The sequence below is a fragment of the Nerophis lumbriciformis genome, linkage group LG19, assembly GCF_033978685.3.
Source record: "Nerophis lumbriciformis linkage group LG19, RoL_Nlum_v2.1, whole genome shotgun sequence".
Lineage (NCBI taxonomy): Eukaryota > Metazoa > Chordata > Actinopteri > Syngnathiformes > Syngnathidae > Nerophis > Nerophis lumbriciformis.
In genome coordinates, this window is record NC_084566.2 from 27,865,538 (window position 1) to 28,153,895 (window position 288,358).

At 40.2% G+C, this 288,358-nt stretch overlaps 5 protein-coding genes, 1 long non-coding RNA gene and 1 other non-coding gene across 14 annotated transcripts in view; 3 read left to right on the forward strand and 4 right to left on the reverse strand.

Annotated features, from left to right (window-relative positions):
• The window catches only part of LOC133618574 (uncharacterized), a 23,530-nt gene extending 21,231 nt beyond the window's left edge, over window positions 1-2,299 (forward strand). For 2 of the 3 annotated variants that reach the window (XM_061979066.2, XM_061979067.2), the window contains exon 11: window positions 730-2,299. The gene's annotated coding sequence lies outside the window, so the exon portion shown is untranslated. The remainder of the gene's footprint in view (window positions 1-729) is intronic. The other variant, XM_061979065.2, reaches the window with a different exon arrangement.
• A 62,883-nt stretch (window positions 2,300-65,182) lies between these two features.
• On the reverse strand, window positions 65,183-133,712 carry LOC133618573 (rho GTPase-activating protein 12-like). 4 transcript variants are annotated; one of them, XM_061979060.2, is made up of 18 exons: window positions 133,275-133,712; window positions 128,862-129,834; window positions 84,499-84,768; window positions 83,795-84,001; window positions 82,383-82,463; window positions 82,144-82,272; window positions 81,025-81,099; window positions 78,951-79,012; window positions 78,790-78,871; window positions 76,645-76,746; window positions 76,468-76,566; window positions 73,627-73,729; window positions 72,781-72,900; window positions 70,837-70,935; window positions 70,670-70,747; window positions 70,463-70,597; window positions 70,100-70,205; window positions 65,183-65,995 (listed from the first exon to the last, which is right to left on the reverse strand). In XM_061979060.2, the coding sequence occupies exons 2-18, from the start codon at window positions 129,756-129,758 to the stop codon at window positions 65,821-65,823; spliced, it is 2,820 nt and encodes a 939-aa protein (XP_061835044.1). In that variant the 5' UTR covers window positions 129,759-129,834; window positions 133,275-133,712; the 3' UTR covers window positions 65,183-65,820. The 4 variants fall into 4 exon arrangements, with proteins under 4 accessions (XP_061835044.1, XP_061835046.1, XP_061835045.1 ...); XM_061979062.2 differs by lacking the exon at window positions 83,795-84,001 and having other exon boundaries at window positions 133,275-133,711; XM_061979061.2 differs by lacking the exon at window positions 81,025-81,099 and having other exon boundaries at window positions 133,275-133,711.
• An 827-nt stretch (window positions 133,713-134,539) lies between these two features.
• Window positions 134,540-174,807, reverse strand: LOC133618572 (kinesin-1 heavy chain). Of its 3 annotated transcripts, none has more exons than XM_061979058.2 (26): window positions 174,440-174,806; window positions 154,831-154,918; window positions 154,688-154,761; window positions 153,275-153,379; window positions 152,981-153,029; window positions 151,501-151,556; window positions 151,323-151,410; window positions 151,133-151,257; window positions 150,958-151,062; window positions 149,096-149,241; window positions 148,859-149,007; window positions 148,593-148,780; window positions 143,857-143,925; window positions 141,950-142,156; window positions 141,705-141,848; window positions 141,397-141,582; window positions 141,200-141,317; window positions 140,397-140,452; window positions 140,189-140,298; window positions 140,015-140,116; window positions 139,870-139,930; window positions 139,717-139,788; window positions 139,445-139,549; window positions 139,152-139,368; window positions 138,891-139,026; window positions 134,540-136,954 (listed from the first exon to the last, which is right to left on the reverse strand). In XM_061979058.2, exons 1-26 carry the CDS (start codon window positions 174,563-174,565, stop codon window positions 136,951-136,953), a joined length of 2,886 nt encoding a protein of 961 aa, XP_061835042.1. In that variant the 5' UTR covers window positions 174,566-174,806; the 3' UTR covers window positions 134,540-136,950. The 3 variants fall into 3 exon arrangements, with proteins under 3 accessions (XP_061835042.1, XP_061835043.1, XP_061835041.1); XM_061979059.2 differs by having other exon boundaries at window positions 141,397-141,579; window positions 174,440-174,805; XM_061979057.2 differs by having other exon boundaries at window positions 148,593-149,007; window positions 174,440-174,807.
• A 6,648-nt stretch (window positions 174,808-181,455) lies between these two features.
• Window positions 181,456-197,812, reverse strand: pold3 (polymerase (DNA-directed), delta 3, accessory subunit). The gene is made up of 12 exons (XM_061979056.2): window positions 197,466-197,812; window positions 196,924-196,979; window positions 192,746-192,845; window positions 192,642-192,681; window positions 192,433-192,565; window positions 192,058-192,310; window positions 190,792-190,858; window positions 190,544-190,709; window positions 188,948-189,051; window positions 182,874-182,953; window positions 182,706-182,787; window positions 181,456-182,592 (listed from the first exon to the last, which is right to left on the reverse strand). The coding sequence occupies exons 1-12, from the start codon at window positions 197,538-197,540 to the stop codon at window positions 182,387-182,389; spliced, it is 1,362 nt and encodes a 453-aa protein (XP_061835040.1). The 5' UTR covers window positions 197,541-197,812; the 3' UTR covers window positions 181,456-182,386.
• Window positions 197,813-212,122: 14,310 nt separating this feature from the next.
• Window positions 212,123-212,241, forward strand: LOC133619065 (5S ribosomal RNA). Its single transcript, XR_009817392.1, has one exon. It is a non-coding gene; the product is annotated as a 5S ribosomal RNA (ribosomal RNA).
• Window positions 212,242-244,186: 31,945 nt separating this feature from the next.
• Window positions 244,187-245,045, reverse strand: LOC133619011 (uncharacterized). Its single transcript, XR_009817378.1, has 3 exons — window positions 244,946-245,045; window positions 244,491-244,750; window positions 244,187-244,383 (listed from the first exon to the last, which is right to left on the reverse strand). It is a non-coding gene; the product is annotated as an uncharacterized lncRNA (long non-coding RNA).
• Window positions 245,046-270,637: 25,592 nt separating this feature from the next.
• The window catches only part of LOC133618568 (contactin-associated protein-like 4), a 274,944-nt gene continuing 257,223 nt past the window's right edge, over window positions 270,638-288,358 (forward strand). Inside the window, exon 1 of the mRNA XM_061979051.1 lies at window positions 270,638-270,699. The gene's annotated coding sequence lies outside the window, so the exon portion shown is untranslated. The remainder of the gene's footprint in view (window positions 270,700-288,358) is intronic.

Genomic DNA, 288,358 nt, shown 5'->3' on the forward strand with positions numbered 1-288,358 from the left:
TGCCACGCCGCATTAACGCAGTAATTGAGGCAAAAGGAGCTCCAACCAAGTATTGAGTATTGTACATGCTCATATTTTTCATTGTCATACTTTTCAGTTGGCCAACATTTCTAAAAATCCCTTTTTTGTATTAGCCTTAAGTAATATTCTAATTTTGTGACACACGGAATTTTGGATTTTCATTTGTTGCCACTTCAAATCATCAAAATTAAATGAAATAAACATTTGAATGCATCAGTCTGTGTGCAATGAATAAATATAATGTACAAGTTACACCTTTTGAATGCAATTACTGAAATAAATAAAAAATAAATAAATTTACTGGCTTTTACCTGTAGTTGTGTCTCAAAAGCATAAAGATAGGAATTTTTTTTTTTTTTTTTTTTTTAAATGTGTTGCATGGGCAGGACGTGCACTGAAATCAGGATCGAGCCCTGAGGGACACCACAGGACATTATTTATATGGTGCTGGGATACCTATGATTTCAGCCTTTCAAAGCCTTTTGGACAACCAATTTTTGACCTTGGTATTTGTCAAATCGTAGTTACGGCCCTGCCCTACTACACCTGTGTAAAGTTGTGTCCTTTGAAGTTAGAAGTCAAACGATCATGGTGATGCTGATAAGGCTAATCAATAAGACAAAGTTTTAACTTCCAGCGTTTATAAGATCCTTGCTAAACTTTGACACATTTCATAGAGAACTTTCTAACAGCATGCTTTTGTCTCAGTGATGGTGGTGATGATCTTTGAGGACGACCACGTTGGACTTCCCAGACACGACCAACTGTTTTATTGTAAAACTGTGACTAAAAGTACTCTGCTGCTAACTTCAAGTATGTTAATGCTTATCTCTGTGAGGTTAACGTTAGATTAGCTGTAAATGTCATGCTTTCTGTTGACACTTGTGTAGTTTGACACATTTCATGGGGACAAGTTGTAGCAGATGGATGGATGGATGGATGTTTTCAAGAAATAAACTCACTTAGCTGCTTTGATCAAATATCATTTGTTTCCATTTTCCATCGCTACAGGAACCACGTGTGTCTCACATGTCCTGTAATACACAAATAATTGATAGAATGGAAAAAGCAGCAACAGATGGGAGACTGTGGAGTAGAACAGTCTACGCTAACATTGGCACACAACGGAAACTGTCGCTTATTAAGGGCTGTTGATTTGGGAAACAAACTATATCTCTTGCTGAGAATTGATTAGATTTTTAAAGCTTTCAGACTTATTGATTGCAGCTAATAGAGAATTGAACCCCTTGTTTTTTCCCTTGGCCTCAGTCTGGACCCCCTCTCAAGGGGCCCAGGCTTAGACGGATTTTTTTTCTCCCCCCCCATTGTCTACCTGTATCTCACCTTTTTTGTAAGGGGCGCCGGAAGTTGGCAGACCAGTCAGCGATCCTGTTCTGTCTCCCTGTAATGTTTGTCAGATCTTGAATGGGATTGTGCTGAAAATTTTAATTTCCCCTCAGAGATTAATGAAGTATTTCTGATTTCTGATTCTGATTCTATTTTACACAATTATTGGGACTTGTCAGCACATAACAGTTAATATCAAAAGGGGCTGTTTGCAACCTTCACACTTTGACCTTTCCAAAGTGTATTGAGCAGTACAGCCTGCCCTTGTATGCACACAATGACACTCGCACATTAGCTTTGTGTGTTGTTCACTAATGATAGTGATTTAGCTATCATTGAAAGTATATTCTGTCATAACAAGAAAATTCTTAGTTGCCTCGCTGGGACTCTTCTTGTATATGTAGGTGCTCCCTGTGGGTACGAGCCTGAAGGCCAGATTGATTCCTCTAGCCAGCGAGCAATTTTTATTCAAAATAAGTAGTAACTGTGAAAAATATACTTTTGAGAAATGTGTTCTGTTAAACTACTAATGCTACTAATGTTGTTAAAGTCATCTCACGGTGGGCTAATTAATGGCGAACAGCCCCTTTTAATTGTATGTATTTTTTGGTCGGATTTAAATATATTTATTTAAAAAATAGGGCTGTCAAAATTAACAAGTTAATTCATGTGATTTATCATTTTAAAAAATTAAAATAATTGTGCACACACTTAGATTATTCATGCAGTTTATTTTGACTTTACAAGCTATTTGACCTTGACTGCTATAAGGTCAGTGATTAGTACAAAGATGAGTGCAGAGACTCTGACAGGTGTGCTCGCTGGATAATTTCACTCCAAAATACAGGCTGAAAGAACTTCAGATAAAATTGTTACCAAGTTTTGTGCGAATAAACATGCATTTAAGGAAAACGTTTCAAAACGTTCCTGGATGACATTCTGACAATAAAACGGCATTTGTGTACAAATATTGGAGTCTTTTCTTCAGCAAATTTAATTTATGCAAGTATTCACCTGTAATTAATCACGATTAATCTAAATTCCAAAATGTGATGACTGATTAAATAAATAATTTGACAGCCCTAAAAAGATATACATACGTATAGTAATTGTATTTCTTTACTTTAATATATTCACATTATATAAATACATGCATTTATTTGTTCATTAAAAATACTTGGAAATACATTTATTTCTTTAAATATATACTTTTTATTTATTTATATATATTTTTGATTAAGAACCCGCTGGTAAATTTAAGTATAAAAGTATTGGGACACCTGTATCAGGTGAAAAGTGAAGCATCATGAAGTAAGAGAGTTGTCCCAGTACTTTTGACCAGATCTGTACCTGTACGGGAGGGTTCTTGCAGAGTTGCCAACATCCAGCAGGGGGCAGTGTTGCAACGTGAAAGTGACAGCCCAGCTTGTCCCTAAACAGGAGAAACAATCACACTTAATGTTTGTACAATTCAAGGTTTTGTTTTGCTTGTTTTTAAGAAAACATTGACACAAGGTAGCAGATATTATTGTCAAAGGATAATTTAGTTAATCATTTCCAAGCAATATTCTTAAACCAGGAGTGTCCAGAGCGATGCCCGCAGGCCATTTGAGGCTTGCAGCTTGTTTATTGGCTTTCTAAAAACATAATTTAACAAGAAAACTAAAAAAAACAACAGCAAAAGCTGCAAAAAGAGCAAAAATACATAATATGATGGGAAAGTAAATGTTGACAGTTTTAATATCATGCATGGCTCTTTAGATACACTGTAAAAAAAAATAATCAGTAGATTTTACAGTAAAAAACGGGCAGGACAGAATTTTACTGTAAAAATCCAAGTGGCGCAGCTTCTATTTACAGTATTGCATTGTAAATTTTCTGGTAAAAAAAAAAAGCAGCTCAGCAGAATTTTATGGTAAAAAATAATGTTACTCTTTTTCTATTTCCTGTAATTTGGCATAAAATATCAGCGTATGTTTTCCTACATTTTATTTTGAAATCTAGAGATTTCTTTTTAACAGCGTAAATACAGTAGATCTTTGCCATTTGCAGGGTTGACATTGCAGGACAAGGCAAAATGTGCAAATAATGGATGCACCTGTAAAAATGTTGCATCCATGATGAGGTTAGTTGATGTTTTGCCATCCAGAGAAAAACAAACAAACGTGGCTGCAGCAGCAGCAGCAGCAGCAGCGTGGAGGCGTGGCCTCGTCAGCAGATTACAAGCACGTGTTGAATATTTATGTGTGAAAATGTTTATCAGCGCCACGCAGACATGTGACTTACAGTAGTGCGGGATTAGGGCTTGACAGGCGAGTCAATACTGAGGTTGTTTGGACTTCCTACATGCTTTTGTTTTACGGATGAGTCGGCCCTGCGAGCCTGTCCGCCTTTGTCTGGAGCTAATCAAGCGCCCGTCCGCTCGCCGCTCAGCAATCAAATTGGCAACGATTGCGGCGAGGCCGTGAAAACACAGCGGCCGCTTGTCTCGCCACACAGGCCCCGCTCATCAAGGTTAGACGAGGCGCCGGCAATCGGGCGAAGACGACGGGCGTGCGTGGTCAGCGGTGCTTCACGTCGTCCTTGCCAGAGACAACAACCGCCACACGCGTGTTTTATCAGTGCGGACACAGCCGCTTCTTAACGGCGCCGCAATGTGCCGGCTGTGAAGTGTCACGGCAAACCTTATCTGGCGGCGGCACAGGCTGGCAGAAAGTGGCGCTAAAAGAGGATTTGTAAGAGTTACACTGGGCAAGGAGACATCTGCAAGTACGGCCGCACTTTGGAGTCGCAACATTGAGCCATGAAACTGAGCATGATAACAAACATGTTATTAAACATTGTCTGCGCTCTTGTGGTACCCTCCTTTTCCTCTTTTTGTCTTTTGGATCGGGTCTCTTTGGGGATGCGCAACAAGGGGAGGTCTGCGTTATCATGTTTAGCTACTCCAGTGATAATGATACTTTTTGCACTGTGGAGGGACATTAGCCGCTACATTGCTTTGAGGACGCGTTTGTTCTCTTGTCACTGTCAAATTTTCAGAACACAGCTAGAATGTGTCATCATTAGAGATGTCCGATAATATCGGATGCTTTAAAATGTAATATCGGAAATGATCGGTATCGGTTTTGTTATTATTATTAGGGACGGCGTGGCGCAGTGGAAGAATGGCCGTGCGCGACCCGAGGGTCCCTGGTTCAATCCCCACCTAGTACCAACCTTGTCATGTCCTGAGCAAGACACTTCACCCTTGCTCCTGATGGGTGCTGGTTAGCGCCTTGCATGGCAGCTCCCTCCATCAGTGTGTGAATGGGTAAATGTGGAAGTAGTGTCAAAGCGCTTTGAGTACCTTGAAGGTAGAAAAGCGCTATACAAGTACAACCCATTTATCATTTATTATCTGTATCATTTTTATTTTGTTTTATTTTTTTATTAATCAACATAAAAAACACAAGATACACTCACAATTAGTGCACCAACCCAAAAAACCTCCCTCCCCCATTTACACAAAAGGGTTGTTTCTTTCTGTTATTAATATTCTGGTTCCTACATTATATATCAATATATATCAATACAGTCTGCAAGGGATACAGTCCGTAAGCACACATGATTGTGCGGTCCACTAATAGTACTAACCTTTAACAGTTAATTTTACTCATTTTCATTCATTACTAGTTTCTATATAACTGTTTTTATATTGTTTTACTTTCTTTTTTTATTCAAGAAAATGTTTTTAATTTATTTATCTTATTTTATTTTATTAATTTTTAAAAAAAGGACCTTATCTTCACCATACCTGGTTGTCCAAATTAGGCATAATAATGTGTTAATTCCACGACTGTATATATCGGTATCGGTTGATATCGGTATCGGTAATTAACAGTTGGACAATATCGGAATATCGGATATCGGCAAAAAAGCCATTATCGGACATCCCTAGTCATCATCATGCATTATCACGATATAAAGATAGTATTAAAATCTATATAATTTATATCGTATATGGCGGGCGTGCGTTTCCCACCTAGGCCTTCAGTGATGTCTGTCTTCAATGATTACCTCTCAAAATACCATCATTGATGTCACCACATGACCATTTCTGGAGAAATACTATACAGAAACACATATATGCACTACTGGGCATTGAATGACCACATCAACATAGTACAAAACGGGTTATTTTCTGGTGCATTTAAAAATCAATAAACCCGCATCAGCAATTACAACATATCTTATGTGGTACTGTCAAAATTAAAACTGCAAAAACATATTAAACCTAACAAAAAAAATAAAACAAATGTCTGAACTCACAATTTGTAGAACCCATTCGAGCTTCCGGGGTTGGCCGACATGGTCTCACAAGATGTAGTTTCTCTTTAAATATTCTATTTGAAAATGGCCTTGGGCAGCTTGGTGGAAGAGGGGTTAGTGCGTCTGCCTCACAATACGAAGGTCCTGGGTTCGATCCTGCGCTCAGGGTCTTTCTGTGTGGAGTTTGCATGTTCTCCCCGTGACTGCGTGGGTTTCCTCCGGGTACTCCGGCTTCCTCCCACCTCCAAAGACATGCACCTGGGGATAGGTTGATTGGCAACACTAAATTGGCCCTAGTGTGTGAATGTGAGTGTGAATGTTGTCTGTCTATCTGTTTTGGCCCTGCGATGAGGTGGCGACTTGTCCAGGGTGTACCCCGCCTTTCGCCCGATTGTAGCTGAGATAGGCTCCAGCGCCCCCTGCAACCCCGAAGGGAATAAGCGGTAGAAAATGGATGGATGGATGGATGGAAAATGGCCTTGCAAATATATGTGTTGTCTTGTCTAATCATAAAAGATGCAGACGAGGCGTGTTGGTTGAGTTCAAAGTTTACTCCACAGCGTGCTCATCAATAACGTCCAGCTACATTCAACCTGACCGGGACTACTGCACATTCTCTTCACTACTGTGGCATGCTGGGTAATGGAGTTCCTATGTTACCTAGCTCATAACATCACAATATATATCTGCCTTAGGCCATCTAGAAGGCCTTACTGACAACAACTTGTGATCTGATTGGCTAAATGTTTGTGTCCGTTCATTTACAGTGCACAGACGCCTGCATTATTGATTCTGAAGGCTCCTGGCAGACTTGGTACAGCATGGCAACAAAAGCTAGCTGTATTCTGATTGGATAAAAACTCTATAACCCAAAAACAACAGCACTGGAAGGAGCATAATACGACATGAAGAGAATATTAATAATTTTAGATATTTAGGGAAATTAAATAAAAAATTACTTTTATCTTTAATTATGATCATGATTTCTGGTTATGTTAGGTCAGCAGAAAAGGCCTTGCTGGTCCTGACGGCACACCACTGGTTTATTTTGTCTATTGCGCAAATCTTTGTGTGGACTGAACTGTACTGGGAGATATGTAATTGACAATGGAAACCAACAGTGTATGCCAACAAAGCGTCTCAAGTAGAGATGTCCGATAATGGCTTTTTTGCCGATATCCGATATTCCAATATTGTCCAACTCTTAATTACCGATTCCAATATCAACCGATACCGATATATACAGTCGTGGAATTAACACATTATTATGCCTAATTTTGTTGTGACGCCCCGCTGGATGCATTAAACAATGTAACAAGGTTTTCCAAAATAAATCAACTCAAGTTATGGGAAAAAAATGCCAACATGGCACTGCCATATTTATTATTGAAGTCACAAAGTGCATTATTTTTTTTAACATGCCTCAAAACAGCAGCTTGGAATTTGGGACATGCTCTCCCTGAGAGAGCATGAGGAGGTTGAGGTGGGCGGGGTTGGGGTGGGGGGCGTAAGGGGTAGCGGGGGGTGTATATTGTAGCGTCCCGGAAGAGTTAGTGCTGCAAGGGGTTCTGGGTAATTGTTCTGTTGTGTTACGGTGCGGATGTTCTCCCGAAATGTGTTTGTCATTCTTGTTTGGTGTGGGTTCACAGTGTGGCGCATATTTGTAACAGTGTTAAAGTTGTTTATACAGCCACCCTCAGTGTGACCTGTATGGTTGTTGACCAAGTATGCTTGCATTCACTTGTGTGTGTGAAAAGCCGTAGATATTATGTGATTGGACCGTCACGCAAAGGCAGTGCCTTTAAGGTTTATTGGCACTCTGTACTTCTCCCTACGTCCGTGTACACAGCGGCGTTTTAAAAAGTCATAAATGTTACTTTTTGAAACCGATACCAATAATTTCCGATATTACACTTTAAAGCATTTATCGGCCGATAATATCGGCGGTCATATATTATCGGACATCTCTAGTCTCAAGCTAATAAAAGACAATAATCCATGCTAATATTGCTAATGCACTTCAGGAATAAAGTTTGTTGGAACAAACCAACATGATCACTGAACTTCAAAGTAAATAAAAAGATTTTAAAAAATCAATTGAGTTGAGAGAATGAAGCCTTGACCCAAAAGCTTTCGAGGGATTTGGAGCCCAGGGATCTAATCTGGCACTGAGCAGGACAGCACTGTGGGGTCCTTCAGGAGAAAGCGTCAATCAGAAGCTACTGTACAACAATTCAACTCTTTTCTCTCAGACGTAAAGACCAAACCATCTGGTCCAGTGACCCATGTAAGCCAGGTTTCACAACACACACACACACACACACACACACACACACACACACACACACACACACACACACACGTTCCCGCAAGGAGCGCACACACACATACAAGGAATATTTAGTCTCCACACTCCAAGCGCCTTTGTCCTGGTTTGTGTTTGCCACAAGAGATCCTTTCCGCATTTAATGACTCCATTTTCACGCTGATGAAATCCCAAGGCAACAATGACAAAGAAAATGATTGAGACAGCATTTCAAGCCAAGAACAAGTCTCTCTCTGCCTCTATTTGCATAGAACATGTGTCACATTGTTGATGCTGGCTGGCACTTTAGTGTTGTCAATCAATGTTTATGCATATTTTTCATTTGGCCAATAAGACTAAAATAATTCCAATATGCTCAGATGTTACAAACAGCCATTTTCGACCGCTTGTGGTCGTAGGGGTGCTGGAGCCTATCCCAGCTGCACTTAGGCGGAAGGCGGTGTACACCCTGGACAAGTCGCCACCTCATAGCAGGGCCAACACAGATAGACAGACAACATTCACACTCACATTACACACTAGGGCCAATATAGTGTTGCCAATCAACCTATCCCCAGGTGCATGTCTTTGGAGGTGGGAGGAAGTACCCGGAGGGAACCCACGCAGTCACGGGGAGAACATGCAAACACCACACAGAAAGACCCCGAGTCCTAAAATCGAACCCAGGACCTTCTTAATGTGAGGCACGAGCACGAACCACTGTTGCGACTGCCGTGTTCTCATAAGGAGGACAAGCAGAAAGCGTCAGGAGCGGCGTTCAAGTAGGAATAAATATTAATTCCAAATACAAAAACAAAAAAATGTACAAAAGATTTACGTGTCGAGGACGCGGGAAGATGGGAACGCTTCACAAGGGAATTAGCGGAGGAGCAGCTGTCAACATTACAGTTGTACAGGACGACAACACCAAGGCAAGATGTCGCATTGATCCAGCAACTGAAGGCTGCGACACACCAGAATACAAAGGGGAGTGATTAGTGGCAGTATGAGGCGGGGACGCTAATCAATAAGCCGAAGGCAGGTGCAAACAATTAGTGTCCATGGCAACCAAAAGTAAAGGAAAGCGGTTGGAGAACAGAAACAGACTTACACAAGAAAAAAAGCTACTAAACATAAATCAAGACATGACCCGAGCCACAGGTGATGACAAACCTCTGCACCACCGTTACACTGCAAAAACTGAAATCTAAGTAAGATTAAATATCTCAAATAAGGGTGATATTTGCTTATTTTCTGTCTGATAAGATCATTTTTCTCACTAAGCAGATTTTATGTTAGAGTGTTTTACTTGTTTTAAGGGTTTTGGTCGTAAATGATCTCAGTAAGATATTACAGCTTGTTGCTGAGATGTTATGACCTATATTGAGTAAAACATGCTTGAAACTAGAATATCAACTGATGCAAAGCTGTGTCATCAACACTCACAAGTATAAAACTACTTTTTTAAAGTAATAATTTCTTACTTCAAGCATGAAAAAAAAAATCATGATGCCGAGCGCATATCATTATGTCAAGATAATGGCACTTGCATTTACTTAATTTAAGAATATTTTTCAACATTTTGAGCAAAAATGTCTCTTTTTTTTTTCTACCAAGAAAAGTGCACTTATTAGTGAGAATATACTTATTTTAAGGTATTTTTGGGTTCATTGAGGTTAGCTAATTTGACTTGTTTTGGAAAGTCTTGACAAGTCGAATTTTCTTGTTCTATTGGCAGATAATTTTGCTTAGTTCAAAAAAAATACCCCTCATTTTATTATTTTTTTCTTGTTTTTGAACACTGACTTTTTGCAGTGTATAAACATTCAAAAAAAAACTTTGTTTTACAAGCATCAACCTTTTTCTCTTTCCTTGTCTCCCCTTTTTTGTCATTGTGTTTTGGGAATAAGCTCGAGTCTGCACTTTGGACACTTTGTGCTTGTTGGATGGTTTTAGTTAAAGTTAAAGTTAAATTACCACTGATAGTCACACACACACACACACTAGGTGTGGTGAAATTTGTCCTCTGCATTTGACCCATCCCCTTGTTCACCCCCTGGAAGGTGAGGGGAGCAGTGAGCAGCAGCGGTGGCCATGCTCGGGAATCATTGTTGGTGATTCAACCCCCAATTCCAACCCTTGATGCTGAGTGCCAAAGAGGGAGGTAATAGGTCCCATTTTTATAGTCTTTGGTATGACTCGGTCGGGGTTTGAACTCACTTTTTGATGGAAGGTGTGGCCTATATAACAAAGTGTGTACAGGTGGTCCTCATTTGAAGACGTTCCTTGTTACTAGGGTGGGCTGGGTTGGGGGCATGGAAGAGAACGATCCGATTCTCACGGATTTGCCCAAATTTTAAATGCTGATTCCTGTTTTCAATACTCAGTCCGCCGACCGGAATAATTAGCTGCCACAGCTAGCAGCTAACTGTATCTCCATACGTCGTGTGGAATCGCGCCATTAAGTCCTTTCAAGTATTATTATCACTGGAAGAAATGGTTAAACATGTTGCACACAGATGTAAGGAATTGTTCCCTCTTGTTTTTAATTAATGTTGTATGTCTTTCTTACATTTCATCTTTTTATTCCAGTATTCATCTTTTTATTCCAGTATTTGATATGTACTTTCTGTGTACAGCGTGACTGACTTAAGCGTGTCTTAGATTTACATGAAACTTACATCGCCGTCAAAAGGAAAGAGAAGTCGTGCGAAGACGAAAGAGGTCCCGCTTCTTTTCCTCACACAACATCAGGACAAAGACGACGTTTGACTGAGTAGGATGAAGTCAAACATTGGAAGAAGTCTGGAAATAAACGGCAGAGGGTTTGGAGGAAAAAGTGGCAACACCACCAGGGAATGTTTGAGGGTAGAAATGAAAGAGAAATGGATCTCCGGCAGGCAGTAAAGAAAGGAAGAAGAGTTCTTCTGTGCAGCAAACTGACAACACTTATTACTGAGTAGAAGTCATGTTGTGTTTATTTCCATGAGGCCTGTCTCCTTCCACAGCACTTTCCTGAGTGCATTTCTTCCACACAATTGAATCCTTTTTGTGCCTCTGCACATAAACGCACGGACATTGTCGCCATCCTTGTCCTTCAGCTCAGACACCTCCTAAAAGTCAGCTATGTGCAAGCACACATTTGTACGGTTTGCCTGGACTGTTTGTTGTGTAACTTGTACCTTCACTACTCCTGTTCAAAGTAGGGCTGTAAAAGTTAAGCCAAGACATTTCCTTTAAGGACACTCATTTTTTTGACATGCAATTAACATGAGTGTCAAACCTCGGCTGAGTCATACCAAAAACTAGTGTATAAGGCTTATACACTACTGCCTTGTATGTCAGATGCATGTCTACACATACTTGCCAACCCTCCCGGGACAAATTTTCTCCCAAAAATCTCCCGAAATTCAGGCGGACCTGAGTGACGTGTCGACAGCCTGTTTTCACGGCCGCTTTCCCACAATATAAACAGTGTGCCTGCCCAATCACGTTATAACTGTAGAATGATCGAGGGCGAGTTCTTGGTTTCTAATGTGGGTTTATTGTTAGGCAGTTTCATTAACGTCCTCCCAGCGCGGTAACAACAGACAACAACAGCAGTCACGTTTTCGTCTACTGTAAAGCAGTTCGTCTGCCGTAAACAGCAATGTTGTGACACTCTTAAACAGGACAATACAGCCATCTACTGTACATGCATATGTGACAATAACATCTACGGCTTTTAGAGAGTGCAGTGCACAACTGCGCACACAACAAGGAGATGAAGCAGAATGCATCATCAGAGAGGGTGTTCAGCATGGTTAGAAAAATAGTGACAGAGAATAGAACAAGGATGGACAATTCAACCCTTAACTCAACAATGAGTAGATGAGTGTTATGTGTGTGTATATGTGTAAATAAATGAACACTGAAATTCAAGTATTTCTCTTATATTATATACACACACACACACACACACACACACACACACACACACACACAATTATAAAAAAAATATACATATATATATATATATATATATATATATATATATATATATATATATATATATATATATAGCTAGAATTCACTGAAAGTCAAGTATTTATATATATATATATATATATATATATATATATATATATATATATATATATATATATGTATATATATATATATATATATATATATATGAATGAAATACTTGACTTGGTGAATTCTAGCTGTAAATATACTCCTCCCCTCTAAACCACGTCCCTAACCACGCCCCCCAATCACGCCCCCCCCACACACCTCCCGAAATCGGAGGTCTCAAGGTTGGCAAGTATGTGTCTACATAGCTTATACACTTCTGCCTTGTATGTCAGATGCAAGCTTATACTATAAGCTATGGTGTTTTGTCAGTCAGGGCCTAGTCTTTGCCTTTAAGCTAAAGCTAGTCTTTAGTTGCGCCCTAAAACATCACTTCCTGCTACCTGGGGAGGAAGCAAAATAAAAAAGCTCTGCTCTTGTTACCAGAGTTTTGACTGAAATAGGAGTTTTCCAGACCACCGATTGTGATCACAGCCACAAAACAGCTTACATAACAGATTACAACATATTTGATCTGAACGCTGCTTGCCGAGGGGCACAGAATCGCTATAATAAGCAAATTGAATCTTACTATTATGTTGGATCCACTATGGACTGGACTCTCACAATATTATGTCAGACCCAGTCGACATCCATTGCATTCGGTCTCCCCTAGGGGGGGGGGGGGGGGGGGGGGGGGTTACCCACATATGTGGTCCTCTCCAAGGTTTCTCATAGTCATCACTTGTGATTTAGGGCTATATAAATAAACATTGATTGATTGATAAACATTGAAGCTGCCGTTCAAAGCGGTTGCTTAGCAACTTAAAGTTATACAATCATCAAACCAAGAAAATGTTGGCAAACTTTAAGCGTGTTTTATGACACATAGGATCTCTAAATAAACATTTAGAGATCTCTAGCACCAAGTTCCTGGAGGTGCAGATCACTGACAATATAACCTGGTCCCTACACACCGGAGCTCTTGTAAAAAGAGCTCAGCAGCGCATGCACTTTTTGCGTCGGATGAAAAGAGCACAGCTCCCTCCCCTCATTCTACAGAGGGACTATAGAGAGCCTACTGACCAACTGCATCTCTGTCCGGACTGGAGCCTGCAGTGCCTCAGACTGGAAGTCTCTCCAGAGAGTGGTGAGGACGGCAGAAAAGATTATCAGGACTCCTCTTCCTCCTATAAGCCAGGGCTCAGAAAATCTGCAAAGACTCCTCCCACCCCCCCCAAGGACTGTTTTCACTGCTGGACTCTAGAAAGAGGTTCCGCAGCCTCCGAAGCAGAACCTCCAGGTTCTGTAACAGCTTCTTCCCTCAGGCCGTAAGACTCTTGAACGCATCATAATTATCATAACTATCCTCTCAATTCCCCCCAAAATGGATTAACTCGCTGGAATAAAGAGACAACATACATCCATAAACGTGGATGCATATGAAAAAGTGCAAAATATTTTTCTGTACAGTAATCTATTTATTTATATCTGCACCTTATTGCTTTTTAATCCTGCACTACCATGAGCTAATGCAACGACATTTCGTTCTTATCTGTACTGTAAAGTTCAAATTTGAATGACAATAAAAAGGAAGTCTAAGTCTGTAACCTTTCAAGAAACGGATGATCTTAGAAGTGATTTGGTGAAAAATCTTAGAATGTTAATCGGAATATTAGATTATGTTAAATCATCTCTTGGAAACAGGCAAGCTGCAGCAAGAACTGATAATAGGGCTACACAATCAAAGATGGAACAACTAATTAAAAAAAAGGCATGTCTTGAAGACATGAAAAGGTTTGGCGCAGAGGTGAAGATTCTCAGAGAAAAACACCACAGCAGTGAGGAAAGAGATGACAGTCTTGCAGGAGGACACCACAGCAGTAAGGCATGAGGTGACAGTACTACAAAGAGAAACTGTCACCTCCTTATTAACAATAAACAGCAGCGAGACAGGAAATAGAAGTCCTGCAAGAGAAGAATGCAGCATTGCGCCAACAGTTGCTAGAAAAATGACACCAAGCTGGAGAATATCAAAGAGGATTTTACGCGACAGAATGATATAATCATTGCAGGGCTGCACATTACTCCTTGATCCCATACTCAAGCTGTTGACAACACAGAACCAGACCACACGGTCTGCTTCAACAGAGTGAAAAGTAGTCAACTTTCTGCAATCAAAGGAACTTAATGTCGACGCGTGCATCTCACTGAGTGGAAGAAACAACACCACTACGCCGGTGAAGCTTGTCAACAGAAAATCCAAATTGGCACTCCTGAAATAGGGAAACAAGCTGAAGGGTACAAATGTGTAAATGAACGAGCGCCTCACTAAATGCAATTCAGACATCGCCAAGAAAGCACGTGACTTGAGGAAGCCGGGGAAAATTCAGGGAACATGGAGCGCCAACTGCAAAATTGACATCAAGCTGAATGGAGGTCCAGAAGCAAGAGCACTTGTTGACAAAGACATCAAGGATGGAGACAAATATTAAATATTAGAGGTCACAGCGCTTTGACAACAACAAAAATATAGTCTGACAGAAAACAAACATCAACATTCAACATCAAAGCTACTAAGTTCCAAAAGACCGTTGAACAAGAAGACCTGGATTTGAACATTCATTTAGGACGGGGGTCGGCAACCCGCGGCTCTAGCGCCGCCCTAGTGGCTCTCTGGAGCGTTTTCAAAAATGTATGAAAAATGGAAAAAGATGAGGGGAAAAAAAAAATTTTTGTGTTAATATGGTTTTTGTAGGAGGACAAACATGACACAAACCTCCCTAATTGTTATAAAGCACACTGTTTATATTAAACATGCTTCACTGATTCGAGTATTTGGGGAGCGCCGTTTTGTCCTACTAATTTTGGCGGTCCTTGAATTCACCGTAGTTTGTTTACATGTACAACCTTCTCCGACTTTCTAGGACGTGTTTTATGCCACTTCTTTTTCTGTCTCATTTTGTCCACCAAACTTTTAACGTTGTGCATGAATGCACAAAGGTGAGTTTTGTTGATGTTATTGACTTGTGTGGAGTGCTAATCAGACATATTTGGTCACTGCAAGCTAATCGATGCTAACATGCTATTTAGGCTAGCTATATGTACATATTGCATCATTATGTCTCATTTGTAGGTATATTTGAGGTCATTTAGTTTCCTTTAAGTCAATTTATATCTCGTTACACACTATCTGTATGTAATATGGCTTTTAATTTTTTGCGGCTCCAGACAGATTTGTTTTTGTAATTTTGGTCCAATATGGCTCTTTCAACATTTTGGGTTGCCGACCCCTGATTTAGGAACACAAAAGATGGCTGAACAGGAAAATATGAAACTGAAAACCTTTTGCATCATAGATCATAAAAGTCTGGGATTGGAAAACGATATGGATCCAGATACAATTTTGAGATATCTGGGCTCATTTACTGTAACACACCTCAAACATCACCAGGAGGCATCTGCGGACGAGCAGGCGGTACTGAGCAGGCTTTTAGAGAAGGTTGATGAAGCTTCAGCATCAAGAGGGAAGATCTGCTATCAGGCGGCTGCAGAAGGAGAACACAGACACACACACACACACCCACCCACACATACACACACGCACACACTGAGGGCTTGAAGTTAATTATGCACACTGTCCATCCGTCCATGTGCTGTGACCACATTGGCCACATCTACTGCAGGCTGGCCAGGTAACATTCAGATTAGCCGTGCACGAGCACACACAGCAGCAAAGTTAGAGCAAACTATATGCAGCACTTTGTGTTTGAAGCAATAAAACAAAGCAGCACGGGAGGTCAACAAAGAAAAATACTAGCTTTTTATCTTCCTGCTGCAGGTAATTCTCCTCAGCCAAACAAACACATTTATAGTTCTACCACGTGAATTTCATTCTCTGCTGCTCCCGGTGCAAAGTTGCTGCGTTGTCAAAGATGGAAAGGTCAAACAGAAACTTGTTTATAAAAATGTATAATTCAAATAAATGACTGATGAATATTTTATTAATCTTCAAGGGTTGAAATGAGTTTATGATTATTAGCATTTTGATTAATAAGCAGCTATCAATGTTCTTTGCATTTGTGGACATGATAACATCATGCACTACATGTAAAAAAAATAACATTCTGTAATTACATTTGATACATTTTGTAGGTTAAAGATGCTAAAAGCAATCCATCTGAACAAAAACATTTGTCGAAGTGAAAAGATCATCAAGTGAAAACTACAAAGATATGGGGTGCCCAATGTAAAAGTTCAGTCACTTTACTAGCAGATACATGTCAGAATAATTGTATTTAAGTTATCACAAAACTTTGTGTAACATTGAGTTCAGCTCGCCCTGCGAGCAGACAAAAGCTGCCTTTGATCCTACCAAGCAAAAGGCTTGTAAAACTCCACTGTGTACGATGGGAGAAGCCAGGAGGGGGTCAGTTTCTTTGATGTATTGTAATCCACAGAAAGATTGTGTCTTGACCCGAGAATTACAAAGCGGAGAGGAATCAGGACCAGACTCCCCTCCAGGCGACCTTTTCTTTGAACTGTTTTGTTATCAAAGGCGATGGCTGTTTACCACCCCCCTCCCTTAGAAACAGCTGTTGCCATGTAATCAGGGAAAGTCCAAATAAAAGAGGCGGCGTACAATCTTTCATCAGAGCGTGATGACACTGTAGAAGGGTACAGGTGTACGCGTTTCTCCTCAATTGAGCCATGTTTAATTCTGTCTGTTTAATTCCTTGCTTCTTGTCTTGTTTAATAGATGTCATCAGTGTTTGAACCTGACAATACATTTCTCAAATTTAACTCACTTTTCTCAGGTTTTTCTTCCGTTGTCGTCACGTCGTCACCCTTTTGCTTTTGAAGTCGCGAGTGCTAAAAACACGGAAAAGGTTTCCCTTTTAAATTGTTTGTCTAAAAAGGCGAGAGTGGCACGAAAACATTCCAATTTGGGTTTGTTACCTGAGAGCAACAGGGGTGGCCAGACTACCGCTGGCCGGAGAGCGACTGCAATAGCGGCGGGCCCGGAGAGCGGCTTTTGCAGTGAGGTAGGCTAGCGAGCTAGCTATACTATGGTATATAATTTATTTATTTACTGTTCTGTTACAGAGAACAAGGAAATCTCCAAAAAGTATTCCCGGGCGCGGCCACTGCTGCTGCTCACTGCTCCCCTAACCTCCCAGGGGGTGTTCAACGGTGATGGGTCACATACAGAGAATCATTTCGCCACACCTAGTGTGTGTGTGACAATGGTACTTTAACTGAAATGGGATACAATTGCTGTGGTATGAAAAGGGGTAGTATTAAATAAACTCAGTTTCTTCCTACTCCTTTTCGGTCGTGCTGTCATGAAACAACTGGAAACATACTCAGTGGCCTGGTTAGAGTGTCCGCTTTGAGATCGGTAGGTTGTGAGTTCAAACCCGGCTGAGTCATACCAAAGACTACAAAAATGGGACCCATTACCTCCTGCAATCAAGGTTTGGAATTGGGGTTTAATTCACCAAAAATGATTCCTGGGCGCGGCCACCGCTGCTGCCCACTGCTCCCCTCACCTCCCAGGGGGTGATCAAGGGTGATGGGTCAAATGCAGGGAATAATTTCGCCACACCTAGTGTGTGTGTGTGACAATCATTGGTACTTTAACTTTAATATGTGATGCATTACATTGTATCGTATGCATGTTCGAAATAAAACTGAAACTGAAACGGAACTGAATGGAGAGGGATGGCAGCAGTGACGCTAGCACTTGGCTAAAAAAAACCATCAGCGAGACCCGGTGAGTGAGCGGCGGCAGCATGATCAGCCAGGCGGGTGCAAGGAGAGGCCCTGCAGGTAGCGAGCAGCAGCATAGAGGCTAACACGGAGGTACGGGACACTCAGATGACCACCACCAAGACCAGCATAGGCCCAAAGAAGGCACTAGCAGCTGAGGAGAGTGAGGAGATCAGACGAGCATTAGAGGATCTGACAGGGGAGATGTCAGCGGTGAAAAAACAACAGCAAACTATCATGCAACTGGTGTAGGAGGTGAAGTACCTGCGGGTACAAAATAACGAAAAAGACGGACAAATAAGGGATTTAAAAGACAGCATGGCGGAGCGGGAACAGTACTTCAGGATAAATGATGTTATTGTGACAGGACTACACATTAAGCCCGGCCGGAGGTCGCCGACGGTGGAGGAGAACCGGGAGAATTAGATATCAGCTCCACAGAGCAACAGGTTGCCACATTTATGCAACCAAAAGTTGTGGAATTGGACCTTCAAAACATCAAAGCTTGTCATCCACTCTGCGGTAAAAAAAGAAGGACCTCCATCTGCAATAATAATAAGGGTCTAGTGTTGTAACGAGACCAATATTTTGGTACCGGTGCTAAAATTATTTCAGTACTTTTCTAAAGTAGGGGGTGGGGGGGGGGATGTCGTACCGAAAATGATTCATTAGTATCGCGGTACTATACTAATACTGGTATACCGTACAACCCTATAAGGGTCGTTACCAGAAAACACAAATCAGCACTACTAAAACAAGGAAGGAAGTTAAAAGGAACAAACGTGTATATAAATGAAAATTTAACAAAAGCAAACGTCCACATAGCTAGGAAACAAACACGCCAAGATACAACGAACTGTAAAATATTCATCAAATGATATGGTTCACCGGAAGAAGCTAAAGTAACTGTCATTCGGAAAATAGAGGAACTGGATAGGTATCAATTACTACAAGCAAAATTTTTGATTGATTGTACAGATATGGTGTTGTTTCTGCTGGGCAAGTATGCCTGACGCGCCTCCTACAGCGCCTTGAGTCAGCTGCAGGGTCATCAGCCGGGGACCACCGCTCATTGGAGTTTCGCTCTCTTTAACCCCGGAACGCCTCCTGGTGGCGGAGCGGTGGCAGGGACGTCTCCCTGCCACCCCCTGCAGCTGACCCATCTTATTGCCTCGACCCCCAGTACTTATCCCTCCTCCTCAGCCACAACCAGAAGCTTCCCTTTTCTGCTTCCTCAGCAAGGGCCTTAGTTTCCCTTTGGAGCTTAGCCCCAGTCGTTCCCACATCTCGGAGCAGCCTTATAGTTGATGTGCCGACGAAGCCCCGGCAGCCTACTTCCACAGGGTAGATGGTAGTGGACCAGCCTGCCTCTCTACACTCAGCAGCCAGATCTGCATACTTGGCTGCTTTGCGCTCGTAGGCAGCCTGGATTCCCTCCTCCCAGGGGATGGTGAGCTCGATCAGTATGGCAGACTTGGTAACAGCAGACCATAGCACGATGTCTGGGCGGAGTGAAGTGGTGGTGATTTCACGGGGGAACTGGAGCTGTTTGCCGATGTCAGCCCTCATACTCCAGTCCCTTGCCAGAGAGAGGAAACTGCGGGGGCCTCGTCGGCTGGTGTGTCCTTTGCCTTCCCCTGGCCTCACAAACATGACAGGAAGTTGCTTGGCTATGGGCTGGCTGTTGGCCTCTTGTCTACTGCTCTCCAAGACTTCGGCCAGTTTCCTCAGGACTTGATCATGCCGCCATCTGTAGCGACCCTGTGTCAGCGCGATCTTGCAGCCTGATAGCAAGTGCTGCAGGCTGGCGTTGGGAGCACCACACAGGGGACAGCTCTCCTCCTGGCCAAACCACTGGTGGAGGTTTCTAGGGCATGGTAAGGTGTCATAGGTTGCCCTGAGTAGGAAGCTGAGTCTGGCTTGTGGCATCTTCCATAGGTCGGCCCAGCTGATGGGTCTGCTGCTGGTACCTTCCCAAGTGGTCCATCTTCCTTGGCGACCTTGAGACACGGCCTTGATGGTATATTGCTCCTGGTTTGCCCTTGAGACCTCCTCCACAACCATGGCTCTGCGTTCCCTCTTTGTGGCCTTGGACCAGAGGCGTGGAGAATCACCCCAGCCAAGCCCCGCTCTCCCTACTTGCACCCTGCCAACTATCTCTTGGTGTTGGAGCCTGCCAATGGCCTTGGCGACCTCTGGCCCTGCTTGCCACTTCCGGCCTGTTCGGGTGGGTACACGTGCGTTCCTCACTGTAGGATCTGAGGATTCTTCAAGCTCAAGAACCAGTCTGGCCTTCTCTTGCTTATAGCCCAGGGTAATGGACTGGATCGGCAGATGCAGCGAAGTTGCCCCAAATAAGCCAGTGTCGGAGAAGCAACGCGGTAGGCCCAGCCACTTTCTGATGTAGGAGTTGGCTAGTCTGTCCAACCCGTTGACTGTTGAGGATGGAATCTCGCACATCTTCAGTGGCCACATAACCCTTTGGTACAGTGTGAAGTTGTAACACCACAACTTGTACTTTCCGGGGAGCTGGCTCTTGTTGATACTCGCTAGGCCTTCTGAGAGTTGTTTCCGTGCTGCCTTGCCTGCGTGCTTGTCCGACAGGTCCGCATTATACTGCCTCCCCAGGCTTTGGATGGACTGGTTGACCAGTAGAGGGATTTGCTCACCTCCTGCAACAAAGATGGTTTTGTCGCTCCTGGTGCCTTTGCGCAAGGAGAGGCTTCGTGACTTGGAGGGTTTTATCTTCATCCGTGCCCATGTCACTAGCTCATCCAGCCTCTTCAGACACCTTCTCGTGCATGGGGCTGTTTGCAGCACCACAGTGACATCGTCCATGTAGCTTCGGAGTGGTGGAAGCCTCTGCCCTGTCTGCAGCCTCATTCCTCCTACAGTCTGGCGGGCTCCTCGGAGGATGATTTCAAAAGCTGCGACAAAGAGGACTGGGGAGATGGAACACCCCATGGCGATGCCTACTTCCAGACGCTGCCATCCTGTTGTAAAATCCTGGAGGCTGAAACACATCTGGAAGTCCCTGAAGTAGCTGGTTACCAGGTTGATGATGGAAACAGGGACGTGGAAGAACTCCAATGCAAACTGTATGAGTTTGTGCGGGACAGAACCATAAGCGTTGGCAAGGTCAAGCCACACCACGTGGAGGTCGCTCTTCTCCTGCTTGGCCCTCTGGATCTGTGCCCAAATCATTGAAGAATGCTCCACGCATCCTGGAAAACCTGGTACTCCTGCTTTCTGGCAGCTGGTGTCAATATAGCCGTTCTCCGTGAGGTAAGAACAATCATGACACACAAAGACAGGAACCAAAGGACATGGAATTAGAAACATTTAGCTCCATAGACCATGGAAATACAGGATGACAGAGATCCAGACACATTTTTCCCCTCCACTTTAAGCATGATTGTCAATACTATACAAATGGTCAATTATTAATTTTACCTAGGCTGTAGAAGTCTATATGCAAATTTCCACAATGTGAAGCATTTTTTGGAACAATTCAACGAGCCCTTGCTTGTATCAGAAACATGGATCGATGCTAACAAAGGAAGCGATTTTGACCTGGAGGAAGAATATGAACTGAATTATTGGAATTATTGGTCATTATAGGCATCTGTCATGTTTCCTTTTTCTGCAGTCACAAAGATGTAGGAATGTCTTTACACTTGGAGAGAGACTTATCGCTCATGTTTAAATTCAGATTTAAGATTTACATTTAGATTCAAGATTTAGGTTTGGATTTAATAATTAGCGCTCACATTTCGATTTAAGATTTAGATTTAACATTTAGGTTTAGATTTAACATTTAACGCTCACATTTAGTTTTAACATTTAGCACTCACATTTAGATTTAGACTCAATATTGAGTTTTAATATTTAGGTTTAAATTCAACACTTAAATTTAGATTAAACATTTAGGTTTAGATTTAACATTTAGATCTAACAATTAGTGCTTACATTCAGATTTAAGATTTATATTTAGGATTTACATTTAGATTCAAGATTTAAGTTTAGATTTAAAAATTATCCATCCATCCATTTTCTACCGCTTATTCCCTTCGGGGTCGCGGGGGGCGCTGGAGCCTATCTCAGCACTCACAATTAGATTTAAGATTTATATTTCACATTTAGGTTTAGATTTAACATTTAACGCTCACACTTAGTTTTAACATTTAGCACTCACATTTAGATTTAGACTCAACATTGACTTTAACATTTAGCACTCACATTTAGATTTAGACTCAATATTGACTTTAACATTTAGCACTCACATTTAGATTTAGACTCAACATTGAGTTTTAACATTTAGGTTTAAATTTAACATTTATATTTAACATTTAGGTTTAGATTTAACATTTAGATTTAGCGCTCACATTTAGTTTTTAGCCCTCACATTTAGATTTAGACTCAACATTTAGATTTAACATTTAGGTTTAAATCTAACATTTAGATGTAGATTAAACATTTAGGTTTAGATTTAACATGTAGGTTTAAATTTAACATATAGATTTAGATTCAACATTTAGATTTAGACTTAAGATTTAGATGTAATATTTATATTTAGATGTAATATTTAGGTTTAGATTTCATATTTAGATTGAACATATAGATTTATATTTAAGATGTAGGTTTAGATATAACATTTAGTTTTAGATTTAAATTTTACATTTAGATATAATATTTAGAGTTAAATGTAATGAAAACGAGCTAAACGTGAGAAAACCAAATTAGATCTGAGAAATATATCTTCTAAAGAAGTGTGACTGAACTTTTACATTCTGCACCCTGTACAAAGAGGTGAGAAGAAACGTATTGATTTGACCTTTAAATATTCCTGTCTGAAGGTGTCAATCAAAGTGAGCATTATTATTGTTATCTTGCTAAATAAAGGCAGAACGTTGGCACAAGCCATGTGGTGTGGTGTACCTAATGAAGTGTCCAGAGAGTGTGTTTCCTGAATTGACCTGCAAGTTAAAAGCTGCAGCAAGAATGACTAAAAGCCTGCTTGAGGCAGGAAAAATAAAACCAGTGTTTGTAGACAAAATACTCAGTATGAGTTTTTTTTCTTTTTACTCCCCCCTCCAGTTTCAACATGTCACTTTGTGTGTGCAAATCATTTCTCAGGCAGGATCACGTTGCTGCAGAATTTCAAAGAGGCGGTCAAGGACGAGGTAACTATGTTTACTCCAATAGCTTGCACGCTGTCTGCTCTTTGACTTTAGGCAAGTTGAAACATAAAACTTATTCATTTTAGTAACCTTTGAAGAATTATCATAAGAGCAAAGATGTCTGCTGACCTCCACAAAGGAAGTGAACAACTACTCAACTTTAACCCAGATCAAAAACTCCTTGTAGAGAAACGATTAAGGATTTTCGTAGTGAAGTCTAAATTTGTTATATTTTGCGCATAGTCAACGATCAGTCGAATCTATGGCGTTTTTTTAAAGAGCGAAATGAACAGATGACATGTAGAACTGTATACTGACTCATGGTCACTCGGTGTCAGTACGTCACATGGATGTAGATCAGACCTGGGCAAATTAAGGCATTCCCAAATAATTTTCTAGATCTTTAAGATGGAAACTGTAGCTGCCATTATGATGTGCACTGATGTTTTCAAATGGCCTTAGGTCTTGAACTATACAAAATATTTCAATGGTTGGAATCTGCGCTTTTGCATGATATAGTAGTTACTATGGCAATCTAAGTCAGAGCAGCTCAGACGAGGCACCAAGCAGTGTGGGTGGGGAGCGTTTCCACAGAGTGTTTCCAGAGCATCCAGCCTGAAATGCGGGTGTCAGGGACAGACAGGGAAGGAGATTTTTATAACAAAGTTCTAAAGCTTAGTGATAAATCAGATGTATCAGATTGTAGATGGGTTTATTTTTTACCCTTCGCGTTCATATTTTGCTGTGTTCGTTGCATTTTGCTTGATTGTAAAATATGTTGATCGAGAGGGGGTGTGACAATCAAATGGTGTCAATATTCAGTGTTTTATCGTTCATAGTTAATATTGTAAATCCCACATTCTCTATTTTCATGTACATTCTGGGTGTCTCATTCAGTAAAAAATTTAAAATTCCATTCCGTTTTTTAAGGTGGTCTGGTCTGTCATAACTAGAGATGTCCAATAATATTGGTCTGCCGATATAATTGGCCGATAAATGCTTTAAAATGTAATATCGGAAATTATCGGTATCCAAATTATCGGCATAGTTTGTTTTTTTTAAAGTAAAATTTATGACTTTTTAAAATGCCGCTGTGTACACGGACGTAGGGAGAGGTGCAGAGCGCCAATAAACCTTAAAGGCATTGTCTTTGCGTGCCGGCCCAGTCACATAATATCTACGGCTTTTCACACACACAAGTGGATGCGAGGCATACTTGGTCAACAGCCATACAGGTCACACTGAGGGTGGCCGTATAAACTACTTTAACACTGTTACAAATATGCGCCACACTGTAAACCCACACCAAACAAGAATGACAAACACATTTCGGGAGAACATCCGCACCGTAACACAACATAAACAAATACCCAGAACCCCTTGCAGCACTAACTCTTCCGGGACGTTACACCCTACACCAGGGGTCGGCAACCCGCGGCTCCGGAGCCGCATGCGGCTCTTTGATCACTCTGATGCGGCTCAGCTGCATACTTGCCGACCCTCCCGATTTTCCCGGGAGATTTCCGGATTTCGGTGCCTCTCGCAGAAAACTCCCGGGATTAATATTCTCCGATTTTCACCCTAACAATATTAATAAGGGCGTGCCATGTTGGTACAGCATTTAGCGCCCTCTACAATCTGTACAAACAGTGTGCCAGCCCAGCCTTTTGTTGTATGCATCTTCTACTTGCACACGCAAGTGAAAGCAATGCATACTTGCTCAACAGCCACACAGGTTACACTGACGGTGGCCATATAAAACAACTTTAACACTCTTACTAATAATGCGCCCCACTCTTTGAACCAAAACCAAACAAGAATGACAAACACATTTCGGGAGAACATCTGCACCTTAACACAACAGAACAAATACCCAGAATCCCATGCAGCCCTCTGCCGAGCTCTAGACAGCACCGACACTCAACAACAACAACACATCATTTGCAGACTATAATTACTGGTTTGCAAAAAATATTTATAACCCAAATAGGTGAAATTAGATAATCTCCCACGGCATACCAGACTGTATCTCACGGCACACGAGCCGCGGCACAGTGGTTGAAAAACACTGGACTAAGGTATTCAGATGATACAGTCTAGCTGCTATTAGCTGCCAACTAGAGGGCCCATCGCAGGCTGGAAAAGAGCAAGCTAGTCGCTAGCTGGCAACTAGAGCGCTAATCACTAGCCATATAAATGCTAACATGAATATTATGATCGAGAATAATTATTTATTAATGTTTTTTTTAGCACTTCCTTGCAGTGCCTCTACGGACCCCATGAGGTTCACAGAATCTATGTTAATATTTGTATTGTTTCTAGTCAGAAACTTCATTATTTGCGATTTAGCTATATCTTAAAAATTATACATATTGCAGAAGAACAGGAAGAAGCATTTCTGTTGTTTTGCTGTGTTTCAGTATATCAAGCTTAATGGTCAGAAAGTATGTGGACGAATATAAGGGTTTCAGTGTTTCCCCCAGGCGGACAGGGACTAGACTACAGACTGTGGTGAAGTAGGCCGGCTTCGTCGCGTGATACGACATATATCTCTATATTTTTTACGGAAAGTAAAAACAAAACAGTCCTAGTTACCTGAGATACTAAGTATGTCATTGTTTTGACTTAGTAAATATTGACTTACTAAGACAAAATAATGACTAAGTCAAATTAATGAGTTTGAAAAAAAGAGTTAAAAGTGGGGCCACATGCTGACATATGTTCAACTCATCATGCTTAATTTATTACAGCATTTGGGAAGCCTGTAGTTGATTTTTATTATGCAAATGTTATATTTTTATCAACATTTGACAGCAGGTACCCTGCCATTCAAAACTAGGCTGCTACATTACTAATGATTAATGTAACTATAGCTGAAAAAATAGTACAATAGCAATAGGAGAGACTATTCATCCCTGAACACCATGGCATACTTGCCAACCCTCCCGAATTTTCCGGGAGACTCCCGAAATTCAGCGCCTCTCCCGAAAACCTCCCGGGACAAATATTCTCCCGAAAATCTCCCGATTTTCAGCCGGAGCTGGAGGCCACGCCCCCTCCAGCTCCATGCGGACCTGAGTGAGGACAGCCTTTTTTCACAACGAGAGGACAACAGGGTGACAAGAAATAAATCATCCAGACGAGAGATAAATTGTATTATTATGTTTATCTTACCTAAAAATAAATATATTTATTAATTTAAAAAAAAAAAAACTAAATACATTTTTACTATATTTTGCTAAAAACATCAAAATGAATTGTAATTTTTATTTGTATTTTTTCTGACTCCTTATTACATCCAGGCATTAGAATTATACATTAAAATAAACATATTTGAAATAATTCATTTTTAATTATCATAATAATTAATTTAAAATGACCATATTTAAGTATTAAAATAATTGCTTGTTTATCAACAACTTTAGCATTTTATTCATTACATTTTGAAGCTCTCAGAAGCCAAGTTATGTGATATTCCTTAAGATTTATTCATGCAAGTTTGAAGTATCAATTATCTCAACACAGTTTTGTTTGCATATTTTCAGGATGTAGATATATATATATAAATAAAATACTTGACTTGTTGAATTCCAGCTGTCAATATACTCCTCCCCTCTTAACCACGCCCCCAACCACGCCCTGACCCACCCCCGACCACGCCCCCATCCCCCACCTCCCGAAATCGGAGGTCTCAAGGTTGGCAAGTATGCCATGGAGTTCATGTAGGCTTTACGATGCAGTTACATTATTATATCAACTATCAGAGACAGAAACTCTTCATTTAACATAATGTCCTTTTTTGCTGCTTCAACACAGCTCAATCAACACAGAAAAAGGTAAAGTGAAATAACTTTGTTATTGTAGGTCAATAATGCTTAGCAACAAAGCGCTGCGGGAAACCCTGGTTTTTTTTGGTCATATTTACAAAGTAGGCACTCACTTTTTTGTTCACACTCTTGTCAGACAGCAAGAGGGAATGGAAATTCAACAGAAGTCTGGTGGATACATTGTGGTCGTCTACGATTCTAGTTATTTCGTCATTCACGTGGGGTTTTTCCACCACATTAAAAAACAAACAAACATCCTACCCACAACAAAAAGGACGATTGGATGCATCAAAAACAGGTAAAGGGAAATTGCACGTGGAGGTAATTAATAATAATAATTAAAACAAACTCAACATTTAATGAGAGCGAAGCTTTGTTCAGACTTCACGTGTGTCAACAATGGCAGGTCACACGAGCGGAGAAAGGGAACAAGAGGAGCATGGCGGCCCTCTCCTCAGATGGAAAAATAAATGTGGCTGCTATGAATCATTTAGCGGCGCTGGAAAGGCAACAAATTGAGTGCGACTTGAAGAAAAACAAGGCAGGGGTGAAGCAAGAACATGAAGACCCCCGCAGAGCAGCAAATCGGGAGATGGGCAAATAACGACTGAGAGCAAGCTTGGCCGAATTTCACGTGGAGGCGGAAAGGATGGACGGCGTGCCGCAGCGTAAATGACAGATGTTAGCCGTGGAAGCACCCTGATAGCGAGCGTCATGGAGACATTCTCAACGACATTGGCTGCTGGCCTAATGTGGGGATAATTTAAGGTGATCATTTCATCATCATCATCTCACCTGGCATGAAGCCCAACTCATTAATACCTTGAACTAACAAACATGATTTCCTTTTATGAAAATGACCCCATGGAGCTAACGTTATGGCTGGCAAGTGACTAATTTAGTAGAAAAAATATTGCAATCAATGAGAAAAAAAGGCGAATGGTTTAGTCAAGACCAGTGATGGGTAGCAACAAGCTAAGCTACGTAGCTTAACTACATTTCCCAGTAGCTTAGCTACTTTTTAACAAGTAGCTTTTCCTGTAGCTTAGTTACTTTTAGACCCATGTAGCGAGGTAGCTTACATCAAAGCTACAAGCTACAAAGAGAGAAAATGGAATGCGAATCCAGGCCACAAAGAATTATGGAGAAAATACAATGACCTGGATGAATGAAAGCATCCATACATACGGACAAAATCCATGATCATTGGTCGGTGTTCATATGATGAGTCACAATTGGCTAAGGTTGGGCGAAACATTACGGACTGGCCAAACAGAGGCAAGATAAAGCAGGTCATCAAAACCAGGAAAAGAAATCATAACAGTCACGCACTCATGGAAACATGACGACAAAAGAGTCAGAGACAGAGGGACGCTTCAAGCTGACCAATCAGAAAAAAAAGAAACATACTTCAAAATGGCAGAGGGATTCTCTCCCGCAGAATAGATTTAGTGACGAAGATGCAGGAAACCCACAATAATGCGTGTCCTTGGCCATATTTAGACAAATGTATGCGAATAAAAAAATTAACCTGTCAACGTGTTTATTACCATACTTTGATTTTGCTGAAGAAAATAGCTTCTACTGTCCAGACAGTGTATGCTCTGCTTTTGGTGTCTCACTAAGCCCGGGAGAAATAAATAACTGGTTGACGTGTTAATTATCATACTTTAATACTGCTATCAGAGAAGTAACTAAGCTGCTTTAGTCAAGACTAGAGATGTCCGATAATATCGGACTGCCGATAAATGCTTCAAAATGTAATATTGGAAATTATCGGTATCGGTTTCAAAAAGTAATATTTATGACTTTTCAAAACGCCGCTGTGTACACGGACGTAGGGAGAAGTACAAAGCGCCAATAAACCTTAAAAGCACTGCCTTTGCGTGCCGGCCCAATCACATAATATCTGCAGCTTTTCACACACACAAGTGAAGACATGCATACTTGGTCAACAACTATACAGGTCACACTGAGGGTGGCCGTATAAACAACTTTAACACTGTTACAAATATGCGCCACACTGTGAACCCACACCAAACAAGAATGACAAACACATTTCGGGAGAACATCCGCACCGTAACACAACATAAAAACAGAACAAATACCCAGAACCCCTTGCCCCCCAACCCCGCCCACCTCAACCTCTGCATGCTCTCTCAGGGAGAGCATGTCCCAAATTCCAAGCTGCTGTTTTGAGGCATGTTAAAAAAAATTAATGCACTTTGTGACTTCAATAATAAATATGGCAGTGCCATGTTGGCATTTTTTTCCATAACTTGAGTTGATTTATTTTGGAAAACCTTGTTACATTGTTTAATGCATCCAGCGGGGCATCACAACAAAATTAGGCATGATAATGTGTTAATTCCACGACTGTATATATCGGTATCGGTTGATATCGGAATCGGTAATTAAGAGTTGGACAATATCAGAATATCAGATATCGTCAAAAAAGCTATTATCGGACATCTCCATTATACTTTGATTTAGCAGAAAATAAGCTTCTTTAGTCAAGACAATGCATGATATGCTGTTTGGCATGTCTCATTAAAACTCAGGAAGAAGTGCACTTTCTAAAAAGAAAAAGGTGAGATTAGACCTAAACTCATAGATGTCACTATGCGTGTGTCATGTGGTCAGCATCATGATGCCAGCCTGTAGTGATCAGCGTATTTTTCTAAAATTAAAAATCAGGAGTTTTTTTTGGTTGCTTTTGAGTTTGACATCAATTAAAAATAAACAACACTTACAAGCCCAACAGTTCATTAGTATTTGCTGATTATATTAAAAAGTGACGATATACGATTTAATTGGTATCCCGTCGTAAAGTGCTCAGTTGAGAGTAGAGAAGTTGTGCAGGAGTTTAAAAGTTATCAGTTTCAGCGCCTCAGGTTGAGAGAACCTTGACTTTAGCTGCTTCTTTAATGGTAGATAAATGCTCTAATCTCCATTGGAAACATAATCTGTGGGGAAAAGTACTAATATGTGATAAAGACACTGGAAATATCCGATGAGGACAATGATGATGACAATGATGAGGGAATAGCAGTCAACGTTCATATCAGTTATCACAGCTAAGCTACAATTCATTCAACATTGATTTTCCAGCATCATTCCTGACACACGCGCTTTCTTATCAGGCAGCTTCTGAGCTGTGGGGAAGAGCAAAAGCCTCAACTATTAATTAACTTTTTTTCATTTGTGGCCTTGCGTCCCTAACAGTGGCAAGTCAAAGTTAAATCTTGTGGAGAAGCGGGGACGTTTGGATTTGATGCTTGATTGACCGCATCTACGGCGTTCACACTTTGTCTTTCAAATGGACTTGCTACGTTAATTATATTCTCATTTTCCCGCGTTACAGATGAGAGTTGGGACGAATGTGCTGACATAGCTTAAAATGAATTAATTGTCACTTAATATTACAAAAAAAATCTTTATTAGGAAAAACAAAAGCTGTAATAAAGATGGTATGAAATTATTCATTAAAGGCTTTAAAACTTTAGGAGTTATTTTTGTAAAAATGTTCTCGCAAACAACACACAAGATGGTATTTTGAATACAGTTCATTATTTTATTAATTGTTCTTGTATGTTGCCAATGCCATTGTATTATAGTTTAATATTTCCAAGGATCATGTGTTATAGTACTACTATAACTTTACAAAATCTTATTAATTCAAAATAAATTCTTGAGATTGATTCATTTCGTCTTCACCTGCTCCTTTTTACTTTTTTTTATTTATAAAAGAACATTTTGTGTGGACATAGACTGTACATCTATGTGGAGGGGGGGGCGTGGCCTGCAGGCCTGACGCGGAACGGGGTGTGCCAGGATCGGCCTCGAAGACAGCGACAGGTGCGTAGATGGCCCAGGTGGGCCTTGTTATCGAATCACCTGTCGCCTTTATTAGCAGCAGCCGGATGAGACACTTAGTTGGAGTTGGAGTGGGAGCCAGAGAGAGAGAGAGACACAAAATCCGAAAAATAAATTTTGCTGGAAAGCAAAAGGCTTGCAGAATTGATGAAAATAAAACAGTGTTATACCCTGAATTCCGGGCTCTCCTGGCAGTGTGTGGTGGTCCGAAGAACCCACTAGGGGGAAACCTCTACAATCTATTTTTATGTATAAGCATGTAATCTACCAATTTACCAATATTTGTCCATGTTTTTTACATATTCTTCTGATATTCATACTTACTCAATAAGTAGGTATTATACTATGTATAACTTTGATCTACTACTATGTTGAACATCTGCTAAGCAATGTTTGTTTACACAGAGGACCCGAACTAATCCACAACTGCACTTTATTCTTTAAAAAAAAACACTTGAAGGCTAGTGGTCTGGAGTGAATTATGATGAGTATGTTTGTCGTATATGATATGTATTGTATTGAAGGGTTTCCCCCGGTTCGCCAATAAAGTTGTGGCGGTGGGGGGCATGGTCAATGATGTCATCATAAAATTTGCAAAGCTGATGCAAATATTTTCTCTAAAAAGGCTAAAAATTCTGTACATGCATGTATTTCAAAATCTCATCTGTTATTAGTAAATAGTATTACGGGACGGCGTGGTGCCATTGGGAGAGTGGCTGTGCCAGCAACCTGAGGGTTCCTGGTTCAATCCCCACCTTCTACCAACCTCGTCACGTCCATTGTGTCCTTGAGCAAGACACTTCACCCTTCCTCCTGATGGGTCGTGGTTAGGGCCTTGCATGGCAGCTCCCGCCATCAGTGTGTGAATGTGTGTGTGAATGAGTGAATGTGGAAATAGAGTCAAAGCGCTTTGAGTACCTTGAAGGTAGAAAAGCGCTACACAAGTATAACACATGTATTAACATGGATATATTATTTCTTATATAGTTTTTCTTTATTTTTCAGTCGTTGCTGCTGATTTGTACAATGTAAGGGGCTGCACTTATTTGACAATTTTTCAAGTTTCTAAAAACTTATTCAATCTTTTTTTTTTTTTTTTATTAAAAACGACTAGCAACAAATCTAGCATCTTTTTCTAGCGTTATTGGAGACTGTACTCGTGTTTATTGACTTTTTCCTTCCGTCACTCCATGTCACTATATATATATATATATATATATATATATATATATATATATATATATATATATATATATATATATATATATATATTGTAAATGGTAAATGGGTTATACTTGTACAGTGCTTTTCTACCTTCAAGGTACTCAAAGCGCTTTGACACTATTTCCACATTCACCCATTCACACACACATTCACACACTCATGGCGGGAGCTGCCATTTAAGGCCCTAACCACGACTGATCAGGAGCAAGGGTGAAGTGTCTTGCTCAAGGACACAACGGACATAACGAGGTTGGTAGAAGGTGGGGATCGAACCAGGAACCCTCAGGTTGCTGGCACGGCCACTCTCCCAATTGCGCCACACCGTTCCCTACGATATACAGTATATATATATATATATATGCATGTGTATATATATATATATATATATATATATACTGGAATCCTATGTAACTTTTGTACCAGTGTTAACTAAGCAGCATGGGGTAATCAGTATTGTCTTCTTTCTCGCTGAAAAAGGTACGTAGTTTCCTGCTAATTAATTTAGCTGCATCCTTGAATACAACACCACAATGTTCAGTGTGAACTCTCACTAGTACTATCTTTTCAGCCAAGGTATGTCTTGCCATATACGTCAGCAAGGTAGTGATAGAAAATATCATGACGAGGTATGTTAGTCATAAGATAAAACATAAGACATTTTCTGTTGACGCCACCAGCAGGAATGTTTGTAGCAGCGTTCTTGCTGAGTTGTGACCTCGAAGAGCCAAGCGAGGCGGTTATTGTTTTTTTTTGTTTTTTTATTATTTTCTTTACAGTTTTTTTTCCACCGAGCTATGAAATGAATAAAGGACAAGGAGGGAGTGAAAGCAGCCTGCACGCTGCACCAGCAGCCTACCTCATCACTTCAACACCAAGACAATTCATGCCTCTTCAGACGATCTTTTCTTCTGATTTGACGGTGTAGCAGTCATCATCATCACATCACCTGTCGTTTGTGATCATGCTCAATGAGAGTGGGCGTGAGTCATGGAATCACAGCGAGGAGAGGCTAAGTGCTTCCTCAAAAGCCAATCACGCTGCATATTTGCCTCCATCGCTGGCGCTAACAGCCTGAGGCGGCACAATGGACCGCGTGTGTTCACCCACACGCTGAGAATGCAAATACATGCAAATTACTCTTGTTGCTGGGCAGATTCTTGGCAAGTGTTATTTTCCTGTGATAACACTGTCCTAGCTCTTTATGATTACTAATCATTTAAACACTTAGTAAGTTGGTATTTATTTTTGTGCATTAGTCACATCCACTGAATGTTAAAAAGGTTGAGTTTATGTCAGAGAAAGCTTGAGACCCTGCAGGCTAACTTTCTGCACTTTTAACACACACGCTTCATGATTTGGTCTATGGGCCGGCTGCTCCCCCTTAATCGGACTTTAACACTCGGCGAGCACAATTTCACACGTTTGGACTTTTTCTCCTCGGCTCGTTTGACTTTTCACACACAGTTTTTTTGTGTAATTGTCAATTTGAAATATTGCTCAAATCAATTTTACAAACTATTACTTTTGGCTCCAAAGAAGTCATTTTGTGCGTTTCAAGATAACCCAGTAAAAGTTTCTGTCAGCCGACTAGTTCTTTAATGACTTCCTTTGTGCCGGCTTTAATGACTTAGCACTCTATCTGCGTGTTTGAAGAAGCTTATCTTCATTGCCAATGAGACATTATAAACTCTGTCCTTTTTGATGAACCTTCAGGAAAGAGCAGCAGACGAAACAAGGTGGAAGGAGCCTCTTCACAAGGCAAATACTGTATGTGGTCTGACCGCCATGTTTGAGTTTATAAAACCACTGAAACTAAGAAAACACAAACATTTGAAGACTTATTGACGGCAAGCTAGCAGCTAACTTGCCAGCTTTGACCGCAACAAATGAGAGGGTGCAGACCTCCACCAAAACCATTTGTCACATCAATAAGTCAACGATGGCCGTCTAGGATTCTAAAGCGAGCTTGGATTAGGGATGGGTACCTTTCACATTTTAAATCAATAAAGTACCAATTCCCTTCGATCCATTTTCTCCGGTACCTGGGAATCAACACCAGTACTCAACCAATTGTCTGTCCTTTCGTGTGTGTTCAAATGTGTTAACAGATGTTCATTCGTTTACATTTAGACTGTGCCATGCTGTCCATGTTACATGTTCTGGTGCCTCCTGCTGGCGTTGTGTCTCCCTTGTGCCTTTTCTGTTTTTTTTTCAGTTGCCAGGGTTTCCAGGATAAGGCGGGAGTGACGAGGACAGCTGTTTTCAATCACCCTCTGCCTACATAGTCTCATCTCACGCACCTGTTGGTGGTGATCTTTTTACGTTGTTTCTTCATGTTTCTCCACGCCAGCTCAACTCGCTTCCAGTCGTCCTATCCATTGGGTTTATTTGGGTCTTCTCGATTCTGTAAGTTTTTGTATTTTGAGTGCTCAGTCCTCCTGTTTTTCCCTTGTGTTCTACTTTTGTTTGTTACATTTTTAATTTGTTTAATTTACTTTTTTTGTGTCACTGGCTGTCTTCCACCAGCGGCATTGTCTTTTGTTTTTTTCCCTCCAAGCCTAGCATACTTTGGAGGCTTCATGATCCTGACCCTTCCAGCCTTGATCATATTATTTTGTTATCATTTGCTTTTTGGTGAAATTAAATACACTCTTTTGTAAATCCGCCTCTCCGGTACTTTGGGGATTCTCCTCTGGAGTAAAAGCTTAACAAAAGATCCCGCCAGAATAAGTCTGGATCCCACAGAGATGGAACCCCTCAAGAACACCATTCACAAGCAGGCCCTTAGACTCCATCAACAGCAGAAGCAACTCGCCATGCTTGGTGCAGGTGTCAACAGTTTGAAAATATTTCACTTTCCGTTGTCCTGCTAAGCCCTGCTCCCGCTGCCAACCCGACGTCCAGTGTGCTTACCTTCAGCACCGCCACTGACACCTCGGCTCTTTGTCCTGCCTTGTCTCGTCCTGAGCGATTCTCCGGAGACTCAGGTGATGCCGAGCAAGCCTGTGTCATATCCGCCCTTTCCCATCTCGTGGGCAATGCGGTGACATGGGCCACTGCAGAATGGGCCCAACAATCTCCTGTGTATAACTCTTTCCAAGCTTTTTCTCAAGCCTTAAAAATACATGTTAGAGGCTGGGAGGCTGCCCGCTCCCTCCTTCGTCTGCAGCAGGAGCATATGGTGTCGAATTATGCCATCCAGTTCTACATTCTTTCCGCCAAATGCGATTGGAACCCTGCCGCACAACTTGGCGCCTTCAAGCAGGGGCTCGACGACCACATCCGATGACGCATGGTATCAATCGGCATCCCATCGACATATATATTTCTTGCGCACTTGATGGGAAAATGCATCTTTAGACGATATGATTTGCCTGAGCGTCTAGGAGACACAGAGAATAACAAGCGGTAGAAAATGGATTATAAAGGACAGATTTATTGAAATAATAATTAAAAAAAAATAAAAATAAATAAATATATATATATATATATATATATATATATATATATATATATATATATATACATATATATATATATATATTATTTTTTTTAACTTGGGATTTCCCGAGGGAAGGAATTTGGACGCTGGCGGGCCGTATCCGGCCCGCGGGTCGTAGTTTGGGGACCCCTGCTGTAATGTGCTTAATGTTAACATACTATTAGCATGACTACCATGTGGCTATACTTAATGTATTTGCTAATGCTATGCTAAAAACTGACTTCCTTTCCGTCCTTAAATGTGTCATCTCCGGCTTAGGAACAGCATTGTCAAATTCAGACTAAGAAACTGACATAAATTTCAGTTTTTTTTGAGAGAGTTATTGATTGATTGATTTAGACTTTTATTAGTAGATTGCACAGTACAGTACATATTCCGTACAATTGACCACTAAATGTAACACCCGAATAAGTTTTTCAACTTGTCATCGTCCACGTTAATTCATGGTATAAATACAAACCCCGTTTCCATATGAGTTGGGAAATTGTGTGAGATGTAAATATAAACGGAATACAATGATTTGCAAATAATTTTCAACCCATATTCAGTTGAATGTGCTACAAAGACAACATATTTGATGTTCAAACTGATAAACATTTTTTTTTTGCAAATAATCATTAACTTTAGAATTTGATGCCAGCAACACGTGACAAAGAAGTTGGGAAAGGTGGCAATAAATACTGATAAAGTTGAGGAATGCTCATCAAACACTTATTTTGAACATCCCACAGGTGTGCAGGCTAATTGGGAACAGGTGGGTGCCATGATTGGGTATAAAAACAGCTTCCCAAAAAATGCTCAGTCTTTCACAAGAAACGATGGGGCGAGGTACACCCCTTTGTCCACAACTGCGTGAGCTAATAGTCAAACCGTTTAAGAACAACGTTTCTCAAAGTGCAATTGCAAGAAATTTAGGGATTTCAACATCTACGGTCCATAATATCATCAAAAGGTTCAGAGAATCTGGAAAAATCCCTCCACGTAAGCGGCAACATTGAATGACCGTGACCTTCGATCCCTCAGACGGCACTGTATCAAAAACCGACATCAATCTCTAAAGGATATCACCACATGGGCTCAGGAACACTTCAGAAAACCACTGTCACTAAATACAGTTTGTCGCTACATCTGTAAGTGCAAGTTAAAGCTCAACTATGCAAAGCGAAAGCCATTAATCAACAACATCCAGAAACGCAGCTGGCTTCTCTGGGCCCGAGATCATCTAAGATGGACTCATGCAAAGTGGAAAAGTGTTCTGTGGTCTGACGAGTCCACATTTCAAATTGTTTTTGGAAATATTCGACATCGTGTCATCTGGACCAAAGGGGAAGCGAACCATCCAGACTGTTATCGACGCAAAGTTGAAAAGCCAGCATCTGTGATGGTATGGGGGTGCATTAGTGCCCAAGGCATGGGTAACTTACACATCTGTGAAGGCACCATTAATGCTGAAAGGTACATGCAGGTTTTGGAACAACATATGCTGCCATCTAAGCGCAGTCTTTTTCATGGACGCCCCTGCTTATTTCAACAAGACAATGCCAAGCCACATTCAGCACGTTTTACAACAGCGTGGCTTCGTAAAAAAAGAGTGTGGGTACTTTCCTGGTTCGCCTGCAGTCCAGACCTGTCTCCCATCGAAAATGTGTGGCGCATTATGAAGCGTAAAATACGACAGCGGAAACCCCGGACTGTTGAACAACTGAAGCTCTACATAAAACAAGAATGGGAAAAAATTCCGCTTTCAAAGCTTCATCAATTAGTTTCTTGTCTTTGATTTGCAAATCATTGTATTCCGTTTATATTTACATCTAACACAATTTCCCAACTCATATGGAAACAGAGTTTGTATACTATCAGCATAATACAGTCATCACAAGTTAATCATCAGAGTATATAAATTGAATTATTTACATTATTTACAATCCGGGGGGTGGGAAGTGGAGGGGTTTGGGGAGGGGGGGTTAGGTTTGGTTGATATCAGCACTTCAGTCATCAACAATTATATCATCTGAGAAATGGACATTGAAACAGTGTAGGTCTGACTTCGTAGGATATGTACAGCGAGCAGTGAACATTGTGAGCTCAGAAAGCATAAGAACAAGTATATACATTTGATTATTTACAATCCGGGGAGGTGGGATGTGGTGGGGGGGATGGTGTTAGTCTAGGGTTGTAGTTGCCTGGAGGTGTTCTTATATATAACGAACAAGTGGCACTGATGGAGTGGAATGACAATTTTTGATAAAAACATGTGTGAATGTGAGTGTGAATGTTGTCTGTCTATCTGTGTTGGCCCTGTGATGAGGTGGTGACTTGTCCAGGGTGTACGCCGCCTTCCGCCCGATTGTAGCTGAGATAGGCTCGAGCGCCCCCCGCGACCCCGAAGGGAATAAGCGGTAGAAAATGGATGGATGGATGGATGGATGGATGTATGACTTGATGTTCTCGACTTTCTACCACTACGGATTGCTCCTCCTTTAAGCTAGTCCCTCCCCTTCTGTTAAATAGCCAAGTTGGCGACTCAATTGAGACAGAGCATGTGTCTCTTTGTGTTGCATTACCACCACCTACAGGATTGGGATGGAACATATCTGTACAGTATTTTCAATTCAACGTGTTTAAGAGAGTTTGGCCTTGGGAGCGAACGGCGCTGTGCTCAGCGTTGTTATTAAGTTGGAGGTATCCTCGTGGCTGCTGATGCATTCTGATGATTGCGTGCAGCTCATAAATCAGTGTAGCCGTACGTCTTTGAACAAGGTGGCTTAGTGTTTCATGTCAGGTTGCTGATGAAGCCGCAGATATACGCCGAGCTACGACGTGGTCAAGTTGACCTCATAGATCACGCCAGCGCACTCACAGATACGACCACCTCATATTTCAATGCTACCTCCAGATATACGCAAGAGAAAGAAAGGAGTGAGCAGGCACAGACGACAAGGCAAACACGGAAGATTGAACAACGAAAACAATTTGGCATCTCACGGTTTTGTAAATATTGCAGTGTGTCCGTTTCAAAATGCTACCAACAATGTGACGGTATCAAACAAAAACTTGGAGTACTGCCGTCAGTGTAGTTTATATATTTTAAATATCTATTGAATTGTATTCATAGTTTGGCCTAAAAATAGAATATTGGTTGATTGATGGTTGACATTTACTATTTAAGCATCTGAGGATATAAAAGAGTTGACTTCCTGTTAGGAGTGTCCCAATACTTGATTGCATAGTCCAGTGTTTTTCAACCACTGTGCCGCGGCACACTAGCGTGCCATGAGATACAGTCTGGTGTGCCGTGGGAGATTATGTCATTTCACATTATTGGGTTAAAAGTTGGTACATTTTAAGTCTACTTTATACCTTTTGTTTTCACCCTCTTTTTGTGCCTTGTGTGCACGATCCTTTGCATCCTATCCTTTCCATTCTTTGTACCTGAGCTACTATATGGAACATTTTCCCTTGTGGATAATTTAAAGTTTGTGTAAGTCTAAGTCCAAAAATATTTTTTGCAAACCAATCCATCCATCTATTTTCTACCGCTTGTCCCTTTTGGGGTGCTGGAGCCTATCTCAGCTGCATTCGGGCGGTAGGCGGGGTACACCCTGGACAAGTCGCCACCTCATCGCAGGGCCAACACAGATAAACAACATTCACACTCACATTCACACACTAGGGCCAATTTAGTGTTGCCAATCAAAACCAGTAATTATAATACACAAATAATGTGCCGTTGTTGAGTGTCTGTGCTGTCTAGAGCTCGGCAGAGTAACCATGTTATACTCTTCCATATCAGTAGGTGGCAGCAGGTAGCTAATTGCTCTGTAGATGTCGGGAACATGGTTTGTCGTGATCACAATATGCAACCGACAGCGTGGACAACATGTAAAAAGGTATCTAATTTTTAAACCAAAAATAGACAAAAGGTGAGTGCCCCTAAGAAAAGGCATTGAAGCTTAGGGAAGGCTATGCAGAACGAAACTAAAACTGAACTGGCTACAAAGTAAACAAAGACAGAATGCTGGATGACAGCAAAGATTTACAGCGTGTGGAGCAGATCCACATCCTTACATGACATGACAATCAACAATGTCCATACAAAGAAGGATAAAAACAACTTAAATAGTCTTGATTGCTAAAACAAAGCGGGTTCGGGGAATAGCGCTCAAGGAAGACATGAAACTGCTACAGGAAAATACTAACAAAACAGGAAACGCCACCAAAATAGGAGCGCAAGACAAGAACTAAAACACTACGCACAGGAAAACAAAAAAAACTCAAAATAAGTCACACCGTGATGTGACATGTCGTGACAGTACACCTACTTTGAGACAAGAGCTGTAGTGATGCACGGTTGGGTATGGTTTAAATTCAAATCTATCAACTGCGAGAACGACTTTTCACTGTCAATATTGGCTACTGAGTTTCATTTTGTAATGTCTTCTGCTGGTGGTGTGCCTCTGGACTTTTTTAATGAAAAAAATGTGCCTTGGCTCAAAAAAGGTTGAAAAACACTGGCATAGTCAATAGAGTCCTGACTAGTACTGACTTAAACTGTGACAGGATAGCACAAAGCTGTGCTCCGTGGACTTTGTCACTCTCTTGTTTTGGTTTCAGCATCCTTGTCATGCTGCTGACGCCTCCACCTAAACATTCTGTTTCCCCTCTTTTTTCTTTTCTTTGTCTCCGAGGCAAGAAAAGATGAGGTGGGAGGGAAAACACGGGGAGGCTCTCAGCTGTCGCACATTTGAGTCACATAAAAGCCAAAAACCATCGTACAAAGACAAAAAAACAGCGACATGTCGCCTTTGCGCAGACGTGTTTTTCTCCCAGAGATCACACGGAATAACTTGTGCTCGTTCTGACACTTTTTGCAAGATGTTGACTACCGTACATGGAACCCCCCTGCTGGCATTCCTGGTGCCGCTTTGATTCCAGTCGTATAACTTCATGACATGAAAGACTGTCCTCACATGAAAAACCCAATAAAACTGTTGAGAATTATGGCTTGGCGCTAGCAGCGTGTAGTCAATATTTTTGATTCATCAACGGGCATCATTTAAGTTTGGAAAATAATCATAACTTGATGACTCATTTACATTGTAAACTCCAGCAACGATACTCAGGTTCATGTTATTTAGCATGTCGCCAGTGTCCACTATAAATGTGTTAAACATCACTCTGTTTGAAATATTTCAATATTACTACACTGGTGTCCCCACAATGCACTGCATCGGCTTTGAAAAGTCCATTACAGGAACTTTTAGCGGAGCACAGTTAATTCACAAATTAAAATTATTATTGGATTAATATGATAATAACATCTGTTTTGAGTGACTCAATTATATTATTTCATTGATTTAATAACTAAATAATAAAAATAGATGTGTTGTATATGTTTTTATAAGTTTTGTTATCAGATTTTGCTCGTTATATATAGTACTATATATACAGTATGTCATGATCCGTTGCCCGGATCATGTTTTGTTTAGTTAAAGATGACCTTAGTTCGGTTTCAGCACCCCTGGGTTTGGTGTTCTTGGTTGCCATGGGTGCTGATTAGTTTCACCTGCCTCTGATTAGTGTTCGGGACGCTCACCTGCTCCCGGGCACTAATCAGAGAGCTACTTATTCCTGCTTTTCGCCACACTCAGTCTGGCTGTCTTGTTTACGCTATTCAACAAGTTATGTGTGTTTTCCGTTTGATTCCTGAGCTAAGCTTTGCCATTCGTTTGCTTGTTTTCCTATAAGCTATTTCCTTAGCTTCCCGAGCAATCGTCACACTTTTCTTGTGTTTGTTTGTATTTTCCTGTATTTTTGGATTTTGACTGATTTATGGTAAATCAATCATTGTCTTACCTGCACACTGCCTCCGGAGTTCTGCCTGCATCCTGGGAAAACTATCCGCGCAATAACATGCGACCCTGACGAGACAATATAGTACCAAATTCATTACTTTTATAGACACCAACCAAATTCCGTGGGTACTATTGGGTACCGATTCACATAAAATCAAACGGTACCATATTTTGATATCTTTGTTGCATGTGATGTCAATTACAGTTGCAGACTCGGCACAGGCTCAAACATTTGGTGGGGAAACAAGCACTGAAGCAGCACTCAGAGCAGACTCGGCTGGACTTCCTCGAGGTAATGTAATTTTTGTTGTTGTAAATTGGAAAGCATTCAATTGTAAAAGTAAGGCTACACTTTTTAAAATGATGATTGGATATGTAATTTACTGATTAGCATTAGCGATTTTACATGGTGTTTTTAACACTTAATTTGGTAATGGAAACTACATCTAAGATGCACGTTACTATCAAACAGCTGGTGTGTAATACGAACAATACTTGCAGTAAAAACACTTTGGAGTACTCAAAAGAAAAGACTGGCACAATCAGCCTAATGGCAAAGACTACTTCCTGACTGAGGCAACACACCGTAGCCTATATTCTACCGCCATCTAACATCTTGGAATTGCAGCTGCATGCAAAGTCTACTATACAATACTTGCAAATGATACTTAGAAGTGTAAGAAAACAATTGAACAGCTCACTTTTAAATTTTACATTGAAAATATATATTTTTATTATTAAACAATTAACATTTATTCATAAATGAACACACTCAAAAGTACAAAAAAAATGGTTACCGTAGAGTACCAGTATCCGATCCAATGTATTGGGAATTGTTACAGTACCGGTTCAAATGTGAAAGGTGCCCATCCCAAGTTATGTCTAATATTTCAGGTTTAAACATTAGTCTAATTGCTATTATTTTATGTGCATTTTCCCTGTCTATCATTTACAATCATTATGAGGGACAAGAACACACACGTCTTTTTTGTTGTTGTAAGATTTTAAAGATGATAAAAAATGCTTGCAAAATGCCACTAATGGGGGTCATTGTTGTAGACTTCAAAGGCTCTAAAACAACTTCAAAACCCTCCATCAACGTTTTGTCACTCAGTGTAAGTCTATATGTAATGTAGTAATAACAATATGTAATATGTACAATTCTTAGGTTATTTAAAGCATTACCAGAACTGATTTTCTTAGCACATTTATTTCCGCTTCTATAGTAGCAAGCAAATGTTTGTGTGTTCTAATCGTGGCAGACTTCGTAACATACAACTAAAATGGCTATTTATGGACAAATGAGGATCTTTTTTAAGCTGAATAGACGAACAGAGGATGAACTGCTGCTTATAGAAGCGAGCACAAAGAAGAAGGTGAAATGATGAAGCAGATGGTAGCCGAGAGAGTGAGGTCGGTGTGACTTTGACGCTGCAAATGTGGAACTTGGAGCCAAGCTATTTCGACATAAATGGAGTGCTTACCCAAATACACAGAAAAAAACGTCCCAGGCCAACTGCACCAAACAGACAACTGTCCATCAAGTGAGTCACACTTTATATTGATTGTGATACACGCAGCACGTCATGCATGTTATGACAACGACATACGCTGTCAAGCTAGCTGTGTACAAACAAAACATGAAATACTGTAATATGATTGTTCATGTTTTTCAGTCAGTACCGATTGGTGTTCTATCACATTGTGTTGTGTATTATAAACTCAAAAGCCATTCGAGTACTGACGTAGACGCAAGCTTATCTCTTGCCGTAGCTTGCTTTTATGGCTAATACCGTAGCATGTCGATGTGTTAGTACGCTAGAAAAAGAGTTCCTCAGTGTTCGCTACAGCTTGGTTATTATGCGAGTTACGGAATGTAAATGAAGTATTGATGGTTTTTGAATGAATTTTAAAGTGATTTAGTGGTAGAATTGATTGATCCCATTAGCTGCATTGCTCGCTACCTCGAACGAGGCAATTTTTACATGTTAGAATGCAAAAAAAAACAACTTTTGCCTTCTTGTGAACAATTTCAAAATTCCAAAAAAGCGCAGTTCTTCATAAATGCTCCGTGTGCTTCTAATTTCCCACCAAGGACAAATTAAGTTTTTTTTATAAATAGAAAGTGACTAAATTACTGAATATTATTATTACATCAATTTAGGTATGGTTCATTGCCTGTTAAGAGTTGAGTTGTGTGATTCTGCTCACTTAAAACAAAGATGAAAGCATAAAAGCGTAAATTCCTTGGTGGAGGTATCATAAAGCGATTGAGACGCTGCACACATTGCACATCAACAAGATGCCAGGAGAGTTTTGTGGTGTTGTGGAAGCAAAGAGAAGAGCGTTTGTCTTCAAGATGAGAGAGTCTGATCCTCCGTGGGAGACTGAAGCACACATGAAAGATGCAGCAGGAGTCAGACGCTGTCTTCCTGCACTCATTCAGTTATTAGAAAGAAAGGAACGACTTCATTTTGACATTCACACTGCAGCCTCGCACAGCGTTTACTCTGCAAGCATTTTTTGTACTTGAATTGTCAGAGAGGAGAAGTCTAGCAAAGCTTCTAGCCATTATGGACAACACCTCCCACCCACTACACTCGGACCTTTTGGAGAGAATGAGCACGTTCAGTGGAAGGCTCAGACTACCAAAATGCAACACGGAACGGCACAGGAGGTCCTTCATACCGACAGCCATCAGACTGTATAATGCATATGTTCCTTGACTGCACTTAAATGTGACGGCCCTGAGATCGGTAGGTTGTGAGTTCAAACCCCGGCCGAGTAATACCAAAGACTATAAAAATGGGACCCATTATCTCCCTGCTTGACACAGAGCATCAAGGGTTGGAATTGGGGGTTAAATCACCAAAATGATTCCCGGGCACGGCCACCGCTGCTGCTCACTGCTCCCCACACCACCCAGGGGGTGATCAAGGGTGATGGGTCAAATGTAGATAATTTCACCACACCTAGTGTGTGTGTGACAATCATTAGTACTTTAACTTTAACAACATTAACTACCATTTCTGCGCATGAGACCGAGGCCACAACAACCATCATCCGGCCGGGCCACTTCATTAGGGACACCATCTTATGACAGCCAAAATAAAAATGATACCTTTACAAAGATAATAACGCTCAGTTTTGATGTATGAACGAAATGATAATGGCTTGTAGGATATCGAATTTATACCTCAGCCTGCCTCCACTGTACTCCTGTGCGGTCAACTCTTCCTGCATTATTGATGTGCATATACATAATACATATTAAATATGTTTTGACATTTATCACGTAAACATGAAATAATGTTTCATCTATAATGTGCAAATGTGTCCTTCACATTCATCTAAGCTAACTCTAGCTGCTTTCAAGCCCTAATGAGCTAGTTAGCCTCATTAAGGAACCCTCAGCTCGTTAGCGCCGTCATGTGATGATGATGATGATTCCCAGAGGAGCCTCACGTGTACACGTGTGCCTCAGCTATAATACTCACATTCTCTGGCTTTTCCCCATATTTCAGGTAAGCTTAGTGACGTATTCATGTTTACTTGCATTGCAGTTGAACTAACCTCTCAGGGGAATCGGACCTGCGATCCTTGAGTCTCAAGCCGCATCCACTCCTTGATGGTGACATGTACTTTTTTTTGCAGCGAGAGCAAAGACAAGCAATGCTATTGCTATACTGCTTCCAGCCACTGGGGACTGCTGTGATGTATTTGTATTTCAGTGAGGAGACCCTTGTTATTAGGTGCAAAAAACTATTTTCATGTATAACTATGTTTAAAGACAAAACTTAGTGTCATTAGTAGAGATGTCCGATAATAACGGATAAATGCTTTAAAATGTAATATCAAAAATTATCGGTATCTGTTTCAAAAAGTAAAATGTATGACTTTTTAAAACGCCGCTGTACGGAGTGGTACACGGACGTAGGGAGAAGTACAGAGCAGTTGCCAACACTCACAATTTTCCCGGGAGACTCCCGAATTTCAGTGCCCCCCATCTCCCGGGGCAACCATTCTCCCGTATTTCTCCCGATTTCCACCCAGACAACAATATTGGGGGCGTGCCTTAAAGGCACTGCCTTTGCGTGCCGGCCCAGTCACATAATATCTACGGCTTTTCACACACACAGTGAATGCAATGCATACTTGGTCAACAGCCATACAGGTCACACTGAGGGTGGCCGTATAAACAACTTTAACAATGTTACAAATATGCGCCACACTGTGAACCCACACCAAACAAGAATGACAAACACATTTCGGGAGAACATCCGCACCGTAACACAACATAAACACAACAGAACAATTACCCAGAACCCCTTGCAGCACTAACTCTTCCGGGACGCTACAATATACAACCCCCCACCTCAACCCCGCCCACCTCAATCTCATGCTCTCTCAGGGAGAGCATGTCCCAAATTCCAAGCTGCTGTTTTGAGGCATGTTAAAAGAAATAATACACTTTGTGACTTCAATAATAAATATGGCAGTGCCATGTTGGCATTTTTTTCCATAACTTGAGTTGATATTTTTTTGGAAACCTTGTTACATTGTTTAATGCATCCAGCGGGGTATCACAACCAAATTAGGCATAATAATGTGTTAATTCCACGACAGTATATATCGGAATCGGTAATTAAGAGTTGGACAATATCGCAATATCGGATATCGGCAAAAAAGCCATTATCGGACATCCATCCATCCATCCATTTTCTACCGCTTATTCCCTTTGGGGTCGCGGGGGGCGCTGGAGCCTATCTCAGCTACAATCGGGCGGAAGGCGGGGTACACCCTGGACAAGTCGCCACCTCATCGCAGGGCCAACACAGATAGACAGACAACATTCACACTCACATCCACACACTAGGGCCAATTTAGTGTTGCCAATCAACTTATCCCCAGGTGCATGTCTTTGTAGGTGGGAGGAAGCCGGAGTACACGGAGGGAACCCACGGAGGGAACCCACGCAGTCACGGGGAGAACATGCAAACTCCACACAGAAAGATCCCGAGCCCGGGATTGAACCCAAGACTACTCAGGACCTTCGTATTGTGAGGCAGATGCACTAACCCCTCTTCCACCGTGAAGCCCCATTATCGGACATCTCTAGTCATTAGTATTAACATATAACCTTTAAGGAAATGTTTTTGCTTTGATTTATTTCTACAATGGCCACACTTTGAGACGGAGCATGTCAAGTCCAACTCTTGTCGACTATTTAAATTGTTAGCTTCCTTCGTAGTGAGCCAACAATAGCAAATCAAGAGGGGAGTGTTATCTCAGCTGGAACTAATCAATTTCTTTCCGCAAATGTTGACCCGAAATTGGAGAAGAACACGTTCACTAAGGTGGTCTGTGCGCTCTCTGAACAAGTTGTATACACACAGAAAAATAATGAACTACAGCCGGCCAATCACAGCCGCAAGAGGGTTTGGAGAGGGAGGAGCATAATTCAGGCTCTGGATACTGAACAGGAAACTGAAGCTGACAAAATAAATAAATGATAAATGATAAATGGGTTGTACTTGTATAGCGCTTTTCTACCTTCAAGGTACTCAAAGCGCTTTGACACTACTTCCACATTTACCCATTCACACACACATTCACACACTGATGGAGGGAGCTGCCGTGCAAGGCGCTAACCAGCACCCATCAGGAGCAAGGGTGAAGTGTCTTGCTCAGGACACAACGGACATGACGAGGTTGGTACTAGGTGGGGATTGAACCAGGGACCCTCGGGTTGCGCATGGCCACTCTGCCACTGCGCCATGCATCCCTGGAGAGCAGCAGAGTGTACAAACGTACTGAAGTGTGAATATGCGTGATGAGTTCGAGAAATGTTGGCAGGTCTGCATCAGGAAATTAAATGCTTCAATAGTCACACTGTGTAGACTTAGGGCCTGATTTACTAAAGGTTTGCGTGTACTATAACACGTGCAAACTTGATAGCACACGCGAAGCTGATCTACTAAACGTGAGCAAAGTGGATTGTGTCTTTTAGGTGAGCAGAATAAGATGTGTAATCCCTTTAGCGTCTCTGTCTTCATTAAGATGTAAAATATACGCTGACCATCAAAGCTCCCACAATACTGGGAGGAGAAAACACAAATACATTATACAATACGCGTAATGTAATTTATCAACACTCGCCACCGTTTTGCGAGCACTATTTAGCATTTTATTATTTCGCACGTGTGTAAAGTACGTGCAAACTGACACACACACGGCCGTGGGAAAGGCAATGGACAGAGAATCCTTCCTCATACGTGTTTGTGTCAACAAATATGGACTGTCAGAACATAAATAGTAGGCATGAAATCCATTCAGCAACATCCTTTTATAATTGTATAGCTGCATGCTGGGTGACTTAAAGAGGAATTGCACTATTTTTTTTAGAATTTTGCCTATTCACATTTCTTATGAGAGACAAGAACACATGTTTTTTTGTTTATTTTAGCATTTTAATTTGTAATAATCGGCTCGCTCTAGGTGGCTATCAATGCTGCAATTAGGAGCAATCCATTCTGCCTCTAAATCGCTCTAAAAATGCATCCAAAAACCACCAACAATACTTCATTCATGTGCTGTAACCTGTATAACAACCAAACTGTAGCGACATGGTTATTGTCAGAGCGAACACTGAGGAACTCCTTTTCTAGCGTAGTAACACATCGCCTTGCGACATGCTACAGCATTAGCTAGCTTCTGCGTCAGCAGCCGAATGGCTTTAGAGTTTATAATACACAACACAATGCGATAGGACACCAATCTGTACTGACTGAAAAATATGAACAATGCATCCCTTGTCGTTGGTCGGAATTGAGTTTGTGTGTGCGTGCGAGTGCGAGTGCGTGTGCGTGTGCGTGTGTGTGTGAGAGAAGGTGCCTCCAATATATTTGTAATCACTGTATGTATCACTCATTATGTATTATTCCAACTGTTTGTTCTTTGGTGTAACATGCTAAGTTAATAAGTGTACTTTTGTATTTATTTCCCAATATTTCTATGCAATAACTCAGACATGTTAACACTAGCAAGCAGTAAAGAATATGGAGTGATTTTCGGTCCAAAACATGTTTTGATGTATTCATTATTGACATAATTATTGCCACTTTATGTTGTATGTAAGATTTCCAGTTAATTTTATCATCTATTATTACACCCAAAATGTGGTTTATTTTACTATTTCAATGTTGTGTATTTGTCTTTCTCTTCTACTCTTACTGAATTGCATTATTTAAGTTTCACTGAGATTAAAAGATAGTATGTTTGTGTCAAACCATCTCTTTAATTTGATTATTTCTTCTGTTATTATTTGTGTTAGCTTTTATGTGTTCTGTCCTAAACAAAACACAGATGATGTGTCGTGTGTTTACTTGGCACAAGACGTAATCGGTGGCTCTCCATTGTTGACGGCGAACCTTCACTTCCCATACTTGTCTTTTTTCCGGGTTGTGGGGAAAGCGATGTAAAATCTTTCCACTATTCTCGCGGGTGGAGCAGCCCCAAGCTGAACAAAAAGGGCATTTATACTTGTTAGAAAACTAACAGACACATTGCATCCGCTCATAGTTAGTAGCAGTAATGGCGCCCTGTAGTTAATGAGTGCCAATCATTGAGGACATCGACTTAAAGGCCTACTGAAATGAATTTTTTTTATTTAAACGGGGATAGCAGATCCATTCTATGTGTCATACTTGATCATTTCGCGATATTGCCATATTTTTGCTGAAAGGATTTAGTATAGAACAACGACGATAAAGTTCGCAACTTTTGGTCGCTGATAAAAAAAAAGCCTTGCCTGTACCGGAAGTAGCGTGACGTCACAAGTTGAAAGTCTCCTCACATTTCCCCATTGTTTACACCAGCAGCGAGAGCGATTCGGACTGAGAAAGCGACGATTACCCCATCAATTTGAGCCAGGATGAAAGATTTGTGGATGAGGAACGTGAGAGTGAAGGATTACAGTGCAGTGCAGTACGTATCTTTTTTCGCTCTGACCGTAACTTAGGTACAAGGGCTCATTGGATTCCACACTCTCTCCTTTTGCTATTGTGGAACACAGATTTGTATTTTAAACCACCTCAGATACTATATCCTCTTGAAAATGAGAGTAGAGAACGCGAAATGGACATTCACAATGACTTTTATCCCCACGACAATACATCGGTGAAGCACTTTAGCTACGGAGCTAACGTGATAGCATCGGGCTTAACTGCAGATAGAAACAAAAGAAATAAACCCCTGACTGGAAGGATAGACAGAAAATCAACAATACTATTAAACCATGGACCTGTAACTACACGGTTAATGCTTTCCAGCCTGGCGAAGCTTAACAATGCTGTTGCTAACGACGCCATTGAATCTAACTTAGCTACGGACCTCGACAGAGCTATGATAAAAACATTAACTCTCCCCCTACGCCAACCCTCATCTGCTCATCAACACCGAAGCTCACCTGCGTTCCAGCGATCGACGGAGCGACGCAGGACTTCACTCGATCATCGATGCGGTTGGCGGCTAGCGTCGGATAGCGCGTCTGCTATCCAAGTCAAAGTCCTCCTGGTTGTGTTGCTGTAGCCAGACGCTAATACATCGATCGCATCTACAGCTTTCTTCTTTGCAGTCTCCATTGTTCATTAAACAAATTGCAAAAGATTCACCAACACAGATGTCCGGAATACTGTGGAATTTTGCGATGAAAACTGAGCTTTTTGTATTGGGTACAATGGCGTCCCAATACTTCCGTTTCAACCATCGACGTCACACGCATACGTCATCATACCTAGACGTTTTCAACCGGAAGTTTTGCAGGAAATTTAAAATTGCACTTTATAAGTTAACCCGGCCGTATTGGCATGTATTGCAATGTTAAGATTTCATCATTGATATATAAACTATCAGACTGCGTGGTCAGTAGTAGTGGGTTTCAGTAGGCCTTTAAAGGAGTTGGCTATACTCTATACACGACTCTGGACTAAACTTACCTCCTGCGCCACCTGGTGGTGATGGTGCATGTTCAACTCCGTAAGGTTGACGCCATTGTACTTTAGGCTCTCTGTAAAAACTATGGAAGTTTCCTCCAATAGGCCACCCAGGAGGTACATTACAACAAGTAATCCTAGGCACAAGCACACTAAAGTGTTACATTATTCAAAGGTCAGCACTTTCATCTTCGTGAAAGAGTTTGTTTTTTTTACATTAAATGTCATTAGACTGTACAAATGAAGTCATGAATTTAAAGCGAGGCAGTGTGTGTGTCACGTGCAGACAAAGTGAGTCATCAGCAGATAAAGTGTGTTGTTGTGATGGTGATGAGAAAGTGCCGAGTGAGCTAAAGAAAGGTCCTCATTAAACAAGTACCAGACGCTCTTTAGGGAGACAAGAGCGAGGACAAACAGAGTGTGTCGTGTAGTGACGACAACAGGAGACACACTTTATAACCAATAGGACGAGTGCTTTTGGGACTCTTGCACAAGAGCAAGAGTCCCAAACGTTTCAAACTGAGTTTGTGGGCGGAGTCACAAGGAGAAGAAAAGACCAACAGAGTGATGATGATGTGAGGAAGGACGAACTTTGTTATCTTTGCAAAACAAAAGCAGAACCAAAAGCAAACACCAGATCTTCTCCATCTCTGCTTTAATGGACGACTCTCATTCCTCCCCCAGGCGAGCTGACGCAGGCTTTACTGGCGCCGCCATTACTCTCACGCCTTCTCCTTAGCGCCCCTGGAAGAGTCTGGAAGGTTTCTAGCACAAAGCTGCATCTAAACACTCTACTTCCACATTTCACCAGCTTTATACTTGTGGGGGTTTCAGAAGTTATTTTATTATTCGCTGCCTCTCTCACGTTGTCCACACTGACTGCAGAAGCTTCACTTCACTGTGCGTCCAATCAAGCGTGAGATTGGATTCCGAGCTCGACAAGAAAGGGGGGTGGGGGTGGTCGAGGCCTAAGGACCAGCGAGCATCTCAGACTGACTGACAGCTTCTCTCATCCTCAGCAAAATAAGACCAGACCAGACATTCTGCCACAAAAAATGATCTTTGGACACAGAGGTTAGGACGGAGGTCAGATTATCCTGCATTAGTGAGGGAAGAAAGCTGGGATAGGTCTGATCCAGGAAGAAGTATCACAAAGAAGTGACATGGACACCTCACTCACTACTAGACCATGAAGGAAAAAACTACAGTGGGTTGCCATAATTAGCAAAAAGATTGGATGCCTACTTTTTAAACTGTCAGCCCTAAAATATACCTCACACATGTATTAAACAACATTTTGTATAGGTACAGTACTCACCACCAAGAGACGATGATGAAAGATGATGGATAGAACAGATGCAAAGCAGCAGATGGCAGTAGATCTTTCTGCATTAGTAGACCTCATACTGGTCTGCCAGAGAATAAAAAGATGCAGCAGAAAGGGTCAGTGTTGTCAATTTAGCAATTGTGTTATCGTAATCAGACATTCAACATTGTCTTATTTGTACATTGCGCCACAGGTCAACGAAGTACAAGGCTTGGTCCCCAAAATGGCCTCTGCGCCACACTTTGGACAACTTGGCTTTTGTAGCTCGTCTTCAGGGTTGAGCGTGTGACGGGATGTTAGGGCTGGGCAATTATATGCTCGAGATCGATGATCATGATACATTTCCGGTTGATCACGGTGATCAGCTGTTGGCATATTAACTCAAACATGGTGACAATCAGAGTCGATCGACCTTTGCTCAACTTCCGGTTGTACGTTGCCACGGAAATAAACAGAATGAACAAACTTTGAGCTAAACGCGCAGCTGAGGACACAGCTGATCTGTTTTGTTAGTAAAGATGATGCACATTTGCAAGTAGCAATGATTTTAACAGCTTATGTAGCATCATCATTTGAAAATGGTAATGTTTACACTTTAAAATGCCTCCATTATCCCAGACGTGACACTTTATTTGAGGTCTTCATCACTGCACTAACACTAAAGTAGTTCATATATTGCTACAGTTTCTTTGTTCATATTTAGATGGCTGATGGTGAGGATGTGTTCTGCTGACCTCGACTGCAGATGCTGTGGATCGGTGGAGGGAATACTTCAAAGACCTCCTCAATCCCACCAACACGTCTTCCTATGAGGAAGCAGTGCCTTGGGGATCTGTGGGGGGCTCTCCTATTTCTGGGGCTGAGGTTGCTGAGGTAGTTAAAAAGCTCCTCGATGGCAAGGCCCCGGGGGTGGATGAGATTCGCCCGGAGTTCCTTAAGGCTCTGGATGCTGTGGGGCTGTCTTGGTTGACAAGACTCTGCAGCATCGCGTGGACATCGGGGGCGGTACCTCTGGATTGGCAGACCGGGGTGGTGGTTCCTCTCTTTAAGAAGGGGAACCGGAGGGTGTGTTCCAACTGTCGGGGATCACACTCCTCAGCCTTCCCGGTAAGGTCTATTCAGGTGTACTGGAGAGGAGGCTACGCCGGATAGTCGAACCTGGGATTCAGAAGGAACAGTGTGGTTTTCGTCCTGGTCGTGGAACTGAGGACCAGCTCTATACTCTCAGCAGGGTCCTTGAGGCTGCATGGGAGTTTGCCCAACCAGTCTACATGTGCTTTGTGGACTTGGAGAAGGCATTCGACCATGTCCCTCGGAAAGTCCTGTGGGGAGTGCTCAGAGAGTATGGGGTATCGGACTGTCTGATTGTGGCGTTCCGCTCCCTGTACGATCAGTGTCAGAGCTTGGTCCGCATTGCCGGCAGTAAGTCGGACACGTTTCCAGTGAGGGTTGGACTCCGCCAAGGCTGCCCTTTGTCACCGATTCTGTTCATAACTTTTATGGACAGAATTTCTAGGCGCAGTCAAGGCGTTGAGGGGATCCGGTTTGGTGGCTGCAGGATTAGGTCTCTGCTTTTTGCAGATGATGTGGTCCTGATGGCTTCATCTGGCCAGGATCTTCAGCTCTCACTAGATCGGTTCGCAGCCGAGTGTGAAGCGACTGGGATGAGAATCAGCACCTCCAAGTCCGAGTTCATGGTTCTCGCCCGGAAAAGGGTGGAGTGCTATCTCCGGGTTGGGGTGGAGACCCTGCCCCAAGTGGAGGAGTTCAAGCATCTCAGAGTCTTGTTCACGAGTGAGGTAAGAGTGGATCGTGAGATCGACAGGCGGATCGGTGCGGTGTCTTCAGTAATGCGGACGCTGCATCGATCCGTTGTGGTGAAGAAGGAGCTGAGCCGGAAGGCAAAGCTCTCAATTTACCGGTCGATCTACGTTCCCATCCTCACCTATGGTCATGAGCTTTGGGTTATGACCGAAAGGACAAGATCACGGGTACAAGCGGCCGAAATGAGTTTCCTCTGCCGGGTGGCGGGGCTCTCCCTTAGAGATAGGGTGAGAAGCTCTGCCTTTTGGTTCGGGACCCTCTGGGACTGTGTGACAAGGGGTGGCACTTTCGTGACATATGATTAAGCTTACTAGTTTCTTGTTATCTTGCCTCTGATTGGCCAGTCTGTAATATTTTGCCCTAACCTTAGCCAATTGTGACTCATCATACAAACACCAACTAATTTTTAATTTTCCTGAGGGAACTCTTCTGAAGGAATCAATGAAGTACCATCTATCTATCTAATCATCGTGGATTTTTTCCGTATGTATGGATGTTCTCATTCATCCAGGTCATTGTATTTTCTCCATATTTTTGGGGGGGGCCTGGATTCCCAGTCCATTTTGTCGCTTTGTAGCTTTGATGTAAGCTACCTGTGAGGAAATAACTTATTTTTAATGCTGACTCGAGACAATTTGTAATTAAACTAAAAAATAACACAAATGTTTTTCTTCCACGCTGCTTGAGCCTTTGCTAAAGGTCAACATCGGGCCACACACACACACACACACACACACACACACACACACACACACACACACACACACACACACACACACACACACACACACACACACACACACACACACACACACACATCTTAAAATGAGTTAACATAGCTAGAGTTAAACACTTTCTCCCATCAGTGTTTTGACACGGAAAGGTCATGCGATTTTTCCAACGTCTTTTTTTCTACAAATGGGAAAAAAATGGTGCCGCTTCGGCCCGTCAAGCTAAATGTCAGCAGTCATCTGTTGTTCCGAAAGCTCCGCCCCTCCTGGTTATTAGCTACTCCAGCCGGTGAATTAGTTAGCAGTAACGAGGCCTTCGTACTGTTTGTGGGGAAATTAGCTCAAGCGCTAACAACGCTAATCAATCAGCCGTGTAGCGCTTCAATGCCTGCAGGTTCAAAGGGTTAATGAGCTATTCAAGATTCAAAATCATTTAAAACAATGGAGATAAGATTTTAAATAGCTCTTTCTTTTAATCTTTTTTTCTGTCAGGTTTGTATTTCTCCTCCAAGGCACCAAACAGCGCGGGTCGTTACACTCATTTATAAGACTAATTAGCTGCTAATATCGCCGTTTATTTGCTGCAGAAATGATTGCAGACTGACCCTGCAAAGGCAAAAAAAAAGTGTCATCTGTTTGGTTTTCGTGCTAATGAACAAAAAGTGAAATGAAAGCTGACAGTTATTTGCCACTCAACAGTTCAAGGTGTTAATTGTGATGTAATGAATGCAGAGTGACGAGCTCGCCGACTTTCCAATCAACTCTTGTAAAAAAAATATATATAACAGGCGCCAAGTTCTATTAGGTCTTATAATAAAAGCCAATAAGGCTCCAAATTGTCCTTTTTAAAGTCAAACCTTAAACTTTTAAAGTCACTGCAGCATAGTGCTTGCGATAATCGTATGCTAAGCTAACGTGACTAATTGGTATGGAGGGTTAGCAGTAAGCAGATTATCATGTCAGTTGGACTATAAACTATAGGCTAATTTGAGTGACTTGGTGGCATACAATAAATGAATATAAAAAGTAAAATATAATTAAAAACTATTTGAATAGATAGCTAATAAAACAAACAATTTCTACCATAGAAAATAATGTACCGGTACACACAAAATGATCTGTTCCAAGATCAAACTGTGTCCACGATAAACCCTTCATTAACTGCACGGGCAACGTTTTATTTCTTAACTGTCAGTTGAATGTTCAACCTTTTTTTGTGTGACATAAAAGGCGTTTTTGCTGAATTCTTTATTGTACAACTACAGGGGCAGTTGATTTAAAGGCCTACTGAAATGCGATTTTCTTATTTAAACGGGGATAGCAGGTCCATTCTATGTGTCATATTTGATCATTTTGCGATATTGCCATATTTTTGCTGAAAGGATTTAGTAGAGAACATCGACGATAAAGTTTGCAACTTTTGGTCGCTGATAAAAAAGCCTTGCCTGTACCGGAAGTAGCAGACGATATGCGCGTGACGTCACAGGTTGTGGAGCTCCTCACATCCGCACATTGTTTACAATCATGGCCACCAGCAGCGAGAGCGATTCGAACCGAGAAAGCGACGATTTCCCCATTAATTTGAGCGAGGATGAAAGATTCGTGGATGAGGAAAGTGAGAGTGAAGGACTAGAGGGCAGTGGGAGCGATTCAGATAGGGAAGATGCTGTGAGAGGCGGGTGGGACCTGATATTCAGCTGGGAATGACTAAAACAGTAAATAAACACAATACTCTATTAGCCACAACACAACCAGGCTTATATTTAATATGCCACAAATTAATACCGCATAACAAACACCTCCCCCCTCCCGTCCATATAACCCGCCAATACAACACAAACACCTGCACAACACACTCAATCCCACAGCCCAAAGTACCGTTCACCTCCCCAAAGTTCATACAGCACATATATTTCCCCAAAGTCCCCAAAGTTACGTACGTGACACGCACATAGCGGCACGCACGTACGGGCAAGCGATCAAATGTTTGGAAGCGTACTCACGGTACCGTGTCTGCGTATCCAACTCAAAGTCCTCCTGGTAAGAGTCTCTGTTGTCCCAGTTCTCCACAGGCCAATTGTAAAGATTGACTGTCGTCTTTCGGGAATGTAAACAATGAAACACCGGCCGTGTTTGTGTTGCTGTAGTCGGCCGCAATACACCGCTTCCCTCCTACAGCTTTCTTCTTTGCTGTCTCCATTGTTCATTGAACAAATTGCAAAAGATTCACCAACACAGATGTCCAGAATACGGTGGAATTTTTCGATGAAAACAGACGACTTAATAGCTGGCCACCATGCTGTCTCAAAATGTCCTCTACAATCCACGACGTCATGCGCTGACGTCATCATACCGAGACGTTTTCAGCAGGATATGTCGCGCGAAATTTAAAATTGCACTTTAGTAAACTAACCCGGCCGTATTGGCATGTGTTGCAATGTTAAGATTTCATCATTGATGTATAAACTATCAGACTGCGTGGTCGGTAGTAGTGGGTTTCAGTAGGCCTTTAAGAGATTCTGCTGTCATCTGTTTGCAAGATGCCGACCTTGATGTGTCGTTTTTATGTAAACATTGTCATTAATCAAGCAAATGCAGCACTAATGACCATTTCTAATGGAGTCAACACTCTGCCTCTACTTCCTGCTGAGCTCCTCTCATCCTACGTTCTTTCCATCATGGCCTCCTGCTCTCATCACGCCATTATTCCCTCACTATGATCCTCTCCTGTGGGGGGAAGGATCATGGCAACTGGGGGTTAGACCGCAGAGAAGGTTAGAGAACATGGAGTCACAGCAGGACATCAAGCATGACATAAAAACAATACATAACCCCAGTAGAAATGTATGATCTTGCAATATTTACAGTACATTTATTCACGCTAATAAAGGATGTTTTAAGGATGTCCACTTAAGAATATTATCTGTTGTGTAAAACAGAATCAGAACTTTATTGGCCAAGTATGTTTAACACTCATTGGAAAGTTTTCCTTTATCTTAGTTCCATTTAGATCAGCGGTGTCAAACCTACGGCCCGCGAACAGGTTTTATCCGCCCCGCGTGATGAGTTTGCCAAGTATTAAAATGAGCTGCATTTTTTTTCGAAATGAAAGAAACTGCTGTTCTAAATGTGTCCACTGGATGTCACAATAGCAATTCTGTTAGGACTAGCAAGAGGTACAAAGTAAAGCGTGGCTGGGGATCCTCTCCCTCGACCAACATGAACCTTAAAACCTGCCGTTTTATGTCTTCTGCTTCGAACACACCCTTACTCCCCCATAATGTCTCTGTCAAAAATGACAAAACTTGACCCTTTTGAATAGTTTTTACCTCCATTTCTTACGGTTTGTTGAGTTAGCACTGGATTGATACGTGGACATGACAAAGGAGGTATTTGATACATAGAAGAGTTTACATGTTGTGTTTTGAAACTGCACCAATTTCCTCAGAATTTTCAACAAACTTGAAGTGTTTTGTCCAGAGGATTATTTGTGATTTGTACGTTTTCAGAATGTGTTTGTTCTATTTTGGGCCAAAGTAAAACAAAGAAAACAACCTGGAGTTGTTTTTATTTTGAAGTTATCATGCCTTTTGTGTGGTATTGATGAGATTTAAAGGAGTATTGTTATTCCGATGTTGATGTGATAAAACCTCTTTCTTGTTTGGAAGATACACACAATTGTAACTGTTATTTCTTTGTGCACATAATAAATATGTAAAATGTGTTTGGATGTATTCATTTATGGAAAATTGTTTTTAAATGTAATATTGCCTGACAAAAAGTGATTCAACGTAATATTTTGATATTTACACATTGCATATTTACATGTGCGTATTTTACTAGAATACCCTAATGAGCATTACATATATCAAATTCAAGTACCGTATTTTTCGGATTATAAATCGCAGTTTTTTTCATAGTGCGATTTATACTCTGGAGCGATTTATGTGTGAAATTATTAACACATTACCGTAAAATATAAAAGAGGAAGCGCCGCATTGTCTACCTTTGGAGTTGGCAGAGTTGTTTAGAAGCGACACAGAGGAATGTTCCCCTAGTGTCCAAGTAACTCTAAATTAAGTCTTTGTTACTTAGAATATGTTCCCCTAGTGTCCAAAAAACTCTAAATTAAGTCTTTCTTACTTAGAATATGTTGCCCTAGTGTCCAAATAACTCTAAATTAAGTCTTTGTTACTTATAATATGTTCCCCTAGTGTCCAAATAACTCTAAATTAAGTCTTTGTTACTTAGAATATGTTCCCCTAGTGTCCAAAAAACTCTAAATTAAGTCTTTGTTACTTAGAGTAAGTTCCCCTAGTGTCCAAATAACTCTAGATTAAGTCTGTTACTTAGAATATGTTCCCCTCGTGTCCAAAAAACTCTAAATTAAGTCTTTGTTACTTAGAATGTTCCTCTAGTGTCCAAAAAACTCTAAATTAAGTCTTTGTTACTTATAATATGTTCCCCATACTAAAGTGTTACCAAAAACATAACTTTGTCTTGAATCTGAAAAAAACAACATTTTATTTTTCACTAAAGAAGGGTTCGGTGAATGCGCATATGAAACTGGTGGGGTTCGGTACCTCCAACAAGGTTAAGAACCACTGAACTAGTATACCATCCATAAGTGCAGATTCCAACCATTGAAAGACTTAGTATAGTTGAAGACTTACAGTCATTAGAAAACATCACTGCACATCATAATGGCAGCTACACTTTCCATCTTAAAGATCTAAAAAAATAATTTGGGAATGTCCGGCGGGCCAGATTGAAAAGCTCAACGGGCCTTAATTTGCACAGGTTCTGCCCTAAAATGTGTCGAAATATCGACATGGTGATTGAGGATGGAAGACGCTGTTGTAAGAGGGGTTGTACTTACTGCATCGTGGCGTGTAGGACGGAATTAGGAATTTATTCTGAAAATTGGAGCCCATTTAGATTTCACCTGTCCGTAGGGTGACCAGGTGTCCGGATTTAGGCCGGACAGTCCGGATTTTTAATGCCCTGTCCGGCGTCCGGCGCAGCTTCAAGCCGGACACGTATTTGTCCTCCTTTTTGAGGCACTAGGCTTGAAGAGCAGAGTTTTTTCATCTTTGCTGGGCTGCAGCGCGATAGCCAATCAAAGACCGTAAAAAATGCCCCCAACGCAGTAACGTATCAAATGATTGGCTAAGAGCTGTGTCGGATACAAATCTGCTTATCATTGGTTAAAAAAGTAAACAAGGGTCCATGTGCTCCTGCGACATGACATTGACAGAAAGTTAGCATCATGCCAAAACGCAAGACCTCGTTTAATTCTGAATGGATAAAAGAGCACGAATTTATAACGAAAAGCAGCCGAGACTCATTCCATGGCTTCTGCACACTTTGTCGATGTGATGTCGACGTAAGTAGTCAGGGGAAAGCTGCAATTGAACGGCATGTGGGTACGGATAAACATAAAAGTAATAAACATGCGGCAGGTACCTCTTCAATGAGGACATTTTTTCATGAAGTTTCGTCGCCCCTGGATGACAAGATAACTGCTGCGGAGCTGTGCAAGGTGTACCATGCTGTAAAGCAGTGGTTCTCAAATGGTACCCTGGGGGTATGTAATGTAATGTAAGTTCATAAACTGAACATCAAATTAAGTAGGCTATTCCATTCATTACCATAAAGCCAGAGTTTCCCCCATGCCATGATGGTTTGACCCTCACTAAAATGTCTGTCAAAAAGAAATGTGAAAAGAAATGCAACAATGCAATATTCAGTGTTGACAGCTAGATTTTTTGTGGACATGTTCCATAAATATTGATGTTAAAGATTTCTTTTTTTGTGAAGAAATGTTTAGAATTAAGTTCCTGAATCCAGGTGGATCTCTATTACAATCCCCAAAGAGGGCACTTTAAGTTGATGATTACTTCTATGTGTAGAAATCTTTATTTATAATTGAATCACTTGTTTATTTTTCAACAAGTTTTTAGTTATTTTACATATTTTTTTCCAAATAGTTTAAGAAAGACCACTACAAATGAGCAATATTTTGCACTGTTATACAATTTAATAAATCAGAAACTGATGACATAGTGCTGTATTTTACTTCTTTATCTCTTTTTTTCAACCAAAAATGCTTTGCTCTGATTAGGGGGCACTTGAATTAAAAAAATGTCCACAGGGGGTACATCACTGAAAAAAGGGTTGAGAACCACTGCTGTAAAGCATCACCAGTCCTACAGAAGTTTAGACTGCGGCATGAAAGTGGACCGGGAGATTTTCAGTGACTATCCCACAGCTAAAGGGATGGCCTGTGGCCGAACAAAAGCCAAGGCATTGTGCGAGAACGTCATCGCTCACTATTCGGTACAGGAACATACCAACTACATAAAAGAAAACAACCTACCCTTTTCCGTGGCAACCGACGCCTCAAATAAAGGAACAAACAAGTGTTTCCCCATTGTGGTAAGGTATTTTCACTTTGATGAAGGCATCCAACATGTCCTGTTGGATTTTTATAGTGACAGCAACGAAACGTCAGAAGCCATAACAAACCAGCTGCTGGCAAAACTTGAGATGTCTGGCTTAGAGGTGAAAAACATGTCTGCATATGCAGCAGACAATGCCAGTGTCAATTGTGGCAAACATAACAGTGTATCAGAAGCTGAAACTGAGCCAAAAAGATGTGCTCCCTGCAAACTGTTTGGCCCATATTCTGCATAACGCAACCAGATATGCAGCAAGCAGCCTTGATGTTGATGTGGAAAAATTTTTGTGGCATTTTTTTTAAATTATATATGTTAACTACATTTAAGTCCACACATGTTATGCTTTGTGGCACTCTGCACTTGAAAAGATTCATCTCAGTGGTCACTTTTTGAACACCACAATGTATTGAATAAATACAAATACTGTTAACAAACACTTGACTTTAATATTTTTTCCTATTCAGCCACACAAACATCATCTTTAAACCACTCAAAATTGTACTATAAATAAGAGTATACCAGAGTCCTAGGTACACCATAGTAATTTATTGATATGCCGCATAATGTCCTCCTTTTTGGTATCATGGAAATGGTCACCCTACCTGTCCGGCTGATTAGCTGATTAGCTAGCGTGGCTAACAGCTAGCAAAATGGCGGCGCTCGGAGGAATAAACCTTCTCCTTTTTTTGTTTTGATCATTTCTTAGATGCATTAATGCTATTAATAACAATATAGAACAATTCCACACTGCTTGAAGTGGCAAAAAATTACGGAGCTCCTAAAGCAGCACACTTTTCAGCAGGCGAGCTACTTTTTAAATGACCGAGTCGAAGGGATCTACCTCATTCATATATATAATTTATATTTATTTATTTATGAAAGATATGTTTTTTTAACAACTTAAAGGTGTTTAATGATAACATAAGCATGTTTAACACATATAGATTAATTTCTTTCAATGAAGACAAGAATATAAGTTGGTGTATTACCTGATTCTGATGACTTGCATTGATTGGAATCAGACAGTAGTGCTGACAACGTCCACATTTTTTTAATGGAGGAGAGAAAAAGTCCTCCTTTCTGTCCTATACCACTTGAAAGTGGTTGGTTTTTGCCATCGTATTTGTCCGGCTTCCATACTCCTTTTTATACACTTTACATGAAATGCATTGGCGGCAAACTCCGTGGCTTGCGAGCTTGTGCACGCCAGCTTTCTGAGACTCTTATTTAGATAGCGCAGGCCGGATAGAGCAGCGCTTTTATTGTGAAGACAGGAACTATGTGGTCAGTCTTTAGGCTTTTGACAGGAGGTATGGTTGAAATAAAAACTGTTTCTCGCCTCCCTGACTGTCTTTTTTTCCCCTTCACACTGAGCTCGCAGCAGCCAGCGTCATTTCACAAGACCCTCGGGTGCCGTGAATGTCAATCAAGTGACGGAAGTGACGTCATAGTGAAGATTTGCTCATTTTTAAGGACTATTTTTTCAATGCCTAGTTGGCGATCGACCTGTAGCTCGCGATGACGTAATGGGAACCCCTGCCCTAAAGGGACATGGAGGGAAAACATGTTTTGTGACATCTCGCAAAAGGTTTTTTTTCCTATATTCATGACAAATTTGTGCTTTGTTTTAAATATGTGCTATTTGGATTTACGCTGTATGAAAAAAAATTGAAAAGGAATTTTACCTTCGCAACCTCATTATACCATTGGCTAAGTTTTATATTCATAAATGTAGGTTTTTCAATACCCGACCTGTTTTATGTGCTTTTAAAAAATAATTAGAACTCTACCTTAAAACACTCTCTAACAACCAAAAAGCTGTGAAAGTTCCAAATTTAAATTATTTACTGAACTTGTGTGAGCCTATGGCTTTGCACTTTGAGATATATATATATATATATATATATATAGCTATACCGCCCCACAATAAATAAATAAATAAATATATATATATATATATATATATATATATATATATATATATATATATATATATATATATATATATATATATATATATATATATATATATATTTATTGTGGGGCGGTATAGCTTGGTTGGTAGAGCGGCCGTGCCAGCAACTTGAGGGTTGCAGGTTCGATCCCCGCTTCCGCCATCCTAGTCACTGCTGTTGTGTCCTTGGCCAAAAGACACTTTACCCACCTGCTCCCAGTGCCACCCACACTGGTTTAGATGTACGTAACTTAGATATTGGGTTTCACTATGTAAAGCGCTTTGAGTCACTAGAGAAAAGCGCTATATAAAAATCATTCACTTCACTTCACACTTCATATATATATATATATATGTTGCTTTCTTTTTTAGTTACTTTATTGAGTTTACAACCCCCTGCCGCTGTTTTGTACTGTTTTTGATTATTATTAGCATTTCTCAATTGTTTGTAAATGTTGCAATTTATAAATAAAGGTTTATAAAATAAAAATAAAAATATATATATGTATTTTTTCTATGTCAGTGAACCGGCAGTAAAACAGACACGGCGATGGTGAACCAGACAAAGCGATGGAGGAGCCTACCCATCATCCGTGGGAGAAGTTTATTGATTTCTATTTTAGTATTGGACTAACATATAAAGACATCAAATCGTATTATGGTCCCACAACAGAGCACAGATGATGGGTAGGCTATCGCTCCTTCATGAATTTTTTTACCATGAATTGATTTACGTGGACCCCGACTTAAACACGTTGAAAAACTTATTCGGGTGTTACCATTTAGTGGTCAATTGTACAGAATATGTATTGTACTGTGCAATCTACTAATAAAAGTTCCAATCTATCAATCAATCAATTCATCGCTGTGTCTGTTTTACTGCCGGTTCACGGACATAGGAAAAACCATAGACATCTTCTAAGGGTACGCAGCATCGAGCTCTACTGCCTACTGGCGCCGACGAGACGCGGGGCCGCCATCTTGGAGTGGTGATCCGCTCCATCCATCCATCCATTTTCTACCGCTTATTCCCTTTGGGGTCGCGGGGGGCGCTGGAGCCTATCTCAGCTACAATCGGGCGGAAGGCGGGGTACACCCTGGACAAGTCGCCACCTCATCGCAGGGCCAACACAGATAGACAGACAACATTCACACTCACATTCACACACTAGGGACCATTTAGTGTTGCCAATCAACTTATCCCCAGGTGTATGTCTTTGGAGGTGGGAGGAAGCCGGAGTACCCGGAGGGAACCCACGCAGTCACGGGGAGAACATGCAAACTCCACACAGAAAGATCCCGATCCCGGGATTGAACCCAAGACTACTCAGGACCTTCGTATTGTGAGGCAGATGCACTAACCCCTCTTCCACCGCTCCACTCAGTGCAATTCATTTGGCAGGAGCAATGAACTGTCAGTGCATTTAATTCATCTAACCTCACTGAATACCACTGATTTTCACGCGTTTTTTTGTCATATGTGTAGCTATGATAAAGGACACATGTTTTGGCGTGTTTTATTATTCATAGTTTGCTTAACAGTAATAGAATATTCTTATACGCTATAAGTGACCAGACGTCCGAGATCAAAACTGGGAATATTATCCCAGAGAAGGGGGAAAAAAACGGTCAGCTATTTTTAAATTCAAGAAACAATATGATTAGGTTATATATACATGCATATATCCTACATAAACAATATATGAATACCTTAGATATCTATATATCTTAGGGACCTATAGACTGTATATCTGTTGCTGCAACAGCAGAGAGTTTATTCTGTCTTGACACTTTGTATTGATATTTTGTATTACATTCTTCCCTTAAATGATAATGTTTACAGTGATTGTTTTATATGTATTTTGTATGCATGTCGCTTTGGATAAAATCGTCTGCCAAATACTTAAACATAAGTATATATAAACACCTGAAAGTCTTTATATATCAGCTAAAACCACCAATCTGTTTCACTGGATTCATAATAAAAACAAATTATGTATTACAATCTTTATCTTCATTTATTTCAACTTCATGTTATTCAAGTATGACATTTTAAAATTGTATTAATTTCATTGACAAGCAATTCTATTATGGTCATACTCTTGTTGAAAAAAGATTTCAGTACTATTGAAGATCTTTGCTTTTTCTCAACTCTGTGGTAATATTCTTTTCACAAAATACAACCAATAGTATGTTAATGTTAAATCTTACTAGTGAAAAGTAATCCCCCGATTCCCATTTTCAACAGTCCGCTCATTTGAGCAGGAAAACGCTAAACACATCTTTGTTTTCTACCTGTCAACGGTCAGTTTAGGCTGCTCGCCGGCTCCTCATCACCACTTCAAGATGGCGGCCGAATTTCTCGCGTCACAGCACCCAATGCTGCGTCTATTATAAGATGTCTATGGGAAAAACACCTTTTGCGAGATCCCTCAAAAAGTATCGCGAGATCTTGCAAAACATCCATGTCCTTTAGGGGCTTTGTAAAAAATGCCTAAAGAGGAACCAAAAAAATAAAATTGTCTTTTGGGGACGCCCAAGAGACATTGTTCTACTTGACCAACAGGGGGCAGCGTGACATGTCAACAGGAAGGCAGCAACAAAAACATCAATCATGTGTTAGTGATTAAAATGAGTCATTAGATGTTTTTAATCCAGTTTGATGAAGCCAGCAGCACATTGTGGTGTGCAATTAATAATGATGACGCAATCATATGTTGACCTGACAGCTAAAACGTTGACGGCCGAGCGTAAGGATCTCTCTTGTCCTATTATTATTAACATTAAAACTGTTATGTACTCTTATTTAATCTCTGTACAGTATCACTTTGGAAGCCACTCAGCTCCATCACACACACACATAAACTGTACAAATAACTCAGAAAAGAACACTCAACCACTCAAAACCTTTTCGGTAAAATGGAGGAGTGTTGCAGGCATCCCATAATAATCCGGTAGTGTGGGATTCAACAATAAAATAAAGACACATGATGACAGTTAAATAAACAAGTCCCTTCTTGGTAAAGTTTAAAGCCAAGTAGCGAGTGACACCCTCATGAACGTGCAGAACTTTTCTGTTTGTCTCAGCAGGTTTTTGGTCCTTTAAGAATCCAGTGTTGGGACAGGAAGACACCAAAACAGTGCAAATAATCCTTTTCGTCACGGCTAGGTTTTGGTTCTCGAGATGTTCTAAAGGAGAGAGGCTCGGGTGACCCGGGTGACCACCGGTCGCTTCAGAGGAAAAAAGCCCAGGCCGTCTACTTGCCAAATATTTTCTCATACTCCAGGAGAATTAGCTCTACTATCTGGTTCTGGTAGACCATGTGGACTGCTATGTTCCAGGTCTCCGTCTCAGGCCGCAGCAGTGTGGGTCCAAACACGATAGCGATGCTCTGGTTGGTCATGCGGTTCTCCTCGCCGTGGTTGATCACCCTGAAGGGAGACAACAGACGCGTGAGACTGGAAGAAAGGGGGACTAAGCCACAGTTTGACACTTAGACTTAGACAAACTTTATTGATCCACAAGGGAAATTGTTCCACACAGTAGCTCAGTTAGAAAGGATGGAAATGGTAAAGATGGAAAGGATAATGCACACAAGCGCTCAAAAAGAGGGCAAAAATAAAAGATATAAAGTACACTAAAAATGTACTATAGTAGCAATATAAAATATAATATATGTAATATTTACATATTATATATGCAGTATATAATATATACTGATATATTATATTATATTTTTATATAATATATACAATATATAACAAATCCCAATTACCATGTACAATATTATACGGTATGTGTAACAGCGGCAGCAAAAAAAAGGGCAGCATAAAATAAAGAGTAGATCCAGCAGAAAATATACATTAAAAACAAAGAGAGGTAGCTAACATAGAAGCGGCAAGGTAACAGACAGATTACAACTGAATAACTTCTGGTGAATTAAAATGTTCTATTATGTTGTTGTTGTTTGAGTCCACACATCATTCCAATAAGTGTTTGTTTTGATGTCTGTGTGGTGCAGTAGGTAAGGTTGCATTGTTACTGTTATCCATGTCATGAGTGAGGAGTGTCTGTGGTGACCTCCTGTGCTGTTCCTACTCTAATTGAGTATTTGCAAAGCTAATAGTTACAAATAAAGAGCACTTCCTTCAGCAATTTGAAGTTTATGTCCGATTAATCCCTGAGAGTCTTAAAGGGCTCATATTTTGCAAAAAACACTTTTCTTAGCTGTTCGCAATTTTTTTGTGTTTTTTTGGGATACCCATAAGTCCCCAAATGTTTTATTCAAACCATGGAGGCATGGTAGAGACAATGTTCCCTTAGTCCAAACGAGCCATTTGGAATGAGAGACAATTGTGACGTAGTTTGCCATTGTAGAGGTTTATTGAAAGATGCCCCGCGCGAGTCCATCAGTTTTATTTTTCGTAGCACCATTCTTTGGAGTCCAAAAAAAAAAATGTCCAAAGTGCAACCCAAGAACCTAAAATGTTCTGTTATTGGTTGTATTAACCAGCACAGGTCAAACCTGCCTCAGTCCAAGGGCAATGTACAGAAGGATTTACCCAAAACTAACTTTACTGCAGAGACAGTTCCAACAATTTTTGGCAAAGGTGGATACAATGAAGTCAAATAACAGTAAATTGACAAATGTAACAATATGTTGGCCTGTAGCATTGTAGCTAAACCAGGCTAAATGTAGATGAGATAAACAGCTATGCATAATACAATACTCTTGTGTGGATGTGCATAATTGTTTCAAATAGAGAGACCGACATAATAACATGTAGCCTGTACATTTATAGTTGTATGGGCTGAAATCTGTTGAAAGACAAAATTAATAAATTAACAATTGAGATGTTTTCATCTCCTCAGTTCTGATAGTTTCTTCTTTTTTGCTTTCCTCTCGCTGCGAGTCAGACTGAGGCTCGTTCATGTACGGTCGGATGCTAAAATCCCTCGCTGTTGCCATCTGTAATAAAAAGTCCTGTATAGTTCTAACTTATGATATGTGTTGGTATAAAAACATACCGCCAAAACTACAAACATTGCTGACGCGGCAGAGACACAGTCGCAGTGGCTGTATGGGACTAGGCATGAAGGTCATTTGCATGTAAAAAAAGACGTCCTCCAAAACATCTCGTTTTCAAGAAACAGTTAAAGGCGGTTTGAGATGGTCTAAAAAGCTCCATTTATACAAGATTTTGACCAAAGAACCACCATTATATTTTATATAGAACAGAGGTTCTCCACCTTTTTGACCTCGGGTCCCAACTAGAGATGTCCGATAATGGCTTTTTTGCCAATATCCGATATTCCAATATTGTCCAACTCTTAATTACAGATTCCGATATCAACCGATACCGATATATACAGTCGTTGAACTAACACATTATTATGCCTAATTTTGTTGTGATGGCACGCTGGATGCATTAAACAATGTAACAAGGTTTTCCAAAATAAATCAACTCAAGTTATGGAAAAAAATGCCAACATGGCACTGCCATATTTATTATTGAAGTCACAAAGTGCATTATTTTTTTTAACATGCCTCAAAACAGCAGCTTGGAATTTGCCACTCCCTGAGAGAGCATGAGGAGGTTGAAGTGGGCGGAGTTGGGGGGGGTACCGGGGGTGTATATTGTAGCGTCCCGGAAGAGTTAGTGCTGCAAGGGGTTATGGGTATTTGTTCTGTTGTGTTTATGTTGTGTAACGGTGTGGATGTTCTCCCGAAATGTGTTTGTCATTCTTGTTTGGTGTGGGTTCACAGTGTGGCGCATATTTGTAACAGTGTTAAAGTTGTTTATACGGCCACCCTTAGTGGGACCTGGTATGCCTTGCATTCAATTGTGTGTGAAAAGCCGTAGATATTATGTGACTGGGCCGGCACGCAAAGGCAGTGCCTTTAAGGTTTATTGCTGCTCTGTACTTCTCCCTACGTCCGTGTACACAGCGGCGTTTTAAAAAGTCATACATTTTACTTTTTGAAACCGATAATTTTGAAACCGATACCGATAATTTCCGATATTACATTTTAAAGCATTTATCGGCCGATAATACCGGCAGTCCGATATTATCGGACATCCCTAGTCCCAACCATTCCACTGCAGAGGGCCCGGGGCCCACTCAAATATTAACACTTTATTAGTAATCTTACTCTTAATTGCAATCGTTTTCAATAATTATATCTAACCTACTTGCACTCCATGGAGGTGAGTGTTTGTCAAGTGCACGGTAAACATGAATTCCCTTTTTCTCTCAATGACAGCATCTCTACACGACACACTTAACACATTTAGATTCTGTTTTTAACAAAGGTTGATTCTATCCGCGATTCCGATGACACACGAGTCTATGATTCTGTGTACCTCCGCATACCGCGTAACCGGAAATGGGGCGCTAAGAGTTCGACTCCGATCGATTGTTTCGCCGTGTCTTTTTTTATGCTTTGCAGCAGCACCTGAATGAGTATTATAGCGCGTGTGTCATAATTACGGCTGAATACAAAAAAAAGTACCAATAACAGCATCATTATTCCGGAATTTTAACAGCCCGCTTAGGAACTGGTATATAAAAATACTAATACTCGGTATACATCCTTAGTAGTCACACGAAGGGCTTTTGACCAATCAGAGAGAGTATGACCAGATAATCTCCTTAATGATTGGTCAAAAGCCCCTCACGTGATTACAAGGCGCCTTGTTTGCTACCAACTTTGAAACCGAGTTGGCCACACTTTCTCTACACACGGCTCTGAAGAACAGGACCCGACCCTATGGTTAAGAAATACTGCTGTAGACCACAATAATTGTTTTAAAATGTGGACTAAAAAAAAAATCACAATTAGCACCTTTGTGCTTGCACGAATCCTTCCTGCTGTCTTTTTATTCTCTGGCAGACCAAATGTGTATGGGATGTGTTAAGAAGTGGAGTTACCACTAGGAGTGTCCTGATAAAACCTTTTCCCCTTTAATATGATACCAATATTGCAGACTTAAGTATATCAATCAGATACGATATCAGCACAAATCATACTTACTTGCAGTATTTATTTTGTAGTCAGTCACTGCAGGTTTCAACAAGTTGAATTTAAGACTTTTTAAGAGCATAAAGAATACAATGTAAGACCCATTTTATGTCTATACTGGCAATAAAGTAAAAAGATATGAAGGAAAATTGTTTCGGTTCAATTACAGCAGAGGGAAAGAAATCCAAAACATAAAATGGGGGTCAATTTGATACATTTTGTGCATTAAAGCTGCTAAAACCAATCCAACCTACGTTCATTTTACTGTATTTTATAAGCTTTATATCATACGTGATAAAGCAAATTAGTGTAATATCCAATAATACTCGTAACTAATAACCAATTATGTTGTAAAACTATAATTGTTTATTTAAATGATTACCAAACTATTAAACTAGTTTTTTAAATCTATATTTATTTAGTTAATCATCTTTTATTTACAAGGGTAAATAATTCCACAAAAAAGACTTTTGATGACTGAGGTGTTTTCAAACAACAAAGATTTCCTTACTTTCTCAGGTGTTTGAAGAGGGCCTGCATGGTGTCGTGGTTAGGCTCGGGGAGCTGTCGGACCAGTTCTTTGATAGCATGGACCCTTTGCTTGTAGTCTGGGAGCTCTGCAGGGAAGATAATAAAATCAGGCAGACAGCGATGTTACGCTGTGTAAAATAATTGCATAAAGTGTGATACTGATTGCATTTATGCTGCCTGTTCTCCACAACAGGCTCACTTTAATGCAACAGCGTGCAAATAGCAACTAAACTGACAAATAAGATTTCCATGTGATGCTTCTTATCGTTTTTCAAGAAAAACATTTGGAGCCACATATGCAGCATGAGTCAAATGAGCCATTTGAGGAGGTAAAAAGACGCACTGATGGAGCTGACAAAATCGTGGAAGAGGGTGTAAGTGAAGAGCGGCTCAGGAAGCTCTCTAAAGAACATCTTTAAAGCTCCAGTGGTCACATGGATGTCCTCCCACTTGCTGTCGTCCAGGTTCACCTTCTCATCTGCACAGGACAGTAAGAGGAAGTGTCATAAGGTGACGTCACTTCTGCGGTAAAGAAGCTCAGCATTCGCACCGTGATTGACAGCATAGCGCAGCTTCTGTATCAGCGCCAGGTTTCCGCTGACTCTGTAGAGGCCGTCCACGCACAGGCCTGCAGGGCGTGACGGGAAGACAAAAAGATTTCAAACATCAAAGGGTGGAAATACCTTGTGGGGCATTCACCTGCAGCTTAGAACCCACTTTCGTTCTCTACATTGTCGATGCACAGCCTGACAAAAGTCGGAACCGTGCTGTTCTCCCTCTGGCACAGACTGAGCAGGCTGCAGCCAAACACCTGATCTGTGCACACAAACACACAACATTGGAGGAGAAACACAAGAGCTCATTGTCGTTCAACACATGATCCACAAGTTTAGCATCATGGGAACTAAACATGTTATATTCTGTTTTTTTTAATCAAACACTTGAACAGTTTTCATGTTGTTTTTCAAACACTTTTTAATCCAATAAAAAGCCACAACCATTCAAAGTCAAACGATGTGATATGATAGAGCACAAAGAGTAGAACGTGTGAGTTTAAAAAAATAAAATAAAATTAATTAATGTGAAAGATGTGCGATGTTACATATATGTTATATTGTTTATAATAAATGCATTCTTACTACTATTTTGTATAGTATAAGTACTTTAAATAAAAACAAATAACTTATTTATGTTCCTATGTGTCACTTAGGGATTGACTGGGTTAAATTAAGCACAAAGCATGGGACACTTTTTCACACATTTAAAGTGACACAATTTAATTGACACTAAAAAGCTTGGCATCGGAGAATGATCAAAGTGATTTCTAGAAATTTCTACCAATATTTTAACTTCCATATGAATATTTCTTACTTTTAAGTTTGTGGATGCATTGTTTAAAAAGAGCTTAGAAAGAAAGGAGAGCATAAAGGGTTCAAGTGCATGTGAGAGAAGAAAAAAGCTCATATATATACTGCGGGTATATACTATATATATACTACCGTATTTTTCAGACTATAAGTCGCAGTTTTTTTCATAGTGCGACTTTTACTCAGGAGCGACTTATGTGTGAAATTATTAACACATTTCCGTAAAATATCAAATAATATTATTTAGCTCATTCACGTAAGAGACTAGACGTATAAGATTTCATGGGATTTAGCGATTAGGAGTGACAGATTGTTTGGTAAACGTATAGCATGTTCTATATGTTATAGTGATTTGAATGACTCTTACCATAATATGTTACGTTAACATACCAGGCACGTTCTCAGTTGGTTATTTATGCCTCATTAAACATACACTTATTCAGCCTGTTGTTCACTATTCTTTATTTATTTTAAATTGCCTTTCAAATGTCTATTCTTGGTGTTGGGTTTTATCAAATAAATGTCCCCCAAAAATGCGACTTATACTCCAGTGTGACTTACAGTATATATGTTTTTTTCCTTCTTTACTATGCATTTCCGGCCGGTGCGACTTATACTCCGAAAAATACGGTGTATATATATATATATATATATATATATATATATATATATATATATATATTCTGCGATGAGGTGGCGACTTGTCCAGGGTGTACCCCGCCTTCCGCCCGATTGTAGCTGAGATAGGCTCCAGCGCCCCCCGCGACCCCAAAGGGAATAAGCGGTAGAAAATGGATGGATGGATATATATATATATATATTTTGGCTTATTACATAACCAATTACACTTTTACTCTTTAGTATTGTGGACAAACGAGCCAACTGCATGAATTTTAAATAAAGCAGGAGAAAATTGCCTGATTGCAAAAATATATATTTTTTTAACTGAGTTCCACAGAACTTTGTAGAGTGGTTGTTCAAGGTGGTTAAGTTTTTGGTGCAGATCCAGATAAAGGTGTGGATGGAGGAATTTATTTTCACTTCTAGTTGTTGCAGTCTGCTTGTATTGGGGTCACAGAGGAACACTAACACATTTTTAAATCGAATCAGTTTTGGCTTAGTGTTGGTCTGCAAACCTCATAAGGTACATGTATAAACACCTACCGTACATATTTGTGGCGCATATACCATCCATCCATTTTCTACTGCTTGCCCCTTTCGGGGTCGCGGGAGGTGCTGGAGCCTATCTCAAGTTACACCAAACTACTTGAATTGACTATAATTGCCCAGGTACCTTTAATGTAGCCTTTGTCTCTTACAGCCTGCAGTGTGGGTCTGCGGGTCAGAAACTTCTTCAGCTTGTGTTTGGTCTTCTTGTTGTCGGCGCCATCGACGCTGGCTGACGTCTTCATGGCTGCACAGGACAAGAAGACAGAAAAACGCTCATTGCCTTGATGGCCGTGCAGGCAACAATCACGCTGACAAAGCGATATAACACAATGTTTCGCTGATATAAATCATACAGAGGCGTATTTTCACTGCACTTTCAGGGCTGCCTTTGTCGTGGTGATGATCTTTACCATGTGTTGCCTACATAACAGGATAACATACTTTCCACATGCTTCCTACATGTTTGCTAGATGCTCTTTGTATGTTACCCAAGTGCATCATATATGTTTCTTGCTCCTACATGCTCCTTACAGGTGTTCTATATGCTTTTTACTTGCTTCCTACATGTTTCCTGCATATTTCTTACATGCTTTGTACATGTTTCTTAAAATATTCCTATATGCTTCTTACATTATGACTACATGCTCTTTACGTGCTTCCTACATGTTTTGTATATGCCTCTGACATGCTTCCTACATGTACTTTACATGCATAATACATGTTTTACAATATTCCTATATGCTCCATATATTAATACTATATGCTCCTTATATGCTTCCGACATGCTTCGTACATACTTCCTACATGTTTCTTACATGCTTGCTGCATGCTCCTTAAATGCTTCTTACATGCTCCTAACATGCTTCCTACATATTTCTTACATGCTCCTAACATGCTTTCTATGTGTTTCTAACATGCTTTGCACATGCCTTCCTACATTCTTTCTACTTGTTTATGATCCATACGGTACCTCTGGTTTTCATGGTGTCTCTGTTCTCTTTTTCTCCGTCATGCTTCTCTGCACCAGGTGACTCGGGCATGTCTTCTTCTATGGCTTCATCAGACTCACACGCCTAAAAACAGATAACGATCACATAATAACTTACCTTCAAGAAGTTCTATTCAATTTTAACTCTTCTTCCTACAAATGTAGAAAGTTACTGCAAGAAAAGTGCTGAGCGAGCGAGATTTCCTATTTGATGAATGTGATGTTTGTTTATAAGATTGTATTAGAAATTAGAATACATGTTATCAGTCTATGCAGATGACCTCCTCCTATATACAGTGTATGTCTCGGACATCTCCGTCTCGGTTCCGGCTGCCTTCAGTACTCTCTGGGCTTTTGGACATGTGTCTGGTTGCAAGTTGAAATGATTCGTATAAATTTTGCTGCTAAGAAATATCTCTGCACAGTTTTCCCTTTGAAAATACCTCGCAAATTTACATATACTTGGGCGTCCAGGTCACACATACGCTTGCAGAGCTTTATAAAGCCAACTTTCTTCCACTGTTGTCCAGAATCCAGGGAGATTTTGATCGCTGTTCCTTACTTAATTTATCTACAGTGGCTCTTGTCAACTCTGTTAAAATGAATGTTCTTCTGCGATTTTCCTATTTGTTCTAGTGTATACCACTTCTTCTCCCTCAGTCCTTCTTTCGCAAATTAGATAGTCAAATTTTAGACTTTATTTGGAATAAAAAGACTCACAGGTTACATAAACAATATTTACAGAGACCCAAATCGTCGGGGGGGATTAGCACTACCAAACTTTAGATTTTACTACTAGGCCACCGACATTAGAATTCTTAAATATTGGCTGAGAAATGAAGCATTTCATCTCCCTCCATTATGGCTGGTTATGCAGGCTAACTAAACTAAACCAGTATCTCTTAGGGCTCTGGTTTACTTTCCCATCCACTCTTCTACTTCTGCTTTTATGAAAAATTAGATGATAAAACCCTCATTCAGAATTTGGGTTCAGTCCAAGTGCTATTTTGGTTTACAGACTATTTCTAGTCATGCACCCATCACTGCTAATCATGCTTTCCCTCTCTCTTTCTTGTTGATAGTGCCTTTCTAAGAGGGTCAAGTCTGGAGATCAACAACATTTAAGAATTATACATTATCAGTATTGTTGCCCCTTTCCAGCAACTTTCTGATAAATGTTCACTGCCTAATCAACATTTTTATAGATATCTACGGATCCGCAGTTTTGTTTGTAATACTTTTCCCATGTTTCCAACTGACACAGTTTTAGATGCTTTTTTACACCACTTCCGACTTTAAAAGGATCAATTACATGTATTTTCAATACTATTTTTCATTTACGCCCTGAGTCTCTGAATTCAATTAAATCATTTTGGGAGGATGACTTAGAAGTGACCCTATCTGAGGAGACCAGGACAGAGATTTTAAGCAGAGCTCATAAGTCTTCTATTTGTGCTAGACACAACCTTATTTAATGCAAGTTAATACATCGTACCTATTATACCAAGGTCCGGCTGGCTAAGATGTATGATGGAATATCAGTATTATGTACCGTATTTTCCGCAGTATAAGGCGCACCTAAAAACCTACAATTTTCTCAAACGCTGACAGTGCGCCTTATAATCTGGTGCGCCTTATATATGGACCAATATTGAGCCACAACAGGTCTCGCAACTACGGGATGCATAACGTAACCCCAGCCTCTACTGTAGCGTCTATTCTATGCGCCTTATAATGCGGTGCGCCTTATAATGCGGTGCGCCTTATATATGATCAAAGTTTTTAAAAAGCCGATTAATTGAAGGTGCGCCTTATAATCTGATGCGCCTTATAGTGCGGAAAATACGGTAATCAGTGTCAACAGTCTCCAGCTAACTTAATACATTTGTCTTGGCTTTGCCCATCCCTGTGCAATTATTGGACTGAAATTTTTAATAAATTGTCTCTGGTAATTGGAGAAAAGATCGAACTAAATCCTTCAAGCAAACTATTTGGGGTAGCCTGTATGTCATCTTCTCTTGGCAAATCCAAAAAGATTTTGGTAGCATTAAGTACTTTGTTGCCGAGAAGACTCATTGTGCTAAATTGGAAGGCTGCAGTGCCTCCCTGCACCACCCGCTGAATTAGACATATTCTTTTTTTCATTAAATTGGAGAAAATTAGGTTGACATTGAGCGGTTCTGTGAAATTTCAGGAAAGATGGGGTGGTTTCCTAAAATATGTAAAAGAGACTGATCTCAAATTTAACCCTGATTGGCTTCCTCCCACTTCGAAAGACATGCACCTGGGGATAGGTTGATTGGCAACACTAAATTGGCCCTAGTGTGTGGATGTGAGTGTGAATGTTGTCTGTCTATCTGTGTTGGCCCTGCGATGAGGTGGCGACTTGTCCAGGGTGTACCCTGCCTTCCTCCCGATTGTAGCTGAGATAGGCTCCAGCGCCCCCCGCGACCCCAAAGGGAATAAGCGGTAGAAAATGAATGGATGAAAAGTAATTGAAATTTAGATAATTAATGAGCCTTTTGACTGCTTTTGTGTATTGCTGCACCGTGTTGGGGACATTAAGGAGTGCAGTTGTCTGTGGCTTCATGACAATATTAGCCTTTACTTATTTGACTGATGCATGTTTTTTTTTCTAGTTTATTGTCTTTATTTTTTTAATTATATAATTATTGTGAGTTACATGTTTAATGGGAGAAAAAAAGAACATTTGACATGCGTTTCTGGACTGTAGACGTCAAAAGCCAATAAACAACTATCAGTGTTAGTGCATAGAAGTGTATATGTATGAAGTGTATATGTATTAAGAGGGGGGTTTCTTACAGGGCTGCTGACGGTGTCCCGCAGCGCTCGGTACCACTCGTTGACAATGACGTCATTTTCAGAATGGATCAGCAGCTCCGTGCCTTGACGGGTCTTCAGCTGCAGATGCATATTAGTAAATGACTCTTAAATGGCTGATAGTTGCGGTGATATTGAAGCTTAGTAGGTTTTTCAAACCTCGATAACGTGTTTCTTGCTGGACTTGTCCCTAGAGGCCCATTCCACAGAGCTGCCCTTCAGGTCCACCGTCAACTCTGGTTTGGACTGACCACCACCAAACTGCACACAAAAGAAAGATGGTGGACTATCAGACACAAAACACCCTAAAAGGATCTCCATTGATTAATGAAATGTTAACACCACAGTGGAAGTCATCTCTCTCTCTCTCTCCCTCTCAGAAAATCATTATTTATAATTTGTGGCAACACTGACTAACAGGTCTGGAATGTAACCCCTGCTATAATTGAGAGAACACAGGTAATAAAAAGTGGCCTCTCAAGTTGATGTCATCATACACAGTCAAGCACTTTGGTTGACATACTGTAAGATACAAGGGCCACGTCCGTTTATGTTGACATGTGTTGTAAATTTGTTAAATTCTTCATGATCACAACAGCAACATAACTACTGTCTAATAATAATAATGGTTCTATCATAATAATAATAAAACCATTTTAAAGCGGGCTCCAAAGGCTCTAATTTAGCTGCTGACATAAGCGATTACATATTGCGTCGTTGCCAGTTGTATTATTTTCTCAAAACTATTACCGGTACTAATTTACTGTTAACATCTGGTTACTTTCTGTTGTAACATGGTTTTATCTACATTTATATTACAATGTACAAAGTACTTATTCTTCTGTTGTTTGGATACTATACATTTTTAGTTTTGGGCGATACTACAAATTTAGGTTTCCGATCCAATACCAAGAAGTTACAGAGGCTGTATTGGAAATACCAATGCTGATACTGATGCTTTAGAATTTTCAAGATCTTGAATGATTATATTTTTGATCACAATTAAAATCAGACAAAAACAGTATATCGGTCCAACAATATCAATTATATATTCCCTTTTATTACATACAATATTTTGAATTGAAGTCAATAGTTCAAAATAAACAAAACTACGCTTTGCACTGATTTAAATCATTTAGATTTTGGCCTTAATACCCTCCTGTGTCCAGAAACTTATTTCCTGAGTTTGTAAACATAACAAAAACGACAAATAACAATTTTGTGGTTACAAAAAATATTGATTTAATCACTGGATTATCGACCATATACTGCTGCTATACTTGGAATCGTTACTGTCGATATTTGTATCGATCCATACACTCCTGTTTCCATTCAAGAGCTCTATCGTGCTGTTAGCATGGCTTATTGTATCCTCCTGTAGTGGAGCATGTTTAGCTTTGCACTGTGTTGGGACATTAGCCACTGGTGCACTTGCGAGAAGGCTACGTTGTGTTGAGGATGCGGCCGTCAGCTTGTCGCTGTCAAATTTTGCGGGACAAAGCTTGCAATGTATCATCAACATGCATTATCACGATATGACGACAATATTAAAAGTTCTATCATAAGCCAAATTTCTATCATTAAACATAGTCTATATCGCGCAACCATACTTCCTGTCCAGTGCAAAGTAAGATATAAAAAAAGCATGGCAGTATTAACCTGGATCCTACCACTGCTACTTAAAAATACACTAATTTAATTTTCTTTTTGATTGTTAATCACCAGAAGAAAGATCGGTGCATGTATCAACATCTAATTGTCATTGTAGTCAAAACATACAATGTAATTAGCACAACAGCTCTGTTAAATAATAGTAGAAAATGTCATGTAAAAAGTAAAAACACAAAAATAAATTAAAAACATCAACAAACAAAAACTTTATCATTGCCCATTTTCCTTATGTCTCTGGACAAAGTCACAAGGGAATGTGCTAGCAATAGACAGTTAGGATTATGTTGACAACAATTCATGTCGATGTGAGTCAGCCAGAGTGACGGGAGCCAAGATAGTCGTGTTTCACTGTATTATAAATTTATTTTTGTTGTAAAATGTCTTTTAAAAACAATGAATGGAAAAAAATGTATACATTTTATTAAATTTTAAAAAAGTGAGACCATTTTGTGTCCCATGGTAGGTACTATCACAATAGAACATGACAGAATGAAAATGTGTTGTGACCTGCAACCGCGCTGGGAGAAGGAGTATAAAACATATGTATCCCCAGGTTGCACCAGTACGATGCAATTAAATGGAGACAGCTAACAAGACACTGGCAGTAAAACTGTGAATGTTTGAGTGACGCACCCAGCTTGTCCCGCCTCCCTGGCCTTTGGCAAAGAGTAAGGTGGACCCTTGCAGAACCGTCCAAGAGGAAGTCCAGTTCTTCCTGCAACAGACAACCCGGAAGTCAATTATTCCAGAGGAGTGATTTTATCGTGCAAAAAAACCTTCCAAGTTTCACCCACCGAACTTTTTTGCCGTTCTCTGTAATCTTTGTCATGTTCAGCACGCCGCATTTCTCTGAGGGCTACAGAGAGGAGGAAACAGAAGACTTTAGTAGAGAAAAAAGAGAGCAGGTTAGACATGCATCACAGCAACAAGCATTGATCATCACAGCAGGATGACTGCAGTGAAGCCTGCACTTAAACACCAGCAGCAATGCCACCTCCCAAACGAGCACAACACAGCAAGCCTCAGATAAAAGCTTTGCACTTTGATCCCCATTTCCCAAAGCGGCATACGCGAAAAAGAGGGAAGCAGACACGTTAAAGTCAGCACAAATTCCACTCACTGAGTATCAGACAAATTCAAAGAAAAACCCAAGTAAGTGATTTGAGCACAAAAGATGAACCCAACTGTTGAGTTGATTGTGATTCCGATGTTAATGCTACAAAAATGCTACAGTGAAGTATATTTCGTAGGTGAAGTTCACATTCGAAAAGAAGTGCAGATGTCTGGAATCTTGAAATTGATATGACAGCTTGTGGAGGCTCGATATAGCACAGCGGCTGGTTTTTCCTTTCATTTGTCATCTCGGTACATCCCAGTACAAACGCCCAGCAAGTCACTGAAAGTTCCTTGCTGAGAAAAGGCTCATTGTGTGATTCAAAGCAGCCTACAACAAACAAAGTTTCCACCTGGGTTTGTTCCTCAGAAAGACCTACTTCTGCAGTCTCAGTAATAGTCCACCTTAAGTGGATTTCCAAACCAATGTGGGAACCTTGCAAGAGGTTGGAATAGGGGTGTCCAAACCTTTTCCAGTAAAGGCTATCGTACATACATACAAATTAAAGGGGGGGCACTTTGACAGATTCTATACACTAAGGATGCTAAAACCCATTCAGTGTAGACCAGTATATTCTAAATCCACTGCTTCAGATGAGGGAGCTAGTACTCCCTGGGTGTATTTATATACTGTATATGTAAAAACAAAAGACAAATAAATACAATTATATATATATATATATATATATATTAAAAAATTATACATACACACATACAGTATATACATACAAAGTACATACACATCCATCCATCCATCCATCCATCCATCCATTTCTACCGCTTGTCCTTATCGGGGTAGCGGGGGGTGCTGGAGCCTACTTCAGCTTCATTCGGGCGGAAGGCGGGGTACACCCTGCACAAGTCTCCACCTCATCGCAGAGTATATACACATATATACATATGCAAGCATATATCCATACATGTGTGGGTGTGTGTGTGTACGTGTATATATATATATATATATATATATATATATATATATATATATATATATATATAAATCTCCTGATGATTGAGGGAACCCCTCATGAAACAGGCCTGTAGAGATGAAGTAGTCTTGTGATTTTTTCCCCTACACATACATATATATATATATATATATATATATATATATATATATATATATATATATATATATATATATATATATATATGCATATATATATAAATATATATATATATATATATTTATACATTCATATGTATTTATAAACATATGTATATAATATATATATACACAGTACGGCGTGGCGCGGTTGGGAGAGTAGCCGTGTCAGCAACCTGAGGGTTCCTGGTTTGATCCTAAGCTTCTACCAACCTCGTCACGTCCGTTGTGTCCTTGAGCAAGACACTTCACCCTTGCTCCTGATGGGTCATGGGTTAGCGCCTTGCATGGCAGCTCCCGCCATCAGTGTGTGGAATGTGTGTGTGAATGGGTGAATGTGGAAATAGTGTCAAAGCGCTTTGAGTACCTTGAAGGTAGAAAAGCGTTATACTATATAGCTATATTATATTATTGCGGTAAATGTTATGTGTAAAATGAAGTAACAGGAATGTTTAGGATAAACAAACTTACTGTGATTTCACACAAACATCATTCTAAAATGTTATAATCATATGTATTACTACATATTTGTGCAATACACAGAGGACTAACAAAAAAACAAAATGGCCCATTGGCCCGATTTTGGACACCCCTAGGATAAACCATGCTGCTTGATACTGCTGAGGAGCCTGTTGTGGGGGGTTACTAACAGAGTTTGGGCGCTTAGGAGAAGAAGAGCTGGAGTCTGAGTCGGATGAGGGGGACTTGGGGCTCAGAGGTGTGTCCTAGTGAGGAGACGAGAACACAAGCGATCACACGGGTTAATAACAACCAATTAAAGGAGAGGGTGGGAAGGTAGTCAGTGATGGTGGTTAAGATCGTATAACAAGTGTCTTTTTATAACCATTATTCAAGGAATGCTCATGGTCAGCATGCTACAATTTCTAACTTTATTTCTTAAGCATTGTCTATCTACAATGGGACTGTATATGTACCTCCCTTTATATAAAAAAAACATTATACAATACAATAGTACCTCAATATATGAGCTTACGGTAATTTAATTAGCTTAAATGACAGTTCTTAACTCAAAACACTCGTATCTCAAATCAACGTATCCCATTGAAGAGAATTGAAATCAATGTAATCTGTACATCGCTTTTCTTTAAAACAGCACAATTTGTAACATGCCTATTAAAAAGAACAACAAACTCTTAAGACGAGAAATATTATATAAAAAACAATACAATAGACTGTAATAACTGCAGTGGTTTTGTAAAGTAATGTTATAATGTTTTTCATTGGACTTTCATTGAAGCATTTCAACCACATAAACTGTTGTATAAATGTATGGCTCTATAATCTCTGAATATAAAGTTTCTTGGTAAAATGTAAAAAAACTTTAAATAAATACATTTGTCATTTTATCACAGTTGGGTTTTTTTTTTAGTTCACATTTGACTTAAGTCGCCTGCGGGGCTGTGATCTCCAGGTGGGATATGTCCTACTTCCTCAAATGCAGCAAATCCACATTGTTTAAGACAGAGTTTTTGTGAAAAATCAGAAGAGTGCTGCCTACCCTACTTGTACGGGTAGGCAGAGTTTGTCCGGAATCGCCCGAATTGGAAGAGGCGCTGCAAAGCAACCAATCTACACCTGAATTCTCTGTCTTTTTCTTAATAAACACGTTTACTGAACAGAAGCAACTCCAACACAACACATCAGACTTGTGATCACGCAACATGATAAGTAAATGGTCAGTAAACACGGTGGTATTATTTAAAAACACAGAACACATATCTCGTATCAAATTGACCGAAGTGAGGCACCTTGTCGTTGGGTTCTTGGACGTAGGTGCTGTGTCTCCAGTTGGTCAAGACGATGGGCTCGACTGGTCTTCTGTCTAGACTGCGGGTCTTTGTGGTATCTCCTAATGGCTGTGACGGGGAATGGTTGTACTGGAGGGAGAGATGGAGAGTCAAGTGAACTGGAATGCATGGTTGAATCTTTGCTTAATGCTTTTGAATGAAGTGAACACAGTAAATTGAGTTGTATGAGTAAACCTTACCTTTGGGAGCTCCCACTCCGACCTGGAGCCGTCTGCGTTGTAGTAATACGGGCGACCTTGGTCATCAACGTGCTTTAACCACTGGTGGGGGACACAGTATGAAGAATTAGAGTCTCACATGATGTGTTAGACTTCATGGTCACATGCTGTGTTGTACATGAGGCAGGGTTTTTTCAGCATACAGCTCATTTTTTTATTGACCACTGGACTTGATGTGTTTCATGTAGAGATGTCCGATAATGGCTTTTTTGCCGATATTCCGATATTGTCCAACTCTTAATTACCGATTCCGATATCAACCAATACCGATATATACAGTCGTGGAATTAACACATTATTATGCCTAATTTTGTTGTGATGCCCCGCTGGATGCATTAAACAATGTAACAAGGTTTTCCAAAATAAATCAACTCAAGTTATGGAACAAAATGCCAACATGGCACTGCCATATTTATTATTGAAGTCACAAAGTGCATTATTTTGTTTAACATGCCTCAAAACAGCAGCTTGGAATTTGGGACATGAGGAGGTTGGTGGGGTGTATATTGTAGCGTCCCAGAAGAGTTTGTGCTGCAAGGGGTTCTGGGTATTTATTCTGTTGTGTTTATGTCGTGTTACGGTGCGGATGTTCTCCCAAAATGTGTTTGTCATTCTTGTTTGGTGTGGGTTCACAGTGTGGCGCATATTTGTAACAGTGTTAAACTTGTTTATACGGCCACCCTTAGTGTGACCTGTATGGCTGTTGACCAAGTATGCTTTGCATTCACTTGTGTGTGTGAAAAGCTGTAGGTATTATGTGATTGGGCCGGCACGCAAAGGCAGTGCCTTTAAGGTTTATTGGCGCTCTGTGCTTCTCCCTACGTCCGTGTACCACTCCGTACAGCGCCGTTTTAAAAAGCCATAAATTGTACTCTTTGAAACCAATACCGATAAATTCCGATATTACATTTTAAAGCATTTATCGGCCGATAATATCGGCAGCCCGATATTATCAGACATCTCTAGTTTCATGTATTCATAAGTATTTCATACATTATTGGGGTAGAATAGGTTTGGACACCCCATTTTTAAAAGAGCATGAAAACTAATCGCTTGCAGTTATTTCTGTTACAAACACAATCAAAATGTCCACACACTTATTAACTTCAGAAATAGGATGGCAACATTAATGTACAACTGTAGGGGGTAAACAGAATGGGGGCTAAATTGGGACTTGAGGGACATTTTCGGCCCGCAGTTAATTTTTCTATTAGCATATACTTAAAATGAATTGATTATTAATGAGATAGCTAATTAGACAATACAGTAATTTGCTTTGGACACTCCTACCGTAAGGGAAATTATGCCAAATGTAGCTCTATCATTGCGACACACAGTAAAGAGGGCGCTGAAGAGCTTAATGCAGCAGGTACCTTCTCATTAGTATAGTCGCTTACGTACAGCGTGTGGCCGTACCCATCCATCTCCTCCGACCAACCGTGGGGCGGGGAGCCATACTGACTGTCTGACTGGCTAGAGTAGGCGCTGAAGCAGGTGTCCTCTGACGACAGAGGCTCCAGGCGGCCGATGGAGAGTGACAGGTAGGGAAAGAAAGATGGCGATAGCGACAGAGGAGTGCTCTAGCGTGTGTGGAGGGGGAAACAGAGAAAAAAGAAAGGAGAAGTCACCTTTCACCAGCAAAGAAGCAAAGTCCTCAGGCAATTAAAACAGCAGAAATGCCCAAACACAAAATTAAAAGACATTTGCAGCAAAGTCAGAAATGATCTAATAATTCAGGATGTCAGATTAATTGTCAGATCTGGCCTGGAGGGGGCACTGTGGCACAGACAGTCAAGAGACTTGCTGATGATTCACTCATGTGGTGTGTCAAGTGCATGAAAATGAGAATAAAACGCAAAACTGACCAAATACGCACTGCTTTCTTTCTTTCTTTTTTTTTTTCCGCAAGTTTTGCTTCTTTATGATTCACAACATGAGATGCATTCTCAGGGCACGTCTCAGCTGATGTAGAATGCTTACAATGTTAAAAATCACTTTTTCTAAACACTACGTACTGTGTCACATGAGGGCAGAAGGTGTGTGATGAGTGTGTATGTGGAGTCTGCCCCAAACCAACCTCAGTGCTCTCCCCCGTGCTGGTGTTCTCTCCTCGTGAGCTCCCCATGCCGGCGTCCCTAGCCCGGGGGGGCTTCCAGGTCCTCTCCTGGGTGTAGCGGTTGTAGTAAAAGTGTCTGCCGTTCTGGTCTCTGTACATCTCCCAGTCACCCAGCACCTGTAGGGGGGAGCCAGAGGGCAGCGGGGGCATAGTGGACTGGGTGATCTTCAGCTCCTGCAGGTTACTGTAGACAGGCGACTCGGGACGGCTGCGGCCCGACGAAGAAATCGCCTGATGGGAAAGAGGAGGATGCAGAGTGGATTAAAGGCCCTGTTGTAAAACAGGTGGGTCCAAACGTTTTCCACAACATGCTGAAATATCCTAAGATTCTCATTGTCATCCCATTGGGTTTAGTTTTTCCTTGCCCTGATGTGGGATCTGAGTCGAGGATGTCATTGTGGCTTGTGCAGCCCTTTGAGACACTCGTGATTTAGGGCTATATAAATAAACATTGATTGATTGATTGATTGATTGATTGATTGAAGATGCAGTGGACATTTTTACATTTCTGATTTAGCCAAACATTTTTTTTTATATATGACTCTTTTATATGGCTTTTTATATATGACTCTAGCCAGCTAGCCATGATGCGCCGGAAAGTGTGAACAAGTCAGTTAGTGTAGGCTGCACTCTCGCCTCTTCTCGGCCTGCTAGCGTGGTTAGCTCTAAGCAGCACTCTAACCACAGTGCGCCAGGGAGTGGCCGAGCTAGTGGTTTTATACGGAAATCTAAAAAAAAATACCACTTTGGCTATAAAAACAGCGGAATTCTGCTAAACGGCAGACATCTGGGATGCCTGATTTGTATCAATCTGCCCACTGCTGTTTACATTTAAGAGCTTCCCGATTACTGTGTACTGTAGCATATTTAGCTATTCATCGTCCTGCAGTGAAGATACTTGTAAGAATCATAGTATATGTGCTGCCATGGAAGCGAGAAATAGTGATTTAGAGGTACCTTCACACTGGGGAGGGACGTTAGCTGCTAGCGAGCTAGTGAAGATTCAGCAGTGCATTGAAGATGCGTTCATTCACTTGTCAAATTTTCAGGACACCGCTTGAATGTGTCATCAACATCTATTGTCACGATTATAGCGATAGAATAAAAAACTGTATCGTTGGACAAATTGATATCATTTACATTGTATATCGTCTATATCGCCCAACCCTAACTTCAACTTACGGGGGAACTGCACCTTTAAAAAAAATGTTTACAATCATTATGAAAGACATGAATGACGATGGATGAATTTTTTTAACGCGTTCTAAAGATAAAATAAACGTAAATAAAAGTCCACTTTCAGCAGAGCCATTTAATGGGAGCTCCACTATTTCGCCCTTAAAATTCTATATACAACCATTCAAAAACCGCCAACAATACTACATTTACATTTTGTGGCTTGAATATTACCCAAGTATTAGTGATATTGTTATTATAAGTGCTAACATAGACAAACTATTTATAGCGGCGCCGTGATCACTAGCGTTTGTCACTATGTTTACATCATCGAGTGGTCTGCTGCTTCCTCACTTCCTTGCTCCCTGTAAGTTTATTCTAGATCATAAATCGCACATCTCACCTGGACAGAAGAAGTCTGATTAGGTATTCACACAATTTGGTACACTTTGACAGCCATTTAGGACCCGAAAATGGCCAGATTGACACAAAAAGTCGCTTGGTCCCCCCACCCCGTTTGTCGTGAGGATTATGAGACATTCGTCATCTAAATGGGAATATATGAACATCCCAGCAGTCGGCATCATTAATGACAACAGATTTTGCACATTAAGTGATGTTTTTGTTGATGTTTGTTGGCTCTCATAAAGTCTGCAGTGAGTAATAATCAGTGATGAAGAAAAAAAAGCCAATTAATGAGCAAAACACCTAAATATTAAATGTTATTATGAATGTGCCCGTTACTACATAACATATATACTTACATCATGTATATGAAACCTCAATGGAGGTATTTGGATGTTTTTTTAAGGGCTTTGGAGGCGGAATTGCCCAGAGTTTAAAGGCTCCTTTGTAAGCAAACTTTTGATCACTTTTATTTAATATTTAGAATGCAAAAAAACAAAACAAAAAAGCATCCATCGTCATGTCTCTCATGATTGTAAAACGTTAGCCAAGATTCCAAAAAAGTGCTGTTCCCCTTTAAAGGCAGCATAAGTCCATTCTAGACAGTTATAATAAATGTGTTTTTCATACCTACTATTGTTCTCTAAGTAGTTAAGCCTTTTCTAACATTCCACACTACAAAATACTAAAGATTGCAATATCAGTAACATATTGGAAGTGAAAAAGCTCTATCGGGACACCCTTATTAGTTCAATCAAATGGAGCAGTACAATACTCTGAATTGCCCATGAGATGTTTACCATACAATCCCTATCTGGGCTTTGAGCATAGACCATATGAGGCAAAGGTCGAGACAGAAACCAGGCGATGCATGTGTTGTGTGAGGTGAGGAGGATAGAGGAAGGAAGTCAGTGATGTTGTATAACAGAGGCAAGAAGGTGCTGTAGAAATGAAGAAGTGAAACTGGCAATCCGGACAACTTCTCCAAGCACGTCCTTGGAGCTGAGTGGGCACAATAAAAACACACGACAACGAAATATAAACTAGCACATTACATTTGCTTAACCTGAAAAATGTGCTATAATATGGTTGAGTTAAGACAAATAGAATGTGTGTGGACAAGGGTTGGGCGATTTGGTTAAAAATCCATATTGTGATATATATTGCAGCCTCATGTAATAATGACATATATCACAATATATTATTACCGTATTTATTTTAATTTTATTTTTTTATGATTTTTTTTATTAAATCAACATAAAAAACACAAGATACACTTACAACCAGTGCACCAACCCAAAAAACCTCCCTCCCCCATCCACACTCACATATATTATTTGGTATGTAAATGATAACAGAAACATTTCAAAAACATATTACAAAGGCTTCTAATTTATCTGCTGACGTAAGCGGTAACATATTGTGTCGTCAAAACTATTATTAATCTACTTGTTAATTAACTGTTAATATCTGGTTCTTTCAGATATTCTTTTGTTGTTTGGATACTTTACATTAATTCGGTGCAATACTAAAATGTTGGGTGTCCAGTAGGATTGCTGATTTAGAAGTGGCTTTGCTGCACTCTGAAGGGACATTAGCCACTAGTGAGGACGCTAAATTGCGTTGAGAACATGTTCGTTCGCTTGTCATTGTCAAATTTGTGAGACACAGCTAAAATGCGCCATCAACATGCATTATCACGATATAACGATAGTATGGAAGTTCTATCATTGGCCAAATTTAAATTATTTATAGAGATGTCCGATAATGGCTTTTTTGCTGATATCCGATATTGTCCAACTCATAATTACCGATTCCGATATCAACCGATACCGATATATACAGTCGTGGAATCAACACATGATTATGCCTGATTTTGTTGTGATGCCCCGCTGGATGCATTAAACAATGTAACAAGGTTTTCCAAAATAAATCAACTCAAGTTATGGGGAAAAAATGCCAACATGGCACTGCCATATTTAATATTGAAGTCACAAAATGCATTCTTTTTTTTAACATGCCTTAAAACAGCAGCTTGGAATTTGGGACATGCTCTCCCTGAGAAAGCATGAGGAGGTTGAGGTGGGGGGTAGAGGGTAGCGGGGGGTGTATATTGTAGCATCTCGGAAGAGTTAGCGCTGCAAGGGGTTCTGGGTATTTGTTCTGTTGTGTTTATATTGTGTTACGGTGCGGATGTTCTCCCGAAATGTGTTTGTCATTCTTGTTTGGTGTGGGTTTACAGTGTGGCGCATATTTGTAACAGTGTTAAAGTTGTTTATACGGCCACCCTCAGTGTGACCTGTATGGCTGTTGACCAAGTATGCCTTGCATTCACTTGTGTGTGTGAAAAGCCGTAGGTATTATGTGACTGGCCCGGCACGCAAAGGCAGTGCCTCTAAGGTTTATTGGCGCTCTGTATTTCTCCCTACGTCCGTGTACACAGCGGCGTTTTAAAAAGTCATAAATTTTACTTTTTGAAACTGATACCGATAATTTTGAAACCGATACCGATAATTTCCACATTTTAAAGCATTTATCGGCGATCCGATATTATCGAACATCTCTAATTATTTATATTGTATATCATCTATATCGTGCAACGCTATAGTGTGAACTTACATAGCCTAATACAATGAGGCCATTTCTAAAAAAAAGTTGAAAAGGAGCAGAGCCCTATGGTGTTTTCCGTTAACCTTGGAAGTGCAAAGTCGGAATTGGGAATGACGTCACAGCTGAGTTATGAGCCTTCCAGTTACGAAGTCGGAAATCAAGATAGTCTTATTTAAATTTCTGACGAGGAACTCGGAAATTTCGACTTCCCAGTACAAATGCAAGGCACCATTAGTACAACACATGATTTCAGATGTAGTTAAGGTGACGGTCTCAAAAGGGTGTGTCAATATTGCTTACCATCAGTAGCTACTTTTCAAAATGTTGCAACAGGTGACGCAGGTGGCAAATTTGGAAATACTTCAGCTGTGCTCAGTCTAACCAAAGTAACATGACAGTTAGTTGCGCCAGCGTGTTGCCACTAATGATGGCACATCTCCTCACGGAACCAAGTCGGCGGGCTACATGTCATGATTGTTTCATGCTGGCATTACAACAGCGCCACAGGGAGGGGGTGGTGGTGGGAAGTCATTAATAATAGTGGTGTCCCGCGGCTTTTTTATTGCAGCAGGATCAATTGTGCTGAAATATGCAGAAGGCCTGCAAACAGCTGGAGGTTGGAGACTTGAAATATTAAGTGGACAGGGAGAAATATGGGAGAAGTCAGTAGCTCAATACAGTGTGGCGACAAAAGAGAGGAAAGCCTGGAAGTCTCAAGTAATGCAGAATGATTACAAACAGGACAATTTACCTCTGGTGGTGGGAAAGTTGCAAAGTCGTCTTCGTGCATGGAGATTGCACGAAAAATACTCCTCAATCGGACCCCTGCCATTGTACCGCAATTGACTCCAGTACACGCGGTATTTTACAGGCTCCTTTTCTCGCCATGCAGAGTGAACATGAGATTTAGTGAGTGGACGAGTCAAAAGAGGAAGTCGCGCCAGTCAATCAACTGTTAAGACAGCAGGAAGCTGCGATCTTATTACAACGACATCAACAAAACCACATCCTTCTCTCAAGGTCGTTTTGAAATACAAAATTGACAATTCCCCAAAAGCCCTGCATATTTAAAACAAGGAGGGCTTCCCTTGAATTAGCATCGCCGACAGCAGCAATAAAGTCATGGCTAAATAACCTCTTATGTAACTAAAGGCTACACTGGCTCATAAAAATTGCATGGCGAGTCTCTGAACTTCATTACAGGATCAGTATATTAGCGCACAGCTGCTGGTGGACATCTGCTGCTAACAGGCTGACCACCTCATCAATACTGAGCTGCAAAAGCACACAGTCGCAGAGGGACATTAAGACTGTGACCTCTGGCTCTGACAAAGCACCGCTCGTTGAAAGCGTGCGGGGCCATAAGGTAAGGTTGCGAAGAAGACACTTTACATGTCTTTATGCACTACGCAGCGCTGATGTGGGAGGAATCATCAACAAGGTTTTAATGGCGCAAAAGTCTGTTTCCTTTGCAGCAGCGGCCCTAAGGAATGGCTTTACATCCTTACAATGACAGCCAGCCAGAGGATATAATTTCCAATCTCAGTACAAGTTAGACTACACTTCCCTGAGCAGCACTTGTCAGGTTGATGTAATACCTACGTGATGATTGCCATGAGGAAGTCATTTGACAGATATCGCTCTGCGGTGTCAGCTGAGGTTGATCGGGGTTAGGAGGTTTGACATGTAATAATATGTGCAAGGACTGACCATCACAAAGCTAGTTTACTTACTAGACTGCTAATTCATATGACACTTCAGTTTAAGAGAGGGGTCTCTGACATTTGTCCACCCAGGGTTGCAGACAGAAATTCGTTTTTTAAACACACTTTGATACATTATGCATTAAAGATGTTAACACTAATTTAGTGCAGGTCAATATAAGCTAAAGGGGTAATTTTGTGATCCATCCATTTTCTACCGCTTGTCCCTTTTGGGGTCGCGGGGGTGCTGGTGCCTATCTCAGCTACAATCGGGCGGAAGGCGGGGTACACCCTGGACAAGTCGCCACCTCATCGCAGGGCCAACACAGACAGACAGACAACATTCACACTCACATTCACACACTAGGGCCAATTTAGTGTTGCCTTATGATTTTTTTCTACATTTAAAACACTTCCTTTTGGTCTACATAACATGTAATGCTGGTGCTTTGGTCTAAATTTCTGACTGTCTCTTCAAAATGCACCATTTTGTAGGCAGTCTTACTTATATGCCAAAGTCCTCCTCCAGGCCAAGCTCCCTTTGAGTGCCAACCGTCAGCCATGTTGTAAATTTCAGTGTTTCCATTTCGTGTCTACTGACAGATATAAGTTAGAACTATACGCTACTTTTTTTAAATGATTAGAAATGGCAAAAGCAGAGGATTTTAGGATGCATGTGCATGTACGAGCCAGTCTTCCCCACAACAAGAGGACAGAGAAGAAAATGAACTTAATGACTACAACTTTGCACTACAATTGGATAAAAATGTCAGACTCACGCAAACCTCTTCAAGTAAACCTTTACTATATATGGAGATATCCTCTGACCTAACAAAGGCAAAACACCTCACCAAAGTCTCATTTTCCAAATGACTCGTTTGAAGCAAGTTTGGAAGAAAGCAAGATTGTTTTATAAATGTCTCCTCCATGCCTCCTTGGGTTGATTTAAAAAAAATGTATGGACTTACAAAAAAAACAGATACCAACAGTTAGGAAAAGTTGATTTTGCATACTGTAATAGGACTTTCGTTCTCAAATGGGGTGCGAGAATCAGAAGGTGGTATTTAATAAATGTATGAACAGCAAATAATGTTGATGCTAGATTTAGTACAAGAAAAACAGAATGTTAAAAACAACTCAGAAAAAAACATTAAAAGTCATAAAATAATTTTGTATTTTCATTTAAGAACACATATTTACTATATCCCAAAAGAGGTCACTTCAAGTTGCTAAATATTTTATGCACACAAAGTGGTTCTCCTAATTAAGTTGTTTGTACTCTTATTTCCACTTGCTTTAAACACGACCACTGTAGCGGAGCACTGTTTTGGACAGTAATAAATCAGTATCTGATTATTATTGGATGAAAAATATATTCCCAAGGATGCACTTCACTGAAAAAGTTCAAAGTTTAAAAGGTGCCATATGTAATAATTTCATGACAAGTCATCATTACATGGCCCTCATATGTCAAAAGGCATTAATAAATCATGTTCTTTTCGAATACCTTTATAACTGATAACGGTACTTCAGCTGGGATATGCTCATTTCAAAATTAGATTTACAGCCCCGAAATATTGTTATTGTTTTCATTTCGTTGCCCCGTCCTCTACCGTTTGACCAATTACAAAGTCCGTGAGTGTGTCACACCCAGGTTGCCAGTTACGCACCGCCCTCTTCGTCGAGCTAATGCCACTGGTAAAGTTACCCAACATGTCATACCTTAGTAAATCTAAAAGGCGTCGTTGCGATTCTCAACTTATTCATGACAAAGCCAGGAACAAAACAAGGATTTGTATCGGGGATGCCTTTGAAAGATGGAAACGATTGCAAACCTGCGTTCCGGGCCAGAACGTAGCGACCTGTTTAGTACAGTAAGCCGACTCATCTAGCTCTATGCAACCTCTCTCTCTCTCTGTGTTTTCTCCCCCTCTGTGTTCATTTGTCTCGTGTCCCCTTGTCGCCTCGCTACTAGCCCTCTCAGTGGCCTAGTAGCCCTCTCAGTTGCCTAGTGGTTAGAGTGTCCGCCCTGAGGTCGGTAGGTTGTGAGTTCAAACCCCGGCCGAGTCATACCAAAGACTATAAAAATGGGACCCATTACCTCCCTGCTTGGCAGTCAGCATCAAGGGTTGGTATTGGGGGTTAAATCACCAAAAATGATTCCCGCTGCTGCCCACTGCTCCCCTCACCTCCCAGGGGGTGAACAAGGGGATGGGTCAAATACAAAGGACAAATTGCACTACACCTAGTGTGTGTGACAATCATTGGTACTTTAACTTTAACTTTCCAGTAGCATTCCTTCGTTCCCGCGTCACAAGCTGTGTGTCTCGTCTCCCCGTATTCCCTCTGGTTCCCTGGCTGCCTCTTGGATCTCGACCTCCCGCCTGGACACAGACTTTTGACGCCTCGCTATAGCTCCCGACTTCCTGCCTGTCTCTGGACCTTCGAGCCTGCCTTGCCTCTCATGGACTTCCGCCTCTCGCTCAACACTCCCGGTAACACTCCTCAGTTAATCGCTACACATAGTCACACCATACACATTTGGATTAGTTTACACACTTCATTTCTTATTATATATATATTAATAAATATAGAGTTAAACAACATCCCTGCTGGCTTTGCCCTCTTCTTCCCCAGTACCGTAACAATTTATGCAAAACGCCATGAGGCAATAAAAACAACTTTCCGGGACGAAAATACGCCGTGTCGCAGTTTGGACAGCCCTTGTTTAAGTAGTGTTTACAATAGTCCACTATTAAATCCACAACGGGACTGCATGCTTTCTAGAACACACTGACTAGTGAAGCCACAATCTCGCATGACGCAGCAGCAATAAAACCGGCTTGAGGGTACACCGCACTCAAGCAAGCAAATTAGCAACCAGCTCAGTCTGCAGCTTAGCATGCTCCTAATTTCCTATTTTGGACCATAGTGGGAGTTAGTGTGTAGAAGAGAATAGACGTGCAGAGTTGCTGGCAGTCTCGAATAAAGCAGCATGGTGATATCTGTAGTGCCTGGGGGTCTACAGTGGAATAACAATCAGGTGGTCCGGTGTTCACCTGCAGATAAATCACAGCTGACACTGTGATAGGCAGCATGGCAGGAAGGCAGCAGACCTTCAGGCATCAAAGCTAATATTGGAAAAGGAATTGCTGGAGATGCTTTAAAAGGTGACAGTCTATATTTAGAGTGAGTTGCAGCGGGATTTGAACACTTATTATGTCTGACTAAGTAACATCCCTGTGCAGACTACCGGTAGATTATGCTTCATTAGGAGTTACTGTACTTAAGGTGGCAGTTGCTCAGTCTGTGCCTGCAGACAAAGAGGATGTAATATTGGTGATGGTTTCTAAAGAAACAGCATTTCACATTTTGAATGCTATTAATGTACCCTTGTGTAAATGACTACAATGTTACATTACAGCAGTGGGGGTGCAATGCCAGGGGGGACGCGTGTCACTTTTTTTGCCGTACCAGAATATGATGAAGCGTATGTAGCCCTTGGTTTCACAGTAACCACGATGGGAGATGAGGAAAGACCAGCGGTGTGTTGTTTCCTTTATTATTAATAAGCTTACAATATTATGCATAGGTAAATATATAACAATTGTATAGACGCATTGTACACACACAGTGGAGGGGGTGGGGGGTATTTTCTTGAGGACAATACAACTTATTTGTTCTGGGGCCTACATTTTCAGAAAGCTTAAAAAAACTGGGGGCAGGACGTCCTCCTTCACTATAATGCTTATTTTGTATGTAATGTCAATGCAAGGCTCTGACATACCTTCACATTTGTTTAAATTGCTATTCTAGTCATAAATAAAGTCAGTCATGAATTAAAACACAACAAATACATTTACACTAGTCAAAGATTCATACAGTATGACTGAAGTCATGCTTCAACCAATCAATTGAGTTCCGCATGTTGGTGTTTGAATGTGGCTTGTGTGTGGAGGCGGCTGCATGAAAAACTGTAAGTATGCTTTATTATTATTCCTATTCAATAAATGTCAGAAAAGAACCTAGCTCCAGCCAACCACTGCAATTAGTAGCCCAGACGGAAGGTTGCAAAGTCGTGGTGCAACATAAATTAATGATTTCCATACCAATCACAACTTTTCCACAAGACAAGATTAAGACTGTTGTAGAGCATGCGACCACATGTGTGAGTTTTGAGTGTCAGCCGTTTTGATGCTGCTCCTTCTTTACTAAAGGGCACCAGAAATATTCCCCGCAGGCTGGGATCTGAGGATTCAGAGTAACTAATCAAACTGTAAAACCTCATTTTGGTTGTGTTGACATTTAAGAGCAGAGAAAATCCGTGAACGCAAAGGATTTCAGAGTGACTTGAGGCCATATTGCCGGTGTTCTCCTTGTGACAACTGCTGAATTCCATTCTTAAAAAGTCATAGCAATGTTGAGCGTTGTGTGCACACTGAGCGCTGTAGTGATGTTCATAAATGTCCAATTGCTTCAGGGAACACGGAGAAGAATGACTAACCTTCCTAAATTCCTTCTACCTGATTGCTAACAGCTAATAAGGCTAATTCTACATTGCTGTGGTATGCAGTGAGTGTTTGATAAAGAAATATCTGTTTCTCAGCTGTGGTCTGTGTGGGCTGTGGCGGTATATAGTTGTAATACACTTTTCCACCACTTGTGGCAGTAACACCTCTGTTACCTGGCTGAATGACACATGACAAGATCATACAATCAGAACAAGTCTGAAGCTAAAGTGATGAAGTTTAAGCACAAAAACAATGACAAATGTGGTGCCAAACTTCTACAAAATGCTTTTTCTTTTATATTTGATTAGTATTTGTTTTTGTAATGAGCCTGGCTTAAGCCTTGTTTGGCATGTTGTTATATGTGCTGGTTTATGTAATTGCATGGATTCAAAATGACGTCATGTCCGGCTCATTGAATACGCGTGGTGGTCAAGCCAGAGTCTGTTCTCAATGGGTACTATAGGCCCCATTTAGCCTTTCTCGAAGAAAATGCCGTATGCTTGCATTGTTTTCAGCTGCACAAACCGTTTAAAATCACAAAAAGAATAAACGTTTCTTCAGAGTTCCTCGAGAGGTAATCAAGATTGGCAGAGATTGCAAGATTTTATAAAAAAAGACGACAAAAGTACCACACATTCCAGTCCAAGGGAGCAGAGCCGAACATTGCACGAGTTTGCTGTTATCACTCCGTTAAAGGTTTGTTTGACATACTTTTAACGTTTAGTGTTTTCCATTTAAGTATTATCTTCATATTATTTGTATTTCTTAGGACCCATTTTTGCTGTGAGTGTTCCGAAAAGCACCAAGTCGGCAAGTCTAAATAAAAGAAATCAAACGTGAGCAAAACCTAAAGAGTTAAGCTTTTACCAAAGGCAACGATAACAACAAGGGCAGGCAACAAACATGACTGTAGACACAAAGTTAAATCATGAAATGCAACCATACCCATGCAAAAACAATGCACGATTTTACCCAGTAGTCTTGATACCAATTTCCTTGACCCAGCCACACACACAAAGAAGTTGTAGACCTCTGTGATTTTCCAAGTTTTCATCTGTTTTGTGGTGTAAAATGATGTCTGGAGCGCTCGATATTTCGATATGTTTGGAAACTCCACCGACGAATAATCCATTATCACTCGACAAATCTTTTTTTAAATAAAGTATAGGGATCTATTCCATTGCATAGTTGAATGTTTTGCTCGTATCTGCTTTTTCCAGGAATATATAGGCCCCTTGTGTACTCAGATAGTGCGCGCGCTGCTTGCTGTAGAACAGCCATCTTAACTTGGTTGACCACCACTGGTCTTCTTTTCCGGGAAGAAATCACTTGTCGGAATACAAGCTATACCCAATCTCGAGGGATTGACCGTTTCTAGGCATTTTTAACGTTTTGAAATATTGCAGAAAAACCCTTGGGTGTGGTTCCAGATTGTGAATGCCATTGGAATACAGCAAACATATGCTAATGCAACTAAAATGACCACCCCTTTGTTATACTTGTATAATTAAAGCAGAGCACAGAAGACACACACTGGCAGACCTTCAAAACCAGTCACACAAATGGAGGCAAACATCAAACAAATCAACCACAAAGTCTTGATTTAAAAAAAATGTATGCCTATACAGTCTTTTTCTTTTACGTACATCAAATGTAATGCTTTTCAATGCCATTTAAGACCTTAATTTTCGCAAAAAAACATTTAATGACTTTCAATGTTGGAAACCCTAATATTGTCATATTGTTATGGGATACAGTATGTCCTTCCAGTGATATAGCTCAACCAAGAAAATTCACCAATAGACAATTTGATGCGATCTAGAATAATCTTGTGATCAACGGTATCAAAGGCAGCGCTTAGATCAAGCAGTAACAATATAGATGACATATGGACAGCCATAGTTAGTAACAAATCATTAGTCACTTTTGCGAGGGCCGTCTTAAGTAGAGTGATTTGCCCTAAAACCCAACTGAAAAAGTTTAAAAAGATTGTTAGATACTAAGTGTTAATTTTTTTCAGAATTTTACACTATAACATTGAACATAATGTTTGACCCAGACTTACTCAGTGGCCTAGTGGTTAGAGTGTCCGCCCTGAGATCGGTAGGTTGTGAGTTCAAACCGCGGCCGAGTCATACCCAAGACTATAAAAAAAAATGGGACCCATTACCTCCCTGCTTGACAGCATCAAGGGTTGGAATTGGGGGTTAAATTACCAAAAATGATTCCTGGGCGCAGCCACCGCTGCTGCTCACTGCTCCTCTCACCTCCCAGGGGGTGATCAAGGGTGATGGGTCAAATGCAGAGAATAATTTCGCCACACCTAGTGTGTGTGACAATCATTGGTACTTTTAACTTTAACAATTACTCAAAAATAAATAGTAAAAACACACTGGCTGTCACCGGCACATGTCAAAGCATGAAAACAAATTTCAGGCTCTAATCAAGTCATGAGTCATTATTAAGTATGTGCTTACAATTTGATGTAGTGCTTGTATTTGTTTTATATATCAATAAATAACAAATATTGTTAAATTATTCATCCTACTAGATTAGTATCTGGCAGAGCCATACGGGACAGGTGGGAATGTGCGCTCGTCCATACCAAGTGTACATCTGCTCCACCACTACTGTTGTCTAACAGACTCCCAACCTTGAAACAACAGTTTGTTTCCTTATATCAGAACAGCATCGCTGTTAAACTGCTGGCACAGCTGGCACAGCTGGCACAGCTGAATAGGCCGACACCCGGCCCAGCATGTTGGTGGGTGGGAACTGGGGAACACACATGGGTCCTTTGCAGTAAAATGTTTTGGACGGCCATTGAAGGAGATGAATCTAAATGGTCATTAAGACGGCAAAAGGGCGATAGACCGAGTAGTGCTGCTGTGACTGACACACATTAGTACAAATTAAAGACTGTGGGGAGCGGCCATCGACAAAGTCCACTTTATTTGTTCATGACTGCCTACGGGCCACAAAACAAATACCGTATTTTCCGCACCATAAGGCGCCCTGGGTTATAAGCCGCGCCTTCAATGAACGGCATATTTCAAAACTTTGTCCACCTATAAGCCGCCCCGTGTTGTAAGCCGCATCTAACTGCGCTAAAGGAATGTCAAAAAAACAGTCAAATAGGTCAGTCAAACTTTAATAATATATTAAAACCAGCGTGATGTGGGCGCGCATGGAATCGTATATCAACATGGACAGAGCTGCGTGAAAAAATCCACCCGGCCTCTTCGCGTAAACTTAAACTTACCTTAACCACTCGCTCATCTTTTCTTCATCCATCCCTTCGAGTTAGCTTTTATGATGACGCCGGCTGGAAAGGTCTCTTTTGGCAAGGTCTTCCTTTTGAATATCACCATGGGTGGAAGTTTCTGGCCATTAGCATGGCAAGCTAGAACCACAGTGAAGGATGACTTCTCATTCCCTGTGGTGCGAATATTCACCGTACGTGCTCCCGTTGTATCCACAGTGCGGTTCACAGGAATATCTGTTGCTGTGAAATAGTAATCCGTGTGCGGATGGAGAGATTGCGTCTTTTCATGAACCGGATCCCTGACGCTTAGTAGGAGCCATTTTGTGGTCTTTACAGATGTAAACACACAAAGGAAATGAAACGTACCGGTACGGTAATATCCGCGCGCTTTTTCTTCTTCTACGCGGGCGGGTGGTTGCTTACAGTAGAAGAAGAAGCGCTTCCTGTTCTATGGGGGCGGGTGCTTACCTTGGCGGTTGCTTGCGTAGAAGAAGAAGCGCTTCCTGTTCTACCGGGAAAAAAGATGGCGGCTGTTTACCGTAGTTGCGAGATCGAAACTTTATGAAAATGAATCGTAATATTAATCCATATATAAAGCGCACCGGGTTATAAGGCGCACTGTCAGCTTTTGAGAAAATGTGTGGTTTTTAGGTGCGCCTTATAGTGCGGAAAATACGGTAGTAGCAGAGACTTTAGAAAGGACGACAATGTGGCCTTGAAACCAAAATGCATCTTTTACACGTCAGTCCTTTTGTTATAGGATTACATAACAATACATAACTGGTGCATGGGCCAAGAGGGAGACATTACATTTTGGTAAAGACGCAGGTAGATTTTGTTTTTGAGAGTTAATATGGTATTAAAGAATCATCCACCCACAAGAGTCATGGCAAAGGAATCAGCACAGGACAGTGAATATGCTCAGTGACCATAGGAATGTTCCATTAGCAAAAACAGACGTGGTGTCATATATCCTGACAAGATCAAGTCATGGATCATAAAACCCCGGACAGCCAACAAGTGGGCACTTGGTAAATGTGAGTCACCCATGACACACAACTAGCCTTCTCCCTGGCAACGGAAATCATCGCAAGAGCCCAAAATTGTGTTATTTCTGTAAATGAGCTAAACAGCTTACATTAGAAGGAAACTATGCTATACAGTGACCCGTTTAGCAAGCCAGCTTTTCCTATTACGACAAAAGAGGTTCTGTGTATCTACAAGACAAAGCTAGTGAAAGCAACAGGTGGTGCTCTCATGCCTTTCAGCCGATCAGACGGTTGAACAAAATGGTAATATTTTAGTGTGTTTCAAACATTCTTAACAAAGTTACACTGAAGTGCTTTACACTTCCACAATTCAACTTATCTGAAAAGGAGTCGGAAGAAGCAGCGCTTATCTAATCCTTTCTCCAGTTCCATGGTTTAGTAATTACTGATAGATCGTTCACATCCTGTGTATAGTGATACCTGAGTTTTCGTTAGTAATACATTCTAAAAGCAGTGTTTGGTCATAGGATAACCGAGACAGGGCCCCAAAACTAGAGCAACATTTTGGCGAAAGATTAATCAACAAATGGGGTGTTATAAAACCGAAGTGCCACTGTCACTGATTACCAATTTCCTCTAGCAGTAAAATAAAATGATAAATATGTAGGGACGTATATTGTTAAGATTTTATCTATACGATACTATTATCAAGATCGGTATTTACCGGATTGACAAACTGATCCAGAAAGCCGACCAAACTATCGGCACGCAGTTGGAGGCGTTTTGTGTCAGTGAGGGATAGGAGGACACTGGACAAACTGCTGGCCATCATGGACAATCCTGCCCACCCACTCCACCAGACAATTGAGGGACAGCGGAGTTCATACACCAACAGGCTCCTTCAGCTTCGTTCCCACAGTGTTCGATTCAAGAACTCCTTCATTCGGCACTCCATCCAGCTGTATAATCACTCGGCATACAACAACAGATGATATCTGTCTATTTATTACCTGACACCTTCTATGTTACCTACTTCTCTTTGTTTTTAATGTCTATTTTCTGCTGGATTTACTCTCTATTTTACGCTGCAGCTGTCACATACACTGTAATATTGTACATGGTAATTGTTATATATTGTATATATGATATAGCCATAATATAATATCAGTATATATGATATACTGTACATATATTATGCAAATATTACGTATATATGTTATATTTTATATCGCTATATTTAGTCTATTTATACCTGCATTGTCCTTTCCATCCTTACACTTTCCATCATTGTAACTGAGCTACTGTGTGGAACAATTTCCCTTGTGGATCATTAAAGTTTGTCTAAGTCTAAGTCTAAGTCTATCGGTACTCTTATCGGTACTCTATGTAATTTGTGGGGAAAAAATGGTGGAAAAAAATGCATTTTAATTAACATTTATATTAGCACAAGAGGTTGAACAGGTCCAACATGATGTACTGTAACATCTCAGAGCAGGAAAGTCTTTTATCGACAGCTGTTTTTTTAAAGTCTTAAACAAGTCAACTATGTGTGCAGTGCAAGGTGAAATGCAGTTGTCATCTTCTTGTAAAGACCACACAGATCCAATAACTTTGTTTCTATTCATTACCATTACACTCAGCTGGAAATAATACTGTGCAAAACACAGACCTTATATATCATATTAAATATATCATATAAATCAATACAATCAATTAGCATGTTATGTGCGTGTGCATTTTGTAACAATAGGAAATGTTTTTTCTGTTTATGTTGCACACAAACGTACGTATATGAGTGACGGAACAGAAGCCATACTGAGTGTTAACAGCTACCAATGTATGCGTGTGTGTAGTGTGTATTATATTAAATAAAAAGAGTCAGTGAGCAAGTGTAATGCTCAATTGTCCAGTTTGTAATCAAGAGAGAGAATGAACTGAAACACATTTAAGCAAGACGTCTTTTAATGACACGCAAACGCAGCGCAATGGAGTGAAGTCATACGGCAACCAGAGACCTGTCAGTCACTGTGAATGCTATCTTGCTTAAAAGCGACTTTCTGGGTAAATGTATTACCTAAATGTTTAATGAGTGGAATAATATTGGCCTGTGGATTAATGGATCGCTAAGAGGACAGTTGATAAAATGCGGGCTTGGTTCGTGAGTAAGGTGAGTTCACTTCAAACTGACACAACTTGCGTGACTTTGAGGGGAAAAATATTGTTGTATTACAAACTTTTGTGTGGTGTTGCGCCCTTATTTGTCATTATTCAAAGCTGATGTTAATGTGTTGCAGTGGCAGCTGAACTGAATGTGACAGCGTGTCATAATAATGTCGGTCAGCTGGGACAACACATACCGAAAGCAGTATCGTTAGTCCAGAATTTTCACCGTCCTCATGTACCAACCTAATTAGGAACTGGTGCCAAAAAATACCAGTACTTCGTATACATTCCTATAAAGATGTGTAATAGTAAAGTTAATAGAAAATCTACTCAATAATAAATAAATAAATAAATGATAAATGGGTTGTACTTGTATAGCGCTTTTCTACCTTCAAGGTACTCAAAGCGCTTTGACACTACTTCCACATTTACCCATTCACACACACATTCACACACACTGATGGAGGGAGCTGCCATGCAAGGCGCTAACCAGCACCCATCAGGAGCAAGGGTGAAGTGTCTTGCTCAGGACACAACGGACATGACGAGGTTGGTACTAGGTGGGTGATTGAACCAGGGACCCTTGGGTTGCGCACGGCCACTCTTCCACTGCGCCACGCCGTCCCAATAATAAATAATAAATAAATAGAAGAAAGTGTGGAATGATAATGAGGTGATTATGACAGCATTAACAAAACAGACTAGATAAAACATCTTACACGAAATATGAATATAAATGCACTTCCCTAGCTGACACAACTGAAAGTTAATCAGAAACAAAACTACTTTGCATACTGAACCATTCAATGAGAAAAAAATGTGACAAAAGTTGTTGAAGATGAATTGTTCACAATACAAAATGGAATCAGGATAATATTTGGCATCTTACAACAGATTATGGAGACCTTGTGCTGAGAGGCATCCATACACATTACAATGGATAGGCCAATAATTGGAGAGAAAATGACATCGTGATTAGGACTGCTCGCAGCGTAATTACACTCGACAACGTGCCCAAAACACTGAAACGTTCTCTGTGCACAAGGTCAACAGCAGTGTGAAGTGGCTGTGAGTGATTAGAAAATGCTTCATGGTAACATGGACGGTTAAGAAGACCCATCATTATATGCTCTGTGTTAGCTTGGAAGTGCCTGTGTTGATTAGCCTGACCTTAGTATCGCTTCCAGTCTTAAAGTGCTGATGTTAGTTAGTCCCTCAATTTGACATGTAATGTCATTTTAGAATCAACACTATATGTATTTAATACGTTACTTAAGCATACTAAACAATAGGGCTGTGATTGGATTCTTAGGGGTAACAATTCGATTCATAATCGATTTTCGATTTAAAACTATTCTCGATTCAAAATGTATACTTTTTAATCACATTCGATGCCAGTTCTATGATTAACTACATTCCTCCATAAAATAGATAAACAGCGATACATTTATATATTACTTAAAATAAATATGGTCTTGTTTGATAAGATGTTATCCAGACATTTATTAAAGTCAAATACAAATAAGGCATCAAGAGCAGATACCACACTTCTCTTTTCCAAAGTAAATCTTTACAGCAGATATGGGCATCTACACCCACAATATGATTTTCGTGTGTGGCTGGACAGGACAGATTTACAATATTATAAAAATATTCTTTGATTTTATTTTTACATTAAGAATCATTACAAATAAGAATCACTTTCATTTGAAAATCTTTATTTTTTTTTACATCCCTGCTAAACAAGCAGCAGAATGCAGACCTCTGCCAGGCCCTATCTTCCAATAGTAACGAATCCTTTAAAAAAATCCTAATCATCTGAAAATTAAAAGAAATTCCCATGTCTGTGCTTGTTTGTTTTCTTGGACTGTCATATCCAAAAAGACAGCAACAGTGTGCGATCTTTGCATCAGTCTCAGAACATGTGTGCGTTTGTTCTATAGCGGAATGAAATATACGGAAAAACCCTCTTGTCTCACTTTGTCTCTCTCTGTGGGTGAGACGTTGATGTTCGATCACCCAAAAATGTAATCACTTATACTACATTTATGCTAACTAACAAACTAATTAACTTACTAACTGATGGACAAACAAATCCTGCTGAATACATCAGTGACGTGCGGTGAGGTTCATGGCTGGTGAGGCACTGACTTTATCACAGTCAGATTTACAAACATATGAACCCTAAAGAGTATCTTATTCACCATTTGATTGGCAGCAGTTAACGGGTTATGTTTAAAAGCTCATACCAGCATTCTTCCCTGCTTGGCACTGAGCATCAAGGGTTGGAATTGGGGGTTGAATCACCAAAAATTATTCCCGGGCGCGGCGCCGCTGCTGCCTACTGCTGCCCTCACCTCCCAGGGGGTGATCAAGGGGAAGGGTCAAATGCAGAGGACACATTTCACCACACATAGTGTGTGTGACAATCATTGGTACTTTAACTTAACTTTACACATATAAACTGTAGCACACAAATAAGCACATTTAATTAAAAAAAACGTTATTATGGTCTTACCTTTACTTATAAATGAAGTCTATGCATAGCTCCTTTTGAACAAAAGCATCGATAACTTGTTTATAGAAGTCTTCCTTATCTTTCTTCAGTTTTAAAAGTCTCTCTGTCTCGATGGAGATCTTCCTTTAATTATTACCTCCTGCTTCAATTGAAAGTCCAGTTTAGAAAACTGTTTTATTTTACATATGTAATCCTCCATGTTAATAGTCCAGGCAAGAGGAAAAAATGAACGATCGCTGCTAACTGTTGCTGCTTGTTGTCACTTCTTCTGCAGCCGAGTAGTCGCAGAAATGCTCCCTGGGATCACTACCGCCCTCTACCACCAGGAGGCGGGATTACTGCGAGCCTCACACAGTGCGTCTTCGCAGCCGTTTTATGATTGCTCAGCACAAGAAATACGTTACATACATACAGTTGTTGACAAAATACACTGTACATTATATACCTCAGCTAACTAAACCATGGAAATGTATAATATAATTCATATAGCAATACGGTCTCACTGCACAGCAGGCCAGCAGTTAGCCGAGTCATTGCGCAATCCATGGTGAGGCTCAACTCAGTGACGTGCCTCAACTGGCTGCTGGCTCACCGCAAGTCTCTTCTCAGTATTTGAACGGCAAATGTGAAAATTCAGCGATTTTGAATAAAAAATAATCTAAAACTGGTGAAGTTAAATGGAAAATAACTTTATAGTATAATCACTGGACACATATAACAATTTAATTATTTTTTTTTCTTTTTAAATTTTTTTTCTTTCCATGATGGCACGTGAGGCCCAGCCTCACCTGCCTCCCCTGACTGCACGTCACTGGAATACATTACCCGCTGGCTTAGGTTTTCAAAATAAATAAATACAATTTCTGGCTCATATTCGATTAAAGGCAGTTATCCTGTAAAAAAAAGCCAACAGAATAGTTAGTTTATTATTTTAATAGCTCGATTTTACATTTGTATTTAAATTATTTTTGAATATCCAAAATGATCCAATACTTTAACATGTCAATCAAGTTTTTTTTATCATATATTTTTCTTTTTAATATGGCCCTAATCATCCTTTGCAATGTTGTGTTGCAGGCCTTGCATAATTAGTTGATATTTTTTTCAATATGCTGCGGACCAACAAAAAACGAGCTGACTTCAACTTTAGAAGTCTTATTATAAGTGCCTTAATTTTAATAAATACTTGCAGTTGACCTCCCTCTAACAGCTTGAATAACAAGGTGGTAATGTTTTGTTTTTTACATCCACAGTGGAAGCAAGTTGTATTTATTTTCATCAAACTGCTGCAGGCCTCAACAGTGCACCTTTTTTATGAGAGTAGGAGGGTCAAGTGCAGGAATCAGGAAGTCATTTTTATCTAAAATCATACATTATCTACTGACTCTTTGTGCTATACTAAACATAATATTGCACACATGGTTTAGTGGGATCCTGCTCATGTTCTCACATAAGGTTACCATAGCTTTCAGTATGAAACTACACGCACAATAATAAACATATCAACAGTATAAATCAAAACTGAGCATTACTATCTTTCCAAGGGGCGCATTTATAATATAACTCTTGTATCGGAACGCCTCCTGACGCTTTTAATCTACCAGCTCGCGCTATGGCAATGAATTTTGAGCTGAGAAGTTCTGGCAGATATTACTTTAGTACAAAGCACACTAGGTTAATGTGTTGGCAGAAGAAAACACCACTGCTGCTCCTCTCGTGCAGTCTGGCAACAATTTGATAATAGAGGCAAAAAAAAAAAGACACCACTTTTCTTCAAACGTGTTCTGACTTGACGTGAAAAGAGAATTTGCCCATAAAGCAGTGAGTGCCTGGGTTTGTCTGGGTGCTGCAGGCAACTACTTAGTGAGGGAACACAGAAGGGAGAATAACCTTCTTAAAGACAACCATCAACACAAACAACATGGAAAGATCCATCTGATAAGTGTTGGTTTTCCATTTAAGCTGTCCATCAGGATTAGGAAGTGGCAAAAGAAAAACGTGAGATTTGTTTGTGATTTTCACCACATTATAACAATCTTTTCACCATCAGTTGATTGGATACAGCATTTTGGTAAAACCTAGTTGTATAATGTCCAGGGTTTCCCCTTAATCTTGTTGATTGTGACGGCAACATATTAGCCATCAAACCTTAAAAATTAGGTTGTTTTTTTAACGGGAAAACAAAATAAAGTAATATAATATATTGTAGCGTCCAGAAGACACACACACGCTCTTTTTAGCTTTTATTGCCAATTGTATGCCAACAACGGGCCCAATTCCAAACAATATTTCGTCCGTGCACACACGTCTCCGTACTTCACTTCAAGACAACACTGCTGACGTGGTGTGCTCACCATAACACACTAACATACAAATTAACACCAGCAGGTACAGACAGTCTGAATGGATATATATATAGTAGGGCTGGGCGATATGGCCTTTTTTTAACATCTCAATATTTTTAGGCCATGTCACGATGCACGATATATATCTCGATATTTTGCCTTAGCCTTGAATAAACACTTGATGCATATAATCACAGCAGTATGATGATTCTATGTGTCTACATTAAAACATTCTTGTTCATACTGCATTAATATATGCTCATTTTAAACTTTCATGCAGAGAGGGAAATCACAACTAAGTCAATTGACCAAAACTGTATTTATTAAACAGTTATTAAGTAGTGGCACAAACATTCATGTCATTTCAAAACAGAAAGTGCAAGATTGTCAGAGACATTTTAAAACAAGCTATGAGTGCACTTTTGTGCATGATGTCACTAAGATGACATATCAAAACAACACTAAATTAAAGTGCACTTTTTGTACAGAACGCCACTACAATAGTTTAAAACAAATAAAGTGCACTTTAGTGCATGATGTCACACAAGATATTTCAATAACTGTCAAATAAAAATGAGCTGCATAATAGGAAATCAAATAGTGTATGTCCTTCGCTATGTGGTAGGTTCCTGCGGACATTATCTCCTTCTGTTGTTGACTATTTTTTTCATACGGTGTTGATGTGGAAATGGTTGCCTCTGCATTTTGTGGGTGTGGCACCGAACGGAGATGTTGACATGCGGAGTAACCACTCTTCATTCTCTAGCGGGTGACTTTTCAAATGATGCTACATATTAGCAGTAATGCTACTTTTTGTAGCAACGCTTTTGCCCCACACTTGACAAATTACGGTTGTCTGTTCAACATATTCCCACTTGAAGCCAAACCACCGCCAGACGATGGACCCCCTGCTGTTTTTCTTGGGAGTTAATTCTTCCTTCCTTTTTTTACCAGATTCGCACATACTTTCTCTCATATTACCACTCGCACCACAGCTAACGTTACCCATGCCGCTACCTCTCTGCTCCGCGAGGGCGTGTACGTATGTGACGTATTAAAGAAGGTGCGCTTGTTTTTTGTCTCTGTGAGAAAGAGAGACAACAAAGAGTGAGAAAAGCCTGTAGTGTAATGCCCGCAGCTAAAAGCAACTGCGTGAGAACGTATACTCGAATTACACAATATAGTCATTTTCTATATTGCACAGAGACAAACCTGCGATGAGAGGTTATAACTTGTGCATTATTGACTAGTGATGCACCGAAAATCCGACTGCCGAAAATAGACGTACTTTGATCCCCGGAACAGCACTGCCAAAACCTAATGTGATAACGTAAGCAATACACACACGGTTGTCTGAATGTGAGGCAGCATGTCCGCGATGTGGACGTACTATAATGTATCCAAGATATACCCGCGGGCAGCAATCTTCAAAATTTAAGACGATACTGGGGGCTTTTAAGGAGAGAAAGGCTCCCAGCATGGCCGCGCTTTTTGTCGCAGACATGGAGCGACAGAAGTAAAGAGTCTCTAAACACAAGTACAGTCTACAATTACACCAGATATAGATGCTAGATTTGTTGCCAGACGTTTTTAACAAAGAAAGAGTAACCAAAATAATTGGAGAAATCGCTAGAAGAAAAAAATCTCAACAAAGTACATTGTACAATAATCCGCAACAATTGAAAAAAAGGAAAATTATACTATGTAAGAAAAAAACATGTTAATACTAAAATTAATAACATTTGTTTTAAATGCATGTATAGTTTTTTTTGCCTTATTAAAAAGAAAAAATATAGCAAATAATGTGATGACATCATATTGACCATGCCCCTAGCCACGCCTCCAACCCCACAGGTATGGTATGGTATCAATTTATTTCAAACTTATCTTGGCAATTGAGGGGAAACCCTAATGTCAAACTCCCAAATGATAGAAAGTGTATATATCCAACTGCTTTGTTTGGAGTGGAAAAAGCTTTTTCCATTTTAAAGTTCCAGCCCTTCCTTCATTCACTGCAACTGAACCAGTCTTTCTGGTATGGACTGTGTGCATCATTTACTCAACAACACCACAAACCTGCTGGGATGAAACCAGTCCAACAAGCCCAGAAGAGGCCCAGTCACATCTTCCATGTAGCCGCGGTGGAACATGACGCAGCTAATGTGGAGCGACATGTGGCGGTTTCAAACTCACCATGAGTCACCAGAAGGAATGGGAAGAAAATTACAGCAAAATAATCGCACCTGGGATGGAATGGTCTAAGTGGTGCAGAACAAACATGAAGTCAGAGTGGCTTTAACCACACAGCAAGAAAATGTGACATTAAACATAGGTGAGATGACTACAGTATATTAATGCACTTTTTTCTAATAGTATGTTCCTTCACAAGGAACACCTCAGAACATTCTGCTACATTTTGGAACTAGCTAAATACTTTTCATTTGGTAATATTGAAAACAAGTATTATATTCTGAAAAAATGTTTGACTTTTGAAGATGCTCAAAAAATATGTTTTTCCCCCACTAAAATGTATGTACTGTATGTGCATTAAAAGGTGCAGTATAGTGACACTGTTAATAATTAGGAAGTCACAGTTACACAGTCACACTTTTCGAATGTGACAAATTACACTGCACACAAACACACACACGCATTCACGCACGTGCACACGCAGGGCTGGACGATTATGACAAAAACAATAACCACTGTTACTTTGATTGATAATGAAATCACGATTAATAACACGATTATTAATTAATATAAATGAGTAATGAATAAACAAGTAAAAAATACAAACAATAAATCTAAATAACAGCAATATGAAAATATAAAATTCTCTTTTGATTTTTCTGAATTACGTTGTTTACCTTTTACACTAGTTTGACCACTATAGAGTGTGTGCTTTTTGTATCATAAATAAAATAATGAAATATTTGTTTACTAAATGCAAAAATCATTAAATTTTTTGGTGCAATACCTCTTTGGAAAATGTTGACTAGCATTTTAAGTCAAAGCATAATACTTGTTTAAATGTATCAATAAGTGCTTTAAGTAGATTATGATTATTATAAGGTATTTTTTTGAAACCTTTATTTTTGTTGTTGACGAGAATGGAGACAACCTGAGGTCGTTTAAACAAAAAAAAAGAGAGGGTCTTAAGTTCCGACTGCTGTCCTGTTTGTACATTAATCTTACATTGATGATGTTGTTCACAACAACACAAGCTGATGAGATGTGGTGTGGGTGTATGGATTGTTTTTGCTTGCTTTAGCTTCGTAGTTTAGTTGATGTTTCGTCATTGTTTAGTTGAGGACATGGCGGTTGAATGTTTCGGGGATGAATGATCAGTCCCGGACACGTTATTCTCCCAAACAATAGTTCCTTCTCCTTACAAAGACAGCAGTTGACTCACATTTATGTCAGTTTCCATGAGATTCTGCTTTTAACAACGGATTTTCTTTTATTGGCCAACTCTGTGATTCCTTCTGCGGTTACGTTAATGCAAAAAAAAATAACTTTTTGTGTTGAGTTTAACGATTATTGATTAAGCATACTAGCGCTCAACGTTCCCTCTAAAGGTGCGCACTGCTCAAGAGTCCTCTGCGCACGGCAAATCTATGCCACGCACAAAATCAAATACAAAAATAAGCGCATAACAATTTTCGACACACGGACACGACAGAGAAAACAGTTTTCGTCATCATTGTTCAAATATTGTAACGTCTGTCGAGACGCTTTGAGGACATGAATTCCATCGATCACTTTACTGAGCAAAACTCTTTATTGTTGGCCATAAACACATCGCCAAAAACATTAGTAAAAAAAATTGATATCTAGCAAAAGTGGTCATTTTCTGCAGTACAAACCAGACCAAAAGCAACTTTGTTATATCAACAGCAGCCGCTCGCTCTTTCTCACTTGCGTCAACACATGCACATATGGCACTTAGCCAGTGATGCGTTTACAGCCACACAAAAAGTCGGACAACTCCAACATCACACATAAAGTGTAATTCCAGGTCGTTACACTATGATTTACCAATCAAATGTGTGCTTATTCTAGTGTCATTTATTAGGAATCTTAATTTATAAATATTAATCATGAAATGCTGTTAGTATATTAAAAAAATACTAATAAAAATATATTTTTTACAAACAGGAAGTTGCAGGAATGTACACATGATCCCCCTTGTGCAACATGTGAATGTTTTAATGGGAACTAAATGCAATGTCTGAAAGGGGTACAAACTATTTCCAAAGCAGGACCTCCACCCAGACAAACAATACAAGTACACAGTTCATGCAAAATATATTTTGTTATTGTCATTGTAAGTGGGCCTAAACACTTATATTAGAAAATAATCTCATGGAAATGACTGCTGTCATTTGATTACAATAATAAGAGAATGTTGTCTGTCTATCTATGTTGGCCCTGCGATGAGGTGGGGACTTGTCCAGGGTGTACACCGCCTTCCGCCCGAATGCAGCTGAGATAGGCTCCAGCACCCCCTGCGATCCCGAAAGGGACAAGCTATAGAAAATGGATGGATGGATGGAGATTGAACTTGTTATTTAGTCAGGTTTGGGACAGGTGTGCTACTGGTGTAGCCACAGTGTGCACGTCTGATGTTGCTCACATGGGCTCCACTGAATGCTCAGGGAGTTTTTGCATTTGCTCACACACATGAAAAATTAGAGGGAACATTGCTAGCGCTGTGTCAAAAAAAAATTAGCAACCATAGGCCAACCGCGGGAACCTTGAGAGGAACTTTCCAATATACCTAGGTAAATAAAGTATCCCCTGTGTTTCCACCAAAAACTCCCCAGGAACTTTACAGGGGCGGGCTGTGCTGTCACAGTTGGGGGTTTTCTAAAACTTTGTATTTGAATATTGAGCCACCATTATTACAGTATGCGGGGACACCTTGTTTTTTTCTTATTTCTTGTGTATTTTTCGACTCGCAGGTACTTCTGTGGGGCATCTGTGTGCTGAAGAACGCTGATTAGTGGAACTATCTCGCAGTGTCTTTACTCAGCCGTAGTATTTAAACAAATGTGCAGTTTAATACTGTTTATTATTCTTTATAAACTTAATTTCAATACGTGAAGCTATGAGAAGTGGACAAACTCTTTTAAACGTATTTACAGAGGAATATGAAGTATTTGGCCGCATTTCAAAGTGGCAAAGCGAGATGCTCACTGGGACTCGGACGTCGTATTTTGAACACAAATGTAAAATGAAGAAGTAGTGGAATGAAGATAAATCGCATCAAAGATTTACTATTTACTTTGTTACATGCTGTACAATTAGTCAGTGACAAGCTTTTTGTGTAGTTATTCATCTAGTGAATCGAATAAAAACGCTAACAGGCTAACGTTAAATCTAATGCGTTTGAAGTACATTGTCGCCGTGAGATAAACACTGACATATATTCTTTACATATTGTTATTTACACCTGAAATGGACTATATTAAATTGCCTGACTCTCATGAATTGAATTAACTGAGGGGATGACTTTTTGACTGTTGGACACTGAAGACAAAACCCTAACTTGTTATTTAAAATCCGGTACACTTTGTTTTTAAATTATATCGTTTTGTATAATATTACTTTGTATTTTCTTTAGTAAAATAAATATGATCTAATACTGTTTATTTACATGGTATCTGTGTAGAAATATACTAAACCACTCCATACGTCATCAGCCTGATTTGTATAAACTATTGCAGGGTTTCCCCTAATCGTGGTGGTGTGCCACGGCAAAATATTAGCAGCCACACCTTAAATATGAGTTGGTTTTTTTTAGATGAAATCAAAGTAACGTAATATAAATGTATTGTAGCGTCTAAAAGAAGACACACAAAGTATTTTTAGCTTTTATTGCTAATCTTATGCTAACACCAGGCCCAATTCCAACAAGTATTTCCTTCATGCACACACGTCCGATTCTGTACTTAACTCGGAAAACACGAAAACACTTCATTATTCTCTGCCAACACGGTGTGTTCAAGACCATGGGAAGAATGAACATCCTAACACAAACATACACTTTCACACCAGCAGGTAGTTACAGTATGAACAGATATATATATATATATATATATATATATATATATATATATATATATATATATATATAAAACCCAAAACCAGTGAAGTTGGCATGTTGTGTAAATCGTAAATAAAAACAGAATACAATGATTTGCAAAACCTTTTCAACTTATATTCAATTGAATACACTGCAAAGACAAGATATTTAACGTTCGAACTGAGAAACTAAATTTTTTTTTGCAAATAATCAACTTAGAATTTAATGGCAGCAACACATTGCAAAAAAGTCGGCACAGGGGCATTTTTACCACTGTCTTTCATCGCCTTTCTTTTTAACCCCCCATTCAGCAAAAATGTCAGCACGAATATTGGACATACATTCCTTGCACTCATTGACAGGCACTTTCCCAAAAAACACGTACTCAGGAAGATATTCAACAGGAACACAGCTGCATGATGAATATCCAGCAAACCATTGACACACACAAAAAGATACCGAGCACACCCAGACAGACAGCCGACATCACTAACGACCCCAACCCCACAGGTAACTGCAATTGCAGACAAAGGCTTAACTGCCCACTTAGCGGAGACTGTTTGAAAGCATCAGTCGTCTATCAAGCCAACGTCACCTGTAAAGACAACTCAAACACAGAGACATATATCGGGCTCACAGAAAATACCTTCAAAACCCGTTATAACAATCACAGCATCATTCCGTAGGCCCCAACTCAGCAACTCCACAGAGCTGGGCAAATACATATGGACTCTTAAAGACAATACAATTGATTACTCTATTACATGGCAAATTGTTGCATCTAGCTCACCATACAACAGTGCAACTAAAAGATGTAACCTTTGCCTTAAAGATTTTTTTTAAATTATATACCACCCCAGCATGTCCACATTAAACAAACGCAACGAACTGGTCTCATCAGGTCGGCACAGAGGCAGGGCACTACTGTGTATCACCTTCAGCATTTGCCACACCCCCATGTAATGTACCCTATACATATGTGACAACCACAGACTCTTCAATAAACTCCCCTGAAGAGCAGGGAAACCCGTGAAACAGACCTAAAGGGATGAAATAGCCTCCGTGTGTTTTTTCCTGACCTAAGGAATATTCTGCTCTACTCCGGTATTGAACGCTGTTTAACGGATAAACCACAGCAAACTTGGCTACAAGACATTTTGATCACCGGAACAGTGCTGCCGAAACTGGATGTGATGATCTGAGCTATACATACGCGGTTGTCTTGAGCAAAGGCAGCATGTCCACGTAGGGCTGGGCGATATATCGACATACTCGATATATCGCGGGTTTGTCTCTGTGCGATATTGAAAATGACTTTATCGTGATATTTGAGTATACGTTCTCAGGCAGTTGCTTTTAGCTGCGGGCATTACACTACAGGCGTTTCTCACTCTTTGTTGTCTCTCCTTCTCACAGAGACTTATCCAAGCGCACCTTGTTACATACGTCACATACGTATACGCTAGAGATGCGCGGATAGGCCATTATTTCATCCGCAACCGCATCACAAAAGTCGTCATCCACCCGCCATCCACCCGCCATCCACCCGAACTAACATTTTATCAAATCCACACCCGCCCGCCACCCGCCCGTAGTTATATATCTAATATAGACGATGCAAGGCATTAGTGAGGTTAGAAAGCTTTTGCCTGTTAAAGAAAGGAGACTGATCCAATGCAGCAGAGACATTCAACGCGTGCCACGCATTAATATCTCTTGGCCACGCATTAGTGGCTAAGAGATATTAATGTGTGATAATATTATTTATCATTATTATAGTATTATTGTCATTTTCATTAAGAAAGTGTTGACTATTGTTGCCAATGCCCTCAGATCAGGAGTGCGTTCCTCACACTTTGTGTGCGCAGTTGCAGCAAGCAGAACGATGCTTTTAAGAAGTTAAAAAAATGTTTTAGAAAGACTAGGCCTATATTTTCGTTAGGTAAAAAAAAAATTCTGAATTTATTTCAATGAATATTAACTTGTTAACGTTATAATGCTCAAATAGGGACGAGGGCGGGGTGCACAGTGAAACAGTGAACAATTTTGCGACAAAGATGAACCTTTATTGATTGATCTGCAGCCATGACAAAATATCAGACAATCTCCATTGTCAACGACAGGCAGGAAAATAAAGATAAACACATAGCCTATGCTGTAGGCATAGGCATAGGCTCATACGTTTTTAAGTTGAAATAAAAAAATTAATAAAAAATGTGCCTCATAAGCCTTAGGCTGTCAATCACGCGCACAAACTTAAATTATACAATAACATATGTATGTCATCCCTATTCAAACAAAAATGAATAAAATAAATAATAATAATAAATTATAAATGATACATGGGCTATACTTGTATAGCGCTTTTCTACCTTCAAGGTACTCAAAGCGCTTTGACAGTATTTCCACATTTACCCATTCACACACACATTCACACGCTGATGGCGGGAGCTGCCATGCAAGGCGCTAACCAGCAGCCATCAGGAGCAAGGGGTGAAGTGTCTTGCTCAAGGACACAACGGACGTGACTAGGATGGTAGAAGGTGGGGATTGAACCCCAGTAACCAGCAACCCTCCGATTGCTGGCACGGCCACTCTACCAACTTCGCCAATTACCTGCAACTTATTGGCCAAGGCAAATAGCTGGTCTTTTTTCCCCTGGTCTTTAGTATTCCCTTTTTTAGTTTGTCGTGTACCACGTTTGCTGCCGGCATTGCCATCTTTTTTTTTTTTTCTGTTGTGTTGTGTTGTGCTGCAGTGCCTGATGAATAATTGCCTGTTTCAAAGAGTGCTGCTCGTTTTTCATATGTGGGTAACAACAATTAACTATGTATATATATTTCCGAATTGGTTCAACCGCCACCCGCCCGATCTATTTAAAATCTATTTTTTTCGTCATGTCACCCGCCCGACCCGCGGATTATCCGCGGACTCCGCGGTTGTGTCCGCAAACCGCGCATCTCTAGTATACGCCCTCGCAGAGAGGTAGCGACCTGGGTAACGTTAGCTGTGGTGCGAGTGGTAATACGAGAGAAAGAAGGTGCGAATCTGGTAACAAATGAAGGAAGAATTCATTCCCAAGAAAAACAGCACGGGGTCCATCGTCTGGCGGTGGTTTGGCTTCAAGTGGGAATATGTTGAACAGACAACTGTAATTTGTCAAGTGTGGGGCAAAAGCGTTGCTACAAAAAGTAGCATTACTGCTAATTTGTAGCATCATTTGAAAAGTCACCCGCTAGAGAATGAAGAGTGCTTGAAACTCTGCATGTCAACATCTCCGTTCGGCGCCACACTAACAAAATGCCTAGGCAACCATTTCCACATCAACACCGTATGAAAAAAATAGTCAACAACAGAAAGAGATAACGTCCGCAGGAACCTACCACATAGCGAAGGATTTGATTTCCTATTATGCAGCTCATTTTTAGACTAGACTAGACTTCTTTTTTATTGTCATTCAAATTTGAACTTTACTGTACAGATACGAACGAAATTTTGTTGCATTAGCTCATAGTAGTGCAGGATAAAAAAGCAATAAGGTGCATATATAAATAAATAAATAGGTTACTGTACAGATAAATATATTGCACTTTTTCATATGCATCCACGTTTATGGATGTATGTTATATTGTCTTTTTTATTTCAGCGAGTTAATCCATTTTGGGGGGAGTTGAGGGGACAATTATGATGCGTTCAAGAGTCTTACGGCCTAAGGGAAGAAGCTGTTACAGAACCTGGAGGTTTTATTTGACACTTATTGAAATATCTTGTGTGACATCATGCACAAAAGTGCACTTTATTTGTTTTAAACTATTGTAGTGGCATTCTGTACAAAAAGTGCACTTTAATTTAGTGTTGTTTTGATATGTCATCTTAGTGACATCATGCACAAAAGTGCACTAACGGCTTGTTTTAAAATGTCTCTGACAATCTTGCACTTTCTGTTTTGAAATGACATGAATATTTGTGTCACTACTTAATAACTGTTTAATAAATACAGTTTTGGTGAATTGACTTAGTTGTGATTTCGCTCTCTGCATGAAAGTTCAAAATGAGCATATATTAATGCAGTATGAACATCCATCCATCCATCCATTTTCTACCGCTTGTCCCGTTCGGGGTCGCTGGTGGTCGCTGGAGCATATCTCACAAGCATGTTTTAATGTAGACACATAGAATCATCATACGGGTGTGATTATATGCATCAAGTGTTCATTCAATGCTAAGGCAAAATATTGAGATATATATCGTGTATCGTGACATGACCTAAAAATATCGAGATATTAATAAAAGGCCATATTGCCCAGCCCTATGTGTAACATGTTTATCCTCGTCCTCCAAAGATAATAATACTGCTGTAATGGAGGGGATTATTATTAGTTTAGGGAGTGACACCACACTCTGTATGGAGAAACACAATTACAAACACTCGCCGCTTGTCAGCCGAAGTGTTTGGCAACTAAAGGCATTAATTGGCAATGGTCGATCACATACTTTTTCACGAAAATCGTACGATACTTATCGGTGGCCGATCAATCAGCACATCCCTCCTAATCATTTAAAGGCAATTATAATGATACATGCTATTCTTTTAAATATCTTTAATGTGCAGTTTTATTTTAATTATTGTTGACTACCCAAATCAAGGCTAACCCTTTTGTAGCATTTTAAACAGCATTTTGTCGTAACTTTTTAAAAGTTTGGTTAAATAAAACAAGTGCATATTTGGAGCAAATAAAAAGCATGTACAAGATGTTATGTCCTTGCAGCACAGCTGCTCAAACAAATGAATCAAACAATGAAGCTGCCATTAATGTAATGACGCACAGTCAGCACTTTAGCCAGCCTCATCACTTCTAGCATTATTGAGTTTCTTCCTTCTGCCTACTGACAATAAGGCTTCAATACAAATAAATAATATTTCTGATCATGGATGATGAATAGATCATAAACACAAAGACATGTGTTTGTGTATGGCTGCTTCTCTGACTGGGATTAGGAATATCTCTCCAACATATTCTGGCATGACTAACGAGATTCCGCAAAAGGATTACAGTGTAAACTCTAATCCATGGGTGTACGTACTTTTTCCACCGAGGACATTTTTCATTTTGTAAACAGGCTAAAAACAACCCATGTACATATGCTAAGAAGTTATTTATATTTAAAGAAAAAAAAAGCCTGCATGCCAGCTTGGTGTTATTGATGGCAAAGCTCAAATACTGTAATGTTAACAGTATTAATATTTTTAATTTTTTTACAATATTATGCTTGTTTGCTCTTTTCCACAAACTTTTACATGTTGTTTTTTTTGTTTAGTAGTATTGTTAGAATGTGGCGTGGGTCAATAAAAGAAACAAACAGTGGTACCTTGGTTTAAAAACAAAAAACGCTGCGAGCACTTTTCAACACACATATTCTAATAGAATGTGCAAATGACAATTCTGCGTAACAATGCGCCTCACATAAAAGACATTATGCCAAGCAAGTTGACCTCAGTTCAGTGAACATTAAAGCGTTTTTTTTTCTTCTTTGTGTAAATTGACCAAAGAAGTCTCAGCATTAGAGAAGGTGGTAAGAAGCGAAGAAGAAGAATTAAAAACAAGAAGTAACATTAAGTAAGAAGACTCATTCAAAGCCGTCTACTCAAAATTGATGTTTATACTAAACACTGCTTCACTTCTTTTTACACTTGTATGCTACTTGAGAATCTTAAACTGTGACTTAAAACACTACCTTTATGCTTAAAAGTTTTACGATGGCCACATTTTGACCCTGAAACATCCATCCAGTCATCCATTTTTGACTGCTTGTCCCTTTAGGGGTCGTGGGGGTGCTGGAGCCTATCCCAGCTGCACTCGGGCAGAAGGCGGGGTACACCCTGGACAAGTCGCCACGTCATCGCAGGGCCAACATAGATAGACAGATCATTTATTTTTACATTGTGTTTCTGTCAACTCCTTGGTTTTAAAGTATCATTTATAACTGAATTACTGTTTCCTACAAATTATATAAATGTTAGTATTAAACATATTTCTTTCACTGTTAAAAATTGTTAACCTGGTACATGTTCAACACGAAGTAGGTGTAGGAGTAAATACATCCCGCTTCTTCCTACACCTTTTCGGACATGTTGAACTATGCTAGTGTGAACATGTGATGTACTTTAATGTAGAAGAGCCAAACTATTACATTACAAATGTGTCCTACGGTAGGGCTGGGCAATTAATCAAATGTTGATTTCAATATCAACTTCTCACAATAATATAATAATTGAAAAAAAAAAACGATTATGGGCTGCGCAACGGGCATGCAAATTCCGGAGCTTGTGACGATGAAATGAATGAATGCAAACTGAGCACTGTAGCGAGTACGGACAGGAGTCCTATGTGGGCTCTGTACTGCGGATGTCGTTGTGGCTTGTGCAACCCTTTGAGACACTTGTGATTTAGGGCTATATAAATAAACATTGATTGATTGATTGATTGATTGAGTCCAAGGAGAAGTGTCAATAGATGGAGCTAATTGTTTTAATGACGATCAGACTTTGTTTTTTCAGTTCCGTTTCAGTTTATTTCGAACATGCATACCAGACAATGTAATGCATCGCAAATTTCTATTTGTTTCATTATAGCACGTCCGAAAAGGCCCCGTCCTGAACCAATAATGTAGAGACGGCTCTTTAAAACAGCAACTAAACTAAGAAGCTTAAACTAGCAAGAACAATCTATACACCAACAACACATCTCATCTGCTTTTGTTGTTGTGAACAACATTGATGTAATAACAATGTACAAACAGCAGTCTTAACTTGAGATCCTCGCTCTTTTTTTACAGCCTCAAACTGTCTCCCTACTCAGGCTGAGAACAACAGCACATCACACATATTCCCTTCACAATAATAGCGCGGTGCGTCACATCCGGTCTGACTGCGCTAACAAAATTAAAAAAAATTTTTAAGTACTTTACACAAGCGTAATGTACTTAAATCACTTCCTGATAAAATTACAGATGTATTATGTTTTGACGTAAAATACTGGCCAAAATCGTCCAAATATGTATTGCACCAATAAATGAATTGCATTTAATAAAAAAATATTTTTTTACATTTTATTTGACACAAAAATACACACTCTATGTTGGTAAAATAAGTATAAAAAGCAAAAAGCGAAATTAAAAACAATTTTATTGTATTTTTATAATGCTTTTGTTATTCAAATGTATTGTTATTAATGTTATTATTATTTTACTTGTTGTGGTTTATTTGTTACTAATTGATATAGCTTTTCAAAACTATGGTTAAAGTTGAATTTTGGTGGTACAATAAATACACTTTTTTTTTCAAATTAATGAATAATTGTGGTATTAATCGTGATAACAATATTAATCGAAAAAATTGTGATTATTATTTTTGCCATAATCGTCCAACCCAGACGATTACAGAGTAAAGAACATTTTTCTAACAAATCAGAAGTATAGTTGAGCTTCTAAGAAGAGAGTGTGTTGGACCTTTAGGTTTCACTGCATATCATTTCAAGCTCAACAGTTTCCCATGACACCAACAAGCTACATGTCTGGATTGATTGACCTGCATCACTAATGCCGCTTACATCAGTCGACATTATCACCTGCGAGAGACCCGCTTTTTGACTTTGACCACAAGAGACGTCAAAGCGGTAAAAAAAAAAAATCATGAAGCCAAGAGGCTATCCTACCGTGTGGCTGTCATCGGGGTACATGATGCTTGCTGTGTCTTGAAGTCTTGACCATGCAATGAGCCACAGTAACTCTGTCTGACTGACATCCTCTAAAAACAACACACACTCTTATTCATTTACACTACTCTTACATAAACAGAGAGAGAGAGACAGAGAGAGAGAGAAAGAGAGCGAGAGAGAGAGAGAGAATGAGAGCAAAACTGCTGACCTGTCCTCGTGTCATGCCATAATGCACTGACATAACAACATGCATACACACTAACACAAACACACTAAGACGCACGCACAAACACGCAATACACACACACAGACGCACATGCACGCACACACACACATCCAATTTAAACTCTAGTAGGGATTAAGAAGGAAAGCTCTATAAAGTGAAGAACTGTGCGTGTAGCCCTCCTCCACACACACACACACACACACACACACACACACACACACACAAATTCCCATAGTTCTTTGTGTTTAATCAAAGAAACAGCGCACAGCAAGGGTTTACGCGGGATGATCCACCATAATCACAACACAGAATATCTATTATTTTGAGCTTTGCCGGCTTCTTTAAAACGGATGCCTTGCTGTTTGTACAAACATGCCTGCAATGGTGCATATTCACATGATGACTGCAATCATGTTTTTATTCTACAAGCCAATACAGTGAGCGGCACCTTAATTTGTATTCGTAATCCATTTCAAAAGGTCTGACAAAGACCGAACCGTACAAAAACAGAATCAATATACGATAGATTTAGTCCTTGTCACGGGTATCACTGCTTTTAAAGTTATGGTACTCCCTTACGCCAAAGTAATGTCTGATCACTGCTTTTTATATTTTAGACCCATTGTCAACATTTTGTTAATAACAAATGCTATAGCAGCCGTAACAATAATGCTGCTACACCTACGACTCTCTCCGGCATACTGCCCTCGTTACCAAATATGTAGGCTCTATTGACAGCCTCACTAACAACGCCTAAAAAGGCCCCTAAGAGACGTACTCCTTGGTTTACGAAAGAAACCAGAGCTCTTAAACAATCATGTAGAAAGTAGAAACGCAAATGGCATGCGACTAAGCATGGTTAAATAACCTATAAAGACACTCTTACCTTAGCTAAAACAAATTATTACTTTAATGTTATTTGTCTCAATAAAAATTACACTGTAGCATCGCTAACCTAACCAGGGTCTTCTCCCAGTAGCTCCACTTGCTCGGCTGATGAATTTATGCAATTCTTTACTAAAAAATTTAGCTCATTAGAAAGGAGATTAAAGACACCACGTCCCAGCTCCAACTGGATCCCATTAACATACATATGTGACGGATATACAAAAACTGGAGCCAAAATTGTGGCCACTTTTTGTCAAAAAACGAAACATACGAAAAGTGGGGTGAACAAAAACCAAGGTACAACAATACTAGATGTAGAACAAAAAGGTGTGAATCTTGGGCCACTTCAGCATTTGATTACGATTCAGTGGCTAAGATTTGATTATAAATCAATTTACTGTATACATCTTGAATTACTATATTGTAGGGCTGCAGGAACCGACATCAAGGTTTTAATTACTGCGATAACAAAACCACAAGAGGCAGTTTTTTTCGCTGCCGTCACAGCTTTTGAGTGACAGACGTGTATGTATACTTTATGTGAGCCTTTTTAAAGAAACAAATATACTATATATATATATATATATATATATTTTAGGGATGTCCCGATCCAGGTTTTTGCACTTCCGATCCGATACCGATATTGTTTTTGCATTTCTGATCTGATACCGATACTGACCGACACCGATACTGACCGATACTGGCCTATCCGAGCATGTATTAAAGTTTAAAGTTATTTAGCCTACTTAGTTGTCAGAATCATGTTGAAAAGGGTTTTAGTACTCTTGATAACAACTAGCCAGCTGAATTAGGGGAGTTTGAATAATACACAATGGTTGGTAACAAGAAACTGACCTGTTTATTCAAGGGTAAACACAAAATAGACAAAATTATACATGACAAACAGAAATGGCATCATTGAACTAGGGCTGGGCGATATGGCCTTTTTTTAATATTGTGATATTTTAAGGCCATATTGCGATACACAATATATATCTCGATATTTTGCCTTAGCCTTGAATGAACACTTGATGCATATAATCACAGCAGTATGATGATTCTATGTGTTTTGATTGATTGATTGAGACTTTTATTAGTAGGTTGCACAGTGAAGTACATATTCCGTACAATTGACCACTAAATGGTAACACCCGAATAAGTTTTTCAACTTGTTTGAGTCGGGGTCCACTTAAATTGATTCATGATACAGATATATACTATCAGATATATACTATCATCATAATACAGTCATCACACAAGATAATCACATTGAATTATTTACATTATTTATAATCCAGGGTGTGGAGGGGGGCGCCGGATGTAAGTGTCAAAAAGACAGCCAAAAGAGTTTGATATGAGAATAAATCTAAAGTTAAAATATAGGGTAGAAATGCACCCATTTGCAGGAAATGTAGTCTTGATTTTCAAAATGTTCTTTCAAGGCTTGCATGTCTACATTAAAACATTCTTCTTCATACTGCATTAATATATGCTACTTTTAAACTTTCATGCAGAGAAGGAAATCACAACTAAAAAAATCACTAATTTTTTCATACGGTGTTGATGTGGAAATTTTTGCCTGCCTCGGCATTTTGATGGTGTGGACGTGTGGCACCGAATGGAGATAAGCGTCTCGACAGACGTCACAATATTTGAACAATGATGACGAAAACTGTTGTCTCTGTCGTGTCCGTGTGTCGAAAATTGTTATGCGCTTATTTTTTTATTTGATTTTGTGCGTGGCATAGATTTACCGTGCGCAGAGGACGCTTGAGCAGGCGCGCACCTTAGCGGCTGCGCTAGCATCACAGCTAATGTTAGCCATGCCGCTACCTCGCTCTCTGCTGGGAGAGGACGTATACGTATGTGACGTATGACGTGACAGTATGTGACGTGTGTAAGAAGGTGCGCTCGCCGTCTGTGAGAGGGAGACACAGGAAAGAGTGAGAAGAGCCTGTCGTGTAATGCCAGCAGCTAAAAGCAACTGCGTGAGAATTGTGGATGTGTTGAAGGTGTGCTGGAAAATGCGGAACGGAAATAACGGAGCAGCAGAAAAGTGGAATGTATTATTTAAATAGGTGCGTTGGAAAACACGGACCAGAGTTTTTTTTTAAAACTGGATCTGGATCGGCATTTTCCCATGCCTTGCCGATACGCAATTTTTGGCAAATATCGGCAGCCGATCCAAATATCGGATCGGGACATCCCTAATATATATATATATATATATATATATATATATATATATATATATATACATATACAGCTCTGGTAATGGGTACATTCGCACCCATCTGCACAAATGTACTTTAAAATGTAACAATCAAAATAAATATGACTTTTTTTTGTTTACTCGGGCATGCATATATAATATGCATTAGTTTGACCATTCAATCAACGATAACAAAAAGAAGGTGCTTGGAAATAGCATAAAAATGCCCCAAAAACTTGGAAAAACGCGATTCATAGCGTTACTTTTTGGTGTAACCATCATGAGCGTTCTGTTCAGGTATATTTCCTTTATATTTGGATAATTCATCATATTTATGTATTACTAAATTTAAATAGGTATTGATCAATCTTCAAGCTGTGTGTATTTGATTTCAGTTTGCTTTTGACATCTTATTTAGAATTGTAGTTGAAACTTTTACAACCTTGTGTTGCGCTCATGATGGCGTAACCAAACTAGATTTCATTAAACGATCTTATTTTGAATATTTACTCCCTTTTTTACATTTAGTATATTTAAATATTCATTTATAAACATTGAATACATTTCAAATATCAATAAAATGCAATTGCCTTCATCTTATAGGGTAATGTTTAGTTACACCAAGTCATGAGCGTAACACTAAGCTTCATCACTTTGACTTGTGATATCTCTAATTCTGGTGGTGTTTTATGCTTTTTTCTTTTTGGAACATGTACTATACATATAATACAATAAAGTCCCATATACAATTATGTTTCTAGCAATACTTTAATTTTGCCTTTGAAAGTAACACTCCAATGTCCATTAGTGGAGCTGTACACATATATATAACAAATATACAAATGTACTCATATTTGCAAATTATTCGATGATGTCATAACCACGTCCCTGGCCACGCCCGCTACAGGTATCTTGGCTGTCTAGGAGCAACCCTGTACTTTATTTAACATCATTATTTAGACGTTTGTCTATCGATCCGTGAATCGTCCAGATTCTAATCAGGATACATCGGAGAATTGATCATTTTTGCATACAATGCAACACTTGGTTGTTTGTTTGCAACCAGTCAAGCAACTACAAGCTGAAAAGAAACAAAATAAGAATACAAATATATATTTCTAAATAAGCCTGTTGGGGCGGGCTAACATAATTCCTTAGACTAACACACATAGCATAGCAATGCTGATCACCTGACACGAGTACACAATGACAAACTTGTGCATTTCCCCCAGCAATGCTTAGCACTAAACAGCATATCATGCACGGCCGAGACTACAGAAGCTTGAGTGCATGACAGCAACATCAAAGTACGACTATCCACACACATTGAGCGTACATGTGACTTTAAAACAGCCACTCAACTTTTTCATTCCTTCCATAATTTATCATCTGATACAAGACACAGCGTTGCTATATGTCTTCATATATTTCTCCTCATTTTGGGTCAAAAATCAATCAAGCCGTTCAATACTAGGCTCAGAGTAGAACACATCTTTTGAGTCACAGTCACAGCTGAAGCCGACCCGAGGGTCCAGAACCCGGGGGACACCTGCCGGTCCCAACACAAGAACGACAACATAAAACTACGATATAAGTGTTAGCAAAAACTATGTAAATGTAGGCTCATTTATTATTTCGCAAAGTTTAATTTACATCATTTCAGAGCTCGCATCTTTCCTTTTTCATGTCAACACCTTACTACATGATGAGCTACTTTTCGCAGCACTGAGTCGCATCAGTAAAAGTAGACTTGGACGGATGGACCAGAAAAGAGAGAAGAGCAGGTGAATTTTTATGAAGAAAAACAAGCAGAGACAGTGAAGGAGTGTGCCAGCTGCTTTGATTACATGTCATGGTGTGTATGCATGTGCATGAAAAGTGTGTGTTGCAGGCTGAGATTCTGTGAGAACTAAAGCGCCTTCAGGGCTGCTTCATAATGTCAGCAATGAGCAGACATCTTGACAGAGCATTTTTCTTTCCCCCAGTAAACGATGGCACGCCTGAAAGGAGATGTCAGTGAGTTTCGACTCCTTAAAGAACAAATAATTTACAACAAACTCTACAAAACGATTCAACACGAATACTGATGTATTCCAGACCAGCCTACTGTGGGGGTGCAGGAGGATGGCAGACATGTCTAGAGACTCAGGCCATGTCTATACTCAGGCGTTTAACCCCTTAAACGAATAATTGTTTAGTCAACGCCCCTCTGTTGTATTTCCCTTCCTGGTTCGATGACCAGCCCTATCTTGCCTCTGATTGCCTGTCCCTAATGTTTTGCACTAATCTTAACCAATCGTGACTCATCATAGTAAACAACCAATCGATCATGGATGTTCTTATATGTGCAAGCGCGTCTTGGAAGGAGGAAGGGGAGGGGTTTAGTAGCCCATGGAGTGTCGACAGGGGGTGGGAAGCGGGGGAGAACAAGGAACACAACAAATAAGCGGTGTTTGGTCATTTTAACGTGAAATAAATTATATCGATATTATATTTTCTTAATTCATATCTTGTTTAAAAATATATCGATATATCTTACAAGCTCAATATATCGCCCAGCCGTAATTATGTTTTGACAAACCACTTCTTTTTGCCGCTATTTTAGACTTTACGATACTGGTTCAATGGATCAGGAAATACACTGACCAAATTGCATGCCAGTGAAACCATCCCACACAATACTGCTCATCCAATCAAATGTGTGCATTCCAAGCGGTAAACATGGCAACTCGAAATGCAGAGAATGACAAAAGAGAAGCAAAGCGCGTAAAAAGGAAGTTTGAGTGCTATCCACTAGAATAAGAAGTGATAGAAAGGGTGGGGAGGACGACAGAGACGAGTGAGAGGCCCAGACAATAGCCGCGGTGGACCAGTAGAGCATACTTGCCAACCCTCCCGGATTTTCCGGGAGACTCCCGAAATTCAGCGCTTCTCCCGAAAACCTCCCGGGACAAATTTTCTCCCGAAAATCTCCCAAAATTCAGGCGGAGCTGGAGGCCACGCCGCCTCCAGCTCCATCCGGACCTGAGTGACGTGTTGACAGCCTGTTCACACGTCCACTTTCCCACAATATAAACAGCTAATGATGGAGGGCGAGTTATTGGTTTCTTATGTGGGTTTATTGTTAGGCAGTTTCATTAACGTCCTCCCAGCGCGGAAGCAACACACAACAACAGCAGTCAAGTTTTCGTCTACCGTAAAGCAGTTCGTCTGCCGTAAACAGCAATGTTGTGACACTTTTAAACAGGACAATACTGCCATCTACTGTACATGCATATGTGACCCACCCATAATGTGTCACATTTTTGTGTTGATTTTTTTTTTTTTTTTTGTGGTTTGAATTCGTTTTTGGAGTTGTCATTACACATTTATCAGTATTCACATTGGTCAGTAGGGGGCAGTAGGGCGTTTCTTCCCAATTGAATGCTATCACCTGCAGACCGGAAGTGTCTTGTCATTCTGATGAGCGCGACCAGTCTGTGAATAATTGAAACGTCCTGTGTGCTTTTTCCTCCTGTATAACAGGCTAGTTTTGGTAAATCAACTCACTGAATAATATCCATGTGATCTTTATAAGTTTAAGTACACATTCTGATGGTGCAGCCTAACTCTAAAGTGTTTGTGAGTTGTAGTTTGTATTTGTGAATGAATCCAGTGCACAGCTGCAGTAATCAATACAAAAAGGCGACGTGAGTACGCAATGTTTATATAGGAACTTCTGATCCTAATTCAGACTCCCAAATTAGAGCTCCCGTTTTCTTATTGATTTTATAATGTATATTTGTATAATGTGTGTGTTCTGAAATAGTGACAGAGAATAGAACAAGGATGGACAATTCAACCCTTAACTCAACAATGAGTAGATGAGTGTTATGTGTGTGTATATGTGTAAATAAATGAACACTGAAATTCAAGTATTTCTTTTATTTATATAATATATATATATATATATATATATATATATATCCATCCATCCATTTTCTACCGCTTATTCCCTTTGGGGTCGCGGGGGGCGCTGGAGCCTATCTCAGCTACAATTGGGCGGAAGGCGGGGTACACCCTGGACAAGTCGCCACCTCATCGCAGGGCCAACACAGATAGACAGACAACATTCACACACTAGGGCCAATTTAGTGTTGCCAATCAACCTATCCCCAGGTCCATGTTTTTGGAGGTGGGAGGAAGCCGGAGTACCCGGAGGGAACCCACGCAGTCACGGGGAGAACATGCAAACTCCACACAGAAAGATCCCGAGCCCGGGATTGAACCCAAGACTACTCAGGACCTTCGTATTGTGAGGCAGATGCACTAACCCCTCTGCCACCGTGCTGCCTGTATATATATATATATATATATATATATATATATATATATATATATATATATATATATATATATATATATATATATATATATATATATATATATAATAAAATATATATAATAAAATATATATATATATATAGCTAGAATTCACTGAAAGTCAAGTATTTCTTATATATATATATATCTTAACCACGCCCCCAGCCCCACCCCTGACCACGCCCCCCACTCCCCCACCCCCCACCTCCCGAAATCGGAGGTCTCAAGGTTGGCAAGTATGGAGTAGAGAAAAGGAAAAGCGAGCGACAGGTTGAAACAACAGAGTAATAAATACCCATGGTGCTCCATAAGAAGAGGAACGTGGACAGCAATAATAATGCTTTCAACCCAAAATGTATAATGTATGTTAATTATTTCCTTTAAAAGCACAAAACTAATTTGTCTCATGTTCAGAAATGGTGGCTCTATCAAAACATGGCATGACACAAACCACAAAGTTTGTGTTTTTGGGGACGGGGCAGGGGCTTCCTGGACCGTCACGTCAGGAAATGTTTTGTATCTGGACCTACTTGAACATTAGTTGACGACCCCTGCTTTGATAAATTGTTGTTTGTTTTTGTTTTTTTGGTTGAAAGGGAGAAAGGGAGAAAGGGAGAAAATCAGGACAAAAACAGTCCGATTGTCTCTACGGGTACGTATCGCTTTATTCAGCACTTCTCCTTTACGAGATCATCCATCCACCTTAAAGGTGTGGCGTATCAAGATGATGATTAAACAGCATGATGTGCAGTTTTATCACACAGCAGAGGGACAAGCGGTAGAAGAAGGATGGTTGGACAAGTCACATAAACCTGCAGGTTGCGGCAAAACATGTTTGCCTACTTAGGCCTTTTAATTGCTGTTTACATGGTATTTCACATCCTATACTACATTTCTAAGGATGGAAGGAAGTCTATTGTGACGAGAGTGCAATGGTTCCCAGATAAAATTTAAATGGTAATAAAAATGCACATGTCCACCTTGAAATTACCTTTCCTGTGTGGGACGCTAAGATTAGAAGACTAGTGTTTACACAGGGGAGTGAAACAATGTTTTGTGCATTATTGTAATTTTCTGAAGTCAAACCAGGTCACCTTCTAAACGCTGGCTTTAAAAGTAAACGTATGAAGTTGTTAAAAGTTTACCTGCAGTTGTTCAGTAGAACTGCTGCTGAGTTCTTCTCCAGACTCCGAGTCATTGGTACGGCGTTCCTCTCCCGCCGAGTCGCAGTGAGGGCTATCCACGTCCAGCGGGACTCGGACCAGGTCTGGAGATCTGGCGCGGGTGAGGGGTGGAGTGTTACCACCCTGGATAGGTGGATGGCCACCAGGCAGGACAAGGATTCCCGCTAGGGCTCGTTCGGGCGCTGTGGGGGTGCTTGGGGCATGCTGGTGGTGGTTACTGTCCCGCCGCTGGATGGGTGGGGTGGATGGCATGAACGAGGCAGAATGAGTAGAAGGTGAGCGTCCAGGTTTGGAATGAGTAGAAGGTGAGCGTCCAGAGTTAGAATGAGTAGACGGTGAGCGTCCAGGGTTGGAATGAGTAGACGGTGAGCGTCCAGGGTTGGAATGAGTAGACGGTGAGCGTCCAGGGTTGGAATGAGTAGACGGTGAGCGTCCAGGTTTGGAATGAGTAGACGGTGAGCGTCCAGGTTTGGAATGAGTAGAAGGTGGCCACGCAGGGTTGGCCTCTGGCATGTTCAGGTTCTCTGTGGAGGAGCTTTGGATATCCAGATCCAAGTTGGCTGGTTTGACCCGGACAGTGCTCTGAGGGGGGGTGTTGCCGGTGGAAACGGGGTGATGTGGGAGCTGTTTGGGAGGAGGCATGAGGGCCTTGCGGACCTCCCTAACATATTGAGCGGGCACATAAATTGCTTTAGTCCCCTCCTCTCGACGCACTTTCCACCAGTCTTCATTACTCTTCTCCACTAGCATGAAGCATTCACCCTGGTGGATGGAGATAGTGCGATCCTTGGACGTGTACTCATAGTCGTACTCCACCTCGATGTACACCTGGCCTGGGGCGATGGGCAGCTCGGCCATGACGCCTCTTGCCGTCCACCAGCTAGTTAATTAGCACTGGAGGAGGACCTTTGTTGGCATTGCCTCCACAGTGAAGCTAACGAGAGACAAAAACAAAGCAACAATGTGTTGAATTAGCTCAAGAATAATTTAAAAACGATGATTAATATGGAAGTTAATATGGACATTTATGCAACATAGAAAAGTTGCACACGTGTCTGTCCTGGCTACTCAGTACAACAATAGCCAAAGTGTTTTATCTTAAAGTGAAGTAATGAAGGTTAACTTTTTACACATACAACTGACAGTTTAAAAAAGTGACTTAAAACATTGCCTGTACAGTTAATAAAGGTCCTATGATTGTTAGTTCTACCCTGGAGCTGATTATTGCCATTTATATTCTTGCCTATGAAAATAAAAACGTATTTAAAAGGTCAAGCAGCATCCAATGGAGCTGCCACTGTATGACGTGGTCGTGTTGTTAAGTCATCAGAATGCTTCTTCCTCTGTCTTACACAACAACAACAACAACAATAATACACGGTATAAACACAAAGAGCCACTGTTTCCAAAGCCTAATACGGCCATAACCCAATAAGAGGAAGCCAATGAGGAGGCACAATGTAAGGACGAGTAAATCCTCTTCAAGGGCTGTGTGGTCTCCATGTGAGATTAGAGTGGAGGAGGGAAAGATGCAAATGCTGCAATAAGTGTGATTTATTCAAAGGTATCCTCCCCCTCAACATATGGACAAGTCACTGCAAAGTAAGATTCATGGAATCCCTCACATACTTTCATGCTGAAATCACACACACACACACACACACACACACACACACACACACACACACACACACACACACACACACACACACACACACACACACACACACACACACACACACACACACACACACACACACACACACACACACACACACACACACACGTGCACTTTGTACAGTAGTGACACAATGAACACTGGAATGTTAAGGGCTGCTCATATACGTCCTGAACTTTCAACACAAACGTGCACTAACTAGAGTACAAAAGTTTGGACACACCTTCTCATTCAATACGTTTTCTTTATTTTCATGACTATTTACATTGTAGATTGTCACTGAAGGCATCAAAACTATGAATGAACACATGTGGAGTTATGTACTTAACAAAAAAAGGTGAAATAACTGAAAACATGTTTTATACTCTAGTTTCTTCAAAATAGCCACCCTTTGCTCTGATTACTTTTTCGCACACTTTTGGAATTCTCTCGATGAGCTTCAAGAGGTAGTCACCTGAAATGGTATTCACTTCACAGGTGTCATAGTTTTGATGCCCTCAGTGACAATCTACAATGTAAATAGTCGTGAAAATAAAGAAAACACATTGAAATGAGAAGGCGTGTCCAAACTTTTGGTCTGTTCCATACATCAGGCTGTGTTGGTGAAAATTAATTACAGGATGCATGCAAGTTTTTAAAATGTAATTTGACACCTTCCCACCTGCACATGACTAAATTTTACCCTGCCTTATGCACTGCTTAAATAATCCTGTACCTGCCCCATGTACAAGGATTGTCCGAAAATGTGACAGGTCCTTTATTGACCTTAAATATGACAAGTCTCAATTTTGCATTTTGGAAAGAGTTCTAGATTGAAGCAGAAGTTAAAACACTTTTTTTTAACCGACATCTTTTCTGTCACTGGGTGAACTTGAAATGTTATTAATTGTCAAGGCTTGGAACTGCTGGGTCTGAATTGTTCAATGATGGTCTATGCATTGGTTGAGGAACTTTCTGGACACTTGACTTATACCTTATCCGGAATATTAAAAAGAGAAACCTCCCAGTCGTAACATAAAACCAAATCTGAGCTACAAAAAACCTTTAAACATGACAAAAGGAGAAGGTAAAGAAATAACTTCATTATAACATGTTTAAAAACAGGACAAATGTGATCTTAGGGAACAATTACATTTTAAACTTTCGCCCAGGGTGTACCATGCCTTTCGCCAGAGTGCATCTGGGATAGACTCCAGCACCCCGAGAGGGACAAGCAGTAGAAAATTGGTGGATGGGTGGATGCATAGGCACCGATCTACATTTCTGCCAGTGGGTACTCGGACGGGCTGTAAATCTGACACTACTTTTCTGAGCATGCGCGGTTTTTGCTTGGTGGTGAGAAAGAATTTGCCATCAATCCCACGTGGGTGCTCGGGCCCCGAAGCACCCATGGGATCTGCGCCTATGGATGTAGCCTATACTGTACGCACGCACAACACTAAAACCTTGTAGCGTGAGTGGAATTCCAATAATTAATTCAACAATTTAATGTATGAGCAGCGAGTGATGCCTACGCGCATGCGCGGGATGTGGGGCAGGGCGGAAGTTACCAAATAAAGGACGAACAACTACAAGAGACCTTCTCCGCTTTATTTATTTCATTTAAAGTACAAGTGTACACAACATGGTGTCAGAATTCGCCGAACTCGTTGTCTGCATACACATGCTGCAGACAATCAAATGAAGATTTTCTCGAAGGTTTGAGCAAAGTTTAAAAAAAAAATAATAATAATGAAAGAAAGAATATGTGAAATGTGAATGATGATATATGTTAATTGAGTCAGTCAGAGAGAGTTTTTTAGTTAAAACAAATTTACCTAATGCATACCACTGTTTATATGTTTTATGTGGGGCAAACAATTGGTTAAAGGGGGAGATGTAATGTATGGGCAGTGAGCGATGCCTGTGCGCATGCGCGGGATGTGGGGCAGGGCGGAAGTTACCAAATAAAGGACGAACAACTACAAGCGACCTTCTCCGCTTTATTGATTTAATTTAAAGTACAAGCGTATAAAACAAACAATGTACAAACATGAGTCAGTTTAAGAAACGCAAAAAAATAAAAACTGAAAATTAAATAAATAACTTCTGCTTCTTCCTATACTCCTTTTCGGACATGATTGACTGTGTAGCTGTAAACATACAATGTATTTCAAGGTAGTATTGCTGGACATGTAACTATCACTAGTATTATTAAATGTCTCGTTACATATTAATTACATTGATTTCCTTGATTAAACACATTCTCCACAGAAGCGCAGGTGTACCTAATGAAGTGGCCGGCAAGTGTATTAGTTTTAATGAATAGTTTTGTTGAATAAAGTCTTAAAAACTAATTCGTTATATTTACGTTCTGGTATTATTCTAGTTGTATAGTCAGGTGAATAAAAAACAAGTTAGTCTGAGAGCGTCAATAAAATAGTTTGTTAGTGTATCGCTATTTCTGTATGGATCGACTTCACACTTCCTGAAGGACTCCTTTGTTTATTTTTCCGCCACATGGATAACTTTAGTACTTTATTACGTCCGTACAAGTGTGCTTCAAATCACATCCGGGTATTTGACTAAAAATATCAAACTAAACTTTTTTAGTTGCTAATACGACGTAAAAATAATGTGTGGCAAGCTAGCTAAGTTAGTTAGCATGGAAGCTAAATGTATCATAGCGTCGAATTTGTCCTGTCAAAACCGCTCACCTTAAGCCTCGCTTTCCCGGTAATTCTCCCGACAGCCCAGCGATAAAAGGCACTTGTTGGTCGCTGGAGGAAGTTTTAAAATCCAGTGAAGTTTTCGAAGGACAGTGTGTAGAGTTGTAGACGGATTGACTCGGAGCAGCCGCTTCCTGTCTGCCAGTGGGATCCCGAGTAGACTTCGCTCCTGTCCGGAAAACTTCGGAAACTTACCTTCCCCGAGCAAAGATCGTCTATGTGGGAACGTACACACTGAAGCCTTTTTCGGGATCTCTCGCTCGTCGACGCCGGTTTCACGCACAACTACTGCGACCGTTCAGCAAATTAAAGTTTGAATTTCATTTTCATCTTGTAATTTGAAACCTATCCCAACTGATTCGTTCGTAATGCCTTTAGATGCGTCGTAAGTATTTTGGAGATCTCGGCGGCAATACTTCGGGCGCGTCAGGTGTTTTCTATGCAAACAAAGATTGCGCCCCCGAGCCTTTAAGACGCTGAACTACAACAACATTGCAATCAAGCTAATACTCACCAATTTAAATATACTACAGTCAATATATGATTATCAATTTATGATATACTATTAACCACTGGGCCACACAAACAGTATATACAGAGAGGTCAACAAGTAGTGCCATGTAGTTCTGGGCTGATTCCTCACTTTTCTTATCATGAGTGATGCCCCACGATGAGATCTTATATGGAGCCCCAGTCCGAGGTGGATTAACAGTCATGTTTAGCCTCTTCCATTCTCTAACATTTGCTGCAACAGTTGATCTATTCTCACCAAGCTGCTTCCCAATTGTCCCATAGCCTTTTCCAGCTTTGTGGAGCTCTACAATTTTGTCTCTGGTCTCTTTTGACAGCTCTTTGGTCTTGCCCATGGTAGCAGTTGGACCTTGACTGACTGTGGGTTGCACGGGTGACTTTAATGAGCTCAAAGGGGTGGTGAGTGGGTTATTAGTTGTGGGGTTAATTTAAGGTGGAATTTTTTTTTAAGGTAGACTGACAGCTCGTTGAGTCATAATTCTTGCTGATTCTCATGTGTGAAAATACTTCTGGACCCCAGTAACATACAAATAAAACATTAAAAAATCATGCAATGTGATTTCCGGATTTTTCTCTTTAGAGAAATACATCTATGATGAACATTTCAGACCTCTCTCTAATGTCCAAGTGGGAGAACTTGCAAAATTGCAGGGTGTGCAAATACTTGTGGACCTCACTGTACCTTAAAAACTTTCATTACCAAAGAAGCACAGAGGTCAATGTATTTATTCATAATTATTTTAATCACACATACATTTTTACATCATGCAGTCAATCCAAAACTGTGATCTCTTTCAACAATCCAGTCTCCATCCATGTCAGAGCTAGTTATTTGTGCCCCAATTAGCCAGGAATGATCCAGTACCTTTGTCCACTCATGGATCCCCCTCAAAAAAAACACCTGCCCTTTAAAATGTGACCAACTATTACACAGTAATAAAAAAGTGGCAAACACCGTATTTTCTTTAATTTAGAACAAATGCAAAATTAGGAGCCACATATATTATGTTTTACTTTTTAACTATGTTTCCATTTGATATCCAGTTGTAGTGGGAGGTCAAAGAAAAGATCAACATTTTGAGGTCCGTGCTTCAAATATTTTTTACTATTCTAGACTATTATGAAGCTTACAGGGAATAAACCACCTTGGATGACATCCAGACACTGTCCTGTCTCAGACTTAGGGGCGTGAGTACAGCCTGCATCTCAGCGAAGCAACACTTTTAATAAAAAACATATGGAGTGCTTTTATTTAGTGAGCAAGTGCTGTTAACCCAAATGTCTTTCTTCAAGCTGGATGAATATATTTCATGTTGACATGTCAGGCCGATTCATAGCACTGCTGTTGTATGGTGAAAATCTTTTAGTGCAGTGTTTTTTCCTTAAATAACAAGCTCATGTTTTATCTGTGCATAAATATCATAATTATGAAAGAGGGTGTGGTCACCCGTGATCTGATATACAGTGTATTTTACAGTATATATTGCACTTGTACATGGTGTTAGCGTTCTCATGCAGGGTTACAATCACAAATATGGTCTGAGCCAATGCACTGGGGCTTTACTAGGTACAAAAAAAACTAAATGTGTTGGTTTAAAAAAGAGGGGACAGAATAACGTAAACAAAGAACCATAATTATAAAGTCCTACACTGCTGATTTGTTAAATATAAACACTTCCTCAGGCAACAACAGATTGTTGTGCAATTCTTAACCCTGCTTTTCTGACTTGCTGATCAGCAACAAAGGGTTTGGATCCTGGACAAGAGTCCCCCTCCGAGCGCAATTTATCAATCTAGAAGTACGGAAAGCGATACAGTACATCAAGCCCAGTAAAAACTCAACCCAAAGGGGCATATAGACAGAGACGCCACATTTATTAATGAGGGTAAGGACGCGGCAAATAATGAACCCTTGAAGTTGATTTTGGATCAAGAACATTTTCCACCCACCTGGGACAGGACAAGTGTGGCGTGTTGGTGAGTACACCCCAAGTCTACGACTGTATTTGCAGATATAAATAGCGTCCACCAGTGAGAGGCAAAAAGAGCACAAGTAGCATCACAGGCTTTCTAAAAAGTGTTGACTGGATCATTCTCTTCCTTCCTACATTTGCTCTTCACATCGTTCCCACGACCATAACGAGTACAGCTTTAACTTAACCATAACAACAATTGGCCTCCACAGGTATTGAGTTAAATACATCTACAGTACACCGTTGCACAACTTGGCTTTGTTTTTTTAGGCCCACCTCCTTAGCCACCACCACCATCCAGTTGTGCGACCAGGAGAGCGTGTGCAATAGTGCAGATTTAACATCTGTATGACTGAACACGACAGTAGTGTTTGATGCCATCTAGCCATTTCCATGTTTTCTGAGTGTGTGTGTGTATAAAAAAAATAATTATATATATATATATATATATATATATATATATATATATATATATATATATTTACTGTCCCCCTTAAAGAAGTATGTCAAATCTACCGTGAGAAGTGTGCTGCTAATTTTCAAATGTACAGAGGTTGGCCTATAAAGGTTGAGTTAGGTCTCGCGATAGGATAGGGTCTATTTTTGGTCTTTCTTTGTGTAATGTTCAGGTCTTGCTACCGTTACATTCAGCTCGGGGCAGTGCAAAACTACTCGCACGACGATGACAGTCATGTGCAAAAAAAACCTAAACTAAACAAAAAAAAAAAAAAGAATTTAAAAACAAAAAAAGGAAAGCTACACATTCAAGTCGCGTGCAGTTTCGCTCGCCAAGGCTGCGCTCAAGACTGTTTGGTTGGTTGAGTGGACACAATTATTAACTTCTGTAAACTCACCATCTTTTTGTTATTATGGAAGGACGTGATGCATCGTGATGAGAGAAAGGTGCTTGGGAGGTGGTGGGGTTTAAGCAGGGAGTGAATGCTTAGAGCTGTACAGCCAGGAATATTTATATGTATATATATTTATAAATCAGAGACTTCTTGGTGGCTCGGAGGCAGAAACGAGGAGCCTGTCTGCTGTAAAGGAATGACAGGTTTGACAGGTTGGCGGCTGGGATGGCAGGGTCTCTCGGGAGATGGGGGAGGCGCGGTTGGTTGCTATTGGCTTCTTCTGCGGTGTCCTCATTTCCTGCTCGCTCTTCAGCTGTACACACAAATTCAAACATTTCACCCATCGAGGTCAAGACAGGTTACAAACAATTAACGGGAAAATATATAAGATTGATTAGCATTAATATAATTTAAGGCTATGTTTTGTATTGGTTCTTTCAAGTAAATAATTATGTCATTTGTTTGTCACGTGTGGAGGAGCAATCGCATTATTTAAATGAAATATATTTATTTTGACTGTGGATTATGGCTTTCGCTTGTCAAAGTTTGTCAAATGTAAATGTGGAGGAGCGATTGCAAGACCGTCGGCCACATTGTGCACGTGTTTTATCTATATACTCGATATATCGCGGGTTTGTCTCTGTGCGATATAGAAAATGACTATATCGTGATATTCGAGTATACATTCTCACGCACTTGCTTTTAGCTGCGGCCATTACACTACAGGCTATTCTCACTCTTTCTTGTCTCTCCTTCTCACAGAGACTTAAAACAAGCGCACCTTCTTTCATACGTCACATACGTATACGCCCTCGCGGAGCAGAGATGTAGCGGCATGAGTAACGTTAGCTGTGGTGCGAGTGGTAATACGAGAGAAAGAAGGTGCAAATCTGGTAACAAATGAAGGAATAATTAATTCCCAAGAAAAACAGCAGGGGGTCCATCGTCTGGCGGTGGTTTGGCTTCAAGTGGGAAGATGTCGAACAGACAACTGTAATTTGTCAAGTGTGGGGCAAAAGCGTTGCTACAAAAAGTAGCCATCCATCCATCTTCTTCCACTTATCCGAGGTCGGGTCGCGGGGGCAGCAGCCTAAGCAGGGAAGCCCAGACTTCCCTCTCCCCAGCCACTTCGTCCAGCTCTTCCTGTGGGACCCCGAGGCGTTCCCAGGCCAGCCGGGAGACATAGTCTTCCCAACGTGTCCTGGGTCTTCCCCGCGGCCTCCTACCGGTCGGACGTGCCCTAAACACCTCCCTAGGGAGGCGTTCGGGTGGCATCCTGACCAGATGCCCGAACCACCTCATCTGGCTCCTCTCGATGTGGAGGAGCAGCGGCTTTACTTTGAGCTCCCCCCGGATGGCAGAGCTTCTCACCCTATCTCTAAGGGAGAGCCCCGCCACCCGGCGGAGGAAACTGTAGCATCATTTGAAAAGTCACCTGCTAGAGAATGAGGACTGCTTGAAACTCCGCATGTCAACATCTCCGTTCGGTGCCACACCAAAAAAATGCAGAGGCAACCATTTCCACATCAACACCGTATGAAAAAAATAGTCAACAACAGAAGGAGATAACGTCTGCAGTAACCTACCACATAGCGAAGGACATACACTATTTGATTTCCTATTATGCAGCTTATTTTTATTTGACAGTTATTGAAATATCTTGTGTGACATCATGCACAAAAGTGCACTTTATTTGTTTTAAACTATTGTAGTGGCGTTCTGTACAAAAAGTGCACTTTAATTTAGTGTTGTTTTGATATGTCATCTTAGTGACATCATGCACAAAAGTGAACTTATAGCTTGTTTTAAAATGTCTCTGACAATCTTGCACTTTCTGTTTTGAAATGACATGAATGTTTGTGCCACTGCTTAATAACTGTTTAATAAATACAGTTTTGGTCAATTGACTTAGTTGTGATTTCCCTCTCAGCATGAAAGTTTAACATGAGCATATATTAATGCAGTATGAACAAGAATGTTTTAATGTAGACACATAGAATCATCATACTGCTGTGATTATATGCATCAAGTGTTCATTCAAGGCTAAGGCAAAATATCGAGATATATATCGTGACATGGTCTAAAAATATTGAGATATTAAAAAAAGGCCATATCGCCCAGCCCTAAGCCCAACTCCCTGCAATCCATAAATACACTACTCACGTGCATTGTGGAGAAGCAATTCCTGTTGTTTATTCTGCGTGTACAACCAGATTACATAAAGAAGAACAAATCAAGCATTCACATACTTCTTGTCGGTCTTGGGGGTGCCGCCGCCCCTGATGGACACAGTCTGGCTGTTCTGGTAGAAGCCTCCTCCACTGCGGTTGATGTTCGGGTGAGTGGGGGACGCCACCGGCTGCTGCCCAGGCCGGATGGGCTTGGCTGAGGAGGAGGCGGGAGAAGATGACAAGATTTTTGCGAGCACTTTTGAGTTTTATGTTAATAAGCGTGAGCAAGAATTTGTGGTGACAAACATGCTAGTTGTTGTTCTCAAATCCAACACTCACCAATCTGGGCCGAGTGTCCCCTCCTGGCCATGTTCTTGGCCCTAACGGCCTCCTTGATGCGGTCCACCTCCTGCTGGTACCGCTTGCGGTCGCGGGCGGCGTTCTCCTTGGCCTCCTTCAGTGCAGACTCCAGGGCCTTGACCCGCTCAGCCGTAGCACGTAGGCGCTTTTCCAGTTTAGGAAGCTCACACCGAAGGTCTGCATTATCACGCACCAGCTGCCGCCACGTACGTAAATATGTTAATGGTTAAAATCGCAGCAGTGCGTGGATGTGTGGCGTTTAACACGCTTACCTGTTTGTGAACCTTGGTGAGCTGCTCAAGATTGTTCTCAAGAAAGGAAATTTTCTGCTTTTGTGCCGCGCTGCCCCCAGTGTCGTCAGAGTCCATTTCGGCACTCTGCACAGCACAAAGGCAAGACATTTGCATTGGAATACAAGCACACGCACACAGGATCACAGTAGAGTCATTGAAATGTGTTGCTGCCTTTTGGCTAAATGAATTATTCACACTGCAACTCAGACTCTACCTGTCTGGACAAAGACATATTGAACATAATGGTTCACCTTTTTCACTCGAGTGGCCAAGTCCTGGACGAAAAGCTTCCTCAGGTTATGCAGGGTCTGCAGTTCCTTGGCCTTAAATAAAGATGGACAAGTAAAATAATTAGAACAAAATTAGGTGTGCTTCTGTATTTCAGCCTAACAAAAAGTACTAACCACTGTCTCCTCCAGACCTTTCAGGTCCTGCCTGGCCTGCTCCCGCCTGTCCTGCATCACCCTGCGTGGAGAGAACACATCACGGTTATGGTGTAGGAGATGACATGATTGGCAGGTGGTTCAGTTTGTGTACGCTGTTACGTACGTGAGCTCGTGCAGTTTGCGACTCTTGTCCTGGTCGGTGGATTTGAGCTTCTCGTGCTCCACTCTCAGCCTCTCCTGTTCCAGCATGATCTTCTGGTTCAAACTGGAAAGGGAAATGAAGCATGAATAAATATGCCGATACTGCGGTAGGAGTGATGGCCTCTGTCGGTCTTACTCCTGTAGCTCGGTGATGAGCTTCTCTTTGTTGTCCAGCTCATCTCTCAGGCTGCTGATTTGCTTCTGGTGCGCCTCACGGTGAGAGTGGATCTGCTTATCCACAGCTTCCTTTGGTGGCGCACACAAACAGACATGGACAAATGTTACTTTTTGAGATATTTGAGGGGATGGAGCTGGCGATGCTTAACAGGACCTGACCAACACACCTTGACTTCAGTGGCAGTCTGGATCTCGTTCTCCTTCTCCATAGCATGGACTTTCTCTGGAAACCCAAAAAGTGATTTGTCATTGTTTAGCAATAAATAAAAACCTAACTTTGCAGCTTTGTCATATTAATAATTAGCGATAATAATAATCAATACATCTGTTGTGATGGTTGATGAATCCCATTTTGAAGCAAATCAGGCAAAATATATTATTGCACAAATTATTGCACTAACGCATTATTTTTGCGTCTTTGTTCAGCTTTAATGTTGTAAGCTTCAGGTTTGATTATATTATTTGCCAACTTGCCAGCTTTTTTGAATTAAGGTACAACGATTTGTCGACAAATATCTACAATAAAATTTGTCCACAACAGTCGGTGACGCCATCGCTCATGTTTTCCCAGACGGAAGCGAGTCAGCACAGCCACTCGCAACAACATCGCACGTAAAAACATGTAAAGTGTGGAAACACTTCAACCTAATCTTGTTAAAGACATAACCTTGCTCATTTTGCATACCTCTTGTGATATGGGAGCATTTAAAGCGGAGGCATGATGTCTGACCTTTGGAGGAAGGGATCTCAACTCGGTAAGATAGTTAGATCATTACCTTCCTAGCTAGTGAAGAGTGGGACAAAGTTGTGTGAAAAATAGATTTTATTATCATTAAATGTGAATTTAAAAGCAGATGGCAAAATTTGAGCTACAGAATAGGTTTATGCTTCATAACCAGCAAGTCCTAATTAAGATAATCGATGACAGTCGCTGCCCAAGTCATCACTGCAGCATATTTGTCTAACATACCCTGAGCGCTGAGTTTGACCAGCTCCTCATTGAGAGAATCCACGTTCTCCTCCAACTGCCTCTTCTTCTGCTCCACATTCTGCAGGTACTCAGTCAGGGACTTGATTTTAGCCTCGTGCTGCAAACAGATGACATTTTTGTCATTAAGTTGCAGGTTCTCAATTGCAGATGGGTCAATGGTTTTGAGTGGTGCAGACCTGCGAGATACGGAGCTGGCAGGTGGCCAGCTCCTTCTCGTTTTCGTCGATTTTCTTGTTGCTCTCCGACTGGGTGCCCTCCAACTGCTTGCAGCGTTTCACCATGGTCTTCACCTCTGACTTCATTTTGCTGATGTACAAGCGCGCCACTGTAAACTCCTCGTCGATCATTCCGCCCTCGTGCTGCTTACAGAGGAGGGAAGAGCACAGCGAGATGTGAGGAAGAGGAAGGTGGGAAGATCAGTGCTTCAAAAGGATGTCTGACTTGGCCTCAGCCAACCTGGTGTTGCTCTCCAGGGCAGCTTTACCTTGATATCATTGCTCCCTACAGCAATGCCAATTTCAGCTAAATCTTTAAGCAGAGACGACATCATTTCAGTGACCCGCTTCTTCTGGTGGTTGGACATCTCCTTCAGCTTCTGCAGTTCGGAGTCCAAAGATGACAAGATGGACTGCCGAAAAAAGAAAGATGTGAGTAAGATAACTTAGGATGTTGTATTCTTCCAATTGTAGGATTCCCAAGAACAAAGTCAAGGATAAAGGATGCCCTCACCGACTTCTGGCTCAGCTCCTCGCTGATCACTTCAAACTCCTTAGTCTTGTCCTCCACCTCCTGACTTTTTTGGTCATAATTGACGGCCAGCTCCTCCAGGGCCTGCAGTACCTCTTTTACCTCCTCCTTGGAGGCCTCGTTTTCTGCCTGCAGACGGTTCAGCTCAGACTGGAGGTTTTCGTGATCACGGCGGGAGGAGACCAGGAGCTGCCCAAAGAGAAATTTGGTAAAAAAGACTTTCGTGGATTGGATCACTGTTTCTTAACCGTTGGGGCAAGGCCCATTATTGGGCCACAAGCAGCCCTATCTTAGCTGTGGGCCGTATGGGCCGCAACAATACTTAGTTAAATATTAATTTTTCCACCACTAGTTGTAGTAAAGACAATCTCAAACAAACAGAAGTATTCTGGAGATAAAGCTATAGAAAAGTTTCTTAACCGCAAAGATTATGACTAAAATGATGAAACTGTATTTTCACTTGCACTTTAATTTTGTTGACAGTTAAGTTAAGAAACATACTAATTATTGATTTTGTTCATTTCAGCACAACATAATTGCATGTAAATTATTTTTTATTCATTTATGTACCCCGCCTACCGCTCGAATGCAGCTGAGATAGGCTCCAGCACCCCCCGCGACCCCGAACGGGACAAGCAGTAGAAAATGGATGGATGGATTCAGTTATTTATGAGTCTCTTCTTATCCAGTATATTTAGTTATTACATATGTATATACATATATACATACATATATACATATACAGTATATACATATACACATATACATATTAGGGCTGCAACAACTAATCGATTAAATCGGTTAAAATCGATTATAAAAATAGTTGTCGATTAATTTAGTCATCGATTCGTTGGATCTATGCTATGCGCAAGCGCAGAGGCAATTATTATTTAAAAAAATATATTTTTATAAACCTTTATTTATAAACTGCAACATGTACAAACAGCTGAGAAACAATAATCAAAATAAGTATGGTGCCAGTATGCTGTTTTTTTTCAATAAAATACTGGAAAGGATAGATATGTAGTTTGTCTCTATTATCCGATTATTAATCGAAGTAATAATCGACAGATTAATCGATTATCAATTTAATCGTTATTTGCAGCTCTAATACATATACACATATACATACACATACATACATACATACATACATATATATATATATATATATATATATATATATATATATATATATATATATACATATATATACATATATATATATATATATATACATATATATACATGTACATATATACATACAGTACATACATATATATATATATATATATATATATATATATATACATACATACATACATACATATATATATACACATATATATATACATACATATATATATACATATACATAAATACATATATATACATAAATACATATATATACATACATATGTATACATACATACATATATATATATATACACACATACATTTATATATATACATACATACATAGTTTAATGTTGATTAACGTGGGCAGAATTATTATAGTGTTCCCAATGTTAAAAGGATAAAGCAATTGTTTACAAATTTGGTAAATAACCAAAAAATGTATACTTTGTTGTTTTCTTACTGTACCGAAAATGAACCGAACCGTGACCTCTAAACCAAGGTACGTACCGAACCGAAATGTTTGTGTACCGTTACACCCCTACAAAATACATATCAAAATACTAATCAAATTGATTAATCACTGAATCATTTCAGCCCTAAGTACAATCAATTCCATTTAAAAAATTTTTTTGTTTGTTTTATTCGGAGACAACTCCTCAATTTACTTAGTCAAAATACTTCACAGTTGGTATGACTTCCAACTCAAGACATTTTTCGCTCTCCCTGCTAATAAAAGGTCCAGCACTCACCTCCTCCTGATCCAGCATCTGCTGCTTCAGCTTCTCGGCCAGCTGGCTCTGCTGGTTGATCTCTTCATCCTAAAAGTAGCAGACGTGCACCAGCATTAGTATTCACAGCGTGCCTCATTGTAGACAAAGTCATGGTGCGAGGTGAAAGACAGTTGAGAAATTAACATTCTAGAACAAGTATTTTATCCAGTAGAGATGGCAAATAACTCCCTCTAAACAAGAAAAGGAACTCTAGCAGGTATCTTAACCTTTGAGTCGACTTAATTAAAAACTACTTTATGCCTCTTAAGTGATAAATATTGGACACACTCAAAAAAGTGTTTTAATATTTTTTTTTCTTAAACTTTCAACACTTTAATCAAACAAAGTTTACTTACATAGCCCTTAATCACAAATGTCTCAAACAACTCACAAGCCACGACAACATCCTCATCCACATCAGGGCAAGAAAAAACTTAACCCATTGGGAACATGAAACCTTGGAAGGGACCGCAGATGTTCTTCCAAAAACTCACACTATCCCGTTTAGCCAAAAAACGGACGCATTCCAAAAATTCTTGTTAAGTCATATAAAATATATTTAAAAAAAGCAACTTAACACTTTAGACCTATCTATAGATAACATTTTTATATATCTAATTTTTTTTAAAAATATTTTATGTTCTTTTTGTAACAAAAAAAAGTATAATTTGTAACACTGATTTTTGTGCATTATTATTTTTGGAACATTGACTGCATTTAAAATTTTTTTATTTTTTATTTTTATATTTTATGTTCTTTTTGTAACAAAAAAAAGTATAATTCGTAACACTGATTTTTGTGCATTATTATTTTTGGAACATTGACTGCATTTAAAAAAAAAAAGGACAAACTCATAAAAGTGTCATATGTCATATATGATTTTAAAAAACCCCAACAACTTTTAAATGCTTTAAAGCTTTCAGCAGCTTCACACCTATCCACATTTTTTGTATGACTTGTTTTTTCTTCTTCTTTTTTTGCAAAACAAACTCCTTATTATGAGAAAAACAAAATATGCAACATTTTCAAAAATATTGTTTCAAAGTGGATAATTTGAAATTCGATTTCGACCGGGGGCAGTGGTTAGCGCTCGTGCCTCACTGCGAGAAGGTCCCGGGTTCTTTCTGTGGCCCTAGTGTGTGAATGCTTGTCTGTCTTTCTGTGTTGGCCCTGCAATGAAGTGGCGACTTGTACCCAGCCTTTCGCCAGAGTGCAGCTGGGATAGGCTCCAGCTCCCCCTTCAACTCTGAGAGAGACAAGCGGTAGAAAATGGATGGAAAATATCATCACTTATTTTTGCTGAAACTAAATGTTTGTTTGAACGTTAATAACATTGAAGACTATGTGCATTTAAACTGCATTATTTTCCAAAGTGGGGTCGGGTCGCAGGAGTGGCTGCTGGTTGCAGGAGCTCTGCGCTCTTGTTTATCCTCCTTTTGTGTTCTTGGTGTTTTCCCTCTAGTTTTCCTGTGTTTTTTTGCCTTTAGGTCCTGGCATCTTGGGAAATGCGCAACAAGTGGTGGCACTTTCGTGACTTCTGCAGTGCATTTTGGTGCCTTTTCATTAACTTTTGGATCTGCCTATCCACGTTTATGTGGAGACCGGAGAAGTTACGGACAGAGACAGGGCTGCGGTGCTTGAACATTCCTTAATTGAGGACTATCAACTAGAATATTTTATAAAATAATACACACTTTACTTAGATCTGCCAGAAAATGTCCTACACCTATGTGATTGGTTTTAGAAAGTATCTTGACTAGAGGTGGGGGAAATAATCGATTTTTAGATGCAACGCAATTCGGACATGGACTATTATAGAATCGATTAGTAAACGTCAATAATCGATAATCAATTTCCATCCATCCATTTCCTACCGCTTGTCCCTTTTGGGGTCGATAATCGATTTATTTATTGTAAATAAAGTAATACAGACATTTCTAAAATTTGGCTCACTGCAGCAGGCCAAGATCCGACCAGCTCCTTATTTTAAAAGGCACTTCTGGTCCAGTTTTGCACACATTTCCATTAACTTAATAAATGGGAGAATTAATTGAACAGTTTCTAATTCCAAGTGAATTGTTTTTGTTTTTTTAAGTTACATATGATAAACGCTTATTTAGTGAAACAAATAGACATGTAAAACTGCATCAATATACATAAAATTAAAGATGCATCAATAATCGATTTTAATGGAATCGTAACTCCTGAATCGCAATCAAATCGTGAGGTGGTCAAAGCTTCCCACCTCTAGTCAAAATCGCCAATAAAAAAGTAACTCTGGACTTCCTGCCCACTGTCTTTACTTTCTGCTAACAGTAACAATCTACATTGTATGTTATTAATGTGTTAAACTAATCTTAACATTGGAAGGAAAGCTCAAGAGCTGGCTGTTGTTTCAATGTGACGTCTCACAGCTATCGTGGATTGAAAAATATGTATTTTTGTCGGGAGGACAACTTTTCATGGTGTTGGACCTGGTATTTCCATTATGTACCCTTTTCCTGCTCGTATTTTCCCAGTTGTGGCTCATCAGTAAATAAGAGAGCAGCCACATTTTCCCACTCCTCAAAAATGAGCCCGGATGCATGCGTGTTAATAAAATGTGTGCCGTTAAAGGAACTTACAATTAATGCGTTATCGCGTTAACTTTGACAGCCCTAGTTTTATATGTTTTGTGGACTTTTTGCAGCGCTGCAAGCACATAATTTCCCTGTTGTGGGATGATTAAAGTCTATCGTATCGTTTAACCACATAATCTGTCGTCATGTAGGGGTTTAGTGGTGCCATTGCACATATACACACTGATGATGAACACAAAATGTCTTCAAAACTACATTTACACACCTCTCCGTAGCACTAACAACCCACCACGATCATTGTTTTTTACATTTAAGTCGTCTGTTGGCAGATTTTTCAAATTAAATTACTGTATTTTTCGGAATATAAGTCGCAGTTTTTTTTCATAGTTTGTTATACTCAGGAGCGACTTATGTGTCAAATTATTAACACATTACCGTAAAATATCAAATAATATTATTTAGCTCATTCACGTAAGAGACTAGACGTATAAGATTTCATGGGATTTAGCGATTAGGAGTGACAGATTGTTTGGTAAACGTATAGCATCTTCTATATGTTATAGTTATTTGAATGACTCTTACCATAATATGTTACGTTAACATACCAGGCACGTTCTCAGTTGGTTATTTATGCGTCATATAACGTACACTTATTCAGCCTGTTGTTCACTATTCTTTATTTATTTTAAATTGCCTTTCAAATGTCTATTCTTGGTGTTGGGTTTTATCAAATAAATTTCCCCCAAAAAATGTGACTTATACTCCAGTGCGACTTATATATGTTTTTTTCCTTCTTTATTATGCATTTTCGGCCGGTGCGACTTATACCCCGGAGCTACTTATAGTCCAAAAAATACGGTATACCATGCAAAACACTATGTGAATGAATAATATGCCTCTCGCATTAGCTAGTGGTTGATAAGTGTAATTTCATACAAAACAATTTTTCCGAGTATTTCGAAGGGAGATGCTTAGATCTATTCAGTATTTGTGGTGAAAGCATTATAACATGTTAGGTTTTCCGATTCAATTGTGGTGAAAAGGAGCTAAGCCAAAAGGCAAAGTTCTCAATTTACCGGTCGATCTACATTTCCATCCTCACCTATGGCCATGAACCTTAAGTTTTGAACGAAAGGACAAGATTATGAGTAAAAGCGGGCAAAATTAGTTTCCTTTGGCGGTTGGCGGGGCTCTTTCTTTGACATAAGGTGAGAAGCTCTATCATTAGGGAGGAGCTCAAAGTAAAGCCGTTTCCCCTCCACATTGAGAAGAGCCAGATGAGGTGGTTCTGGCATCTGGTTAAGTTGCCCCCAGGGCGCCTCCCCCGGGAGGCGTTTAAGGCATGTCCGACCAGTAGGAGGCCACAGGGAAGACCCAGCACACGTTGGGGAGACTATCTCTCCCGGGTGGCCTGGGAATGCCTCAGGATCCTCCGGGAGGAGCTGGACGAAGTGGCTGGGGAGAGGGAAGTCTGGGCTTCTCTGCTTAGGCTGCTGCTCCCACGACACAACCTCGGATAAGCGAAGAAGATGGATGGATGGATGGAGGCTCTCATTATATAGAAAAATGTGTTACAATAGAAGTCAATGGGTGGCCAAAATGGGCAAAGGGGCTAAGTGTAAAATCAATGAATAGGGATGTAAAAGTATTATAGACACTGCGGTATTTCGGTTTCGAAGTCTTCACAATATTGCCGTAATGTGTGACCGTATTAAATGAAAACTTGGTGAGTGTAGTTTTATTCTGGCGCTTTAGAGTTGTTCGGATCCAAAAATAAAATCAGTCTCCCAGAATCCTCCGTGCAGCGCAGTACCGCCAAGATGGGGGCGTGGAATGCGGCAAGCAGGAAGTGAAGTTTGTTTGTACTCGTAGTAGATAAGAGGATTTTTTTTGACATTTCCTAAATATGTCATCAAAATCTGTCTATAACTATTCGAGTTATGTTGCAAACAAGCTTGGCAAAAACATAACCTCTTCGGTTGAGATAAGAAAGTCCTCGTTCTGCAAAGCGCGCCACTTTAATCTTGAGCGTTTCCAAGGCGACACAGAGCCAGCCGGTAACGCCGCACCACACAGAGGGAAATTACAAAAAAAAAAAAACAGTAACCTCTGACTGCCCTTCTTATTCTTCCTCACCTTATCGTCTAGCTGCTTGTAGAGTTTGGACAACTCGGCCTCACATTTGTCTTTCTCCACGTCGGTGAGACGGATGCCGGGAACGTTGGGTGTGGACGCCGGCTTGTCATTGATGATGTTGTCCAACGCCAGCACCTCCTCCTTGGCCTTCTCCTTGTCAAACTGCTCTTCCACCGGCACACTCTCCCCTGGGAGGATGTGAATACCCATATAAGTAGTCAGAAGAAATGTCATTATAACCAACGATAAGTCCGGAAGAAGCTCACCATTCCTCCAGCGGTTGAGCTCATTTTCCAGCCAGGTGACTGTGTTCCTAAGGGTCTTGTTCTTCTCTTTCTCCCGCTCATACTTCTGCTTCCACTGTTCTGCTGTCAACTCTACGTTCACAGTGACAGTGTTCTTGATGGTCTTTGCTCTGCACAGATAATCACACAATATTTGACTAAATACGTCTCCACTGTGATCAGATACAACTTATTTTAGGGAGTGTTTTTCTTGCCAACCTTTGTCCAAACATTAGGGTAGATTTGGTCTCAGACTCATTGTAAGAGGAAGGCGAGCAGCAGATGACGATAGTGGTTCGACAGTTACCACCCAGCGAGTCCTGAAGGATACGGGTCATCTTGCTGTCTCGGTAAGGGATGTAGGCCTGGCCAACACACAAAGCCACGTGTCAATGACAGGCTGATCTTGCACTCGTCTTCACATGGAACAGGGGTGTCAAACTTGTTTTCATTGAGGGCTATAATCACAGTTATGGCTGCCCTCTGAAGTTGCTTTAAACAGTGACTAATACGAATATAAATGTATAAGGTTTCCCCTCATAATATTATTACATAACTGCTAATGCGTTTGATTTTTGTTTTTACGAACACTCAAAAAAATTTGTAGATGGATGACATTTATAGTGTTTTTTTTTTACATCATATTACCGGTACTGTGTGTAAAAACGGACTAAAAGTGAGCGTTTTTTTTTTTTTTTTTTTACATTATATTAGTGTAAATGGAGAAAGAGTACCACTGTTTTTTATTTTTACTGTGTCAACTGAGGTGTCAGTTTTTCTTTACCATAAAATCTATGGTTGTTTTTAAAATGTATTATTGGAAATGGAAAAACGGTACGACAGTTTTTTACCGTGAAATATTGGCAGAATTTTACAATAAAAAACAGTGGTACTACTTTCCCATTAACAGTAATATGCTATAAACACCATAGATTTTATGGTAAAAAAAACCTGTCAGTTTAGTCGCCAGAATTTTACCGTAAAATCTACTGTTATTTTTACAGTGTACAATTTGTTGGTTAACTTGCTCTGAAATCATAAGTCAAGCAGATATTTAAGTGTTTTTTAAATTTTTTTGGAATGTCTGATATGTTTGTTGATAATGTTGATAATATTAAGGTTTAGTAGATATGTGATTGCATGTACCGTATTTTTCGGACTATAAGTCGCAGTTTTTTTCATAGTTTGGCCGGTCTCCAGTGCGACTTATACAGTAATGTTTTTTTCCTTTTTTATTATGCATTTTCGGCAGGTGCGACTTATACTCCAAAAAATACGGTAGTAAATGTGTTTTTTACTGTTAAAATGGGAAAAAAATTGTTAGAAAGGATAAAAGTACTTTATTGATGCATTCTACTTCGAGGCTTTCGCATGCCATATAAAATGATGTGGTCTGGCCGCCTGGGCCTTGAGTTTGACACCTGTGACATCGACACTTAAATTGTGTGCCAATAAATCACATGTTCAACCACAGAAGTGAGGCCCTTGCTAGCTAAATGTTTTTCACGTTCATGATAATTAGTGTCAAGAGTTGAGCGGATCTTTTTATTCCGCCGACCTCACTAATGCACCCGCCCAAATAATTGGCTCATATTTGCTGAGGCAGCAGAACAGCTGCGGGGCCAGGACGAGGTGAAGGACTGCAAGAAAACAACAACCATGCTGAGGTAGACAAAAGTAGACCCAAGCACCGGTTTTAAATGAGCTTTTCTTCAGTCCATACCAAAGTGTGCACATGTTAAATGGTCTAGCTGCACAGCACAATTGATGTCCATACACCAACACTGCTACGTTTGATAAGCGTACACATGCTTGTTTGTTTTAGAGGACCACACCAGAGGCTGGTTGCCACTGGGTGTATACGAAACACACCAAACATTGATCAACGTGAAAAGTGTGAAATTGCAGCCCCAGCCCCAAAGAAACATTGCTGTAAGATCAGTTATCTTTATAGTCTGATGGACCAGTGGATGTATGAATGGTGCTGCTTCACCAGACAAACACCTGGAGGGACATGACTATCAATCTTTGAGAGTTTATCACAAACACTTCCTGTGAGGGGATGAAGTTGAGGTACTGACCGTTCCTTCAGCCAGGGCCGAGATGACATTACCGAGGGACGACAGTGACTTATTGATGTTCTTTGCTTCGTCCAGAAGGGCTCCCTCTGCTCCTGTTTTACTGACCTGACCATCACAAACTCATGTTAGGGCAACACGGCAAAGAGGTCATTGAATGTCTTCTTCTCCTACGTACCTTTTCACTTCCAGCCAGATCCACCAGGTAGAGCTTGCCGCTGAGCTTATGCTCTGTTTGAGTGTTCTCTTGCTTGACGTTGATCAGGAAGATACTGTGACTCCTGGAACTGTGCTCATTCATGTCTGAGGACAGGAGGCATTCATCTCAGCACCTTCATGCAGCATCTAGTGGTAGACTGATGTCTTACTTGTGACTGCTACATGTCTGTTGGATTTGCCTTCATCAATGGTGTCCATGACCTCATCTGGACTGCAGACAAAGCGCTCAGTGCAGCCCTGTACTCACAAGGAAGCATCAGAGGCCATTAGTGGCATATTCTTAATGGATTCAGCAGGTGTGACACATGCCTCAATGTTAAGTCTCACCTTGACATAAGGTACTCTGTTTTTGTCTTCATGCACTGACAGATTGGTCTTTGACACTGGAAAAAAAAACACAAACACGTATCAATAACTTCCACATCATCACTTGGCTTTTCTTGAATCACTACATTTCTTATCTTAAGTGTACTGTGCACTAGGGAAGATGTTCGAAACCGGTTCTCCGATTGTTCGATAAGAAAAGAACCGATTCCATGGATTCGAATCCCTTTTTGAAAACCGGTTCCCGTTATCGAAGCCACTATACCGTATTTTCGCGACCATAGGGCGCACCATATTAAAAGGCGGCGTGTCAGTTACGGGTGCTATTTCTGTATTTAACGCATAAATAAGGCGCAGCATATTTTTGGGCGCAGGCATGGTTAAACATACGCTAGCTTAAAACATACGCAATCTTAAAACATACGCTAGCATGCATGGGTGCTGTTTTAAAAAGGCAGCAGGAGCAAAGCTGAGTTGGGTTGTACTTTATTGAAGTATTTATCAATGTACTCACATTATTTTTTGATCAATCCCCATCCACAAATCCATCAAAGTCCTCATATTCTGTGTCTGAAATGAACAGCTGGGCAAGTTCTCCATCAAACACGCCAGATTCCCTCTCTTCATTTTCAAAGTCAGTCTCGTTGTGTATTAGCATAGCAAGCTCGCACAACAGTAAAAGCAGACTTTTCTTGCCCCGTTGTGCGTATCGATTCGCTACCGTGCTGGTCCCCTTCTTCTCCACAGTGTGCTTCAACGGGATGTCGAAAGTGAGCGGCAACTCGTCCATGTTGGTGATGTGTTTGTCGGCAATTTTTTTTTTATTTACAACGCACATAGCAGCACTATATACTCACTGGGGGCGTGCCTTTAGCGTCCTCTCTCACCTGAAACCTTCACCCTATAACGGCCACATGCTGTCCTCAGTCACGTCCGCTTTTCCTCCATATAAACAGCTTGCCGGCCCACTCATATAACATCTATGGCTTTTGGAACTCAGTGCACACACAACAACCTATTAAGTTAAAGTTAAAGTACCAATAATTGTCACACACACACTAGGTGTGGTGAAATTTGTCCTCTGCATTTGACCCATCCCCTTGTTCACTCCCTGGGAGGTGAGGGGAGCAGTGGGCAGCAGCGGTGGCCGCGCCCGGGAATCATTTTTGGTGATTTAACCCCCAATTCCAACCCCTTGATGCTCAAGCAGGGAGGTAATGGGTCCCATTTTTATAGTCTTTGGTATGACTCTGGATTCGATAAGAGATTCGATAAGGAATCGGTTCGATAAGAGGATTCGATAATATGCTCAAACTCGATAATTTCTTAACAAACATCATCCCTACTGTGCACTTACTTTGTGTTTGCTTAAAATAAGAAAACAGAAAAACCGCTACGTTTTGCAAGTGCATGAATTTTTTTTCCAAACTGGAGTAGAATTGTCCGAAACGCGTGGAACACTCTTCCACGGGCAGCCACTTACCATCCAAAAGGTCCCGGATTTTGTCTAAGTAAATTTCAAAATAGGACACCTGTAAACAGAGGGGCAGAAAAAAAACATAATTTTCAGCAAATGTAGAAATATGTATAACAGATTATTAAAATAATCTAATCTATTACTAACAATAATTACGATACATTATTCAAATATGGTGATGTTACACAAAAAACAAAAACATCTTATTTCACTGCATTGTGCATCAATAGACAATGAAAAAGATGTACCGTAATTTAACAATTACATTGTAGTGATTTTCCGTAGCTTAACTGGACCTACTTTGATATGAAACTCCAGGTTTTCATCCATGGAATAGATGTAGTTGAAAATGTCTTGAACTATCCTGGGAATAATGCCCATTGCGTCTGTGTCGTGGAGATTCCCCTGAAAATAGAAAACATTTAAACCAGGGGTGTCAAACTCAAATACAGAGTGGGCCAAAATTTAAAACTGAACAAAGCCGCGGGCCAAGGTTGAACAAATTAACCTTTTAATAGGGACCCAAACAAGTTTTGCATTGAATATTGAACAAGCAAGGCTTGTATAACTTTATAGTGACATGCAGAATCGAGTTTCAAATAATAACAATAATAATTAAAAAATATCAATGGCATATCAAATACAATTTAAATAAAAAATTGAATGCCTCTTTTCTATTTGCAGCCTTCTGAGGTAAATATCAACATTAACTTTTTCCACAGGCTAATAAATTAGAAAATGAAATAACAATGAATAAACCAACCATTCAGGACTTTAAACTGCTCAGTTTGCAACACACTGATCTAATGTGATGTGCCCAAGCCAGATACCTGCCATCTTTTCTTGGATGCTAGTTCATTAATGTCGGGGCTCAGGCTTTGAGCTGAGGCATCTTTCATTATCGAACAAAGTTGTTCATCAGTCATTATACCTCGTAGTCCACCCGGACCACAGTCTTGGGGCGTGCTTTAAAGGCACTGCGTTCATCGTCCTCCACGAGCTGTCGTCACGTCTGCGTATCATTTATTCCAACAACGTGCCGGCCCGATCACAAAATATGTGCGACTTCAGCACGCACACACACGTTAATGCAATGCATACTTGGCCAACAGCGATACAGGTTACACTGACGGTGCCCGTATAAATAACTTTAACATTGTTAGAAATATGCGCCACACTGTGAATCCACACCAAACAAGAATGACAAACACATTTTGGGAGAACATCCGCACAGTAACACAACAAAACAAATACCCAGAATCCCATGCAGCCCTAACTCTTCCGGGCTGCAATATACACCCCCGCTACCACCAAACCCCCACCCCCTCCGTGCGTCAGTTGAGGCGGGCGGCCAAGTATGCGTTGCATTCACGTGTGTGTGCGTGCTGAAGCCGCACATATGTGACTGGGCCAGCATTCGCTGGACTGGGTGAAGAGTGGAAGTGACGATTTTTGGGAGGGGCACTGAAATTTGAGAGTCTCCCAGGAGGGTTGGCAAGTATGAGAATTAACGGTGAATGCGGTGTTACCGCGGCACTGCCGCTGAATATAATCGGCGGGCCAGCTCTAGTGTTAATTTTGATATCGCCTCAAGGGCCAAGTGAAATTACACGGCGGGCCAAATTTGGCCCGCGGGCCAGAGTTTGACACCCATGATTTAAACTTCTAACATCGCCTAAAAGTGCATTTATATTTGCGCGTCTTCATTCTCACCTCCATGGTGTGTGTCTTTCCAGAGGATGTCTGGCCATAGGCGAAAATTGTTCCATTGTATCCTTCCAGAACATCTGCAGGACAACACAATACATTAAAATGTGGGCTTCAACAGAAGTGTGATAACTATTAAAAATGTTCACCTTTTACAATCCTTTGGGCACAGGCATTGTAGACTTGCTCTTGTGTCGTGCTGGACTGAAAGACTCGGTCAAACGCGTACGGTTTGCTCTGCAAGAGAAAGAGAGAGGACCACAACAAATGAAATGTTTTGGAAAACTCAATCAAGACCTTACATTGTTTGAGGGGAAAACACATGTGGCAAAGATCAAGATAATTGGATCAGGATAATTTGACTTTTATGCAGACTGTGTTGAATGAAGTGTGTATGGTATATTGTTTTGTATGCTTTCACATGCCGCTTTTCTTCATTCTGTAATATTTCTATCCATTTATTGTAGGTGACTGACCCTCATCTGCTGGACTTTAGACTTTTGTCTCCTGAAAGCTATACATTCAAGTCTTAAAGGCTCTCAAGTAAAATTGAGTTTTTGGAGTGTTGCTGAAGTGGTATTCTATAGGACAGCCACGTTTGCTGTCTTCAAGAAATATACGGCTGTAAACAGATGCATGCCAAGGTGATGGATGACTTCATGGAATTTTATGGTCAGATAGCAGGGTTCCCAGTGAGGTTTAAAAAAAAGTAGGAGTTGAAAAATATCAGCTTGGGTTCAAGGGTGCGCTTCTAGGGATTCAGGGGCATTATCCCATGAAATTGAATAATTTTTAAGATACTTTGGAAAGCAATTCCTACATAAAAATGATGTTAAAATACAAGAAAACTTACCAATGGTTTCTATCTATTAGATGCTATAAACAGAAAACCACACCTCTTTTACATGACTGTACAACATCATCAATTGTTTGTTTTTGTGGGGAAAATATATTTACCATATCAATAGAAACCATTCCAAAATGTACACCATCTATAGTTTATTTGATTAATTCAATGTTTTGACTGGTTTGAGATAGGGATTTGCACTTCCGATCCGATACCGATATTGTTTTTGCATTTCCGATCCGATACCGATACTGACCGATACCGATACATCCGAGCATGTATTAAAGTTTCAAGTTATTTAGCCTACTTAGTTGTCAGAATCATATTGAAAAGGGTTTTAGTACTCTTGATAACAACTAGCCAGCTGAATTAGGGGAGTTTGAATAATACACAATGGTTGGTAACAAGAAACTGACCTGTTTATTCAAGGATAAACACAAAATAGACAAAATTATACATGACAAACAGAAATGGCATCATTGAACTAGGGCTGGGCGATATGGACTTTTTTTAATATTGCGATACACAATATATATCTCGATATTTTGCCTTAGCCTTGAATGAACACTTGATGCATATAATCACAGCAGTATGATGATTCTATGTGTTTTGATTGATTGATTGAGACTTTTATTAGTAGGTTGCACAGTGAAGTACATATTCCGTACAATTGACCACTAAATGGTAACACCCCAATAAGTTTTTCAACTTGTTTAAGTCGGGGTTGATTCATGATACAGATATATACTATCAGATATATACTATCATCATAATACAGTCATCACACAAGATAATCACATTGAATTATTTACATTATTTATAATCCAGGGTGTGGAGGGGGGCGCCGGATGTAAGTGTCAGAGTTTGATATGAGAATAAATCTAAAGTTAAAATATAGGGTAGAAATGCACCCATTTGCAGGAAATGTAGTCTTGATTTTCAAAATTTTCTTTCAAGGCTTGCATGTCTACATTAAAACATTCTTCTTCATACTGCATTAATATATGCTACTTTTAAACTTTCATGCAGAGAAGGAAATCACAACTAAAAAAATCACTAATTTTTTCATACGGTGTTGATGTGGAAATTTTTGCCTCAGCATTTTGATGGTGTGGGCGTGTGGCACCGGATGGAGATAAGCGTCTCGACAGACGTCACAATATTTGAACAATGATGACGAAAACTGTTTTCTCTGTCGTGTCCGTGCAGGGGCGCCGCTAGGGATTTTGGGCCCCATGAAAAGAATCTTTACAGGGCCCCCAACACAGCGGCAACATTTTTTTATGCTATTTTACATACAATTATGCATTTTAATGGTATTTTTGACTATCATTACCATATTTTTGAAAGAAGAACAGCATCACAGTTGACATGTACAGTAGGGGAAGAACTGAGCACTCTGAATACAATGGAATTCATTTTGAGTCATTTATTTGCTGCACCACTGATTCTTAAATTGGAAATAAACTCTTATTGAATAAGAACAGCTTGATAAATGTTTGACTGGATTGATTATTTAACTAATATAGCAGTAAAATGTAAAAATCCAGAGTTTTCTTGAGCTGACATGGTGAGAAAAGTGAGCTAGCTTATTACCACAGACAGGGACAAAGTTAATATGCATAACTTTCCACCACAACTAACAAACCCACCTTTTTTTTTGAAATATTGGGTGACATATTGTCGACCCTTCAACTCCTTCTCCTCTCTTATTTTCTTTTCCTTTCTTTTTTGGCTGCCTGATTTTTGAGGCATACTGCTGTCTCCTCTGCTTTGCCCGCTGTGGCGCTGTCTGTGACAAATCGCCGGTGCGCTACCTGCAGCTGATCCAGTCGGACTGAACCATTTTACATATATAGAGGGAGGGGAGGGAGGGGAGGGAGGGCCCTGCAGGGGTTGATGCTTCCAAAACAAATAAAGGTATTGTTACCAGGACATGGAAAATAAAACATATGTGATTATATGTTAGTTAATAACTTAGTGTCATTATTTTTCTGTATTATAATTTCATCATCATTAGGGGCCTCTCTGGGCCCCCCTCCATCATGGACCCCTAGAATCCGTCTCCTTTACCCCCCCTTTTCGGCGCCCGTGTCCGTGTGTCGAAAATTGTTATGCGCTTATTTTTTTATTAGATTTTGTGCGTGGCATAGATTTGCTATGCGCAGAGGACGTTTAAACAGTGCGCAATTGCACAGGCGAGCACCTTAGAGGGAGCGTTGCTCGCACGGCTGCGCTAGCATCACAGCTAACGTTAGCCATGCTGCTACCTTTCTGCTCGGGGAGGACGTATACGTATGTGACGTATGACGTGACGTGTGTAAGAAGGTGCGCTCGCTGTCTGTGAGAGGGAGACACAGGAAAGAGTGAGAAGAGCCTGTCGTGTAATGCCAGCAGCTAAAAGCAACTGCGTGAGATTCCACAGACCTGTGGATGTGTTGAAGGTGTGCTGGAAAATGCGGAACGGAAATTACGGCGCAGCAGAAAAGTGGAATGTATTATTTAAATAAGTGCGTTGGAAACACGGACCGGAGTTTTTTTTTAAACTGGATCTGGATCGGCATTTTACCATGCCTTGCCGATACGCAATTTTTGGCAAATATCGGCAGCCGATCCGATCCAAATATCGGATCGGGACATCCCTAGTTTGAGAGAATCTCTTCACTACATCACTATAAAGCATTTCATGAATACATGAGATGTGAGGGCTACATTTAATAACAAATATTGTAACTGTAAAAACTCAAATATATTGTTGAGCTAGTGAGTCACTAAGTAAAGTAATCGATGTAAGATTGCGTTCATGGTACCTTCTGTAAGTTTTTTTGTTCAATTATAACATGAAGCTTTTTATTACATTTCTTTATAAATTCATGAATATACTGTAATGGCGGCGGCAATATGAAGGAAACAGAATGACTGTGCACGAATCAGCTTTTTATTTGTTTTCACAAAACTAGCACTGTATAGCTAACAGGCAGGATTGCACACACTTACAAAAACAGCTCCTCGAACACTTCCTTGTTTCTTCTTCACTCCCAGACTAGGTCTAACACTGCGGTAAGCCCGCCACCTCCCTCTGCAGCCCACACTCGGTAATTACAGTTAACTACACAAAGTTCCCATTGCTACAACACTTTCCCCCCCATCTACTGACTACTTTCATCCTCTTTACCGCCTCAATAGTTAAACTATACACATGGCTCAAACTCAAAATGTTTTGAATCATAAAAAGCATTCACTTTGATTTTTCATCTCTTTCACACGCAAGCTAGCTTAGCCTAGCTTTGATATCTCCAAAACATCGCCACTCTGACGCCGTCATAAACGTGAGTATGGCTTTATGTAACGATTGCACAATTCTCTTAGAGAGGTGTCCCTGCTTGAGGGACTTGTCCACATTAAAGTACCAATGATTGTCACACACACACTAGGTGTGGTGAAATTTGTCCTCTGCATTTGACCCATCCCCTTGTTCACCCCCTGGGAGTTGAGGGGAGCAGTGGGCAGCAGCGGTGGCCGCGCCCGGGAATAATTTTTGGTGATTTAACCCCCAATTCCAACCCCTTGATGCTGAGTGCCAAGCAGGGAGGTAATGGGTCCCATTTTTATAGTCTTTGGTATGACTCGGCTGGGGTTTGAACTCTCAACCTACCGATCTCAGGGCGGACACTGAGTAGAAAATACAAAAGAAATACATTTAGACAGTAAGGACATGCCAGTTAGCACAGGCTGCACTGGGAGTACTGCGTGGCTAGTGCAGCTAGCTTTGACTCAACCACGGATTTCCACTGAATGCGAAACGGTCGCGGACCGGCACACGCGCACCGGCGGACTCTTTCCGTTTTTATTCAAGTCAATGTGTCAATTTCCACCGCCCGTGGAACGTCACCGGCATGTTGTTGCCGTTCCGCATTCCAGCACTAATTATACGCAGAGCTTTTACTTTTTCCGGACGCCGAAACAAATCTGTTCAATTTAGCTCAAATCTGCTAGTGCTGAATAGGAAGTTATGCACAAAAACAAAATAAAGTATCCGGTTTACTTTCAAAATAAAATACTCCTTCAAGGCGGATCGTATTTTACGCTTTAAAAGTTCCTAATGGACGACAACGGACATTAAGTCCACTTGTCAAAGGTTTTCAGACTTCATTTCATCTTGTTGACACAAACGGATGAGGACATGCTGATTCTGGAGGTCCAAAATTAAAGAATTATAATAATAATAATAATAATAACTGGGATTTATATAGCGCTTTTCTAAGTACCCAAAGTCGCTTTACATGTAGAACCCATCATTCGTTCACACCTGGTGGTGGTAAGCTACTTTCATAGCCACAGCTGCCCTGGGGTAGACTGACGGAAGCGTGCCTGCAATTTTGCGCCAACGGCCCCTCCGACCACCACCTGTCATTCATCATTCAATTCACCGGTGTGAGTGGCACCGGGGACAAAGGGTGAAGTGTCCCGCCCAAGGACACAACGGCAGCGATTTTTGGATGGTAAGAGGCGGGGAGCGAACCTGCAACCCTCGGATTTCTGGCACGGTTGCTCTACCCAATACGCCATGCCGCCCTCAATTATGCACAGGCCACCTACTCAGTGGCCTAGTGGTTAGAGTGACCGCCCTGAGATCAGTAGGTTGTGAGTTCAAACCCCGGCCGAGTCATATCAAAGACTATAAAAATGGGACACATTACCTCCCTGCTTGGCACTCAGCATCAAGGGTTGGAATTGGGGGTTAAATCACCAAAAATGATTACCGGGCGCGGCACCGCTGCTGCTCACTGCTCGCTCACTTCCCAGGGGGTGATCAAGGGGATGGGTCAAATGCAGAGGACACATTTCACCACACCTAGTGTGTGTGTGACAATCATTGGTAGTTTAACTTTTAACTTTTAGGGCAGCTAATGGGGATATGGAAGCCTGTGTCAAATATCAGCTGATACAGAAACATGGAAAGCAAGGGAGTGGTTGTTGTGACACGCTCACCAGGGATGTTGTTACTGTTATATTGTTGCTCGATGCAAAAAATAAAGTGTTGTTTTCAAGGCAGGACCGAGTTGATTTGCTTCTGCTTCTCTAGGTCAGAATAAACTTTTTGTGGTTGGCTTTATTACTAATTCCCTTAACACATGATTAAGCCCAGCTTCGCGACATGTCGTAAAAGTCTGCGCTGTTTTGCTGCATGACGTAACCGCAACAGACTGCCGGTGGAATTCCCAGACGGCAGAGGGCGGCCCCCTCCCGTGCTGAAGCCTGTCTGCGGCTGTTTTGCATTTAGTGGAAATCTGGTGTAAGCGACCAGCTAGCCACGGTGCGCCGGAAAACTTGAACAAGTCAGGTAATGTAGGCTGTACTCGGCCTGCTAGCCTGGCTTGCTCTAAGCAGCCAGCTATTAACCACGGTGCGCCGGAGAGCGGCCGTGTTAGCGGTTTTATATGGAAATTGAAAAAAAAAAACCACTCTGGTTAGAAAAATAGCGGAATTCCGCTAAATAGCAGACATCTGGGATGCCTGGTCTTTGTAGGTTTGGACTCCATGTTGTCTCCATCAAGCTGGGTGTGACTTAAATGCCAAACAGGCAGTATGTAAAGCACCAGGTTTAATGGCATAATTTTATGTCAACTCTGGGTAAACATATAGTGTCAAAGTCACCGTGCTGCCTGACAGGAACATGAAGAGCAGCCACACTTGGCTCATATCAGTATTTATTGCTCATCATTACTATCGCAAACATGTACCTGTTCTGACACGCAAAACCATTCAAAATGTTTAGACCACATAACAGATGGTGACTGGGAAAATAACAAAATTATCTGTCTTGTTAGAAAGCATCTTCTAACCATTAATGCAACTCATAAGTGCACAATTTTGGCCACATTAATAATATATAATGTAGGGACTATGCAAGTATTTGGCAACCATACCATGATTTTTCAATCCTAAAAATGTACAAAAATAGAATGTTGGTGCAGATCATTTTTGGTAGTTTACCTTTATCCAGATTCTCACCAAAATACTAGGTTTCTTTGTTGGACATTGCCACTGCAAAGTCATGTGGAAGTTTTTTTTGTACTTAATATCAGGCAGTGTTTCCGCACATGGACTGCAATCTATTTGTGGCGATTAGTTGTGGGCATACACACATACAGTCGTGGTCAAAAGTTTACATTCATAAAGGACATAATGTCATGGCTGTCTTGAGTTTCCAATAATTTCTACAACTCTTATTTTTTTGTGATAGAGTGATTGGAGCACATACTTGCTGGTCACAAAAAACATTCACGAAGTTTGGTTCTTTTATGAATTTATTAGGGGTCTACTGAAAATGTGACCAAATCTGCTGGGTCAAAAGTATACATACAGCAACACACATGATCAATTATGGTGATGTAGAAAAGTTTCAATCAAATCAAATTAGCTTCATGGCATGGCCTCTTAACTTCATGTGAGTGATTATGATTGACGACACCTGTTGACTTCTCTGAGCCCATTTAAATAGGGCTCATGTGATGCAGTCATTAGACTCGGGTTACAAACGCGACAATGGGAAAGTCAAAGGAACTCAGCACAGAACTGAAAAAACGAATCATTGACTTGAACAAGTCAGGAAAGTCACTTGGAGCCATTTCAAAGCAGCTTAAAGTCCCAAGAGCAACTGTGTAGACAATTGTTCGTAAGTATAAAGTGCATGGCAAGCTATCACCTGCTGCTGAGAGAAAATTGGTCAGGATGATCAAGAGTCAACCTAGAACCACCAAAAAGCAGGTCTGCAATGAATTGGAAGCTGCTGGAACACAGGTGTCAGTGTCCACAGTCAAGCGTGTTTTGCATCTCCATGGACTGAGAGGCTACCATGCAAGAAGAAAGCCTGTGCTTCAGAAGCGACACCTTAAGGCTTGTCTAAAGTTTGCTGTTGATCACATGGACAAAGATAAGACCTTCTGGAGGAAAGTTCTTTGGTCAGATGAAACAAAAATTGAGCTGTTTGGCCACAATACCCAGCAATATGTTTGGAGGAGAAAAGGTGAGGCCTTTTAATCCCAGGAACACCAGGCCTGCCGTCAAGCATGGTGGTGGTAGTATTATGCTCTGGGCCTGTTTTGCTGCCAATGGGACTGGTGCTTTACAGAGAGTAAATGGGACAATGAAAAAGGAGGATTACCTCCAAATTCTTCAGGGCAACCTAAAATCATCAACCCAGAGGTTGGGGCTTGGGCTCAGTTGGGTGTTCCAACAGGACAATGACCCTAAACACACGTCAAAAGTGGTAAAAGAATGGCTAAATCAGGCTAGAATTATGGTTTTAGAATGGCCTTCCCAAAGTTCTGACTTAAACGTGTGGACAATGCTGAAGAAACAAGTCCATGTCAGAAAACCAACAAATTTAGCTGAACTGCACCAATTTAGTCAAGAGGAGTGGTCAAAATTTCAACCAGAAGCTTGTCAGAAGCTTGTGGATGGCTACCAAAAGCGCCTTATTGCAGTGAAACTTGCCAAGGGACATGTAACAAAATATTAACATTTCTGTATGTATACTTTTGACCCAGCAGTTTTGGTCACATTTTCAGTAGACCCATAATAAATTCATAAAAGAACCAAACTTCATGAAAGTTTTTTGTGACCAACAAGTATGTGCTTTAATCACTCTATCACAAAAAAATAAGAATGTGGGAAATTATTGGAAACTCAAGACAGCCATGACATTATGTCCTTCACAAGTGTATGTAAACTTTTGACCACGACTGTATATCCTGACCACTTATGGTTGGTAGAGCCGCCGTGCCAGCAACCTGAGGATTCCTAGTTCGATCCCCAGTCACGTCCTTGAGCAAGACACTTCACCCTTGCTCCTGATGGATCATGGTTAGGTCCTTGCATGGCAGCTCCCGTCATCAGTGTGTGATTGTGTGTGTGAATGGGTGAATGTAGAAATAGTGTCAAAGCGCTTTGAGTACCTACAAGGTAGAAAAGCGCTATACAAGTATAACCCATTTACAATAAACCATGCATGGATTTTAGCACGTAATGACTACTATAGGTAACATAAGCGAGCTGGTGGTGTTCTTGTTATAATTTTTGTTTGAAAAATGTAACAGAGCAAGTTGCAAACAGCTGTGCCCTTTTGAAAATGTGTATTTCTTTGTCGTTCTTATATTCTTTTTTTTTTTTAAATGTTGTATTGAATTAATTTGCTGGTGGTATGGTATGATATGATTATAAAAACAGATATATTTATTTATGTTGGAAATGCATCTGAACTTAAATAAAACTGTTACAAGGGCATGCCATACACAGTTCTGATAAAATAGCATTTTTGTAACAACATAAATAACACCAAAATAAATTAGTAGAATACTATTGAAAACTAGTACCAAAAGACCAATAGAAGTGCTGATTTTAACACAAACAAAACATTTCTGACCGCAACCGATGTGCCTGCTATTGCTAGTCTGATGATTAGTAATGGAAGCAGAAAATACAGCTGCAATCCTAGTCTGGTGACCAGCAATAATAGCTTGTTTCTTATTCTTCAGGGTCAATTTTGCATTCTCCTTTGCCTACATAATATCCCGTCAGAACCAGCATGTATGCGCAGACGCCGTCTTAGTGTAACAAAACAGCGACCGCCATTTAAAAGTGTTGTAACATTCCAAGGAAGGCACAGACAGATTCTCAGTATGTCTTTCTTTATTAAAAAAAAACGCAGCGCTCCACTCCAACAAGTTCAAACTTTGTTTTATTATCTGGGCAAGTCGCAAACAACCTTTAACCCTCAAATTACACCTCACTTCTCATCCATGTCTTTGAAGTCCCACCACCAAGTTAAAAGCAATTGCAGCCCCGTAGCCAACCGCTACAAAGCCAACAAAGTATGTTCACTTGTTTCAATAAAGCACGTCCTCAAAACATTAAAACACTATCAACATGAATGAGCACACCATCGAGCAGTGGAAACATGGGTTTATTTTCTATCAAGTTCGTATCTATAGTTGTTAAAATAAAATCTGCGGTGACTGGCTATTTGTTTTGCTCGCAATTAAGCTAGCATGTCGCGAGAGCAGCGATGCTGTGTGCACGTGATAACGTCTGCACGAAGCTGATGCCCCAGTTAATAGAGGGATGGTATAAAGCATTATCTCTCCGCTTCCCGATGGCTTTGTTATGATACCATTCAAACATGAGTCACGTTGCACATTGAGAGAAATCTCAGTGAACTTTGTTGCGAGGCAATACACAAGGTGACACATCAGCAGCTCACATCCAAGCATAGTGAATGGCTTCACCTGGACGCACGAGCAGATAACTTCCTGTTTCTCTTTTTTTTTTACGAGAGCACAGGGAAGAAAGGACACAGTATCAAACTGACTTTGAGGACTGAAACATTTTCGTAAGGAGCAGCTGTTTCACTGTGCAGCCCGTGTGTGTGCGCCTCGCCCTTACTACAACTCCCACACAGACAACACAAACACTCTTCAGTACATATGACACCATGGCTAATGTTTGACCCTAGGGCTGAAACTAACGACGAGTCAACGACTATCCCTACGATTAGTCGACCAGTAGGATTATAAAGCTTCCACACATTTATTGGCCACAATTTTCCAATTGACTTTTACATGCAATTTAAGTTTTCACACACACACACACACACACACACACACACACACACACACACACACACACACACACACACACACACACACACACACACACACACACACACACACACACACACACACACACACACACACACACACACACACACACAGACACAGACACACACACAGAGAGACTGTTTCTACAAACACGTAAAAGAATGGGCCGCTATCAGCTCAGTGATGCCACCTGTGCAACAAATCCAGTCGTCAAATGTCCTCGCTCCTAAATATTCCAAATATACTTTTGATCCAGCAGATTTGGTCAAATTTTCAGTAGACCCATAATAAATTAATGAAAGAACCAAACTTTATGAATGTTTTTTGTGACAAACAAGTATGAGCTCCAATCACTCTATCACAAAAAAATAAGAGTTGTAGAAATTATTGGAAACTCAAGACAGCCATGACATTATGTTCTTTACAAGTGTATGTAAACTTTTGACCACGACTGTATACACACACACACACACACACACACACACACACACACACACACACACACACACACACACACACACACACACACACACACACACACACACACACACACACACACATATATATATACGTACATATATACATATTAATAATGTGACAGAAGAGGAAATAATCAAAATTGTAAAGAAATGTAAATCCAAGACCTCAACTGACATTCATGGAATTGCTATGAAAGTGATAAAAAAATAGTTATTGAAGAAATCTCAGAACCATTGACGTATATAACAATCTATCATTTCAAACTGGCACATTCTCAGATGAAATGAAAATAGCAAAAGCTGGAGACAAACACCTATTTACAAATTACAGACCTGTTTCTTTACTTTCACAATTCTAGAAAATGATTGAAAAATTATTCAACAACAGATTGGACAAATTCATTAACAAAAGTGGAACACTCGTAGAGAACCAATACAGATACAAAGATAACATTTCTACATCAATGGAAATAATTAAAATCAAGGAAGAGATCACCAATGCAATAGATGGTAAAGAATGTGCAGCAGTAGTCTTAATGGATCTAACTAAAGCACTTGACGCTATTCATCATATTTTGATCAATAAATTGGAGCAATATGGCATCAGAGGGCTAGTCTTAAACTGGGTAAGAAGATGCTTAACCAATAGAAAGCATTACATAAAAATGGGTGAACATATGTCAACAGCTAAATGTATCTTACGGTCAATATTTGGACCAACATTGTTCAATCTTTATATAAACGACATTTGTAAAGTTACAAAAGACTTAAAAGTTAGTATTTGCAGACGACACGACTGCGTTTTTTTCAGGAGGGAACACACAAAAGCTAATACAAATATTAAGAGAAGAAATTAACAAATAAAAAAATGGTTTGACAAAAACAGACTATCTTTGAATCTCAGTAAAACTAAAATATTGATATTTGGTAAGAGTAGAAGAGAAAGTCAAACAAATACAAATAGACAGTAGACATTGAAAGAGTAAAATACATCACATTATTGGGAGTAATAATAGATGGAGAAATCTTGTATAAAAAAAAATTGTGGCAAGAAATATTTGTATAATGAATAAAGCAAGATATGTACTTAACTAAAAATTACTTAATATGCTCTACTGCTTGCTAGTGTTACCATAGCTGAGTAATTGTGCAGAATTATGGAGAAATAACTAGAGATACACTTCATTCCCTAACGGTGTTACAAAAAAAGATCAGTTAGAGTAATACATAATGTGGGATATATACAACATACATACCCTTTATTTATTAAATCCGAACTATTAAAATTTAATGATTTGGTAAATTTGCAAACAGCTAAAATTGTGTACCTAACAACTATAACCTGCTACCCAAGAATGTACAACAATCCTTCTCAACAAAAGAGGACAAATATAACCTGAGAGAAAAATGTAATTTAAAACATTTGTATGCACGTACAACATTTAAAACCTTTAGCATTTCAGTATGTTGAATTAAATTATGGAATGGATTAAGCAAAGAACTCAAACAATATGATCCAGTTTAAGAAACTGTTCAAACTACAAGTGTTTACAAAGTACAAAGAAGAAGAATTATGATAAATCTCTTGAACCTATCGAAAAGGATATATCATTAATTTCATTAAGTGAATCATAACTGACTTAACTATTTATGAAGAGAGGTCATGATTTGTTTTTTTGGCTGACACTGGGGATCTTGGGCTCAAAAAGGCTGGTGACCACTGCTGTAGAGGAACTTATTTTGCATCAGGCACAGTAGAAGTGAAAGGAGTGCATAAGGAGGATATTAGGATACTATCGCTCCTTTGATCGTCAATAGTGGAAGCTGCAATATAGTCTGCTGACCAGCAATAGGTTGTTGTTTTTTTCTTCACTGTCATTTTTACTCTCTCCTTTCCCTGCTTACTATTTAGTAAGGGCCAGCATGTACAGTACGTGAAAGGCCGTCTGAGCATAACAAAATTGCGACCAACATTCAAAGTATTTTTAATCACCGCCAACGGAGTACGTTTACTAATTTCATTACAGCACATCCCTTAAACGTTAAAACGCCATCGACATGAACGAGCACAACATCAAGCAGTGGAAATGTGGGTTTATTTACTATCAAGTTTGTATCTTTAGTTGCTGAAATTACATCTGCAGTGACTGGCTAGTTGTTTGACTAGCAGCTAAACTAGCATGTTACGACAGCAGCGATACTGTGCACGTGATCATGTATGCGCTGAGCAAATGCGCAGTGGGTTGATATAGCGCTTGTATGGTCTGCTGACAATGTTTCTTTTCCCAAACTCTTATTATAATATGATCCACTTTGTATGGATTTCTTTTAGGAGCTAAATTATCATTTAGGGTTGAAATCAGTACTCGCACGCGCGCGTGCTCCCTTTTTATTCTTTCTGGTCGCACAATTTATTTTTAGGCGCATATGTGAGTGAAATGCTTGTACTGTACAGCCCTGTACCCCAAAATGCTGCCTGCATTCATGCTATGAAATCCCACGAAACGTTTCCAACAGCAAAGAAGCTACCACAAAGAAAAGCTGTTGGTCGTTTTCATTGCTGCAGCATCCAATAAGAGCAAACAGCCTGCCAGAGATGACCGTAAGACCAAAGCGATATGCAATTTCCTCATTGATATTAAATTGCACTGGTCAGAGCTAGCAAACATTAGCCTTGGGGTTCTCAGTGTTAGAGGCGACTCGCCCACTCAGGTGGGCATGGAGGAGGTAGACACCCAGCTGCTCTTCTTTATATGAGTTCTACACCATATGTCCAGACATTTTAAACCCTAATCATATCAGAGATAACAGATAAAACAATATAGCCAAATTAGTGATACACTTGACCGCAGCGATATCAGCGATGCAGAAGACCCCGCCCACCACCATCACTAAAGACACTGGGACCTCTCGGCAGCAGACCCTCTGGAGCAACAATTTGTACTTCTTAACTGCCACTATTTGGGGGATTTATGTTTACTAGCAAAATACAACGTGATCGCCACACTCCTGCACATACTGATGAATGGAAATCAGGACATAAGATTCATTACTTATTTATGATTGTGATATTACCTCTAACTTAGTGGTGTCATACTTGGTTAGGACAAATCTACAGGTACGGTTTGTCATAGTATATATTATATACTGTATATATAATATGTGAATATTACATATGTTATATTCATATTGGTACTTCGGTACATTTTTAGTCTACTTCAAACCTGAATTATCCTTTCCATCCTTACACTTTCCATCCTTTGTAACTGAGCTACTGTGTGGAACAATTTGTGTGGACAAATAAAGTTTGTCTAATCTAATCTAATATCCACCTTATTTTGAGTATGTCTTACCTCTAGGGGTGCATAAACTAGAGGCAAATATAGATTTAAAATATAATTGATATATATTAGCAATAGGTATTGGCCTTGAGAAGCAGGAAATGGTAGTGGCTTGCATCCCTATGTACTATCGTTATACCGCACACAGCATTACACTCACGTCACACTGAGGAACAAAAAACAAAAAACAGCTGTTTGTATTTCTTAGCTTTCTTGCCTAAAGTGACGATCCATTAGAATAATTTCGTTGAAGAACAGGAAAAAATAATAAGTGTTGAGACTTACTCGAAAGTATGTTAAGTTTTTGCGTCACATTTTCCTGCAGAAAGCCTTCCCTAGTGGTAAAGACACGCAGTCGTACTGTACATCCTGGACTTTTTCATTAGTGGAGTCAGAAATGGCTCAAAATAAAGATGACTCCATGTCTGCAGCTGTGATTAGTCAAGGAGCTGCTTTAGCAGCAGGCCTGTATTGCGGTCGTGAATGGACACTAATACAAAGTGTTGAATTTGTTTAGGTCAGATCGCCAATGTACACACCATTTGCTCCAACCACAAAGTGCACTGGCATTTTTACACTCAGGCCGGCAGCATTTGGGCTAGGCCGGGCCGGGTCTGATGGTCACAGACTGCAAGTGTCCTATGAAGTCAGATGCCTGAAGTCAATTTCCAACAGTACTTTTTACTGCTTTGATTCACCTGCTATATTATATTTCAATACCAAGAGGCTTTGATTCACTTTGACACACATTTAAAGTGTGAAGCACCATGAGGATTGCTTTTTATGATGCTGTGTTTTTAAAAAGGTGAGAACCAAAGGTGAGAACTAAAAGTCCATAAAAACATTCAGGAAACCTAATGTTTAACCATAATTTTTTATAGAACTACTAAAAAGGTTCAAGTATGGGGGCGGCATGGCGTGGTGGGTAGAGCAGCCGTGCCAGACACTTGAGGGTTGCAGGTTCGCTCCCCACCTCTTGCCATCCAAATCACTGCCGTTGTGTCCTTGGGCAGGACATTTCATCCTTGCCCCAGTGGCGCTCAAACTGGTGAATGAATTAATTCGGAGGGGCCGTAGGCGCAAACTGGCAGCCACACTTCCGTCAGTCTACACCAGGGCAGCTGTGGCTACAAATGTAGCTTACCACCAGGTGTGAATGTGGAGTGAATGAATGCTGGGTTCTCACTTCTTTGTGAAGCGCTTTGAGTGTCTAGAAAAGCGCTATATAAATCTAATCCATTATCATTATTATGTCATGGTTAAAAAAATATTGTGTCTACTTAAACCTGGCGTCTGCCTCAAAGACTGAAAACCTGGGTTTGATTCTCTGTTGTGGAGTTTACATGTTCTCCCTGTGTTTGCTTGGATTTTTTACCGGTACTCCGGCTTCCTCCAATACCCAAAATCTTGAATGTTTTGCTACCTGAACAATCATCTCTATAGGTGTGAATGGTTGTTTGTATATACAGTACGTGTCATGTGATTGACTGGTGACCAATCTGGAATGTCGTTCCATGGCGATGCCGATAACACTCAGCTCTATGTGAGACTGGACGCGGATTTATCCTTCGCCCCTGCTGCTATCACCTCCTGCCTGTAGGAGATGGAGTCGTGGGTGTCACAGAATTTTCCCCAGCTAAACAGCACCAAAACCGAAGAATCGGCAACCCCCGCCAACTCTGTTCCCTTTCTGTGAGTTACATCTGTTTCTCTGGCCATGCCACACTCGCTTCCTCCTGTGTTACCAACTTGGGTGTCAAAATTGACCACCACCTCCCTTTTGATTCGAATGTCCAACACCTATCCGAAACTGTTTACTTTCATCTGAGAATTATCGCCTTTTGTCTCTTTTGGGCGGTCATGCGCTTCGGGATCCCGGGCAGAAGCCTTCAAAAGTTTCAACACATTCAGAACAGTGCTGCCAGGGTCCTGACAAGGAGTTTGATCACATAACCTTGATTCTCCATAAACTCCATTGGCTCCCGATAAATCTCCGTATTGAATAAACTCTGCCTTCTCACTCACCAATGCTTCCATGGAAATGCTCCACAATACTTGATAAGAGCTGCTCACCATACAGTAATGCGGACGCTGTATTGATCCGTTGTGGTGAAGAAGGAGCTGAGCCGAAAGGCAAAGCTCTCAATTTACCGGTCGATCTACGTTCCCCTCCTCACCTACGGTCATGAGCTTTGGGTTATGACTGAAAGGACAAGATCACGGGTAAAAGCGGCCGAAATGAGTTTCCTCCGCCGGGTGGCGGGGCTCTCCCTTAGAGATAGGGTGAGAAGCTCTGTCATCCGGGGGGAGCTCAAAGTAAAGCCGCTGCTCCTCCACATCGAGAGGAGCCAGATGAGGTGGTTCGGGTATCTGGTCAGGATGCCACCCGAACGCCTCCCTAGGGAGGTGTTTCGGGCACGTCCGACTGGTAGGAGGCCACGGGGAAGACCCAGGACACGTTGGGAAGACTATCTCTTCCGGCTGGCCTGGGAACGCCTCGGGATCCCCCAGGAGGAGCTGGACCAAGTGGCTGGGGAGAGGGAAGTCTGGGCTTCCCTGCTTAGGCTGCTGCTCCCGCGACCCGACCTCGGATAAGCGGAAGAAGATGGATGGATGATATTCGAGTATGCGTTCTCCCGCGGTTGCTTTTAGCTGCGGGCATTACACTGCATGAGTTTCTCAATCTTTCCTGTCTCTCCTTCTCACAGAGACTAAAACAAGTGCACCTTCTTACATACGTCACATACGGTCACGTGTGCAACGTCACATGCTCCCAGACAGGTAGCGACATGGTAACGTTAGCTGTGATGCTAACAGCTAACGATGTGGTTTGAGTGGTAATACGAGAGAAAGAAGGTGCGCATCTGGTAACAAATGGAGGAATAAATAATTCCCAAGAAAAACAGCACAGGGTCCATCGTCTGACGGTGGTTTGGCTTCAAGCGGGAAGATGTCTTTACATGTCAATATCTCCGTTCGGTGCCACACCAACTAAATGCCGAAGCAACTATTTCCACATCAACACCGTAGGACATATACTATTTGATATGCAGCTCATTTTTATGTGACACATATTATAATAAATAAATGATAAATGGGTTGTACTTGTATAGCGCTTTTCTACCTTCAAGGTACTCAAAGCGCTTTGACACTACTTCCACATTTACCCATTCACACACTGATGGAGGGAGCTGCCATGCAAGGCGCTAACCAGCACCCATCAGGAGCAAGGGTGAAGTGTCTTGCTCAGGACACAACGGACATGACGAGGTTGGTACTAGGTGGGGATTGAACCACGCCGTATTGAAATATCTTGTGTGTCATCATGCACAAAAGTGCACTTATAGCTTTTTTTAAAATGTCTCTGACAATCTTGCACTTTCTGTTTTGAAATGACATGAATGTTTGTGCCACTGCTTAATAACTGTTTAATAAACACAGTTTTGGTAAATTGACTTAGTTGTGATTTCCCTCTCTGCATGAAAGTTTAAAATGAGCATATATTAATGCAGTATGAACAAGAATGTTTTAATGTAGACACATAGAATCATCATACTGCTGTGATTATATGCATCAAATGTTAATTCAAGGCTGAGGCAAAATATCGAGATATATACCCTGTATCGTGAAATGGCCTAAAAATATCGAGATATTACAAAAAGGCCATATAGCCCAGCCCTAGGTTACAGTGTAAATATATTTACTCATTCTGTTTCGCGCACTGTTGGAGTCAACATGTGCATACACATGTACCGTATTTTTCGGACTATAAGTCGCAGTTTTTTTCATAGTTTGGCCGGGGGTGCGACTTATACTCAGGAGCGACTTATGTGTGAAATTATTAACACATTACCGTAAAATATCAAATAATATTATTTCGCCCATTCACGTAAGAGACTAGACGTATAAGATTTCATGGGATTTAGCGATTAGGAGTGACAGATTGTTTGGTAAACGTATAGCATGTTATTTGAATGACTCTTACCATAATATGTTACGTTAACATACCAGGCACGTTCTCAGTTGGTTATTTATGCCTCATATAACGTACACTTATTCAGCCTGTTGTTCACTATTCTTTATTTATTTTAAATTGCCTTTCAAATGTCTATTCTTGGTGTTGGGTTTTATCAAATAAATTTCCCCCAAAAATGCGACTTATACTCCAGTGCGACTTATATATGTTTTTTTCCTTCTTTATTATGCATTTTCGGCAGGTGACTCTTATACTCCGGTGCGACTTACTCCGAAAAATACGGTACATAGTGTCATGTACACAGTGTATATACACCCCCCGCCCCCCTATTTTGTGTATATATTGTTTTTCAAATCACCTGACATGTATACTGTGTATATGTACATCATTTATCCATTTTTGTAACGTAATTTTTATATACATGTTACAGGTTATATGTCTTAATATTGAATGTATCAAATGTGATGAATATTTAATGGACCACAATGGAAACAAGCCTTTTGGCTTTTTGTGCCATCCATTTGCCTTTTTAAAAGCATTACATGGACTCAATTCTTTAAGATGTCAATAAACTTCTCAATCAATCAATCTCACTTTGTGTTGTCATTGATGACTACTAATTCATCATATGACCAAAACAGCAAGTGTAAGCAAAGGCAGTGACATTATTATGCCTGACAACATAGTTTGTCTTTGAGGCTGACCAATGGCAACGTGGTTGTAAATTAGATGTAAAATATATGATTGACTTTGACAGGGCACCCATGTCAAAGACGCTATAAGAGACGTCACAGTTAATATTATCCTCATTTTGTCATCATCAGTGGATTATTCCCATTACAACACGAGCATTCCAGTGTAGACATGTGATTAAATGAAAAGATGTTGTTGTTTGTGGCTAAATTAAACATTGGTTAAATAACAATCAAGACAGGTCAGCTAGCCAAGGCCGCTAAGATAGTGGCTAGCCCAGTTAGCCACAGTCAAATCAAACTTCACCCACATCTTCAAATTAGTATCTGTACTTTAACATATTAGCAATCATATAGTAGTTAATACATGTTTTGAAGTGTGTTGCACCATAACACATAGTATGTATGCGGTGCCAGAATCCCAGGCTTTGTTGAGTGACAGCTCGCTAGCCGTGGCCGGGCTACCGGCGATGGCTAACGTTTGGTGACACAAATTAAGATCTAAACTAAGGTTTTATGCACCACCGTCGACGAGGATATGGAATTATAAACACAATACAGTCCACTTGCAGTTTATGAAGCGCCATTGGCCTACTCCTGAAGGCCAAATTGAGAGGGTCAAGCCTCACTAACGACAGCTAACAAGCTAAAGGTGCTAACTACCGTAGCCACAAGACAATCAAAAATGGCGTACTGCTGACTGAGCCCCGGGGGCCGCAATCAAATAGGTAACACGTCGTAATGGATGACATCTTACTCACCGAGATGACAACGGTTTCTTCCCCTTGGAACTTGGGAATATATCGGTCTCCTCTGGTCACCTCGGAGCTGTTGAGCGGCCTAAAACGGCACATCACTTTGATGGTGCACTCCGCCGGGTCGGCCATCTTCCACCGTTCACGTCGGGGTCGGGATTTAACGCTGAAAATTCAAGTGTATCCTGGCTGCCGGAGGGCGGCCGTGGGCGGCGAAAAGCGAGGCCGAGCCCCTCGGTGGAGACGTGAGCTCGCGGAAAGGGCGATAGCGTGTCGGGCCTCGGAGACAAAAAAGCTTGTTTTTGCTCTCATTCAGTCTGCTGCTGTTAGGACGCCATGACACCGGGGATGAGCCTCCTGGCCGCCACCTAGCCCCGCCCAACCCTGTGGATGTGGAGCGCGGTGACGTCATTCAACGCCTGTGTTGTGGTCTGGTAACATAAACATACATGATATTAAAGTTAAAGTTAAAGTACCAATGATTGTCACACACACACTAAGTGTGGTGAAATTTTCATCCAACATTCTTTCAAATAAACTCCCATTGCACCCTAATAATTGGAGATGTCCGATAATATCGGCCCGCCGATATTATCGGCGATAAATGCTTTAGAATGTAATAGCGGAAATCATCGGTATCGTTTTTTTAATTATAGGTATCGGTTCATTTTTATAAATTTTTTATACATTTTTTATTTTTTTTATTAAATCAACATAAAAAACACAAAATACACTTACAATTAGTACACCAACCCCAAAAACCTCCCTCCCTCATTCACACAAAAGGGTTGTTTCTTTCTGTTATTAATATTCTGGTTCCTACATTATATATCAATATATATCAATACAGTCTGCAAGGGATACAGTCCGTAAGCACACATGATTGTGCGTGCTGCTGGTCCACTAATAGTACTAACCTTTAACAGTTCATTTTACTCATTTTCATTAATTACTATTTTCTATGTAACTGTTTTTATATTGTTTTACTTTCTTTTTTATTCAAGAAAATGTTTTAAATTTATTTATCTTATTTTATTTGTATTTATTTTTTTAAAAAAGGACCTTATCTTCACCATACCTTGTTGTCCAAATTAGGCATAATAATGTGTTAATTCCACGACTGTATATATTGGTATCGGTTGATATCGGTATCAGTTGATATCGGTATCGGTATTTAAGGGTTTGGTCAATATCGGAATATCGGATATCGGCAAGAAGCCATTATCGGACATCCCTACTAATAATGGATAAGAGCCACAACATTAGACACACCTGCACAATAGGAAAACCTATACAATAACAATAGAGAGAATATGTTCATTGTTGTTGTGGTTGTAATTTGCTGCGGTGTACCGCTACACTGATTTTAAAAAAATATTTTGACTCTAGTAGCTAAATAAAAAAAACAGTCTTCAATATAATCAGGTGCAATTAATTAAAAGTGACATCATTCAATGCCTGTGTTGTGGTCTGGTAACATAAACATAAATGATATTAAATATCCAACATTCTTTTAAATAAACTCCCAGTGCACCCTAATAATGGATAAGAGTCACAGCATTAGATACACCTGCACAATAGGAATACCTATACAATAACAACAGAGAGAATCCCGGGCGCGGCCACTGCTGCTGCTCACTGCTCCCCCTACCTCCCAGGGGGTGATCAAGGGTGATGGGTCAAATGCAGAGAATAATTTCGCCACACCTCGCGTGTGTGTGACAATCATTGGTACTTTAACTTAATATGTTCATTATTGTTGTGGTTGTAATTTGCTGTGGTGTACCGCTACACTGAGTTGTTTTAATATGTTGACTCGAGGAGCTAAATAAAAGAAACAGCCCTCAATATAATGGGGTGCAATTAGTTAAAAGTGACGTCACTCAATGCCTGTGTTGTGGTCTGGTAACATAAACATAAATTATATAAATCATCCAACATTCTTTCAAATAAACTCCCAGTGCACCCTAATCATGGATAAGTGCCCACAACATTAGATACACCTGCACAACAGGAAGACCTAAACAATAACAATAGAGAGAATATGTTCATTATTTTTGTGGTTGTAATTTGCTGTGGTTTACCGCTACACTGAGTTGTTTTAATGTTTTGACTCGAGGAGCTAAATAAAAGAAACAGTCCTCAATATAATGGGGTGCAATTAGTTAAAAGTGACGTCACTCAATGCCTGTGTTGTGGTCTGGTAACATAAACATAAATTATATAAATCATCCAACATTCTTTCAAATAAACTCCCAGTGCACCCTAATCATGGATAAGTGCCCACAACATTAGATACACCTGCACAACAGGAAGACCTAAACAATAACAATAGAGAGAATATGTTCATTATTTTTGTGGTTGTAATTTGCTGTGGTTTACCGCTACACTGAGTTGTTTTAATGTTTTGACTCGAGGAGCTAAATAAAAGAAACAGTCCTCAATATAATGGGGTGCAATTAGTTAAAAGTGACGTCACTCAATGCCTGTGTTGTGGTCTGGTAACATAAACATAAATTATATTAATCATCCAACATTCTTTCAAATACACTCCCAGTGCACCCTAATAATGGTGGGAAGGGCACTGTGAGGATCATGTTCTTTGATTTCTCCTGTGCCTTTAACACCCTTCAGCCAATTCTGATGAGTGACAAGTTGCTCAGGATGGGTGTCAGTTCATCCATTGTCTCCTGGATCACTGATTACTTGTCTGACAGGCCCCAGTTTGTGCGACTGGGGAGCTCCCTGTCGGATACTGTGGTCAGTGGTGTAGGTGCTCCACAGGGGACCGTCATGTCTCCTTTCCTGTTCACCCTGTACACCTCAGACTTCCAGTATACAGGTAAAAGCCAGTAAATTAGAATATTTTGAAAAACTTGATTTATTTCAGTAATTGCATTCAAAAGGTGTAACTTGTACATTATATTTATTCATTGCACACAGACTGATGCATTCAAATGTTTATTTCATTTAATTTTGATGATTTGAAGTGGCAACAAATGAAAATCCAAAATTCCGTGTGTCACAAAATTAGAATATTACTTAAGGCTAATACAAAAAAGGGATTTTTAGAAATGTTGGCCAACTGAAAAGTATGAAAATGAAAAATATGAGCATGTACAATACTCCATACTTGGTTGGAGCTCCTTTTGCCTCAATTACTGCGTTAATGCGGCGTGGCATGGAGTCGATGAGTTTCTGGCACTGCTCAGGTGTTATGAGAGCCCAGGTTGCTCTGATAGTGGCCTTCAACTCTTCTGCGTTTTTGGGTCTGGCATTCTGCATCTTCCTTTTCACAATACCCCACAGATTTTCTATGGGGCTAAGGTCAGGGGAGTTGGCGGGCCAATTTAGAACAGAAATACCATGGCCCGTAAACCAGGCACGGGTAGATTTTGCGCTGTGTGCAGGCGCCAAGTCCTGTTGGAACTTGAAATCTCCATCTCCATAGAGCAGGTCAGCAGCAGGAAGCATGAAGTGCTCTAAAACTTGCTGGTAGACGGCTGCGTTGACCCTGGATCTCAGGAAACAGAGTGGACCGACACCAGCAGATGACATGGCACCCCAAACCATCACCTAACCATGCAAATGTTTCATTTCCTTTGGAAATCGAGGTCCCAGAGTCTGGAGGAAGACAGGAGAGGCACAGGATCCACGTTGCCTGAAGTCTAGTGTAAAGTTTCCACCATCAGTGATGGTTTGGGGTGCCATGTCATCTGCTGGTGTCGGTCCACTCTGTTTCCTGAGATCCAGGGTCAACGCAGCCGTCTACCAGCAAGTTTTAGAGCACTTCATGCTTCCTGCTGCTGACCTGCTCTATGGAGATGGAGATTTCAAGTTCCAACAGGACTTGGCGCCTGCACACAGCGCAAAATCTACCCGTGCCTGGTTTACGGACCATGGTATTTCTGTTCTAAATTGGCCCGCCAACTCCCCTGACCTTAGCCCCATAGAAAAATCTGTGGGGTATTGTGAAAAGGAAGATGCAGAATGCCAGACCCAAAAACGCAGAAGAGTTGAAGGCCACTATCAGAGCAACCTGGGCTCTCATAACACCTGAGCAGTGCCAGAAACTCATCGACTCCATGCCACGCCGCATTAACGCAGTAATTGAGGCAAAAGGAGCTCCAACCAAGTATTGAGTATTGTACATGCTCATATTTTTCATTTTCATACTTTTCAGTTGGCCAACATTTCTAAAAATCCCTTTTTTGTATTAGCCTTAAGTAATATTCTAATTTTGTGACACACGGAATTTTGGATTTTCATTTGTTGCCACTTCAAATCATCAAAATTAAATGAAATAAACATTTGAATGCATCAGTCTGTGTGCAATGAATAAATATAATGTACAAGTTACACCTTTTGAATGCAATTACTGAAATAAATCAAGTTTTTCAAAATATTCTAATTTACTGGCTTTTACCTGTAGTTCCAGGTCCTGCCACCTGCAGAAATACTCTGACGACTCTGCTGTGGTCGGGTGTATCGGAGAAATTGGAGTACAGGACACTGATCGCTGACTTTGTGGAGTGGTCTCAGGCGAACCATCTGGTCCTTAATGTGGACAAGACCAAGGAGCTGGTCATCGACTTCAGGAAGAGAATGACCCCGGTGGAGCCCATCAAGATCCAGGGCCGGGAGGTGGCAGCACAAGTACCTGGGAGTCCACTTGAACAGCAGACTGGACTGGAAGGACAACTGCAAAGATGTTTACAAGAAGGGCATGAGCAGACTCTTTTTCCAGGAAGCTTAGGTCCTTTAATGTGTGCAGCAAGCTGTTGGAGATCTTTTATCAGTCTGTTGTGGCCAGTGCCCTGTACTTTGCAGTGCTTTGTTGGGGGAGCAGCACCAGCAAAAGGGACTCAAACCGGATTGAAAAACTGATCCGGAAAGCCAGGCAAACTATTGGCACGCAGTTGGAGACATTTGTGTCAGTGAGGGATAGGAGGACACTTGACAAACTGCTGGCCATCATGGACAATCCTGCCCACCCACTCCACCTGACAATTAAGGGACAGCGGAGTTCATACTCCAACAGGCTCCTTCAGCTTCGTTCCCATAGTGTTCGATTCAAGAACTCCTTCATTCCGCACTCCATCCAGCTGTATAATCACTCGCCATACAGCAATAGATGATATCTGTCTATTACCTGATACCTGACATGTTAGCTACTTCTCTTTGTTTTTAATGTCTATTTTCTATTTTCTGCTGGATTTACTCTCTATTTATGCTGCTGCTGTCACATATACTGTAATATTGTACATGGCCATTGTTATATATTGTATATATGATATAGACATAAGATATAAGTATATATAATATACTGTACATTTATTATGTAAATATTACGTATATATGTTATATTATATATCGCTATATTTAGTCTACTTATACCTGCATTGTCCTTTCCATCCTTACACTTTCCATCATTGTAACTGAGCTACTGTGTGGAACAATTTCCCTTGTGGATCATTAAAATGTGTCTTAAGTCTAAGACTAATGGATAAGAGCCACAGCATTAGATACACCTGCACAATAGGAAGACCTATACAATAACAATAAAGAGAATATGTTCATTATTGTTGTGGTTGTAATTTGCTGTGGTGTACCGCTACACTATGAGGTGGCGACTTGTCCAGGGTGTACCCCGCCTTCTACCCGAATGCAGCTGAGATAGGCTCTGTCACGCCAAATTCCCCCCCCCCCCCATTTACTTCTGGGGTCGTTTCCTCTTACGTCATTGACAGCGATCGATAGAATCCAAATCTCCTGAAAATGGTGGTGTCACTGAATGACATTTGTTTTTATCTTTCCCAGGGGACTTATGTCAAACACCAGCAGGCTTCGAAAAATTCCAGGCGGAGTGTTAGGGAAAATTTCAGGCGGAGTGTTAGGGCCGCTGCTGGGAACTTCTGTCTTCGTGGTAACGTGCAAAAAATATTAATTAATATATAATACTGTTAAATGTCTGTACTTTAAATCAACATTATTGTTGAAACCATTTCACTAATATTAATTAATATATAATCAGGAATATCCTCAAGTTAATTTGTCCGATTAATACAGACGTTTTGTTAACGCTATATGTTAAAAAAAAAACAAACAAAAAAAACAAACAAGTATCCTTCCAGCGACGGGCAGTCAAAGCCGAAGTGTTATCGATCGCTGTCAATGACGTAAGAGGAAATGACGCAAGTAAGAGGAAATGACGTAAGAGGAAATTACCCCGGAAGTAAATGGGGGGGGGGGAGAAATTTGGCGTGACAGCTCCAGCACCCCCGCGACCCTAAACTGGAAAAGCGGTAGAAAATGGATGGATGGATGGACTCTAAATAGATAAATAAAAGAAACAACTCTCAATATATCCATCCATCCATCCATTTTCTTCCCCTTATCTGAGGTCGGGTCGCGGGGGCAGCAGCCTAAGCAGGGAAGCCCAGACTTCCCTCTCCCCAGCCACTTCGTCCAGCTCCTCCCGGGGGATCCCTAGGTGTTCCCATGCCAGTCGGGAGACATACTCTTCTGTTGTGGGTCCAGTGTCCTGGGTCTTCCCCGTGGCCTCCTACCGGTCAGACGTGCCCTAAACACCTCATCTGACCAGATGCCCAAACCACCTCATCTGGCTCCTCTCGATGTGGAGGAGCAGCGGCTTTACTTTGAGCTCCTCCAGAATGACAGAGCTTCTCACCCTATCTCTGAGGGAGAGGCCCGCCACCCGGCGGAGGAAACTCATTTCGGACGCTTGTACCCGTGATCTTGTCCTTTCGGTCATAACCCAAAGCTCATGACCATAGGTGAAGATGGGAACGTAGATCGACCGGTAAATTGAGAGCTTTGCCTTCCGGCTCAGCTCCTTCTTCACCACAACGTATCGATACAGCGTCTGCAAATGGGGTGCAATTATTTACAAGTGTATCTAATGTTGTAGCATGTTCCAAGACACTAGCATGTATATTTATAGAAATAATTGTCATTGAGAATACTACTTATGTGACTTTAATAAAATTAACTATGACAAATTAAAATATTCCAAGTCCATTTTATTCCATTATATGCATTTTACCCATACATTGGACATATCGTCTTTTTCCCTTTAATCTAGGCTTCTTTGCGTAATTGAAACACAATGATTGACGCCTTAAACTCTAGGATGCAACGTGTCAATATTTGTGAAATGAGGTCTCATTCTAAAAATGTTTTTTTCCCCCATGTGATTAGGGAGGATCCACACAGAGTGGCAAAGACATGAAACATCAGGAACATTGGAGCTATTGTAGTCAGAAGAGGATGTTTCCACAGCGTCTGACTCAGCTGCAATGGCAGTTCTATGCGGGACAAACCCAAAAAAACCCACCTCGCTGAGGAGATCATTTTCCTCCTCAGTCAGTGTAGTCTCCTTTATGGGAAAGACCAGTTCTACCGGCCCACTTTGTGTGTTCGCTAAGAGGGTGTGGCGCTGCTGTGAGCTCACACGGTCAAGCCAACACTCCCCTAAGACCTGCTGTGGTTATTTAAAAAAAAAAAAAGATCTCATTTTACTTCTTTTCAATCTGCAATATCAGTTTGCTGCCAAAATAAGTCAAATAGTTCTTATAAAGGCCTGCATAGGCTTGTCTAATTAGATACAACAAAAGAAGTGTCCAAATGTACTGTTTAAAAAATAAAAGCATTGTAAGTGTGTGGTGATCCTTAGTTATTTTATGGTTTCTATACATGAGTCTTCAGATGCAGCCTCCACCCTTTACTCACTGACGTTAATTTAAAATGCATGTCAGAGAAGGGACTTTAGAAATGGAATCCATTTGTTTTCAGGTTGGGATTAGGGTGACAATGAATACTATATATCTATATGTTGTGTCATTTAATACTGCTAATATTTGAGTGTTTTCCATCAGTGTTTATTAAGTAGCTGCAACAGTTTGTGTGTGTTTTATAATCATCATCCGTCCATCATTTCTTCTGGAAAAATCCCATAATGGACGCCTGTTTAGATCCTTTGCTGGCGTTTGCAGACATCTTTTTCTGATTTTTCCTTTCGTCGTCTTTACTGCTCGCTTTTGCTCTGACTGGATTTGTGGTCGTTTGTTTGGAGGCGGTGGCAGGAGCGGAGTCTTCGTTTTCAGAGTATGACTCGCTTTCGTAGGCTTTCTCAGTCACTGCGGAGACGTCGCAAAGAGAATAAAAAAGTCCAGTAACCATGAAGACAATGAAAAATAAGAACGACACGCAGTGGAAATTTAACATTTGAATGGTAAAGATTTGAATTTACCGATGCAGCCTTCATCATCCACGAAGGTCCGAGACTTGAGGACTCGTCTCCGCTTGCGTATCTTTGTCTGAGATTCTCCCGGCTGTAATAATTCATACAAACCAGGAATACCTCAATGAGTCTAACAGAAATACAAAAAGTTAGTCAGGCATCAGTTGTGATATTTACATTTGGAACAGGTTTGAGCGCCTTGGTTGGAGCCGTTGATGTTTCTCTAGCTTCTGCAGGTTGTGGAGAATCTGGAATGACTGCACATACCGGAACAGAAGGAATGTTTACATGGCAGTATTATACTAAAAAACTTACTTTATAGAAAAAAATCATAGGCCACTGTATTACAATGTGGTGCAGATCCAGGTAAATGTAATTTTCAAGTTTTTGTTTTGTTTGCTGTTACAGTCTGCTTGCATTGGGGACATATAGTCACATTTAAGCTCTGGAACAGCCTTCCGCTCCAAATTAGGTCAGCCCAGAGCCTGGGGGTCTTCAAAACCCTTCTTAAGACCTATCTCTTCTTGCTGGCCTTTAACCTGAGCTGAGCCCACCCAGTAGGCCACCATTTCTAGTTCCCTCCTTCACTTTAGTTTTTTTTTTTCCAATTTGTCGCACTTTTATTATTTCATTATTTTTTATCTTGTAATCTTACGTTTTATCCTAACCCTTTCACCGTATTTCTTTTGCACTATCTTATTTATCTTATGCATTGTTTATGTTCTTTGTTTTGTTTTTTTTGCTCTATGCGTTTTAACCTGTAAAGCACTTTGGTCCAATTTTAAAATGGTTGTAAACGTGCTTTATATATAAAGTTGCCTTGCCTTGCCATAGTGTAGTGACACCTATATCCAACAGGTAAAAAAGCTTTCTAAGTGTGGCAGGTAGATATGTAACGATAATTGGTAGGACTGTGAATCTTTGGGTGTCCCACGATTCGATTCAATATCGATTCTTGGGGTCACGATTCGATTCAAAATCGATTTTTTTTCAATTCAACACGATTCTCGATTCAAAAACGATTTTTTTCCAGATTCAAAACGATTCTCTATTCATTCAATACATAGGATTTCAGCAGGATCTACCCCAGTCTGCTGACATTCAAGCAGAGTAGTAGATTTTTGTAAAAAGCTTTTATAATTGTAAAGGACAATGTTTTATCAACTGATTGTAATAATGTAAATTTATTTTAACTATTAAATGTACCAAAAATATGACTTATTTTATCTTTGTGAAAATATTGGACACAGTGTGTTGTCAAGCTTATGAGATGCGATGCAAGTGTAAGCCACTGTGACACTATTGTTCTTTTTATTTATTTTTTATAAATGTCTAATGATAATGTCAATGAGGGATTTTTAATCACTGCTATGTTGAAATTGTAACTAATATTGATACTGTTGTTGATAATATTAATTTTTGTTTCACTACTTTTGGTTTGTTCTGTGTCGTGTTTGTGTCTCCTCTCAATTGCTCTGTTTATTGCAGTTCTGAGTGTTGCAGGGCCGGGTTTGGTTTTGGAATTGGATTGCATTGTTATGGTATTGCTGTGTATTGTTTGGTTGTATTGATTAATTAAAAAAATCAACAAAAAAAAATTAATAATAATAAAAAAAAAAAATAAAAAAATAGATTTTTTAAAAATGAGAATCGCACAACGTGAGAATCGCGATTCGAATTCGAATCAATTTTTTCCCACACCCCTAATAATTGGTATGAATGATAACGGAGGAAAACTAGTGACGGTTAGTATTATCATTTTAAATTAAAATGATCAAAAATACGTGATCGATAACTGCATTTTAATAAACCCACGGACTGAATGGCACCAGCTCACTATCTTAAATGCTAAAATGAAAACAAGAGACATTAATCTTTCCCCATTAAGAAACGACATACCCTAATATCCATCCATCCATCCATCCATCCATCTTGGATGGATGGATATTAGGGTATGTCGTTTCTTAATGGGGAAAGATTAATGTCTCTTGTTTTCATTTTCATTTTTTCAAGAGACATTAATCTTTCCCCATTAAGAAACGACATACCCTAATATACCCTTATATAAACACATTTCTGTCTAAGCAACTAAGTGATTCAATCGTGCACATTGAACCTACAAGCTGTGCTCTGTTGGAACACAGTGATCGCTCCATACTCAGAGGAATACGCAATGGGCATGTTTTTAAGATGTGTTCAGGTTAGGACACCACAACGCCCACCAGAAATAATGAATAATAATTTAATGTGTTTATTTAGTGTTATTTTAAAGGCTTTTTAAATGTTTTATGTGCATCTATTTATGCATGGAACTTTAAAATTTCCCAAAATGTACCCAATGTACCAATAAAACCACTTGACACGCATATTTGGGTTTGACTTTGTCCAAATTCACTTTCGGGAAAAGAATATCGCGATATATATCGTATATCGGGATTCAGCCAAAAATATATTGGGATATGAGTTTTGGTCCATATCGCCCAGCCCAATGTATGTGTCTTGTGAAATGGAGTTAGTTCATTATAATTTGTTTATGAACACGGGAGAACTGAAAGCAGCAAATACAACATCCATCCATCCATCCATTTTCTACCCATAACTTTAATTTACAGTTGTGTAGATGTCACGATGACTTGGCTCGTTGTGGTAACATTTGGTGTCAAAAATAAAATGTGTCCTCTTCACTTTCTCCCAAGTGTACACATAATACAATGTGGAATATGTTAAATCCAACACATTTTTGTTTTCTTGCTGAAAACCAACTTGGGTGTCTTTACCAGAGCTATGTCCCAGTTAGGGCTGCAGTGATTCATTGAGTAAATCGATGTATTCAATTAAAAAAAAGCATTGATTTATGTTTTGTTACTTCGATGATTTGTTTAATGAGTAAAATAAGCGCAGAGAGAGTGATCCACCTGTTGGTGTATAGCTTGCGTGCCGGTAATGTGGTCTGGGTGTGCATGTGGAGGGTGGAGATAGCAGAGTGCTAATAAAGAGAGATAATTCAAAGAAAAACAACAAGAAAGTGGATGACAGAGAGGAGGAGAGAAGCTGTCAACGGTTTTGTGATCATTTACTTTTCTTGTTCTTATTAAAACAAAACCTTTTTTTAGGTTGTTCTGTTATTGTTTACAAACTCAAGGAGTAATTTTCTGGATACAGAAAGGCTTTGAGGTCAAAACCCATCCATCCATCCATTTTTTACCGCTTGTCCCTTTTGGGGTTGCACCAAATGATTTAAATGGGAGCCAATAGTAATTTTAGCTTTTGTTAAAAATATTGTCTGTAGTATTTAATACCACAAATGTTATACATCATCTGATTTACAACAATACTAGCAAACTTGAAATATAATAAGATAAATGTGGCCAGCGCTGCTTGCAGGAGCAAAGGTCACCGCCTCTGTCCATGGTGCTGAGGACAGAGCACCATCAGACAGGGGCGTGGCAGTGCTGACGGCGAGACACAGCTGGCAGGGTGATTATATTTCACAGGTGGTACGTGTTAATCTAATCATCTGTTGTCTTTAACAGTAAGCGGCCGGGAGCAGGAGAAGAGAGAGGATACGGACGCGGCTGAAAAGTTGCGTCCTTCAGGAGACAAAACTTTTGTTGAAAACCTGTGTTTATTAAAACCTTGTCAAAACCTGCACGCTTGGCTCCTGTGCCGTGTCTGACAGTGGAGCTGCTAATCACCTGCCAGCTTTTCCAACACGCGCGCACACAGAAGTCACTATGGTGCCCTCATACAAAATCACAAAATCCTTAACTTCAACAGCCATATTGCTACAATAATTAACTGAATAACTACAACAGGAGATAATTGATGAGAAAAGAACGAAAGGAAAATTAACAGGTCAGGGGATTAATTGTTTAGACTTTGGAAGAGCGAGGAGCCGCACTAGAATGAGAGAAGAGAACATTTATTTTCTTTCTCTGTTGAGTAAGGGTGCTCTGACAACATTTACCAGAAAAGAGAGTTCTCCTCACAATTAAAACTTGATGTGGTTACTTACTGTGCTGTGGTCACACCTGTGAGTGCCATTGTACTCCTCACAAATAGTCTTTTTTTAACTCCACAGCAATTTGCTCCTTCTTCCCATGCTGGTCTGTTGAGTTTTCGGTACTATTATTGAGTTTACAAAATGAACAAAACTTGTCAAAAGGCCAAAAAACAAAGAAAAGGCACATGCTGAAGCGTTGAGACGTGACTCTGCCTGTGCAGCAAGTGAAGTGAATGGCTTGGCCTCCCCAACAATGTTTTTCCCTGCTTTGCTGCCTAAATAAAGCGTTCGTCCACAAAACATATTACCGTATTTTTCGGAGTATAAGGTGCACTTAAAATCCTTTCATTTTCTCAAAAATCGACAGTGCGTATTATAACCTGGTATGCCTAATGTACGGAATAATTCTGGTTGTGCTTACCGACCTCAAAACTATTTTATTTGGTACATGGTGTAATGATAAGTATGACCAGTAGATGGCAGTCACACATAAGACATATGTGCAGACTGCAAGATGACGCCAGTAAACAACACAAAAACTTTAAATGTTCCATTGAGAATATGCAACATTACACACAACGCTCAAAAATCTGTCAAAATGATTTAGTACGCCTTTGGTAAGCTACGAAGCCGCACCGCTTGATGGATTGTCGGAGCTTTACGGCTACCGTAGTCAGACGTACTATAATTCAACATACAGGTATTATTATGGTGTGTGTAAAATTACCGGAAAACCAACTTTTCTTACCTTGTGGTACCTGCTGCTGTATTTGGGATCTGCATAAGTCCTGAAAATTTGCGTGCGTTCGCCAATGTAGTCCGTGCCGACACCGTAGTCAATAATTTCTTCTTTTTCTCTATCTTCTCGTTATGGGGCATTCATCCTCAGCTGTTGCCATTTCTATTATAAGTAGAGTAAAGTTCTAATGTATATCTGTCGGCGGACTCGCTATAGAAGCGCTAAAAACTACCGGTGTAGTGAGTTTACATAATTCACCCACGGAACTTTAGTTATTAGAGAGTTCCGGTCGGACGTTTTTTCACGGGACACATTTCCGGTGTTGTTGTTGCACTAGTGAGCCACAGACGAGGAGATGATGTTCTGTAATTGATTTAAGTAAAGTCTGAATGTCATCAAATCAGTTATCTCCATCTTTTGACACTTCTTCGACACCCGTCCGTCCTTGCACGCTACACCGGTACAACAAAGTTGATGGGTAGGAAACGCTGTCGAAGGGGAGCCACGTAAATAAGACCGCCCACAAAACGGCGCATCCTGAAAGCGGCTTGAAGAAGGTCTGTAAAACATAATCTATGGAACATTTTGACCAACAAACCACCATTACAAGTTATGTAAACCACAGGGTTTCAATTTAATGACCACTTTCATGCACCTTATAATCCGATACGCCTTTTGTATGAAAATATACCTGAATAAACCCGCTCATCGGCCGTGTGCCTTATATTCCGGTGTGCCCTGTGGTCCAAAAAATACAGTACTGATATTACCCTTGGTATCGACACTGCTAATTTATGAATCGAGCTGATTGTATTCTTACGTGTCATACCAACAATTGCTGTTATATTATCCTCTCTCTAGACTCATATTAGTTTACTTATTAAGTTTTTGTTAATAACTGCTTACTTTCTGCTGCAACGTGGTTTCATCTACATTCTTAACGTTTATTAAGCACTTTTTTCTTGGTGATGTTTAAAGCTAGCTAATTGGTTAGCTTAGCTATTACCATGCCTGCACCTGTTTTTCTTCCGATGTGTAACATGTTCCGTCTCGTCCTCCAGTGATACTAGATAATGACACTTAAGATACTAAGAAATGCAGTCTAATTGCCACAATGGAGGTGATCATCATTAGTTTAGGGGAGCAGCTCCACACTGCAATCCAAAGAGGTTTATTAGGTATTCAAAAAATTATGCGATTTTGTTATTCTTATAGTCAGACCTGTGTTTATTTCCGTACGTGATGGTTTCGGCCACAACTGTGTGCCTTCCTCACTGTGTATGGAGGTACATGATTATCGGCGTTTGTGATCAGCATTATTAGGCATTAATCGGCAATGGCCGATCGCATATTTTTTCACGAAAATCGGCCGATATTGGTGGCCGATCAATTGGCACATCCCTAATAAAAATGTTAAACTACACAAGTAGATGTTTCGCATTGTTGAGCCTCGAGTCAAATTAGTAATGAAAAAATAAAAGGAATGATGAGGAAAAAAATAATAATTACCGTCTTCATCACTGCTGTCGGGCGCAGGCTTCTTGATCCGTCTTCTCTTCTTCTTCTCCATCTTCTCCTCCTCGCTGTCAGAACTCTCTAGTCGCTTAGTTTTGCTTCAGGAAGACGAAACAAAGACAACATGTTAATTCACAAGTTGTTATAGCCGTCATGTAAACTGAGCAGTCACTTAAAGGGGAACATTATCACCAGACCTATGTAAGCGTCAATATGTACCTTGATGTTGCAGAAAAAAGACCATATATTTTTTTAACCGTTTTACGAACTCTAAATGAGTGAATTTTGGCGAATTAAACGCCTTTCTTATATTCGCTCTCGGAGCGATGACGTCACAACGTGGCGTCACATTGGGAAGCAATTCGCCATTTTCTCAAACACCGAGTCAAATCAGCTCTGTTATTTTCCGTTTTTTCGACTGTTTTCCGTACCTTGGAGACATCATCCTTGGAGACATCATGCCTCGTCGGTGTGTTGTCGGAGGGTGTAACAACACGAACAGGGACGGATTCAAGTTGCACCAGTGGCCCAAAGATGCGAAAGTGGCAAGAAATTGGACGTTTGTTCCGCACACTTTACCGACGAAAGCTATGCTACGACAGAGATGGCAAGAATGTGTGGATATCCTGCGACAATCAAAGCAGATGCATTTCCAACGATAAAGTCAAAGAAATCTGCCGCCAGACCCCCATTGAATCTGCCGAAGTGTGTGAGCAATTCAGGGACAAAGGACCTCGGTAGCACGGCAAGCAATGGCGGCAGTTTGTTCCTGCAGACGAGCGAGCTAAACCCCCTATCGACCCTAGCTTCCCTGGACTGCTGACATCAACTCCAAAACTGGACAGATCAGCTTTCAGGAAAAGAGCGCGGATGAGGGTATGTCTACAGAATTTATTAATTGATGAAAATTGGGCTGTCTGCACTCTCAAAGTGCATGTTGTTGCCAAATGTATTTCATATATTGTAAACCTAGTTCATATTTGTTAGTTTCCTTTAATGCCAAACAAACACATACCATTCGTTGGTTAGAAGGCGATCGCCGAATTCGTCCTCGCTTTCTCCCGTGTCGCTGGCTGTCGTGTCGTTTTCGTCGTTTTCGCTTGCATACGGTTCAAACCGATATGGCTCAATAGCTTCAGTTTCTTCTTCAATTTCGTTTTCGCTACCTGCCTCCACACTACAACCATCCGTTTCAATACATTCGTAATCTGTTGAATCGCTTAAGTCGCTGAAATCAGAGTCTGAATCCGAGCTAATGTCGCTATAGCTTGCTGTTCTTTCCGCCATGTTTGTTTGTGTTGGCTTCACTATGTGACGTCACAGGAAAATGGACGGGTGGTTAAAATCAGGCACTTTGAAGCTTTTTTTAGGGATATTGCGTGATGGGTAAAATTTTGAAAAAAACTTCGAAAAATATAATAAACCACTGGGAACTGATTTTTAATGGTTTTAACCATTCTGAAATTGTGATAATGTTCCCCTTTAAATATGTACACCATTAGCTTGGGTACCTTATGAAGTGGCCGGTGAGTGGATATTTTCGATGTCAGGTCAGAGGTGATGCGTTATTCTATGAAGAAGAAAACAAACCTTCTTGAGATGTTCTTGTTGTGCTTTGGAGGCTCCACTGTGACAGCATCTTGCTGCTGCTCCTCCGGCTGAAAACTTGAGCTTGCCTGCTCCACTGGAGATGGCGCTGGAGCTTCTTCCTCCTCCTCTTCTTTCTCCATCTTAATCACCGTTTTGTCCTTTTTTTCTGAAGGAGTGCAGATCAAACGATGCATCATTGTATTTTGCAGAAAACTATATGGTGAAAGGTTGAAATGGTCGTGACTCACTTATGCTTTGATTGCCAAAGAAGTTGCTCATGGCATTGGACTTTGCTTTGGTTTTGGACAAGTTGACCTACAAAAGACCATAGTGTGAATGCACTGCACAGCTGCACTATTAAAGGGGAACATTATCACCAGACCTATGTAAGCATCAATGATGTTGCAGAAAAAAGACCATATATTTTTTTAACCGATTTCCGAACTCTAAATGGGTGAATTTTGGCAAATTAAACGGCTTTCTATTATTTGCTCTCGGTGCGATGACGTCACAACGTGACGTCACATCGGGAAGCAATCCGCCATTTTCTCAAACACATTACAAACACCGAATCAAATCAGCTCTGTTATTTTCCGTTTTTTCGACTGTTTTCCGTACCTTGGAGACATCATGCATCGTCGGTGTGTTGTCGGAGGGTGTAACAACACGAACAGGGACGGATTCAAGTTGCACCAGTGGCCCAAAGATGCAAAAGTGGCAAGAAATTGGACGTTTGTTCCGCACACTTTACCGACGAAAGCTATGCTACGACAGAGATGGCAAGAATGTGTGGATATCCTGCGACACTCAAAGCAGATGCATTTCCAACGATAAAGTCAAAAAAATCTGCCGCCAGACCCCCAGGAATAGAGAGCGGATGAGGGTATGTTTACAGAATATATTAATTGATGAAAACTGGGCTGTCTGCACTCTCAAAGTGCATGTTGTTGCCAAATGTATTTCATAAGCTGTAAACCTAGTTCATAGTTGTTAGTTTCCTTTAATGCCAAACAAACACATACCAATCGTTGGTTAGAAGGCGATCGCCGAATTCGTCCTCGCTTTCTCCCGTGTCGCTGGCTGTCGTGTCGTTTTCGCTTGCATACGGTTCAAACCGATATGGCTCAATAGCTTCAGTTTCTTCTTCAATTTCGTTTTCGCTACCTGCCTCCACACTACAACCATCCGTTTCAATACATGCGTAATCTGTTGAATCGCTTAAGCCGCTGAAATCCGAGTCTGAATCCGAGCTAATGTCGCTATAAACTTGCTGTTCTATCCGCCGTGTTTGTTTGTATCGGCATCACTATGTGACGTCACAGGAAGATGGACGTGTGTATATAACGATGGTTAAAATCAGGCACTTTGAAGCTTTTTTTTAGGGATATTGCGTGATGGGTAAAATTTTGAAAAAAACTTCGAAAAATAAAATAAGCCACTGGGAACTGATTTTTAATGGTTTTAACCCTTCTGAAATTGTGATAATGTTCCCCTTTAAAACTACAAAAACAAACCTCAGCCGCTTCCTCCTGAGGCTCTGATTTCACGTCTTTGCCACCATTTTGGCTCTTAACCACAGTTCCTTTGTTAGCGAACATTCCCATGATGCCTTTGGCCGGTTTGGCGGGCGCTTTGGAAGCCACGTTGCCGTTGGTGGAAGACTTTTTGCTCTCACGCTCTGTCGGAGATTCCTGCTGTGTTTCTCGCACGTGCTTCCGCTCCAGCGAGGACAGGGGCACGGCGTCGGGACATCGAATTGCACTGTACCTGCAAGCGGAGGACGAAGAAGGTCAGCGTGCAAAACTAACCTGCATTGCCACACATAGTCCCGTTTAAAAATGACAACATTGTGCAATTCTGCACGACTATTTGAGACAACGTCAACTTACTTGCTGCAGTTCAGCAGGTTGTCTTTGACGGCGTCGTAGTCGACGGCATAGAGAGGGCCGCTGTCTTTTAGCAAAGCTTTTTGGACACTGTACACGTGAACGCTCACGATCAAACTCATCTTGGATTTAAAATCTGCAACACGAAACACAAATCTCAAATTTACTGCAGTAAAATCCAAATATGAAGATATGGGAACTAATGAATGCACCTTCCAGCTGGTCCTCACGCACCACAGACACCTTGTGACTCTGATAAGCAAACACATTTGATTAAGTCATGACAAGTAAAAGTCGATTTTTAGTTGTTGCTCACCGCATGACCATTGTCCACACACTTTCCTGACACCAAGTACGTAGCGTGGAGCTGAGCAGCGCTTTCCTTCCTCTTGTTGTCCAAGTAATGAAAGAGCATTCTGGAAAAAGGTTTCGTGATTTTAATTATTTTTGTTCACTTTCTTGTAGGAGCACAAGATTGAGTTGTTGTGCTAAAACAAACACAAAACTAATAACCTGAACCTGTGATAATTAGGTATTAAATTGATCAGAATGGAATAGAATAGAATGGACTTTATTGTCACTATATTTGCATATAACGAGATTAAGGACTCCAACTTAAGGTGCGGTAGTGGAAACAAATATGGGATCAAAATAAATTACACAAGAAGTAATAAAGATAAAAAAACATTTATTGTTTATTTTTGGTTTAAGCATTAGATACCTTTTTACCTGCACGCTGCCTCCCGCATATTGTGATTAAAATATTTTTAACACAATTAGGTGAAATGACAATCTCCCACGGCACACCAGACAATATCTCACGGTACACTAGTATGCCGCGGCACAGTGGTTGAAAAACACTGTACTGTATAGCAGTGGTTCTCAAATGGGGGTACGCGTACCCCTGGGGGTACTTGAAGGTATGCCAAGGGGTACGAGAGATTTTTTTTTAAATATTCTAAAAATAGCAACAATTCAAAAATCCTTTATAAATATATTTATTGAATAATACTTCAACAAAATATGAATGTAAGTTCATAAACTGAACATCAAATCAAATAGGATATTCCATTCATTACAATGCAACAATGCAATATTCAGTGTTGACAGCTAGATTTTTTGTGGACATGTTCCATAAATATTGATGTTAAAGATTTCTTTTTTTGTGAAGAAATGTTTAGAATTAAGTTCATGAATCCAGATGGATCTCTATTACAATCCCCAAAGAGGGCACTTTAAGTTGATGATTACCTCTATGTGTAGAAATTTTTATTTATAATTGAATCACTTGTTTATTTTTCAACAAGTTTTTAATTATTTTTATATATTTTTTCCCAAATAGTTCAAGAAAGACCACTACAAATGAGCAATATTTTGTACTGCTATACAATTTAATAAATCCGAAACTGATGACATAGTGCTGTCTTTTACTTCTTTATCTCTTTTTTTCAACCCAAAATGCTTTGCTCTGATTAGGGTGTACTTGAATTAAAAACCTTTTCACAGGGGGTACATCACTGAAAAAAGGTTGAAAACCACTGCTGTATAGGAACATGTTAGATTACTTCCGGGAAATTAAGGTTCCAATAATAGCAACATCAAATACAGAGTAAACAGGTGTAACTAAAATAGAATAACAAAGTAGGGCTGGGCGATATATCGAATACTATATCGTGATATTCGAGTGTACGTTCTCACGCAGTTGCTTTTAGCTGCGGGCATTACACTTCAAGCTCTTCTCAGTCTTTCTTGTCTCTCCTTCCCTCAGACTTAAACAAGCGCATTTTCTTACATACGTCACATACTGTCACGCGTGCAACATCATAAGCCCTCGCGGAGCAGAGAGGTAGCGGCATGGTAAAGTTAACTGTGGTGCGAGTGATAATACGAGAGGAAGAAGGTGCGAATCTGGTAACAAATGAAGGAAGAATTAATTCCCAAGAAAAACAGCAGGGAGTCCATCGTCTGGTGGTGGTTTGGCTTCAAGCGGGAAGATGTTTTACAAGTATGCGGTAGGGATGTCCCAATCCGATATTTGGATCGGATCGGCCGCCGATATTTGCCAAAAAATGCGTATCGGCAAGGCATGGGAAAATGCCGATTCAGATCCAGTTTTAAAAAAAAACTCCGGTCCGTGTTTTCCACCGCACCGATTTAAATAATACATTCCACTTTTCTGCGCCCTAATTTCCGTTCCGCATTTTCCAGCACACCTTCAACACATCCACAGGTTTGTGGATTCTCACGCAGTTGCTTTTAGCTGCTGGCAGTACACGACAGGCTCTTCTCACTCTTTCCTGTGTCTCCCTCTCACAGACAGCAAGTGCACCTTCTTACACACGTCACATACTGTCACGACACACGTCACGTCATACGTCACATACTGTCACGTCATACACTGTCACGTCATACGTCACATACGTATACGTCCTCTCCCAGCAGAGAGGTAGCAGCATGGCTAACGTTAGCTGTGATGCTAGCGCAGCCGTGTGACCAACGTTTCCTCTAAGGTGCGCGCCTGCGCAATTGCGCACTCGCACTGCTCAAGCGTCCTCTGCGCACGGCAAATCTATGCCACGCACAAAATCAAATAAAAAAATAACCGCATAACAATTTTCGACACACGGACACGACAGAGAAAACAGTTTTCGTCATCATTGTTCAAATATTGTAACGTCTGTCGAGACGCTTATCTCCATTCGGTGCCACACGTCCACACCATCAAAATGCCGAGGCAAAAATTTCCAGATCAACACCGTATGAAAAAATTAGTGATTTTTTTAGTTGTGATTTCCTTCTTTGCATGAAAGTTTAAAAGTAGCATATATTAATGCAGTATGAAGAAGAATGCTTTAATGTAGACATGCAAGCCTTGAAAGAAAATTTCCTGCACAAGACTACATTTCCTGCAAATGGGTGCATTTCTACCCTATATTTTAACTTTAGATTTATTCTCATATCTAACTCTTTTGGCTGTCTTTCTCATATCTAACTCTTTTGGCTGTCTTTTTGACACTTACATCCGGCGCCCCCCTCCACACCCTGGATTGTAAATAATGTAAATAATTCAATGTGATTATCTTGTGTGATGACTGTATTATGATGATAGTATATATCTGATAGTATATATCTGTATCATGAATCAATTTAAGTGGACCCCGACTTAAACAAGTTGAAAAACTTATTGGGGTGTTACCATTTAGTGGTCAATTGTACGGAATATGTACTTCACTGTGCAACCTACTAATAAAAGTCTCAATCAATCAATCAAAACACATAGAATCATCATACTGCTGTGATTATATGCATCAAGTGTTCATTCAAGGCTAAGGTAAAAATATCGAGATATATATTGTGTATCGCAATATGGCCTTAAAATATCGCAATATTAAAAAAAGGCCATATCGCCCAGCCCTAGTTCAATGATGCCATTTATGTTTGTCATGTATAATTTTGTCTATTTTGTGTTTAGGTCAGTTTCTTGTTACCAACCATTGTGTATTATTCAAACTCCCCTAATTCAGCTGGCTAGTTGTTATCAAAAGTACTAAAACCCTTTTCAACATGATTCTGACAACTAAGTAGACTAAATAACTTTAAACTTTAATACATGCTCGGATAGGCCAGTATCGGTCAGTATCGGTATCGGTCAGTATCGGTATCGGATCGAAAATGCAAAAACAATATCGGTATCGGATCGGAAGTGCAAAAACCTGGATCGGGACATCCCTAATAGCATCATTTGAAAAGTCACCCGCTAGAGAATGAAGAGTGCTTCAAACTCCGCATGTCAACATCTCCGTTCGGTGCCACACCCACAAAATGCCCAAACAACCATTTCCAGATCAACACAGTATGAAAAAAAAAAGTCAACAACAGAAGGAGATAACGTCTGCAGGAACCTACCACATAGCGAAGGACATACACTATTTGATTTCCTATTATGCAGCTCATTTTTATTTGACAGTTATTGAAATATCTTGTGTGACATCATGCACTTTATTTGTTTCAAACTATTGTAGTGGTGTTCTGTACAAAAATATGTCATCTTAGTGACATCATGCACAAAAGTGCACTAATAGCTTGTTTTAAAATGTCACTTTCTGTTTTGGAAATTACATGAATGTTTGTGTCACTGCTTAATAACTGTTTAATAAATACAGTTTTGGTAAATTGACTTAGTTGTGGTTTCCTTCTCTGCATTAAAGTTTAAAATGAGCATATATTAGTGCAGTATGAACAAGAATGTTTTAATGTAGACACATAGAATCATCATACTGTTGTGATTATATGCATTAAGTGTTCATTCAAGGCTAAGGCAAAATATCGAGATATATATGGTGTATCGTGACATGGCCTAAAAATATCGAGATATTAATAAAAGGCCATATCGCCCAGCTCTATAATAAAGTATGAATAGGCTATAATAAGAGCCAAGAATACAACTGAAGGTTAATTCTAATAAATGAAATAGGCCATGGAAAAGGTACTCACTGTTTTGCTGTGTTGACATGGACTCCTAGAGTTAAACTGAGCCATTTGTAGGTCACCTGTAGATTTGAGAGCATTTAGGTAATAATGTCTTAACAATGACACATGAAAGGAAGATGGAAGAAAACAAGAAAAGCTTCATATTGGTAACCATCCATTTTCCTACCGCTTGTCCCTTTCGGGGCGCACCTCACCTATGCTGCCAATAAAACGGAAATATCTGGATATTATTTTAAACCAAACGGCGTTGCAAGTTAGTAACTGATGCACTGCTACATTAAATCATAAGTGTTCTTATGATTTCAATACCATTTTATAACACACAACAGAAGCCGAATGAATCAAAATGACACACGAATCAAAACGAAGCTAAAAAAAAATGTCATCCTTCATGTACGACCCGAACTGTGTTCGACTATATTGTAAAAAGGCAGTTTTAGAACGTACATTGGCAGCTAAAACACGACGACGCCATTGCGCCTCCGACTTTGGTTAAAAAAGCTCCCTCTGAACGTGCTCCCCAAACCAGATAAAGGCGTCCTTACGATCTTATTGTGGTCATTGACAAATTCGTCGATGTTGTCCAGATAAAGCTCGTCCATGTCGTTAAATAATTGCATAAGTGCCTTTTTTTTTGAAAGGATGCAGCAGCGCGGGAAGACACTTTATTTACTTCCGGTCCAGGCAAAGTTCTTTCTAAATAAATGTCGATTTATGAAAGTAAGGCCTACATTTTCTAATTGGCTTGATAATTTACAATTATCAATCAAATCTTGGAGGATGATTAAGAGTACAAAAGCCCTTAAATTGATATATTTGTTAAAAACATTTAAAGTGATTTTTGTCTTTCATAGTTGTTATTGTTATTTAATACTCTATCTGTATTTACTTTTGTTTTCTTTCCTTGACACGTTTCGCTGATGTTGAAAGTGCCTTGACTTTTGTGTGCATTATAAATGTATGTTTGTCGTACAAAAAACCCCCCCAAAAAAAACATTTACTTCCGGTAAAATGGTAACGTGAGCAGTTTCCCCTCTTTTGCTGAGTGCTGCCGCCTAAAGGTCATTAGGGGGCAGTGGTATTTATTTTTTGTAATTATTATTATTTTTTTCATAAAGAAATACAATCATGTGTGCTTACGGACTGTATCCCTGCAGACTGTATTGATCTATATTGATATATAATGTATATATTGTGTTTTTTATGTTGATTTAATAAAATAAAAAAATAAAAAAAAATAAAAAAAATGTTTATTTTATTTCTTGTGCGGCCCGGTACCAATCGGTCCGCGGACCGGTACCGGGCTCTAGAGCAGTGGTCCCCAACCACCGGGCTGGTACCGGTCCGTGGATCGATTGGTACCGGACCGCACAAGAAATTAAAAAAAAATATATTTTTTTTTATTACATTTTTTAAAAATTAAATCAACATAAAAAACCCAATATATCAATATAGATCAATGCAGTCTGCAGGGATATAGTCCGTAAGCACACATGATTGTATTTTTTTATGACCAAAAACCCCACTAGTTTCAAATGCGCATACACTGAACCCTTCTTTAGTGAAAAATAAAATGTTTTTTTTTTGTCAAATTCAAGACAAAGTTATGTTTTTTTTTTTACTGGTGCACAAAATGAACCGTGCATGAACATCACCTTGTTCAAAGAAAAAAACCAACAGTGCATGAACTGAAATGAAAATACACACCTGCAAATCAGTGTGACTTCTGCTGTTGCCTTTGAGAGACCAGTTCAGATATGCATGGCTTCACCTTGGCAAGTGCCACTATCCTTTTTTTCCTTAGCAAAGTCTGTTCCTTTTCTTTCGTTTTCCACCCAGACATGCAATACTAGTACACAGCTCATGAAAAACAATATTTTTTGTTATTGTCATTGTAAGTGGGCCAACACACTTATATTAGAAAAGTATCTCATGGAAATGACTACTGTCATCTGAATATAAAAATAAATAATTTAACTTGTTATTTAGTCAGGTTTGGGACAGGTGTGCTGCTGGTGTGGCCATAGTGCATGTGCACGTCTGACGTCGCTCACATGTGCTCCACTGAATGCTCAAGGAGTTTTTGCGTTTGCTCAGGCATATGGAAAATTAGAGGGAACATTGTATCCATAATAATACGCCGATAGGGAGAAGATTTTGTGTCTTGCCCTCCGCGGCGGAGGCTCCGCCGAACCCCAGAGGCCGACTCACCGAACCCCTAGGGCAGTGGTTCTCAACCTTCAGTGATGCACCCCCTGTGAACATTTTTTTTAATTCAAGTACCCCCTAATCAGAGCAAAGCATTTTTGGTTGGAAAAAAAAGAGATAAAGAAGTAAAATACAGCACTATGTCATCAGTTTCTGATTTATTAAATTGTATTACAGTGCAAAATTTTGCTCATTTGTAGTGGTCTTTCTTGAACTATTTTAGTTATTATTTATATTTATAAAGGATTTTTGAATTGTTGCTATTTTTAGAATACCGGTATTTAAAAAAAATCTCACGTACCCCTTGGCATACCTTCAAGTACCCCCAGGGCAGGGGTCGGCAACCCGCGGCTCTGGAGCTGCATGCGGCTCTTTAGCGCCGCCCAAGTGGCTCTCTGGAGCTTTTTCAAAAATGTATGACAAACGGAAAAAGATGAGGGGAAAAAAAACTTTTTTTTTGTTTTAATATGGTTTCACAAACCTCCCCAATTGTTATAAAGCACACTGTTTATATTAAACATGCTTCACTGATTCGAGTATTTGGCGAGCGCCGTTTTGTCCTACTAATTTTGGCGGTCCTTGAACTCACCGTAGTGTATAACTTTCTCCGACTTTCTAGGTCTAGGACGTGTTTTATGCCATTTCTTTTTCTGTCTCATTTTGTCCACCAAACTTTTAACGTTGTGCGTGAACGCACAAAGGTGAGTTTTGTTGATGTTATTGACTTGTGTGGAGTGCTAATCAGACATGTTTGGTCACTGCATGACTGCAAGCTAATCGATGCTAACATGCTATTTAAGCTAGCAATATTATGCATCATTATGCCTCATTTGTAGGTATATTTGAGCTCATTTAGTTTCCTTTAAGTCCTCTTAATTCCATTTATATCTCATGACACACTATCATGTAATATGGCTTTTAATTTTTTGCGGCTCCAGACAGATTTGTTTTTGTATTTTTGGTCCAATAGGGCTCTTTCAACATTTTGGGTTGCCGACCTTTGCCCCAGGGGTACGCGCACCCCCATTTGAGAACCACTGCCCTAGGGTTCGATTGAACCCAAGTTAAGAACCACTGCCCTAGAGCCAATTTAAAAATCCTATACAATGTTTCTTTATAATTATAATAATAATAATAACTGGGATTTATATAGCGCTTTTCTAAGTACCCAAAGTCGCTTTACATGTAGAACCCATCAATCATTCATACCTGGTGGTGGTAGCTACTTTCATAGCCACAGCTGCCCTGGGGTAGACTGACGGAAGCGTGGCTGCAATTTGCGCCAACGGCCCCTCCGACCACCACCTGTCATTCATCATTCAGTTCACCGGTGTGAGTGGCACCGGGGGCAAAGGGTGAAGTGTTCCGCCCAAGGACACAACGGCAGCGATTTTTGGATGGTAAGAGGCGGGGAGCGAACCTGCAACCCTCAGGTTTCTGGCACGGTTGCTCTACCCACTACGCCATGCCGCCCCTTTATAACTTAATCTTTGTAGAATAAAACCTTAAATAGTCATAACAATAAATAAACTTTACCATTTTTAATTTTAAACACATGAGACGAATTATAATCAACAATATGTAAAATAAGAGCAATTTAAACCATATAAATGGGTTATACTTGTATAGCGCTTTTCTACCTTCAAGGTACTCAAAGCACTTTGACACTATTTCCACATTCACCCATTCACATACACATTCACACACTGATGGCGGGAGCTGCCATGCAAGGCCCTAACCACGACCCATCAGGAGCAAGGGTGAAGTGTCTTGCTCAAGGACACAACGGACGCCACGAGGTTGGTAGAAGGTGGGGATTGAACCAGGAACCCTCAGGTTGCTGGCACGGCCACTCTCCCAACAGCGCCACGCCGTCCCCATATAAAATGAGACACTTTTTATTTATCTAATATGGACATGTGCACTGTGGATACAAAAAAAAAAAAAAAAAGTATTTCCTGATTTAAAGGCGTTCAGAGCAGCTGCAGCCTCATCATTTCCAGCATTCAGAAACATGATGAACAACAGGATGAGCATTTTCTGGACCATTTAGTGTTGTTTTTTTGCCGCCTGCAAAAAAAAGCCTATTTGTCAAAAGTATGACTCTCATCAAGGCAGCGATACTGCAGAATTACAGTGAAACAATTTCCAGCGTTTTATGGGCAAATTGAGGCAACACGCTTTTAAAGTGCTAATTCCATTTGCTGTGGCTGTAAATTGGATATGCTACTGATTACCTCTGCATTGCTGCAGCAAGCCAAGCAAACATACAGAAATTATACAAGCATATTTACAAGGTGTGTGAACCTGCAAATGATTCCTATTTTGCAGGTATACGAGTAAAGCGAGGGGAAATGGTTGGTCTGCAGTTGTTAACGTTCATTACTTATTCATTTGGACTTGCTGTGATACTTTTGAAAGTGCTCGTATCGAGAGGAAAGGCAGACTTTTCGCCTATATAAATGAAAGATTAGGAGATGATGTCGCAGGAAATGAGCAGCACGCTGTAATAAAGTACAGACAATCCTGAAGGCGAAAGATCAGCGGCCGTTGTAAACCACAGTCAATGTTCAAGTTTGCAATTTAATGAGCTTAGGTCACGAATGTATTCAAAAAGGACAAGAGTGCCATCTTCAATCGCACGCTTTGATTATAAATGACCGGCGGCGGTGGCGTTTGTCAGCGCAAGATGAGGCTCGTTACAGCTGCTCGTGCATCACTCGTTTGTTAGATGGATCGTCTCTCCAGAAACAAACACTCATGTTGACTTTTTTGTTTTAATGGAAGCCATTCAAGAGCCTCCCCAATGTCAAACAGCGGTCAGCAAAGGTCAAAAGGTCATGTCCACGGTCAAATATGGGCATGTTTATGTGCAAAATAGCCACAGGGCGACTTTTCTGAAGGCACCATTATTTCTTCCCACAAAACAGACTTCTTTGTTCCTTTGAGATGCAATGAACTTTACCTTGTAGCCTATCGAGAGACGACATCGATCGCTTGGCGGTCTGCTTCACGTCTTACAGGTTTGGGAGGGATTGGGGGACTTGGGGGGGGGGGGGGGGGGGGGGGGGCTTTCGTGCCATTTGTGGCTCGAGTAATACCGTGAACTCTGCTCACATAACTCTCTGGAGCGTGAACAAATCAATATGTGGGACCTGTAATGGCCTACAACAATACAGACCATCAGAATTATCACATTTGTGAAGGGGTCAAAAAGAGAAAAAGTCTGCTCCATTTTGGTTGTTTACTCTATTGAGGGGAAGTAGACGATGCAATACTTTGTTCACACGTGATAAAATGTGCATTGTGCCATGAAAAGCATGAACAATGGGGAAAATAAAGATTTGATCCCCTGCTGATATTGTAAATTGACCCCCTTACAAAGAAATAAGCACTCCAGAACCTTCATGGTATCTTTATTTTAATAGAGAGAGACGTATGCAAATTTTTTTTAGACCTTTAACATCAAAACTGTAGACGCCATTATGATGTGCAGTGCTGTTTTCAAATTAGCGTACATTTTGAACCATAGAAAATAATTCATTATTTGGGAATCTGCGCTTTTGAGTAATGTACGGGTTTTTACGGTAATCTACGTCACAGGAGCTCAGACGAGGCACCAAGCAATATAGGTAAGGTTTGTTTCCAGACCAGCCAGCCTGAAACGCGGGTGTCACGGACAGATGCGGAAGCAGATTTCTACAACCAGAAAAGTGATATTCAATCAGATTCTAAGTGTTTTTTTTTACACTTTGCGTTCATATTTTGGTACATTTGTTGCGTTTTGCTTGTTTGTAAAAGATGTCGATCGTGGGGGTGGTCTGAGAAATCAAAGAGAAGTGACAGTCATATGTTGTTAGTATTTAGTGTTTTATCGTTCATAGTTAATATTCAAAATCCCACATTCTTTATTTTCATGTACATTCTGGGTGTCTCAGTCCGTAAAAAATTGTTGTAATTCCATTCCGTTTTTTTAAGGTACTCTGCCATAAAATGTTTTGCTTTTTATCAGACATTATTGTGAGTTTTTATATAGTATATAATAGTATACTAATAGACACAATATACTTTCTTGATATAGTATCGATATGTATATATATACATATATATATATATATATATATATATATATATATATATATATATATATATATATATATATATATATATATATATACCGTTGTGGTCAAAAGTTTACATACACTTGTAAAGAACATAATGTCATGGCTGTCTTGAGTTTCCGATAATTTCTACAACTGTTGTTTTTTTGTGATAGAGTGAATCACTCTTTGTCACAAAAAATATTCATGAAGTTTTTTTTTTTAATGAATTTATTATGGTTCTACTGAAAATGTGACCAAATCTGCTGGGTCAGAAGTATACATACAGCAATGTTAATATTTGGTTACATGTCCCTTGGCAAGTTTCACTGCAATAAGGCGCTTTTGGTAGCCATCCACAAGCTTCTGGCAAACTTCTAGTGGAATTTTTGACCACTACTCTTAACAAAATTGGTGCAGTTCAGCTAAATTTGTTGGTTGTCTGACATGGACTTGTTTCTTCAGCATTGTCCACACGACTTTGGGAAGGCCATTCTAAAACCTTAATTCTAGCCTGATTTAGCCATTCCTTTACCACTTTTGACGTGTGTTTGGGGTCATTGTCCTGTTGGAACACCTAACCGCACCCAAGACCCAACCTCCGGGCTGATGATTTTAGGTTGTCCTGAAGAATTTGGAGGTAATCCTCCTTTTTCATTGTCCCATTTACTCTCTGTAAAGCACCAGTTCTATTGACAACGAAACAGGCCCAGAGCATAATACTACCACCATCATGCTTGATGGTAGGCATGGTCTTCCTGGGATTAAAGGCCTCACATTTTCTCTTCCAAACATATTGCTGGATGTAACCTACTCTGTGGCCTGGTGGTTAGAGTGTCCGCCCTGAGATCGGTAGGTTGTGAGTTCTAACCCCAGGCGAGTCATACCAAAGACTCTAAAAATGGGACCCATTACCTCCCTGCTTGGCACTCAGCATCAAGGGTTGGAATTTTGTGGCTAAATCACCAAAAATGATTCCCGGGCGCGGCCACCGCTGCTGCCCACTGCTCCTCTCACCTCCCAGAGGGTGAACAAATGCAGAGGACAAATTTCACCACACCTATTGTGTGTGTGACTATCATTGGTACTTTAACTTTATTGTGGCCAAACAGCTACATTTTTGTTTCATCTGACATCACACGGACAAAGATAAGACCTTCTGGAGGAAAGTTCTGTGGTCAGATGAAACAAAAATTGAGGTGTTTAGCCACAATACCCAGCATAATGTTTGGAGGAGAAAAGGTGAGGCCTTTAATCCCGTGAACACCATTCCTACCGTCAAGCATGGTGGTGGTAGTATTATGCTCTGGGCCTGTTTTGATGCCAATGGAACTGGTGCTTTACAGAGAGTAAATGGGACAATGAAAAAGGAGGATTACCTCCAAATTCTTCAGGACAACCTAAAATCATCAGCTCGGAGGTTGGGTCTTGGGCGCAGTTGGGTGTTCCAACAGGACTATGACCCCAAACACACGTCAAAAGTGGTAAAGGAATGGCTAAATCAGGCTAGAATTACGGTTTTAGAATGGCCTTCCCAAAGTCCTGACTTAAACCTGTGGACAATGCTGAAGAAACAAGTCCATGTCAGAAAACCAACAAATTTAGCTGAACTGCACCAATTTTGTCAAGAAGAGTGGTCAAAAAATTAACCAGAAGCTTGTGGATGGCTACCAAAAGCGCCTTATTGCAGTGAAACTTGCCAAGGGACATGTAAGCAAATATTAACATTGCTGTACGTATACTTTTGACCCAGCAGATTTGGTCACATTTTCAGTAGACCCATAATAAATTAATCAAAGAACCAAACTTCATGAATGTTTTTTGTGACCAACAAGTATGTGCTCCAATCACTCTATCACAAAAAAATAAGAGTTGTAGAAATTATTGGAAACTCAAGACAGCCATGACATTATGTTCTTTACAAGTGCATGTAAACTTTTGACCACGACTGTATATACTGTATATATATACACACAACAAGAGCCTCAATAAGAAGCCCGACGAGAATTACAACACTATTGGTGCAATAATTGATAGATGTGAGAAATACAAGATAACATCACTCTGGACAGTGTGACTGACTCGGACGTAGACAGGGAAACTCCTTTATGACACCAGTAACAGATATTGATAACTTATTTATGATCATACACTACTGTCTAACGGTTGGTTCTGATGTTAGCTCACTTTTAAGCCTTTTTGATGGATTCTAGTTCGAGACATTTGTTAATTTGAAGCAGTAAACGCTGAGATTTGTGTGATGCTGCAAATATAAGCGCAATGCTTGTGTATGCGTCAACATTTACAATACCCGCCTTGACATTGGCGAGCCTACCGGGTGCACAGAGCAGGTATCTGCTGCCAAAACATGCATAATGAATGCATTAAATATCTCTCATTCTGCCCACAGATGAAATTCAGAGGCACATTTCTCCTCCGCTCGGCTGCGGGAAGCCCTCAAATCGACATGCTGATTAGTTTGAGGGTTCCAGCCTGTAAACAGATGCAGCTCCTAGGGCAAAACATCTCCTTAAATCCACATTCAGATTCAACGCATACATGAAAATAGAAGGCCGTGCGCATGCTCACATGCACGCCCCTCAGCCAAGGCTCTAGATGGTGCAGATCTATAAATCTCATTGCTGTAAACACGCCTTCGTAGATGTGAAATTATTTAGAACTAAATGGAATCCTTACTCATCTTAAAGGGGAACATTATCACAATTTCAGAAGGGTTAAAACCATTAAAAATCAGTTCCCAGTGGCTTATTTTATTTTTCGAAGTTTATTTCAAAATTTTACCCATCACGCAATATCCCTAAAAAAAGCTTCAAAGTGCCTGATTTTAACCATCGTTATATACACCCGTCCATTTTCCTGTGACGTCACACAGTGATGCCAATACAAACAAACATGGCGGATGGACAGCAAGGTATAGCGACATTAGCTTGGATTCAGACTCGGATTTCAGCGGCTTAAGCGAAATTGAAGAAGAAACTGAAGCTATTGAGCCATATCGGTTTGAACCGTATGCAAGCGAAACCGACGAAAACGACACGACAGCCAGCGACACGGGAGAAAGCGAGGACGAATTCGGCGATTGCTTTCCAACCAACGATTGGTATGTGTTTGTTTTTAAGTCTTGTAATGTTTTTAAGCTAAATTATTGGTAAACACAGTTTGTGTATAATAATTTACGTAAAACCGCGAGAAATGAATAACGTTTTCATCAATTAATATATTCTGTAGACATACCCTCATCCGCTCTCTTTTCCTGAAAGCTGATCTGTCCAGTTTTGGAGTTGATGTCAGCAGGCCAGGGAAGCTAGGGTCGATATTCTTCTCTTGATCATCTTCGGTGGCATAAGGGACGGTGTGAGCCAAGACATCCAGGGGGTTTAGCTCGCTCGTCTGCGGGAACAAACTGCCGCCATTGCTTGCCGCGCTACAGAGGTCCTTTGTCCCTGAATTGCTCACACACTCCGGCAGATTCAATGGGGGTCTGGCGGCAGATTTCTTTGACTTTATCGTTGGAAATGCATCTGCTTTGAGTGTCGCAGGATATCCACACATTCTTGCCATCTCTGTCGTAGCATAGCTTTCGTCGATAAAGTGTGCGGAACAAACGACTGACCATTTTCGTCGGCTTTCCCCACACCCTCGTATTTTGAACAACATTCGTCCAATTTGTTGCCACTTTCGCATCTTTGGGCCACTGGTGCAACTTGAATCCGTCCCTGTTCGTGTTGTTACACCCTCCGACAACACACCGACGAGGCATGATGTCTCCAAGGTACGGAAAACAATCGAAAAAACGGAAAATAACAGAGCTGATTTGATTCGGTGTTTGTAATGTGTTTGAGAAATTGGCGGATTGAGCGAATAATAGAAAGGTGTTTAATTCGCCAAAATTCACCCATTTAGAGTTCGGAAATCAGTTAAAAAAATATATAGTCTTTTTTCTGCAACATCAAGGTATATATTGACGCTTACATAGGTCTGGTGATAATGTTCCCCTTTAAAATGATTCAACAGCAATTTTGATCCTATAATATTGAGCTCCAAAGGTAGCAGAGGAGTGAGAACAAGATGACGACTTGCTTTTCAAGAGACTGATATTAGTGAGGAATGATCATTTATTACGAAAGACAATTGTCAATCAATCAATCAATTGTCCCTTTTTTGTTTGCCCCCCAACCGAGCAGCACTGAGCTGCGGTGAGCGCCTCGTATTGTTTCCGTGAGAAAGTGCTTGCTTTGGTCGTAACGTGTGATGTATTTGAATAAAGCCGCCGTTAAGGGAGGATAATGGATTATCTTCATGGTGGACGCTGACAGTGAAGGACTCTTAACATGTGTGTCCTTGCAGGAACTCCCACCCTGTCTCTGCATCTCTGAACTGCATCATTAAAACAAATTATCTCACAGACACACCTATACACACACACACACACACACGCACACACACGCAGCTTGCTAGACACCACATGCATGATGATGAAGTTGTGCCACACAGCAAGATGCAAATCAACAGCGTGCATTGTGCTCAATTACACACTTGATGGCATGAAGCAACACTTCTTCTATCTAGCAGTATTTTGCCTGCAAAGCAATTTCCTCCTTTGAGTCTCCATGCAACATCACAACTAGGAGGTGCTAATAGAGACTTGGTGACATCAACTCGCAATTAATGATGGACACTTGCAGGCAACGATAGATTCTTGCAAACATCAACTGGCAGGTAACTATATGGACACTTGTTGACATCAACTAGTAACTAGCAACAACTAGCAGGTAACAATGAGCACTTGTTGACATCAACTAGCAGGTAACGATGGACACATGTTGACATTAACTTGCAGGTAACGATGGACACATGTTGACATTAACTAGCAGGTAATGAAGGACACTTGTTGACATCAGCTATCAATCAATCAATCAATCAAAGTGTAGCTATATAGCCATTAATCAGAAGTATCTCAAAGGGCTGCACAAGCCGCAACGACATCCTCGGCTCAGATCCCACATCAGGGCAAGAAAAAACTCAACCCAATGGGATGATTTATTTGGGAGCTCCCTGTTTACATCACTGAAGCTTTCGCTGAGGGAAGGGGGTAATCTCGACAACTCCAGTTAGACACAATATATGATTATACAAAAATGCAAATGTCATGTCGCCTTGTCTCTGCTCTGTCTGCGTCACAGCGGTGTTCGGCCTTGGCAGTCAGCAGGCCGTTTCTGGACACAAACACTGATACCAGACTGGCTTGCAATCTTTTGGATTGCCAGCTTTGCACAGACAAAGAAAAATACCACTTCCGCACAATTGACAATAATTATAGCAACGGCCCTTAAGCATATAAGTTGTGTGATAATGTATACCGTATTTTTCGGACTATAAGTCGCAGTTTTTTTCATAGTTTGGCCGGGGGTGCGACTTATACTCAGGAGCGACTTATGTGTGAAATTATTAACACATTACCGTAAAATATCAAATAATATTATTTAGCTCATTCACGTAAGAGACTAGACGTATAAGATTTCATCTGATTTAGAGATTAGGAGTGACAGATTGTTTGGTAAACGTATAGCATGTTCTATATGTTATAGTTATTTGAATGACTCTTACCATAATATGTTACGTTAACATACCAGGCACGTTCTCAGTTGGTTATTTATGCCTCATATAACGTACACTTATTCAGCCTGTTGTTCACTATTCTTTATTTATTTTAAATTGCCATTCAAATGTCTATTCTTGGTGTTGGGTTTTATCAAATAGATTTCCCCAAAAAATGAGACTTATACTCCAGTGTGACTTATGTTTTTTTCCTTCTTTATTATGCATTTTTGGCAGGTGCGATTTATACTCCGAAAAATACGGTACATAATTATTCTAACAGTATGTGAAAGGATAGATGTTTATGTGAATGGACAGATAGATGTCGACAACATGTGTGCATGAGGTATACATGTAGACAGGTTAGTTTTACAGTGTGTCGCAGTGGTAGCATGAAAAGTATTTCAAGGTAAATAATGTTTTGTATCCTATTTCATTCGAAGTGTGTTTCTTCACAATAGATTTGCACTTGAAAAGTTAGCTTGAAGGAATTCCATTCAAGCCGAAAAAGTCTCAAGGGAAAACTGTAATTCTCCCCTGACTGAATTTCCAATTTTCAAGTAGAACGGCGCTGCTGGCGAGTGCATAAGATGGCCTGAGACTCCATGTTGTAGCGTACGCACATTCAGACCAGCATTCACGTCTGATTGCAGCATGAATGCTTCGCAGCAATGGTGGCTCGCTTGTAGCGCTTCAGGCCATGCGATGCCACCAGCACTTGAACACAGCGAGCGTTCTACTTCTTCATTCATGAAGGCTAAAATGACCCTGAGCCTTCCTAAATGAACACCTCTCATTTATATACGCAATCATTTATCGTTCCTCTCGCTAAATGAGCTTGCATTAGCGTGAAATCAGCTGATCTGCAGTCTCAGCGTCACGTCTGCATGCACCCAAACGTCCTTCGCGGCCATTAAAAACAATTGATGAATTCAGCTCGTGTTTGTGCTCACACGTTCACAGTCCCATTTCCAGGGGCGTAGGAACCGTGTGGACGGGGAGGACGTGCCCCCCGCCACCCCCAATGTTGGAAAAACACACATTTATCCCACTTAAATGGGAACATTATCACAATTTCAGAATGGTTAAAGCCATTAAAAATCAGTTCCCAGTGGCTTATTATATTTTTCGAAGTTTTTTTCAAAATTTTACCCATCACGCAATATCCCTAAAAAAAGCTTCAAAGTGCCTGATTTTAACCATCGTTACAAACACCCGTCCATTTTCCTGTGACGTCACATAGTGAAGCCAACACAAACAAAAATGGCGCATAGAACAGCAAGATATAGCGACATTAGCTCGGATTCAGACTCGGATTTCAGCGGCTTAAGCGATTCAACAGATTACGAATGTATTGAAACGGATGGTTGTAGTGTGGAGGCAGGTAGCGAAAACGAAATTGAAGAAGAAACTGAAGCTATTGAGCCATATCGGTTTGAACCGTATGCAAGCGAAACCGACGAAAACGACACGACAGCCAGCGACACGGGAGAAAGCGAGGACGAATTTGGCGATCGCCTTCTAACCAACGATTGGTATGTGTTTGTTTGGCATTAAAGGAAACTAACAACTATGAACTAGGTTTACAGCATATGAAATACATTTGGCAACAACATGCACTTTGAGAGTGCAGACAGCCCAATTTTCATCAATTAATATATTCTGTAGACATACCCTCATCCGCTGATCTGTCCAGTTTTGGAGTTGATGTCAGCAGGCAAGGGAAGCTCTTGATCATCTTCGGTGGCATAAGGGACGGTGTGAGCCAAGACATCCAGGGGGTTTTGCTCCCTCGTCTGCGGGAACAAACTGCCGCCATTGCTTGCCGTGCTTCCGAGGTCCTTTGTCCCTGAATTGCTCACACACTCCGGCAGATTCAATGGGGGTCTGGCGGCAGATTTCTTTGACTTTATCGTTGGGAATGCATCTACTTTGAGTGTCGCAGGATATCCACACATTCTTGCCATCTCTGTCGTAGCATAGCTTTCGTCGGTAAAATGTGCGGCACAAACGTCCAATTTCTTGCCACTTTCGCATCTTTGGGCCACTGGTGCAACTTGAATCCGTCCCTGTTCGTGTTGTTACACCCTCCGACAACACACCGACGAGGCATGATGTCTCCAAGGTACGGAAAACAGTCGAAAAAACGGAAAATAACAGAGCTGATTTGACTCTGTGTTTGAGAAAATGGCGTATTGCTTCCCGATGTGACGTCACAATGTGACGTCATCGCTCCGAGAGCGAATAATAGAAAGGCGTTTAATGCGCCAAAATTCACCCATTTAGAGTTCGGAAATCGGTTAAAAAAATATATGGTCTTTTTTCTGCAACATCAAGGTATATATTGACGCTTACATAGGTCTGGTGATAATGTTCCCCTTTAAAAAAATATCACGCGGAAGTATACGGGCTTTAATTTTGAAAGCGCAACCCAGCGTCATGTGACTTCCTTCACCAGATCTGATCTGGCGTGATAACATGTCCACTATCGAATCGCTAACTTTGTCAGTGTTCCCAAGTAACGTAAATTCTATTTAAATATTTTGTAATCCCCTTCCTGATAGCAAAATGCCACCACTAAAAAAACGATGATTAAGCAGAAGGACTTATGCTGTTATTTAAAAAAAGAGTAACGTCGGTGTGAGTAACGTCTACAACACAAAGACAACACCTAATTACCGGTATACAAAACCCAAAACCAGTGAAGTTGACACGTTGTGTAATTGGTAAATAAAAAGAGAATACAATGATTTGCAAATCCTTTTCAACCTATATTCAATTGAATAGACTGCAAAGACAAGATATTTAATGTTCCAACTGAGAAACGCAATTTTTTTTGCAAATAATCATTAACTTAGAATTTAATGGCAGCAACACATTGCAAAAAAGTTGGCACAGGGGCATTTTTACCACTGTTTTACATGGCCTTTCCTTTTAATAACACTCAGTAAACGTTTGGGAACTGAGTAGACCAATTTTTGAAGGTTTTCAGGTGGAATTCTTTCCCATTCTTGCTTGTTGTACAGCTTAAGTTGTTCAACAGTCCGGGGTCTTCGTTGTCGTAATTTAGGCTTCATAATGCGCCACACATTTTCAATGGGAGACAGGTCTGGACTACAGGCAGGCCAGTCTAGTACCCGCACTCTTTTACTATGAAGCCACACTGTCGTAACACGTGGCTTGGCATTGTCTTGCTGAAACAAAAGTTTTCAAGAAAAGTGGTACAAGGGTGTTCCTTGGCTTCATTATGATGAAGTACAGAAGATGTTTTTTTGGTTTACGGCCATACTACCCTGATCACGCCCGATCTCGTCAGATCTCGGAAGCTAAGCCGGGTCGGGCCTGGTTAGTACTTGGATGGGAGACTACCTGGGAATACCAGGTGCTGTAAGCTTCGACCTACTTAGTGGCCTAGTGGTTAGAGTGTCCACTCTGAGATCGGTAGGTCGTAAGTCATACCAAAGACTATAAAAATGGGACCCATTACCTTCCTGCTTGGCACTCAGCATCAAGGGTTGGAATTGGGGGTTAAATCACCAAAAATGATTCCCGGGCGCGGCCACCGCTGCTGCCCACTGCTCCCCTCACCTCCCAGGGGATGATCAAGGGTGATGGGTCAAATGCAGAGAACAATTTCACCACACCTAGTGTGTGTGTGACAATCATTGGTACTTTAACTTTAACTTTGTGTTTTTTTTGCAAGGCAATTAACCAGGACAAACTAAGGCCCTGTTTACACTTAGCCGGATAAGGTTATCCAGGGTAAATCCCACATAACCTTACCCGTGTCCACACACAACAATGCCACCGTTTAACACCCCCTGCCCCCTCCATCCGCCGGCGCAACGCGACCTAATACGCATGCGCGGAAAATGTGCACATGTGCAAGTTTTCTTAAATGTAACTTATCTGAACAATATCCAGTGTTGTGGTATTTCAATTAACTGGAATCCAGTGTGCTGTGGGGCCCTATTGTAGTGAATCACATCTGAGACATCATAAATTAATCAAATCTTTATTAGACACGTAAACAATATGATAAAGAACATTTTACATCAATCAAACTGGGGAACTAGATATCTGATCAGGACACTCCTCACTCTTTTGCCTTTGTCTTCATTGTCCATTCCTTTTTGGTGACTTTATATACTCTGGACCTAGACGTTGAGTCCGCGACATACATGGCGGACAATAATTGATACAGTCTGCTTTGCCAGTCCAAAAGCATTCGCCGTTTTCCGTAGTCTTCCCTCGACGGCCAGGTAATACAAAGCATGCTACCTTTTTTTTAATCGCATACACGGGAGCCCGCATTCTTGTTGACTCTCCTTCGACAAATGGACAAGGTTTTTCGGTAAGTAGAATCACAGCTGACCCGGACATTGGAAAGTTCTCTTGCCGTCTGAGAAGTGTTGTATCCCAAATAGCTGCAATCGCTTTCTCTTAAGATATTCATGTGTGATTTCTACAAGTGTCTGTACAGACGAAAGGAGAAACACGGGCATGTCTGGATGACTCGCCTCCATATTTCCAGCGGTTACGAAACCGCTTTATTATGAACTTGCTGTGGCGCGTTCTTTCTGACGTCACTTCCTGTGTGGGGCGCGGTCTTTCTGCCGTCACTTCCTCCCCGAACTCAGTTTGTAAACGATCAATGAGTCCATACAAAGCTAAGAGTCGGAGATTCAAGAAATACAAGGCGCATTTACCCGTATAAAAAAATTATCCAAGGAGGGGGACCTTAAACGATGGTTTAGTGTAGCTGAAACGGGGCTTAGGCTAAATAATTATTCGTTTAAGGGGTTATCCGGCTACTATTTTCTGTAACATCGACCATTTGGGGGAGGCGTAGCGCAGATGGTAGAGCGGCCTTGCTAGAAACTTGAGGGTTCCAGCTTCAGCAATCCTAGTCACGGCCTTTGTGTCCTTAGGAAAAACACTTAACTCTTTCTTCTGATGGGTCGTGTGTGAATGTGTGTGTGTCAGAGCACCCATACACATCCACATGCTGTCTCTGTGACTGCACAGGAAAGTCATCCTATTAATGGACAGTGCTTTGGCAAATCAACCAGCAGACATCAGACACTGTCTGGGGAAAATTGTATACTCTGTGTGTGTGTGTGTGTGTGTGTGTGTGTGTGTGTTCTTGTATTTCTACCCTTCTTGAGACACCAACAAGGAAATGTACCTTCCATATGAGGACCGGTGAACAATTTTAGGACATAAATCATGGTCCCAATACGGAAAACCATTGCATCTAATAAAGAATGTCTCATTTGCACCCCTGTTGGTGAAATCTATCAAACTGAGGGTGGTCCCAAAAAGGAGGGATTTTTCAAATTGACTGTGTGTCGGTTTTAAAAGTGCTCCCCCTCTGGCCAACATATGTAATAACACGTGTAAGAAATTGAAATGCGCCCCCTTTGGCCAAAATTGATTAAAAAATAAATAAATAAATATGTATATAGAGACATACTGTAATAACTTGAAGTAAATAATGAAGATTAAAAAACCAATTACAAACAAAAAATTCAAAAACTTTTTTTTTTAACTAAAAGCTGTCTTTTTCTCACAATTTGTCGACTTTTTTCTTATAAAATTGGGAACAATTTCTCATAGTCTTTCTGTTTCTGTAATATTGCAATATTTTCCCGAAAAATTATTACTTTTTTATGTAAAATTATTACTTTTTAATGCAAAATGGTGACATTTGTCATATAGAATTCTGACTTTAATCACAATATTGCCAATTTTTTGTTGTTCTTGTAAAATAGAGACATTTTTTGAGTAAAAATATGACTTTTGTCATAATTTAAGCAAAATCCCGATTATTATTATAATATTGCCAAAATTCTAAAGTTTTTTTTATAAATTGTGTGACTTTAGTCGAGTAAATGTACGACTCTTTTCATAAAAGTGTCAACATTTTAAGCTTTTCTTGTAAAATTGCAACTGTTATTGAGTAAAATTCCAACTTTTATCATAATATTGCACAAATGTTCAGTTTTTCTTGTAAAACTTTGACTTGCGTTGAGTAAAATTACAATTTTTATTATAATACTGCCAAAATTCTAAGTTTTTCTTGTGAAATTGTAAACTTTTTCCTGTGAAATTCCAACTCATTTTTCACAACAAGCTTTTTTACATTTGCATAGTATGTATATATTATTAATGTTGTAAATACAAATCTTTATATATCTAGAAAGGCTGGTCCTAAAGAGGTAGGCGTTTTTCGGAGGTCTCAAGAAGGTAACAAATACAAGAATGTGAATGTGTGTGTGTGTGTCCTCCCCAATGATGAACCAGTTCCTACGCCACTGTGCATTTCTATGATTCTATCATGCAAAAACATACAATGCTATTGTTGTCCTGGCAGAGGATGTTGTTTCTTCTTCCTCCAATGCGGCAGGAATGAATAACTTGCATGACATCGACAAACACTAAGCACTTCTTCTACAAGACATTTTGGAAGCAGAGAAGGTGATGTTTATGTGGAGGCTGAGGGTGCAGCTGTCTCCATCAAGGGCAAAAACGAGGAAATAATAGAAAGGATTAGCATAAAGTGTGGAGACTGAAGCGCTCGGTCCACCGCCTCCTGACCACGACACGTCAAAGGTGCCTCCTTTTTGTGTTCCTGTATGCAACAAACAAGATGACATAACATCAACATTTTTTTCTCGCCTCCTCCTCTTCACTGGCCACTTCTGCATTTCATGCTTGGTTAGCTTCGCTCGCCATGTCCACCGTATCCACATTTTCGGTCTTGCTTGATTATTTCTCGACAAGTTGCACTTCCTACCGACGTTTGGTGTTGACAAGTTTTTGCAGAAAACAAATCACACGCTATCAAGTGTGCCTGGCTAGCTTGCCTGTATCAACCAATGAGCTTCTTACATGTCCCCGTTTTCACCTTGCGGTCGCTGTGCATGTTGTTTAGTTAGTTCCAGATAGCGGTAATTAATTTATCACCAAGTGAAAATGTCTATTTAGAAATTGAATACCTCAACTTTCATGTTAAATTGGTTCCATGACCGACTTCTTAATTCAAACACTTGTATCTCTAATTAACGTCAATTGAAATTAATTGCAATTTAATCTGTGTTTGTCCCCCAAAAACACCACCATTTTAACATGAAACATGTATGTAAGATGCATGTTGAATGTAAACAATGCTATAGAACAGGGATGGGAAAACTACGGCCCCTTTAATCCGGCCGGCCAAATGTTAAAACAGAATTGAGCAAAGATCTGTTTTGAGAATTGCCACAACAAAACTGATACTAGGCTTCGACGCACTGGCAAAAAAGGGTGATTAACAACATTGCTGCCCCTAAAAGAGAACGTAAGTGTTAACTTGTCGTTAAAAAGGCAAATGGATGGCACAAAAAGCCAAAAGGCTTGTTTCCATTGTGGTCCACTTGATGCACATCAATGTTGCTTGTCAATACGGAGCCCACATTACAAACCCCGTTTCCATATGAGTTGGGAAATTGTGTTAGATGTAAATATAAACGAAATACAATGATTTGCAAATCATTTTCAACCCATATTCAGTTGAATATGCTACAAAGACAACATATTTGATGTTCAAACTGATAAACATGTTTTTTTTGTTGCAAATAATAATTAACTTTAGAATTTGATGCCAGTAACACTTGACAAAGAAGTTGGGAAAGGTGGGAATAAATACTGATAAAGTTGAAGAATGCTCATCAAACACTTATTTGGAACATCCCACAGGTGTGCAGGCTAATTGGGAACAGATGGGTGCCATGATTGGGTATAAAAGTAGATTCCATGAAATGTTTAGTCATTCACAAACAAGGATGGGGCGAGGGTCACCACTTTGTCAACAAAAGCGTGAGCAAATTGAACAGTTTAAGAAAAACCTTTCTCAACCAGCTATTGCAAGGAATTTAGGGATTTCACCATCTACGGTCCGTAATATCATCAAAGGGTTCAGAGAATCTGGAGAAATCACTGCACGTAAGCAGCTAAGCCCGTGACCTTCGATCCCTCAGGCTGTACTGCATCAACAAGCGACATCAGTGTGTAAAGGATATCACCACATGGGCTCAGGAACACTTCAGAAACCCACTGTCAGTAACTACAGTTGGTCGCTACATCTGTAAGTGCAAGTTAAAACTCTCCTATGCGAGGCGAAAACCGTTTATCAACAACACCCAGAAACGCCGTCGGCTTCGCTGGGCCTGAGCTCATCTAAGATGGACTGACCACGCCCCGATGCAAGATGGCGCCAGTATGTGCTTTGGCCTGCCGTCTCTCGCTGTCAGCTCTGTTCGTTTTTGTGTTTTTTGCGTCTATTTTCGTCTCTGTCAGCTCACTGCTTGTGTATGACCGCCAAACACTGTTGGATCTTTGCCCCTCTCCCACTGATATGATCAACTTCGACGTTGGTTTTTCGACGTCCCAGTCAGCTTTTTCACCTGGCCGGATTCCTGCCTTCCTTTCCCGCCCCCTGGCTCCTCTCCCCCGGCGGAAGCGTCTCCGGCGCCGCGGTAAACGTGGCGGCCAGCTGGTGAAAGTTAGGGCACTCCTGGCCCGGCTTCCCGTGGCTCCCCGAAGGAGGAATGGTGCGGTATCCGGTCTCCTCCTGCACCCACGCTCGCTCGATCCTATCGGCTCTTGGCTGGTTCCTATCGTTGGTTTGGAGGAAGAAGCTTGCCGTCGTCGCTCCTGCTGTCCCCGCCCCCGGAGGCGCGGGGTGGATCACCGCCACCTGCGGGCTGTGTGTCGGGCCCCACCCGGATTAATTGCGGCCTTGGACGTGCTGGCCCCCGCCAGGTTCGGTCTTGTGAACGCAAGATCTTTGACAAACAAAACTTTTATCCTGAAGGATTTCTTCACTTCCCGCGGACTGGACTTCCTCTGTGTGACGGAGACATGGCTGAGAGCCGGTGAGTCCGCCCCTCTTAATGAACTTCTGCCTCCGGAGTGTTCCTACTTTAATTCCCCACGGCTGTCCGGTCGAAAAGGAGGAGGATTAGCAGTCGTTTTTAAAAATGACTTTAAATGCCGTCAGATCCGCCTACAATCCTCCTTTTCAAGCTTCGAACTGTGCATGTTTGAACTGGGTCTTTCTGATGTCGTCCTGTGTGCCGTCATCTATCGACCACCCAAGTACCACAAAGACTTTATAACTGACTTTTCTGAATTTCTGGCTGAAATCCTGCCCAAAGATGATCGTGTCCTTATTGTGGGTGATTTTAATATTCACACCTGCTGTCCAGATGAGCCGCTTTCCAGGAGCTTCCTGAATATAATCGACTCATTTAACTTTGTACAGTCTGTGTGTGGTTCTACACATGAACGCGGGCATACACTCGATTTAGTGCTCTCGTATGGTTTGTGTGTTTTTAATTTGGACATTTGCGACGCTGTGTTCTCTGATCACATGCCGATCCTGTTTGATATTGCCACGCAGTGTCCAGTTAAATTGTGCGCACCGCCCCAACGCTCTCGCATGTTTAATTCTTCGTCTCCTGCTCGGTTCTCCTCTATTTTTTCGACTCTTTGTGATGATAATTCTGCAGCATCTGTGTGTCTGAATACTGAAGAGTTGGTTTCTGGGTTCAACTCTATCTGTTTACAAACACTGGACACGATCGCGCCTTTCAAATGCCGCCGCGCTAAAGCCACGCCTCAACCCTGGTTGAATGACGTCACTCGGGCTGCCAGGCGCGTATGTAGAAGAGCAGAGAGAAAATGGAAAAAAGACAGGCTGCATGTGTCCTTTGCCATTTTTAAAGAAAGCCTGTTTTCCTTTCAGATGACTGTAAAAGCAGAAATGAATATATATCTATCTCAGATTATATCTTCTAACTGTAACAACCCCAGAGTTCTGTTTAAAACTATTAACACTGTCATTGATGCTCCCAAATCTGCTGGTTTTGATGCTTCTTTTGAATTCTGTGAAAATTGTCTCCATTTTTTCACTGACAAAATTGTGTCAACTAGAGCCAGTCTATCTCAGCCTTCATAAGACCCTTCTGTTCCCCTGCATTTCTCTTCTGTTTTCCATCAGTTTGAGCCGGTGTCCTTTTCTTTTTTAAGTGACACAGTTAGTCATATGAAGCACTCTGGTTCTCCTGCAGATGCCCTCCCACCTCGCCTGTTTAAGGAGGTACTTGCTACTATTGGATCAAGTGTCCTTAACATTATCAATAGTAGCCTCTCTTCTGGAATAGTTCCAGTAGAGTTTAAACATGCAGTGGTACGACCTCTACTTAAAAAACCCAGCCTCGACCCCTCTCTCCTCTCTAACTTCAGACCTATCTCTAATCTTCCATACATTTCCAAAATATTAGAGAAGGTTGTCTACAGTCAGTTGCTGCCCTTCTTAGAGGATAATGGTATCACTGAGCTGTTCCAGTCCGGTTTTAAAGCCCTCCACAGCACAGAGTCAGCGCTTCTAAAAGTTTTTAACGATATCCTCCTGTCCACTGATTCTGGTAAATATGTTGTCCTGGTGCTTTTAGATCTGTCTGCTGCGTTCGACACCGTCGACCACGCCACCTTAATCACTCGTCTTGAGAACTGTGTGGGCATTAAGGGCGCCGCCCTCAACTGGTTCCGGTCGTACCTAACCGACAGGAGTTTTTGTGTAAAAGTAGACAGTTTTATGTCGTCCACAGCTCCTTTACCACATGGGGTCCCCCAGGGCTCAATCCTTGCCCCAATTTTATTTGCGCTTTACCTTCTCCCCCTTGGTTCTATTTTTAGGAAGTACAGTATTGCATTTCATTTTTATGCCGATGATTGCCAGATTTATTTTCCCATGGCACAAAATAACACGGTTCAACGTCTTATTGACTGCCTGCACGACATCAAAGTCTGGCTTTCAGCTAACTTCCTGAGCCTAAATGAAGATAAAACAGAAGTTATGTTGTTCGGTCCAAGTCGCTCTCCCTCCCCCAACGTTGACCTCGGCACTCTGACCCCGTATCTCAGCGACTCTGTCACAAACCTGGGGGTAAAGTTTGACTCAGATTTTAAATTCGAAAAACAAATCAGCAGCGTCGTTCAAAAAAGCTTTTATCAATTACGCCAAATAGCGAAAGTGAAACCGCTTCTATCAAGACATGATCTTGAGAAATTAATCCACGCTTTTATCTCGACTCGTCTTGATTACTGTAATGCCCTGTATGTAGGCATTAGCCAGGCCTCCCTCGCCCGCCTGCAGCTCGTGCAGAACTCTGCTGCTCGTCTGCTAACACAGACCCGCAGACGTGAGCACATCACCCCTATTTTAGCGTCCCTTCACTGGCTCCCTGTGCGTTACCGAATACATTTTAAACTCCTTTTATTTGTTTTTAAATGTCTAAACAACCTCGCGCCAACCTATCTCTCCGACCTCCTTCAGCCTTACTGCCCCACCCGATCCTTAAGATCAGCCGATCAGCTGCTGTTGACGGTCCCTGACACAAGGCTGAAGCTTAGAGGTGACAGAGCTTTCGCCGTTGCTGCTCCCAAGCTCTGGAACGACCTACCCCTGAGTGTTGGACAAGCCTCCTCTCTTCCTGTTTTTAAATCTCTCTTAAAAACATACTTTTATTCCATGGCTTTTAACACTGAGTGATATCCATCCTGCAATGGCGCCCCATAATACACCTGCTGTGATCCTGTTTTTATGTTTTTATGTTTTTATTAATTCTATTTTAATTATTTATTTTTTATCGTGTTCTGTTTGTGTTGTGTTGTGTTTGCTCGGTACTCGTTTTATCTTTTAACCTGCTCATTGTACAGCACTTTGGCTACCCCTGTGGTAAATTTTAAATGTGCTCTATAAATAAAGTTGATTTGATTTGATTTGATTTGATTTGATACAAAGTGGAAAAGTGTTCTGTGGTCTGACGAGTCCACATTTCAAATTGTTTTTGGAAACTGTGGACGTCGTGTCCTCTGGACCAAAGAGGAAAAGAACCATCCAGGTTGTTATAGGCGCAAAGTTGAAAATGTATTTATTAGCCTTTATTTAACCAGGTAAAATCCCATTGAGATCAAAGATCTCTTTTCCAAGGGAGACCTGGCCAAGAGGGCAGCAGCAAGGTTACATTAAAAACAGTAAACAAAAAAAAGCCAGCATCTGTGATGGTATGGGGGTGTATTAGTGCCCAAGGCATGGGTAACTTACACATCTGTGAAGGCACCATTAATGCTGAAAGGTACATACAGGTTTTGGAGCAACATATGTTGCCATCCAAGCAACGTTACCATGGACGCCCCTGCTTATTTCAGCAAGACAATGCCAAGCCACGTGTTACATTAACGTGGCTTCATAGTAAAAGAGTGCGGGTACTAGACTGGCCTGCCTGTAGTCCAGACCTGTCTCCCATTGAAAATGTGTGTCGCATTATGACGCCTAAAATACCACAAGGGAGACCCCCGGACTGTTGAACAACTTAAGCTGTACATCAAGCAAGAATGGGAAAGAATTCCACCTGAGAAGCTTAAAAAATGTGTCTCCTCAGTTCCCAAACGTTTACTGAGTGTTGTTAAAAAGGAAACGCCATGTAACACAGTGGTGAACATGCCCTTTCCCAACTACTTTGGCACGTGTTGCAGCCATGAAATTCTAAGTTAATTATTATTTGCAAAAAAAAAATAAAGTTTATGAGTTTGAACATCAAATATCTTGTCTTTGTAGTGCATTCAATTGAATATGGGTTGAAAAGGATTTGCAAATCATTGTATTCTGTTTATATTTACCTCTAACACAATTTCCCAACTCATATGGAAACAGGGTTTGTAAATGGCAGCAGCAAAGAAGAGATATTTCCGGGGTTCTGGAATATCTTCCCACAGAGCCGACAAAAGTATGCCAGGAAGCCTAGAAATCTGTGTGTTTGAAGCCAAGCTTGTGTGCACGTGGTCCTTATAGTCTCCTGGGAGGCTCTTCGTAAAGCAGAGGTTAGATGGTCACAATTGGGAGTCACAGTAAGCCTCCTGTCTGCAGGACGCCATCATCGGTCCGTCACGTTTTGGTACGATCCACTTTCCCAATAGCGATTGGTGCATGTTTACATCTCCCCTGCTGGCCGCTCACCATGGTGGGTTTCGGCGGCGTTCTATATTGAACTGTTTCCTGTTGAGCATGGCCGAAGGGGACGTGACCTCTTTTTCTTCTTCTCGTTTGAGGGACCCCAGCAGAACTCCACACGCTTGCTCATCATATAATCCAAACACACCTCTGTGTGTGTGTGTGCGTATGTGTACGTGCGGGTGGGCTTTAGACACGCGCCTATTTTCAGCCTCCAGCATTTAAAGGATTTAAATCAACCACATTTGGATTTTTCTTTGAAGGCTTTTAAAGGCATCTCATCTGTTCCACAGGGCATCAATTAGGAGCTCATTAAACCAAGCTAAATTTGGGAGGATCCCCACACAAGAGTCATTTGTATGGATAATTTTTTTTAGAAGGATGTTAAACAAGCTAACAACACTAAATAAAAGGGAAGCAAACAACTTCATTATGTTTATCAGATATCTTTTTTTTTTTTTTTTAGATTAGATTATATTTAGATGTATTGGTCCCCTTGGGGAAATTCATTGTCACTGCCGTACATTTAAATAATAGACATTACACATCACAAAAAAAATAACAAAAAGACATCATACATGACCAACACACATTTACAGGCTTGTCAGACAGGTCGGCCGGGCCTGCTGTTAAGGGCGGCTATAGCTGCAGGGATAAGGCTTTTCCTGAGGCGGGCCCTCCGGAATTTGATAGTTCTGTACCTGCGCCCTGATGGTAGTGGGATGATGTATTGGTGTAGTGGGTGAGTGATATCCTGGACTATTGTTTTTGCCAGAATAATAAATAATAAATTATTGAATATACACTATATTGCCAAAAGTATTATATATATATATATATATATATATATATATATATATATATATATATATATATATATATATATATATATATATATGTACACCATCAACAAATCGACTCCAGCCAAGGTGGAGTGGTCCTGTTGCAAACCCTCACAATGAACACTGCCAGAGCACAAATCAACATTTAAACTCAGCCAGGTTTGTGTCCAATGACAGCGAGAGGCCAGCTCGGTGAAATTAGATGAGAATAAACGAGCAAGCTGTTGTGACTTGGACTTGGCGGGAATGCAGACACGAATGTTTCATGTCAATAGTGAGCTCCAAAACTCATCATCTTTTCTGCTTTTATATCTTAAAAAAAAACAATATCTAATTTTTCCTTTGCAAACTACTTCTCATTCTCTCAGTCAAGACGTATTCTGACCTAATTGCACACTAATGATCTTTGGAATGAGAAAACATTGGCCTCTCACCTTCAGCACTTTTTCTTCTTGTTGCTTTTTCCACTTGAGGCTACCAAAGCAACACAATCATGGTCAACAATAACAAAGTACACACAAAATGATGCACACACTGTTGTGAACACACACAAATAATGCAAATGTGACGTAAAACGGTTTAAACAAGATAGGAAACGTTCAAGGTGATGTTAGTATGTATTTGGGTTGGACGGTATTCCGGTATTAGTATAGTACCGCGATACTAATGAATCATATTCGGTACTATACCGCCTCTGAAAAGTACCACCATTGGTGGATCCACACCTAACATCCACTGTAATGATACCAAGTACAGTAGCGTATCTAGTTGATACTACTATGATTACATCAATATTTTTTGGCATCACAACATCTTCTTTCTTTTTTTTTAAACTTATATTATGTTTATAAACTCAGGAAATATGTCCCTGGACACATGAGGACTTTGAATATGACCAACGTATGATCATGTAACGACTTGGTATCGGATTGATACCCAAATTTGTGGTATCATCCAAAACTAATGTAAAGTATCAAACAACAGAAGAATAAGTGATTATTACATTTTAACAGAAGTGTAGATAGAACATGTTAAAAGAGAAAGTAAGCAGATATTAACAGTAAATGAACAAGTAGATTAATAATTCATTTTCTACCACTTGTCCTTAATAATTTTGACAAAATAATAGAATGGAAAATGACACAATATGTTACTGCATATGTCAGCAGCCTAATCAGGAGCCTTTGCTTTCTTACTTACTACTAAAAGACAAGTTTTCTAGTATGCTCACTATTTTATTTAAGGACAAACTTGCAATAAAAAACATATGTTTAATGTACCCTAACATTTTTTGTTAAAATAAAGCCAATAATGCATTTTTTTTGTGGTCTTATTTAGAAAAGTACCGAAAAGTACATAAATAATTTTGGTACCGGTACCAAAATATTGGTATCGAGACAACACTAGTATGTATTAACAAAATGGTTCATTTAATGAAAAATGAACAAATCTTAATTTTGTAAGGTTTGCGAGTATTAGGTACTATTGGTGTCATTTGATGATATCTAGTAAAGTAACCACTGTTGATATCCTGACAAAATTAATTGGACACACCCGCCTGATCCCCCTATTTACATATTACTGTGTGATACCAAATTGTCTTATCATCCACCATTCATTCATTGGCGACGGTTTAAAACATGCAATTAAGTGATAAAACTTACATTTGCATAGGTCTTTATTCACACACTGTCTATGTGGGGAAAAGGGCTCCAGTTCTCAAGATCAGTGGTCCCCAACCACCAGGCCGTGGCCCGGTACCGGTCCGTGGATCGATTGGTACCGGACCGCACAAGCAAAAGAAAAAAAAAAAAAAAAAAAAAAAAAAAAAAAAATATATATATATATATATATATATATATATATATATATATATATATATATATATATATATATATATATATATATATATATATATATATATTTTATTAAATCGACATAAAAAACACAAAATACACTTAAAATTAGTGCACCAACCCAAAAAACCTCCCTCCTCCATTTATACTCATTCACACTCATTCGCACAAAAGGGTTGTTTCTTTCTGTTATTAATATTTCTGGTTCCTACATTATATATCAATATAGTCTGCAGGGATACAGTCCGTAAGCACACATGATTGTATTTTTTTATGACAAAAAAAAACAAACCCCCCGCCCCCCAGTCCGTGGGACAAATTTTCAAGCGTTGACCGGTTCGCAGTTACAAAAAGGTTGGGGACCACTGCTCTAGATGACGTCACACAAGAGCAGTGTTGGGACTAACGCGTTACAAAGTAACGCGTTACTGTAACGCCGTTACTATCGGCAGTAACTAGTAATCTAACGCGTTATTTTTTTATATTCAGTAACTCCGTTACCGTTACTACATGATGCGTTACTGCGTTATTTTGCGTTATTTTTTATGTAGTATCGGCTAGAAACTGAGAAGATCTGAGTGTTGCAGCGCTGCTGAAGAGGCGACAAAAAAGAGGCGCGCCGCGCGCTGTCTGTGTGTACGTGTGTGTGTGTGTGTGTGAGTGTGTGTGTGTGGGAGGGGGCGTGTCTGTGTCTACTATCAGGACGTCATGGCGAACCCCGAAGCCGAGTTTCTTAAAATGGAGATATTTTCAGTACGTTTCTTTTATCGACCACAAAGAAAAGAACATTTTAGTTGAATGTAAGTTTCAAATATGCTGAAACAGCGACAAAAACAACATGCTTCGACGAAGCTAGTAAAGAGACACACACTTCACCTCCACGTCCAACAGCGGCTGGATTTTAATGAGGCACTGCACACTGAAGGTACACACACTCTGTCAATTCTCTTATATACTCTTTCATTTTAAACTTTTAGAGTGTTTGATTATCACATCACTCTAAATGTTTAGACTATAAAGTTCACAAACCTAAAGAGGGATACTAGTGGGCCAGGCTAATATTTCCTTTTCTCTAAACTAAGTGGGGAAATGTGTGGAGTGTTCTGGGCTTCAGACATGATTTTATTTCAGAATTCCTTGAGAAAACGCCTGGTTAGGCTTTATGTATGTAGTGTGTGCCTTTCTTGTTTTACAGCTATGTTGTTATTATGCTGTTTGTTACTTATGTATGTTAAGTTGCAGCTATTTAAAATAGTTTTGTCAATTTGTTCTGGTCTGAAACAAATTGGCCCTTTAAAACATATCTTTGTTTTTGTGTGTTGTATGTAGAGCACATTGCTTAGCAGAGTTCAGTGATGCAAATGCATGTCAACTTGATCAACAGATTGTATTATTCTCCAGTGCAATAACAGTACTAAAATGAAGGCTAAAAGGGCATTAAATGGGGCCTTAAAAATTAAAAAAAAAAATATATAAGTAACTAAATAGTTACTTTTCACAGTAATGCATTACTTTTTGGTTTAAGTAACTGAGTTAGTAACTGAGTTACTTTTGAAATAAAGTAACTAGTAACTGTAACTAGTTACTGGTTTTCAGTAACTAACCCAACACTGCACAAGAGGGGGTAATATATCCAGTCTGACAATGGAAAGGTGGCGTTTCAAGTACAGTTATTGTAGTTATCGAAAGATTACTCAAAAACAGATAGATATTATGAGAAATGACTGCCAGATTACTTTCCAGGAGCAAAACAATTCATAAAGAGAACTTGTTAATGAAATTTCGGTCATCTGGATGCGACGAGTTCTTTAAGTGTTTTTCTACGCCCTGGAAGCTATGCACTTTTCTCTTACACACCCACCCTGCGTATGTGAGGCACGAGTACATAGGTCTGGAATGAAGGCGGGCTCATTACTAAAGAGGCGGACTTCGTCCTGACGCCTTTTTCTTGGCTGCGTGAAAATCATGTAACATGGAGTTTTACTTGTGGGCGACGTATCGCTGAAATGAGAGCGGCCCTACCAGCCATTTGAGTGTTCCATGTTTGATCCCAGCTTCCGCCATCCTAGTCATTTACCCACCTTGCTCTCAGTGCCACCCACTGACCCACACTGGTTGAAGTGAAGCTTAAAGGCCTACTGAAATGCGATTTTCTTATTTAAACGGGGATAGCAAGTCCATTCTATGTGTCATACTTGATCATTTCGCGATATTGCCATATTTTTGCTGAAAAGGATTTAGTAGAGAACATCGACGATAAAGTTCGCAACTTTTGGTCGCTGATAAAAAAGCCTTGCCTGTACCGGAAGTAGCAGACGAGTAGCGTGACGTCAGGTTGTGGAGCTCCTCACATCTGCACATTGTTTACAATCATGGCCACCAGCAGCGAAAGCAATTTGGACAGAGAAAGCGACGATTTCCCCATTAATTTGAGCGAGGATGAAAGATTCGTGGATGAGGAAAGTGAGAGTGAAGGACTAGAGGGCAGTGGGAGCGATTCAGATAGGGAAGATGCTGTGAGAGGCGGGTGGGACCTGATATTCAGCTGGGAATGACTAAAACAGTAAATAAACACAAGACATATATATACTCTATTAGCCACAACACAACCAGGCTTATATTTAATATGCCACAAATTAATCCCGCATAACAAACACCTCCCCCCTCCCGTCCATATAACCCGCCAATACAACTCAAACACCTGCACAACACACTCAATCCCACAGCCCAAAGTACCGTTCACCTCCCCAAAGTTCATACAGCACATATATTTCCCCAAAGTTACGTATGTGACATGCACATAGCGGCACGCACGTACGGGCAAGCGATCAAATGTTTGGAAGCCGCAGCTGCATGCGTACTCAAGGTACCGCGTCTGCGTATCCAACTCAAAGTCCTCCTGGTAAGAGTCTCTGTTGTCCCAGTTCTCCATAGGCCAATGGTAAAGCTTGACTGTCATCTTCCGGGAATGTAAACAATGAAACACAGGCTGTTTGTGTTGTTGCTGCAGTCGCCCGCAATACACCGCTTCCCACCTACAGCTTTCTTCTTTGCTGTCTCCATTGTTCATTGAACAAATTGCAAAAGATTCACCAACACAGATGTCCAGAATACTGTGGAATTTTGCGATGTTTGTCGACAAATTGGAAGTTGCTGGCAGTCTTCAAAGTACCCCAGAGCTGCCACAAATGCTTGGAGGATGCGGGAAGAACTGTGGACACTCTTGTGATTTGGATAACATCGGACTGTCTGCCCCGCAGGATGAATTTTGAGGACCAGTCATTGACTATTTTATTTTCACTTGCATCCAAAACATTCTAACTTGGATTGTTTCCCTGGCTTGGAGGCTCTCCCGAAGGACAGTGCGGCGAAGACACAACAAACTCCCTTCTTGTCTCTCATTGACACACACCTGTTGTTGTTGACTTTGGACTGACTAGAGGCTGCACAACATCAAGGCCGCGGAACAGAGACACGTGGCAGGCTTACACACACACATGCATCCACAAAAAATATTCGCCACACACACATACCCCACCCTCCATCCAACACCCTTGACGCTTTTTGAATGGTTACGTATCGGATTTTATAGAGGACTTCTCATTGGCTCCGCTGTAAGCAGACTTTTATTTATGTTTATTTAATATTTAGAATGCATAAAAAAAAATCCATCCGTCGTCCTGCAGTGGACACAACACCAAAACGAAAAGAAAGAAGAAAGTTATATCGTAGATCTGAGCTAATTTGTTTAGCTTTAAAAATGACATGCACATGCGTCATGGCCAGTTTTGCAAACTAGATGTGGACCCCGAAACTCACCCATCCAAATATATTGCAGTCCTGTGGAACACACTGCCCTTCTAGTTCACACCAAGTACCTAGATGCTGCACTTAGTACATTAAAGTTGATCACTTTATTGAGAAAAACTGTTGTAGGCCGTAACCACACCAAAAAAACATTACCAAAAAACTACTAATTTTTCTGGTGATTTTCTGCTGTACAAACCAAGCCAAAACCAACTCTCTATCATTTGTCATATCAACAGCGCCAACAGACACACTGATTAGACTCAGCCAGTGATGCGTTTATGGCCACACAAAAAGCCGGACAACTCTAACACTACACATAAACTGTCAATGCCAGGTCGTTACATTATGTATATACACACACAGCCAATCAATGTCATTAACAGCTTGTTATGCAATCTTATTCTACTGTCTTGTACTAAGAATGTTAATTTATGACTATTAATCATGAAATGCTGTTACTAGATTACAGAAAAGCTAATAAAAAATTTAATATTTGTATATATATATATATATATATATAAAAAGGTGAAATAACTGAAAACATGTTTTATATTCTAGTTTCTTCAAAATAGCCACCCATTGCACTGATTACTGCTTTGCACACTCTTGGCATTCTCTCGAAGACCTTCAAGCACACCTGTGAAGTGAAAACCATTTCAGGTGACTACCTCTTGAAGCTTATCGAGAGAATGCCAAGAGTGTGCGCAAAAGTAATCAGAGCAAAGGGTGGCAATTTTCAGGAAACTAGAATATAAAACATGTTTTCAGTTTTTTCACGTTTCTTTTGTTAAGTACATAGCTCCACATGTGTTCATTCATAGTTTTGATGCCTTCAGTGACAATCTACAATGTAAATAGTCATGAAAATAAAGAAAACGCATTGAATGAGAAGGTGTGTCCAAACTTTTGGCCTGTACTGTGTGTATAGGGTAAGGGTAAAAATTATTTCCACACTGCAAAAACTGAAATAATCTAAGTAAGATTAAATATCTCAAATAAGGGTGATATTTGCTTATTTTCTGTCTGATAAGATCATTCTTCTCACTAAGCAGATTTTATGTTAGTGTTTTACTTGTTTTAAGGGCTTTGGTCGTCCTAAATGATCTCAGTAAGATATTACAGCTTGTAGCTGAGATTTTATGACCTATATTAAGTAAAACATGCTTGAAACTAGAATATCAACTGATGCAAAACTGTGTCATCAACACTCACAAGTATAAAACTACTTTTTTAAAGTAATAATTTATTTCAAGCATGTAAAAAAAAATCATGACTTTGACACTATTGTGTCTCATAATTAAAACAGATCAATCAATCAATCAATGTTTATTTATATAGCCCTAAATCACAAGTGTCTCAAAGGGCTGCACAAGCTGACAGCCAAATGGACTTTGCTGTTTTATTTTCAATGAAACAATAGAACATACGTACTCATATAGTAGTACCGTTGTTATTAGTGAGAATATACTTATTTGAAGGTATTTTTTGGGTTCATTGAGGTTAGCTAATTTTACTTGTTTTGGAAAGTCTTGACAAGACACATTTTCTTGTTCTATTAGCAGATAATTTTGCTTAGTTCAAATAAAATACCCCTAAATTTTGTATTTTTTTTTCTTGTTTTTGAACACTGACTTTTTGCAGTGCAAAGCAGAGCCCCCACTCAACATATCTCATGAAAAACAATATTTTTGTGTTATTTTTGTTGTAAGTGCAGGGCCATATCACCTATTGGAAAATAATGTCATATGATTATAATAATACGACACTGAACTTGTTACGATGTCATGTTTGGGACAGGTATGGCCACAGTGTACACGTCTGATGTTGCTCACATGTGCGTCACTGAATGCTCAGAGAGTTTGTGCATTTGCTGGGAAACATGAACAATTAGGGGAAACGTTGGTATACCCAGCATGCTTATTGAAGTGTACTGACGGTAGTATTTGTGACGCAGCATTTTTGTCTCTTTGAATCTACTGTTTTCAATGAGTGCTGAGAACAAGTTCATCAAAGAAAAGGGGTGCAATGGGATTCAAGTATTTTCAATGTGATGTTTTAAATGTGCTTTTCCCTGAAGGCTGTTGTTATTGGAGGTGACGGGGGTCCACTGAGGGCTCTTTGAGGGCCGGTGCAAGTAATTAAGAACAGCAACATTGTTCATAAAAAGACGAGAAGCAATTAACTTTTGTTTCAGAGGCCAGTTACTTCCCTTCTAATCTTCAAAAGTGTGAAAATAATTCCCGCGTGAAGGCTTCTCCTTCCTTAAATGTCCACTGTAGAGCACATGTTGTTGTGGTGGTTTAGTACAGTATTCATCAGCCTGATGGTCCGGCCTTTATTGAAACTCTCTCTTCCATCTTTGTGTTCATTCAGGGAGAATAAATGGTGTCTCACGGGAGGGGATTGTGAGCAGTGTGGGTCACATCTCAGCCTGGCGGACACAATGGGCTCTTCATAGCATGAAGCTGATGAACGTGGGAGAAGAGAAGCAGAACAAACATCCCACTGGAGCTCAATTTTCCAGACGAACACTCACCTATAATGTACGATCTCTATTAGGTGGGACCCCCATCGGCACTACACTACTTACACGTCCAACTCACTTCCATTTCACTGGATGTGAAATGGCCGCGGAACGGCACCTGCCTGGCGACGGACTCTTTCCGTTTTTATTCAAGTCGATGTGTCCGATTCCACATTCCAGCGCTAAATATACACCGAGCAACAATTCTGTTCAATTTAACTAAAATCTGCTTGTGTTGGACAGGAATTTATGCACAAACACAAAATAAATTTTCCGGTTTACTTTCAAAATAAAATACTCCGTTTTCAAGGCGATTCGTATTTTACACTTTGAAACGTCCTAATGGGCGGAGACGAACATGAAGTCCAATTGTCAAAAGGTTTTCAGCCGTAATTTCCCCTTGTTGACACAAATGGATGAGGACATGCTCATTCTGGAGGTGCGAAATTAAAGAATAATATACAGGCATATCCTGGGCAGCTATATGGAGATGTTGGGGACTCTGTCAAATACCAGCTGATGTGAGGACCGGGAATGCAGGGGAGTGGTTGTTGTGACAAGCTCGCCAGGGATGATGTCACTGTTGTATTGTTGCTTGATGCACACAATAAAGTTGTTTATCAAGGCAAAACAGTGTCGGTTGGTGGTTGCCTTTATTTCAACTTCCCTTATCACGCGGATTCGCGAGATCTCGTGAGATCTCGAAACAGAACGGCGATGGGGATTGCCGGACTGTGGATGGCATCGCTGTTTCGTGGCGGTTTCATTCGGCGGCCGATCTGCATCAAGTGGAAATCCAAGCTCAATCTGTGGCTTTCAGTTTTACACAAAAATATGCTGAAACATAAAACTATGTGTTTTTATTTACTGCCATTGCTGATTTTTTCTAACCAATGTGAAGTGAATACTTTAAATGGGACTGTGGAGGGGGGCGTGGTCGGCGAGCCTGCTGCGGAGCGGGGTGTGTAAGGACCGGCCTCGAAGCACAGCTGGCAGGTGATTGGATTACCCAGCTGGGGCTGATCATCCAATCACCTGCCATGCTTATCAGCAGCAGCCAGGGCCGAGACACCTGAGTTGGAGTTGGACCAAGACACACACACGCTGGAGAGCAGAGCCGAGCAGAGCCGAGCAGAGCCGAGCAGAGCCGAGCAGAGCCGAGCAGAGCAGCAGGAGAGACTGAGGGCTGCAAAGCCGAGTGCTATCCTGGAGCTTGGACCTAATAAAACATTGTTAAACCCTGACTATCGGGATCTCGTGACAACTTGTTGTGATCAGAAGAATCCACAAGAGGGCAACCTCTACAGGGACCTATAATGAACTTCGTCTTTTCTGACTTATTGTCAAGATTGGGAAGCGTTGCTTGCGGCAGGACCCCGACGATGCAGAGAGCGGCAGGCGGAATGCAGGTAAAATAATATTTAATACAACATTATAAGTAAGTGCAGCTCGGGAGTGCACAGGAACAAAACTTGCATACCTGTCGCAAGATGAGTAGCACTGACAAAGAACATCTGTAAAAAAAAAAAAAAGAATAAAAATATATATGTATATATATATATATATATATATATATATACAGTATATATACTGTATATACACACATTAGGTCAGGAAAAAACACAGAGGCTATTTCATCCCTACAAGCCTGTTTCGCAGGTTTCTCTGCACTGAGAAACAGGCTTGTAGGTATGAAATAGCCTCTGTGTTTTTTCCTGACCTAACGTGTGTGTATATATATATATATATATATATATATATATATATATTTACAGATGTTCTTTGTCAGTGCTACTCATCCTGTGCACTCCTGAGCTGCACTTACTTAATGTTGTGGCTTGTGCAGCCCTTTGAGACACTCGTGATTTAAAGTAAACATTGAATGTTATATTACAGGGGTCGGTAACCTTTTTGGCTGAGAGAGCCATGACAGCCAAATATTTTAAAATGTATTTCCGTGAGAGCATATTTTTTAACACTGAATACAACTAAATGCGTGCATTTTTAAGTAAGACCAACATTTTATGAGTATAATAAGTCTCTTATTCTTTTTAATAACATTGTTATTCTGAAGCTAACCAATAATAAATAAAATACTTCTTATCATTAATGCGACTTCCTGAACAGGTGCGGTAGAAAACGGATGGATGGATTAAAATGCATGAGAATGTTTTATATTTTGAACGTTATTTTTAACACTGAATTATTCATTACTCATCGTGTTAAGCAATGTCAGCTAAGATTTATCTGAGAGCCAGATGCAGTCATCAAAAGAGCCACAGGTTCCCTACCCCTGTTGTATTAAATATTATTTTACCTGCATTCCGCCTGCCGATCTCTGCATCCTTGAGGTACTGCTGCAAGCAAAAGGCTAGTTCATCCCTACAAGCCTGTTTCGCACGTTTCTCAGAGCAGATAAACCTGCGAAACAGGCTTGTAGAGATGAAATAGCCTCTGTGTTTTTTCCTGACCTAACGTATATTCCGCTCTACCCCGGTATTGAGCACTGTATAACGGATAAGCCACAGAAGCCTTGACTATATATATATATATATATATATATTTATATATATATATATATATATATATATATACATACATACCTGTATATATAATACACACATACACATCGGCCACCAGACATATTTTTTCTCTCAATGTAAATATCAACATAGCCGTCCTTCAAACTTAACCGAGCACCACTCAAAGAGGATGGATGCCCTAGCACCTATTTAGCATATTAGAGGAGGGTTAGGGCATAGGAGAGGCTTATTTTTCGCTTTGATTCCATATAAAAAAAAAGGCCAGTAAAGAGGATTTGATGACTGCCACGTCGTAAAAAAAACACTTTCCCAGGAGGAAACACATTAAATAAATCTTTAAAGGCGCACACTCATTATTAAACTCCAGTTAGCTGCTTCACTAAACCAAACACACGGCCAGCAAGAAAAAAAAAACGCTGGTCTTCAAAGTGAAAGTTGATTTTAAATTAGATCGGGAATGTTCCTCCCACTGAACTAAACTAAAGGATAAACAAGAAGATATAAGTGACCACCAATCACATCTAAACTGCACACCAAATCTTTTTTTTTTTTACCACTAGTGACACAGATTGGATATTTTCCGCCAGTTTATATGCTCCAAAGTTCTTCAAATATTATATTTTTGCATCACATCTAGGCAACATCAGGAGGTAGTCCGATTGGAATATGACCTTTTCAAATGTGACTGCAGTCTCTCTTTTTTTTTTTTTTTTTTAACATGTCCTGTCCAGCCACTCAAATGATATTGTTGATGTAGATGCTCATATCTGCTGTACAGATTCTATTTAAAAAAAAGAAGTGTGGTATACTTCACCTTTTTGTTAGTATTTGACTATCATATTGAGGTATTAAGTATTTGCCGAAGTTGGACCGCAGCAGGACTGACAGAGAGAAAATAAGAAGAAAGAGGGGGGAATTGCAGGGACACGAGGGGGATAAGACAGCGAGAGACAACAACAAACCAACCTCAGCAAATACAATATGCATAAATATGATAAAACATTTTTTTTTAACAAAGAATCAGTTAATGAAGTAGATGGTAATAATACTGAAATGACAATAAACATTGCACTACAAATGGAGCAATAAAAATAACACTATTAACGTTAATGAAACGTGATTGTATGCATGAGTGTATGTATGTTCAAACATAACATAATAAATTCCACATTCAAGGGTCAAACTTTATCTATAGCGGGGGTGAAACTGTGGGACAATGTGAGCGGAGAAATTAAACTGTCTTCTAGCCTAAGAGTGTTCAACCTTGCAGTAAAAAATATGTTGTTGGGAAACTATCAAAACATGACTAGTTATTTGGACTATCTCAACTGTGGGACACAGGTGCAAAATAACTCACTGCGGAATAAGGGACGTACCACACCAGACAAGGCTTCAGAAGACGAAAGATACCCAGGCAAGATGGAGCTAATCTCATGGTCGCTCAATGCTATTGACAAAGTGTTTTCCAGCATATGTTATTCTTGTTCTGAAATTGTCATGTAGCCATCAAATCTGCTGTTGAAACTTGGACTATATAACCAACATATATAACCAACATATAAGGTGATTGTAAATTAGGGGCGGGACATGGATAAGCATTCTTGATTTTTTTCCAGTATCCCTCTTCGGTGTGTGCTGTTGCATGTCTGTCAAATTACAAAGAGTGATAAAGTGTTGCTATATATATGTCTGCCGGAATAAATAAATTAATAAAAATTTAAAAAAAATAATGTGTATATGTGCTTGTACATGTACAGTATGTATGTATGTTTGCGCAGTGAATGTGCACATGATAATAATTATGTAACCGATCGTTCTCCCAAGATGCAGCGGGAACTCCGGAGGTAAGGTGCAGGTGAGACATTGATTTATTGTCCATGAACTCATGCAAAAAATACAGAAAGGCAGAAAAGCGTGCCGATAGCATGGGAGCTATGGCGAAGCTTAGCACAGGAACAGGAATCAAAGATCGTAGAAATACTTAACGTAACGGGTTGCATGGAAGCAAATAGTACACGTCGTCACTGTTGCGTAGTGCAAACAAGGAAGCCACACTGATTGTGGCAAAAAAACAGGAATAAGTAGCTCTCTGATTAGTGCCCAGGAGCAGGTGAGCGTCCCGAACACTAATCAGAGGCAGGTGAAACTAATCAGCACCCATGGAAACCAAAACACAAACCCAGGGGTGCTGAAAACAGAACTGAGTTAATCAAACTAATAGGAACAAAACATGATCCGGGTAACGGATCATAACAAATGACATTCATACATATACATATATAAACAAACACATACAGTATATACATAAGCCTGCGGGGCAGCGATCCAGCCTCGGAACACACCCTCCACCGAGAATCGGACGATCCATTTCCCCCTCCCTTCCCAAATATAGGGGGAAAAAAAAACATTTTTTTATTTATTAAATCAACATAAAAAAACACAAGATACACTTACAATTAGTGCACCAACCCAAAAAACCTCCCTCCCCCATTTACATGATACTGAATGAGTATCATTCACACTCATTCACACAAAAGGGTTGTTTCTTTCTGTTATTAATATTTCTGGTTCCTACATTATATATCAATATATATCAATACAGTCTGCAGGGATACAGTCCGTAAGCACACATGATTGTATTTTTTTATGACAAAAAATAAAATAAAAAAATAAATCAAAACGACTGAAAAACAGCGACCAACAACTACACGCTGAAAGAACCATGGAGTCCAACCAGCGCCAGACCGCTAGCCAGCCAGACCATGGCTGCAATCTAAACGGACATGCGACCTGAATGCAAACTGATTGCGACTTTTATGTCATCATTCGTGTGCGCAGCACGATCACTTTCTTTTTGCCATTCTTTTCCTCCTCCTCCTGCAGTCGTTTTCCATCATCTGCTTACTTCCTCTCCTCAACAGCCAAGTCACAAACTCACTAACACGCTTAAATGTGGCGTCCATGTTTTCTTGTGTAGTAGTGACTTCCTTGTTCATTTATGGAATCCGGTGTTTTGTCGAAGTGACCCAATTTGACGGATAAAGCTACCAGCAGTGTCTATCATTTACTATGCTGCCGCATCAAAAAGTGATACCTTAAGTTTCGAAACGCCGATTTAGATATCATATAAAACACATCATGAAATAATAACTTACAAGTCAACTCTTCATTGACATAAGGTACCGTATTTTTCGGACTATAAGTCGCAGTTTTTTTCATAGTTTGGCCGGGCTCCAGTGAGACTTATATATGTTTTTTTCCTTTTTTATTATGCATTTTCGGCAGGTGCGACTTATACTCCGGTGCGACTTATACTCCGAAAAATACGGTAGTTCATTTCAATGGATCAACTTCCTTTGTTTTCACTTTATGGAACTGCGCAGGCAAGTGACGTCAGGGCCACATGGGGCCCACAATGGGGACTGTGTGTGTTTATTAGGGGTGTGGGAAAAAAATCGATTCAAATTCAAATCGCGATTCTCACGTTGTACGATTCAGTATCGATTCTAATTTTTCAAAAATCGATTTTTTTATTATTATTTTTTTTTTAATTAATCAAGCCAACAAAATAATACAAAGCAATACCATAACAATGCAATCGAATTCCAAAACCAAACCCGACCCAGCAACACTCAAAACGGCAATAAACAGAGCAATTGAGAGGAGACACAAACACGACACAGAACAAACCAAAAGTAGTGAAACACAAATGAATGTTATCAACAACAGTATCAATATTAATTACAATTTCAACATAGCAGTGATTAAAAATTCCTCATTGACATTATCATTAGACATTTATAAAAAATAAAAATTAACAATAGTGTCACAGTGGCTTACACTTGCATCGCATCTCATAAGCTTGACAACACATTGTGTCCAATATTTTCACAAAGATAAAATAAGTCATATTTTTGGTTCATTTAATAGTTAAAACAAATTTACATTATTGCAATGAGTTGATAAAACATTGTCCTTTACATTTATAAAAGCTTTTTACAAAAATCTACTACTCTGCTTGCATGTCAGCAGACTGGGATAGATCCTGCTGAAAGCCTTTGTATTGAATGAATAGAGAATTGTTTTGAATCGAGAAAATATCGTTTTTGAATCGAGAATCGCGTTGAATCGAAAAAAATCGATTTATAATCTAATCGTGACCCCAAGAATTGATATTGAATCGAATCGTGGGACACCCAAAGATTCGCAGCCCTAGTGTTTATACTGGAGTCTGATAAAGATCACATTTTACTTGCAGTGTAAACAGTCAGCTGGAAAAAATCAGATCGGTAACCTTCATTTAACCAGATAAAACACATTGAGCTCAAGATCTTTTTGGACCACTTTGGCCAGCAGTGTAAACATAGTCTGTGTGAGCTTGTGATGATGCCCACTGCGTGAATATTTCCTTTAGTTTGGCTGGCAGTCTTCAAAGTACCCCAAAGCTGCCACAAACGATTGGAGAATGCGGGCAGAACTGTGGACACTTTGTGATTTGGATAACATCGGACTGTCTGCCCTGCAGAATGAATTTGAGGGCCAGTCATAGACAATTTAGAGTGAAAAGCACATTTTATTTTCACTAGCATACAAAACATTCTAACTTGCATTGTTTCCCTGGCTTCAAGACTCTCCCTAAGGACAGTGCGGCGAAGACACAACAAACTCCCTTCCTGTCTCTCATGGATACACACCTGTTGTTGTTGACTTTGGACTGACTGACAAGAACACCAAGGCCACGGAACAGAGACAAGCGGCAGGCTTACACACACACATGCATCCACAAAAAATATACGCCACACACACATATCCCACCCCCTATCCAACGCCCTTGACGTAAATCCTTTAGGGGTGATGGATGGCTGGGCAGCGCCTGAAGAGCTGCAGCCTGCCACCGTAGCCCCCACTCCCTCCCCTCCGTTGCAAGTCTTGAGTTGTATTTTTTAATATGTATATGTGCTTTGCTATGGAGTTTTTTTTCCCATTCCAGACTGGGCTCCCTTAGGAGCCCAGTCTGGATTGTATTTTTTCCTTGACCTTTTTCCCCATCTTTTACGGTGCGCCTTGTGGCGACCCATCAGCGTTCGTGTTCTGTGACCCTGTACACCGTTTGTTTGTCTAATCTTGAACGGGTTTGTGCTGAAAACAAAGTTTCGTAGTACTTGTGCAATGACAATAAAGACCTACCTACCTGTGATGACACTTAAGGCCGGATTTACCAAAGATTAGCCTGTACTAAAACATGTGTAAACCAGATAGCATAAGCAAAGCTGATCTACTAAATATGTGCAAAGTGGATTGCATCTGTTAAAGGGGAACTGCACTTTTTGGGGGAATTTTTCCTATCGTTCACAAACATTAAAAAAAGACATGATGACAGATGTATTCATTTAAATGCATTCTAAATATTAAATAAATGCGATCAATAGTCCACTTACAATGGAGCCTATGGGAGCTGCTCTATTCTGTCTATAATCCCTTAAAAAACATCTAAATACCTCCATTAGGGTTTTATATACATGAAGTGAGTATATATGTAATGTGGTGACGGTCACATTTAGAATAACATTCAATATTTACGAATTTAAAAAAATGTAAGCATACGTGGTACATTCATTTTAAAAAAACGCATCACAACTTTCTCTTTTTTTTAACTACATCACTGATAAATACTCACTGCAGACTTCATGAGAGCCAACAAACATAATAAAACATCACTTACTGTACGATGTCTGCTGTCATTAGGATGCCGACTAATAGAATCTTGTTATGTTCCCGTTTTAAATTAAAAATGACTCATAATCACGAGGCAAAGGGGCAGCGGAACCAAGCGTCTTTTTGTGTCGTTCTCGCCATTTCCAGGTCTAAATTGGCTGTCAAAGTGTACCAACATTTCGGATTACATCTTCGTCCTTCCTGAGCGGCATGATTTATGATCTCGAATAAAGTTTGACGAGCAAGGAAACGAGGGAACAGCTGATCAGTTGATGATGTAAACATTGGCATACAAGGTTGTGATCACGGCGCCGCTATAAATAGTTTGTCTGCGTTAGCGCTTATAATAACAATATCACTAATACTTACCGTATTTTTCGGACTATAAGTCGCATTTTTTTTTTTTTACATAGTTTGGCCGGGCTCCAGTGCGATTTATATATGTTTTTTTCCTTCTTTATTATGCATTTTCGCCAGGTGCGACTTATACTCCGGTGCGACTTATACTCCGAAAAATACGGTAGTTAATATTCAAGTCATGAAATCTAAATGGAGTATTGTTGGCGCTTTTTTGGATGTTTTTTTTTTTTATTGGATTTTATGGGCGACATAAAACCGACACAGTCATTTTGAAAAATCCCTCCTTTTTGGGACCACCCTAATTTTGATAGATTTCACCACCAGGGGTGCAAATGAGACATTCTCTATTAGATGCAGTGGTTTTCCATATTGGGACCATGATTCCGGTCATAAGTTGTTCACCGGTCCTCATATGGGAGGTACTTTTCCTTGTTGGTGTCTCAAGAAGGGTAGACACACACACACACGCACACCGTGTCCAGAAGATTGGATCGTGCAGAGCACTGTTGATTTTGAATGACACGGTATGCTGAGGTCAGCACATGTGTCGCACACTCACCGCCCACTTCATTAATTACACCTGTTGATCATGTTATCTTTCTTTTCGTCAAAAAAACTGGTCAAAAGTGGTGTGGATTTAATTGCCACATTTTTATCTCCCTGGTACGCTCGGGCATTAATTCATTAACAGTCACACAGAGGAACTGTTAGGCAGTTGATTAGATAACAAATGAGTGCAAAAGGAAGAAATGATCCGCCAAATGGTTGCTCCTCGGTCACATTGTGGAGGAGAATTAAACGTGGAGGAGAAGACCAGCACATCGGACTGAATTATTCATTTGTTCTGCGCCATCTGGATGTTTTTCAGGACATATAGGTAACTACAATGTCACTCACCGGAGCATAGCTCTCCCACAAAACACGTTTGTTTGAATCGTCACATGTTCCACCGCAGGCCTGCAGGTGGCGGTAAGGTACACAAAGCAAGCTTACAAGATGAAGGTAAAAATGATATCTGCGCCAAAATGTAACGACCTCTTCCTCTTCTCCTGTACAAAGATTCGGTTACATTGTGCAAATGACCAACATTTCACTAACAAGTTCTCTTTATGTTAATAAATCCGACCTGTAGAGGTTGTCCTCTAGTGGGTTCCTCGGACCACCACACACTGCCACAAGAGCCCGGATTTCTGGGTACAAGACAGTTTTATTTGCATCAAGTTGACTCGGCTTTTGCTTTCCACACAGTAAATTCCATTGTGTCAAATCAACACTTAAAGAGTTAAATTTAACACTATTCCCGAGTCTATATGGTCCTAACCTGAACTGGTGTTAAATTTACTCTTTCCATAGTGTTAAATTTATAGAGTTAAATGAACACTAAATAGAGTCGAAAATTGTAACACTGTAGAGTGTTGTCTGGTGTTAAATTTACTCTTTCCATAGTGTTACATTTATAGAGTTAAATGAACACTACATAGAGTCAAAAATTGTAACACTGTAGAGTGTTGTCTGGTGTTAAATTTACTCTTTCCATAGTGTTAAATTTATAATGTTAAATGAACACTAAATAGAGTCAAAAATTGTTACACTGTAGAGTGTTCAACTTATTTTTTAACTCTGATTAGTGTAAATATTACTCTTGAGTAGTGTTGATAAATTACTCTTCTGTGGTGATAAATGTACACCAAGTTAAATGTATTTGCTCATTAACACTGCTTTGGTGTTCAAATAACTCTGATAAGGTTTCATAATATGTTGATTATTCACTCCCTTGCAGTGAAGAAAAAAATATTTAGTAAATAGTAAAAATGCTTTAACATTGCAGTGTTTATAAAACCTCACACTATTTCTGAAAAAAAAATGGTGCTCGTTCTACTTGATTTACTCTTGTGCAGTGTCAAATTAAGTCTCAACAACTTTGTCTTGTAAATAGCAAGAGTGAGTGCAAAACACAGTAATACAATATCATACGTTTAATTACCTTTATTTCTTTGTCAGGCAGAACAATCAACTTTAGGGAGAGAATACAGAAAGGGTGACCTTAGGTCTGCATGAAATGGCAATATGGGACAACATACAATGTGGAACATGATGTTCCATACGCCATTTGAACATCAATTGGTTTGGAGTAAGGCAGTTTCTTTATGTCCAAAACCTTAACAACTTTGTCTGGATGCAACCTGACCTTATAGGCATGGTAATGCTCCTCAAAACACAGTTTCCATCAGTTTCCCACAGAGCAATACATCATCAGCTTTGACAATAATATTTTTTATCTTACAAAACACAGGCATGTCAAATGCCACATCTGAACAGACAATGAAAGTCACAGCGGTACTCTGTACACTTCCTCCATGGATGAGACAAAACCATTCATAGTAGACTGACTTAATCCAGCTACCTTAAATTGTGCAACAGCAGTGGTACACATATCAAGACTGCTCCTATTAGCTTGTCTCGACTGTTCAGATGTTGTGGCTGACTCATCTACATTAACTGACACTGTCTCTTCTGTCCTGTTTAAGTGAACATAGGTGCCAATCTGTAGTTCAGTACACTGAGTGTTTTGTTTTCAAATGCTTCCTAAAACCAGAGAAAGTACCAAACACACCACCACATCCAGTTTGAACGCATTTAAGGTTAATATTTTTTCCAGGCAGGTAACCGTGAACTAAACGTAAATGTCGAACAAGCATGTTTGAACTCGGGAACTCAGCCTGACAAACAAAACACTTAATGGTGGAAGACAAAAGTCAAACACTACAGAAGCAACCTTGTCCTAATTTCAGCAACACAAGGACTCTCTTTGACCTTCCCAACATCAATGTTGTACAAAGTAGTCTGGATGATCGTGTACATGTTGTGGAGTATGGTGTGGTATGATGTTGCAAACACAAAGTGTGCTTTAAACAGTTCATCAAAAGCACCAAGAGAGGAGTGTGACCTGCAAGGTATGGCATTCTTGTCGAGAATTATGAACTCCAACAGCCAGGAGATAGGGTTGAGTGCTGGTAGTAATGGTGTCAAGATGTTCTTGGATGCTTGTTCCAGTCTATGGAGAGAAGAATAAAAACAAATCAAGATGGTTGTGGTTATATTGTAGAAATGATTACATAAATTATTGTAAACTAAAAATCCTTTATTAGAGAACAATACAAACCTTCTTGAAGACCACAAGATGCTTCTCATCCCGGGATGCAGAAACTTTTCCTGGCCTCTTCCGACCTAGAGCAGTCGGTGGGATCAAGTGTAAGAGCAGCAAAATCGATGAGAGGTCATTGTCCCAACCTGAAACAGAACAAGTTTGATAGCCTACTTCAAATGTGGACCAACAATTTAATTTAATACACTGCAAGGTCAGTGGCATTTTCATTACTATATATATATATATATATATCACCTATGAACCCACGCCAGGAAACCAACCGAAAAAGAACAGAAAACGAAACGACATCATCTGGTACAACCCCCCATACAGCAAAAACGTCTCAACTAACATTGGACACAAATTCCTCAATCTGATTGACAAACACTTTCCCAAAGACAACACCCTAAGAAAAGTATTCAACAAGAACAACATTAAATTGAGCTACAGCTGTATGAACAATATACGACAAATCATCTCAAACCACAACAAAACAATTGCAAATGAGCCGTCGGCCCCCGGACAGAGCGACTCCAAAACCAACAAAGGTTGCAACTGTCGAAAGAAACCTGATTGCCCTCTCAACGGGGGGTGCCTACAAACATCAGTTGTCTACCAATCTAAGGTAACACGCAAGGACATTAACACATCCGACACATATGTAGGATTAACTGAGGGAGAGTTCAAAACCAGATGGAACAATCACAAGGCTTCTTTCAGGAACCAAAACCTGCGGAATACCACAGAACTCAGCAAACACATTTGGGACCTCAAAGACAATAATGTTGAATATTCAATAACATGGCAAATTCTTGCATCCAGCACACCTTACAATAGTGGTAATAAAAGATGCAACGTATGCTTGAAAGAAAAACTGTTTATTATTTACCGTCCAGACCTGTCATCCCTCAACAAGCGCAGCGAAATTGTAACAGAATGCCGCCACAGACGGAAACACCTCCTAGGTAACACATGAGCCAATCACCACGCCCCTACACCAGCCTGTACCCACCCACTCTGTGCCCTATATAATCCATGATATGTGAATGCTCCCATTAAAATCTCTTGATGATTGAGGGAACCCCCCCTTATGAAACAGGCCTGTAGAGATGAAATAGTCTTGTGATTATTTTTCCCACACACACATACATACATATATATATATATATATATATATATATATATATATATATATATATATATATATATATATAAATAAAATATATATATATATATAGTATATTTTATTTATATATATATATATATATATATATATATATATAAATAAAATATACTATATATATATATATATATATATATATATAAAAATAAAATATGGCACTTTAAAAACACCTGAAGAAGCCCTTTTTTACAAAAAATATCTTCTTGGTGAGGCCAAAGACTTTGGAATTTTGTTCTAATTATGGTTGTAAGTCTGCATTTTGAACATGCTTCCTCATTTAAATGAATGTATCCTTACAAACATCTTACCAAAGTCAACGTTCACTTCAGCCCCATCCTCAGGAGGGTCAGCTGCCATCAGGAGTTTCTCAAGCTCAGTGATGGAGGGAAGCTTTCTGCATTGTTGGATGATCTTCTTTTTGAATGTGATTGGCTACTTCTCCAGAAACTTGCCCGATACATCCTCTCCAAACAATAGAACAAAATCCTGTTCAACCTGTAGTGGGAAGTTAGGTACCAATTTTAAAATTACACAGTAAACGACAGTTAAAATGTGCAATAGTTGTACAACATTAATACAGAAAATGTTGATGAGATAATTACCAAGCCTTTGATGTCTTTAAAACGAGGAAAATAAGATAGAATGTTGCTTGACTGCTGTGGGTCCAGGACCATGTTATGCCGATGAGCAAATGTCAGCTTCATCTCTTTGATGACCATGTCCACGTCAGCCGAATGTTTCATCAGTGACATCGCTTCCTTGCACTCATCTTCAGACAGGACAATCTCTGGAATGAATTGGGTAACTCGTCCAACAGTTGGTCCTCCCGACTTGTCTTCATCAGATGGTCCTTCCGCCAAAGCTAAACAATATGGGGACATACTACTCATGACAATCACATAGAGTTCAAAACACTTTGTCAGCTGGATTTGACCCAACTTTTATGAAAAAATGTTTGGCTACTAGCTGAAAAGCATTGCAACAAATGCAACAAAACCAATAAGTGCTCATATGACTATTCTATTTAATACATTTTTCAAGAATAATATAGGATTACCTCCAAATGATGATCGCCTTTCTTTAGCACTGCATCTCTGAATAGTTTTAATTCTCCAGGACAAGTACCCAGTACCACTGTTGCTATCATAAAAATGTTCCTTTGAGAAAATTGCAAAAATAGGCACTATTAGTCACAACATACTCTGGGACGACTCAAAATAAAAACTATAACAACAATTAAGAGTGTGTAACTCACATAGCCATTCTTGAAAAATGGTTCTTTGAGGTTGGAGAACAAGTTCACAATTCCTTGTGCATACATTTCCTTCACCTGTCTAGATGGAGATGTACAAAAAAAAAAAAAATCACATTCAAGTTTATTTGTCATACACACGTTTTATAAGATGTAGTGAAATGTTTATTATTTAGATTTAAAATTACTCTGAAACCTAAATAAGAACACATGCGCCAATCAAAACCAATAAACAACTTACCCATTCTTCTCCGTCATCTCAGCTGCCAGTATATTCACCAATTTTCTTCTGCTCTCATCTGTCAAGGACTTAGTTCGGTTGTATTCATTTATTAAATATTCTCCACCCGATTTCTTGGTAAGAATGGATTTCACCAGCTGAAATAAAAATATCAAACAAAAATATAAAACAGTTTAAGAAATCTATATTTAGTACAATACAATGTTAAAATCTGGACATAACTTAAACATAGCCCTCATACGATGCAATTTAAGATCATTGTTCGAACCATTTTAATCCTTGTTCAATAGAGAGCGTTAATGCCTGTATGAAGTCTTACTTGCATAGCTTCAAAGTCCAGCCTCTGACGCTTTCTGGTAGGAGTGTCTTCAAGGATGATTGTGTCTGAGTCCGATGAACAAACGGATGATTGGGACTTTGGAGAGGTTACCATGGAGACAGATTCTAACCACCATTGCAAAAAGGAGAAAGAAGACATGTTGGACACAATTTGCTCATAAACCCACACCTAATCTAATGGAGAATATCGGTTTGCTTTGAAAAAAAAAGTTACTTAGCTTGATTATAAATAAAGATTTACCTCTTCTCACTATTGGAATACAAATGTTAATATAGCTTACAAATTTAAAGCGGTAACAAACCTGTTTCGTATTTGATGGTTAGTACCCCAGTGGATGGATCCTTCACAATTTCCTCAAAAACATCATCGTCTATCTCAGTCCCTGAACTGTCAACAACTTTGACACCTTCTGTTATAGCTGGGACACCGAATTTGGAAAATGCTAGGAAACAGAAAAAAAGCAGAAACCGACAGGTCATTTGATATATTTTTAAAATGAGTTTCAAATCAGTTATTTTGAAGCAAAACATACAGCCAAAGTTGAAAGGCCCAGTCAAAACAAATACTGTATACACAAATATAAGAAAAATGATCATTAGAAAAACCTAATGACTTGATACTCCTATATATAATTTCAAATAGAGCTACCAAAAAAAAGGGCCAACAAATGTGAAATTGCACACTCAATTCAAAAAACACATAAAATGAAACATGATTTATGATACCTGTAATCTTATCTGCATATTTTCACGCTGGTAAGCTAACAGGTGATTGTTTAGTAACCTCGCCATTAACAATGTAGAAGCAAAAATATTTACACACACACCTCATGATTTTGTGCTCTGGCCACCTATGCTCAATAGTGCCTAGACCAGGGTTACTCACTATTTAATTTTGTGTGTTTTGGATTATTTTGTGTGTTTTTTAAGTCATTTCATGGGTTTTTGTAGTGTTGTGTGGGGTATTTTATGTGTTTCAAGTCATTTTCTGAGTATACTGTGTTTTTAAGTCATGTTGTTGTTTGGGGTATTTTATGTGCGTTTTAAGTCATTTTCTGAGTTTTGTGAGTATGTTGTGTGTTTTTGTAGTGTTTTGGGGGTATTTTATGTGAGTTTTAAGTCTTTGTATGCATTTTTGTAGTATTCCGTGTGTTTTTTAAGTCATTTTGTATGTTCTTTAAGTATTTTGTGTGTTTTTGGGGTATTGTATGTGTGTTTTAAGTCTTTTATGGGTTTGGTTGTATTCTGTGTGTTTTTTTAAGTCATTTTATGGGTTTTTGTAGTATTCTGTGTGTTTTTTAAGTCATTTTATGGGTTTTTGTAGCATTTTGTGAGTGTTCGAAGCCATTTTGTGTTATAACAACATAGAATACGGAGTGTTGTATGGATTTTTGGAGAGTCCATCTTCCTATGCCGAATTCTTACGAGATAAGATTTCATGCGCAATTCGACTGTCGTCATTTAGAAATGTTTTTATTTTGCAAAAAATCTGTAATGGAAACCCAGTTACAGACACTAAATTTGGAATTAAAACCTATCATTTGAGTTATAATATACACTTTGTGCTTACCATTAGTTATAAAGTGAGAGCAGATTTCTATAACTAAATTCAACTGAATTTTAATTTAATTGAAACAGTGCTATTAACTAACATACAGCTTTTTAGGAGCAACATTCAAGCTATTTTCCAGCACTTTCAAGATAAAATGTAAACTTTTTAAAGAAGCCAAAGCTTTAAATAGACTATATACATCTATATATATACTGCATGACAAATAACCGGGCTTGCCCCACCCAGACACATTTGATGCTTACACCGAGAGCAACACAATTACATCAAACTATACATTTTTAAATTATGACACTGGCCATCATAGAGTAAATCCAGCATTTTCCAGCACATTTATATATATATATATATATATATATATATATATATATATACATATATATAAATAAATATATATATATATATATATATATATATTTTTTTTTTCGTTCATTGTTTCAGAGAAAGCAGTTTATCGGAGTCAAATTCCTTGTGTGTTATACATGGCCAACAAAGATGATTCTGATTTGAAACCTGGAAAACACTATATTTCCAGACATTCAAGGCTGTGTACAAACTCTGCTCATAGCACAGTTAAAGCTTGTGTGCAAACATCACATTCACAATATCAAATTCCTACCTGCATTCAAAAAGTCCGACAAATTTGGTTCCGTTATTCTAACAACTTTTTGGACATCACCCAGTCTCACTTTTACCAGCATTTTCACTGTAGAAAGTACATAACACATAAGCAGGATTAGAGCAACATAATAAAGATCCATCCACATGCACATTTCATTCAGAATGCCGGAAAAGAAGTCAACGTATCACAGTTCTGGGTATATGTGATACAGCAGCCTTTTTTTAAATTATTATTTTTAAGAACTGCAATGCATTTGTGAAAGTAAGTTATAAATACTTACATGTATGTATGCATATATATATATATATATATATATATGCATCTATACTGTAACGGACTGAGCCCTATGTTAGTTTATTTAATAGTTACAAATGTTCTGGTTTCTGATATAAACTTGAAGCCAATTGTTACATGCAGTTTACAGAGCAAGGGGAGGTTCAAGTTTGGTCTGTGTGTGTAACGAAGAACAGAGTAAAAGCCGGTTTCTGTGCGTTCATTATTATATATTTATTTTGGCGTTGAATACAGCTTACAGCTTACATTCATTCACTGTTGATAACGGCGCGAGTGGCGTCCTTACAATACTTACATCTTTAAACTCTCCCTTTCCCAGCCTGTACACGGAGCATATCGTCACAAGATTATACAATGATAAAATTACCCGGCACACTAACCTGATATTAGACATAGAAACACTGTGGTATTTATACGAGTTCCTCTTTTCGCTTCGTGGCAGCGGCGGTCAACTCACCTGTCCGCCCAGTGCTCTGCTAGCCTCGTCTGCTAGTTACGTCTGTTAGCCAAGCGGCTAACATACTTAGCTTCCAGTGTTGTGGGCGCGGAATGACAAAGGTACTGCCTTATTTGGACTGGGTGCAAAAATAATCTATTTTTGGGCTTAAATGTTTCCTGTAAATGTAACAAACGTGTTAAAATGACTCTTCTAATGTTGTGCTCTGTGGTCGAAAAACCCTTGTATTAAAAGTTAGAAAAATAAATACATTAAAAAAAAATATATTAAAAAAAAAAATTATAATTAAAAGATATAAGTACTGAAGCACTCCATTAGGCATTTGAAGTACTCAAGTACAGGGATCAATGTACATCACTATACTACAGTGAAAACCGGTATTTTGTGAATAAGTGAGTAAAACATAAGTTTTCCAGGTTTATACAGTATATAATTATGTACAATTTACACATCAAATATTCTATTTCACATAATGTTTGAAATTGTCCCACATCCCGCGCAAAATCGAAGTCTGAGGTGCCTAACATTTAAGCTAACATTCACTGGGTGACATTAGCCCTTTTAGAATACCATATTTATTAGATACAAAACCATACACAAATAACTTAATTACATATTGAGCAACAATATAAAGTAAATTCTGACATGATGCTACAAATGACAAATAATTGATTTAGTAAGAGAGGAGAAGCAACTTACCACAGTCCTTAAACATCCAGAATATGGCGTCCAGAAAATTCTTCAGGGTGTGGACACGAGGAGTGGCTGGAGGGCGGGGCTAATCAGAGTACCTCTAACACTGTCTCGTTTAACGATGGAAATCAACACCAACACTGGGGGGCGTTTTACTCCAGCTGTTGTTGTAATAACTCTGATAGATGTAATTCATGTTAACACTGCATATTTAACACTGGGGATTTTACTGTGCAGCAAAATGTCTTTCTTTTCAAAGTCCGTGTCTCTCTCTCTCTAGGACTCCCACTCCAACTCCAACCCCGTGTCTCATTCCGGCTGCTGCTAATAAAGGCGACAGGTGTTTAGATAACAAGGCCCACTTTGGCCATCTACTCACCTGTCGCTGTCTTCGAGGCCGGTCCTGGCACACCTCGTTCCGCGGCAGGCCCGCAGGCCACGCCCCCCTCCACAGTCCCATATAGGGTTGTACGGTATACCGGTACTGGCATAGTATCGCGGTACTAATGAATCAAAAACGGTGCTATACTCTGTTTGAAAAGTACCTGTTTCCGGTCATGACAGCGTGTCGTCACATCGTCATTGCTGGTTTTTACAAGCAGAGGAGCATATTCGGCAACGCACAGTCACGGAGTATCAATCAATCAATCAATCAATCAAGATTTACTTATATAGCCCTAAATCACGAGTGTCTCAAAGGGCTGCACAAGCCGCAACGACATCCTCGGCTCAGATCCCACATCAGGGCAAGAAAAAACTAAACCCAATGGGATACAATAAGAAACCTTGGAGTACTTACAAGCAGACACAGTGCGTAGAGAACGGACGCATTTTGGCCTAAAAACTAACGATAAAGGTGAAGTTATAACACTGAAACGCCCTCAGGAAGAGGTGCTTTAAGACATGGCTAGCTAGTTAGCGGCCCACGTCCATTCGCAGTCGGCAGTGTTTTAGCTACTTCTAAATCACTAATCCTCACCTCAATAGCGCGAATAAAGTACGTTTCTTACAAGTATCATCCCTTCAGGACGAGGAATAGCTAAACATGCTTCACTACACACTGTAGGAGGATACGATAGCTAACCGCTAACAGCAAGCTAGCACCCTGAATGTAAACAAATGCCATGGGTGGATCTACACCTCACATCCACTGTAATGATATCTAGTACAGGAGTGTATCTAGTCAATACTACTATGATTACATCAATATTTTTTATCGTCACAAAATCTTTTTTCCGTTTAAAAAAATGTATATTATGTTTATAAACTCAGGAAATATGTCCCTGGACACATGAGGACTTTGAATATGACCAATGTATGATCCTGTAACTACTTGGTATCGGATCGAAACCTAAATTTGTGGTATCATCCAAAACTAATGTCAAACAACAGAAGAATAAGTGATTATTACATTTTAACAGAAGTGTAGATAGAACATGTTAAAAGAGAAAGTAGGCAGATATTAACAATAAATGAACAAGTGGATTAATAATGAATTTTTACAGCTTGTCCCTAATAATTTTGACAAAATAGAATGATAAATGACACAATATGTTACTGCATATGTCAGCAGACTAATTAGGAGCCTTTGTTTGGTTACTTACTAATAAAAGACAAGTTGTCTTGTGTGGTCACTATTTTATTTAAGGACAAACTTGCAATAAGAATCATATGTTTAATGTACCGTAAGATTTTTTGTTAAAATAAAGCCAATAATGCCATTTTTGTGTGGTTGGCCTTATTTAGAAAAGTACCGAAAAGTATCGAAAAGTATTGAAATACATTTTGGTACCGGTACTAAAATATTGGTATCGGGACAACACTAGTCCCATATTATCAATTCCTTTTTGAGTAATTAGTAGTTAACTAACGTGTTTGAAAGCCCCCTTTCCATAATATGTCGCCCCCTCATGGTGTGACTCATTTCCCCGCATAGACATTGTGAATAAAGTTATGTAAAACTAATATTTTCATCACATAATTGCATGTTTTTGTCACCCTGGTCCATGATTACTTCAAAAATATAAATATAAATATAAATATGACAATATATAGACACCATGTTTCCTTATCTTCAGTGTGTGCCTGTCATGGGTATTTTAGACTTAGACTTCCTTTTTATTGTCATTCAAATTTGAACTTTACAGCACAGATAAGAACGAAATTTCGTTACATAAGCTCATGGTAGTGCAGGATAAAAAAGCAATAAGGTGCATGTATAAATAAATAAATATATATATATATATATATATATATATATATATATATATATATATATATATATATATATATATATATATATATACATATATAAAATAAATACAAATATAAAAATATATATGAATAAATAAATAGATTACTGTACAGATAAATATATTGCACTTTTTCACATGCGTCCACGTTTATGGATGTATGTTATATTGTCTTTTTTATTCCAGCGAGTTAATCCATTTTGGGGGGAGTTGAGGGGATAATTTAATTAATATAATTAAGCGTATTATAAATGGATTGAAATGGTAAATGGGTTATACTTGCATAGCGCTTTTGTATTCAAAGCGCTTCGACACTATTTCCACATTCACCCATTCACACACACATTCACACACTGATGGCAGGAGCTGCCATGCAAGGCCCTAACCACGATCCATCAGGAGCAAGGGCGACGTGTCTTTCCCAAGGAGACAAAGGACGAACCTGGAACCCTCAGGTTTTTATTCTTTTTTTTAAACCTGGCATGGTCCTGTGTATTCCCCCGCTTGTAAAGCTGCTAAGAATGTGATTTTCTCTTGAAGACAAAGAATCTATTAGGGATCTAACGATAAACGGTGTTAATGATAACTTTAATTACATAAAGATTCAATTGCAATCCTCACCAGGGATTAAAAAAAGATGCTGCAACAAGCGTCTTTTTGTTAATCAGCCTGTCGGTCCGTGGCCACATTTGTCTCCTAGCAGATTAATTATAATCTAGAATTTACTTTTAGCAAGTTTGAGATGAAACAGAAGCAGCTAATAGTTAATAGAACCCAGTTGTAGCTGAGATGTGTTGTCTTTAATCTCCTTTCCAATGAGTTCAATTTTCTTTAAAAAAAAAATTCATAAAGTCATCTGCCGAGTGGGAGGAGTCCATTGTTGGGTTAGCAATGCTACTGTACTGAACAAATATTTAGGATCGTTTTTGTTGAGGCGGTTGAGATTTGAGTAGTAACTAGCTTTAGCTAAGGTAAGCATGCGTTTATAACTATCACTCCATGCGTGATGGAAAACCTCAAGTTTAGTTGCGCGCCTTTTGTGTTCCATGCTTTCTACTCGATAATTTAAGAGCTCTAGTTTTTTCTGTGAATCTTGGGGAGACGCCTTTTAGGGGCCCTTTATTTAGCTTTAGTGGTGCTATACTATCAATGGTGTCGCGCAGGGCGTTGTTAAAGTTGTTAGTGAGGTTATTGATAGAGCCCACATAATTTGGGAATGGCTCCATTACCGAAGGCAGTAGGCCAGCAAGAGTCATAGTTGTGACAGCATTAATGTTGCAGCTGCGAAAGCAGTGGTTATTATTAGCTTGTTGACAATGAGTCAGAACTTCATATTTTATAAGGTAATGATCGGACATTACTTTAGTATACGGGAGTATCATAACTTTGGAGGTGGTGACACCCCTGACAAGCACTAGACCAGTGGTTCTTAACCTTGTTGGAGGTACCGAACCCCACCAGTTTCATATGCGCATTAATCGAACCCTTCTTTAGTGAAAAATAAAATGTGATTTTTTTTTCAAATTCAAGACAAAGTTATATGTTTTTTTTACTGGTGCACAAAATGAACCGTGCATGAACATCACCTTGTTCAAAGAACAACACTAATACAGTGCATGAACCCACAACAAATTACACGCCTGCAAATCAGTGTGACTTCTGCTGTTGCCTTTGAGAGACCAGTTCAGATATGCGCCTTGGCAAGTGCCACTCTCATGTCATTTTCACAAAAAAGTCTGTTCTTTTTCTTCGTTTTGATGTCCAGCATCCTTGAAAAGGATTGCTCCCAAAGATATGTTGTAACAAATGGTATAACAAATTCCGGGGCTTTCTGAGCAATAACTGGATACTTTTCCATTTGTCGACACCAAAACGTTGAGAGCGTTGTTGTTCTGAAGAGTTGCTGTTGAACTTGGCTCTGCTAAATTTAAATGATTTCGTCGAGGTATTCATCATTGACATTTGCTGTCTCACCCATGCCGTATATGACTCTCTTGGAGGGAACTATCAGTCGAGAGACTTTGCAAGCTCATCTAAGTGCATGACAATTGTTTGCTTCAGTCGCATGGGTACAGAAATGTCTCCGATACCAGACACATCTCATTGCTCACATGTTGCTCCACTGAATGCTCAAAGGGTTTTTGCATTTGCTCAAGCATATGGAAAATTAGAGAGAACATTGTTTGGGGGTATCCATAATACGCCGAAAGGGAGAAGTTTTTATTTACAAGATGAGTCGGGTGTGTCTTGATGGTGGAGGCTCCGCCGAACCCCTGAGGCCGACTCACCGAACCCCCAGGGTTCGATCGAACCCAGGTTAAGAACCACTGCACTAGATCTATCGTATTACCGTTGCGATGCATGGGTTCATTTATTATTTGTGTAAGACCACAGCTATCAATTATAGTCTGGAGCGCCACGCACAGAGAATTCATATGGATATTAAAGTCCCCCATTATAATCATATTGTCAGCGTGCGTCACTAGATCAGCGACAAACTCTGAGAATTCATTGATAAAGTTCGAATAGGTAGATAACAGCCAGGGTGCGACCGACCTCATAGTAAGCACCTCAAATGATTTATATTTTTTACTTAGCTTAGGGGTAAGGCTAAGGTTTTCATTGTATATTAGTGCAACCCCCCTACCCCTTTTAAGGGGATGGGCAATATGCGCATTCGTATAGTTAGGAGGAAATGCCTCGTTAAGTGGGAACAATTTGTCTGGTTTGAGCCAGGTTTCGCTGAGACCAATGACGTTAAGATTGTTGTCTCTAATGACCTCATTAACTAATAATGTTTTGGGAGACAATGATCTTATGTTTAAAAAGCCCATATTATAGGTAGAGGGCTGTTTTTAGGTATTTTTGTTCATGTTATCCGAGGTAGTGATATTCATATTGTTACGTTTATTTTGCGTAGTGCACCCTAAATAATTTTGACCTAGGAATTGATATGATGGGAATCTTCAGATTGTTTGCTTGGTGCTGCGATAAACTGAACGGGTCATAATTTGTCACCTCAGTAGAATGAATGTCCACCTCTGGCACAGTCACTACAGAAAAAAACATTATGTGAGTTGTGTATTATTCTAGGAGAAATGCTATATGTGCAGGAATTTTCCAGCCTGGCGCTAACAGACACTGTAATTGCCTGTGACCGAGCTTGCTCTAGTGTAGTTAGTCAAGTGTGACTTAACCAATAATCTATGTTTCTAGACAGAGTGATGGCGCCTTCCTGGTTAGGGTGAAGGCTGTCCCTCATCAATAAATATTAAAATGTCAACATTTCTGTGAACAAAGATTTGCGTCAGCCTGCGACACTTTGTCATTTTGATAGTACGCTAATATAGACACTTACGTCATGTGTTGCCTTCATTATAACACTTATATAAGGCTTTTAATTTTTTGGTCCAATATGGCTCTTTCGACAATTTGGGTTGCCGACCCCTGGGTTAATGGATACAATGAAACACAAATAAGCATATAAGGTCAACTTGTCTTTCCACTCTACTGCTACTTTAAGAGTGTTTTGGGATAAGAGCTGTCTTCTGGCTAATTGTTATGTTTTAAGTTGCAAGCAAAAATGTGGGTTACAAGCATCTACGCCATTAGATGGCGTAGCAAATGTCACAGTGAACCCGGTAAGATCCGACTAAAACATCTGCTGTTACTCGCTAGCATTAGCCTATAGCTAGAGATAGACATACCTTTAGTGTCAGGAACTGCTGGTGATGAACCCCAAGATGCAGAGATGGCAAGCGTGTTGCAGAAAAACATGACTTTAATGTCAAAAGGAAATGCAGGGAAAACAGGAACCAGGAACCAGGATAACAGGAAACAGGATACCAGGAAAATTGGAGACAGCAAACAATCCTCGAGCCCTGACTGGAGGGCGAGGCAGGCATAAATAGTAGCCTGAATGGCAATTACAACCAGGTGTGCCAGGCTGCCAATCAGGGACAGGTGAGGGAAACGAGCGCTCAGGGAGACATGCAGGAAATTGAACCAAAATAAGAGCGCTGACAGGAAATAAACACAAACACAGAGGAAAACCCAAACATAACGAAACTGTCAGTGACAAACCTGACACTTTAGTTTTCTAACCATGGGAAGAAAGCAAGTGAGTGTGAAGAACAGTGCTGAGAAGGAGAAGTGATTGTTATTCATTAAATAAAAAGAAAAAAATAATCGAAAATATGACTGAGTGTGTCACTAACTTGGCGAAGATACTCGAGTATAATTAATTTAAAAAACTACTGTAGTTGTTAATTGTACCATCTATTGTATTGTTTGTATACAATATTATAGATGATATCTGCCTATTACCTGACTCCTGACATGTCAGCTACTTCTCTTTGTTTTTAATATCTATTTTCTATTTTCTGCTGATCTACTCTCTATTTTATGCTGCTGCTGTCACATATACTGTAATATTGTACATGGTCATTGGTATATATTGTATATATGTTATAAACATAATATATCTGTATATATAATATACTGTACACATATTATGTATATATTCGTATATATGTTAGATTTTATATCGCTATATTTAGTCTATTTATACCTAAATTGTAACTGAGCTGTGTTGAACAATTTCCCTTGTGGATCATTAAAGTTTGTCTAAGTCTAAGTCTAAGTCTATTTCGGTAACACTTTAGTATGGGGAACATATTCTAAGTAACAATGACTTTATTAAGAATTATTTGGACACTAGGGGAACATATTGTAAGTAACAAAGACTTAATTTAGAGTTATTTGATTAGGGTTAGGGTTAGAGGATTAGGGTTAGGGCCATGCAGAATAAGGCATTAATAAATACTTAATAATGACTAATTAAGAGCCAATATGTTACTAATTTGCATGTTAATAAGCAACTAATTAATGGTGAATATGTTCCCCATACTAAAGTGTTACCAATATTTATTTTCAAAAGGCATGCTGTATGTTAAATTGGTGCTGTTTTTGGGGGATAGGTACCAATTAAGATGATTTCAAATCATTTAAATGGGAGACATTGATTTGAGATACAAGTGTTTTGAGTTAAGAGCTCCGCCACAGAAACAATTAAGCTTGTAAATTCTGGTATTGTTGTAGTTTCTTGCGAAATTCCGGAAAGTATCGATCAAAGACAGAAAGATGAAACATACCTTCCATGTTGGAGGTAACAAACCTGCAGCCACTCACTGATCCACACATGAGAAGATTTTCTTGTTCAATGTCAGGTCTTTTTTGAGTCCCGCCAGCTGACGTTGCGTTGTGTTTGTAATGAAAGCGGAATGTTCCGAGCTGCCGCTGAGATTGAGGTCAGCGTTTGCTTTGTTGCCGCCTTCTGAAACGCCTCAGCGGCAAACACCTTGTGGTATCTGAGCATCCCTTCCCTGCGTTCTCCTCATCGTCGCTGACGGATGTCTACGGGCTGCCTCAGATGGCGAAGGCGAGGCGGGTGTCAGCCGTGACAGGAAGTAACCCCGCAGAAAAAAAAGCGCCTGAAATGGATAGTACCAAAGCTGATGAGAGATGGACACAGGCAGATAAACACACACAGCTCTGGCATTTGTACTGTTAGAAATAGCTCAACATTTTTTAACACCTTTTATTATAAAACTAAAATGATAGCTAGCTAGCAGAAGTAACAACAAAGCTCAGAATAAAGTTTTTTTTTTTCTGATAACGTGACTCGTTTATAGCCACCTGTTGCCAGGCAGAATTAATTGGGCTCAATCTTAACTGCACCAAAGGTTGACTGGTTTGTGATGCTGGTTTTATTCTCTATTTCACTGGTAGATGTCAGTGTTTTTTTTCTCCTTAGTATTCCTTTCTAACGTCTTCTTTGGTGATTAGTATAGGGCAGGGGTCGGCAACCCAAAATGTTGAAAGAGCCATATTGGACTAAAAATACAAAAACAAATCTGTCTGGAGCCACAAAAAATTAAAAGCCATATTACATACAGATAGTGTGTCATGAGATATAAATTGAATTAAGAGGACTTAAAGGAAACTAAATGACCTCAAATATACCTACAAATGAGGCATAATGATGCAATATGTACATATAGCTAGCCTAAATAGCATGTTAGCATCGATTAGCTTGCAGTCATGCATTGACCAAATATGCCCGATTAGCACTCCACACAAGTTAATAACATCAACAAAACTCACCTTTGTGCATTCACGCACAACGTTAAAAGTGTGGTGGACAAAATGAGAAAGAAAAAGAAGTGGCATAAAACACGTCCTAGAAAGTCGGAGAAAGTTATACATGTAAACAAACTAAGGTGAGTTCAAGGACGGCCAAAATTAGTAGGAGAAAACGGCGCTCCCCAAATACTCGAATCAGTGAAGCATGTTTAATATAAACAGTGTGCTTTATAACAATTAGGGAGGTTTGTGTCATGTTTTTCCTCCTACAGAAACCATATTAACACAAAAAATATATTTTGAACTTATACTTTTTCCATTTTTCATACATTTATGAAAAAGCTCCAGAGAGCCACCAGGGCGGCGCTAAAGAGCCGCATGCGGCTCTAGAGCCGCGGGCTGCCGACCCCCGGTATAGGGAAATAACAAACAATTATTGTATCTGTTTCGAAAGTAGTGGTCTTCGGACAGGCCCGGCCCTAACCAATCTGGCGCCCTAGGCAAGATTTTAGGTGGCGCCCCCCCACATCGGCAGTGAAGTGTATATACTCACAAGAACCCGAATAGCTTTGTCTTTGACCTTTTTTTTTTACTTACAACTATACCTAATATATAAAGGGGTGGAAAAGTGACTATTAGCTGCAGGGCAAACATTAGCTAACCAGAAGGCAATAACAATGTAAACAAAAACACCTGCTTAAAAGATCTAATACAAATGTCCCTGAGGAATGTAAGGTGGGAGTACTGTAATTACCTAACGTTACATTAATATTTTCCATAACAATTTAGCCCTCTCCACAATATTAACCCGACGTTAAAACAGAACTAGCTGTTTATTGATTAGCAATTGCCGAATCATGTAACATTAGCTTAATGCTAAAAAGCCAGGTTACTATCACATTCTGTAACAGACAAATAATTTCATGTAGGCTAACGTTACCTACCTGCTACCTCTGTCTTTTCTCGTTTCTCCTCTTCTTTTCTCTTTTTTCTTCCCTGGGCACCTGACAGTTTTGGCCGTTTTGACATCTTGTGTTGATTTTTTGATGTGGGGACGTCCAAAAAGAGTCATGATACGGGAAGGGAGGGGGCGCACCGTGCGGGGGGAGGAGGGGGGGCGTAATGTTGTAACAAATAATATTTATATTAAATAGGCTTTACTTTGCATTTTAATTAACGTGAGATTATTTTTTTGTATTTAGAAATAATAATAACAACTTTTTTTTTTTTTTTTTTTCTCCAACATTTGTGGCACTGGCGTGGCGCCCCCTGATGGACGGCGCCCTTAGCATTTGCCTATACGGCCTATGCCACGGGCCGGCCCTGTCTTCGGACAAGGAGCCTGTTTTGAAAATGCATGTTAGAATACAAAACCCAAAACCAGTGAAGTTGGCACGCTGTGTAATTCGTGAATAAAAACAGAATACAATGATTTGCAAATCTTTTTCAACTTATATTGAATTGAATAGACTGCAAAGACAAGATACTTAGCGTTCGAACTGTTAAACTTTGTTATTTTTTGCATATATTAGCTCATTTGAAATTTGATTCCTGCAACATGTTTCAAAAAAGCTGGCACAAAAAGACTGAGAAAGTTGAGGAATGCTCATCAAACACTTATAATGGAACATCCCACAGGTGAGCAGGCTAATTGGGAACAGGTGGGTGCCATGATTGGGTATAAAACAGCTTCCATGAAATGCTCAGTCATTCACAAGCAAGGATGGGGCGAGGGTCACCACTTTGTGAACAAATGCGTGAGCAAATTGTCGAACAGTTTAAGAATAACATTTCTCAACGAGCTATTGCAAGGAATTTAGGGATTTCACCATCTACGGTCCGTAATATCATCAAAAGGTTCAGAGAATCTGGAGAAATCAATGCACGTAAGCGATGATATTACAGACCATCGATCCCTGAGGCGGTACTGCATCAAAAATCCACATCAGTGTGTAAAGGATATCACCACATGGGCTCAGGAACACTTCAAAAAACCACTGTTCATAACTACAGTTTGTCGCTACATCTGTAAGTCCAAGTTAAAACTCTACTATGCAAAGCCAAAGCCATTTATCAACAACACCCAGAACCGCTGCCGGCTTCGCTGGGCCCGAGCTCATCTAAGATGGACTGATGCAAAGTGGAAAAGTGTTCCGTGGTCTGACGAGTCCACATTTCAAATTGTTTTTGGAAACTGTGGACGTCGTGTCCTCCGGACCAAAGGGAAAAAGAACCATCCGGATTGTTATAGGCGCAAAGTTCAAAAGCCAGCATCTGTGATGGTATGGGAATGTATTATTGTCCAAGGCATGGGTAACTTACATATCTGTGAAGTTAATACTGAAAGGTACATACAGGTTTTGGTGCAACATATGTTGCCATCCAAGCAACGTTATCATGGACGCCCCTGCTTATTTCAGCAAGACAATGCCAAGCCACGTGTTACAGCAGCCTGGCTTCATAGTAAAAGAGTGTGGATACTAGACTGGCCTGCTTGTAGTTTAGTCTCCCAATGAAAATGTGTGGTGCATTATGAAGCCTAAAATACCACAATTGAGACCCCGGACTGTTGAACAACTTAAGCTGTACATCAAGCAAGAAGAGTGTTGTTAAAAGGAAAGGCCATGTAACACAGTGTCTTGTCTTTGCAGTCTATTCAATTGAATATAAGTTGAAAAGGATTTGCAAATCATTGTATTCTATTTTTATTTACGAATTACACAACGTGCCAACTTCACTGGTTTTGGGTTTTGTAGAATAGAATAGAACTTTATTGTCATTGCACTTAAAAAGTGCAACTACATTTGTATTTAGCTCAACCCATCCCAGAACAGACTTCCAGTAGACCCCAGGAGAAAGAGGAGGGAGGAGAAAAAAGCAAATCCCAAAGTAAGTTCCTATTGGGGGGTCTCAGTTTGAGAGCACAAAAAAGCACACAGTGAATATAAATGTTAATCAAAATCAAAATATCAAAACACACAAAAACACACAAAACTCGAGACTTCCATAGGGGGCGGAGCTTCTGCCACCAGGGGCGCTGTTGTCCATCATACAGTGAGGGTTGAAGGGATGAAGGCGTGGGATGTGTGTGTGTGTTTGTGTGTGTGTGTGAGGGGGGGGCTCATGTTTTTTGAGGATGCGCATGTGTGTAAGCCTGACGAGTCGGTTGTCTCTTGACCTTGGTGCTCCCGCAGAGTGTTATAGCAATAACACAGCCAGTCTGCCCAACAAAAGTCAACAAACAACAGGTGTGTGTCCACAAAAGACGGGAAAGAAATTTGGAGCTTCTTCGCTGCGATGTCCTCTGGGGGAGTCTCGTAGCATCGACCTTTTCACGCCGTTCCAGCCAAGGAGAAAACAAACAATCCAGATTAGAATGTTTGTGTTTAAGCGAGCAAAAACGAATTTAAAGGAGCCATATGTAAGATTTTCATGTCAAATCATCATTAAATGGCGCAGATATGTCAAAAGGCATTAACTCAGTGGCCTAGTGGTTAGAGTGTCCGCCCTGAGATCGGTAGGTCGTGAGTTCAAACCCCGGCCGAGTCATACCAAAGACTATAAAAATGGGACCCATTACCTCCCTGCTTGGCACTCAGCATCAAGGGTTGGAATTGGGGGTTAAATCACCAAAAATGATTCCCGGGCGCGGCCCCCGTTGCTGCTCACTGCTCCCCTCACCTCCCAGGGGGTGATCAAGGGTGATGGGTCAAATGCAGAGAATAATTTCGCCACACCTCGTGTGTGAGTGACAATCATTGGTACTTTTTACTTTTAAATCGTGTTCTATTCGAATACCTCTATAACTGATAACAGTAGTTTAGCTGGGATATGCTCCTTTCAAAATTTGATTTACAGCCCCGATATCTTGTTATTGTTTTCATTTCGATGCCCCGATGTCCACCGTTTGACCAATTAAATAGTCCGTGAGTGGGTCACATCCAGGTTGCCAATTACACCGCCCTCTTCGTCTAGCTACTGCCACTGGTAAAGTTACTAAACATGTCAGACCTTGGTAAATCTAAAAGGCGTCGTTACGATCCTCAACTTATTCATGACAAAGCCAGGAACAAAACGAGGATTTATATCGGGGATGCCTTTGAAAGATGGAGACCATTGAAGGCAGAGAAGATTTTTTCATCATTTATTATTAGCCTCAACATCCAACCGCTTGTCCCTTTCAGGGTCGTGGGGGGTGCTGGAGCTTATCCCAGCTGCATTCGGGCGAAAGGCGAGTTACACCCTGGACAAGTCACCACCTCATCGCAGGGCCAACACAGATAGACAGACAACATTCTCACTCACATTCACCAATTTAGTGTTGCCAATCAACCTATCCCCAGGTGAATGTCTTTGGAGGTGGGAGGAAGCCGGAGTACCCGGACGGAACCCACGCAGTCACGGGGAGAACATGCAACATTTCAAATGGTTTTCTGTCATGTTCGGCTCGCATGTCTGCGATGATTGTGCTCTCAGGGTGCGGAAGGACAGGAAGCAGCAGAAGCAGCGTTTATGAAGGTAAGTCTTTTAATCCTTTAATCTTTACAATAATAACGCTTAAAGCAAAGCAACATACAAAACCGAGCAGAAACTGGTGAATAAGCTCCGCGCACCTAGCAACCAAACATAACAAAAGAAAGAGTGCTGAAAGAGAAACAGACTCGTGCTTAGGAGAACCACGACAATGACAAAAGACATGGCCGTGTTATAACCTGGTCTCACTGGTCAAGACAGTTCTCCATACATTTAACCTTTTTGCTCTTTTTCCGCCTTTTTTGCTGTTATTAAAAATTTTTTTGAGACGGGCAACACGGTGGAACAGGGGTTATGTTAGAAGGTCCTGGGTTTGATCCATGTGCTCGGGGTCTTTCTGTGTGGAGTTTGCATGTCTTCCCCGTGACTGCGTGGGTTCCCTCCGGGTACTACGGCTTCCTCCCACCTCCAAAGACATGCACCTGGGGATAGGTTGATTGGCAACACTAAATTGGTGAATGTGAGTGTGAATGTTGTCTGTCTATCTGTGTTGGCCCTGCGATGAGGTGGCGACTCGTCCAGGGTGTACCACCCAAATGCAGCTGGGATAGGCTCCGGCACCCCTGCGACCCCGAGAGGGACTAGCGGTAGGAAATGGATGGATGGACTGCACTTGAGACATCTCTGGTATTAAAAGAACACACATTACCCCATATGTTGAATAATGAACTACATACGGTAAAAGTCATGCAAACAGTGTTGGATCTGTTGAGACATACAGTGCCCTCCAAAAGTATCGGAACAGTGAGGAATTCCTTTATTTTTTGTTGTAGAGCAGTGGTTCTTAACCTTGTTGGAGGTACTGAACCCCACCAGTTTCATATGCGCATTCACCGAACCATTATTTGGTGAAAAATAAAATGTTTTTTTCTCCAATTCAAGACGTTATATATTTTTTCACTGGTGCACAAAATGAACCGTGCATGAACATCATCGTGTTCAAAGAACAAAACCAACACAGAGCATGAACTCATAACAAATTACACACCTGCAAATCAGATGGAAAATTAGAGGGAACATTGTTTAGGGGTATCCATAATAAGTTTTTATTTACACAATGAGTCGGGTGTGTCTTGACCTCCGCGGCGGAGGCTCCGCCGAACCCCTGAGGCCGACTCACCAAACCCCTAGGGTTCGATCGAACCCAGGTTAAGAACCACTGTTGTAGACTGAAAACATATGGATTTGACATCAAAAGATGAATATGTAACAGGAGATCAAAATTTCAGCTTTTATTTCCAGGTATTTACATCTGGATCTGTGTTACGTTCCACATAGTGGTGGTTTGTTTGTTTTGTGTTTCTTCTTCCATTTGTTTGTACAGGTCACACTCATTCACTGCCTCTGCTGCCAACCAACCGGTTCCTGTTCCCAGCTGCTCCTCGTTTCACCTGTTAATCAGCCAGCCAATCCCCGACCACCATTCATCCTCCCAGCCTGTTTAAAATCACCTGCTCACCACTGGATCAAGGTGTGGATTATTTTTTTGACATGCTGTGTGGAGCTTTGAGAGACGCTACTTTGTCTTTGACGCTATTTTGTTTTGTAATCATTTTTGTTAAGCTCTTTGCTAAACTTGTGCCACCTGTTTTTGAGTCTTCCTTTTTGTTTTACCTTTCAACTTTTGTAAGTATCTGCAGCCTAGTCTTGGGAAAGGTTAGACAGAGGCCTCTATACACTACACACGTAGGATTTGTTTGTGTATAGAGACACCAGGCTTAGTGGTGGCTGTCACCCTTGTATGTTTTGGACCCCCTCTTTGGCTAGAGTAGATAGGTAGGTTTTTGGTTTGTGCTAATTAAATAGCTTCAGTTAGTCAGCTTACCTTTTCTTTTCTAGAGGTGTATTTTGGTATGTTTTGTTCATTTCTTTGACAGCACCTGTATTCCCAAGCTAGGCTAGTGTTGTGTCTTGTTGTAACCCCCCCCCCCCCCCCCCCCCCTTGGTTACTTTTCAATAACACTAGTTTTTGTTTTCAATTCTTGGCTTCGGTGTCTTTTTTTACAACTCATTTGGTTTACACACTTTTATGTTGCGTTCCCCTATAGTCCCTAGACGCTGAGCCATCAGGGAACGTAACATAAATTGGGGGCTTGTCCGGGAATTTAATTTCCTTGAATGTGAATAGTCTATAGTTGTTTGGTGTACTTGTGTGTGCGGTAGACCAAAATGTCACGTGTATTTGACTTAGATGAGTTTATTTGTAAACCGTCAGAAAAAGTATTTGATAGCTGCCGTAAGGCAGATTTAATTTTGATTGCGGCACACTATGACATAGACATTAGTAATGTCTCTCTGAAAAGGGACATAAAGTCTAAGGTGTGGGATCAGCTAGTCACGCTTGGTGTGTTTTTTCTGTCTTCAGGTGCTCCCAACTCTGATGCAACAGTGGGTGCTTCTGTCTGTAGTCCTCCTGTTTTAGATGACGAGGCCGTAGACAGAGTACCACTTACCCTCCCTAAGTTACAAGGATTTTCACCAGTCAGTTCCCGGACTAGTGGTTCGGTAGAGGCGGCTCGGCTGAAGGTCCGGTTGGTTCGTCTTGAACATGAGGCAAATGACAGACGAGAGGCACGGGCGTTTGAACATCAGCTAACAATTGCTAAAATTGAGGCTGACACTAAGATAAGGCTGCGAAAGCTGGAGCTGGAAATGGCTGCTGCGCAGTTTACCGTTCAGAGTAATCCCCCACCTATATCAGATACATATGACATCAGGAGACAAGTGTGTATTCCACAATTCAGGGAAACCGAAGTGGATGCGTACTTTCAAACATTTGAACGGCTTACTACTGCTCTGCGCTGGCCTAAGGATATTTGGGCAACTTTACTGCAGAGTAAAGTGACCGGTAAGGCTCAGGAGGCAATGGCGGCCTTGTCTTTAGATCAAAGTATGGACTATGAGGTGGTTAAGGCTTCAATCCTACGAGCTTATGAATTGGTGCCTGAAGCTTACCGACAGAAGTTTAGGGACTATCGAAAGAAACGTTAACAAACATTTGTGGACGTTGCCAGAGAGTTAAGTGTTCGTTTTGACAGGTGGTGCAAAGCGAGCAAGGCCACAGATTTTAACTCTCTTAGAGAACTTGTCTTACTGGAGGCTTTTAAAAAGTGTGCTCCAGCACGATGTGTGGTGTACTTAAATGAGCAAAAGGTTACCACATTGAGAGATGCATCAGTTTTTTCTGATGAGTATGTTCTGACACATAAAACGGTGTTTAGGCCATCTTCTGAGATGCCTCCTGTCGCTCCATCCTTTTCCCCATCACAAGCCAAGGCTCGTGCTAAAGAAGAACGAGAGTGCTTTTATTGTCATAGAAAAGGTCACTTGGTAGCCAACTGTCATGCTGCAGGGGCCAAACGGAGAGATAAGCAGACCATCTCCCAGCTGGAGAAGAGGCTAAAAGCCGAGCAGGAAGGTCGCATCCTGGCTGAAAAACATCTGGCTGACGAGAGGAAGAGGAAGAAGATGGAGGAGCCCACGGCTGCCAGGGCGGTGGCTTTAGCTGCAGCTACAAGAGTGGAGTCCAACGATTCGCCGCGTGGTCGAATTAAAGAGCTGGAGACTGAGTGCAAGAAGCTCAGCATGGACATAACACTCAAGGAGGAGCAGATTCAGAATCTGGAGGGCAAGTGTCAGGAGTTGCCCAAGTACAAGAAGAACGAGAAAGACACAGAGGTGCTGATGTCGGCGCTGTCCGCCATGAAGGACAAGACTCTGCACCTGGAGAACAGCCTGAATGCAGAGACCAGGATCAAGCTGGATCTGTTCTCTGCACTGGGAGATGCCAAGAGGCAGCTGGAGATAGCGCAAGGCCAGATCCACCAGAGAGACCAAGATATGGCAGAGCTCAAGCGAAAGGTTTTTGACAGCTGTAAAGCTTTGCTCTGCTGTGCTCCAGTCTTGGCTGCTACCAACTTTGTCCAGCCTTTTAAAATAGGGGTTGGTCGGGTGTGGGTGAAATAATTGTGTGTGTATATATGGACATATATATATATATATATATATATATATATATATATATATATATATATAAAACGACCTGTTTGAATGAACAATTATGTTCATTTTTGTTGGTGGGCGTGTTACGTTCCACGTAGTGGTGGTTTGTTTGTTTTGTTTCTTCTTCTATTTGTTTGTACAGGTCACACTCATTCACTGCCTCTGCTGCCAATCAACCGGTTCCTGTTCCCAGCTGCTCCTCGTTTCACCTGTTAATCAGCCAGCCAATCCCCGACCACCATTCATCCTCCCAGCCTGTTTAAAATCACCTGCTCACCACTGGATCAAGGTGTGGATTCTTTTTTTGACATGCTGTGTGGAGCTTTGAGAGACGCTACTTTGTCTTTGACGCTATTTTGTTTTGTAATCATTTTTGTTAAGCTCTTTGCTAAACTTGTGCCACCTGTTTTTGAGTCTTCCTTTTTGTTTTACCTTTCAACTTTTGTAAGTATCTGCAGCCTAGTCTTAGGAAAGGTTAGACAGAGGCCTCGATACACTACACACGTAGGATTTGTTTGTGTATAGAGACACCAGGCTTAGTGGTGGCTGTCACCCTTGTATGTTTTGGACCCCCTCTTTGGCTAGTGTTGTGTCTTGTTGTAACCCCCCCCCCCCTGGTTACTTTTCAATAACACTAGTTTTTGTTTTCAATTCTTGGCTTCGGTGTCTTTTTTACAACTCATTTGGTTTATACACTTTTATGTTGCGTTCCCCTATAGTCCCTAGACGCTGAGCCATCAGGGAACGTAACAATCTGATACACAACTTAGAAGATAGCATTATTTGTAATGGAACACAACATTTTTAGGTGAGCAAAAGTATTGGAACGTATAAACTTCAAATAGATTAAAGTGAATAAGACTTAATATTTAGTTGCAAATCCTTTGCTTTCAATAACTGCATCAAGCCTGTGAGCCAGTGACATCACCAAACTTTTGCATTCTTCTTTTGTGATGCTTTTCCAGGCTTTCACCGCAGCCTCTTGCAGTTGTTTGTTTTGGGGGGGGTTACTCCCTTCAGTCTCCTCTTCAGCAGGTAAAATGCATGCTCTATTTGGTTTAAGTCTGGAGACTGACTTGGCCAGTCTAAAACCTTCCACTTCTTGCCCCTGATGAACTCCTTTGTTTTGGCAGTGTGTTATCTTGCTGCATGGTGAAGGATCTCCCAATCAGTTTGGTTGCATCTTTCTTTAAATTAGCAGACAGAATGTTTCTGTAGACTTCTGAGTTCATTTTGTTGCTATGTGTTCCATCATCAATGAAGATGACATCCCAGAAGAAGCCATTAAAGCCCAGGCCATGACTGTCACACCGCAGTGAGGGATGTCTTGTCTTGGTTTTTTCTGTGTTGTGATTAGCATGTTTTAGTTTGAAAAGTAACTCTCCTCTCGTTTCAGGTCACTTGCCCTTCCTTTTGTGTCATCAGTCTGACGTCATCCCGTTTCCCTGATTGTTTCCACCTGTTCCCTATTACCCTCATGTGTCTTATAAGCCCACTCCTCCCTTTGTTCTGGGCCAGATTGTAATGTCAGGCTTGGTAAAAAGGATAGGACTCAGATGCAGAGTAGGGAACTTTGACAGGCTTTTATTTTGACAGCTTCCTTTCACCTCCAAAGTCAAGGAATACAATATCTATTTTAACCAAAAAACTAATCGGCGAAAAATGTTCCAAAAAATAGGAACAACCGAAAATCACTCCGAACGGAGGAAGACACAAAAGCAAAGACGAACTATAATTGGCGCCGTATATGCTATAAAATGTATTAACAAAAAACGCTCCAACAGGAGGAAGAAACAACAGCTATGAAAAATTCTACACTATCTAATCTAATAAAGTTTAACAAAAATTGTCACTCAAAAATTTGAGTTATCAGTTTTGTTTCATTCTTTCCTCAAATTTTTGAGTGACCATTTTTGTTAAACTTTATTAGATTGGATAGTGTAGAATTTTTCATAGCTGTTGTTTCTTTCTCCTGTTGGAGCGTTTTTTGTTAATACATTTTATAGCATATACGGCGGCAATTATAGTTCGTCTTTGCTTTTGTGTTTTCCTCCGGAGTGATTTTCGGTTGTTCCTATTTTTTGGAACCTTTTTCGCCGATTAGTTTTTTGGTTAAAATAGATATTGTATTCCTTGACTTTGGAGGTGAAAGGAAGCTGTCAAAATAAAAGCCTGTCTAAGTTCCCTACTCTGCATCTAAGTTCTATCCTTTTTACCAAGCCTGACAATGACATTACCTCCGCTGTGTTTCACAGATGAGCTTGTATGTTTGGCATCCTTTCTTTCTCCAAACTTTTGCCTTTCCATCACTTTGGAAGAAGTTCATCTTTGTCTCATCAGTCCATAAAACTTTTTTCCCAGAATTTTTGAGGCTCATCTCTGTACTTTTTGGCAAAATCCAGCCTGGCCTTCCTATTCTTCTTGCTAATGAGTGGTTTGCATCTTCTGGTGTAGCCTCAGTACTTCTGTTCATGAAGTCTTCTGCCAACAGTAGATTGTGATGCCTTGACTCCTGTCTTCTGGAGGTTGTTGCTGATGTCACTAACAGTTGTTCTTTATAGTTCTGGTTTCTGGTCGACAAAAGCACCTTGAAGATTCTAGCGGGAACTCTCATTCAACCCTTTTTCGATTACGCATGTACCTCCTGGTACCCTAGCACCTCCAAAACCCTCAAATCTAGACTCCAAACATCCCAGAACAAGCTAGTCAGATTACTTCTAGACCTCCACCCCAGATCACACCTCACTCTTACCCACTTCTCCAAAGTGGGCTGGCTCAGGGTGGAGGACAGAGTAAAACAACTTGCACTGAGCCTAGTCTATAAAATCCGCTACACCTCCCTGATACCGAAGTACATGTCAAACTACTTCCTTAACGTAAATGACCGCCATAACCACAACACCAGGGGGAGTGCCACTAACCACGTTAAACCCAGATTCCGATCTAACAAAGGTCTTAACTCCTTCTCCTTCTATGCCACATCAATATGGAATGCACTCCCAACAGGTGTAAAATAAAGGGCATCTCTATCCTCCTTCAAAACTGCACTAAAAGAACACCTCCAGGCAACTTCAACCCTAAACTAACACCCTCCCTTTCACATCCTACCTCCCCGGATTGTAAATAATCAAATGTAAATAATCAAATGCAGATACTTATTCTCTCTCTCTATGTCCACAACTTTCTGTACATATCCTACCAAGTCAGTCCTACACTGTTCCAATGTCCATTTCTCTGATGATGCAATTGTTGATGACTGAAGTGTTGATATCAACCAAACCTAACCCCCCCTCCACATCCCACACCCCGGATTGTAAATAATGTAAATAATTCAACGTATATACTCTGATGATTATCTTGTGTGATGACTGTATTATGGTGATAGTATATATCTGAATCATGAATCATGGACCCCCGACTTAAACAAGTTGAAAAACATATTCGGGTGTTACCATTTAGTGGTCAATTGTACGGAACATGTACTGTACTGTGCAATCTACTAATAAAAGTTTCAATCAATCAAAAAACTCTCACAATGTTTCTGTCATCAACTGCTGATGTTTTCCTTGGTCTACCTGTTCGAAATCTGTTGCTTAGTACACCAAAGGTTGCTTTCTTCTTCAGGACATTCCAAATGGTTGTACTGGCTATGGCCAATGTCTGATTGATTGTCCATCTTCTCTCAGATTCACAATTACTTCTTTTTCACCCATAGACAGCTCTCTACTTTTCATGTTGGTTCCACCTCTAAATGCAGTCTGCACGGGCAAAAACCTACCCTACCCAATCTGAAACTGAGCTCAGACATTCAGTGCTATTTATTGTTTGAATAATCAACACCTGGGCAACAAAACACACCTGCCAGTCACATATTCCAATACTTTTGCTCTCATGAAAAATGGGTAGGTTCAAACAAAAGGTGCTACCTTCTAAGTTGTGTATCAGATCCAAATGTCCCATATTCATCTTTTGATGTCAAATCCAAACGTTTTCAGTCTACAACAAAAATAAACGAATTGGACTCACTGTTCCAATATTTTTGGAGGGCACTGTAGCTCCCCCCCCCCTGCCCCTAATGATAGGACGTTGAATGGTGCAGGGAAATAAAGGTGGACATAGCCTGAGGCGGCACTAAATGCACAAAGAGTAAGAAATTATCATTTCTCTGATGGGATTGAAGCAGGATATTAAATGTGGAATTATTGTCGAAGGTATTCGAGCGGCCATTGTCCCTTTTTTTTTTATCCAGCCTTGAACCCATGACATCATACTGGTGCTTTTATGAAAGCATGCAATAAAGGAACATCCCCTCAGACTGATTTAATATTAGCTGTACAAGACCTGAACCAATAATAGCAGACTCTGAGCCACTGCCAATTAACGAAAATTGGATACAAAAGCAGACTGAAACGGTATGTACCAAATAATTTCATTTTGTTTACCTTTTGTATTGTCTGAACATACTTTGAATGAGTTTCAAGGGTTGTATTTCGAGTAAGTACATTATTGAAGTTGTTTTTCTCCCATTTTAATTGTCAGAGTTTCTACAATGAACGTGTTTTGGCCAAAACACAAATTTTATACTCTCATGTAGTATTGAGTAGCTTTGATGCGTCCTGGGTTCGAGCCCCGCTTGGGGTCTTTCTGTGTGGAGTTTGCATGTTTTACCCATGACTGCGTGGGTTCCCTCCGGGTACTCCGGGTACTTCCTCCCACCTCCAAAGACATGCACCTGGGGATAGGTTGATTGGCAACACTAAATTGGCCCTAGTGTGTGAATGTGAGTGTGAATGTTGTCTGTCTATCTGTGTTGGCCCTGCGATGAGGTGGCGACTTGTCCAGGGTGTACCCCGCCTTCCACCCAAATGCAGCTGAGATAGGCTCCAGCTCCCCCCGCAACCCCGAGAGGGACAAGCGGTAAAAAATGGATGGATGGATGTACAAGGCTAACATTAGCATTGAAATCAGTCCTCTCTTATACGAATAGTGGGCACTTACCGGTAATTAGGTACACAGTCTACGGAATCTAATACAAAGGATGATCATGTTCTCTTTTGATTGATAGAGTCAGGATGTGTTGTGCTTCTCTAATACCGGTAATAGTACATTTCCAACGATGATGGTATATAGTAGTACTGTAGGAGTAGTGTATGGGGTGCAGAATGTAAAAAAAATTATTACACTTTTCTAGCTGATATACTTTCAGTATTTAACTCACTTTTGTCGCATTTTCTGTAATTTTCTTCACACTTGAGGTAGAACCTACATCTAAATCAGTGGTTCTTAACCTTGTTTGAGGTACCGAACCCCACCAGTTTCATATGCGCATTCACCGAACCCTTCTTTAGTGAAAAATATATATATATTTTTTCAAATTCAAGACAAAGTTATATGTTTTTGGTAACACTTTAGTATGGGGAACATATTCTAAGTAACAAAGACTTAATTTAGAGTTATTTGGTGAGGGTTAGGGTTAGAGGGTTAGGACCAGGGTTAGACGGTTAGGGTTATAACAAGGCCATGCCAAATAAGGCATTAATAAGTACTTAATAATGACTAGTTAAGAGCCAATATGTTACTAATTTGCATGTTAATAAGCAACTAATTAATGGTGAATATGTTCCCCATACTAAAGTGTTACCATGTTTTTTTTACTGGTGCACAAAATGAACCGTGCATGAACATCACCTTGTTCAAAGAACAAAACCAACACAGTGCATAAACTCACAACAAATTACACACCTGCAAATCAGTATGACTTCTGTATCCGTAATACGCCGACAGGGAGAAGTTTTTATTTACACGATGAGTCAGGTGTATCTTGACCTCCGCCGAACCCCTGAGCCCGACTCACCGAACCCCAAGGATTCGATCGAACCCAGGTTAAGAACCACTGATCTAAATGTTAAATCTACTGCAAATGTTAAAGGGGCCCGATTTCTCTTACCTATTGGTACCTGGTTTTGTTTATTTGTGTTCTGCAGATAGTAAATCCCAAAAATTTGAAATCGAACCATGAAGACATTGCGCAGATGTTTAGAAAACAATCTTGTCTTCCTTCATACTTCCTCCAAACGAGCTGTTTGGAATTTGTCGCTAGTTATGACCTTTTTGCCAATTGGTGACATCAGGGGATTTCGCCATACATGGTAGAGGTTTACCCAAAGATTGTAGTAAATAATGTATTTCTTTCTCTCTGTCCTCTTGTTGTGGGGGCAGACTGGCTCGTACAGGCACATGCATCCTCTAATGCTTCATCTGTCAGTAGGCTCTAAATACTGGAAGCACTAAATACTACAGCATGGCTGATGGAGAAGACACAGTCGAAGAGGGCTTGGCTTTGAGGAGGACTTAATCTATGCAGCATTTTGACTTAGATTTAATGTTTATATTTAACATGTAGATTTAACATTTGGACTAGATAGTTAGATTTAACATTCCTATTTACATTTAATATTTAAATTTAAGATTTTGTTTTTAACATTTTAATTTAAGGTTTAAATTAGGGATTTCCGATGATATCGGACTGCCGATAATATCTGCCGATAAATGCTTTAAAATGTAATAACGGAAATTATCGGCATCGGTTTCAAAAAGTAAAATTTATGACTTTTTAAAACGCCGCTGTGTACACGGACGTAGGGAGAAGTACAGAGCGCCAATAAACCTTAAAGGCACCGCCTTTACGTGCCGTCCCAATCCCATAATATCTACGGCTTTTCACACACACAAGTGAATGCAAAGCATACTTGGTCAACAGCCATACAGGTCACACTGAGGTTGGCCGCATAAACAATTTTAACACTGTCACAAATATGCGCCACACTGTGAACCCACACCAAACAAGAATGACAAACACATTTCGGGAGAACAGCCGCACCGTAACACAACTTAAACACAACAGAACAAATACCCAGAACCCCTTGCAGCACTAACTCTTCTGGGACACTACAATATACACCCCCCGCTACCCCCCCCACCCCCACACACACACACAACTCAACCCCGCCCACCTCAACCTCCTCATGCTCTTTCAGGGAGAGCATGTCCCAAATTCCAGGCTGCTGTTTTGAGGCATTTAAAAAAAAATAGTACACTTTGTGACTTCAATAATAAATATGGCAGTGCCATGTTGGCATTTTTTTCCATAACTTGAGTTGATTTATTTTGGAAAACCTTGTTACATTGTTTAATGCATCCAGCGGGGCATCACAACAAAATTAGGCATAATAATGTGTTAATTCCATGACTGTATATATCGGTATCGGTTGATATCGGAATCGGTAATTAAGAGTTGGACAATATCGGAATATTGGATATCGGCGAAAAAGCCATTATCGGACATCTCTAGTTTGGATATAACATTTATATTTAAAATGTTGATTTAACATTTAAATTTAGATTTAACATTAGAGATAGAATTTAGATTTGATATTTAGATTTAACGTTTATTTTTAACATCTAGATTTAACATTTGGATTCGATAGTTAGATTTAACATTATTATTTACATTTAATATTTAAATTGAACATTTTGTTTTTAACATTTAAATTTAAGGTTTTGATTTAACATTTATATCTAAAATTTTGATTTAACATTTAGATTTAGATTTAACATTGCATTTAGAATTTAGATTTGACATTTAGATTTAATGTTTTATATTCAACAGTTAAGATGCATATTTTACATTTATATTTAACATTTTTTGTTATATTCAACATTTGGATTCGACATTAAGGGCCTGACTTACTGAGATCCAAATACCATACCTAGATAGCATATACAAAAAATAAAATAGCATGCAGTATCAGTGGGCATGCTGTGTGTCATCTACAAACAAATACATATGCAAGTGAAAAGACCGCCTTATTTAAATGAAGATTTTGCGTGCATTCTGGCCGCGGTTTCGCCACTGAAGCATTTAATCATTTTCTTCACATTCATCTTATCATGCTCCTACCTGTGTGCGATGTGTTGAACCAGCAGCACACATCTATAATCTCTAACACCTTTTCTGATTTGCTGACAACAAAAACATATGCACACTGACACTTTCTGACACTTTTCTTTCACTTTGACATTCATACGCGTTGCTATGGATCGTATCCCCAGCGCATTACTGTGTCTGGAATGACTCAAACGCAAGAAAATGCACAAAAAAAGATGTCTTTTCATGTAAGAGGTATACCGGTATTATACACCGCAAAAACTGAAATCTAAGTAAGATTAAATATCTCAAATAAGGGGGATATTTGCTTATTTTCTGTCTGATAAGATAATTCTTCTCACTAAGCAGATTTTTATGTTAGAGTGTTTTACTTGTTTTAAGGGTTTTGGTCCTAAATGATCTCAGTAAGATATTACAGCTTGTTGCTGAGATGTTATGACCTATATTGAGTAAAACATGCTTGAAACTAGAATATCAAGTGTTGCAAAGCTGTGTCATCAACACTCACAAGTATAAAACTGCTTTTTCAAAGTAATAATTTCTTATTTCAAGCAAGAACAAAAAAATCATGACTTTGACACAAATGTGTCTCATAATTAAAACAGATGACAGCCAAATGGACTTTGCTGTTTTATTTTCAATGAAACAATAGAAAATACGTACTCATATAGTAGTACAGTTAGCACAGTACAGTAAACTGACAGTTAATATTTAAACATTTAACATGTGACATTTCAAACAATTTTGAACATAAATAGTTAATGCACATTCAGATAAATTCTTCAAAATTACAATAAAAAAAAATTTGGCCGGGGGCCGGGCTGTATATATGCGCACTAATTGACTGAAAGAGCACACACTTAGCGTGGTGATGTCATGTTATCGATGGAAAAATGCATTTTTAGACCATATGATTTGCCTGAGCGGCTAGGAGACGCCGAGAGTAACAAGCGGTTGCCTTGTTGCTTTAACATTAAGAACAATAAATTCATTTTTAGTATAAGTTTGCTGGTTTCAAGAAATGTAATTCCGGGCGTATATCATTATGTGAAGATAATGGCACTAGCATTTACGTAATTTAAGAATATTTTTCAACATATTGAGCAAAAATGTCAAATTGTTTTTCTATCAAGAAAAGTGCACTTGTTAGTAACAATATACTTATTTTAAAAGGTATTTTTGGGTTCATTGAGGTTAGCTAATTTTACTTGTTTTGGAAAGTCTTGAAAAGCCAAATATTGTTGTTATATTGGCAGATAATTTTGCTTAGATCAAATAAAATACCCTTAATTTTATTTTTTTAATTGTTTTTGAACACTGACTTTTTGCAGTTTAGTAATATGTTTCCTAAATAAACAAACGAACAAAATTAAAAAAACACCAACAGTCACCAGAACGCATCAATTTAATTCATTTTAGACTGCCCCATAAGTCATTCAGTAGCACAAAAAAAATTGGAAAAGGAAATTGCTGAATAGATGATATGTCTAATATTTTTATTTCTGACCGTCCATCAAAATGTTGACACACACACGTAGGCTGAAGATATCTTGTCTGTCCATCATTACCGTTCATGCAGCCGCGTGTGGAACCGTCAGTGCTAAATAAAACGTCAAATTGTGCTCGCAAAACATTGATGAGTGTTGATAAATCACATTGCACGTGCTAAAATATTATATTCACATTTACAGTATTGCGGCCGTTTTGATGATCGGCATATATTTTGCATATTAATGTAGACAGAGACGCAAAATGGATTGCACGCCTTATTCTGCCCACTTAACAGACGCAATCCACTTTGCACACTGTTAGAATAATTATGTATGTATTATCACACAACTCTTATGCTTAGGGCCGTTGCTATAGTTATGATAAATTGTGCTGAAATTGTATTTTTCTTTGTCTGTGCAAAGCTAGCAATCCAAAAGATTGCAAGCCAGTCTCGTATCAGTGTTTGTTTCCAGACGCGGCCTGCTGACTGCCAAGGCCGAACATTGAGTACCGTGACGCAGACAGAGCAGAGACAAGGCGATATCACGAGTATCAACATGTTTGCATTTTTGTATAATCATATATTGTGTCTAACTGGAGCTGTCGAGATTACCCCCTTCCCTCAGTGACAGCTTCAGTGATGTAACCAGGGACCTCCCAAATAAATAGAGGAAGCACGTGGGCTGGACTTTAGAACGTAGTTTGGATCTGTAACTAGAGTACTGCCCAAATAACGTCTCTCCTCAATTGAGCAAAATTTAACTCTGTCTCTGCATGATTCCTAGCTTCTCGTCTGTTTAATAGATGTCATCGGTGTTTGAACCTGACACACATGTTTAGTAGATCAGTTTTGCGTGTGCTATCAAGTTTGCATGTGTTTCAGTACACGCAAACCTTTAGTAAATCAGGCCCTTAGAGTTAACTTTTTTTTTTTTTACCTTTACATGCACAAAACAGATCAGTTAGAATAATACATAATGTTAAACACAGAGAACATACAAACCCTTTATTCATTGAATCCAAAATAATCAAATTCAATGATTTGGTGCTTTTGCAAACAGCTAAAATGATGTACAAAGCAAACTATAACCTGCTACCCAAGAATGTACAGCAATTCTTCTCAAAAAAAGAGGAGAAATATAACATTTGAGAAAAATCCAAGTTAAAACATTTATCTTTAAGCCTTTAGTATATCAGTATGTGGAATTAAATTATGGACTGGATTAAGCAAATAAGTCAAACAATGTACTGATATGATCCACTTTAAGAGGTTGTTCAAACTACAAGTGTTTACAAAGCACAGGGACAGGCATGTGATTTGAAATAATGAAAAAGACTGAAAATAAGCCGGGGGTCTGGGGACCTGCAGCCCCCAGCTAGGTCCATGGCGGTGCTCGGGCGGGAGTCCAAGGGGGCACTTCACAGCCACAGATGGTTCATGTAGTTATTTAAAATTAAGTTAAGTTAAAGTACCCCTCACCGCCTGGGAGGTGAGGGGAGCAGTGAGCAGCTGCGGTGCCGCGCCTGGGAATAATTTTTGGTGATTTAACCCCCAATTCCAACCCTTGATGCTGAGTGCCAAGCAGGGCGGTAATAGGTCCCATTTTTATAGTCTTTGGTATGACGGTACCGATCTCAGGGCGGACACTCTAACCACTTGGCATACTCCTTTACATTATTTACACATTACTTTGGTTCATTCACACATTACTTTGACATTTTTGCTTTGATGGCTCTGACATGAGCCTTCCTGGCAAATTTCTGAGCAGCTTGCATTTTCCTTTTTCTTTCTGCTTTAGTGGATTCTGCCTTGGATTATATAGCCCAGGGTTAGGGAACCCATGGCTCTCGAGCCAGATGTGGCTCTTTTGATGACTGCATCTGGCTCTCAGATAAATCTTAGCTGACATTGCTTAACACGATAAGTAATTAATCATTCAGCTGGTAATCACAGTGTTAAAAATAACGTTCAAATTATAAAACATTCTCACGCATTTTAATCCATCCATTCGTTTTCTATCGCACCTGTTCAAGAAGTCGCATTAATGGTAAAAAGTATTATATTTATTATTGGTTAGCTTTAGAATAACAATATATATAACAGAATATTAGAATAAGAGACTTATTATACTCTAAAAATGCTGGTCTTACTTAAAAATGTTTAATTGTTTAGTTGTATTCAGTGTTAAAAAATATTATATGGCTCTCACGGAAATACATTTTGAAATATTTGGCTTTCATGGCTCTCTCAGCCAAAAAGGTTCCCGACCCCTGATATAGTCAATGTTTGTCTCTTTGACACCCTCTCCACTTCTAACTGCTCCGAATGCAAACATCATAATATGTACAAACATTGTTTATTCTATTAGCTATTAGCTAACTTCCTTTATCTGAATAGCCATTTGTGATTTATAGCATGAAATAACACAGGATATCTTGCAGTCACGTTGTTGGTTTCAAAATGATTCAACTATTCAATGTCAAAATATAAAACAGTAGAAATAATTAAAATGTCAGCTACTGTCTTGTTCTAAAAACACCAATGAAAATTAAATGTAGCATTTAGACTTTTAGCTATACTGTAGCAAAAGTCACCACATGTCTGCCACAATGGTGTGTGTTCTTAAATGTGTATTCCACGTCTTTAATGTCGAGAGCAGTTTTGATTTGGGCTTGTATGGTAAACAACGAAAATTAATGGGTTGGGCATTGTTATATCCAGACGCATACATTTGTCCAGATGTAGCCAAGTAGACACATTGTGTCGTCTACATCGCTAAAAGAAAAATCTAAGGAAGAAAATCCCTCTGCCTTCTTCCATTAGTTTTTTAAATATATAAATCGCCCCCTTGAATATTCCCTTTTCTCTTGTCCGACTCATCGCCATTTTGGAGGTCTGTTGGGATTTCCCTTCCTGGTTCGAAGACCCGCCCTATCTTGCCTCTGATTGGCCTGTCCCTAATGTTTCGCCCTAATCTTAACCAATCGTGACTCATCATAGTAAACCAACCAACCAATCATGGATTGTCTTATACGTAAACCAACCAATCATCATTGATGTTTCCCGTATATTTTGTCCCCTGCCCGTGGAGTTGCTTCGCCACGTAGCTTCCATTTTTAAGTTAATAATTTTTAATGGAAAACCATAGCTTATTTTACTTGATTATCAAAAACCGTACTCATTACGGGATAACCGTAGTTGTTGGCAGGTATGGCAAAGAGACGGATCAAGATTTTAACACGCATTGTAGGTAAAAACCCCCGAAGAAAAACGGAAAATATTTTTTTATATTTTTACAGAGATAAAAGACGAATTTCCGACTGTAGACGGATTAATCACATATAAATATAATATAATAATATATCAGTATATATTATATACTGTATATATAATATGTAAATATTACAAATATGTTATATTTTATATTGCTACTATGATACATTTTTAGTCTACTTTATAGTAAGTAAGTAAAATGGTAAATGGGTTATACTTGTATAACACTTTTCTACCTTAAAAGCTACTCAAAGCACTTTGACACTATTTCCAAATTTTCACCCACTCACACACACATTCACACACTGATGGCGGAAGCTGCCATGCAAGGCCCTAACCACTACCCATTAGGAGCAAGGGTGAAGTTATTGCTCAAGGACACAACGGACGTGACTAAGTTGGTAGAAGGTGGGGATTGAACCAGGAACCCTCAGGTTGCTGGCACGGCCACTCTCCCAACCGCTCCACCGCGTCCCTAAGTAAGTAAGTACATTTTATTTATAAAGCGCTTTTCACAGATAAAATCACAAAGCGCTGTACAAAACATAGGTGAAGTAAAACAACAATTCAATGAAAACAAGGGCAACATGATAAAAAGGATACAAAGTGGATTAAAATTGATAGTTAAAAGGTGTATTAACTAAAAGCTTTACTAAAAAGAGAAGTTTTCAAATGTTTCTTAAAAGTTTCAACACAGTAAAGATCACAGAGGGACTGGTGCAAATATAGCCTGGAATGCCACGTCTCCACAGGTTTTAAAACAAGTTTTTGGGATCTTTAGAAGACCCTGGCCTGAAGACCGCAAGCTGCACCCTGAGGAGTAGGAGCATAGCAAATCAGTGATGTACTGAGGGGCCCCACCATGCAACGCACGGAATGTCAGGACTAAAATCTTAAACTCAATGCGGAATTTTACCTGGAAGCCAATGAAGACTGGATAGAACGGGGGTGATATGGGTGATACCTGCATTATCCTTTCCATCCTTACCCTTTCCATCTTTTGTAACTGAGCTACTGTGGATCAATAAAGTTTGTCTAAGTCTAATTCTATAACTGCAGGGAAGAAGAATTTGATAAACATCCTGATCTTTATTGAAAATTAGTTATTATTAATCTCATATGTGAATCATTGTACTTAGAATGCTTTGATTTAAAGTGTGTTACAAATTGAGAACAAGGAATGATGCATGTATTACAAGTTGCGGGGATTAAATAAACTTTGCTTCTTCCTACTCCTTGATTGAATATTTACATTCGGTGTGTGTTGTTGTAAGGTGCCGTTTTTCGAAGAGAATCCTGGCTAACACTACAATAAGATTCTGCTTTTGTCACACAAACAAAAGCCAGTCGCTTGTTGTTGGCGGACTCCATCCTGTGGATCTTTGGAAGAAATAAAGCGTAAAGGAATATGCACGCTGAGGGATGAGATTTTTGGAAATGACAAAAACCTTCTTAGCAGCAGCTTCTGATGGCAGATAAAACAGTAAAAGCATGGCCGGCTTATCTGGCACCAGACGAGTCCACTTTGAAGGCTTTGGATGTGTCAACCCAGATAAACCCGACACATCTTCATCAAGCCTTCGGGATATTTGTAGTCCGGTTGTATGGGAGTGAGGCTCGTCCCAGTGGTGGGAGATCTTCATCTCAATTCTCCCCCTAAAATCAGTCAGGCAGCTACAATGTTGTTTTTCACACAACATAACAATGTTTGCCTTTTGAGGATACTTTCAAAGCCATAACAGAGGCTGGACGTGTGGTGAGTAAGACTGGGTAAAATAATTGATTAGATTTGATTTATTCATTTTTTTTCTATTAATCTTACTTGCATTTTATTATTTATCTCCATTCATGGTTCTTACTATTTTACAAGTTTTATCATTTTTATTTTCCAACGTTCCTCAGATGAGCTATCTCCCTCAGGGGTTATTGGCCGTTGTAAGAATGATTATGTATACATTATCACACAACTCTTATGCTTAAGGGCCGTTGCTATGGTTATTATCAATTGTGCTGAAGTTGTACTTTTTCTATCTGTGCAAAGCAAGTCGTCTCACATCAGTGTTGTGTCCAGACTCGGCCTGCTGACTGCCAAGGCCGAACATCGAGTGCCGTGACGCAGACAGAGCAGAGACAAGGTGATATCACGAGTATCAACACTTTTGCATTTCATTAATAGTCGTATATTGTGTCTAACTGGAGCTGCTGAGATTAACCTCTTCCTTCAGCGGCAGCTTCAGTGATGTAACCAGGGACCTCCCAAATAAATAGAGGAAGCACGTGGGCTGAACTTTAGAGCATAGTTTGGATCTGTAACTTGAGTACAGCCCAAAAAACGTCTCTACTCAATTGAGCAAAATTTAACTCTGTCTCTGCATGATTCCTTGCTTCTTGTCTGTTTAATAGATGTCATCAGTGTTTGAACCTGAGTTCAAACACTGATGACGGCCCATAACCTAGGGATTATCGGCCGTGCTTGTGGGGGCGCTTTTGAGTCAGCGTCCTGGTGGCCATGGTCTGATGACCTCCTGGTGCAGATGGCTCCTGTGATAGTGTTTACTCACATGTCTCCTCTGTACTCAGCCATGCAATCATTTGTCCATATAGTTGCATATGTGTGTATGTTGTGTGTTTGTGTTTGGTATCTGTATCCTTGCGTACGAATGTGATAATGGGGGATATGGGTCACAGGGGTATTGTTTTCAACTTTGTAAGGCATTTTGCGTTGCATCTCTTTTATGTATGGAAAGCGCTTTATAAATAAGGTTTGATTGATTGATTGATTGATTATGGATCAATATCTATCTAGGGGATGGCGTGGCACGGTTGGGAGAGTGGCCGTGCCAGCAACCTGAGGTTTCCTGGTTCAATCCCCCTTAATTTGTTTCAGCGAGCCTCAGACTGGAGCTGCAACTCCAGGAAAAAGAGTGGGCCTGATTACTCTTCTGCTGTCTTCTTGGACAACTGTCCTTAAATACCTTTTACACAAAAAACCTTACTCTTTGTAGTTCTAGCCTTGGAGCCGGTCAGTCTGGCCAGTCAATCTTTCCTTGACATTATTCCTCTGATCAGTTTGAGTCGGGTGACCTCCAACCCCTATCCTCTACTCCTACCTGTGGGGGCTTCCTACCAGATGTTGCTAATGTCCTTACACTTCCTCCTAAACTCCAAACTTGCATTCCTGTAGGATTCCAATTTCCTGGGGGCAAAAGCCACCACTCTCTGGAGAGTTTGTGATGAACATGTGCACTTTTGATCTTAGTAGAATAATCCTCTAAAAGGATTCTGCAACCAAACACAAATGCATGATAGTAATCATATAGGAACATTCTATACGGTATAATTTACCTCAGGAGCAAAAACAGAAGTGTTGCGTTTATATTTTTGTTCAGTATAGAACCTTACGAATTGAAATCGAGTCGATTCGGGAAATTGGCCATGACACCAAGCCCTAGTGGTGAGTTTCATGGCTGGTGTCTCACTACTGACTTATTTTAAATTCTAAATTATTGTGCTTTAATAAAAGTGAATACAGGTTGATCATCAAAGTGATAACAAGTAAAGAAGAAAATGATTACTTTTGGGTAAAAAAAATGTTTTTCTAATACTTTTGAATGCCTTTTTTTGTTCAAAATGAAAACCGTTTGTGGCCTTACATTTATTTGTATGTGCTGTATATATTTTTTATAGGCCTGTCCTTCTCCAGTATAAGCTGTGTTACTTTGTTGTAAATATTGTAAATGTCCTCCTTATCTACGTCTGTCTCGCTGTCTTCTAGCCGCGCCTCACATGTTTACACTTGCCCCATTCAACATGTTTCAAAAAGGAGTAGGAAGAAGCAAAGTTTGTGGGGCGGCATAGCTCGGTTGGTAGAGTGGCCGTGCCAGCAACTTGAGGGTTCCAGGTTCGATTCTCACTTCCGCCATCCTAGTCACTGCTGTTGTGTCCTTGGGCAAGACACTTTACCCATCTGCTGGCCCAGTGCCACCCACACTGGTTTGAATGTAACATAGATATTGGGTTTCACTATGTAAAGCGCTATATAAATCTAATTGATTTCACTTCAGAATGTACAGTATCTAATCCTACACCTGCCCCGTGTCTCTGTAATTACTGATAGTTTGGTGTTTGTTACAGCTACAGAATTGGCGGCCACAACTCTGACGTGGAAGAGACAAGACTGGACTCCCTTAATCTACTGGTGTCCAGAATACAGGTGGTAAATTCCTACTTAAACTGGTAGTAATTATAATTTTCTCCCTCCCAATTAAGCTGCTGCTCTCCAAGAAGGGATGGATTTGATGCTGATGAAAAATGTTCCTTTGGACAACATTTTTAATGAGGGAGGTAAAATGCTATTTTCAGGTATATTAAAAAGCTTGGTTCACTGGATGGGGTCATTAATGGGTAAAAAATAGGCACAGTCAAAGTGAAATACGCTTTTCTATGCCGCGACAACCTGGTAGTGCTATTTACAAGCATTAGTGTACTCATCATCGGCGGTCACTCGAACGAGTATGACGATCCTCCTGGTAGGGGTGTATCCCTTTATGGAGGATGGCTGTGCGTGACTTTGTTTTATGTGGGGAGACTGGTGCACAGACAGTCACCACACGATCCTTGACAGAATCGGGTCAGGGTCCAGTGGCATGGAGTCCAAGACGAATGGGGATCCTTTTCTGCTGCAGCCTTCTTCCGCCATCGCGGCCGTTGTGGTAGTTCTTAAATCTACCGTCTTCCGCCTGCGCCGCCGTTGAGGTCTTCACCGTATCCCTGGCTAGGGGGCAGTCAGGTACTAGGCCTTTGCCAAGGGCCACCTGGGGTAACAGTATTAAAGGGGTAAACCTAGTGCCCCAAGACCCCATAGAGGAGCCTCCACTGCCGGATGCACTTTAACGTCATGCCTAGGACACAAGTTAGTGTACATTAGTACACTAACATTAGTGTACTATTAGCTGCTGAATGGCGATTATTGCGCTTAGCATTTTAGTTGTGTGAATATTGTGATCACGTGCTTTAAAAGCAAGTTGTTTGTGTTTTCCAGTAAATTCTCCGTCACTTCTGATCAATAGACAAGCAAGAGGCATCTTGTATGAACAATAAAGGTCAGTCAGTGGACAAGGTAAACATAAAAGGCACAACAGGCTATTCTAAAGATTCCGTCTGTGTTTTAGTTCACAGAAACTCAAGTCAGGGTGAAATATGCCATAAAAATCAGTAAATGGTAAAGTCAACGATTCCCCTTTGTTGCCTCTAATAGGCTGAAATGGTGTAGCGGTTATGTGCCACCTGTTGCTGTCTGAATGGATATTGATGTGAAAAAATGTTTGAGGACCACAAATGTGTTTTTCCAAACATACCTTGGTAAGTATGTACATTGCCTTTCTGTCTGATGGCCAACAGGGGGCGATCCCTCTGAGTTTTCATGTATACGGGACGGCGTGGCGCAGTGGGAGAGAGGCCGTGCGCAACCCAAGGGTCCCTGGTTCAATCCCCACCTAGTACCGACCTCGTCATGTCCGTTGTGTCCTGAGCAAGACACTTCACCCTTGCTCCTGATGGGTGCTGGTTAGCGCCTTGCATGGCAGCTCCCTCCATCAGTGTGTGAATGTGTGTGAATGGGTAAATGTGGAAGTAGTGTCAAAGCGCTTTGAGTACCTTGAAGGTAGAAAAGCGCTATACAAGTACAACCCATTTATTTAAAAACCTACTCAGTGGCCTAGTGGTTAGAGTGTCCGCCCTGAGATCGGTAGGTTGTGAGTTCAAACCCCGGCCGAGTCATACCAAAGACTATAAAAAATGGGACCCATTACCTCCCTGCTTGGCACTCAGCATCAAGGGTTGGAATTGGGGGTTAAATCACCAAAATGATTCCCGGGCGCGGCCACCGCTGCTGCCCACTGCTCCCCTCACCTCCCAGGGGGTGATCAAGGGTGATGGGTCAAATGCAGAGAATAATCTCGCCACACCTAGTGTGTGTGTGACAATCATTGGTACTTTAACTTTAACTTTAACTTTAACTTTATATCTCGAGTGTGAGTTTGAGGTCAATTTAGCTGGACACCAAGGGCCTAATCTGCTAAAGCAGGGGTCCACAAACTTTTTGACTTGGGGGCCGCATTGGGTTAAAACTATTTGGCCGGGGGCGTGGCTGTATATAATTATATATATATACATAGTACAGGCCAAAAGTTTGGACACACCTTCTCATTCAATGCGTTTCCTTTATTTTCATGACTATTTACACTGTAGATTGTCACTGAATGCATCAAAACTATGAATTAACTAATGTAGAGTTATGTACTTAACAAAAAAAGGTGAAATAACTGAAAACATGTTTTAAATTCCAGTTTCTTCAAAATACCCACCCATTGCTCTGATTACTGCTTTGCACACTCTTGGCATTCTCTCTATGAGCTTCAAGAGGTAGTCACCTGAAATGGTTTTCACTTCACAGATGTCATAGTTTTGATGCCTTCAGTGACAATCTACAAAGTAAATAGTCTTGAAAATAAAGAAAACGCATTGAAATGAGATAGTGTTTCCAAACTTTTGGTCTGTACTGTAAATATATACCGTATTTTTCGGACTATAAGTCGCAGTTTTTTTCATAGTTTGGCCGGGCTCCAGTGCGACTTATATATGTTTTTTTCCTTCTTTATTATGCATTTTCGGCAGGTGCGACTTATACTCCGAAAAATACGGGATATATATATATATATATATATATATATCAAGTGTAACTTCAACTGCATGGGTTTCCCACACTTGAAAAGGGAAGGATTTGACCAGACTCAGGATTTCACTCAGTTTTCAGATTTATTGACCAGAAACAGGAAGGTGAAAAACCTTTAAACATACGAAAAACAAAGTATTAAACTCAAATCAGTATTTACACAAACTCAACAAAGCACATTTACTAGGCAAAAAAAAAACAATATCTCAAACATGGCCTATATCAGTGGTCCCCAACCACCGGGCCGTGGCCCGGTACCGGTCCGTGGACTGATTGGTACCGGGCCGCACAAGAAATTAAAAAAAATTATAAATAATTGTTTATTTTTTTATTTTTTTATTAAATCAACATAAAAAACACAATATATACATTATATATCAATGTAGATCAATACAGTCTGCAGGGATACAGTCCGTAAGCACACATGATTGTATTTCTTTATGACAAAAAAAAAAAATAATAATAATAATATACCATAACACCCCCCACCTCGGTCCGTGGGACACATTTTTAAGCGTTGACCAGTCCGCAGCTACAAAAAGGTTGGGGACCACTGGCCTATATTAAACATTGCTCATTGAGTCAACCAAGGCAGGTGGGCAAAGGCAAAACTGTAAAATGTAAGCATTGATAAACAGAAGCCCAGTTCTATTTGTAGAACCAAATTAACCTGCTTTTTCCTTATATCTTAACCAAGATAATGTTACATATTTTATTCTGTATTATGATAATTCAAATCACACCTTTAATTCAACTGAAATCAAGTACAGCAGACAGATTTCACTATTTGCATAATTCACCTTAAACTAACTCAAATAAGCACACAATTTACCAACTGCAAAGCAGTCAATACAGCGTGACCTTTTAACAGGCAACACATTTAACAAAGCAATACATATGCATAAGCACAGACCTAGGCTTCTGTGTTCCAAACAGTTTGCTTCGGCCCAGTAAAAAGACATGAGCTTACCGGTAGCCTCTTGGATCTTTTCCTTTTCCCCATGCGTTTTAGTCCAATGATTTAGCATGTGATGTCGCTGTCCTGCTGCCATCAGCTGCTCTGCAAGACCACTGAACAAAGTTCTGAGCAGCCATGGATTAGGCTGATTGTGCTCACCGGTAGCCTCTTGGATCTTTTCCTTTTCCCCATGCGTTTTAGTCCAATGATTTAGCATGTGATGTCGCTGTCCTGCTGCCATCAGCTGCTCTGCAAGACCACTGGACAAAGTTCTGAGCAGCCATGGATTAGGCTGATTGTGCTCACCTGTGCGCCCCACCAGGCCCGGCCCTAATCAATCTGGCGCCCTAGGCAAGATTTTAGGTGGCGCCCCCCCACATCGGCAGTGAAGTGTATATACTCACTAGAACCCGAATAGCTTTGTCTTTGACCTTTTTTTTTTACTTACAACTATACCTAATATATAAAGGGGTGGAAAAGTGACTATTACCTGCAGGGCAAACATTAGCTAACCAGAAGGCAATAATGTAAACAAAAAACACCTGCTTAAAAGATCTAATACAAATGTCCCTGAGGAATGTAAGGTGGGAGTACTGTAATTACCTAACGTTACATTATTATTTTCCATAACAATTTAGCCCCCTCCACAATATTAACCCGACGTTAAAACAGAACTAGCTATTTATTGATTAGCAATTGCCGAATCATGTAACATTAGCTTAATGCTAAAAAGCCAGGTACTATCACATTCTGTAACAGACAAATAATTTCATGTAGGCTAACGTTACCTACCTGCTACCTCTGTCTTTTCTCATTTCTCCTCTTCTTTTCTCTTTTTTCTTCCCTGGGCACCTGACAGTTTTGGCCGTTTTGACATCTTGTGTTGATTTTTTGATGTGGTGACGTCCAAAAAGAGTCATGATACGGGAAGGGAGGGGGCGCACCGTGCGTGGGGAGGAGGGGGGGCGTAATGTTGTAACAAATAATATTTCTATTAAATAGGCTTTACTTTGCATTTTAATTAACGTGAGATTATTTTTTTTATTTAGAAATAATAGTAACAATTTTTTTTTCTTTTTTTTTTTTCTCCAACATTTGTGGCACTGGCATGGCGCCCCCTGATGGACGGCGCCCTTAGCATTTGCCTATACGGCCTATGCCACGGGCCGGCCCTGCGCCCCACTGTGGAAAGGTGAGGCTGATGTCATCAGCACACGCTCACAGGCGAACCTCCCCCCACACATCGCCGCAACAATATATATATATATATATATATATATATATATATATATATATATATATATATATATATATATATATAAATATATTAGGGGTGTAACGGTACACAAAAATTTCGGTTCGGTACGTACCTCGGTTCAGAGGTCACGGTTTGGTTCATTTTCGGTACAGTAAAAAAACAACAAAATATACATTTTTTGGTTATTTATTTACCAAATTTATAAACAATGGCTTTATCCTTTTAACATTGGGAACACTATAATAATTCTGCCCACGTTAATCAACACTAAACTGCCTCAAGTTGTTGCTCAGAATAAATACAATGACAAAACTTTTCTTCTACATTAAACAGTTTCAAGTCAACTCCTCGTGCTTAATTTATTACAGCATTTGGAAAGCCTGTAGTTGATTTTTATTATGTAAATGTT

Bases quoted from the DNA above. Each gene is read 5' to 3' on its own strand.
- LOC133618573 (XM_061979060.2), bottom strand. From the start codon at position 129,758: ATGGCCGAGCTGCCCATCGCCCCAGGCCAGGTGTACATCGAGGTGGAG. The intron at 72,901-73,626 runs GTACCGTATGGA...TGTCCTGTGCAG, and splicing joins AGACACCATGAAAACCAGAG to CCATGAAGACGTCAGCCAGC. The intron at 65,996-70,099 runs GTAAGGAAATCT...GTCTCCCTTCAG, and splicing joins CTCTTCAAACACCTGAGAAA to GGTGATCAACCACGGCGAGG.
- LOC133618572 (XM_061979057.2), bottom strand. From the start codon at position 174,565: ATGGCCGACCCGGCGGAGTGCACCATCAAAGTGATGTGCCGTTTTAGG. The intron at 151,258-151,322 runs GTAAGACATCAG...TCCTGTCCTCAG, and splicing joins CAGACATGTAGCAGTCACAA to ACATGAATGAGCACAGTTCC. The intron at 140,453-141,199 runs GTATGTTAGACA...TTGGGTTTCCAG, and splicing joins GGTCAAACTCAGCGCTCAGG to AGAAAGTCCATGCTATGGAG.
- pold3 (XM_061979056.2), bottom strand. From the start codon at position 197,540: ATGCAATTATTTAACGACATGGACGAGCTTTATCTGGACAACATCGAC. The intron at 192,846-196,923 runs GTGAGTACCTTT...ACCTTTTTCCAG, and splicing joins CATGTCAACACAGCAAAACA to AATGCTCTTTCATTACTTGG. The intron at 182,593-182,705 runs GTAAATTCAAAT...ACGTCTCCGCAG, and splicing joins GGATGATGAAGGCTGCATCG to TGACTGAGAAAGCCTACGAA.